Below are 210,297 nucleotides of genomic sequence, written 5' to 3' on the forward strand. Positions count from 1 at the left end.
CAGACATACTCGTGTAGTGTTTGGTGTTACGAGCAGTCCATTTCTGTTTGGGTGCTGTTATTGAACATCATTTGGATCAAGCATTCCAGAGTTGTCATTTAAGGAAGGAAGACTTAGCTTATACAGAAGATACTCTTTTAAAATTACGAGGTTCCTTTTATGTGGACAATTGTGCCACCAGTGTAGACAATCACAAAAATCTCCATAAATTTATAAGAGAATCGCATGCAGTTATGGCTGAAGCAGATTTTGACCTCAAAGGTGGGAGTATTCAGTCCCTCAAAGGGTGATGAGGACATTAGCCGTACTTCAGTGTTAGGACTCAGTTGGAATCCTCAAGCCGATACATTTACAGTTAATTTGGACATTAAAGATATTGAGCTCAAGACAGTTTCGAAACGTGTGATATTATCTGTAGCACACCGTATATTTGATCCTATAGGTTTTACTTGTCCCGTGACTCTTCTTCCAAAATTGTTACTTCAGCAGACTTGGGCAGAAGGGCTCGGATGGGATGAGCAAGTTAGTGAAGAAATAAGAACACAGTTTTTAAACTGGGTACGAGAATTACCAATGCTAAAAGAGGTAAGGATACCCAGAAGTTTCATGGGCTGGGATTAAGAATCCAATGAACTTAACTCTATGAGCATTCACGTTTTCTGTGATGCTAGCAAAGTGGCATATGCATCAGCAGTTTTCATGAGGGTTGACACGAGTAGAGTAGTTAGCGTACAATTGATTGAGGCAAAGGTACGAGTAGCTCCAAAGAATAGTACAATTCCTCTGCTAGAATTGCTTGCCGCGATGGTGGGAGCAAGGCTAGCAACCAGGATTCGAGAACATTTGGGCTTAAAAGATAACTCCTTATCGTTTGGACTGATTCTTCCACGGTGCTGACTTGGATTCGACGAGAAGGAGTTTGGGGAGTATTTGTTGGGAACAGAGTTAAAGAAATTAGACAACTCTCTGATCCCAGTGCATGGAAATATGTACCCAGTGAAATTAATTCAGCAGATTTTCCTTCAAGAGGTTGTGATGCAAGGCAGTTGTTGAGATCCTTATGGTGGGAGGGACCTCATTGGTTGAAAGGGGATCCATGTGAGTCGCCACCGATGGAGTTTCCTATCAACAAGGAGGAAGTTGACAGAAAGAAGGAATGTGCTACCTTCATCAACGATGCTTAGTATGAAAGCTCAAGATGCTGAGTCTAGATGGTATTACAGATATTTCTCTAACTATAACCAAGTGATTAGACTCATTGGATGGATCAAAAGATTTTTGTATAATAGTAGAAATTCGCAGAATCATAGATCTGGAGATCTTGGTGTTCGCGAACTTCAGGAAGCAGAAAATGCAGGATTAAGACTAATACAACAAGAAGCATTCCGAATAAAGGATGACAAATCCCTTTCCTCTTTGTGCACATATGAGGGCAAGGACGAGGTTATTCGTTTGAAAACCAAAATTATTGCCAGAGAAGATATTGAAAATTTCAGGCTTCCCATAGTTATTCCAGCACAACATCCAGTCGTTAAATTGCTGATAATGTATTGGCACAAGAAAGCATGTCATGCAGGTGTAAACATATTACTAAGTATTTTAAGAGAAAACTTCTGAATCCTTCATTGTAGAAGAGCTGTACGTGCAGTGCTCTCGAAATGTGTTACTTGCAGGAGACACGCAGCCAAACCAAGCCAAGCCCTTCCAGCACCATTGCCAGCTGATCGAGTTAGAGATGCTAATGTATTTGAAGTAACAGGTGTGGACTTTGCATGGCATGGATATGCCTTTTTACATGTGCAGTATATAGAGCCATTCACTTAGAGTTAGTTACTTCTCTATCAACTGGGATTTTTATCCAGGCTTTTAGACGATTCGTGTCAAGGAGAAGCAGACCCTCTGTAATCTACAGTGATAATGGTACCAATTTCAGATGAACTGAGAATACATTTCTGACACTCGATTGGAAGAAAGTTGAAGAATATTCCACAGCTCAGCGAATCCAGTGGAAGTTCATTCCACCCAGTGCAGCCTGGTGGGGTGGTTTTTGGGAGAGATTGGTTCGTGTTCTGAAGGGTCTGTTGAAAAGAACACTCGGGAAATCAGTTTTGTACTACAAAGAAATGACAACAATCCTCTGTAACTGTGAAGCCATAATTAATTCACGCCCACTTACCTACATGTATGAAAGTGAGGCAGAATTGGTTCCTTTAAAACCTGCTATGTTCTTACAAGAAATCAAGGAGACAGGTGCACCTGATTGTGACCATGTGGATTCTTCAATGCTCAACAGTCGTCTTCGTTACTGTCAGAAGTTGAGACAAGATATCAGGCATCGTTCCAGGAATGAGTATCTTGGACAGTTAACACAAAAGGCCATAAACATAGCATGTGGGTCTGTCAGGGTAGGAGATATTGTGTTGATTGGTTTTGACAATATGAAAAGATATAATTGGCCATTGGGTTGTGTAACCGAGATTCTTCCAGATAAGGATCAAGTGACAAGATTGGTACGCCTGAAAACTTGCCATGGTGAACTGCTTCGTCCTGTACAGAGGTTGTATCCTTTGGAGGTGACTGCAGTGGAGGGTGAAGCAATGAAGAGTTCATTACCTAAGCCACAAACCAAAAAGAAACCTCAGACAGACGTTCTCCCTCCCAATGAAACCAAACCTTGAACCACACGTAGTGGGAGAGAGATAAAATTACCTAAGAAACTATTATTGTTTGATATGCCAACTCAGGTGGGAGGATGTTAGATATTATGCGAGTTGGCTCCTGGGAATATTGTTTACTCTGTATTCTGGACAATAACCTGTGCAGTACTTTGTTTGCTCTATGCTGTGTTATATTACTGTCATCCCAGGCAGAAAAAAGTATGAAGATTGTCATGTTTTTTACTGTGTTGTGCACATGTTCTTGAGAATATACTCAAAAGGATATTAGCAGCGAGTCTTTTATTTCTCGATCCAACATTTATAATACTTACTTACTTATCCGGCACTACAGTTCTGGATGAACCTTGGCCTCCCCAATTACAACTCTCCTTTTTTCTCTATCCTTTGCAGCATTTCTCCAATTTCTAACTCCTAGGGTTTTCAGATCACTCTCCACTTCATCTAGCCAGCAGTTTCGTGGTCTTCCTCTTGTCCTTCTGCCTTCCATCTTAGCATGGTGAATAGCTCTTGATATCCTTCCTTCCTGCATTCTCTCAACATTTCCAACCCATCTTAATCGATTTGATTTTACAAATCTCACAATATCTTCCTTTTCTAATATTTTGTCTATTTCCATGTTATTGCATATTCTCCAGATATTTCCATCTTTGACAGGTCCATAAATTCTTCATATTATTTTTCTTTTGAATACATGTAGTTCGTTGGCATCTTCAGCACTAATATTACAACTATCTGAGCCATATACTACCACCGGTCATATTAGTTTTTTTATATATTTTCATTTTTGTTGATCTTGGATGTGATTTTAATAGTGTGAGATTTGCCAAATATGCACGTTTCCTACCATTATTCTTTTTTGTATCTCTTCACTAACTTTATTATTATTATTATTATTATTATTATTATTAACTGTTGATCCAAGATAAACAAAACTTTCAACCCCTTCAAAGTTATACTTGTCAAAGTTTAAGTCTTGTATACAATTTCTTCCTTTCCTTAGTGTAATTTTCAGATATTTTGGTCTACTTTCATTAATTTTCAAATCCATCTTCTTTCCTTCTTGAATCAAATTCGTACCAATTTATTTTAGGCTATTAACATTTCCTGCTATTAGAACTATGTTATCAGCGTATGCACAAACCTGTTTAGTTTTGTAGACAATATTGCCCCTTCTCTTCAAAGAATTCAAAAACTCCCTGCAGAGCAACATTAAATAAAGTAGCTGACAATGCATCCCCTTGACTTACACCTCTATTTTGTTGAAATGGATCTCCTACTCTTCACTTACTAATACATTAGCAGATGTGTTATCAATGGTCATTTTAAAGAGGTTTACTATTTTCACTGGGATGCCTTAAATTTTATTTGGATATGCTATTGAATGCTTGTTTAAAATCCACAAATAGCATATGTAAATCTAGCATGTATTCATGGAATTTTTCCATTGCCTGTCGTATAACAAGTATTTGGTCTGAAGTTCCACGGTCTCTTCTAAATCCACATTTGTTTTTGCCTATTATTTCTTTACGCATTCATTGATTGTTTGAGTTGGTGTTTTAAGTCCACTTTATGCACAGTAAGGCTAATTGGGACTGGACCTTCAGTTTAAAGTGAGATCCGAACCACTATGTGCCTCCACCAGGTAGCTAACCCGGGACCTCTTGATTACAAAGCAACGATCTGCATAGACATTCAGTTCTGTAAGAAGAATATTAGAAAATATTTTGTAGGCTATATTAGAAGGGTTATTCCATGATAGTTGGCACAGGTTAGTTTGTCTCCCTTTTTATAGATAGGGCATATTATGCTACTTTCCACTCTTCAGGTATTACTTCTCTTTCCCACATCAGGTTAATCGATTTGTGTATCTCTTCATGTAATTTCTTTCCTCCACTTAATATTGATTCACAGACTATTTCGTTTTCGCCAGGTGCTTTCCCATTCCTTATAGCTTCCTTTACTGCATCAATTGTTGGTTCTTCGATCCATGTACAATGGGTACTACAAAACTCAAAATGAAATTCAAAGTCTAAAGTAGTGAGCTAAAACTGGTGGAAAATAAATTTGATCAAACTATATCATATTTGAACTTTCCCACCTCATTCGCTCGAGTACTGAGTTTCAAAGCCAGCTCATCTCATCGGTAGCGCTGGTAGCTATGACAGGAGTACCACAGGAATCAATTAAGATCAGACACACTATGCCACATACTACATTACAACCTTAATCCTTCAATCTATTTTATATAAAACCCACTATAAATAAGTTAAAGTTCACTCCTGTTGCAATTCTGTTTAATATATATATATATTCTCTTTCTCGGTACACCCTATACAACCATTTGATCAAAAGCACTGACCACTGGAATGTTAAACAATAAACTGAGATCACCAAATATTCACGAACCAGATGACCATATGTTTTTCAATGGACGTACCACCCATGAAACTCACTCCCTCCCTTATGTATGTGCATCTATAACAGCTAATATATTTAAAATCTAGGCCCTTGGGCAGTAATGCCTGAGAATAACTACAGATTGGGAAGTTTATGGATTGAGAATTCAAACCAGATAGACACTGTTCAATTCCTTTATCGTTGTAATAACCCCCACACTCTACCTATATTCTTAAAAGCAACAATTATGGCAGAGTGACCAATGCGAGATGAATTGCCCTTCTAAAAGAGAATGTCTTCATTAATACATTTATAGATACTATACTATGCACTGAGGGACCTTTTGAGGTTAAATGGTAACACGACTGAATAACAACCTGTGTTTTTATTTATTAGAGTACAAAAAAGAATTGGTTTAGCTTAGATCAGGTTTACAAAGAAATTTTCATTGTTAATTAATAAGGCAGCATATTACTTTTCTAGCTAGCATTATTACATCTGTCTGCCCCTAAGTAAACCCTGACCGTAGTATTAAATCAAAGCAAACCAAGTTATACAAGCTATCACCAAGTAATGTGGTGACCTATCCTATATAATACTCGACGATATATTTACTTTATACCGGTGAGGTTTGTTATATTTAGAAATAGAAAATTTAAACGAATTTCACACAGATCAAAATTACAATATCCTCACCATGAAATGAAAATTTGATGCTTAAAATATATATTTAGCCAAGGAGATAACTGTCACTCCAATAATAAGTAGACATTTACACATTTGAATACATCACGTGACCTTGACCTTGTTTTTACAATTCACTCTTTACTAATTGTTCAAGTGAGAATAGCATACCCTAGGCATGAGAATATTTATGTTAAAAAATCATAACACTGTCACTCCTGTCCATATTCGTTTCAAAACATAAATCAAGGTCTTTGTGCATTATTTGCTCAATTCCAATCACCTCGTAATCCTTGGAACACAACGATTTCTGCTGATTCCTTCCGCTTGTCAAAAACTTAAATGTCCATCCTTTTACCTTCTTCTACGACGAGTCCCTGTGAACCATTCCTTCTCTCCGTTCTTGGAAATTATTCCGTTAACCTGATCGGATATGTAATGTTCATTCTCACGTGCCTCATTGCATCCATATATCAAGTTAAGATTGTGTTTTAAACATTATTGTATTACTTGGACATTGTTTTCTTAACATGATAGTCACATTTACAAACAGTACAAAAGAATAACAACAATTGTGCTTTTCTGATTCACTAAGTGAGCTGAGGACACGTTCTGAATGCATTCGGTTCAAATGAACAGCTCAGTCAGCTGTACTGTATGCTGCTGCCACCGTGTGAGCGATACCAGAGTTGATAGCCCACAATGATGAATAACAAATGTAGGTTGGCAGATTTGAAGAATTACCTCTTACAGATGCAAATTAATGAGATTAACAAAAATAATTACACATATGAATGACCCTTATGACATCGATTGTCATAGTTAGTGCCCAACAAAAGGCAGAACCCATACCAGATACATAATACATATACATAATCTAATACAACTCCTCATGCATATCAATCTAGACATGATAACTCACGCCATTGCACAAGACTACAATACATCAAACAAATCCACAAATATGAAATTCACATAAATATTAATCATGACCAAATATACGAGGGTGGTTCAGCATGCTCCGCCCCTGACATAGAAGGAACCCTTGTAGGAAAACCAAATCACTGTCACTTTTCAACATAGTCCCCTGCAACATTAACACACTTTTCCAATCGGCCTTCCAGTCCTTCAATCCCAGCAGAAAAAAAATTATTGTGGTTGGTCCTGCAACCAAGCATTCAGAACATCCATAACCTCGGAATCACTGTCAAAATGTTATCCACGAAGGTGTTCCTTCATGTTCGGGAACAGGTGGAAGTCACTGGGGACCAGATCTGGAAAATAAGGGTCATGAGGGACAATTTCGAACCCTGCTACATGAATTGCAGCCACCGCAACTTGGGAGGTGTGGGCGGGAGCATTGTCACAATGGAACAACACACCACGGGCCAACATTCCGCGGCGTTTCTCCTTGATGACACAGTACGTAATTCTTCAATTAGGGTTGCAAAATAAACACCTGTGATTGTCTTTCCCTGTTGGAGATAATCTATCAAAATAATTCCTCCACATCCCAGAGCACAGATGCCATCACTTTTGCCCTTTGATGGTTGAACCTTGAATTTCTTTGGGAGTGGAGAATGGGGATGGATGTTTCCATTGCATGTTTTGGTGTTCACTTTCGGGATCGAAGTGGTGAACCCACATTTCATCCATTGTAACAAATCTCTTTAGAAACTTTGGCTTGTCAGCCTTTATTGTCCGTAACAGGTCCTGACTTGTCACACAACGTGTCCTCTTTTGGTCGACCGTCAGCATTCTCGGGACCCAACGTGCAGAGATCTTTTTCATTAACAAATGATTATGAATAATTGAATGCACACTGTCAGTTGAGATGCCACATGTGTCTGCTATATCGCAGACAGTCACTCGCCGTTCTGCCAAAATCATGTCATGCACTTTTGTAATCATTTCTGGTGTGGTCACTGTTGCAGATGGGCCACCACCATGCTCATCTTCACAGGTCTGCCTACCACATTTAAATTCAGGGCACCATCTCTTCACTAGGTCATATGAGGGGCTAGAGTCTCCAAGAGTTCCCACCATATCTGCATGGATGTCTTTCGGTGTTAGATTTTTCTTGAGTAAATATTTTATCACTGCTCAGACCTCAGATTTTTCCATGTTTTTACATGTGGCTACACTTCTTACTGATCATCAACTTGTAACAAAAAGAAAAATTATTGTAAATTCTTGAAACTTTGTGGGTATTAGTCTAAAGAATGAACAATGTTACATATATAATTACAGGTCTCTACTATCACTGGAAATGGGTCGGGGGCGGAGCATGCTGAACCACCCTCGTATACAATATTTACACCACATTTACCATTGCAGCATGGTAAACACAAGAGCTCCCACAGAAGGACAGGAGTCCATATCGCACTGGTCACCCTACGCTTGAGCACCTAAAACTGGCACTGACTCGAGAAGAGAACCTGCAGATGCACGCCGCAAGTTTATGCCCACTTGACCAAACCGTCTGCCGATGGCACAAGCTCACTTGGACCTCGCAACCGCAGAACCCCTGATTGTCGCTTAACCATATTACTCAGCACAATCTGGGCTCGATCGACCTATTTTGTACAAGGCTTGAAATCCTTAATGACATCTAATCCAACTGCCATCATCTTCATGCAGATCATGATCAGCGTTCCCTGTTTGCGTTAACGGAAGTTATTAATCCCAACCAGCTACCCAATAAGTATTGGAGCGTAATTGTCTCAAACTTGAGAATTCAAACAAGATAGACAATGTTCAATCCGTTTATCATTGTAATAACCCCCACACTCTACCCATATTCTCAAAAGCAACAATTATGCTAGAGTGACCGATGCGAGATGAATTCCCCTTCTGAAAGAGAATGTCTTCATTAACACATTGGGGTCTCACGACGGGCATAGGCCGCAGTGCACTTAAAGTCAATGTGGACAAACAACGGGCATAGCCCATCCTGCGGTATGCAATCGCTTTGCCAATTGAACGACGGGCTATGCTCGTACTTTGTCTCATGCGCATGTTCATTCAAGCCCCTCTGTTGAAATTCAGGCTGCTAGGTGACTCATGTGCTATTTTTATCTCGCACCTGCGACTGTTTGTTGTCGGGTTGATGTACGTTGCATGGTTTAGAATGGCGTCGTTATATCCAGACTGCATAGCGGAAATTCTCCATGAGGATTCCGCCTCAGAGTTTGAAGTTAGCGACGATTTTGATGATGCAGATGAATTTGAAGATTTGGAAGGTAGGTTATATTCGTAATAATTATTGTCGACAATATAAACAGTGTTGCAAACTCTAGTATTTTATGAATGAAGTGAGAAGAGGTAATTTTTTTGGGTCTATTCATCTTGCCTTCTGCTTGATTCTCCTACATGCACTGATGTATTTTTAGTTTTTCCATTTATTTTGTATAGTGTGTCATATGAAAATTTATTTTATTTATTTAGTTTATTTATTTATTTGTTTAATTTTTACAGATGACGCAGAACCAACTGATACATTGTCTGGTCTTGTCCTGCAGCCACTTTTTCATACAAAAGCTAATTACCTGTAATTTGTAATTATTTTTTGTTATGTGCACATAAGAAGTATTCTTATGCAAGATTCAAAAGATGTATTGATAGTTTATGTAGTTAATTATTGATATTTCCAGATTTCGAACTTAAAATATCTCTATATTAACATTTGTTGCAATGTTGTACTTTTTTCTTTTTCACAAATCATTGCTGAAAAAAATATTAAAAAATGTCTGAAAATGAAAAGAAAATTGAAAAAATTTTTGTTCATTGAAAAGAAGAAGTTTTGTAAATTTAAGAAATATGTGGTAAATAAAAACAAATTAAAAATATTTTTATTATGATTTTTTGAAAAACAACCAAAAACCGCAGACCAGAGGTAAAAATGCTGTATTATGAGGCCAGGCCCAAATGTGTTAATACATTTATAGATACTATACTATATACGCTGTTGCCACCGTGTGAGCGATACCAGAGTTGATAGCCCACAATGATGAATAACAAATGTAGGTTGGCAGATTTGAAAAATTACCTCTCACAGATGTAAATTAATGAGATTAACAAAAATAATTACATATATGAATGGCCCTTATGACATTGATTGTCATACATGGTTCTGCAGTTATATAGGATAGGTGTTCATTTGTATCTTCTAGAATTTCATTAAGTATTTCTTCAAAATATTGTGTCAGTCTTTCAATTATTTCATCTTCATCTCCTATTATATTCCCAGTCTTGTCTCTACATGCAGTAAGTCTTGGCTGATATCCCTTTCTAAACCATTCTATTTCTTTAAAAAACTTCTTGACTTCATTTTGTATATTTCTTGTCTCTATATTTTTAATCTCCTTTATCATCATTTATTTCTTTTTGTTGGTGCAACTTTTTTTACTTTATCTTCTTAGTTGTTCATATCTTTCAGTTCTCTGTCTAGTTTGTCTTTGCATCATTTTCTTTCTAGCTTCATTCTTTAATCTTAGAGCTTCTTGACATTCCTCATCTAACCACCCTTCATTTCTTTTATTTTTCATTTGGCCAATTATCTTATCACTTACATTCTTTATTGTTGTCTTAATTTTTACTCATTTTATTTCAATATTATCTTCTTTTCATATTTCTAGTGTTTCTCTATTTCATCTTGATACTGTTTAAGACAATCTTTATTCTTTAGCTTTTCCATCTCTTTCTTTTAGTTTTAATTTTCTGCACATTGGCAATTCTTAGTCTGACCCTGGTTCTCACCAAAAAAATGATCACTGTCGCAGTTTGGCCCCCTACATGCTCTTACATCAATCATAGATGATGAATATCTCGATGATATTAACACATGATCTGTCTGGTTTACTGTATTTGATCCTGGTAGTTTCCATGTTCCTTTATGTATAGTTTTATGATCAAATAAGGTACTTTTTATTATCATTCTTTCTGAAGCTGCGAACTGCATGAGTAATTTTCCTTTTTCATTTGTTTCATGATGCAAAGAGTATTTTCCAGTTATTATTATTACAAAATAATTTTGTCCTAACTCAAATTTCTAATATTTAATTTAAATTGACATAAGTTCAAAATTGAATACGAAATATTAAAAATGAAATTGAACATATTAACAATGCTATAAGAACAACTCGAAATTTTACACAACTAATATTGCACAAATAATGAAGCAACTGCTAGCTGATATCATGGAAGCTACCCAAAATGAAATTGCCATGCTTTGAAATATTGTAGCCACTTTTTCTATGGCTCAAATTGTAACCGAACTTTATAGCCAATTTACAGAATTTAGAATACAGACCAAGAAACGGTCCAAGTTTAATATTGTGGAAAGCTATCAAATAGTCAACGATAAAGCATAAACTTTTTTTTTTTGGAAGATGGAAATAAAATGTTCATACATAATGTCAATGACATCTCCCCTTCCAAGAATTAATTTAGTGAGTGATATTATTACAATGTAAGCTGTTTCTCAATGTCTATACAGGATATCGTTGACGAACTTCATTATGTAAGGTGTTGATGACCTTTGGCAGGCAGATCTCTTTGAAATGAGCACAGGAAACTTGAAAATTTTACATAAAATATTTTTTTTTTAATATATGCTCACAGAAATTGATACATTCGGTAAATTTGCCTGGGTAATTCCTTTGAAAGCAAAATGTGCTGTTCATATTGTGAATACATTCAAACATATTTTTTGACAAGGCAGGATACCACATCACCTGCAGACAGACAGAGGAGACAGAGGAAAATAATTCTTCAATTCCGTGTTTACCAAGCTGATGCGGCAGCATGCCATAAAACATTATTCTACAATCAGCGAGTTAAAAGCAACCATTATTGAATGCTTCAACTGAACATTACAGAACTATATGTGGAAACCATTCACATTGCAAGAAAGAAATTGTTAGCTTGCGACCTGATTTAATTGATCAATATAACACAGTACAGAGAACTATTAATATGAAACCTTCGGAGGTGAATAAAAACAATGAACACTACTACTGTGTACTGCCCTCGCTATCAGCCTATAAGCAAAAAGCTAAAATATAAATTAGGCACTCATGTAAGAGCGAGTAAATATAAACGTACATTCGAGAAAGGATTTACTAAAACTGGAGTACAGAAATTTCACTGTAGCTAAAATTTTGCCAGGCACCAGGCAAACATATATCATTTAAGTAGGGTGTCCACTCCAAGATCATGATAAAATTGAAGTATAATTCCATGTTCAAGGTGAACTTTCCAAAAAATCAAGGGTACAAGCATATTTTTTCTCTATTTCAATCTTACGGATTACTGCCTATCACCATCCACTCACAAATGTATTAATACGTAATACAAACGGTCTGTGTGATTCCAATCTATTCAACATTTCTAAGTCAATTCAATTATGCAGTTTACATACTTAATTCATGGTCCAGAGTATAAACTTGCAATTTCACATACTCACACTTGAAATACATCTAGAAACACAATTCACTAATATTACGGAATACTCTAGTCTACAAAAAAAAAAAAAAAATGTAAAAGAATTCCAAACTCAGATTTACCTAATCAACTTCAAGATATCTTGCAATAATCCGTCTGTCACATAGATTGTTCTGCAAAAGACACTAAAAAAGTAAATGGACTGAGAGAATTGTTTTATATTCCACACACCTTTCTTTTCCTTCCTTGATAAAAATAAAAGCTAAACTGTGAAAAAATTTGCCTCGGGTCATACATAATATAAGTTGCAATTTTTCACGTCTGCGGAGAAAAATTCATGCAGTATTCATGCATAATTCCTTGAGCCAATAATTCACACACAATTCCCAAAATTCAATAAATTCCTGGAACTTTTAAAGATAAACAGGGGGAATTTTAAAAGGGCGTTTCTATGAAGAAAAAACAAAATATCCGGACACTTGTAGAAAAAATATTATGTAAAAATAAAGAAAAGTTGCTGGTCAAATGGCTTGGTCTTCCCAGAAGCAAATACATAAAAAGAGACTGCATAATTATATAACATGGTGAAACAACTTCCCGATGCAGTACAGCAAAATACGGATCGAAATGGTGAATTGTTGCATGACCACCTTTGTTGTCTAATTCAAGCAGCAGTAAAACCACATTACTCATTAATAATTTTTTACTTACCCCTGGATGGTTAGATTGGAACAACAGATACCTGTATGTATTCTCTAAAAGTCTAGAGCAGCCAAAGAAACAAGCAATTGATGAAATTATATGATAAATTAAAAATAGGCATATTCTCACCTGAAATTAAACCTCTTTCCGAATGGCATGAAAATTCTGTCATTGTGTTTAATTATGTGATACTGGAAAATCAAAATGAAATTCAAAATGATTTCAATCAGGGCCATCACAAAAACATAAACTGCTTTTATTTGACATAGACTTTCTAAAGAATTCCAAAGCAGCTTATTTTTGGCAATGCTAATTTTAAAATAATTCTTGAAACTTTCCTGGCAGCGAATCATGAAGAGGTTATCTCAGCAGGTGATTTCCGAATAGGCTTCCGAGAGCTAACATCACTCTCATCTTCAGAGATTGAAGTGCAGAGATGTGTCAGGGTAAGGTTGTGTGTATTTTGTGTGGGAGAGGTCCAGTATAGGTGACAGGCCAATCAGGTGCCGTCTCTCTGACATCCGTGGTCCCAGTGGACTATTGCTAACCAGGCTGGGTCCAGTTCAATTCCCGTGTCCCTGTTAATATTTTTCTTTTTCCTATGGATGGCTATTACTTCTTTTGATGATTCGATTCCAGTAATGTGATGACTTATTGATGATCTTGGTAGTTGTGAAGTCAATTCTATGACCCTCCTAGAGAGAACCCTAGCAGAACACTGATTTTTCGGGAAGAAAATTCTTGATATACGCACGTAGTTGACATGTTCTTTGCAACGTTGTTCGATTGTCCACCCCTTTTTGTTCAATGTAGGCTTTACTGCTGGAACAGATGATACAGTAAACCCTGGATGACTTCTGTCCTAGGTCGTATTTAGGGTTTCAAAGTCTGCTTATGATTTCTGGTGGTGATTTTTGGATAGTCTTAATGTTGTGCTCTGAAAGAATGTGGCTGATTACTGCAGAGAGGTATCCAGTGTATGACACCTGCGGACAGCTTTCAGATGGCATGGATATACTGAAGGCATCGTCAAGACACTATAGGGAGTAATGCACAACAAACAAACCCGTACCCACAAGATAGGCATCGTCCCATACACTGGCTACATACATGAGCTGCCTCGATTTTCTCCAAACTCTGTTATCCAAGTTACCTCTGCTTTCCTGCTAACCCTTCAATTCAAGGTTATGAGCAAGGCTCAAAATCGAAATGTTCACAAAACAGAAATCTTTACTTTCGTTAACATGGTGTTGTCTTTTTTGTCTCTACTACGGCAACGGGATTAACGACTAGTGAAATGATGTGCTGTATTAAAATCCATATTAAAATATTTACATAAACATCAAATAATGCAAAATCCATAGGATGAGAGGCTTTTGGAATTTTCTTCTTTTTAAAATTCAAACAAACTAAAATTGTAAATGGTATTCACCTCGCTGAAAATGGTGAACATTTTGAATTAAATGTACATATCTTCAACAGTTTGTCTTAATAATACTTATAAAAAAAAACAATTTGTGCAAGTGAAATATATTTGAATATTATAATTTTGCATGTGATAATGGATTGTATTCATTGTTTGGCTGACATGAAATTGTACTCTTAAGTTAACTGTGGCAAAGAAGAAAGACAGAAAAGCACTGAAGAGGGCAAATTGAAGAAAAAAGGAAATACAGGGTGAGCCAAAAGTCCCTGACCACCCCTTGTAAAATGAAAGGGAGTGTAGATTGCAGCAATTGGTCATGGTAGTAATATGTTAGGCCTGGGGGGAAACTTTTTGGTGCATGTCATGACAACGTCCGCCATCTTGGATCCAACTTCATTTCTTTAAATGGGAAGGGGGGCATGTGGGGTATGGTTTTGAGCTAGAATTTCACCAGGAATTCAGTGGTGAAGTCAGGGGGGGGGGCAGAAGTTCCCGTGCTGTAGCTCGTGATTTCAAGGAACGGAACCCAGTGTCCCAATTGCTGACCAGGTTCGAAGAGAGCGGTACAGTTCAGGACAGGCCACGATCTGGTAGGCCCGGATCTGCCACTGATGATGAAACAGCTACAGCAGTGCTAGCATCGTTTGCCAAGTCTCCGCAGCACAGCACACGTCGAATGTCTGTGCAATGTGGTGTCAGCCAGAGTTCCATTTGCCGGGTGTTAAAGATGGTTAAGTGGCACCCTTACAAGCTGCAGCTCCCTGAGGACGACCCGGATAGAAGAAAGCAGTTTTGTGAATGGGCTGTGGAGCAAATTTGCCAGGACCCACACTTCTCTCTTCCTTATTCCCTTATGCTGTTAAGCGTCGGGTATGACCCACACTTTGCAATGCATATTCTGCATTCTGATGAAGCAAATTTTTATGTGAATGGGGAAGTGAATAAACAGAACATGCAGTATTGGTCCCCCGAAAACCCGTTGTGGAGAGATCCAAGCAATATGGTTGGTGCTGGGAAGGTTATGGTGTGGGCAAAGATATGGGGGACACGTATCATTGGCCCAGTCTTTATTCATGACAATTTAAATGCAGAGGGCCACTTGCAGTTGTTACAAGAACACATTTTCCCATCAGTTTTGACGGAGGATGGCAGCTTTCCCTCATATTTTCAGCAGGATGGGGCACCGCCTCATTATGGGCGACAAGTTTGTCACTATCTGGACCTCCAGTTCTCTGGTCGATGGATTGGTCGACGTGGATCAGTGGAATGGCCTCCCCGATCGCACTCTATTTTTACCTGTGGGGTCATGTAAAGTCAATCGTGTATGCCGAAAAGATTCAGGATGTGGGTCACTTGGAGCAACAGATACTGGATGCCTCTGCACAAATCACACCTGAGATATTGATTGCTCTGTACAGAGCATGGGAGAACCGTCTCAACATGTGCATAGCACAAGAAGGACAGCATATTGAACATTGTGAAACGTTTATTCTGTAACTTTCATATGCCCATAACTTCCTTATCATTAAAATTTTCATAAATCTGACCACCACTGAATTCCTGGTGAAATTCTAGCCCAAAACCATACCCCACATGCCCCCCTTCCCATTTAAAGAAGTGAAGTTGGATCCAAGATGGCGGACGTTGTCATGACATGCACCAAAAAGTTTCCCCCTAGGCCTAACATATTACTACCATGACCAATTGCTGCAATCTACACTCCCTTTCATTTTATAAGGGGTGGTCAGGAACTTTTGACTCACCCTGTACTGAAGATGGTGCGCTGGTTGCAGTTCCAGCACTCCGTACTTGTCTCCAACTTGGGCAACATAGATGTCATCATACTCTGCTTGCAGCAACAACACATTTCCGTATGTAGGCAAACTTACATGAATGCTATAATATGTATTGTTAAAGAATACTGACGATTTAGTTAAGACTGGAATGGATAATGTAGTGAAATATCAAAAAAAAATAAAAAAAAAATTGACATTTCTGACAAGCTGGAATAGGAAGGTACCAAATATTCCAGTGGCGGTCCCTCCATGAAACAGAGAGAACAGGCTGTTATCTCCTATTTATCACCCTGTTTCAGCTCTTTAAATTATCTATATTAACATGATAACACTTCTTTCTCGCGATATCAATGTTTCCAAAAGTAACACTGAAGTGAAACTTTAACTCTGGCTCGACATTTATTTACTTCACCTACGTTGTTCCACACTCTACTGCCTGATGAGTATTTCCGACCACGTGCGAAGGTAAAGAATCCCCATGGTCTCGTGGAAGCTGAACGCACTAGCTATTTCCCATGAGAGATGTAGCAGATTCTCTTTTCTTAGAGTTTATGCTATGTGCGTCGTAGTGATACTTTTGAGTGTAGTAAGTCTATAATTTCTTTCATAACTGGGTAAAATCTTCTATAGTCTATGTATTTGCTAAATAAGCTTCCCATGGTACAGCTTTGATCCACCTGTTCCACCAGCCCCAAGACCAAAGTTTCAATGCACGCAGCAGTAGAACAAGAAAGCGGTGATCGAGAGTGTTGAGTCAGGACTGCCATTAGCTCTGTGCAAACTGAAGGCAACATCAAAGCAACCATTTTTTTTTTTCATGTCCTATGCAACCTAGCACTTTAGATTCATTGTTGCTACCAACATATATTATTTTCTGTGAGCATGAGCTTAGCATTGTAGGGAATCCGGAAAAATGCAAGCAAAAAATTCGACAGAATGAAACTCCAGGTCAATCTTTTCGCTCAATTCATGCATAGCTGAATACAGAAGGTTGATCCGTCTATATGTGTCCGATTTTAAACCTTCACCCCTGCTCACAGAATCGACCGATCTGAATGATTCAAACAGTAGGAGAAAGGCTAAGGCCTCTAGTATCGCGTCAAGTTTGTGTGCGTGTGGTGTGTGCATCATGGCTCCCAAGGTGAACCGATTTTGGGAAGGCTACGTCGTAGCACTTTTCCACCGCAAGTTTTCCGTGACACAGATTCAAAAACAGTGCGGGGAAGATGGATGTGTATTGGGGTTAAAGACCATCAAGAACATAATTAATCAACATAAACACCACGATGTTCCAGCACTTCGTTCACCCACAAAGGGGGAGTAGAAAGCGACCGTGTACTGCGGTGACTCCATCTTTAGCTCGGAAGTTGCGCCGAATGGCCCTACAGGAAAACCATCCTACGTGTGATGGCAAGACGAGTGCACGTGGCACAGTCAACTGTGAACCGCAACCTACGTGGCAAATTAAAGCTCCGGATGGTGTTTAAAAGTCGTGGACACTTCCTCACTGCGGCCCATCAGAGGGAGAGAAAGACTCACTGCAGGCACCTCTACGAACGCCATCTATCCGGGGAAAAGTGGAAGTTTATTGCCACACTCGATGGAGCATGGACTTATCTATCCGATTGTGGCAAAATTCGAGCCGTAACGTACACCCCACGAGGCGCAAAAACCCGTCCTGACTTCATCCGTCGGTGCAAAGCAAGTTTCGCGAAGGGATTTCTGGTTGTCGCAGGATACTTCTATGACGGCAAGTTAACGATTCGGTTGGTGCCTAAAAACTGCAAAATCAACTCCGCATTTTACCAGCAACATATCCTCACACCAATTTATACAGACGATCTGCCCCGTTTGTATGGAAATGCAATAAATCAGGTCTGTGTGCATATGGATAAGCCTCATCAGATACATCTCGTTCTACACAGAGATTTCTGCAACAAATAGCGGCAGACACCGGCATCCAAGCTATTCCCTTCCAGGACATACCGGTGAAGTCACCTGATGCCAGTCCCATGGATTTTTGCAGGTTTGGCCTATAGAAAAGGGCACTTGCATCTCGTCGTGTCACCACTGTCCGTGGCCTCTGGAAAGCCTGCCAGGAGTGGCTCAAGATTCCTGTTCCTGTACTTCAACGGAGCCTCATACAATGGAAGTTACGGTGCAGGGATATTGCCAGGACCCATGGTGCTCACATCGAGGGCAACCGCTGGTGGTCCCGTGGTTTTTCCTAAAGTAGGTGAGTAATCAAAATCGGACACATATAGACGGATCAACCTTCTGTATTAATTACAGGTAGTAAAATTGTATCTAAAGTACCTTTCTGGCTTATTAACGATGTATCCTCCCCCCTCACTTCTTTCGAGCCTTTTAGAATCCTAAGCCAAGTTTACATTTCATAGAGATAGTACAGTGAAACCCCTGATTTTACGTTCCTCGATTTTCCATTTTCCCGCATTATACAGTCAATCTTGATGGTCCCAACATACCAAAATGTAAATAAATTTTCCTCAATTTTACATTTTCCCACATTTTAAGTTTTCTCAGATTAGTCCCCTGAGAAACGTAAAATCGAGGTTCCACTGTATATTGGAAATGTGATGCTCCTCTAAGTGCAAGGCCTTGTGGAGTTGCATGCATCGCACATCCCTGACAGTGTGTTGCTCTGTGTTGGGTGATCGAACAGCTGAAGACAAAAAGCTTCTGCTTAAACTTTGCAGAAAAGACAGCAAACCAACACCTATCCTAACTGAACTAAAAACTAAAACTAAATCGTGCACATTTTCAAAAGAGTTATAAAATGATTAACTGGATATTCTTTCAGTGGCAAACTATGTTGTGCTTGTTTGTTCCTGAGAAGGGAGTCTGTAACAGTTCAGGTTTTTCCACATTAACAACTTTTCCAAATCTAGCGGACGTCATGAAAAAACTCAGCCATCTGTATGCCATTACTGCATTGAGGACTTTTGAATTACAAGAATACTCAACTAGATAATCGTCAACTTAATCTACAAATACGAGGATCACTATTTATATTTTGAGCCTTGGCAACAATGATTGAAGTTAGGCGCGATTTGACGTTTGCACGGAATCGTCTGGCATTTTTGACCATAACGAACTTCAAATGTTTTGTCAATAGCTTCATTTGTGTTGTTTATGTTGCCTTGGAGATTGCGCGACAACAATAAAATGGAATTAACTCGGAACATTTTCATGCGATGATTTTTTACGATTTTCGACGTGGATTATCAAGACAAGAGTGCATCGATCAACTTACTTCCACATTTGGCGATGAAGCCCCATCCTTTGCCACTGTGAAACGCTGGTATAACGAATTTAATTGTGGCCGCCATTCGATCACCGACGAGATTCGCGAAGGTCGTCCAAAATCAGTTGTTGTTCAAGAAAACATTGATGCTGTGCAAAACCTAATACTGTAAGATCGGCATGTGACATACTGTGAGATTGAGGCAACCATAGGCATTAGTTCCACCAGCATATATAAAATATTACATGATCATTTAACTGTGAGAAAGGTATGTTCTCGTTGGATCCCACACAATTTGACAAAAACTCAAAAAGACGCTCGCGTCAATTGGTGCAAACAAATGCTCAATAAATACAATCGTGGTGCTTCAAAAGACGTATATAAGATTGTAACAGGTGACGAATCATGGATATATGCATATGAGCCGGAACGTAAACAGCAGTCGATTGTATGGGTGTTTCAAGATGAACCCAATCCAACAAAAGTTGTTCGCGCTCGAAGCACATCGAAACAAATGGTCGCCTGTTTTTTCAGGAAAACTGGTCATGTGGCAACTGTGCCTTTAGAGGAACGCAGAACGGTCAACTCTGAATGGTACACAACAATTTGTTTGCCAGAGGTCTTCGGTCAAATACGGAAAACAAACAAACGCCGTCGGATCATTCTTCATCAAGACAATGCCAGCTGTCACACATCTCGTCTAACAACAGACTTTATGAACAGTCAAAAAATCGAATTAATGGGGCATCCGCCGTACAGACCTGATTTGGCACCCAATGACTTCTTCTTGTTCCCGAATGTCAAGAATAAATTGCGTGGACAACGATGCCGTTGATGCGTTCAAAAACCATGTTATGGAGGTGTCTCAAGAAGATTGGAAAAACTGCTTTGACAAATGGTTCGAACGAATGCAAAAGTGTATTGACCATAAAGGAGAATACTTCAAAAAACAATAAAGCAGTTTTCAATGCCAAATTCCTGTTTTTTCATTGTTAGGCTCAAAATATAAATAGTGACCCTCGTAGAGATATGAAATAGGTTGTGACAAAACATTATCACTCATAAATTGCTTTTATTAAATTTTTCTCTGTTGTGCATCAATAATTTTGTTTTTAATGTTTTCTTTATATTATCTCATATTTGCTTTTAAACTGTTATTGTTATATAATATAAACATGACTCCTGCATGTCACTTCCGACAATTTGTAATATATGTATCACATTTATTTGGTTCTTTTTCAATAAGTAGAGGCATGCATATTTCGTTTTTGACGAAAACATGAAATGTGAAATAACACATTGTAATGTTAATTTAATGTTTCTGAAAAGTGAGAGGTGCATTTTCCTACACTGTTTTGTCACGAAATGATGTGAAATGAACTGCAAAATGTGAAATAGGCTCTTAAACACGAAATTTACCGTTTATATATCAACGCGACACTTTCTGAAGTCAGAATTATCCTGTGAGTTATGCAATTCACGGAAAATTGATTAATTTTGCAACAAACATTTGAGAAGCAAAAATGAACTTCTTTATACAGGAATAAACTTAATATTCTGGTAATGATTTAATGTGCTTTTACAAGGGATATGTTTATTTTGTCAAACAGTGCAGTTTTTAAATCAAATTGAGGATTATATTTACATTTTTAAAACCAAATGTCATTTTATATACCGCTTTTTCACTGCTATAACAGCGACATTTCATTTTATTTACCGCTTTTGAACCCGAAATTGACTCTTGTTTTTGTACCGAAATTTTGCTTTTTTACCAAAAATATGTGCCTCTACCAATAAGGGTTGAATTTTACTTGGTCTAAATAACAAGTAAAAGAGGAAAGTGGAAACACCAGCAGATAGAAGGAAAATTTCAAATTTTCGCGGACGCGCACCACGTCATTGGGACTAGAAGAAAGATTTGTGAACATAGTGACATGGACTCCCGATAATGGAGGACATGGGGGTAAGTGCAGGCAACCTGTTCCTCTGTGTGATTTAGCACTGCACGCCACCGAGATATTGATGAACTGGAACCATTCCGGTCCACTCCAGTCCACTTTGAGTCCTGATAATGAGAGCTTGCTCATTGTGCAGGAACTTCAGGGATTATGAAATTCTAAGGGGATACAACCCAGTTCACATGTTGCAACTCTTGTCAAGAACCATATGCAACACCGTGCAAGTTTTTATGTCAATTTATAGTCGGGGAACACCATGAGCTCCCACATAGCCACAGGTACTCTCACCTGTGGTGCAAATGGTTCTTGGTTCAATTGCAAAAAAAAATCATTGTTAAGGACAAGTGAGGAGATACTTGTAAGCAACAGTAACAGATTCTGTTTTTTTTTAAAGCCAGAAAACAGGGGCAATGTTCTCTCGACCCATGCTGAGCATGCATCTTCGAATGAAAAGCCGCTTGGCAGGCTCTGGCCACCAGAGGGCTGTTGCACCATGGACTTTGGTTGAGAAGAAACACCATATATAGATAGGGAAACTCTAAAATGATCCCTTACATAATAGAGAAAACTTGTTAGTGGTGTGTAACCCACCAACCACATGTCTTAAGTCAGTCATTTTGGATTTTTTTTTTTTTTTTAATGGAAAGGCAGTCACAGTCCAGTGGTTAAGGAGTGTATCGAAAAGTAGTTATCAACGTTTCAGGCATTCTGACGGATGCTCTAGGCCACATCCGCGACCATGCACAACGTCAGCTATTCAGTTGATGTCTCACAACGATGGCTGCTGTGTGTTTCCTGTTGTGGTGAGTACTGAATGGGGCATGTCGCGAGTGAAACCGAACGTGAAACTGGACATCATGCACAGTTGGTGTACTGAAAAGGACATTACATACAATCAGCTAGGCAAACAGTAAGGAGTTCATCATGCAACTGTGAAATCTAACATTAAAAAAAATGGTGAACATCATACGTTTGCAGACATGCCGCAAGCAGGGTGGAAAAGGGGGCCCAGTAACCCAATATTGGACCACAAAGTGGTGACGTTGATCGCACCAAATTCATCAATGTCTGTTCGCGATTTGGCAAAAAAAAGCTAGGACGACAATTGGAATGATCCAACGTGTCAAAGCCAGACACAATTTGAAAACCTATAAAAAGCAAAAAGTGCCCAAACAAACGCCGGATCAGAAGACAAGGGCTCGCAAGCTGGATGACCGCATTGTGAAGATGCAAGAGCAATGCATTTTGATGGACGATGAAACCTACGTCAAAGAGGACTCGAAAACACTGCCAGGGCTGCAGTATTATACAACAGGCAGTGCTGTGATTGTGGGTGACTCCGACAAGAATGTGGAAGTGGACAAATTCGGACATAAGGTGCTGGTGTGGGAAGCTAATTGTTCTTGTGGCTTGCGTTCTCCTACGTTTTAGACAAAAGGAACCATTAATGCGGAAACGTACAGAAAGGAATGCTTCCCCTGTATAAAAGGCATGTTCTCCCCCCACTGTTTTGGCCAGATTTGACATCTGCCCACTATGCTCGATCCACAGTACAGTGGCTCACTGAACGGAACATCAATTTTGTTGGCAAACACATCAAGCCACCCAACTGCCCACAGCTCCATCCGATTGAACGATATTGGGGAATTGTGAAACGAATCTTCCGTCAGAAAGGTCAACCTATTCGCAACATGGCTGAATTCAAGAAATACTGTTCTGCTGCATGTCGACACTGCACCGCTGATACTGTGCGGAAATTGATGGGTGGGGTCAAACGAAAACTGCATTCATATGTCCGTAATGAATTAAAACTGTATTTGCTTCTGTACGTTGTACTCAACACGAGGTGTAGTTTCATAAACACTACCTTCTCTCATTGTTGTCTTCTTTTCTTTGAGTAAGTTAGGCATCTCCTTGTTGATAACTACTTTTCGATACACTCCTTACCACTCAAAAAATGAAGTTGCATGGAATGCCAAAGACCCAACTTCAATTCTTGATTCACGCATGACTTCTCTGTATGTTAATAAACACCTGTGTGTCATAAGCTATTTCATATCTCTAATTCATGTTGTCTTCACATATCAAAAATGAAACTTGCCTCAGTAATCTCATTTAAAATCCACGGGAAAATGCATTTTAATACCATACATACTAAATTACAATAAATGATACAACAGACTTAATGTGTAACTTTATTCATAACTGAAATGTACCAAAGATATTTTATTCTTTGAATAATTTTTATTGCGTTCATGGGTTCATGTACACCATGATAAAACAAATAGTGAATAAACATATTACACTCATTATGAATGTGCGAATTACTCACAATAGCAATATAACACGTACTTTAAAAAAAATTGAAAATATTCAAAAAGCACAAAAATGGTAGTTACGATTTATGAGTATGTTTCAGGGACTGCTAATTTGTAACGGAATATGGAGACTACAACAGTTTTAGGCATAGTTTTTGAATTCTTGTCTAAACTATATCAAATCAACATCCTTATTCCTGGTTTTTAAAATATCTATGGAAAGTTTTTCGTAGTCGAAGTTTTGGACCTGAAGAAGAGAAGAGTCAATTCTCGAAAAATTGTTTTGTAAATAACATACTCATAAAACGTAAGTACCATTTTTTGTGCTTTTTGAATCTTTTCAATATTTGTAAAGTACATGTTATATAAACATATTATATTGCAGAAACAATAAATGGAATTCATACAGTTTATAAATGCCTCAACTTATTTTTTATCATGCAAAATATTTATTGTATTTTTTTCCAAAATTTTCTAACACAATGACATATATAAGCTGATATAGTCTGTTTTCAATTATCTTGTTTTACATAGATTATGAAATCTAAAATGGAATATCTGACTTTAACCTCTGTTAACTTTGATACATCATTAAGCAAACATGGTGCTTCTAGGATTGAGACAGTACCAAAATATGCCTGCGCAATATCTTATATCATGTTCCAGGGAAAGAAAAATGAATAAATTGGTTTAAAATTCAGGGCTGATTTAACATAATAGTGTATACATTCTTACATATTCCCTTTACTGGAACGAACATCATAAGTTTGTCAACAAGAGATGTAGAAGCAACATGAACTTGCAAATATGAGAATTTGCGTAAAGCACAACCAAGAACAATTCTGGATACAAAAATATGTAGAGAAAACTAATACAATATTTTTTTCACCAATGAAAAACAACACATCTTTTTCCTACTATTGTGTTTCAAGTAACTTTCAACTTTTCAATACTTACTTCCTGAAAAATTCAGAAGCATATACCAACGAATAATATGCATTGACATCAGGTAATTGAACAATAATACAAAACAGGAACGGAAAGAGAATTAACATATTAAGTATACTACATAATGTTACTTCAAACTATTCTTCAATACTAAGATAAATATTTCTTAACAATTGATATGTTTCAGATATTACTACGAACTCTGTGAAAACGTGTATATGAGATTACTAAAATAATCTGAGTCAACATCTTGTGACAAAAAAAGCATATAATTTTCCATTAATGCTTATCAAATGAAAAAGGTACATACCTTTCTTCACAAACTATGTAGAGAATGCTACACTCTTCATTTTAAATACTTATATAATTCAGATAACCTGGAGTGGAAATTGCTCCACAGTTATCAATATCTTGAAATAGTTACATATAAAGCTCTGTAAATACTGTTTAAAAAGGTATGGGTAACAATACCCACTGCGTAAACAATAGACTAGTAATGTATATACAAAGCATAACACAAGTCTAACAATATCACAGAGCAAAATTTAGAGTTTCTTATCAAAAAATCCCTTTGAAAGCACTGTATTCACAAACTTACAAAAAACATAACATTCTTCAACTTGCATCAGTTAGCGCATGTACTCATCTATTCTAAACTGTAAAAAAGAGAAAGAAATATCTTACATTAAATCAACAAACAGCAAAAGGTCAATACCAGGGTGGCTACCAACAAGCAGAAATGAAATTCCCTGACTTTTCCAGGTTTTCCAGGACAAAAATTTACATTTTTCCCTGACAATTACAAACTAAACTAAATCGATGTTTTTGAAATTTGGAAACAATAAAATCATACAGATCCAGGTATATCCAGCAAGTTCAAAATAAAATACTTGATTATTTTTAAAGTTACGACTAAATGAGATAAGAGTGAAGAGTGAATGATTAAGAAATACTATTTGTAATTTATCAGTCTCCTTATACATTCTCTGTATTATATGTTGATATTTCCACTGAGGTTTGGAACCCTCTGCTTGCAAGAACCATGAGTGCAGACTCATTTTTCAATGCATAAAGCTACTTCTCTCTTCTCTGTAAAGCAAACAACTTAACTCTTGCATATAAGTGAAACAATTGAATCAAACAAAATAAAGTGTCATATCTCCTTACATTATGAATGGGATTTCTGCTTCTGTACAGTATAACCAAGTGAAGTGCTGTGAAACTGACAACATGCAGTTATACCATTAATGCTGACGAAAAGGGTATGTAGGTATTAGAAATTTAACGCAAGAAATTTATAGAATTGTATTGTATAGGTACCTGATTTAGTTAACCACACATTAAAACAGGAAAACTATAATAATAAAAGCTTCTGAAAGTTCATATACGAGGGGCATCCTGAAAAAAGCTTTAATGGTGCCTATATGCAGCACTAGTGGTTCGAGAGCGACACACACACACACAGGCAAGGGAAGAAGTGCAATGTAGCTGTAATCTGGTACAGCTGCAACGCAGCCGTTTTAGGACAGTTCTAGGTTAAAGATTGCAGCTCTCATACAGTCTCCCACCGACTGCGATGTAGCCTACATTGCATGCTCAGAATTTGACACAGAGCCACCAGCAATCGTGTGAGGTGTGCAGACCGGACGTCGTGAGTGATAGTTTGGTCAGACGATGGTGCAGACAATTCACAGAAGGCCAATCGAATGTGCACAACCCCATACAGCTGAGTACACACGGGCCCTTTGCATCACTTCAGGTGAGAGATCTTGGACCACTCCCTGTACAGCCCTGGTCTTGAATGTACCGACTTTCATCTCTTTGTTTAACTGAAGAGGTTTCTCTCAGGGCAAGGATTTGACAGCTACACTGCGGTAGAGATAGTTCCAGTCTTTGCTGTCAAACACCCTGTATACCATGGGCATACAAAATTTAGTGCCATGCTACGACAAATGCCAGAACAATGGTGGTGATTATGCCGAAAATTAGGTTAGGACTCACTGTTACTAATGCAATAAATTACAACTGATATTCTTGTTTTATTTATGCCTAATCGGTAGGGACCTTGATATTTTGTTATTTTTTCTTAAATTGGCGAATTTTATAATTTTTTACTATACGGTGTTATTTTTCCAAAAATTCACATTTTTATTTTAGCGCAATTTCTGGCCAATATCTGAAATTTTACCTTCATGGTGTTTCTAAACTACTGTCTCAAATTGTAAGTCACATACATGGCTTACGCCTCTTCGTGAGAGTTCGATATATTGAAAGTTATTTTGGGAAAGTTATTTTCAATAACCCTTTTTTAATTTTAAGGTAAGGATTTTAGATAATGGAATTTTCCCTGTATATAGGCTACTGAAGGATGCATAATGACCATAAGTGACACACCCCCAAAAATAAAATCAATCAATCTCACGTGACAGAAACCGATATATTATGGCACCAAAAATTGGCATTATCTTTTTTTGACTTGTTAGTGTTACGTTTCCCAAAATTCGCATTTTTGTTTTAGAACATCTTTTGCCAAATATACTGAAACTTAATACTTCATTGTGCTTTTAAGCTATTATTTTAAATCGTGGGTCACATGGTCTACGTATTTTCGTGACAGTTTGATATGTTGGAACAGATTTTTGAGGAAGTAAAAGTAAAGTGCTCCCCTGCACTTTTCCATGAAGGTGTATAGTAGGGGTGTGGAGTTAGGGCCCCACACTTTCCTGATCACGGATGAAGGTAAAGGTGATGTGATCAGCACCACGCTCCTGGCTACCATGATGCTGGGTGGGCACCAGAGCAGTTTGAATAGGTGGAAAACATCCCGGTTCTCCTCCGCAGGGTCTCTCGCATAGTAGTCAGACACCCTAATGACTGAGGTCCATTATTACTCGCTCGACAAATGTCGATGGTGCGCACTTAGCTTCGTAATTCAAAACATATCTCGTGCGACAAATACGAAGATGTGGCTCCCGTGTGACGGTAGATACGCACCCGATCTCCTGTTAAAACCCTGCCACTTTGCTCTGTGATACAAATGGGTTTGATAGAAGTTGAAAAACTAGTGGGAAATACATGATTTAATGTGGCTGTCGGAATTATTCCATGTACGTATAACTCGTAACGAACCTTAAAGTTCGTGGGATCTTAGGAGTACCTAGAAGGTTAACCAGTTAATTGATGGGGTGATGTAAACTACTCATCATTCATCCTTGATGAGACCACTCGTCATTAGCATGGCGAGTTATCTCTTGGCAATGCGAAAGGTACAATATTACACTAGGAACTAGACTACAGAAAAGACAATGGTCACTCGTTGGATTTTGTGAACCGTTGAACCTGTATCATGGCTGGGTGTAGGATAGTTACCTGTCTATCTGAAGTCTTTAGCTGAATCAAAATAATCGAAGTCCTCTGTAAGCTTCTCTCTTATGCTGACCAAAGCATGCTTCTACCACTGACCTCCTGCCTTGCTGACCACCTTCTCCCTCTCAACTCAATCCCAAAAGTCCGTTACTTCCCAGCTTGTCTCACCTCTATATTCCCTGGCCATCGATCTCTTCCTCGATGCCGAATTGCCGAATCGTGTGATTATAATAATTGCTACCATGCAAACCGCTGACTCTAAAACCAGAAGTATTACCTGTTTCCTGAATGCTCAGGAGGTTTGCATGGCACAACACAATGCATAGTAAACATGCCTCAGAGGCTTGAGACAGCTGAGAAAAACAAGTGAATGCCCTGGTCAACATGAAGCATTCAGAGAGACTTAATAAAATAAACATACAATCTTAGGGATTGATACGAACTCTGTAGTTTACTCTTGAGTAAAATGTTGGAAAACTTGCATGTTCTCTGTACACAAACATGGCCTAGAAAAGACAAGAATGTTGGATTTCATGTAATTTTTCGTTGTTTTAGGACATTCCTTTTAAAAAAAATCACTAAAAATGCCAATAATTCGCATTTTATGCCAAATTCGCATTATTTCGATATTTCGAACGGGCGAAAAATGTGTCCAGACATCACTGCACATTCCTAAACATAACTTCGCAGCAATTACCATTTTGCACGGTTTTGGCGTTTGTGAAAAATCAAGCAAAAAATCAATGTACCTACTAATTGGAAATTAATTTCTGGCCACTCCTCGTATAAATCAGTAGATGGAAAGTGAAAATTTAGCAGGGCTGGCAGAGAAAAGTCAATTCTTGAAGAAAGTGATTTGCTTTTATGATTGAATGATTCGGGTAAATATGATATTAAAATATTTACGTATTTATTATTAGTATTTTATTTCATAATATTGGACATTAACTTCACTCAGTGATAGATTAATGACCATGATGAGTTTAAACAGACAGGATAGAGAGTGGCGTTAATTTCATTGCATTACTAGTGTTGCAGTAAATTTGAGTTTGAGAGCATGCACTAGCCAATTTTTCTCCCAAAATAGCAGGAGAAGAGGAGGCAAGCTCCAGATTTTTGTTTTTTTCATTGAAATTCGGTGGTCGCGCCCCTCAAACCCCCTTTCTCGGTTAGACATTCTGAATTGTACACGGTTGCATGCTCTGATGTTCTATCTGTAAAACAAAACTTATCCGAAGTAGATTGCTCGCATAGTGCCAGAGTTATAACAATTTTCCTCCAAAAATGCAAATTACCTATTTTCGTAAAAAAATAATCACATTTTGGCTTATTATACAACTTGTATGGCACCCAAGAACATGAAACATGTTTCATTCTCTTGAGAAATGTCCATTCTTGGAAAAGAATACTAAAGTTCGCACTCTCTCCCGAAAATAGCAGCGGAAGATGGGGCAAACTCCAGATTTTTGTTTTTTCCATTGAAATTCGGGGGTTTTGCCCCCAAACCCCCCTTCCTCGGTCCGGCGTTCTAAATTGTACACGGTTGCATGCGCTGATGTTCTAGCTGAAAAACAAAACTTATCCGAAGTAGATTGCTCCCATAGTGCCGGAGTAATAACAATTTTCCTCCAAAGAGTATTTGAATTTAAAATTCCAGCCGAGAGAAATTTCTCTCTCTCTCTCTCTCTCTCTCTCTGTCTCTTCCTGCCATCACTGGTTTCTGGGGCCGTGGTTGTGTTGCGCATAAAAGGGGCCTAAAAGTTGAGGCCGAAATTTACGAACGAGATTTCCTGTTCCCGTGCAGAGTTCCATAACGATATCTTTAAATAAATAAATAAATAATAATAAAAAAAGTCATTGAAGACGAAATTCCCTGACATTTCCCTGACTTTTTTTGACACCTCAAATTCCCTGACTTTTCCTGGTTTTCCAGGTTTTCCAGGTCTGTCGCCACCCTGCAATACATATGGCAGCCATTTTTCTTTAACTGGGAACACTGTTGCTCATCTAGTGGGCATGTGACAAATGACGAGCGAGTTGTGTTTTGGAGAGTTATTTGAATGTGTTCATGTGTCGGTTGCAAATTATTTCTCCATGTTAGTGCATTAGAGTTGAAGTGTGGTGTGTGATTGCCCTAAGAATATTTATGCACCTGGAACAGCAGGTATTCATAAAGTTTCAGGTTGCATGTGGACAAAACACATTATACAGGGTGGCCACGAATTAAGGGGGCACCTTTTGTCACTAACTTTCGTATTGAGCTTGTATTTTTTAATTCCTTGCCTTTTTTTACATGTATGTAAAATGTAAGGTTGTCAATATTCAAAATACCTAGGTATGTTCTCATTTTTAAATGTAAATTGATAATCAAAAGGTGTCCCCTTTAATTCGCGACCACCCTGAAAATTCACAAGGGATTGAAGGAGGCTTGTGGTGACTCAGCTCTTTCATACTGCACTGTGGTTACATGTGCAAGGACATTTCAAAGTGGCCGTGAATCAGCCAGCGAACAATATGGAAAAGAGCACACCTGAACTGCAGCAAATCAATATCACCTGGATGCACTTCGAACGTTGCTGGAACCTGACATCTGATAGACATGTAAATGATAAGGAGTTACAATGAACCTTTCACCATCACCTGTGCACCACAAGTTAAGAAAGGACCTTAGCATGCGTAAAGTATTGGTGAAATGGGTGCCACATCAGGGTGCTTACGAAGGTTTTCTTTCATCATTCTGACGTATTACTGGTTTCGCACAAGTTAACATACGTTCACAATGACATTGCACTATTCTTAGATATCAAGAAGAATCCAACCAAATGGGATATATATTGAATAATATCACGAAAAAGTGAAACATAAATCTGCATTGGTGAACGTTATAAAAATTGGTAAGTGCATGCTCCCAACCTCAAATTTACTGCAACACTAGTATGGCAATGAAATTAACGGCACTCCCTGTCCTGTCTGTTTAAACTCATGAAAGATGGTCATTAATCTCTCACTGAATAAGGTTAATGTCCAATATTATGAAATAAAATACTAATAATAAATATGTAAATATTTTAATATCATATTTACTCAAATCATTCAATCATAAAAGGAAATCACTATCTTCAAGAATTGACTTTTCTCTGCCAGCCCTGCTAAATTTTCACTTTCCATCTACTGATTTATACGAGGGGTGGCCAAAAAGTAATTTCCAATGAGTAGGGCCAAAACCGTGAAAAATGGTAATTTTTCGCCCGTTCGAAATATCGAAATAATACGAATTTGGCATAAAATGCGAATTATTGGTGTTTTTAGCGATTTTCTTTTAAAAAAAATGTCCTAAAACAACGAAAAATTCCATGAAATCCAACATTCTTGTCTTTTCTAGGCCATGTTTGTGTACATAGAACATGCAAGTTTTCCAACATTTTACTCAAGAGTAAATTGTAGAGTTATACGTACATGGAATAATTCCGACAGCCACATTAAATCGTGTATTTCCCACGATTTTTTCAACTTCTATCAAAACCATTTGCATCACAGAGCAAAGCGACAGGGTTCTAACAGGAGATCGAGTGCGTATGTACCGTCACATGGGAGCCACATCTTCGTATTTGTCACACGAGATATGTTTTGAATTATCAAGCTAAGTGCGAGTAATAATGGAGCTCAGTCATTAGGGCATCTGACTACTATGCGAGAGACCCGGGGTCGATCCCCTGTGGGGGAGAACCAGGATGTTTTCCACCTATTCAAACTGTTCCGGCGCCCATCCAGCATCATATGAAGCTGGTACCTTGAGGAAACTTTGAGGGATAAAGGTAGCCAGGACCATGGTGCTGATCACATCACCCCCACCTTCAGCCGTGATCAAGAAACTGTGGGGCTCTAACTCGACACACCTATACAGCTTCATGGAAAAGTGCAGGGTAGCACTTTACTTTTACTTCCTCAAAAATCTGTTCCAACATATCAAACTGTCACAAAAATACGTAGACCATGCGACCTACAATTTAAAATAATAGTTTAAAACCAGAGTGGAGTATTACGTTTCGGTATATTTGGCAGATAAATGTTCTAAAACAAAAACGTGAATTTTGAAAAACGTAACACTAACAAGTCAAAAAAAGATGATGCCAATTTTTGGTGCCATAATATATCGGTATCTGTCACGTGAGATTGATTTTAATTTTTTGGGTGCATTGCCACTTATGGTCATTATGCACCCTTCAGTATATACGGGGAGAAATTCCATTATCTAAATTCCTTACCTTAAAATTAAAAAAGAGGTATGGAAAATAACTTTCAAGATATCAAACTCTCACGAAGAGGCATAAGCCATGTGAGTTACAATTCGAAACAGTAATTTAAAAACACCATGAAGGTATAATTTCAGAAATTTGCCAGAAAATTTGCTAAAATGAAAATGTGAATTTTGGGAAAAATAACACCGTTTAGTAAAAAATAAGAAAATAAACCAATTTTAAAAAAAAATAAGAAAATAAACCAATTTTAAAAAAAATATCAAGGTCCCTCCCGATTAGGCATAAATATAACAAGAATATCAGTTGTAATTTATTGCATTATGTAAGCCCATAGTGTAATATTGCTCATGAATGACTGATGTAGACTCAACAGACAGGTGACTCTGGAAGGTTCTGCCATTGGCTGAGTTTCTGCGCTGGTCGAGCGAGAAGTTTAGCGTGGCAGATCCTTGCCGACTACGAGAGACTTCTGACGTACTGGACACTGGCTGGACAGGCTGAGTATATTGCATTACAGTCTATCGCCCTTTATAGGCCCTCATGGCCGGGTGTAATTTACCTAAAGTCTATTGATTTATTTTGAGTTCTTAAAAGTGCAAGAAAAGGAAATTGTTTTAGTTTAGATTTTTTTGGTGGATTGCTCCGGGTCATGTTGGCTGTGGGGGGTTTTGGGCTGGGTTGCGATTTGCTCTGACTCGTGTAGCCTTTACTTACTGACTGCTGACTATCAAATGGGACAAATGAAACTAGGTTAACTGGGAGATAATCCATAGACATTTCTGTTGAATTTATTGTATTTGGAAAGTATAAGTACTAATATGTTTTGTAATAAATATTGGGTTAACGAATATTAAGTTCCAATTGTATACTTTAAGTACCTAATATATGATCATCCACTGCGCCGATAAGACAATCCTCATCTCACTTCTTTGGTATTAAAGGGGAAACAAGAGACGTAGAGGATTATAATTAGTAACAGTGAGTCCTAACCTAATTTTCGGCATAATCACCACCATTGTTCTGGCATTTATCGTAGCATGGCACTAAATTTTGTATGCCCATGTTATATGTGTCTGACAGCAAAGACTGGAACTATCTCTACCGCAGTGTAGCTGTCAAATCCTTGCCTGCCAGAAACCTCTTCAGTTAAACAAAGAGATGAAAGTCGGTACATTCAAGACCAGGGCTGTACAGGGAGTGGTCCAAGATCTCTCACCTGAAGTGATGCAAAGGGTTTGCGTGTACTCACCTATGTGGGGTTGTGCACATTCGATTGGCCTTCCGTGAATTGTCTGCACCATCGTCTGACCATACTATCACTCACAACGTCCGGTCTGCACACCTCACACGATTGTTGGTGGCTCTGTGCCAAATTCTGAGCGTGCAATGTAGGCTACAACATCACACTTGGTGGGAGACTGTATGAGAGCTGAAATCTTTAACCTAGAACTGTCCTAAAACTACTGCATTACAACTGTACCAGATTACAGTTACATGTCACTTCTTCCTGTCTGCATGTGTGTGTGTTGCTCTCCAACCACTAGTGCTGCATATAGGCACCTATGGAGCTTTTTTCAGGATTCCCGTCGTATATGAACTTTCAGAAGCTTTTATTATGAGTGTGTTCCTGTTTTAATGTGTGGTTAGCTAAATCAGGTACCTATACAATGCAATTCTATAAAATCCTTGCGTTAAATTTCTAATACCTACATACCATTTTCGTCAGCAATAATGGTATAACAGCATGTTGTTAGTTTCACAGTACCTCACTTGGATATACTGTACTGAAGCAGAAATCCCATTGATAATGTAAGGAAATATGACACTTTATTTTGTTTGATTCAATTGTTTCACTTATATGCAAGAGTTAAGTTGTTTGCTTTACTGAGAAGAGAAAAGTTGCTTTATGCATTGAAAAAGAGTCCGCACTCATGGTTCTTACAAGCAGAGGGTTCCAAACCTCAGTGGAAATATCAACATATAATACCGAGAATGTATAAGGAGACTGATAAATTACAAAATGTATTTCTTAATCAATCACTCTTCACTCTTATCTCATTTAGTCGTAACTTTAAAAATAATAAAGTATTTTATTTTAAACTTACTGCATATGACAAAATTCCGTAATCCTTCCCTTGCTTGTGAATTGTAATAATTTTCCAAATTCACTATTTTCTGGTTTAAATTCAAATCATAGAGAATAGAGAAATTGAGTCAATTTCGTAGAAGATAATATAGGTACTTAACAAAACCATACGTAGATCTGTGTGAGTTTATTATTTCCATTTGCAAAAACATCGATTTTGTTTAGTTTGTAATTGTAAGGGAAAAATGTAAATTTTGTCCTGGAAAACCTGGAAAAGTCAGGGAATTTTATTTCTGCTTGTTTGTAGCCACCCTGGTGAAGGTTATGACGACACTGCCATATGACTACCAAGGGGTCATTCTTTTGCACATGTTCCACATGGGACAACAGTTAATGCTATCTACAGGGTGGCTACTCTAGGACGTTGATAAAATTCAAGTATAATTCCCGGTTTTCAAGGCAAACCTTCAAAAACTTTCAAGGGTAGAAGCAGATGTTTTCTCTATTTCAGCCTTACGTATTACCTCCTCTCACCACCCATGTACACACAGTCGCACACACAAACATATTAGCAATATAAAGGATGTGTGCGATTCCAATTGATCCAAAAATTCTAATTCAATTCAATTAAACGGTACATACACAGTCCGGCAATTTGAAAACGAGACTGCTTTTTTTACTCAACAGGTGGCGGTGCAAAGAAAAGCAGGATATCTCACGAATAAATGATACCGAGTGCATTGACCTTGACTGAGATTGACGCGTGTGAGCTTGTTGAGTGCAGACAGGTGTTGAGAAATTGCGTCGTGATTGCAACATGGAACAAAGAGCAAATATCAAGTTTTGCGTGCGTCTGGGTTAGACTGCTACAGAAATGTTTCAAATGTTGCAGCAAGTGTATGGGAACACTTGTTTATCCCGTGTGCGTGTATTTACATGACACAAGCATTTCAGTGAAGGACGGGAGTCAATTGAAGACAACGAACATCCGGGTGCAGCAAGGACAGTGAGAACACAGGAATAAGTGGAGAAAGTGAGGACAATTATTACGGAAGACCGAAATGCTACACTTGGAATGATTTCTGAACACGTGAACAAGGAAACTGTGAGGCAAATAATAACCCAAGATCTAAACAAGATGAAGGTCTGGGCTCGTTTCGTGCCTCATTCCTTAACAAATGACCAAAAGAGGGACCGAGTTGATCACTGCAGAGAGCTGATTGTTACCGCCAATAGGGATCCTAACTTCCTCTTGAATATCGTAACTGCAGATGACACATGGGTTTTTCAATATGACTTGTCGACAAAACGTCCGAGTGCAGATTGGAAGTCTCCGAACTCTCCACAAGTCAAAAAACTGCACCAGTCGAAGTCCAAAATCAAGACTTTGCTCATTATTTTTTACGATAGTAAGGGCATTGTGCATAAGGAATTTGTGCCTACAGGACAGACAGTTAATGCTTAATTTTATCTTGAGGTATTGCAGCGTTTAATGCAACGCATAACACGTGTGAGACCCGAATATTGGGGTGATTTTCAGTGGCGTCTGCTCCATGACAATACCCCAAGTCACAAGGCAGTGATTGTGAAGGACTTTTTGGCCCGAAACGGAATCTGTGTGTTTTCCCACCCTTCCTATTCACCGGACCTGGCACCGTGTGATTATTTTCTATTTCCTAAACTAAAATCTGCACTCAAAGGTTTCGTACTGTGATTATGTACCGACCATCAAGAGGGCTATGACAAGGATTTTGAACAGAATTAAACAAAAGGACTACCAGCCATCCTTCCATGCACTGACAGCTAGGGTGCAACGATGTGTTCACTCTCTTTCTCTATTCAGCACCAGTATAGTTTTTAAATTGCCGGACTGTATATATTTAAAATAATTAATTTAAGGTGCGGATTTTACATTTGCCATTTCACATACTCAGACTCAAAATACATCTACAAACACAAGTCATCAATTCACGCATAATTCCCAGAGACAATAATTTACGCATAATTCCCAGAATTCAGGGAATTCCCAGTGAGTAGCCACTGGAGATGTTAGATGATAGCCTCTGCCTTGTTCGGGGGTTTGTTTCAATTCTACAGGGTGAGGAAAAGATCAGATTATATAGGTGAATGGCCACCACAGCCACCAGACCTACCACCCCTGGATTTTTAATTGTGGGGATACTAAACAGGTCACTGTGTAAGACAATTAAGAGCCTGAACCACCTCAAAGATGGACAATCTGAACTTAATAGTAGTTTAAGGGTATTCATTCAGATAATGCTTTTGGCAGATGAAGTACTTTCCATAGATGGTCATATGGCATTGTTAGCAATTGTCAGCTATCGAAACGAAGTTGCTATGATTGTTTATTAACATGCAACGTTAATTAGACTTTGTCCATTGTCTGGTGGTTCTACCACATCTACTATTCAAACACTGCATTTTGAAAGAGCACCTCTTTCCATATATTCAGATGGACAATTTATTTTTGCTGGTGGTGGATTTGTACATTTGAAGACCTGTGATTTTACTACACAGAGGGGAAAGGGGTAGTTGGTTCACTTAAAGATGAGAGGTCCTCTCTTGAAGTATAATATTAGAATAAGTATACGTAGAGAATTTGATTTGATTTGACATGCTTTATTTAACTTTGCTTTTCTACCACTTTTGGCTAATCGTGAAGATGAGGATGAGTGATATGATGAAGGGATGTTCACAAAGAACACTTATGTCCAAGCTAGGATTTCAACTTGGGACCCCTGGCATTGTAGCATGTTGTGCTAACCACTATGCTGCAGAGGCTGGCAAGAATCATTTGAGAATGGATAATATCCAATTGACATTGAATGTTAAATAGCATCATGGTAATTCAAAACACAGGTCTACTATGATTCATCAGATTTCAAAACCCTGTATTTTCCCAGGAATTACATACAATAATGATTGATATGTGAAAAGAACCGGAAACTCGCTAAGTTTTCATGTGACACACACCAGGTGGCAGCATGGCATTACAAAATGGCGACAATAAAAGAAAAGAGTCCAAAAATGTTGGACAAGGGCCTTTTGAAAAGTTTTGCTTCCTATGAAATAACTGTGGTAAAGCTGCTCAGACATGCAAAATTGGTGCAAGAAAAATCGCTGATTCACTGACTGTTGCAACATCTATCAGCGTTCGCCTGCAACATCACGCATGCGCACAATAGTCAGTAAAATGACAACGTACATGGGTGTTTGGTTGAAACAACATGTTGTTAATGTTGTTATTGAATTCCCCACAGCAGAGGGTTGTGCACCCTGTTGACATTTATCGAATGAGTGCTGTCTATGGCGAGGCCTGTGTGGATGTGAGTACTGTCAGGAGGTGGGCAAGGAAACTGAAAGGTGGCAATCCGGCTCCGACGAGCCTGCATGATCAGGTCTGCAGTGGATGACCCATAACAGCCACGGATACACAGGGAAAGTGTTGATGACCAACTTTTGAGACTGCGACGGCACAGTCCACACAGAATTTTTGGAGCACGAAACCACTGTAAACTCCAATCGGTGCGTGAAGACTTTGGAGAAATTCCGTGCACGATTTTTGCGAGTTAGGCCTGGCAAGGACGGAATTCTTCAACATGACAATGCTCATTCACACACGAGTCACCAAATACAGGATGCATTGCAGCGTCTCAAATTCCACGAGATTTGACCCCGCTCGCTGTACATCCCAGATATCGCAACTTGTGACTTTTTTTCTTTTTCCGAGGCTGAAAGAGCACCTGAAGGGACGCCGTTACAGCAGTGAAGCGGAGGTGCAAGCAGGTGTGCGTTGTTGGTGTCACGAGAAGATGCCAGATTTCTTCGCCAACAGGATGCAACAACTTATCTGATGTTGGCATTTGTGTGTGGACAATGATGTTGACTACATGGAAAATTAGTAACACGCTGATAGAGGGCATTACAAGCTTTAAGAAGACATATAGTTCATGTAAGTATCTTGTATATTATTGACGTTATTGCATAGGAGGCAAAACTTTTCAAAATGCCCTCATAATATGCGAGCTGTTCATCTGGTACTGCAGTACAGTGTGAATTCAGAAGAGAATACTGAAAAGAACCACCAGGTCACCAGAGCAATCTGCCATGGTATTGGCATTTTAAGGATGCTAGTTGTCTGTGTAAACAAAGAAGCATGAAGCGACAAAGGTATGCTACAAAAGGTATGGACAGAACTCGACCTAGATGTGTGTCCGACGAGGCACACACAGAACATTGGTAGTGTGTCAGAAAATGATGGCAAGTTTCCAGTTCATTTCATGTATCAATCATATTGCATATGTAATACTTTTGAAAATACAGTGCTTTGAAATTCAATGAATCATGTATTGTAGCCCTAAATCTTACATATTCAACACTGAGACAAATGTACAAAGGACCATTCTTTTTGTTGGTTGCAAATCAGCAACAAGGCAACAATGCAATGACCCACTTAGAAAGAAACAGAGGAAAGGCCAGTCGTGTTCCATTCCTGGTGCATGTAAGTAACACTATTTTCATGAAAATTTCAAAGTTTCTTTTTTATTGTTTTCAGTAATTGCATGATATATATACAGTTTCGAAACACCTGTTGTGGCACTGAAACAACAGCAGTATTGCCAATGCACAGTCTTATTTTCTAAAAACAACGATTTTCCTAGTTCCCCTTAAAGACGCCTCATCCGATTGGCTATCGGTAGAAATAAACATTTCTTTTTTCACTGCCATAGATGCCGAGCTAATCCACCTAACCAAACTGAAAATTACCGATGGCATGTCTGTACATGTGTGTTACGTGCCATTTTTCACGCTTTGTAAAAAAAATTATTTACACTTCTCGTTACATCTGGCAACACTGCATGGACACTAATGAAAGCCAATCATTGTTCCCCAGTTTAAAAATATATGCATGAACAAGGCTCCAATTTGGTATAAGGATTATATGTGTACCACTTCCGGTTCAAATGTTGTACTATCCCCAACTCCAGGTTGCGTTGTAAATGGAGCACCCAGTATTTGTGAGCAAATTCTTTTATTGTTGATATTTAATTGCAAATATGCGAGACGATTCCACACGGCGGCAGCGAAAAATCAGGCGAAGCCAGGCCAGCTCGATAGCTGTGGTAAAGGAATGGCACAGTATGCCAGAGACCCAAGTTTGAGTCCTGGTCGAGCCTACATTTTTTGCTGAAAATTTCGTGTGTTCATCTTGGTTCGAAATTATAACTATTTTAATCCATAAGAGCTAAATTTCACTGAAATTTATTAAAAACATAAGCCCCTTGGACGTTTGAATTCATTATTTACAAATATGTCAAGTTAAAGAAAAATATAACAGAAAGCTACAAGGAACATAGTTGTTGTCTTTAAGGCAGAGAAATCAACCTTATGTATAAATTGTTTATTGAATCACAGAAATCTAATATTGCCCTTGTACACAATTTGGATAGTTGATATATATTATAAAATACATTATTGTATATGGTGAACTAGCAGTTATGGCCATTGTACATAGTCTGTGCATAGCAAGGATTATGCATCTTGTTTGTGTGTCTTATGGATGTTTAAGTTTTAATCATGTAATCCACCTTGTTACAAGTTTTAAAATATTAATTATGAAGTTCCAATCTTGAGATAATTATTTCTGTTTATCATAAATATTAGGACATAACAAAATGGCGACGAGGATTAAAGAAGATAAAAAATTACTACTGTAAGTAGAATTATAGTAATTAAGTCCAAGTGAGCCAGTATGGAAAAACACATAAGTTTTATACCTGCATTTGAGGCTTATGACCCAAGCCAGGATATAAATTCGTATATTAAAAGATTCAAGGCTTTTGTTGAGGCTAACGATATACAAGAAAGGAAACGAGTGTTTACTCTTATTTCTGTAATCGGTAGTTTACCATATCAAGAGCTGGAACACAGATTAAGTCCAAAGGATCCACAAGATTGCACCTTGGAGGAACTCTTTGATACATTGCGAAAAATATATGCACAGCAGGTAAATAAATGGATTCAACGATTCGCTTTTATGCAAATAAAGCAAGAGCAAGGTGAGACAGCTACATCGTACATAAATCGTTTAAAAGTTGCTGCAATAACTTGTGAGTTTGCAACAGATGAATTAGACACTCGTCTTAGAGAAAAACTCGTGTTTGGACTACCCGATAGTATACTAAAAGATCGATTACTGTCAGACATGCCCAACACATTCGAAAAGGTTTGTGATGTAGTACTCCAACATGAGATAATACACACAAATAAAAATAAAGGCAATCAAAATACATTTTTGGTAGGTGAAAATAAGCAAATACAAGGCTCACGTAGATTCGGTACAAACAATTCGTTTGCTAAAGCTCATTTTTCAAAGAATCAACAAGATACAAGAGAATCAAGATTCGGAACAAATAATGCATACAAAGGCATGCCACAATCTAAACCACATACTGCATTTAGCCAAAAATTTGTATCAAAGCAAAATCAGGCAAAGGATATAAAATGTAAGCGCTGTGCAAGGTTAGGTTGTACATTCAAAGAGAACTGTCCTGCATTCAATGCTATTTGCAGTTTCTGTAAGAAGAAAGGGCATTTCTTGGCTGCATGTTTCGATAGAAATAAACAATGCAAGGAACCTGCAGTCAATTTATCTAGTATGTATAAAGAAAATTGTGAAATGAGGAACAGTAATTTGGATACCAAAGCTAATGGTTATGGAGAATACAATTCTCAACATAGCTTATTCTCTGTGCAAGAAGATAGTGCATATACTTTCTTAACTACAAACACGCAACAAATGTACAATAAAAAAGCAAACGAATCTATTTCTAATTTGCAACACGCATCTGATCAGATTTCATTGCGAAATGAACGTTTACCTTTGTACATTAATATTATAATACAAGACCAATCGTTAGAAGCTATTGTCGATTCTGGTAGTTTTGCTAATTTCATTTCAAAAGATTTGTTAACTAATATTATTGGCAACTTCACACTGAGTCCGTTATTAAATTCATATACTTCGATATCAGGTGAAAGATTGTGTTTATTAGGCCAATTAAACTTAAAACTTTACTATAATGGCAAAATGTACATGATGCCTTTTGTTGTTGGCGATAAGATTATTACAAATATATTAATTGGCAGAGTTGGAATGAACATATTATTTGGTGATTGGCGCAGCAAATTTCTAAATGAGTTTCCTGAAACTGATTATGTTCAAAAGGAAGATTCTACAGATGCATGCTTAGGTCTAGAATCAAAAGATTCGCTACCAGATGCTTGTTCGAAAAATCAGCGTTCAAGCATAATGGATACTCCAAAGGTACATCAGCAAAGGATTGATGATATAGGTGAATGTTCACGAACATCAAATATGCAAGGGCAAAATAGCAAAGCCATGATTATGAACAAACGTAAAGCCGACGTACATAATTCAAGTAATATAAAACAAATGAGCATTGAAGACTGTCGTTCACAATTACTGACATCTTTTGCAGAATTGTTTAATGAGGATATTAGTACACCCATTAAAGATTTCAAGGTATCAATACCTTTACAGAAGAATGCTAGGCCTGTGTTCAGGAAAGCGTACAGAATAGCGTATTCATTACGAGATCAAATAAAACAAGAAATAGATAATATGTGTAAGCAGAATATTATAGCTCCTATAGAACATTCAGAATGGGCTAGTCCTATTGTGCCAGTTAAGAAATCAAATAATTCTATACGTATCTGTGTAGACTACTCGAAGACGGTCAATTTTCAAACCGATGGTTTAGTGTATCCTCTACCAGATTTTCCTGATATTTTACAAAAAGTTAAAATAGGAAAGTACTACACCAGGCTTGATTTACGTTCAGCATTTTTACAAGTTAGTTTGCATCCAGACTCACAAAACATATTATGTTTAAATTATGATTCTCACTTGTACAGAATGCAACGTTTACCATTTGGTACAAATGTTTCGTCTCAGCTTTTCCAACAGGTAATTGATTCAATTTTAACAGGATTGGAAAGAGTTGCAGCATTTATTGATGATGTTATCATTTCTGGAGATAGTCTACAAGAATGTTTCCTAAGAACAAAACAAGTTCTGGAACGCTTTAAAGATTATAATGTTAAAGTCAATTTAAGTAAATCTGAATTCCTAGTGCAAGAAGTGATTTACTTAGGAAGACGTTTCACGGATAATGGAATTACACCAACTGAAAAGCATGTGCGTGCTATTTTAGAAAGTCCAGAGCCAAAGGATAAGGTTCAACTGCAAAGTTTTTTAGGGATGGTTGCATTTCAAAGTCGTTTTCTACACAACTTGTCATCTACAATACCACACCTATATCGACTTCTGAGGAAAGGCGAAAAATGGTTGTGGTCTAATCAATGTGTATCGGAATTTAAGGCTGTTAAAGATAAGATTGTTCAGACACCTGCTATAATTCCTTTCGATCCTTCAAAAGAAATAATCCTAGAAACGGATAGTTCTTGCTACGGTGTTGGGAGGACGATTAGGGCACAAGATAAATGGCGAACATCGAACAGTGGCGTGTTTTTCAGCTACACTTTCACCTGCTCAGAAGAATTACTGTCAGGGAGAAAGAGAGGCATTAGCCATTGTTTCGTCTGTGAAACATTTTTACTTATATCTGGCAGGTCAAAAATTTACAATATACACTGATTCAACGACTGCGAAATCATTGCTTGATTCGAATACACCAGTGCCAATGCAACATAATGCACGTTGGCAGAGATGGAAAATATTCATGGCATCTCTGAATTACGAAATAGTGTATTCTAAGAAGGTTCCAATAGCAGACGCTTTGTCAAGATTACCACTACCTGAAGAATTGCAATCAGATTTGGTTTTGACAGCCTATGCAGATCTAGAACAAAAGTTACAACCATTACGCATATCTGAGATCAAGGAGCATACAAAAGGCGATAATTTGTTGTCTAAAATAACAATTTATGTTAAGAATGGTTGGCCAAGAGGAATTGATCCAGAAATCAATGAGGAAGCAGTAGCTTTATGGAAGAAACGTCTGGAACTGTCAACAGAAGATGGATTGTTGATGTGGGGAAATAGAATTGTATTGCCAGAGACACTGCGATGCAAGTTTCTCACTCAAATTCATGGCCTGCACAGTGGCGTAGTGAGATTAAAACAGATTTGCAGAGATTTAGTTTGGTGGCCTAAAATGACTTCTGACATTGAAAGTTTTGTTGCAAAATGTGATGCCTGTCAGACGAATGCAAGAGCTCCAGCAAAACGACAATTTACATCATGGACACCGACATCACAACCTATGGAACGTGTACATGTCGATCATTTCTATTTCAATGGTTATTTATTCCTGTTGTGTGTTGATGCTCACACGAAATTTTTGAATGTTTGGCAATGTTCTAATTTAACGGCTCAGGAAGCAATTAGACATTTAAAAAGCCAATTTTACATACTTGGTTCTCCAAAAGAGTTAGTCTCAGATAATGGACAACCCTTTGCAAGTGAACAATTTAAGATGTTCTGCCAAAGTTTGGGCATTGAACTAAAGCATTCCTGCCCATATAAACCTTCGGGAAACGGGTTGGCTGAGAGAACAGTCAATACCGTGAAAAGGTATCTAACCCTCATAGGAGATTTTCCAAAAGGGGATGTTAGAAAATTAAATACTGAAGTAGAATCACTACTGCGTACAGTAATACACTGGCATAACAACACTTCATTGCCATCAACTGGAACATCTCCAAGTTCATTAATGTTTTCTTACAACACTGCAAGTAATATAATCATTAAAAATGACACTAAAAATGTTCATTATGAATGTGAGAAATTTTCAATTGGAAGTAAAGTATATTATTACTGTCCTGAAAGAAAGATATATCGGAAAGGAGAGATAATTGAAAGATGCAGTTTTGCTGTGTATAAAGTAAGAGATGTAGAAAGTGGCAGATACAGAAATGTACACTATTCATTTTTAAAGATTCTTCATGAAACAGGAGGAGATTCAAATCAGTCAGAAATACCCAAGGAATATGACGATAGTGCATATCACGCATATTTATATCCCCCAAATAAAAATGAAATGCATCGGCAGGAACTAAGAGACAGTGAAGAACACAATGCTCACAGTTCGTCTCCGAAGCAAGAAAGTAGCTCATATTCGAAGGAAGCGAGCAGACTTGGTCCAGGAACAAGTTCGTCATCGAAGGGAGGAAGTGATTATGTAAGAAGGAAATCTCAAAGAGTAAAAAGGCCAAGAGCGTTTTACCCCTCATAAGTTTGTTTTCTCTAGAAGGGGAGAAGATTGATATATATTATAAAATACATTATTGTATATGGTGAACTAGCAGTTATGGCCATTGTACATAGTCTGTGCATAGCAAGGATTATGCATCTTGTTTGTGTGTCTTATGGATGTTTAAGTTTTAATCATGTAATCCACCTTGTTACAAGTTTTAATATATTAATTATGAAGTTCCAATCTTGAGATAATTATTTCTGTTTATGTCATAAATATTAGGACATAACAATAGTCTATCAAGACAACTTTGCATCAAGAGAGGCATTTGTGAACTACATTCTGCTTGGCATGCTGAGGTAACAAATAGAGCATCGATCTCTGTCTGTGCAAGGTAGATATGTGAAGCTGAAGAACCGTCATATAAAAATATTTTTATTTACAAATATTGATCTCCATATAGAGATAAGGCCTCCCCGATGGTGCAGTGGTAGCGTCGTCACCTTGTAATCAAGGGGTCCCAGGTTTGATACCCGGTGGAGGCACATAGTGGTTTCGATCCCACTTTAAACTGTAGGTCCAGTCCCGATTAGCCTTACTGTGCATAAAGTGGACTTTAAACACCAAATCAATCAATTAATCAACCATATAGAGATAAGGAAGTTATATTTAATCGCAACCATTCAGAACTTATTTTTTGAAATACTAAGGCAATAAAACGAAGAAATATACTTTTCTAATGGTGTTCATTTCAGTCATAGGAAAACAAAAACTTGTTACAACAAGAATCTCACGTTATTGTTTATTGACTAAAATTAATGAAGGCTTTCATTTCTGTATTACAAATTGTTATGGTTGACATAAAAATGTCTAATGTCAAAATATTATTGAGCTGACATCATAAGTCAGCTTGAATAAAGTCATTTTAATAGTATCATTGCATGTAAAGTATGGTAACTACAATTCCTTGAACAACCCTCAAACAAATCACATGTAGCAACACAGAAAAAAAAAAGAATGAAATACCATGTTTGAATGATAGTAAACATACAAGTGAATCACATTTGCTGTAAATAGTTCAAAAATTTATTTTAATTTGCAACTCAGATTTTTTTGTTGCTTAACATGTTTTAGTCCATAGCCCTTCAATTGATTTCTCTCCACAATGACGACAATGAATGAAAACTATTAATTTTGCATCATTATTTTAGGAATATTTAGACTCCGTAAAAGTGCTACATGGCATTTCTTGAAAACTCCGCGAAACACCCAGACTCTGGAAAGGTATCAGCCGGCATTAGTGATTTGTTTTCCAACCAATACTTTCCAATACAGACACCTCTCCTATTGGCTGATACCGATGCATCAGTATTGCTATTGGAACTTACTTATCAAACAGCTTGATATCTTTGATTTGATTTGTTCCGCGTTACTTCACATTTTTGCCACGTTTGGCTAATTGCAAAGATGAATAAATGAATGTTGTTTTAAGTCCACTTTATACACAGGAAGGCTAATCGGGACTGGACCTACGGTTTAAAGTGGAATCCAAAGCACTATGTGCACTGGGTATCGAACCTGGGACCGCTTGATTACAAGGTGACGATGTTACCACTACGTCATCAAGGCCCAATTGCAAAGATGAGGATGAATGATGATAAGATAAGATGAAACTGTTGAAAGGACAATCACAAGCACGCAACACATGCCCCACAGAGCATTACACTGGCTGCAAGTCCAGATGCCAGGACCTCATATGTCAGCAGGGCATACTACTTGGAAGCCTGATACCTATCTTTGCAAATTCACAATATTTCTTATTACAGGAAAGCATTGATCACCCATCCGAAACTATGTAAAAATTCTACAATTTATCCGGTGAGGCAACATAACTTTCGATCAAATAAACAAAAAAACATATTTTTATCCATAAGTTGTGTGACTTACTTGTAATTCTGTGTATCATCTTCCCAGTCACATCCTCCAACTGCATTCTCCTCAAAACTGGATTCGCCCACTGAGGTTAAACCACCTGGTTTCTTAGAAGCTTCAGAACCCTGTAACACGCAAAAGAAACAAATCACCTTGTATTCAGAATATACACTGTGCAAACATGAATAGTGGCAATGAAAATATTTTTGCATGCATAAGGACCGCGAGTGTGACGCTCGAACGCAGTCGAAAGCATGCCGATTGCCAGATTGTAGGTAAGCCATCAACTCAAGGGTACAGATATATTTTAATTAAAATATTTCACTATTACAAGTAAAGTAGTCATGTACTTTTGTCACAGATGATAGTGTAAAAAATGTCCTTGTACCGCTTCACATTTTTCACATCTTTTGAGAAAGTTTGCTCTCGCATGCCTCAAAGTTCATTTTCATGTAAGAATCGTACATTAAAATTATTTTTCTAAAGTGTATTTATGTTGCAGCATTATAACACCACTAATAACATTTACCAATACTCAACACTTACTGGTTTACCAGTTATTACCTAAGCAAGCTACTCACAAGCGATTCCTTATCATACCCTAAAAAAATACTTCAATGTACAATCCTTAGGCAATAGAAGAAACATACATCAGTTACTATTCTTGCATAAACTTTCAAACAACTCATTAGACTCCTCTCAGCTGCTCTCACAAATCCTTTTTTATGTACCATATAATAAGGTAAGACCACGGAAAGAGCCGTTTCAAGTACCGAGAGCTGAAACAAAGTCAGCCAATGCGGCACCCACTCGGAGAATGTGTAGGTTATATAATGAAATTACAAAGTCATATGATAAGATAGACATCTTCCAAAGTTTCGGAAGGTTCAAAAGGAAAACTGAAACTTACTTCCAACACCAGACTTAACTTTGTTTAGTAGTTCCGTCTCTTTATGTACAGGCGAAAGAGTCCATCCTGTTTTTTCTTTTTCTTTTGTGTTATTTACTAATTACTATCATTACATCTATATATCATCGTTTATATGTAACGTGAAGCTCATGTTTTTCCTTGGTTATTTTCTTGGTTATCATGTGTAAGTTCTAACCTCACCTGTCAGGTTACTACTTTATACTTCTTTTTCATGTCTAATCTTATATTAATTTGTATATTACCGTAACACATATTATCATAGTATTGTAGCTGCATATTTTGTGCACCAAACAGTGTTATAATACAAGACACTGTAAGTGGGCATTTGCCTGTAGTGTCATGTCTTTAACACATTGGGGTCTCACGACGGGCATAGCCCGCAGTGCACTTAAAGTCAATGTGGACGAACGACGGGCTAAGCCCATCCTGAGGTATGCAATCGCTTTGCCGATTGAACGACGGGCTATGCTCGTACTTCGTCTCATGTGCCTGTTCATTCAAGCCCCTCTGTTGAAATTCCGACCGCTAGGTGACTCATGTGCTATTTTTATCTCGCACCTGTGACTGTTGTTGTCGGGTTGATGTACTGTGCATTGTTTAGAATGGCGTTGTTAGATCCAGACTGCATAGAGGATTCCGCCTCAGTTTGAAGTTAGCGACGATTTTGATGATGCAGATGAATTTGAAGATTTGGAAGGTAGGTTATATTCATAATAATTAATTGTTGACAATGTAAACAGTGTTGCAAACTCTAGTATTTTATGAATGAAGTGAGAAGAGGTAATTTTTTTGGGTCTATTCATGTTGCCTCTTGCCTCTTGCTTGATTCTCCTACATGCACTGATGTATTTTTAGTTTTTCCATTTATTATTTTGTATAGTGTATGTAAAATGAAAATTTATTTTATTTATTTAGTATATTTATTTATTTGTTTAATTTTTACAGATGATGCAGAACCAACTGATACATCGTCTGGTCCTGTCCTGCAGCCACTTTTTCATACAAAAGATAATTACTTGTAATTTGTAATTATTTCTTGTTACGTGCACATAAGAAGTATTCTTATGCAAGATTCAAAAGATGTATTGATTGTTTATGTAGTTAATTATTGAAATTTCCAGATTACGAACTTAAAATATCTCTATATTAACATTTGTTTTAATGTTGTACTTTTTTCTTCTTCACAAAACATTGCTGAAAAAAAATATTAAAAAAACGTCTGAAAATGAAAATAAAATTTAACAAATTTTTGTTCATTGAAAAGAGGAAGTTTTGTAGATTTAAGAAATATGTGGTAAATAAAAACAAATTAAAAATATTTTTTCTATGATTTTTTGAAAAACAACCAAAACCCGCAGACCAGAGGTAACAATGCTGTATTATGAGGCCAGACCCGAATGTGTTAAATAAATAAATAAATCCTTCGACACCACCAGGGTTGAGCAATTATCCAAAAAAAAAGTTTTCTACATGAAGCGTAAAATACAAAAAATGTGTAAAGTACATTAAAAAAACTAGAATAAACATAAAAATTAAAACAAAACATGTTTTTTGTGATGATTATTGCTACGTATAGCAGTTGGCATTGGGAGAATAAAAAAAAACTTTAAAAAAATTGTCCTTCCAAATTTGTGTGCGCCCTTGTATATAAAAGGCTTCCCCATAGCCAATTGGTTAGCACTCTTGTCTTTGGTGCGAGCGGTTCCAGGTTCGATTCCCAGTGGGAGCCCCAAAATTTCGGCATTGATCCAGCATCGTGCGAACAATTGGAGAGCTATTTGGAAATAAGAAGTAGTGGGCTCCAGTCTTGAAAGCCAGAAAAACAGAGGCGATGCGATCCTGGAGCAACACGTAATTTCATAAACCACGTGGTTTGAAGTTTAGAAAAAAGAGTGAAAATGAATTGCACACAAAAAATTATTAAAATGGGCTCGAAAAGAGCCAAAGGTGGTCATACGAAGTACTGACAATACTTGCAGTGTGTATAACAATGCAATGTGTATCACTAAACATTAAATCTGTCAAATTTCTCTACATAGAGTGAGTTAATTGTGTTTTATTTTTCAACTAATGAGGCCAATAACGTGGCCAATACTGTGTACATATTGCACTTGAACTTGTATTTTATAACATAGCGATAATGGCACATTATTTGGATTGGATTTCAAAGTTTTAGTAACAGCTTCAAATTCCTATTTCATATAACTGGGGGGGGGGGGGGGAGAGAAATGTTGATTGTTATATGTTGTATAAAAAAGAAACTGCTGATCGAACAGAATTTTTAACTATACTTATTTTAAAATTAGCTGATTTTATTTCGAACACTGTAAAGAAATACTTTGTTATTTTAATTTTCACTGAAAGAAAATTGTTGGGAAAAAATCTATACTCTGTGGTGCAACAGCCCTTACAACAACCAGAATTAATATTATTTCCTTTGTTATAACCAAAAATAGCATAAATAACAGGGTAAACAATGTATGTATTGTTCCAGCCATTTTTGCGAATATGCAAAGAATTGTGTTGCCACATATTCTTGGGACACAGTAAAAGAAAGGATTGTGGGAAACAAGATTATATCGAAACAGACAAACAGTTTAATCCCCATAAAAAGTTATAACAATCGTCAAATATATTTAGTTAGAACACTTTCAAAACAAGGAAATGTGCTTCTTTTTTACAATGAGTTCAATAATTTGGCCAATACTGTATCTCAACAGGTTTCTATTTTTAAAAATCTGTTAGTGAGGGTGAGGGCATGAGGTGGCTGCATAAAGAATCTTCAGAAAATGATGATTTTGTGCTGAAATATGTAAGAAAATTAAAGTTTAAAACATAATATAATTAAATTAGCTTTTATATTACTAATTTATGAAAGAAAATTATTTTCTTACGACTGCATCTGCATAAAAAACTTGTTTTCTGCACAAAGTAAATTACTAGTAAATTATGCGTAACTTACATAGAAAATTATCCTTGCCAACCTGGACACAACACATCCACCTGTACGAAAGCAAACACTGACATTCACGAAAGACACAGAAGCATCACATACTTGATTTGTATTGTATTGATTTGTTGTTTTAAGTCCACTTTATGCACAGTAAGGCTAATCGGGACTGGACCTACAGTTTAAAGTGGGATCCGAACCACTTGTGCCTCCACCGGGTATCGAACCCGCGACCCCTTGATTACAAGGCGACAACGCTACCACTGCGCCATCGGGGAGGCCCTGCGTCACATACTGATGGTGTGGACCTGTTTTTGTTAACATTGGAGTTAGCTCTGTTGCAGTGCTATTTAATATGCTTACCAAACAGAATTGATGAAACATCGACTTGAAAAGCTACCAAATGGGCTCTGTCCTTCACTTAAAGAGAACACATCCAATTTCTCTGGCAAGTGGCACGACTTCTACATGTACTAGACTCTAGCAACAGAATGACCAAATGAAGGCACTGTTTTGGAGATGTTTCATACTGAAGCGGCATGCTGAACCAATCAGCAGCAACATTTTACACCATAGTGGCATGACAGGCTGCACAAGTCTTCAAGTAACACGTGTTGTTTTGGTGTGAATTGTTCCTAAGCCTCACAAGCTGTAGAAAATGGACAACGATAGAAGCGAGGCAATTGCGAAATTCAGATAAATTTTTGGCAAGATTTCATCAAGATTATAGGGTGTTTGACTGCCACGAAGATGATTCAGGTTTAATTCCCGGGGTGGATGATTTAAGGTTGGAATTTTTCCAGCGTTGTCCCCACATAAAAAGGCTCTGGGGCTCAAGCAGCCTCAAATCAATGGGTACCTGGGGGCTACCCTGGTTTTGTGTTTACATGGCAGGCACAGGGCGATAGCAGCAAGAGGCCTCACTTGCGAGTCACAATGAGAATGGTGTTCCTACCTACGAGGTTGAACGTTCTTGGTAGAAGTAGGAAGGGTGTTTACCCATACGATTGCTAGGGGTGTAAAGGCAGTTGGAGCCTGGTGCAGATCACATCACCTCTAAAATGGCTGAGATCAAGAATGTGTCGGGCCCTACTCCCACATCTTTTTAAATGTGCCTTCATGGCATGGTACTATATGCACAGGGAACTCAGTTTTAAGAACAATGAACTTTGTGCCTGGAAATTTGCCATTTTTTGGCAACAGAATATGCAATCTAGAAATTGTTGACTCTTCATTCAGCTATTCTCAGTCAAACTTTACATAATACCTTATTCCCATGGGGAAGAGTGATGTTTATGCAGCAAAGTTTTCTTGTAATTAGGACTGGGATCCACCAAGGATCCTCTGATTACAAGATTGAGTGAGTTTCTGTTTTAAGACTGTGCTAATAGATAAGCTAATCGTGCTGGATCCACAGTTTAAAGTGATATCCAAACCACTATCAGTCTCCACTGGGTATCAAACCAAGGACCATTTGAATAAAAAGTAATTATGTTATCACTATGCCAACGAGGAGCCAGCCACTTCTAATGAATATAATAGCCACTAGATCTAAACTGGTACCATTTGAAACTGATACCCACAGAAATATTGATACCCTTACAGATTTCTGCAGACAGCTTTGCAACATGAAAACTTATTAGCATATCTATTAATATTAGTGTATTTCACTCAATTTAAACGAATCAATTAACCAAGAGGTATGCTTTAAAATATTCGATTTGATTTGATTTGATTTAGTTTATTTTACTTCGCGTTTTGTGCCTCTTGGCTAATTTGCGAAGATGGGGATGAGTGATGAAATGATGAAATTGATGAATGGACATTCACAAACAACCAAGCCTGACCGGGATTCGAACCCGGGACCCTTGGCGTCGCATCGCGATGTGCTAACCACTCGGCCACAGGGTCGGGCATTTAAAATATTCGAGAATTACATCAAAATATTAAAATGCATGTTAGTTAACCCTTTCCGGACGAGCAAAGGGCATAATCTGTTACACATGTACTGTCCAATAAGATGGGCGAAAGACATAGCCCATCGATCCCTGTAGACTTGCGCCAAAAATCAACAACAGGCTATAATTGTAATGTGTCTCTTGTGCATCTGCTTTGCAAACCATCTCTTTCAAATTCCAACAGCTAGATGTAACGTTTTCTACGCTGCTGAATTTTACTTGTACTTTTGTCATATTAAGTTGCACTTTTGCCTGATTTTACATTTTCCCACATTGTAAAGTTTTGTCACCTTAGTTCCTTAAAACATGTCCAACATGAATTAACATTGGTTCAAATACAGGGTGATTCAAAAGTCTCCTGACATTTTCCTTATCGATAATGAATGGTTTTCAGGATGGCACAAAAGACACTGTTGTTTTCCAGCAAGTTGGTGCACCACCCCATTTTGCCAGAATCATTCCGGACTACCTTACTGACACTTTCACCGATAGATGGAAATCCCGTGGCTCACTAAACTTTGGGCAGCTTACTCTCAGACCTGACTCCCCTAGACTTTTTTATCTGTGGTTTCATTAAGTCTATGGTGTGCCAAGTAAAGATCAACACCATACAGCAACTGACACAGCAAATAGCTACAGCAACAAGGGAGATCACGCCAGCTATGTGGGAGTGTGTGTTCCGGTCTACACAAGATAGGTGGGTGCTATGCCTACAATTACAGGGCAACCACAATAAAATGTACTGCGTTTGTCTCTTATTCTACAGTACTTTTCAGCAGTACTGTCTATTTTGTCAAAAAAATGCTTTTTGATTAAAATGTCAAGAGACATTTGAATGGATGATACTTTTGCGAAGTTTGAATATTCTGGGAATCATGAACAATGAAGGCTATTCATTAATTCTGTACAAAATTGTGTAACAAGAGTAGAATTTCTCATTACATACATGCATTACACATCACTACATTTTTTTTGACGGAAACACGAAATGGGAAATAAAACACTGTAATTTTCATTATTTCTTGTCTTTGAAAGATGTGAAGTACGGTTTTTTGTCATGTTTTGTTACATGCAAAATGTAAAATAAACTCTTAAACTCAAAATTTTGGATTTTATTTACCAATACTTTTTGAAGTCTGAATATGTGTTATGCAAAATCATAGAATATCGTTTAATTCTGCCATAAAAATTTGAGAAGCAAAACTGTACTCCTTTATGCTGGAAAAAACTTAATGCTCAGACAACTACATAATTGGTATTAGCAAGAAAATATTTATTTTTTGTACTAGGTATGGATTTTAAATCACATTTAGGACTGTATTCACCCTTTCAATACCGAAATGCCATTTTATATACCAATTTTGATTCTGTAATGTGTCCAGTTTTTCTACCGGAATCTTGATCTATTATTCCCCATAAATATGTGGTCCTACAAAGACAAGCGGCATTATCAAATAATATTCCCCAAATATTACCTTTTCGTTTCTTCCTTTGCCTCTGCCTTTCCCGATCACAGGTATCCAACCATCATCATCAGGTACTGGTACACATTTTTGTGAAAAAACTATTTGAAAGAAAGAAAAAACATGAAATTAAACAATTATTAATACTTTCTTGATTCTAAATTAAGTGAGATTTCGTCAACTTTACTTTGCTATGCTATTCCGGCTAATCATGAAGATGACGATGACAAATAACAAAAATCAAATTTAAAAAAAAATAAAATGTACAAGAAATTATGCAAAATATACCATTCTCCTGAACAGTGTGTGGTGAAAGTTTATTTCTTTGTTAGCAGACAACTATTTTAATATTCTGATTATTCCATGTGTTAACTTCTAATTATTTTTAAGCAGTCCTCTGGTAGGTTAATCTGGGAAATATGTATTAATATTTATAACTATTTTGAACAATTTTTAAATGCTGCAATGTTAAACTATTGCTATCGGTGGTAATCAGTGTTACTTATGGCATCAGCACTAGTATCAAGCTTAAGTAGTGTAGAGCAACCACCAAGAGAACCTTCGGGAATCATTTGCATCTTCCCATCTGTTCAGCTCAGCCCGCAGTGTAGCCAGCTCCACTCTACCTCTCCCCTCGATGCACAAGTACAAAGTGCATGTTCTTTTGCTTGTGGTCTCGCAATATCAGCTTAAAGACATTCACTTATGTATATTTGCACATAAAATTTGTCAATTGAATATTTCCGCGAACAGTCTGTAATTAATAGCACAATTCAAGAATAAAAGAAAATGAAAAAAGGAAATGGGGAACCTGTGGTGTTTGCTTATAATGGGTATAATTTTAAAAGCTCCACCACATTCTCCTTGTTAAATTAACAAGGAGTTTTGCGTCACTGTGTTTCTGACGCTCGGCTCTAGACGTTGAACAAAGTAAATCCGGCAACGCTGTTTCCCCTAGCGGGAGAACCTTGTAACTCAAGGGAGAAAGCCACTGCTACGGGCAAGGTTTTCTCCCGAGAGAACAGCAGTTGCAGCTTAGGCATTCGTACCATAAGGAGCTTCCTTCTCCTTCCTTGAACACTGGCGAGGGTGATCGGATCCACGTCGACACATGAACTTGACTGTGTCGTTTGACTGATGGCTGGACATGGAATAACTAGGTATACTAATTTAGCTCATTTCGGTTTATGTTAAAGTTAATTGACCAGTCACTTTTAGTTCATTATGATTTTCAGGAATAGTTTTGAAATATCCATGTTGTGCATTGAATCTTAGTTCGTTTATTCCATGCCAAGCACAGTACAGTTCAAAATTCATCAGCTTGATTTTTGAGAATATTGTCGATAAAATAACATAGTTTCCGATCACCTAAACCATGCAAAATGCCATTGTATTTATTTAATATGTGTGTTCATCGTCACAATTCTTAACGGTACGTAAATGGTTAAAGGAATTATTTATTACTCATGTGGGTTTTATTATATTCTACGGATAGCTATATTTATGAGAAGATATATTGTCAGTTGTTGGGGAAAAGTTGCTAATTGTGCGAGGAATAGTTGGTTAAAATAAATGGCCACAAAATTGAAGTTCGACGTTTCTAATTGTTCTGTTGTCAATTAAGCATTCCATCCCTTTTTGGTGCATGTTGAGATTGGTTCCGTTTCCGTGACTAGACGACCATGAATTCTGAAACCAATATCTAGTCGCGACTACTAAAATAAAACGGGAAGTATACTGTATGTTGGGGATCGGGTGCTCGAGATCCACGTTAATTTGAGAGTCGGCATAAGGGAGCCAAAAATGTTATATCTGTGGTCATAGCTCAGTATGATGAATAATGATTTTGCCAGAGAGGTAATAAATGGTGGTATCGAGTTAAAAGAGAAAAGGGTTAGGGGTTTGAGTATTCTTACAGGTCTAGCTTTTGACAATTAACCTTTTTTTTCTTTTGCTCTAATTTTGGCCAATGCTGATGTGAAGTGGTCGTGGACTTAGTGGTACAAAAAATCTATTTAGTTTTTTTTTTTTTTTCCCTGCCAAAATTGTACCACTATATTCGAATGACGCAACCACGTCACAAACCCCTATAGTAGCCCAACCTCCACCTGCATACATTCAGGGGCATGCACTTAGTGCCTGGTTAAAAACAGTTCCGTACATGTAATTACATATACATGATGCATATACTAGATCCGATGCTTGGATACCCAGAAGAATGCATGACTATTCTTAATAATTGAATTGATGGTGGGTAAGGGAAGTATGTCAGAAGGTTGGAAGGTGATCTAGGAAGAATGTGAGTTAGCTGATGTAAAGAAGGAAGAAATTGTGTCTACTGGAAGCCAGCAAAAAAGACACATGAAAATAATAGCAAGTAATGTGTGTATATATAATTATATAGTGCGTTCGTTTTGGCTCTGGGCCGAGATAGCACGTGCCTGCACACAGAATGGTATGGCACGGATGCTGGCATTTTTTGACCTGTGACATCCTGCTTATTTTTACATACATATCTTTAGCATGCAGACAATTATATTCATATTGTATAACGAGTACTAACCTGTGTTATAAGAGTTGTTCAAAGTGGAGACCAACTGTATTCACACATTCCAGGCATCCTTTGATGAAATTTTGATTGACATATTCGTTGTTTGTTGTTCCGACAGGATGCATGCTGGGTAAAAAAAAATACCCAAATAAAATTGCTTCTGAAGTCCGAATTTGAATTGTTTCAAAGCATGTAAATAATATCTTCAATGAATAACCTAATGTTATTAAATTTGAAAATTCTTATTTCATTACGTAAAGATGAAGTTGAGAAAAAATGAGAAACAAAAGACTGTAAGAAGAGAGTTTTCTGCCATAACATGATGACACATGCTGGGTAAAAAATGCCCAGAAGAAAACTGACTTTTTTGATTTGTTTTCTCTGTGAAATTCCAGTGTGTTTAACCCTCAACTACAGTTGTGATGTCCCACGGACCGGAGTGTTCCTTTTGCTGTTACCCCGCCAGTAGTTTTGACCTTGAGGCTACCTCTCTTTCAGTACCTTCCTCAACTTCAGTGTGATGTGAAGGCGTGAAGGGAAGGGTTGCAATATCTGCTTCTGTGTTCTATTTATATACTGCGGTCCCGCAGACGTCACTGTGTTTGAGGGTTAAAATCACTGATGATTTATTATGATCGATAGACAAGATAATTGCACATTTTTTATTTGTGGCATATACTGAATAGAGGCACCCGTGGTTTTGAAGAATGAATGTTAAACAATAACTAAGGAATAAATTCACGTTGATCAGCTGTGTGTAAATACTCAGTTAAGAGATATTTTGGATTGGTGTATTTGTTTTTCTTAAACTCACAATATAAATAAAATATTTATTTGAGGGAAGTTAAAAAATAATGTTTCGCTCTCAAACCTGTGTAATTGTGTTTAGTGAATAACCAAGCATAAGACATGATTACATTAACATCATTTAAAATATGTCTTGATATATTTATAGGGGAGACCGGGGTAATTAGAACATGGGGTTATTGGAACATGTTAATGTAGAATAATTTAAAACGAAAAGACTGGTGTAATAACATTTCATACCTATGTACCTACACTAAACCTACATGCAGAAAATTTGTTATTGGAATAACTACACAAAAGTAAGTTTTATTTGACTTTTATTATACACCTGCAAAAAATGATGTGACGCATGTTTGGTGTTTCTCTGCTTCTGCATATACTGGATGTGAATGAAAGAACCCTTGCAAAATTTTCTTCACCCCTATAATAAAACATAAGGGCACACATCTTTTCATGTGAGTTTGGTTGTCTATGGGCATTTTGCCTGGTTTTTATAAGCAAAGTTCTTATTACCCCAAAAATTTCTCCAAAGGGGTTATTAGAACATTGCGTAATTTGCTTGATTTTGCTTGGGGTAATTAGAACAGTCATGGGGTAATAAGAACATCATCTTGAAATACCATGAATATGACAATAAAAATAATACATTGTCATAACAACATTTGAAAATGGTTAGGCTAAGTTCAAAGTTCCACATTTGTGCAATATTTATAATAATTTAGTCATAACAGTTATTTTTGACTGGCAATATGAAAAACAAATATCTTCAATCATATGTGTTCTTTCAGACAAGAAAGATATGATACATTCAAATTTATAATTAAATTTATTGAAATTGTGTACATTTGCATTGGCATCAAGGTTTATATACAAAGGTCAACTCTTTAAAATTGTACAATGTATAATATAATGTCATACTTGGTATTTTGTATCAACATTCAAAAAACGGTAATTGTAATCATTAGATAAGTATATTGTGATATACATAGTAAAATAGAATCAGAGGATGACGATGTAGTCCTATTCAAACTGGAAAAGTACTACGCTGTATATTACGAGCGAAAGTGGTATGTTGGTAGAATTATTAAAATCTCTAATGGCCAGTCTAAAGCAACAATCAAGTTTCTGGAGGAAAAAGAAACTGGCAAGTTCGATTGGCCACGAAGACCTGATGTTGAGGAAATTGATAGGAAGTTTATATTTTACGGACCTTTGGAGTTAAATGGAATCGGTCCATTTACCCTTCCATTGTATGACATCATTAAGAGCAAGTATGAAGCTTTCAAAAAAGAAATCAAACATTCAAATCAGTAGATCTACTGGTGCCAAACTGACAAATGTTAATATGGGTCAAGTGTTCTTTGGTGTAGCTTTTGTCATGTAGCCTATATTTTATGGTTTCATATATAATTGTTTTTTGAGACTGATAAGCTTAATTTCTGTATATATTAGTTTTTCACGACAGTTAAACCTGTTAGTGTAAGTTATCTTAAGTGTTTTTAGAAGTATTAGCACTACTTGTTACAAATTGGAGTAAGTTTTCCTCCAAAAAAGATGCTTTTTTGTACTTTTTCTAATTGATATACTAGATTGTACATGTAACTATTAGAAGTTTTTTCTTTACTACATTGTAGAATGGCCTGTAACCTTTCAAATAAATCATAGAACACTGATTTTCATTCACACATGTTTGCTTCACAGCTGGGAAATAGAACTTTATGAAAAAAGACGTTAACTTGGGATTTTATTTAAACAAGCATTGATAACTCCAGAAGAAGTAGAGCTATTGTGTTCAAATTTGCAGGATAAATGAGACATTTATATATGATGTTCTTATTACCCCAACAGCAATCTAAAGCTATTCAGTTGAAATTTCTAACTTATGTTCCATTAACCCCAAATGGGGTAATTGGAACAATTTTATGGTGTCATGACAATTTTTTTTTTTGGACGAGTATTTGCAATGCAGGTATGGTCATTATTTTTTTCAAAAATATACAAAAGATGTTCTTTGAAATGGTAGAAATTTTTAAAAAATCCATCAGTAACTTTCTGAGTAATTTACAGTGGAACTTCTACAGGCTGTTTCCTGTTCTAATTACCCCGGTCTCCCCTATTCCTTTCATAGAGGTCCTGTGGACTGCATGACTGTGTTAGTGCCCAAAATGTTCACAACTGTGGTTAAGGGTTAATAACCGTCAAAAATAGAATCTATAGAAACAATCTCCACACTATAGATGAACTGAAATATGAACAGAACTTAAAAGAATAACGGAAGAGGAACTTTTGCATGTCGAAATTTTCATCAAAACATGCCAGGAATGTGTGAATGTAGTTGGCCACCACTTTGGACAACTCTTATAAGACAGGTTAGTACTCGTTATGCAAATATAATTGTCTGCATGCTAAAGATATGCGCGTACTCAAAAACTACTATCATTTTACCAACTCAAGTCTTTTAACCGGCAACTTTTGGTCTTTCGACCGACACACGGTTGTGGCTGGGGACCCTTCAAACCCCTCCTCTGGTTCCGCTTCATCGACGACATCTTCATGCTCTGGACACATGGAGAACCATCCCTATCAGCCTTCCTGGACCAACTCAACCACTTCCGTTCCATAAAATTCACCTGGACCCACTCGCCCAACCAGATCACCTTCCTGGATGTGTGTGTGCACATCGAGGAAGGACATCTGAAAACCTAAATCCACATAAAACGCACCAACCACATGCAATACCTACACCTCTCCACTCCAGCTCCCACACCAAGAAAACCATTCCATTCTGCATGGCCCTCAGGGGACAGCGCCTTAACACTTCACCCACCTCCTGCCAGAATTATAACCTCTGCCTACACCAAGCCCTGGATATCCCTCCATCCTGGTCACCAAGCAAATATATCCGAGCTGCCTCACCCTCCACCCCAAAGGAACCTGCCACACCTCAAACATAATTTACATCCTCACCTGCAACATATGTGGTGATTTTTACCTGGGGGAAACATCAACTGCACTCTACCTCCGCATCAATAACCACCGCTCCTCCACCCACATCCTGAACTTCACAATCGCCATCCATGCCAACCACCACAATATCCCTTTCAACGACTGCTTCCGGGTAGCGATCATCCATCTCTTACCCCAATCAGCCAACACTTCAGTTCACAAAATATGGCAGAGGACCCACATATCAGCCATGAGTTTAACCACACCACCTGGCCTGAACAAGGCCACCCAGTAACTTCCCCACCACATCCCAACCTCTAGCCTCAACCTATCCTACCACCCCCACCCAATCTTCCCCATACCCCCACCTCATCCCACCACACACAGTTTTTCGACGAGCCTAGTAACAGAACAGTGTTTTTTCCCGAACTTCTACTGCTTTGATCAAGACCTGGCAACTCTGCAGGTCTCTAACTTCCAGTTCAGTCTTTTCTCCTTTGCTTTATATATACACACACACACACGCCAGAAACCACCCACCAATTGTGCATACTATAAGAAGCTGAGCTGGCCCCCATGGCAGAGTGGTTAGCACATCACGCTACGACGGCAGAGGTCCCGGGTTCGAATCCCGACCTGGGCATGGATGTTTGTGTGTTGAGTGTCAGTTTCCAGAAAGCCCCGCACTACATTGGCTAACTGGCTGAACTCCACCCTGGCCCGAATTATCCTAAATGCGTCGGTTCCCGCACGGTGTCTGGTTAAGTAACAGATGCACGATGACAATATATACATACATTTAATGTCTATAATACACATATACGAAGGACTATACAATAACTAAACAACATACACGAAGGACTGTCTATTCGGCTGTAGACTGTCTCTACAATGCACTTGTAACCGCGCGCGTGTGACACGGTTCTTCTCACGACGACTCTCTGATGACGACTCTTCTTTTCTCGTGGCAACGCCCAAGCTAAGTGCCTGGCTCAACTCTCGGGACGTTCCCGAATTTACTTGTGGGTGTAAGTTCCCGTAATCAAGAATATGGGAGATTCTGCAGTTTCTTACTCCCACACACTTCACATGAATAACTCACACATTATATACAAAAATGGAAAACAAGATAAAAACACTAATTATATACATTGTTCACCGAACATTGTGAGTGTTCATTCATCAAGTTCATCATTTCATCACTCATCCCCATCTTTGCAAATTAGCCAAAAGTGGCACAAGAAGTGAAGTAAAATAAAGCAAAATCAAGCAATCTATAAGAAGCAGAGCATCACCGTATTCAAAACATCGCTAAATCGTGCGAGAAAGCTGGAAATGGGGGGTTGTGCAACAAAGTGTAAGAAATTGTTACTGATTCTATCCACCTGTTCAAGTGGCTCCGGTGCCCACCCAGCATCGTATAAAGTGGGTACCTGGAGGAAACTCTGGGGTGTAAAGGCGGTCAGGGGCATGGTGCTGATCACATCACCCCCATCTTTGGCCGTGATGAAGAAAGTGTGGGGCCCTAACCTCACACCCCCTATACACCTTCATGGCATGGTGCATAGAACAGGGGAACACTTTACCTTTTTTATCTATGGAATGTTCACACGTTGACTTTACCTTTTTTATCTATGGAATGTTCACACGTTGACTTTACCTTTTTTATCTATGGAATGTTCACACGTTGACAAAAAATAATTTTCTAACTTACGCTGTACTGCAATTTGAACTTAGAATCTTCAAAATTTCGTACATGCAAACTTAAAAAAAAAAGTAATATTACAGCAAAAGCTCATAGTCGCCATGGCGACTGGGATTTTTCGAGCCCTGTATATATATACAGGGTGACTGGTAATTAGATGTATTCCCTGAAAGGGGTTAAAGTAGAGACAATTTGCAATAAATTTGAACATATGATACCCCGTCCGAAAATTAGTAGTTTTCGAGATAATCGAGTTTCTATTGTTTTTTCTAAAAATGACAATTTTCCACATAAAAAGATGAATTGAGAAAAAACTGATAATTGTAGGGAACTTATTTAAGTGTTTTCTGATAGCTAACAAACAAGTGGTTCGTTTAAAAAATAGTTTCTTCCAAATAACAATCACATGTAAGTACCGGGTGGGTCTAAACTTACAAGTGATGATAAAAAAATGCACTCTTAGTTTACTTGGCAACGTATTAATAACAAAAATGGTATGACACGAACCGTACAAATTACTTAAATTACTTCCTTGAGTCATCAGCTATCCAACAAGGTACAAATGTTGCTAACATTTACATTTGTGTACAAGAAATAATACTTCATTCATCTTCATGTGTATGGAATCAATGAACAATACAATTAAAGAACATTACACGTCTTGCTCAAAGTGGGCACCTCCGTTACGAATGCAGGCACGCAGGTTTTTACGGGTCATTTGGTCTCTTAACTCGTGATGTGATGGTGGCCTTGACGTGTTGACCAGCTGTTAAGATCCTCTCCCTGAACTCTTCTTGCGAGTTTACCGGTGTCTTGTCATGTGGCTCCAAATGTAAAAGTCGAAAGGCGCAAATCGGGGGATCGAGCCGGCCAGGGAATCGGTCCGCCTCGGCCAATCCATTTCTTTGGGTACTTTTCATCCAGCCACTGTCGCACGCCCAGGCAGAAGTATGGATGGGCGTAATCAACAATCATTTCATCGAGCCATTTTTCCTGCCCCAAATCTTAAATGGCATCACTTATGAACATTTTTTGCGGAACGGGATGGCAATGTTGTTGGAGGATGTGCCTCTAGCTACAAGACGTGACATGATTTATCAGCATGATGACTGCCCAGCTCGATCCCCCGATCGATTTGACGTCTTGCGACTTTTACATTTGGAGCCACATGACAAGGCACCGGTAAACTCGCAAGAAGAGCTCAGGGAGAGGATCTTAACAGCTGGTCAACACGTCAAGGCCACCATCACATCACGAGTTAAGAGACCAAATGTCCGTGAAAGCCTGCGTTCCTGCATTCGTAACGGAGGTGCCCACTTTGAGCAAGACGTGTAATGTTCTTTAATTGTATTGTTCATTGATTCCATTCACATGAAGATGAATGAAGTATTATTTCTTGTACACAAATGTAAATGTTAGCAACATTTGTACCTTGTTGGATAGCAGATGACACAAGGAAGTAATTTAAGTAATTTGTACGGTTCGTGTCATACCATTTTTGTTATTAATACGTTGCCAAGTAAACTAAGAGTGCATTTTTTTATCATCACTTGTAAGTTTAGACCCACCCGGTACTTACATGTGATTGTTATTTGGAAAAAACTTTTTTTAAAACGAACCACTTGTTTGTTAGCTATCAGAAAACACTTAAATAAGTTCCCTACAATTATCAGTTTTTTTTTTCAATTCATCTTTTTATGTGGAAAATTGTCATTTTTAGAAAAAACAATAGAAACTCGATTATCTCGAAAACTACTAATTTTCGGACGGGGTATCATATGGTCAAATTTATTGCAAATTGTCTCTACTTTAACCCCTTTCAGGGAATACATCTAATTACCAGTCACCCTGTATAAATAAATGAAAAGAATATCTAACTGGAAATAATCATCAGTAGGATCACAGATGGTTATTAGTGGTAATTGTTGATTATTAGCTATTCCTGGAATCTATAAATCTAAAGTTATATGTCTACAAAATAAATGTACTACTTGTATAAAAGAATTTACGATATGCAGTACCAAGTGAAATTCATAGCAGCCTGATTCATCTCGTCATTCATATGTATTCATGAGTCAAATACAATGAAACCTCAATTTTACATTCTCAACCTTTAACCGGGCAGGCAACCAGTGTCTATCAGACACGGTTGCCTATATTTTTTTGTGACATACTTCAAACGATACTTCCTGCGAACATGATATATTTTGAATTTCTTTGTTTCTCTCTTTTTTCTCATTTCACAATATTTGACTTTTTTGATAAAGAAGGTCAGGCGTAAAAAAATATTTTCCATTTCACTTACGTAAACGGCCAAGCAGTGTCTGTAGGACACAGTGTACAATTGATATGTAAAGAAGTCTACCTGAATATGTATTAACAAATGTTTAATAAAAAGTAAAGTATTATATAAGACATCACATAAAAATATTATTAACACTAAACTAGAAAAAATGAAAAATATGTGAGAAAAGAAAACAATTTCCTCACACTACCTTCCGGCCTAACATGTTTCATATACTATGCTGCAAAAATTACAACAACATGCAATTTCGATGATGATGAATACAAGAATTATGGACATAACAATGATGATTAGGTTAAATATCTTGTTACTCGCTTGTTTCCACAGCGATTAAACTTAAACATCTTGCATTAGAAGGGCATGATCCATTTGAAATCTGACAGACACTGTTTGCCCAGACACGTTACAAAAATAACTTGCCCGGATAAGGGTTAAAATGTATTCTTAAAGTGTTCCCTCATTTCACATTATCCCACATTCTTGTTGTTTTTTTCTTTCCAGCTGGGTCTCCTGAAAAACATAAATTCGACGTTCCTCTTTGAATTATTCACAGTGATTTCACTTATCTGGCATTTACAGGTTTCACCAGGTATTTTTAAACAAGCTGCCACATCATTCCTTGGAGTGATTGCCACTGCCACTTTCGGCTATTTGCAATGATGAGGATGAGTTATATGATGAAATTGATGAAGGGACACTCGCAAAGAATACCCATGCCTAGGCCAGGATTTGAACCTGGGACCTCTGGCATCGTAGCATGCTGGTAACCCCTCCACCATGAAGGTTGGCACCATTCTTTGAACATTCAACTTTTTACCTAGGTTTATAATTTACTTCAGAGTGGAAATATGCAAAGAAACAGCCAAAATTGCAAGAAACTCCAAACTGTTAGTAATTTGAACATCTGCCCACTACGAATCATCTCATATTTCCTGACCCTTTCATGTTTTCAGAACATTGGAAACCTTGATGCAGGTTGTTGTTGAACCAAACGTTTGCAATTTTTTCGTCAAACTGTATACTACTGGCAGCCTTGGGTGGCAAAATAGTCTTGCCTCTGAGATAAAAATACTTCTTCTCTAAATATTTTGGGGTGCTGAACACAAATATGAAATCGGCCATGGTTTCTTAGAAATTTGCTACAGACTTTTTTTCACCCCATATGTAACAAAAGTTATCTGCACCATTAACAGAATTGCAAGGCATCTACTCTGTCAATACAATTACAAGGTAGACAATGATGGGATTGCTTCGGAAGAGGGAGGGCTACATCATCAGGAAAGCCACATGAAAAAGTCAATCTACATATTAAATATGTTCAGAAACTCAAAATTGACTGTGAGCATTACAAAGGTATTTTGTGTATTGTCTGGTGTAATTCAGTACTGGATGATATACAGGATGTCCAAGAAGTCCCTATACCCTAGATTATATTGCATAGTAGAGTCAACGGCAAAGATAATGGTAGGCAAATTGTCCACCGCTATTTTCACTACTTTTTTATTCTACATCCTGTGTTGTTTTACGGAATGAAACTATGTTGGTTCAAAGCAGGCATTGTTCTCTGCTTATTGACGTCATTATTTCAATTCATTGTCATCACAATGTGTAACACAGACCGAATGAAAATGGTGGTGGACAATTCGCCTACTGTTTCTTTCAACATTGGGTGTACATCTTATCCCTAGTTATACATGGGATATTTATACAACGTATGTATCTATTTATTTACATTTATAACATACTTGTAAATTTTACTTTGCAGTGCATCATTTGCCCCATGCATTGTCGTTTTTGCATCCACCCACACATCACTACACTTCCTCAGTACTATCACTATGTCCACTCACATCGGCCATGGTGCAACAACTGACATTTTCAACACAGTCGAAACATGACTGACACTCTAGAACCATAATAAAATTCAAGTATAATTCCCAGTTTAAAAGGCAAACTTTCCAAAAATTCAAGGGTCCAAACTGATGTTTTCTCTATTTTAACCTTACCGCCTCTCACCCCTCCCTCCCAAACTCTCATAAATATATTAACAACACAAAGGGTTTGAGTGATTCTAATGTATCCAAAAATTCTACCTAGGTAATTCAATTCAATTAAAACGATATATACAGGGCATGGGCATCCAGAAGAAAGTCAACCAAAAATTATGTATTTCACACATATAATTTTATTTTAGTCACAATAATATGTGTTAATTAAAGCATGAACACCATAAATTCAAATTTAAGCAATGTTTTTTAGGGAACAACACTCTTTTTGGAGGAAATTGTGACTTGTTTTCCCCCTGGAAATAATACCTTCCTTGCCCCTCCCTGGAAAAAATCCTGCGGACACCCATGATACAGGGTAATTATAAATGATTCATTGGGTTTTAAAGTGAAATATTTCCAAAACTATTAATATAATATGTGTGCGCTAATCATGAAACAAAAGAATGCATCTGAAAGTTTCATTTCTCATATTTGTAACAATGGCGCCTGCTGACAGATGGCAGCACAGACCAAATTTCCAAAATGGTGTCCATGCAGCAGAAAGCATTCTGTGTTTTGGAATCTGAGAAGTGTTTTTCCATTGATACCATTCAGCATCCGTACCGCCAGGTCACCAAAGCATTCTGCGATGGCATCGACAGTTTAAGGAAACTGGTTGCCTGTGTAAATGCATGGATTGGGGGATGTGCTGAACATGACTTAGCGCTTTTCCCATGGCCTCCTAGATCTCCCGATTTAACGGTTTGTGATTTTTCCTTAGGGGGCATGTGAAACAAACAGTGTATGTGCCACCACTACCAACAACTTTGGTTGAGCTGGAGGACTGCATTGCAGCTGCATTTACAACTATGCTGGAGTGCGTGTGGGGCGCACTAGACTATTGCATAGATTTGTATCGTGTGACGAAAGGAAGCCACATTGAACATTTGGGCAAGTATGTCTGAAACTTCGAGAGTTTCTGTTTATTTTCATGTATCATTCCTTATTGTATGTGTTACATATATTTTAATGCAGCCCTTTCAAACCAAATGAATCATTAATAATTACCCTGTATATACAGGGTGGGGCACAGAAACTGGACGAATTTAAAAAAGTTGCTACAAAGTTAATTTTTGCTGGAAAAAATATTTATTTACGTAAGTATATAGTGAAGATCATAGCATTTTATGCTATTCATGTGCGATAAATTACATCGGCCAAATGGCATCCATTTTCGCGGGATGCAACTTTGAAGGCGATCATGGAAATTGGCTCCACTTTCTGCAGCATGTCTCTGTCGATTTCTTACAGCGCACCACACGGTGACTTTTTGGCTGTGGAGGGGTTTCTGATGGAGTTGTCAGGGACTTTCCACAGCCCAGTAGCGACATTTCTGTTTATTTACAGAACCATTTAAGGTGGAAGTGAGCTTCATCACTCATCAACAACACCATATCTTCATTCTCCTCATAACGTGTAAGCATTCCAACACCAAGCAAATCTGCTGGTAACTACTAGTAACGGAACATTTGAATGTCTATTATAAAATGCTATGATCTTCGCTATATATTTCTGTAAATATTATTTTTTTTCAGTAAAAATTAACTTTGTAGTGACTTTTTCAAATTCGTCCAGTTCCCGTGCCCCACCCTTTATATTTAAAATATTCAATTTAAGGTGCATAGTTTACATTTGCCATTTCACATACTCAGGCTGGAAATATATCTACAACAACACAAGTCACAAATGTTACGGAATATACTAACCTACGAAAAATTGTGAATTGTGTGAGGATTTCAAGCTCAAATTTACCTAATCAAATTCAAGATATCTCATCATGCAATAATTTTCCCTGTCAGATAGATTGTTCTGCAAAGGACACTAACAAAGTAGAAGAACTGAGAGAATTCTGTTTTATTTTCCACGCAGCTTCCTTTTTTTTCAATCGTTGATAAACATAAACGCCAAACTGTGAAAAACTTGCCTCGGGGCATTTGTAAATGTATGATTTCATTTGCATTAATAAAAGTTGCAATTTTTCACGTGTACGGAGAAAAATCACATAGAATTCACACATAATAATTCCCAGAACCAATAATTCACGCATAATTCCCAGAATTCAAGGAATTCCAGGTGAGTAGCCACCCTGAGGATACATGCAAGTAGGGATACGGGGACTTCTCAGACACCTTGTACAATGCTGCTATATCCTAACATAAATACTGCAATTTACTCTGATAAGCTTACTTTTCCTTTTTCAGCACACATTTTCCTAAAAGGATATCTTTAGATACAATATAAATATTGGTTACTATCCCTTGTGGCACAAACTGCAGACATTCCACCGTACGTACCTTCTTCAGTATATTTAGAAGCACTTCCTCCTTCCTGGCTTGGGACCGATCTAGCCGAGTTGCATTTACTATCACTGCCTGCAATTGTAGAGCCTGGTGCAACTTCTCTCTCAAAGTTTCTGAAATCTAAACCTGTGTCGAGTAAAAACAAATAAATATAATTCACACAGGATATTTACAACACATTAGTTATTAATCAATTGTGTGTATGTTATCCTCAACAAATGACATATGAAATTACTTTAAAGAAACTAATGCTACAGCACTTTTTATTTTTTACTTTGCACAGTAGTTAATATATTTCATGCATAATCATCACCGATTTATGCCTTTCATTTTGCACAAATATGTTGGGACTACAATAATGCGAAGCTTTCTTTTTAAAAAAATTGTGCCGCTATTACTGGTTCTTAAAATCATTTCGGAATACTCATTAATATAAGTTAAAATTGAACATAGTCCAAATTAATGCACATCATTTCTTCATAACAGTATAACGAGAATTTTTTCCAGTCTGGGAAAAGTTATCACATTAGTTGTTGATATTGATTTGTGAATTAGTCAAATTTTTACACTTGAGAAAGTTTACTCCAGTATTATGAAATACGAAATTACAAAATTTTATCTTTTGTGCGAGAAAATTCTGTGCCACTTTCATTGGTTTCATTCTGACATTCTGTAAAAAAGAGGGTGCGAATCAGGTGTAGCAAATTTTGCCCGCTCAGTATGGCACCTGAATTTTTAAATTCAGTTCTTTTCAATATTTCAAGTTCACTTATGAAAATTTCCATTACATTATAAGAAAAATAACGAGCACAGAATGTGTTTTTAAATGTTTGCATATTTTCATGTGTTCATTAAATCAGAATAATAAACATGTCACAACTATGTGTCTCCATTGGGTCCCCTTGATTACAAGACAATGATGTTACAACTATGCCATGAGGGAGGTCCTGTATTGCATAGTTATTTATGCTGTTACAAGTTGATCTTATTTAGGAGGGTCACTCGGGTACAAGAATTAATTACTTTTAATCCAATCTTATATTAATTAATATATTTAATGTTTTAACATCACATTCATAAGTTATCTTGGTTGGATTGATGGCTTTTTTAGCCCATACTTATACAAAAAAAGAAAGAAAACAGAATGCTGACTCTTGAGGATAACGGGTTAGCACATGAACTATTTTTAGTTTTGTCCAAGGGTGCTCACAGGAAGGGATTATGGCGCAGGCTGCACCATTGAGATTTTTGGGGGCAATTTTACCCTTCAACTAACATAAAATTCAACATTTATATGTTTTTCCAAAATAAGTGTAAAACTTTTACACTTGAAGGGCCAGGGGGAAAAACGATGAATGTTCATTCGAGACGATTTGCCAGGAAATGAAAAACAAAGTATTTCTTTCCATAAGTACGTTAATATATGCCAAAATAATAATGCGTTTTTCAGGCACTTCTCATCGTTTCCCAACCAAGGCCGTTCTCATTGTTATAGTACAGCTTCTGAACTATCAGATGGCGTTGCGATCTCAAAATGGGCGAAAAATTGACATTCATCGTTTTTCCCCCTGGCCCTTCACTTTAAATACACCATATTTAATCCATTATATGAAGAAGAGGGAGTATTTAAGGGTGCCTTAATTGACATGTGGATTCTGGAGGGGATTCTGAATTAAATGTTGGGTGGGCAGTATCTAACTCTAGGTCCAAGATTAGAGCAGGTATTTTATTTAGAGGAGGATTGAGCATTAAATTGAGGGGGTATACAATTCTTGTGTATTACTATTGTCTTAGACTGTTGCGGAAATTCTAGTGTGGACACTAAGAATTAATTTTTTTGGAGAAGGCAATATTAACTCTTCAATATCAACAGTAAGTCTAAAATTGGCATGGAAATTTTGGTGGTAGGATTGAGTCAGGCGAGGATGGCCCAAAAGCGCACAAGAGCAGTGAACCCCCAGTAATATACGGTAATCACCTCTAGAATGAACAATAAACAATGACACTACCTTTTCACAATATTTCGCTATCATTTTTACACAATAAGTAATGTATTTCTGTCCATAACACAGTGAACTCTTTTGCTGAGAAGGAGAAACCGCGAATCAGCCATCCTGGAGCAGTTCCTCTGTTGAACCCCCGCAGGACAGCTCGAGCCAATTGTGAAAGCTTCATGCACGAGCAGAAGCTCGAGGTGGAAATAGAGCAAAATACAAGAAAGAGGACACTGGACAACCTTCATCTCCAACAAACGGTCATGCGCAGTTCATACACTCGCAGAAGCCGCTGTTTCCTCCCTTCCTGTGTTGCCCTGTAGGGTTCAAGTTTGAAGCGCACACATTACATATTCAATCTTCTCTTTGTATCATTTTTGTTCCGAACTTCTTGGAATAAATGCAAGATCGTGGCAGAGAAGGATGAGTAGAAATGAATAAAATCTGGAATTAGATTCAATTAATTACAACAAAAGAGATACATTACCAAAGAATGGCGCGAAGACGTGACTCGCTGTCGCTTGGTGTTAAACTGTCAATGTCTCATTTTTTGTTTCTTTTTGAAGTGATTGGATACTTGTTGGAAAACATTAAATGATGCTGTGAGTGAAGGGAGGGATGGATGCAGTGTAGGTGTTTCTGTCCGCACAGATAAGAAATGACAGTTAGAAATGCACATAATTAACGTAAATAAACTTCCTTGTCTGCTGAAAGAAAGTTAGAGATAAAGCGTGTGCTGGTCGATCAACTCTAAATTTGAACAAAACTGTCATGTGTCAATGAAAGGGTCTCAGGTTCGATTTCTAGCATGCACATGCCTTTAGTTGCCATTTCCCTTTAATGAAAGTAGGACAAGTTCTGATTAGTCGGCATGGACTCCGGAAGGGGAAAAGGGGGGCGGCCCCCGTGGAAAATGATTGTCAACCAAAAATTATATATTACACGCATATAATTTCATTTCAGTCATAGAAATGTATGGTAATTATTATAATAACGTTGCAATAACTTCAGACTGAAGAAGTGTCTTTTGCCCCTCCTGGAAAAGATTATCTTTCCTGACCCTACATGAGGACGCCAGGATTTTAAAATCAAATCCCACTTTTTTCATAAAGGCACAATTTATTGTAGTTTCAGCCCTAAATTTATTTGCACACCCTACTATGAAACCTTATACTCCCTGATGAAAAAAATCTGGACAAGCTTTTTTTATAAGCCCCACCCCCTCCCCAATCATTTTGTTTGGTGAAGGAAGTCATGTGACTTCAGTGGACCCCTAGGAAAGTAATGCACAAGCTACGCCTGGATTGAGTATTAAATTTAAAGGGCGAGATGAAGCTCTTGATAAAGTGTTAAATCTTAGATTGTGAAGCGATTTCTGTAGTGTAGAGAGAGTTCGAACATTCAATTTTGGAGAGACTGTATTTAGCGATATGGTGTCGACACATTTTCGACCCCGAACATACCAAAAGACAAGCTGGAAAAGACTAAACTGCATCCTAAGAAAGTATTGACACCCCACTAAATTAATATTCTTGAAAGCCTGCAAAGAAATGGATGTAAAAATTTTCTTGCGAGCAAATGTGAAGCTTTAAACTATAACTGCATTACAAGACATACGTGATATTCTTGATGTTCATTAATAACATCACTTCTTAAAATGTTATGCTTTGTGTTGGTACACTGCTTAATTTGAAGCAGTTGCATCATTTCAAACAAAAATGTATCGAATCCGCATTTCCAACTTCTAGTCACAGGAAAATTTTACTTTAACCAGTTAAATTTGCACTGAAGGTAAAATCCATGTAATTATTGTTATGGGTTACTATAATAACACTGATAAACAATGAAATACTCCTTTAAATAAAAGTAAGGATCTTTATGTATTCAGATGTGCTGATAACGAATATCGCATCAGTTTTCCTGTATCACCTAAATTTTTTGCAGAACACCCACATTTTATAGTTTTATGGTTTCAGGTCTCTGCACCCTGCTCCGCATCTGGCTTAACATTTGGTTCCTAGCAAATGGATAAGAACCTTTTAGTGACCTTGTGTGTTTATGACTGGCACTTAATATTTCGTCAGTAGAGTAATTTACTGTTTCTCTGTTAAAATTTGTTCTTTTGTGGGTTAGTCGAGTCTTAACTTCCTTTCCGATAACTTCGCGAGTAGCCGTATTTTATGTTTGTGTATGTTCGTGAAATTGTGAATGTAATATTGTGTATAGTGAAGTGAAGGGTAAGTTGTATTTTAACAAAACGATCAGAGCATTCATAATTGTTTTTTTTTTTAAAGGAATATATTATAACTCAATTAATGAGTTCGCCATGTCACGCAAATGTGTGAATAACCCGAACTTGTTTTGTTATTTTTGCGGGGAATTTACTCCGAAGTCACAGAAAAATACTATCACTCCTATAGTGAAAAAAGTATATGAGTTTTATTTTGGAAGTAAAGTAGATGGACAGAACAGAAAGATCATACTACGGATTGTTACTTCTGTTTAACAAACATAGTAGGATATAGTTCTAAATCAAAACATTCTATATTTTATCCTTCAGCCAAGAAACCTATGAGTCATGATTTTATACCAATTCCTAAGCCTCCTAAAGAATGGACAGTGGATGAAACAGAACCAAGCAGTGCTTCTCCAGATGACGAACTTGGACCCTCATATTCAAACACCATTCCAAATTTTCCTGATCCAAATATACACTTCACTTTATTTCCCAATCCGAACTAAATGATCTAGTCAGAGACCTCAACCTTTCTAAAGTTCAAGCGGAATTATTAGGTTCTCGTCTCCGAGGTTGGAATTTATTACAACATGGTGTTAAGGTGTCATATCAAAAATGCCAACAATCACTGACACATTTTTTTTTTCTGTTAGTAATGAGTTAACTTACTGCAATGATGTAGAACTTGGATGAAGTCACAACCCAAACGAGTGGAGACTATTTTAAGATTCATCTAAGAATAGTTTAAAAGTAGTATTGTTGCATAATGGGAATATACAGGGTGATTCTAAAGGTATAGTACAAACGAAAACCACAGATACCTCCCATGAAATAGAGACGAAAGTTCCCCTTCCACTTTGCCGAGAGATGCCTCCGTGAGGAGCTAGACAAAGCCGAAAACGTGTGAAAATGAACTTCACACCTCTGTACAGCCAGTACCAGTGAAGATAGAAAGGCGGAACAAACGAAGTCAAAAGGAACACCAAAGTCGCCCATCCGAAAAACACTAGGCGGCAGCTGCGCAACACATGCGCGTGGGGTTCCACAAAGGAAATAGGAGTGTCCCGCAAGACAAGTGAAGAGAAAGGGTAGCGATCGACAACGGTAGGGACAAAAGAAGCAATGAAGCATGAAGTAACAATTGCACAGCGGGAAACAAACACATGCAGTGCGTGGGGAGTCCCCAAACACAGTGGGGAGACACCGCAGCAAGAACAAAGCACGGTTCAACAAAAGAGAAAGAGGACCGGACGGGGAATGGTACCTGTCAAGGAGACAACAAATGCGGGACGAGGGATTCCCCGTAGCAGCACCGAGGGGATGTCACACAGAGGTCGTGCGCCAGCAGGACAAACACAGCAACTACGGGCACAGGAGGTTTATTGCCACGCAAAGGTGCACTTACAGATAGGAATAGTACGTAGTACGTAGTCGTACCCCGGACTGACGTTGTTACAAAAGTTGCTCAAATTGACGACCACCACATTCAATGCAGGCATTGCAGCGTTGCAGGAAATTCTGGCGAACCCTATCAAAAATCCCTGGCATGGTACACATCTCGGCCGATGCTGCAAGTATCCGCGCTACCAATGTTTCCTTGTCAGGGACCGGGGTCTCGTAGACGAGTGTTTTCACATGGCCCCACAAGAAAAAATCCATTGGTGTGAGGTCAGGCGAACGGGCGGGCCAGGGGATGGGGCCCTCTCTGCCGATCCAGCGCTGTGGGAAGGTACGGTGCAAAAGGGTTCGCACTGTGCCATCAAAATGTGCAGGCGCTCCATCCAATTGAAACTACATACGATGTTGCACGTTGAGGGGTACATCTTCTAGCAGCTCTGGAAGGACTGATGCAAGAAAGGTGTGATAGAGGCGGCCATTTAAACGTGGTGGCAGCAGGTATGGACCGATAATCTGTTCATCGATGATACCTGCCCAGATATTCACTGCAAACTGGGTCTGATGGTGCACCTCGACTGCTGCATGTGGATTTTCATAATCCCACACATGGCTGTTTCGGCAATTGAAGATGCCCTCACGGGTGAATGTTGCCTCGTCCGTGAAAAGCACATGGTGCAAAAAACGGGGATCGTCGATACAAAACTGCAACAGTCGTTGAGAGAATTCCACATGTCGTGGGTAATCCCCAGCCTGCAACGCGTGGATTCGCTGTAGATGATAGGGATACAGCAGATCATCATGAAGGACATGCCACACTGTCGACTGTGATATTCCCACTGCACGTGCAATGCTACAGGTGCTAGTGGACGGTGTGTCGTCTACGCGAGCAAGTACGTCCTCCTCGACCGCCGCGGTGCGCACATGTCTTGGGTGACAGACATGATGGCCTGCACGTAACACACCCGATTCACCAAGGGTACGGTGCACGTTCGAAAACAACCTGCTGTCGGGTTGTCGCCTCTCCGGATACCGTCCGCGATAAAGGCGTGCAGCTGCTCGGCCATTGCCATCTGCAAGGCCGTAGACAAAATGCATGTCCCTCAGTTCTACAAATGTGTAGCGTTCCATGGTACGGTGAGGATAGTGCCAATTATGGAATACTGTACTGCAGTGCACAGGTGGCACACACACACACTGGTCACAACGGCTTCGAAACAACGTACTCAATTGTCGTACGTCAAGCACACCACCACCGCACCGGCTTTCACTGACACGCTCCCTGATGCTGCACTTCCAATCAGCCCACACGTCCGCACGGCGCTGTAGTACAATCAGCTGACGTTCCTGAGCCACCCGTGCCTGTGCTCTTCACTACCTGACCACTGCCGTCAGGTGGGGCCATGTACTCTGGGGCCTTGTCATCGTGGAACCAATGAGGCGTCCTTCATTCTTGCCCCATTCACCCACAACACGTACTTCGTCCGTCTTGCTCGAGCCGACGGGGAGCACTACGTACGATCCTGTGGTGTTTGTGTCCACCAATGTGGGGTAAACCAGCAGTTGAACAGACGTTCATACCCCCACGTAGCTTCATTACATGATTGTCCCAAGCAGTTTATCTGTCCAGCCTTGCTCGGCCCGGTCTCACACCCACGCGGCAGTGTGAGGCCATGCTTGGTTTCGGAGCGGAAGGCTGCGGCCGAGGAGGGACTCGAGTTGTTCGGCTGGGGTTGCGCTCGGAAGCAAGCAGCCGCGTCAGGTCTGGGAACGGTGGACCTGGTGATCGGGATGGAAACATTCCGACCTCGTCCATTAGTGTCGTCCACCGTACGGAGTGGTGGGGTCCGTACGACACTCCAGCAGCCTTTCGCCCGCTCCCACCCAGCGATGTGCCTCTGGCTTCATTTCTAAGAGGCTGATTGGGTCCCATCACGACGTTTGTTACAACGTCAGTACGGGGTACGTGGTCCTATCTGTACGTGCACCTTTCATTAGCAATAACCTCCTGTGCCCGTAGTTGCTGTGTTTGTCCTGCTGGCGCACGACCTCTGTGTGACATCCCCTCGGTGCTGCTACGGGGAATCCCTCGTCCCGCATTTGTTGTCTCCTTGGCAGGTACCATGCCCCGTCCGGTCCTCTTTCTCTTTTGTTGCACCCTGCTTTGTTCTTGCTGCGGTGTCTCCCCACTGTGTTTTGGGGACTCCCTTGCGCTGTACCGCCAGCGCTGCCATTTCTGCCCCGAACCATGTACGCGTCTGTTGCCTGTCGAGTGTCACGGACCACTTTGCTTGCATTCTCGGTGTGTTTTTACATCCTACGTCGTCTTCCCGTGGTTCTGCAACCCCGCACTACTTTTCTCGACTGCACTGCTTCAGTCATGGTGTTTGTTTCCCGCTGTGCAATTGTTACTTCATGCTTCATAGCTTCTTTTGTTCCTACCGTTGTCGATCGCTACCCTTTCCCTTCACTTGTCTTGTGGGACACTCCTATTTCCTTTGTGGAACCCCATGCGCATGTGTTGCGCAGCTGCCGCCTAGTGTTTTTTGGATGGGCGACTTTGGTGTTCCTTTTGACTTCGTTTGTTCCGCCTTTCTATCTTCACTGGTACTGGCTGTACAGAGGTGCGAAGTTCATTTTCACACGTTTTCGGCGTTGTCTAGCTCCTCACGGAGGCATCTCTCGGCAAAGTGGAAGGGGAACTTTCGTCTCTATTTCATGGGAGGTATCTGTGGTTTTCGTTTGTACTATACCTTTAGAATCACCTTGTATACCCATCAGGACCCCTTGCCTATTCTTCCACCGTGAAGGAAACATATGAAAATATGGATACAATATTAAAAGTGATAAATTATGAAAAATATGGTTGGCAGATATGCGGAGACCTCAAAATGATTGGTATACTGTTAGGCATGCAGTCTGGGTTTACAACATTTTGTTGCTTTCTTTGCGAATGGGACAGCCGGGCAAAAGAGAAACGTTACAACACTGTGGATTGGCCCATACGAAAAAACTTAATTCCTGGAGAGAAGAGTATTAGGAATCACCCTCTACTCGAGAAAGACAAGATTTTGTTACCACCGTTGCATATAAAGTTAGGGCTGATGAAAAATTTTGTTAAGGCTTTGGATAAACATGGTGAGGGTTTTGGATTCTTGAGAAAAACATTTCCTAAACTCAGTGATAGTAAGTTAAAAGAAGGCATATTTATTGGGCCGCAAATCCGTGAGATCATTCATGATGACAACTTTGTGGAATAGCTAACAGAAAAAGATAAATGCGCATGGTTAGCTTTCAGACAAGTGTGCTGTAATTTTCTTGGAAATGTGAAAGTTGACAACTACAAGGAACTTGTTAAGAACTTGTTGAAGTATTATCAGAGCATGGGGTGCAATATGTCCTTCAAAATTCACTTTTTACATTTGCATTTGGACTTTTTCCGCCCTAACTTGGGTGCAGTTAGTGACGAATGTGGCGAGAGATTTCACCAGGATATTTCTGTCATGAAGAAACGATATGCAGGAAAATCGGTACAGAACATGTTAGCAGACTACTGTTGGAACCTCAAGGAAGAGGTTTCTGGTGGCAGTTACAAACAGCAGAGTTCAAGAAAGAAATTTTGAAAATGGGAGTAAAAATGTGTTTCTTTTTTCCTTTTTTCTTTTTGCATGAAATTTCTTCATTGAACAGTCAAAATCGGTCCTATATATATATTTTTAATTTTTTTTATATTTCATAGTTATTCACTTCAATATTTAAATCTTATTTCATGAGCAAACAAACAAAAATAATTTCAAATTTCGATGTATTATTACAAAAGGAATTAAATTTTTATTAAAAACAAAAAATGAAAATCCAGGGAAAACGATAGGTGATACAGCATTTTTACTTTCAGATTTGTATTCAGCGGGGTCAAATTATAAATAATCACCTATTTTCGTTCAAAGGAGCAAAAAAAAGTTTGAATTTGTTAATCAGTGTAATTATATTTACCCCAAGAAGGGTTCTGTAATGTCTCGTGAAACAATAATTGAATCGGTCATACAGCTGGAGCATGAGATTTGGTTTGCCATGGTTGAATTTTCTATCTCTATTTTAAGTTGTGTAATAAATTGTTTTCAAATACTCAAATTGTGAGTTTTATAAACCCACTGACAAACACTATTTATAAGCATATTTATCCAATTTAATTTACTACATTTAAGCAATGAATGGGCTAGCTTTAAATTTTTTGGAAATCGAACAATTAAAAAATAGGGACAGTTTAACATGGTATTTCATTCAAATAGACATTCATCCCAACCCATTTTGGAGGGATTATGATGAATGATTTTTGGGGCGGTCTTGAGTGATGGACACCCCTGTTTAGGGAGGAGGGGTAGATCAAGTTTAGTGTTCAGTAACGCTAAGGAAAAAGTTACTTTCGGTAGATACGCTGTCATAATTAAATACTTTGTGAATATTACAATACAGTTTGAGGGCATGAACGATATGATTTGGGGGGACGCACCACTGGCCTTGGAGGGATGGATCCCCCACACCCCTGGTTTTGTCTACCCTTGGCGCTGATTATTTTATGTGGTGGTGGTGATTGTACACTTCAGCCAAAATAAACGTAAATTTTTTTACATTGTTGAATTTTTTGAGATGAAAGTATGACTAATATGCATAAAATTAGAAAAATGGACTTAAGAAACAATGCAAAAATATAAAAAATATTTTTAAAAATCATGAACAGCGGTAATTGTAACAAATTGCAAGAAGAACTTGATAAATTACTTAATTGGTGCGAAAATAATAAAGTTAGTCTTAATCTTAAGAATCTTAAGAAATGACACACGTAACAGGTGTCCCATACAACACTCACGTAACATCTCGGTTGTTGAAATTCTAAGAAAGAATAGCTTTACCGATCTTGGAGTCAGTTTTGACATATCATTAAGCTTTCAATCACACATTAAAATCTAGGATTCATAATGAGAATGGGCAGCCAAATCAGAAAGAGAGAAAACTTTCTTACTGCTGTACAAAATGTTCGTTAGATCGAAACTCAAATATGCTTCGGTACTTTGCGACCCTCTAGCCAAGATAGAAATTGAGAAAATAAACTTCAAAATAAATATCTCAGGTATCTGTTATTTAAACTACATTAAAAATATCCGAAGTTCACCTCGGGGAACACATTGCGTGAAATGTTGAGTGTTCCGTTGCTCAAGGAAAGAAGACAAATACATCAATTGACTTTCCTATCCAAACATGTCAACGGAAAAATAGATTCTCCAGCTCTACTCTCACAACTAAACTTTTATGTTCCAAACGCTATGTTAAGATTCAGAAATAACCTCTTTGAAATCTCGCACGGAAGAACCAACATGGCAGAAATGAAACGAACCCCTGAGGAGAATGTGCAAGTTGTTCAACTCAATCTCTATAATATAGTATTGATCTATTCAGATTTGAAAGTCATTGTACTCTGTATTCAACCAGGACACAATGAAGATTGCTATGTTAGACTATTGCCATGTATAATGACAATCTCATCCTGAATTACATATTGTCCATATTTTTACCTTATTTGTTACAAAATAATGTTTCAATTTCTCTGCCCTATGCTTCCTCTGTGTGCAATTTATTATTCAATATCTCTATTACATTGCTACTATTTACATGTATATACGCTGATTACCTCTGAAATATTTAGATTCAAATGTAACTTTAAACTGTATTACTTTAAGCAAAGTATGAAAGCATTCACGTTTATAAGTACATTGTAGTTTGAAATGTCATATGATTTTATATGGTCTATGTATTAATTTCTTGTTTACACAATGTTTTGTGAACATTGTAATTAGGCATGTACCTGTTTGTTCGAAATAAATTAATAGAATTAGGGCTGATCAATACCGATGTTGATGCATCAGAATCAGTATCAGTGTCGGAAGGCGTGTTTCCAATTCCCCCAACTGTTTCAGCTCAGTGGGGAAACCCTGTTAATGCAGTCGCAGACAAATTTGCTGTAAAAAAGGAACATGTTACAAATTGCTGCAACCTTCCATCAACGAAACTGACTCCAAGGTTAGGTGACAACAAGCTGACTTACCTCGTCCAAGACCCATATTTGGATGGACGCACACGATAGGACCAATTCCCGGCTGTTGGGCTGCCACCTCCTCCTCCACGTAGGCTGCGAAGGGCAAGTAGTTTGGACGGAACGGTAGGTGTAGATCATCTGGTGTCGACATGTAGCAAAACGCTTGCATGAACTCTGCTTCTTCTGGTGCACCTTCAGGGAACTGGGACTCCAGAGTCGAAGAATGGGAACCATTGACTTCTCTGATGGTAAACTTACTAGGATCGGTCTCTTTGTTCTCCGTACTTGGTGCCCTTGAAGAGAATGGACAGCCACAATAAGAAATATTTTGAAAGAAGCAATATACAGTGATGTCTTGCATAATAAATGCAATTCACTCCAGGATGAAATTCATTATGCAAATTGTTTGTTATCTGTCGTAAGGGATGCTGTTTACCATAAGTTACTGTGGAAATTATTTTAATCTGTTCCTGAACCTGCTCCAAAATGACAAAACATCATAAAAAAAATTAAAAAAAGACCACCAATGTTTTAAAGCTAGGAGTTTACTAATACATAATTTACAGAAAAAATAGTATGTACAATAACAATAATGCAGGGTGTCCACATGAAACCTCCCTGATTTCAACTTACAATTGTGAGGAAATTATTCGACTTGCAGTTTGGTGCATCATGTAAAGCAGCTTAAAGTTGTTCGTTTTTAATAATAATAATTTAGTGCACTTCTATATGGGCTCCTTTTGTAACCCTCACAATGTCTAGCCGATACTCGATCTCGACTCATGTGCGGACTAGCATGTCAGGGATGATTGAATTGATGGCATTCTCAAATCTGCTGCTGAGATCACGATGGTCAAAAACAAGTGAATTGTAGACCATGTCTTTTATATAACACCACAAGAAGAAATCCAGAGGGGTTATGACCAGGGACCACAGGCTTCTCTCGTAGGACTCCCTGATCACCTTTACCGTTCCATCAGATGAGCATTTTCTGCCCAAACCTGACTGTCGGACAATACTCTCAGTGGCTAGGAACTTGTCATATCAAGCCTTAATTGTCTTTACGTCAGGTGGCTCCCATTCAAATGCACATCTGAAATGTCTTTGGACTGAAATTGACGATTTCGTTTCTGCATACCAAACCATGCACTACGCTCTCCGTTGCTAATTACTCAGCACCTAAAAAAAACTAAACGTTTTGAGTTGCTTTACATGAGTTTTGGCTCTTGCCGTTTCTGCCTTACAAACCGCAAGGCTAAATGTCTAATAGTTTTCTCACAATTGTAATTTGAAATCAGGGAGGTTTCATGTGGACACCCTATATTATTATAACAACCCATGGCATATCAGCTCGTGAAGGCCAGTGCCTACAGACAGACAATACAGTTATAAGAAATATGTTTACTACAGTATGTATGTATGTACAGTGTGTCTCGTTCATTGCTATTTTGGCTTTCAACACTTTGGTCAATCTTTCTTTTAGTGCACTTATAAAAAATTGTAGCCTAGTTGCTTGCTTGTGCATAAAGTACAGTATCTTTCATACCTGCTGATAGTTAATCTTATGTGACAATATTTGTGTGAGGTTCATAATGCGGGATCAGGTTCATATGTGGGACACTTTCTGGCCCAAGCAGAATGCTAAATTGTTATGCAGAATGTTTGTTGTATGAGGTGTTCGTTATGTATCTGAACGTGAACATACAAGGAGGTTTTGATAAGTTTCCAGCCTGTCAGGGGAAGTTCCGGAATAGATGAAAAAAATTTATTTCTCTTGTAGTCTCCGGTTTTTACAAGCATAAAAAAAACAGTTTTTGTTGTGACGTTTCAGGAGAACACACACTCCCTTCATCAGACATTTATTTCTAGTTTGATTAAAGATACAGTTATAACAATGGTTAAAATGTTTTAAACAAAAAAGAATCAGTTATACAATGGATGTTGTCAATGTTACATTGTTGTAACATAGCAACCTAACTGTAAAAAACAAGCAGTCTGCTTAATTTTTATTTTAGATAATAATTTTGATCACATTATTTTTTATTTAAAAATTATGAATCCCAAATATCATCAGGCAATTTAAAAATCATCATTGCTTTCACAGTTTTTCCTGATGTTTTCAGTTACATTAAATTTTAAAGATGGTGGCTTACTCCACTTGTGAAAAGAAAACTCCATAGTGGGTCTATGTTACCATTTTCATTATTTCATTTATTCCAGTGTTCTTCTGCAATGATGCAATGAACGAAGCTTCCCAGACATTCAAATCTATGTTTCCAGTCACTCTTTTTAAAACCTTCTCTTTTTAATCGAATGCTTCTCTTCAATGATGTGAGCTGACAAATCTGTTCTTGGGTTTAGATCTATAATGTCCAAATCGTGTTCGTGCCATCTTATTGCCATTTTCCTTGCTGTTTGTCCTACATAATCCTTTGAACATTAACAACTTATATCATATATTACTGTGATATCCACATCTGGTAGATATTTTCTAATTTTGTATTCATTAAATGTACATTCGAAACTTCTTGGTGATCTAAAAACAATTTTGAAATTAAATCTAAAAAAATTTGGCAATTTTATGTGAGAATCCCTTGTGGAATATAATGCAAACACATTTCTTTTCTACAGATTTCTCATCTTTGTTCGTATTTATCTTTTCCATTAGTTTAGTTTAGACTATAAGAGAAATAATTCTACAATGCAAGCAATGTGTATGTACATACGAGGGCTGCTGGAAAAGTTTCTGCAAACTACCATCAACAGTGGCGCTAGTGTTCAACTGTTATAAAAATCGGAAGAATAGACCTTTTTTTATGTTTAAATTATCTTTGATTGTTTGTTTAAACCTATTCGTTTATTTTTCACAGCAGTTTGAAGTAGTAGTTTCGTGTGAGAAATGGAAATTTCTCGTGAACACATTCGGGCAATGATTTTTATGATTTCAAAAGTAGTTTAACACCGAAACAATGCATCGAGCGACTTCATTTGGCTTTTGGGGATGATGCACCATCCAATAGGACTGTGTACAATTGGTTTTCCAAATTCCAGCGTGGTTGCACATTTCTCAGTGATGAATTTCATGAAGGTTGTCCATCCATGTCTGTTGTTGCCAGTAAAGTTGATGCTGTGTGTGAAATGATTGAGAGAGATCAGCATGTGACATACCATAAGATTCAGGCATCCTTGAACATTGACATGAAAGCAATACACATGATTTTGCATGGTCACCTGAACATATGGAAACTTTCAAGATGTTGGATCCCACACAACTTGACCGAAGCTCAAAAACAGGCTCGTGTAAATTGGTGTAAAGAAATGCTCAAAAAATTCAGCAGAGGCAAGTCAAATTTCGTGTACTCCATCATTACAGGGAACGAAACTTGGATCTATTCATACGAACCCGAAACTAAACAGCAATCCACTGTATGGGTGTTTCAAAGTGAGCAGAAACCAAGAAAAGTTTATCGTTCGAGGAGTGCTGCCAAGCAAATGATTGCTTGTTTCTTCGATTATACCGGACATGTGGCAACAATAGCTTTAGAAGATTGAAGGACTGTAAATACTGAGTGGTATAAAACAAATTGTTTGCCAGAGGTAATCAATGAATTGCGTAAAATAAACCCAAATCGTCACATTATTCTTCACCACGACAACGCCAGTTCACACCCAGCACACCAAACTGTTGATTTTTTGTCCAGTAAAAATGTTGAATTAATGACTCATTCTCTGTACTCACCTGATTTATCACCTAATGACTTCTTTTTGTTCCCACACATGAAAAATAAGATGCGTGGTGAGCGATTTGTGTCGCCTGAAGCAGCTGTTGACGCATTCCGAACAGCGGTTTCTGAGGTATCACCTTCAGAGTGGAAAAAATGCTCTCAAAATTGGTTTGAGCATACGCAAAAGTGTATCGATCTTAAGGGTGAATACTTTGAAAAACAATAAAGCCATTTCCAGAATTTCACATGTCTTTTTTTCATATTGATTGCAGAAACTTTTCTAGCAGCCCTCGTACAAGAAAAATTATTAGATGAAAATCATTTTAGTATGTTGTGAGTCAATGTTTCAGAACATGTTGTGCAAAATTTGAGACAGACACTGCTAGTAATACTTTTGCGTTACAAGTTTAAAGTGACCATGTCAATGCAGAGTGTGCAGTTTTCCAAATTGGAGAAGAGAGCTGTCATCACGTACCTCTTCTCGAAGATGATGAGGAAAGGCCAGGAAGACCCAGAACATTAACAACTGAGGAAATTGTTGATAGTATCCATGACCTGATACTTGCAGACAGGAAGATTCAACTGCAGTGTATAGCAGACACCCTAGGCATCAGTTTAGAGTGGGTGCATTATATCGTACATGAAGAATTGCAAATGGAAAACTTTCTGACAAGTGGGTGCCCAAACACTTGACAGTAGATCACAAGCGGAAAAGAAGGGACAGCACTAAGGCACTGTTGGACTGTTTCTCACATAGTGCAGCCAGTGTTATTGAATGATAGTATCAGTGGATGAAACTCCATTGCATGTATGATCCTGAAACAAAATATCAATCCATGGTGGATCACCATGGCCCAAAAAGTGTCGCCTACAGAAATTTGCAGGAAAAGTAATGGGTGTGATATTTTGCGATTGTGAGAATACTATTCAACGTATATCTGGAAAATTGCACCACCTTGAATGCTGAACATTGTGTGGGTCATCTTGGATAAATTACATTCAGCTTTGAAGGTAAAGTGGCAGGGGAAACTGTCAAAAGGCATCCTCTTCCTCCAAGACAATGATCTTTGCCATAAGGCAGGCATCACAATGCAGAAACTTCATGAACTCATTGACCATCCACCTTATCCCCCTGATCTAGCCTTCTCACACTATTATCTTTTCCCCATGATATTTGTTTGCCACTGACGCCATTATTTCTTTCCGAGGCCGGAAACTTATCCAAACCCCCTTGCACACACATATGCTACTTTAAAAAGTAAGTCACATCATAACCACCACTAACTAACTCTCTAGCCTTCTTAAATCCGAAGGTTCATGGCTGCAGCAACACAGGCCTTCCATCTTTCCCTATCTTGAGCAAGTTCTATATACTCTTTTCCATCCCTACCAATTTCCCTTAGGTCCATCTCAACGTTGTCCCTCCATCTTCGTCTTGGCCTTCCTACAGGTCTCTTACCATCAGGTTTCCCAACAAGAATCCTGTACACTCCTCTTTCCTCTCCCATTCGTGCCACATGGCCTGCCCACCTAAGTCTTCTTGATTTAATTATTCTAATAATATCTGGACATGAATACAAATTATGTAGTTGTAAATTATGTAACCTTCTCCACTCACCTGTCTCCTCATCCCTTTTAGGTCCAAAGATTTTCCTAAGGATCTTATTTTCAAATACTCTCAATTTATGTTCCTCTTTCATTGTAAGGGACCAAGTTTCACATCCATATAATACTACAGGCAAAATTACTGATTTGTATATTTTAACTTTTAGTTTCTTAGATATTAAACGAGAAGACAAAAGTTTATGAAGAGAGAAGTAACATGCATTTCCTGAATTAAGCCTACTTTTTATTTCCTCTTTAATATAATTTTCATTTGTTAATATTACTCCTAAGTATTTGAATTTGGAAACTGGTTCAAACGAGTTGTTATCAATAATTAGATTTTGATTATTACCTAACACTTGGTTTCGGCCTGTAAGTATATATTTAGTTTTCTCTTTGTTAACCTCCAAACCTATCTCTTTAGCAGTTTTGAAAAAATATTTTAGCATTATTCTTAATTGTATTCACATCATCACCCAGTAAGTCTACATCATCTGCATATGCTAACAACTGAGTCACACCATTTAATTTTAGTCCTTCCTTAGTTTCTTTTACCGAATAAAATAAGTTCTATGCCAAGCAAGTTTTTCTTTTCACTAGTGACATGAAAAGTCCCGCATCGTGGTCATGCGGTCTACGATGTCATGCTTTGGGTTCCAGCTACAGGATGCACGCAGGTTTGAGTCTCCTGGGAGAAGAATTTGGCCTGTGTATGGGACTGGTGGCCACCCACCATCATGAGGAAATTGGGGAGCTACGAATGAGTAGTGTAATCCAGTCACAGAAACCTACAACAATGACTGGGGGGTTCGTGGTGCTGACCACGTGTCACCTCATAATTGGTTTGATGATCTCCCACCTGATAAGGTGGAAGTGAGGCTTGCAGTCGGAGGTCAATGTCAAAAAACATAGATGGGATAAAATTCAAAATAACCTTCTCAATTTCAATTCTAGTACAAACACAGTTGAATTCTCTTCTTACACAATTATATTATAATTCCATGACTATAAATTATAACTAACTAACTCTCTAGCCTTCTTAAACCCGAAGGTTCATGGCTGCAGCAACACAGGCCTTCCATGTTTCCCTATTTTGAGCAAGTTCTATATACTCTTTTCCATCCCTACCGATTTCCCTTAGGTCCATCTCAACGTTGTCCCTCCATCTTCGTCTTGGCCTTCCTACAGGTCTCTTACCATCAGGTTTCCCAACAAGAATCCTGTAAACTCCTCGTTCCTCTCCCATTCGTGCCACATGGCCTGCCCACCTAAGTCTTCTTGATTTAATTATTCTAATAATATCTGGACATGAATACAAATTATGTAGTTCTAAATTATGTAACCTTCTCCACTCACCTGTCTCCTCATCCCTTTTAGGTCCAAATATTTTCCTAAGGATCTTATTTTCAAATACTCTCAATTTATGTTCCTCTTTCAATGTAAGGGACCAAGTTTCACATGCATATAATACTACAGGCAAAATTACTGTTTTGTATATTTTAACTTTCAGTTTCTTAGATATTAAACGAGAAGACAAAAGTTTATGAAGAGAGAAGTAACATGCATTTCCTGAATTAAGCCTACTTTTTATTTCCTCTTTAATATAATTTTCATTTGTTAATATTACTCCTAAGTATTTGAATTTGGAAACTGGTTCAAACGAGTTGTTATCAATAATTAGATTTTGATTATTACCTAACACTTGGTTTCGGCCTGTAAGCATATATTTAGTTTTCTCTTTGTTAACTTCCAAACCTATCTCTTTAGCAGTTTTGAAAAATATTTTAGCATTATTCTTAATTGTATTCACATCATCCCCCAGTAAGTCTACATCATCTGCATATGCTAACAACTGAGTCACACCATTTAATTTTAGTCCTTCTTTAGTTTATAGAATAGACTATAAATTATGCCTATTCATTTTGGTGACTCGATACCACAATACACACAGAAATAAATTGGGTGTGTCAGACAGCAGTCTTTTCGGAATGGTGAGTCACTGAAATCAATACCTAAATTATTCACAAATAGAGTAACACCAAAAAATGTTAATTGTTGAAAAAAGTCTTTGTGTGTGTGTGTGTGTGTGTGTAGTGAAATGCATTCAAATACACAAAATGATGCAAAATAGTGGCTTTTTCCTCTAATTTCAACACATTTTGTGCTCAAAACACCTGAAGTACTGTAAAAACCGAACACTTTTGTGTTTTAGGCTTAAAAAATAATATAAATAAATTAAACACATTTAATATATTTAACACATTTATGCTTGTTTTCAAAAATTTTATCACCAAGTAACTCTCGTCTGCATGTCTAAGGTAAAGCCCCACTCACACAGCACCACGCCAATCAGGCACATTTAGAGGATGCGGGGATAAGGCTCCAAATATTATCGATCTCAGCAATTTTGGAGGTGGTGTGATCAGCACCATGCTTCAGCTGCTTTTAACCACCCCAGGTTGCACCAAAGTACCCATTGGGTGCCCAGAGCCTTTTTATGTGGGGACAAGTGTGGGAAAATTCCAACCTTCGATCACCCACCCCGGGGAATCGAACCAAGGTTCCCACATACCAGTCACATACCCTACCGACCATACACACGAGAGAGATAGATAGATAGAGATAGAGGGATAGAGAGAGAGAAATGAAATGTGTAAATGAATGTCTCCAACAAACTTCCCCTTCCATTTGAATGTTACATAACTGAGCAAAATGGCGAAGTTCTGTTAGAACATCAAGTCACATGTCACATGACTGCGTAGGCCATGTCACCGAAACGTACAGTACTAGTTTAATAGCATATTCAAGGTAAATTTTAGATATATGAGTATTTGGCATCAAAAGTGGGAAGGTAACACTGAAAAGTACGTACCAAAAAAATCACAATTTTTTTTTTAAAAAAAAGTAACATTCAAAAATTAATGTTCCTATCGATAGGTAGGATAGGTGAATAAAGTACCTCTTTCTGTAAAAGACAAAGGGTGAGGCAAAAAACTGGTTACATAGGCGATATTGTTGAATGGCCAGCATGGCCACCAAACCTAATACTTCTACATTTTTACTTGTGAGGTCACAGAAAGACCATTGTGTACGCTAAGAAAATTAAGAGCCTGGACGATCTGAAAGAAAGGATCTCTCAAATCACTAGCAGACAACTTATACAACTGGGAGATTCAAATTGAAGCATGAATTCAAACAAATAGTGAGCATATTGTATATGTGTTGTAACGGTAATCGTTACATATCAATCATGTGTATGTTTGAATGCATGGAATTGTTTTCCTTGTAACCTGACTTTTGTATCACCCTGTAATAATTGTATACGATGATATAGCCTTATATACTTTGGAATGAAGATATACATTTCTTTTTCCTTAACCAACGGTAATTATATTATTATTGTTGAACCAAGAAGCTGCTGAATGTCTCGCATGAATATCAGAGATTGTATGCTGTCACGTGTTCACTGTTCTGAAATAAATACAGGATGGCCAACAAGACTTTCCCAACATCACAAAGGTTCATTACTAGGGCTAGGATTTTGATTACCTTAAACTTGCCAAACAATGACCTTTAAAAAATACATTTATGACCTATAAACTTAGAAAAATGACCTAAAAATTCTGAAAGATTTGTAGAACAAATTTATAAACTACCACGAGAAATTCAAATTACAAATTAACGTTACAGTATCTATCACATGTTCATTGTGTATGGTACCACAAGTAAGAAAGTTAACTTTTTGTCATCTTTTACACTTTAAGTACAGAGTTGCAGTACACAATGAAAATAATATGCAAATTTTCAAAAATTAATGATTGTCGGTTGCTGGACAAGAGAGCCTTGTACATGGAAAAACTTCTCTCCATTTAAAATGAACTTGACTTGAAATGAACAATATCACATCATCACTGTTAAGTCACTTTCAATTCCATGAAGTGCAAATTGTTTCCCTGACAAAATGTCCGATACAGAGCACAAAACTTTGTACCCCTTGTTTTTGAACAATAATCCGTTCGGTGACAATGTATTTACTGATAGAGGGGGAAATCACATTATTTGAGCTGAATTGTTACACAACAGCGTGTATCAACAATACTGCACAGAATTTCTTCGTTTCTTCAAACACAGTCGTTCAGAACTGCACTGAAGGCAATGAGACGAGAGTCGGGGAACCTCTCTCCTTCAAAGGATTACATTTGCATGTAAAATGCCCCTTTCTTTAACCAAAATGTAGAAAAATGCATAATATGACTTTTACAAGGCCGAAAAATGAGAAACGGTTTAAAAAAGTTTAAAAAATGACCTTTACTCCAAAAAGGGTAAAAAAATGAAAAAAATGCCCTAACAAAGGCATCCCAATTTATTCAGTTACGTGTAAAACACGTTTTTATCTACTTATGCAACGTTTCTGCCTTACCAAAAAAAAAAATATGCATTTGCATCACAATCCTAGCCCTATTCATTACAATTAAACTTTTACAGTTACAGCCGCATGGCTTGTGGCAAAAGAAAGATAGTTTTCTCCCTTTGCTCGACGTAGAGACTGAGTTGGAATAGGAAGTGCTGCAATCACCAGAACTGAAAATGGCGTCAGTGTAGGAGAAAGCTCAATGTCTTGTACGCTATTATGAGGCCAAGTCATAGATTGCTGTGCAGCAAAATGTTTGTGATCCGGTCGTCTGTATCCCTCATCAAATTTCTGTTGATAACACTTTCACAGTGTCTTATTACCCTGTGCAAAATTTGAGATCTCAATTCATTTTCCACCAGCATTGCGTTGAAAAAATGATTTTGTGATTAAATGACAGCTATTTTTAATTATTGAACCAAACTCTGGCAAATTTATGCATGTAATTGGAGTGGAATAACTATATATATTAATATTAATTAATATTTTGAAAAACTTTTAACTGTTAATAATTTTTAGCATCTCTACTGATGAGAATTTGGAAAACGGTCACACTATTAGTTCGGCCCTAGGAAAAAATTACAAAATGTTCACAAGTGATAGAAATGGATAACATAGTAGTAGGGGAAAATATGTTAGAATACTTACCCAGCTCCATTCAGACGTTGAAATTTAAGCCTTTCCATCTTGCGGAAAAATTTCCTTTCCGATTTGGTAGCACCACGAATAGCTCTGAAATTGTAAAGGAAGTCTTAATTACACTTATTACAAAGTCAAGGACTGTCAGTAGATCATATAATAATAATAATAATAATAAAAAGATAGGATACAATATAGTAACAACACTTGTTAGTATTAGTAAAAGTAGAGTATTCTTTCACTACAGTGATAGGATAATTTTTGTTTTACTAATATTGATGAAAGTACTGATTTAACTAGGGCTGTGCCGATATCGACACTATTGGCTGATGCCAATGGTATCAGAAAGTATCGGTTGGAATTTATTTACCGATAGCAGATGGAAATTTTTCAGCCCTTTCGTGTTTCACAAGGTCCACAAAAAATCTATGCTAAACTTTTGTGGAATCTAATTATCCTGGAAATCATGCATTTTTACCATTATTATTATTTTGTACACGTTTTGTGTGAAGAAATGTATTTTCATAATTACATAACATGTATTTCAATAACACGACGTGACACAACAGCCCTTGCGGGCCAAGGCCTACCTACTGACTGCCAGCGTCAACAGAGGTGAGAGATCATCCAACAATAGGGTTACCAGATCACTATAAGGGAAATGTGGGACATGCTGTCCCAAAATGTAGGACATTAAGTCAAAATGTAGGACACAAAACATTCTCAATAAATAATATGTATTTCTATAGAACACGTTAGAAAGTAATTTAAAAACTACAGTTTTCAGTTTAAAAAAATGAATTGTTAACGAATTTTTAAATGCAAAATTTCAAAACTTTCAATCACACTAAAACAATGCACCTCTTACTACATGATTTAAGTGGTACTTCTCTGAGGAACCTTTTTCTCAAAATTTCAGGTTTAGTCAAAATATATTTATGTTAGAGTGGGCAGTGAAACTCTTTGAAATTATAGGGACCAGTACCAAAACATTTTACAGACTTTACGAAAAAAAAAAAATCATTTCTCTCATGAGTCTGTTGTGCTGATGGTAACAAAAATAATCTCTCAATATTTGCATTATGACCTGTAATGGCAAAGAAATATTCAGCCATTACGATAATTTGAAGTGGTTCCAGAGTTTCATCTTGAGTAGTTTTTAGTTCAATTACAGGGTTTCTACCAAAAGAACAAATCCAGAATTCTTGACCTTTTGTTTCGTTTTTTTAACGTTTATTTAATCGACCCCGACTTAGGTAAAAGTTGGAAATTAGAAATAAAGAAAATTAATATTATTTAATGAAAAATCCCTACCAAAGGACCAGTTAAGATGACAACTGAAACTGTATTTAAGAAATAATTAAACCTGCTTTATCTATTAATGTATCCTGGACTGTATTTGGGAGTCTAGCAAGGCTCTGCTGTCTGGACAACCAATATAATATTATGTGGGGCTTTGTGTCGGTTGTCCCTGTATGTTTGTGACTGTCCCTTCATCCATCTTATCTTACCATCATTCATCCTCATCTTCGCGAATAGCCAAAGGGACAGAAAAGTGAAGTAAAAATCAACTAAATCAACCAATCAGTCATTGTGATAACAAAAATTCTTGACCACAAGAATAATCTATTGCCTTGAGCTACGTCTCGATTTCTTTGCTTTTTCTTGATTTCCATGACTTTCTTGACTTAACAAACATCCTGAATAACTTTGCTCTCTATATCCCTGCTTTACAATCAAAATATTGAAACAGTATACACAATAAAGCAAAAAATTCCACTCGGGCATTGAACAGTGACATCAGCAGTAAGTGGTCCCAAAAATTTGTTCATTAATTGCTTCAGTTTTCCCATTTTTTTTCTAGCAGGACAAACATTTATTTTCTTTTTGGGCAATGGGGCCTCCCCGATGATGCAATGGTAGCGTTGTTGCCTTGTAATCAAGGGGTCCCGGGTTCGATACCCGGTGGAGGCACAAGTGGTTCGGATAGCACTTTAAACTGTACGTCCAGTCCCGATTAGCCTTACTGTGCATAAAGTGGACTTAAAAAAAATTAATCATTCAATCTTTTTGGGCAATGATTGAATATTTATGTTCTTCTTAAAGGTTTCCATAACCACCTTTTGTAGATCCAAAATAATCTAACAGTTATTTTTAGTGGTTCTTAATTTATTTTATCTGCAACCTTTCGTCCTGGTTTCCAAGAACTTTTCCAAGCTACACCAAGATATACATACAACTGCTGAATGACTGAATCAAAATAAATTTCGCTATTGAGTTTGGAAGTGCAGTACTTGACTTGTAACTTGCATGATTTTTCCTTGTTACATATTTTCCTAATTAATATTATGTGATGCTTAAATTGTAGGACACTTATGATATTTTTCAAATTCCTCCCAGATGCCGGACGTAAGGCTAAAATGTAGGACATGTCCGGGAAAAACTGGATGTCTGGTAACCCTATCCAACCGGTAAGGGGGTGACGTGTGGTCAGCATGACAAAACCCCCAGTCGTCGTTGCAAGTCTCCATCATCAGGTTATGCTAGTCACTCGTAGCTCCCCAAATTCCTCACGACGGTGGGTGGCCATTGGTCCCATACACAGTTGAAAACTTGTTATGTTTTCGCCCCAAGAGACACGAACCTGTGTGAGCCCCATTGCCTGAGCTCAAAATCCATAGTGCAGGACACACGTATTTCAATATTTTGATGAAATTCTTGTATTGCTTTGAAGCAAAACTATAGGCAAATTTGTGCATATAATTGGAGTGGAATACCGTATCAATCCTTAGGATTATACTTTATTTCATTCAAAAGTTTCTCTAGAGGCTTCGAACTGACCAGATCATTCACTTGTTAGTTACCAGCTGTCCATTCCTCTCACTTATGTGAAATATGCACTGTCGTGTATCGAGCAAACTTCCTGATGTATTGAGGATGCAAGGTTGACAAAAGGTTGACAAGCAGCAAGCTGTGGAGAATACGAGTACTAGGAAGGAAAACTCACGTGTCAGCGTGGAGGAAACTCCAAGGACAGGGGTTTAGGGGAACGGGCAGACTGGCAAGGGACTCACTTTTGTTGGCTTTGATTAGGGACAGGCAACAGCTCTTTGGAAAGGAGACCAATCTGCCTGAGTTAGGTGAACTACCCATGAAGCCTAGAGAGAGCTCAGTTTTATATTACTCTACGTTACTAAATTCATGATCATTGTTGTAAGTGTAGACAGGTAACTATCCTAATCATAACATGCGTGATTTAGGTTCAAAGGTTCACAAAATCGAACGAGTGACTATTTGCCATTCCTAGTTGTATAACTAGGTATTGTATTTCATTTTTACCTTTCGAAGTCAAGCATCCAACGTGTCATGAGGACAAGTGGTCTCATCATTAGTGAGGATGAATGGTGAATAGATACATTTTCCATTAACCTATTATGTACCAGCATCCTATAAATAGGACAGTTGATTTCTTAATTTTTATTAAATGTAAAACTAAGTTTATGAACAAGCAATTGTTTTATTATACAATAATGCATATTAATAACTATGTTCATAAATAAAGATAACAATTTGGGTTGAGAACAGCATAAGTAAAAGTACAGTTAATTAAAGCAATATTTAGTACTATGTCATGCTATCAGTTTCATTCATCTAGTTTGCAAACAATATGCAGTGGGCGTGTAAAAATGCTATACATAACTTTGAAAGGGTCTCCATACGATTTTCATGAAGAATATCTCAAACCCACGAGGTTTTTGTCCATGTGGAATGGTAATGAAGTTTGCTGTCCTATTTATAGGATGCTGGAACTTAAAGGTATGAATTTCATCTTTTTCCTCACAGATGTCTCTAGCTTCGTTGCAACAGAAGACAAACGAGTAGCTGCGTATGCAAAGCCATTGTGATTTTTGCATGTTAAGAGGTAACAGCTTACATGTTACAGTGCCCGTTATCCGTCATCTTACCTTTGTCGACATGTTTAGGAAGGGGCTTACAGCAAGTGAAATAAAGGATATTCTCCTTGATCCAGCCGTAGCTGACAACTCTGCAGAACTGAGTGTGGTGGTTCTGCCTCCCGATAATGACATGATCAGCGACGAAGATATTTTTGAAGATGATCAAATAAATTATGTGGAGAAAACACGGAGTCTTCTTCTTTGAATGTGGAAGAATCTGAAGAAATCTCTACACCTGGTTGCAGCAAAAGTAGAAAGTTACGAGGGGGAGTGAAGAAGAGGCAGCTATCAACATGTGATGTAAATTGGAGGAAATGTGACCCAGTGTAAACCAAATTGCAAGTTGAAGGTCTTTGCGCAGAATCACAGGCAGCCGATATGGAAACTACATTGGCAGGCAAATGTCCGCTTCAAGTTTTTGAAATGTTTTTCGATTGCGATGTTTTGAATTTGATTACTACACAGTGTGTGAAGTATGCAACAGAAATAAAGAAACGAATTGCAGTTTTCTCTATCAGTTGATGAGTTAAAGCGATTCTTAGGGATTCTGTTACTATCAGGCTATCACAAGGTGCCCAGTGAGAAGCACTTTTGGAGTGAAGTTGATGATTTATGTGTAGATATTGTGAGAAAGGCCATGCCAAGCATTGGACATTATGTTTTGCGAAGAGATAAACAAAGAAGGTGCCAAGGACTGAACTGCAAATCTAAACCCTTAACATTTTGTGAGAAATGTCAGGTAACATTGTGCAGATTGTTTCACACCTTACCACACACAAACAAGCAACCAGAGTTCCATATATGATTTGTTTCCTTTTCTTATTATTTGAAAATGTATGTGTATCGTGTGTATCAAATGTAATAATCAATAAACAGAGAAGTAGTAATACAAATTTAAATCAAGCTTTGAAACTTCTTATATCATCTTAGGTTCTGTCAGAAAGGTGCATATGTTGAGTATGATACCCTTTTGTACCAGCGTCCTATTTTTAGGACAGTTATTTATATGAAGCTCGTAACAGGTACATTTTTTATTGCTGCGTGATCACTTTAAAACAGCCCCCTTATCATATCCAATCAGAATTTCAGTCAATAAAATCAAAAGAAAAAGTGTGGTACTTAAAGGGTTAATCTATTGGGAGTGGTTGGTTTTATCCCATCATTCAGTCGAATGATACGTCGTGGAGATGCGGGGCAACTAAAAAGTGTTGATAAGAAAAAGAATGTACTTGTTGTTTTTATGCTTGATATCTAACGTGCTATTTTCCCTAAGATTGTGTGAATCTACCTCAAAGCAAACGATTAAAACTATTAATTTCAATGCATGAACATTTAATTCGAACCAAGATTAAATACAGCTTGTACTACTACTACTACTCAGATTAAATATTGACATTAAAAATTTGTGATAATGTAATTGAAATGCTTTTGAAGTAAGCTTTCCGAAATATCTGAAAATATTTAACTTCACTATATAGGATAAATATTCCTAATTGAATCTACGAAGAGTGCGAGTGCTCAGTAAATATCCTTGCATCGCAGTCTTGGCTGAAGCCACAATGAATTTTTTTGGATAAAATTATCTTTTTATACACCGTCACTGAAACGTTTCTACTTTTCTGCACACCTCGTACTGTAATGTTTATACGTTGCAGAAGTAGCTGTGGAAACAGCGGCGAAGAGGTTTCAAGAAAGGACAACAACTAAGGGAAGCACCGGCAGCACTTGACTCCTGCAGTTCTTCGTAATCCTTCACCATCTTCTTCAACTCAGCAAGTTTCGTCAGGTAATGCTGCCCGTTCTCTCGTCGAGTTTCTCGGAGTCTCTTCTCCACATAACCATCCTCCCAGTCCATGCACCCTGAACCCAACTCCACCTGCAAATCCTTCAGCACATCTTCCAGGTTTCTCTGGCAGCTTCTCAGGATGGAGTCGAGGGCCTGGTTGATGGCGTCCAGCACTTCTTGATCCTTGACTCTCTCTTGGAGATCTGGAAGGTACACTGGAACGCAATTCTGGAAGAATCTGGGTAGGTTCCTTCTCGACCTGTGAGCGTTCTCCTTCAGGGTTTTACTCATAAAACAATGACTCTTCTCTGCTTTGGCATTTACTTTACCATCACGCAATGTCTGTTTGTCTTTGAACGACGTGATGGTCGCTGTAATGCTCTTCAAATCGTTCACGTACTGATCACGGTGCTTTACCACCATATCATCTATTTCTTTACGTATATAACAAGAATATATACCACATTTTTGGGTGTCGTCCATGGTCTTCAACTCTGCTCGCAGCTGCTCTAGACGCAATGTGAACTTATCCATTGTTCTGGCTCTTGACTTCAAGAGTTTCTTCATAACAGCTGTGTCCAAGTGGACGTCTAGGATCAAGGTTTCCACATGCTTGCGATAGTCATTGTAGTCGTTTTGCAGCTGTTTCGTCAACTTATGTGTTGCTTTCGAGCAGAGGCGCTGGAACAAAGCATCAAGTTTCTCATACATTTTTTGGCGCTTCTGTTCCATCTTCATCTCGTTCTTCCGCTTCTTCTCGTCTTCAGCATTTCTTTCCTTCAAGTTTTGCACTCCTATTCGGCGAGTGAACATTCCGTACTCGGTGCAAGCGTTCTTCCATTTCTCATTCAGCTTTACTTCAATGTCCCTCATAGCTTGGGATACATTTGGAACCACACTCGAACCTTTCTCAGCAACCATGCTTCGCATTTGAAATTGTTTAGTGAGAATCAAGTTTTCGTATAGAAATACGAAGTTTCTTTCCAACTGGCTGAGTCTCTTTATACATTTCGCAAATAAAGTAGGCATCAGTTCCATTTCTGTGGCATCTTTCTTGTACAAAGCGATGAAGTCTTGCCACTTCCTCATAAGCCCTTCCTTCGTTTCTGCTGCTGCGATTTCGAAGGTTCTTTCCCAATCACTTGAATCACTCTCGAGGGAGCTTTCGGAAGACGAAGATGAAGAAGCATCATTTCCAATTAAGGGGCCATCTCTTTTCATTCTGTCCTTGCACTCTTCTTTCTCTGGTTTCACGCACACGTTTGAAGCTGCCACTCTTCTCTCAACAATATCACCTGCTATCAAGTCTTCTTCACGCTTCTTTTTGTCATCTTTCGGTTTGTTTCGATGAGCAAATGGAGCGAAGTTAGCTAGTGTGAAAACACGAGGGTCTTCAACTTCCTGAGGTAAAGCTTCTTCTATCGATCGTATTCCTATTTCTCTCTCATCTTGCAAGTCTCGGGAACAGCCGGCAGTCACTGCCTCTGACATGGTGGGAGAAGTTGGCGAGCATCTTACGAGAACAACACGCACACTTCTTACTATCAGTTCGAACATTGAATACGTGCTGTCAGAAAACACCAAACTGGATACTCTCCTTCCTGATATAGCGATCGATCTGGGAGAAGAAGGATGGTTGCTGGATGCGAGAACCAAGCCGTGGGAAGAAAGAGGATCATCAGCGAAATAGGCAGCCTCCGCAACTTCTCTAGAGAGCCTGTTAACCACGATGCTGACATTTGGTATCAATCCGTCGGCCAGATGAACGTCAAAATAAGTTAAGACTGGCGTGGTAGCAAAGCCTAAGAGGCGGAGGAAGGTGTCCCCCACGATGCACGTCGATGTGAAAGTCCACAGTGTCATCGGTGCATGGTGGAGGTCCCCTTGGAAGGTCAGATCTTGGTTGGACGCTTCCACGTGGAAGGTCAACCTACGCCGTCCTTCGTCTCGCCCTCGACTATCCCCATTTAGAGCCAGTAAGCTAGTACTACTGATGCATTGCTCCCACAGAAGGGGAACAAACAAAAACATTGCTGCGAGGCAAGGGTCTGCCTCGAGCAGCAAGGCGACGAGAAACCCTAAGGTTTGCAAGTCTGGTAGCATTTTCACTTCAGAAGTGAAAAATACTTTCAAAAACACAAAAATACTCGCGAGCAAAACTAAAAAGACTCCCTTTCCAACCTAATGCTGATGGCAGCCAGTTTGCCACGGAAACGGCATCCAACAATGCCACCATTGTTTTTCTCCTTTCCCGTATTTGCTACGTGAACAGAATTCGCACAAGGCAACTCTCTTCAGCCCTCGATATCAATGGTGAAATGCAATAGATGCGACTAGGAATAAGTTTATATACTGTGGATGGAAGAAATTTGTCAGCACTCTGTGGACATGGGCCAATCCATCGCTGTAAGTAGCCTTATCATTTAATACTACATTCTACTGTTTGATTGCTTGTTATGAACTCGTAATTCACATACGCTAAACGCATTGATATTCAGTTCCCTTCTAATGGGAAAACTTATACTTGAGTTACCTACTTACAAAATTAATTACGAAGATTAATGATCTATTCTTGTGTTCATTGAGAAACATTTGCAGAAGAACATTAGTTTCCGGTATATTTCAAATTTGTTCTGCATTGGTGTCGGCAAAAGTTCACGTCGCTTCCCTACGATATAATGCATGTTCATGTGGAAATTACGCAGTCTTTACACTGTGGAAAAGGCCGGGAAATCTTATATTTTTCTTACTTCTGGAGCAATGTATTTCTAAACTGTACACTAATTATGATTTGTTTACATTATAATTGTTGCAAATTTGTAGGAAATGAAATTTTATCTAAATGATAAGTCTGTACGTGGCAATGCCAAGTGGAACATTAAAATTCACGCCTGATGCTTCTTTGCATTCAGTAGTCGGTAACTGCTCAGTTTAGTTTCTAGTTTTTACATGTACTTGAGAGGCCAAGATTCTAAACATTTGTTTTATGGCATTCTGAGTGTGTTCAGCTAAGGTATAGTGATCTTTTTAGGTGTATGGTCATGTATGCTAATCGCCCTAGAGTTTGTCTCGAAATTTGTGGTTCCTAGTTTCGAAAGTCTGGAATTTTGTTATTATCCAAATTGTAAACAATCTGTTTAGTTATTGGCAATTGGTCTTAACGGTTTGAGTTATTCATTTTGGGTCGGGACCTATATAGCGCATGACAGCAGACAAAGAGGCATAGCACATGTAACTGTACATATTAACACTATTATATTATTACTAGTGATGTTAAATATATGTATGTGCATATTTATATTATTTATTTTAAGATGCATATATCCCCGTTCAAGGCAACTTTACTTCTCGTGGGAACGAAGCAGATTCTTGTCTCCCAGATCAGACCTAAATTCCACATCTTCCTTCCAAAAGGGTTAATCTTCTCACGTCATCTCCCACCTTTCCAGAACAATGGTGGTGGCTTTCTCGGCCCAAACTTTCACCATCACCTACCGAGCTAGGCGATAGTCGTATGCTATTTTTCAGCCAAAGTAGATTTCGCTTCTAACGAAGATGACGTTCATCAGGTTGGGTATGTCGGTAGCCACCAGTTTCTTGAACCTTGGCCTGCATGAGTCCGGCAGTTCAAACGGAAAGGGCCAATCAGTGTATTGGCCCATTATGTGGATATTTTGGGAAGAAAGGGGGCCTGCAAGAGGAGAGAGGACAACAGTTTGGTGGAGAATAACGAATAGGACAGTGTTGGGGACAAGACAGTTCGTTGCAGTGCATTAGTTTGGTTCAGGGGTCCGCTTCATGTTTGATTTGCTCGGAAGGACAGTGCCAGTTTGTCATCGTGTGAGACAGAGCTAGTGTGACAGTGTCCATTCGAAGTGTCACTCAAACGACACATTTCCCTGCGATTAGCCCAGACGCGTGTGCAGCAGTGCCCCGAAGTACAAGTTACGACTGTGGACAAATCCAGTGTGACGGTTTCGAGTACCGGAAGTATATGAGGCAACTTGTTCCAGCGTCCCAGGTTACCGTCCTTGCAGTGGGCACCGCAGCTAAGCGAGACCAAGAGAGCGGATGTGCATCGTACTCAAAAGAGGAGCAGAAAAAAATGTACATATAGTGTAAATAAAATGTATAGTGTATACAATGTCTCTCCATAAGAGCCCCCTTGTTTCTTTCCCTGGTATCTGCGGAATTTTGTTGTTTTGGTTCCTGCAAACTGAGTCAGCCGCGTTGGTGAGAATTATTGTATGTCAGCAATCTTCTCACTCAGCGTGGTCTGGCTACATTGTAGCTGCCAAAGGCGAGACGGCAACTATTTGCGTGGTTGCTTACACACAGATGCCGGCATTTTCCATCTGTAACGTCCTGCTTATTTTTACGCACATATCCTTATAATGGAGGCAATTATATTTACATTGCATAACGAACACTAACCTATGTTTTATTCGATGGTTCAAAGTGATGGCCAACTGCATTCACACATTCCCGGCATATCTTCACTAAATTTTGATTTTCTTCTGGACATATTTTTTTGCCTAATGCATGCCCTTCTCCCGGGTTGACAATGGCCAAAAAAACAATTTGCCTGCATTCTAAAGATATGTGCGTAAAAATAAGCGTAACGTTACAGATCAGAAAATGCCGGCATCTGTGCCATGCCTCGCTGTCTGCAATCACGCGCTATCTCGGTCCAGAGCAAAAATGAAAGTTCTGTAGTTGGGACGCGATCCGAAAGAATATACAGGGTGCTCCAAAAGTATGAGACACCCGAATAAAAGTCGAATGATGTACTGTTCCGTAAAATTAACACTGCAGGTTTGTAATAGGGGTGAGGGGAAATGTTATAGGACATATGACGATAACGGCCGCCATCTTGAAACATGCCATCTTCAATTCAACTTCAAAATTTTAAATGGGAAGTGGATGATATGATAAATCAGGCTAGATTTTCACAAGAAATTGAGTGGTGAAGGTTATTTCGACGTACCTTTAACCAGTAAAAGTTATGAATGAGTTATTGCACCAATATCCTTCTTTTTGAGGTATCAGAAAGGAAAGCATTAAATGGCTCTAACACGTCAATAACGCATCGAGATCAAAGTGACTTCTAGGGAGAAAAGTCCGCATGGCATTCCACATGATTTTGATCACGGATACTCCCGAAGGGTTGAATTTTGTGACTGGTTGTTTACAACAATTACAGTGTGATGATTCCACTGGAATCAAAAGTCCTTCACAGTGACGAGGCTCATTTTTATGTTCCTATGGAAGTTCATAAACAGAATATCCTAAGTTTTTTATCCTTTATAGCATAGATAGTCTAATCGGGAGTGGGTCTATAGTTCAAAGTGGGATCCGAACCACTATGTGCCTCCACTGGGTACAGAGTGAATAAAAATCATGATTTTTATTTTAAAAAATCGTTCTTTATGATTTTTTTTATTTAAATATCAGATCTCTTATTTAAAAAAAAGACATGCTTAAATTTGCTGATATGGTTTCTGGCACCATGCATATATTTGGTCTAGGAATTAATTCACGCGCCTGGACAAGAGATGGCATAACGAGCGTATCATCCCACAGTTCCGTGTAGCCACAAATGCGTTGAAAACTCCTGTCAGCATGCATCGTTTGTAGTATAGGGCAGTTGATTGATGCATCAACAACAGCATGTTGTAGCCAACTGAACATGGTGCAGTTCGTGCCAGATAAAGTGTTTTTGCGGGGTGTTCTGCTTCATTGCTACCGAAAGTCATCGTATTTTGGTGGAAGTGTATGGTGACCATGCGCTAGCTGAGCGAACCTGTCAGAAGTGGTTTGCACGGTTTAGAAGTGGTGATTTCGGCCTGGAAGACCAAGAGCGACCTGGACAGCCAAAAAATTTGAAGACGAAGAATTGAGAGCATTGCTCGATCAGGATTCGTGTCAAACGCAGGAAGAACTTGCAAAAGCATCAGGCGTTGATCAAACAACAGTTTCCAAATGCCTCAAAGCCATGGGAATGATTCAAAAGATGTCACATTGGGTTCCACATGAATTGAAAGACAGAGACGTTGAAAGACGGAAAAACATTTGCGAATTGCTGCTTCAAAGACAGAAAAGAAAGGGGTTTTTGCATCGCATTGTTACTGGCGATGAGAAGTGGATCCATTACGAGAACCCGAAACGAAAAAAGGCCTGGGTGAAGCCAGGTGAACCAGGTCCATCACAACCGAAACGAGATATTCACTGTGCAAAGGTTATGCTGCGCATATGGTGGGATATGAAAGGTGTGGTGTACTATGAGCTGCTGCAACCGGGTGAAACTATTAATGGAGAACGTTATCGACGACAATTAATGTGTTTGAAGCAAGCTCTGGCCAGGAAACGACCAGAATGGGAGAACAGACATGATAAACTTATTTTTCAACATGATAAGGCTCGCCCACATGTCGCAAAACTGGTCAAAACCTATTTAGAAAATGTCGGATGGGTCAATCCATATGAAGTCATACAACATGGTTGCTTGACCATTTTTAAAAAAGTTTATTTTTTGTGTGGCGTGAGCCTCATATGTTGACAGTTCAGAACCACTGTTATTTTATTTTTACTATCACCGATTTGAAGATGGCGGGCATTCTTTTATCATGGCGCGCGTCATTTTCTCCATTCGTAAGCATCAGCGGCAACTTTTTTATCTCAGCTCTGGTAAGTCCTTCGACAAAGAGGCAAAATCTGTGATGTTAAGCACATTATTAGCTACAATTATATTTCTGTGTAATTTTCTAAATATTATTCCTTCATAATAAATTTTAAGGTCAAAATTGTGTATTTTAATCGCTCAAAATGACATTTTCGGACATTTTTTTGGGGAGGAAGGCAGTTTGTTTGACACTTGAATTTTTCTGTGCAATTACCTGTGTACCAATAGAGTATGTCAAAATTATTTGAAGCTTGAGACTTTAATATTTCTTTTTCTACAGGGTCATAAACATGTACTTTTTGTTCAAAAATTCCAAGTTCAGGGTTAATTATCTCTGGTGGGCAGTTGTTTAAAAATCTGAAATTTGTACACAATACAGTACTCCATGATAAGTAACTTCAGTAAAAATTTTGAGTTTGAGATTTAATTGGTTTAAGAGATACAAAACTCGTGAAAAATTCAATATTTTGTATTAAATATGGTATGGCTAATTTCATTTTTTATTAACATTTTATGTTAAAATTTTGCAAATTATAATTTGTAATGTCAATGAACAACATTTCAATCCTAAAATGGATCTACAATAAAGTATATATACGAGGGCATGCTGAAAAGTAAAGCTTCCTATGTTTTTATTTTCTTTGTTACCTTGTAAGCGCATTTTGGATTTTGAGTAACCATACATTGCACTTATAAGACTTTCCTGCTTCTCCATTGAAGGTTTCAAACTTCTATCGCCAGGGAGTGCTCAAATATTGCAAGGAAAATGGCAGCATGTGACCATGCAATGTCGGTGGAGTGCCTGAAGTAGCGTGCAATGATCGAGTTTCTAACTGCAGAAAATGTGCTACAAATTGACATTCATCCGAGACTGAGGGCATTTTATGGGGATGAATGCGTACGCATCAGTAACAGAGACAATTAACCCTGAACTTGGAAATTTTGAACAAAAAGTACATGTTTATGACCCTGTAGAAAAAGAAATATTAAAGTCTCAAGCTTCAAATAATTTTGACATACTCTATTGGTACACAGGTACTTGCACAAAAAAATTCAAGTGTCAAACAAACTGCCTTCCTCCCCAGAAAAAAGTCCGAAAATGTCATTTTGAGTGATTAAAATACACAATTTTGACCTTAAAATTTATTATGAAGGAATAATATTTAGAAAATTACACAGAAATATAATTGTAGCTTATAATGTGCTTAACATCACAGATTTTGTCTCATTGTCGTAGGACTTACCAGAGCTGAGATAAAAAAGTTGCCGCTGATGCTTACGAATGGAGAAAATGACGTGCACCATGTTAAAAGAATGCCCGCCATCTTCAAATCGGTGATAGTAAAAATAAAATAACAGTGGTTCTGAACTGTCAACATATGAGGCTCACACCACACAAAAAATAAACTTTTTTAAAAATGGTCAAGCAACCATGTTGTATGACTTCATATGGATTGACCCGGATGGGAAGTTTTACCCCACCCGCCGTATTCACCAGATGTTGCTCCTTCGGACTACTACTTGTTCGATTGCATGAATAACGATTTGATTGGACAGCAGTTCACTTCTTCAGAAGATATCGGAAAATGGGTCTCTGACTGGATCGCTTCTAAGGATGAGGACTTCTTTCGCCACGGAATCCGTAACTTGCCTGACAGATGGGCGAAAGTGGTGGCTCACAATGGACAATATTTTTCTTAAGGTATTTATGTATTTTGTGTTTGAACTACAGCTTCAATGTGTGCGTAACAACCACACGAATTAATTCAAAATAGATATATGTTTTTATAGAAAGGCCAGTTCTAGTAAACGGCCCTGTAAAATAGTTGAAAATTTTGATTAAAGAAATAAAAAATAAATTATATGTAAATGTACATACTGTATAATATGAACCTATTATGCAAATGTTTGTTGAATGTGTTAATGGAACTATAATACATGATTTCAGTAATTTTTCTTCCAGTAAAATAAAACATTCTCGATGTACAATCAACAGCAAATGAATTAGGAGAGAAAAGATTTTCTCGACGAGAAATGAGTTGGTAATGCTGCGAACACCGAGGCAATCTTGATAAGACGCTTGAGGAGCGTCGAGCAAACTTTCCTGAAAAGCACAACTCAACTCCAGTATCGAAGGTCATGCTACACGTGGATTGGCAACTTTCGGGAGCATGCTGTCTGTCTACACAATTCTCCCCAAATGCCTGTTTGAAGATGAACCTTCTGCTCGCATTTTATTTTTCAAATGTAGTTCTGACGTAGTCATTTTACAATTATTTGTATTTGTTCTTATTTTGCATTGTTTATGTCACCTTTACAATTAATCGAAACTATGAAGATAATGAGATTAAATTGATAAAGAGACACTTAAAAAAAGAGATTGCCAGACCAGGACTCGAACCCTGAACATAAAGCGGATAAGGTGGGGAGACCGTCAATAACTCCCGGCCATGAATTGGAGTATAAAATTTGTAATTGCTCAGGAGAATTTTTTGTTCTGTTCATGACTAATACCTGCTTCGGACACTTAATTTATAAGTGACACAATTCGTTCGGTGGGGACAAGCCATGTATTGTTTGAGAGGAGGGACACATCTCGTTCATATACTAGATACAATCATGGACTATACTTGAAATGTGACGTGTTAACAATACTTTCGGAGATCAGTTGGACATAGCAATTTTGATATACAAGTTGCATTTTCTCTACTTATTCATTATGCCTCATAGATAATCTCGCAACAACGCAAAATGTTTTAATTGACTCAAATTCACAATGACTAATATATACTGAACCTACATATTTAAAATGCAAAATCTAGGTGACGAAAATATGTCTCAACACGAAATGAAAATGCAATATTCATTCAATACACTAAAAAAGATAACCAAAGCAGACTTTTAACAACATTACACACGTAACGTTTCCATCCTCTAACAGGGTTTTTGTTGGAGTAAGATTCACATGGCGTAATAGGATTATCATTCACTACAAAGCAATAGCTATAAACATGAGATAAACCTGAAATGAGGGGTTAGAATTCACCATAAGAGAAGTGCAGAAGGTAAAACAAAACACATATGTAAGGAAGAGGTGTGTAAGTTTCTGTGACAATTGACTGAGTGGTAGCACTAGACGATTTTACGTCAGGGATCCTAGGTTCAAATACCGGTCTGGGCATTGGTGTTGTTTCTGAATGTTCTATTTATTTTATCTTCACTCATCTTCGTCGTCGCGATTGCCCAAAAGTGGAAGAAAACCAACACTAAATAAAAATAAAAAATATATGTGAAAATTAGAAGGTTAATTAAGAGCTGATAGGTAAAATATACTCCATGAGCGATGTTCGATAGAAGTTCTGTTAAGCTGTCAAACCTGTAAGAAGCAAATAGCGAAGTTGTGTGAAGGATTGAAGATAAGCTGGATTGTCTCGAGCTGAACCAGTAAATGGACGATGTTTAATCCCCAAGGCCATTCTGCAAAACGAATGCCAAAAGAGGTTCGTGTGTGGATTTGGTCAGCATGAAATTGTTGGGTGATGATGATAAGTGAATGGTATTTTTTCTGTTTTCGTTATTTTCTACCTCTAGATTGTGACAGTGATGTGAAATGCTTCTGATTTTATAAGAAATAGTAAAACGAGAAGAGCGATAGATATTCCTCTATTTTCAATTTTCTCTAAAACTATTTTCCCCGACTGTGGTGATAATGAATTCTATGTAGTATGAAATATACTTTAAATTAATTTACACTAATTTATGCATATGCAACTGATTAAGAGAACCTCCACGATGGCACAAGGGAATCGTCGCCGCATTGTAATCAAGGAGTTCTCGGTGGAGGCACATAGTGATTCGGATTCTAGTTTAAAATGTAGATCTCGTCCCGGTTTGCCTATATGTGCATAAAACTCAGACTCAGAATGATTAAGGACTTTTCTAAATATTCTGTCTGTATCAGAGTGGCAACTTTCTTCAGAACGAAAATGAATTCGTAAAGCAATAATACGCACAGCACCTCTAATTACCCACTGCCATTCAACACGCTACTATTCGTAAATTCAGAATTATTATTTTAGGGTTCAAATTCTGGCATCTGAAAGAGGGACACTTGGCCCCAAAAGTTTCAGGGTTGTTAACATTTAGGCTACTAGTTAAGGATAGTTTTGTTAAGCTCCTGGGACCTGAGGAACAAAAATATAGATCTTTTAAAATGATTTCTCCAATTAAATGTATAAATTATGCAGCACACTAGCCCAGGGACGCTATAGGCTTATTCATGGAATGGAAAAATTGTCATTTCCAGCCCCCCCCCCCCCCCCTTGCCAAGCTGTATATTCAATTGACTTAGATTCGAGTGTTAATATTGGTTATTAGTAAGGTGATAAGGGGTTACATCATTCATTGAAACTTACGTAACTATGCTATTGGTTATACAGTATAAACAATAATAATGACAATTATCGTGCCTAGCACTCTGATTACTCTACTGGGAAAATAATTTACACCTGTAAGTTTTCCGAAACAAATACACATTTCACTTCGTATGACAAGAACCGGCGATGAAATTTCGTAAGTAGAAATTCAGTAGCATATGCGGATACTAGATGTGTTGAAAGCAGAGGTGTTCATTTGGAATGAAACTCCCTCACCCTCCGAGATCGCAGTAGCCCTCACCCTCACAAGTCTTCCGGAGGGTGAGGTCTGCCCTCACGAGGGTGAACACCTCTGGTTGAAAGAATCAGGACGATGAGGATGAGTCATGATATGATAAAAGCACACAAAAAACAATGCCCAGGCCGGTATTTTTTAAAAAAAGGAATACACCTATTCGGTAGTATCTCCTGTCATTCACACATTTCTTAAACTTTCACACATGTCAATTTTTACCCTAATTGTTTCTCGGGTATGAACGAGATGTGCCCCCCCAAACGCCCCGTCAAACAAAAAGCAGATTCTCCCCGACAAACACATTTTGGATCTAATACTACTCATAAATTAAGTGTCCAGAAACAGATATTAGGTATGAATATACAATGAAATACTCCTTAGCAATTACAAATAATTATAAGCTAACTCGTGGCCGAGAGTTGGAACGATGTGACTAAACTTCCCTGCTCTTGCTTCCGAGTTCGAGGCCTGGTCTCGGTATGGAGTTCTATCTCTGCAGGGTTTCCTTATCAATTTAATGTAATTATCATCCATCCTCATAGTTGCGACAAATTATAAATGTGTCATGGTAAAAACAAAGCAAAATAAAAAAAAATATTGTAACATTACTGCAATGTCAGAACTACGTTGGCCCAAAAAAAAAAAAAAAAAGTGAACACCAGATCATTTTTAAACAGGCATTTGGGGAGAACTGTGTAGAGGTAGACAGACAACATGCTCCCAACAGTTCCCGATCGAAATGACCTTTGGTACTGAAGTTGTGCATTGAGAAAACTTTGCTTGAGGCTCCTCAAGCATCTTATCAGAAATGCCTCGGTCTTCGCAGCATTGCCAACTCATTTTTCGTCGAGAAAATCTTTTTTCTCCTAATTCATTTGCTGTTGATTGTACTCTACAATTGTAACTAAAAATATTTTATAAGTCTTTGTATCTGAATTTTCGTATTTTTTAAATGATAGTTTGAAAAATATCAGCTGTCACATTTGTTTACAGATTAATGATAATCACACTATTTACCATGATTAGTATTTTGTACATTTTTCTACAGAAAATGTTTGCTCCTTTTGCATACGTTTAACTGTGTTTACAGTCTGCACATTACATTTCCTTTTCTATCCGCTTCACCCCATCTATACTTACATTTTCTTCCCCTTCTTATTCTTTCTTAGAGCCTAATAAACACTATTAAATGATTACGATATTAATATACAGGGTGTCCGGGCTAGAGGCATACAAAAATATATGCTTATAAAGAAAGAACTATACAATTTATGTTGTTGGGTAAATGCTCAATCGATAGAAAATCTCCCCGAGATTTGATCCTCACCATTTCAAGGTCAGCACAGAGTCGTATAGATCGGGATGAGCACAAATGCTCAATGTGACGTGCTCTGGCAAGTCCAGCAGCGTACGCCTGCCAGTCAACATTTGGACGCCACAACAAAAGGTGCAGTGTATGCTATGGTTAGCAGAGTTCAAATCAGTAAAACGTGTTCAGCGACGTGCAAGAAGAGAATGGAACGTGGACCCTTCCACTTTTCCTGGGCATTGGATCAGACCTCCGATCTCCAGATCTGACGCCGCTGGACTTCTTCGCATGGAGGTTTATCAAGGACATTGTTTACAGGACAAAAAGTTCCAGATCAAGTCCACATGTTGACTGCCAGGCGTACGCTGCTAGACTTGCCAGAGCGCGTCACATTGGACATTTGTGCTCATCCCGATCTATACGAGTCTGTGCTGACCTTGAAACGGTGACGATCAAATCTCGGGGAGATTTTCTATAGATTGAGCATTTACCCAACAACATAAAATGTATAGTTCTCTCTTTATAAGCATATATTTTTGTATACCTCTAGCCCGGACACCCTGTATTTTCACTGAAAGTGATTCTGATGTCTACAAAATCCTTAGGTGCATTCTTGTATAAATTATTTATTTAATGTCATTTAAATCAGTGATTTCTTTTTTGAAAAAATCATCTGATTTAAATCTTGATAACAAGGCGGCCATGTGACCACTATGCCATCGGGAGGCCTCCGAAAGATGATGAAAACTAATGCACGCATCATCAGACAATATCTGTTGTCTGGTGCTTGAAACTATGCATATTCTAACACTATGTTTCGAGAAAGCAACTCTCGTCTTCAGGTGAACTAAATTGCTTTTGCCAGCGGTGGAAATCGACCCTACGACAGAACAGACGAAAACGTGTGAACATATCTAAGGAATCATGGTCTGTTCTTGATAAGAAGCGAGGAGTTAAATGGCGTGTGCTTACCAAGGAGTAATTAGACAACAATCGGAACACACTGCTCAAGAATCTCTCCGCCACCTTCCACAAGAAACAAAACAGGCATTTGCATGACTTCTGCGTGGCGAGCTACCAAGCCTTTAAACTTGAAGTCATACATTAGAAGAATTTAAAGAAAACATCAGGAGCCAGTGGTGGCTGGTGGTCTGGCTCTATGGGTGTGCACTTCAGCCTTGGCTATACAGAACTCTCATAGACAAAAACCAGGTGGTAGATATTATAAGACTCTTATAAGAGTATTATAAGAAGGGTAAGGGCTGGTTGAATTTATTTTTTAGATCCACCGTACGCATAGAAAAGCAGACACGACCTACAGTTTAAAGTGTGATCCCAACCACTATGTGCCTCCACCGGGTGTGGCTATTCATTTTTTTTAAAAAAGTTGGATTTATTGTTATCAAGAATTCATTGAAGTTACTGCTGAATAACTTAATAAGCATATTGCAAAATCATGCAGGAATTTAAGCAAAGAGATAACTGTTACTTTGATGTCATTATATATGTATTAAATAACACATGCAATAAACATGTTCTTTAACAGTAACACTCAAAGTATTTTTAAAATAAGGCTATTATTTCTCGTCATCAAAACCGTAAATATATAATATGACCTTGATTTACATTGGAGCAAGGTGGAAAGTAGAAGCACCAGGGTGCAGAAGAGGGGGCAACACCCCACCCGGGTGAAAAGTTTATCTGAAGCCGCTACTGCAAACAAGTTAGCCGAAAAAAGGTTCCACGACTGTATTTAAATTGATCTGATAAAAAGGTTCCTGGACCAAATTGAAATATTTTACAGATAAAAAAGGTTCTTTACGGTCCAGAACCCATTTACGCTTACTGATTTTCTCTCCTGGACCGGATTTGAATTTATTTAAAATTCCTGGACCTTTAACAACACTGGTACAGACATACAGTAACATACTGTATAAGTAAAATATTTTACAAACATACCCTAAACCACATGAATTTACACAATACAATTAAATATAAACATTGATACATTTCAAAATAGATAAGACAAAATATTTACTTAAGAAAAGTTTTTGTTTGATCACCTTTATATGTGATGTTAAGAATGGTATTGAAACAGTTATTGAATATTTACCTTGCTATATATCTTATCAATCCATAAGATTATACTTTATTTCATTTAAGAGTTTCTCTAGACGCTTCGAACTGACCAGATCATTCACTTGTTAGTTACCAGCTGTCCATTCCTCTCAGGTATGTGAAATATGCACTGTCGTGTATGAAGCAAACTTCCTGACATATTGAGGCTGCAAGGTTGACAAAAGGTTGACAAGCAGCAAGCTGTGGAGAATACTAGGAAGGAAAACTCACGAGCCAGCGTGGAGGAAACTTCACGGACAGGGGTTTAAGGGAACGGACAGGCTGGCAAGGGACTCACTTTTCGTTTGGTTCCGAGAGGCAAGATGATTTTGGGAAGGAGAGGAGTCAGCCTGAGTTAGGTGAACTACCTACGAAGCCTACAGAGAGCCCAGTTTTATTTTACTCTATGTTACTAAATTCATGATCATTGTTCTAAATGTAGACAGGTAACTATCCTAATCATTACATGCATGATTCAGGTTCAAAGGTTCACAAAATCGAACGAGTGACTATTTGCCATTTCTAGTATTTTATTTCAGTTGTGCCTTTTGCTGCCAAGCATTTAACTTGCCGTTATGACAAGTGCTCTCATCATTTATCAGGATGAATGATGATTAACTACATCACCCACTGGGAGTGGCAGATTCGATCCCATCATTCATGAGAATGATACGATACTAATAGACTAATATTTAATTAATCATGAAAAAGTTTAAATCATGACTATATAATTTTCAAGCATCGGTATTGGTGGGAATCTATAAGAGTATCGGCATCAGTAAGATATTGGTTTGAAGTGATTTGGTTTGACTAAGCTCTAAACATTTATCTTTATATGCAGAAGAGCATGCAGTTACCCAGAATGGATAAAAATTATTATTTTTATTTTTTATAAATCATTTTTGATAATTTTTCATATAAATAGATTTCTTATATTTTTTTTAGAAAATGCACTTAATTAAAATTACTTGTATGATTTTTGACACCATACATGTAGACATGTAGATCTATAGTTTTTTTTTTTTACAGAATGGAATTTTCTAGTAAACAGCACTGTAAAATATTTGAACACTTTGATTAAAGAAAATAAAAAATTATATGGAAATATAAATTTATCTGTTTCTGATACTACCGTGCGTTCATTTCGATCTGCAGCCGAGAGATCGGGAGAAGCGTGGCGGGCAGCGCTGACGGAGATGCCGACATTTGCAGCCTGTAATGCCCGCTTATTTTTATAGACATATGCAGACATTTATATAAATATTGCAAAACGATCACTAACCTGTGTTATAACATGCAAAAGTTCTTCTGTAATTCATCCAAGTTCTGCTCTTATATACACAAATAAATACGCTATAGAAACAATGTTAAGAGCCACAGATAATAAAGCATTTTAATCATAGTTTTGACCAGTAACGTCCTGTTTAAGTTTATATCCTTGAAAGAGTTTTGTGGCCATGGGAATCGTTTGGAGGTTTTGAATGTGCAACACTGTATCAGGATTACACTGCAGACGAAACCGATAAAAGTGAATGGTTTTCGTGAGCTTCCTTGCAATCCGAAATATCCGAGCTCGAGTTGTTTGTTCCTTCGCGACTAGATGAAGACAGAGTTGTAAATATAGTGGCGAGCAATGTAAACCAAGAGCGTGTTAATTTCGTACTGTGCGCAACAGTGTTATTCTTGGTTACTTGCAGTTACTTGTTTGTGTTATTGTAGTGTGTATGTGTGACGTGTCAGTGAGACGATTGGAATGCCAGCCACAAGATTCACGTTAGAACAAAGATTTTTTTTATGTATGACACGTACCTACGTGAAAACAAACTCGTGTCGAGACGTGTGTAGGTAATTTGTACAGAAATTCCCATGCGTTTCAACTCCACACAGAGATACGGTTACACATCTTGTCCTTAAATTACGAGAAACTGTATCGCTAAATTTTAAAACACCTAAGCAAAAACGACGGATTCTAACCGAAGCAAAACTCGATGATATTGGTGCAGCGTTAGAACGTTCTCCAAAGAAACCTCTACGCCGTGTTTCACAAGAGGTGGGCGTGTCAAAATCATCGGCACATACAGTCACTAAGCTACTAAAATTAAAACCATACTCTTATAACACAGGTTAGTGCTCGTTTTGCAATATTTATATAAATGTCTGCATATGTCCATAAAAATAAGCGGGCATTTCAGGCCGCAAATGTCGGCATCTCCGTCAGTGCCGCCCACCACGCTTCTCCCGATCTCTCGGCTGCAGATCGAAATGGACGCACGGTATATATATATATATGAACCTACTATGGAAATGTTTGTTGAGTGTGTTAATGAAACTATCATAATTTCAGTAACTTTTCTTTCAGTGAAAATAAAACATTATGTATATAACTATAAATTTGTAGTTTTTGTAGCTAAATTTTTTTAATGATACTTTGCAAAATATCAGCTGCCATGTTTATTTGCAGTTTAATGATAATGACCATTTACAGTTTCTGATTAGTATTTTGCATACTTTTCTACACATAATATTTGTTATTTTTTGCCTATAAAAATTTCTGAATTTTAAATCAAGATAAATTTAAATGTGCTTGCAGTTTACATATTACATTTTGTTTCGTATGAGCTTCACATATATTTTGTTGCCTTCCTTACAGTCTAATGAACACCATTCAATGATTACGAGATTAATGTACTTTCACCTCAAGTCATTCTGATATCTACTAAATCTTTATGTACTGGGTGGCCATGGGGAAGAGAATGGCGATAAAAAAATTAGTTCAATTTTCCGCCACCAGGTTGAAATGTGGTGCTGTACTTCCAGGATGGGTTGTAATAATGACGTAAACTGCACCAATTGGTTATGTATTTGCATTTACCTTGCAAACTTGCAATAAACGAGATATTCTTTTCTTGCAACTTCCAGCCACTAACAAATGTCTTTCTAATTAATAACTCAGCTAAATCACGTAACGTGATTATTTGTACAACCCATCATGGAAGTACAGCACACATTTCAACCTGGTGGCGGAAAATTGAACTATCTTTTTTATCGCCATCCTCTTCCCCGTGGTCATCATCGTGGATTCACCAAATTTCAGAGTTCTACGATGCCTCAAACAGGCTACAGAGGGCTCCGAGTTGGGTAACTTTAATTCTGGCCACCCGGTACATTATTATAAATGAAGGGCTCGGGAGTAAAACATGGTAAGTGACAAAATGCAGGTTTCGAGATATTGAAAGTTTAGGTTTCAAAGAAATCTGATTTAAAAATTAAAATGAACTTCTAAATTATATACAGCAAATAACAGTTGGGTTGAAAAGTTTGTAGGCTGACTCATAGATGGCGTTACTAGAATTAAATCCATGTGATTTTTACTTAGTACTAACCTTCAAAAGATTCGTGTATAAATTTCACAGCTGCCGGATAATTAGTTCGTGAGATATAGAATTGTGAGTGAAGCAGCTTTTGTTATTGTGAAAAAATGGATAAAAAAGAATTTCGTGTGTTAATAAAGCATTGCTTTTTGGCGAAAAAAAATACTGTTGAAGCCAAGGCTTGGCTTGATAAACATTATTCGGACTCTGCACCAGGAAAATCAACCGTTGAGAAGTGGTTTGCTAAATTTAAACGAGGCGAAATGAGCATCGAAGACGATGCACGCAGTGGATGCCCCAAAGAGGCTGTTACCGACGAAAACATCAAAAAAGTCCATAAAATAATTTTAAATGATCGTAAAGTGAAGTTGATTGAGATAGCTGAGACTTTAAAAATATCAAAGGAACGTGTTGGACATATTGTGCATGAATATTTGAACATGCGAAAGCTGTGTGCAAAATGGGTGCCACGCGTGCTCACAATCGATCAAAAGCAACAACGTCTTGATGATTCAGAGCAATGTTTAGCGATATTCAACCGTAATAAAATTGCTTCCCCATCCACCATATTCTCCAGATCTGGCCCCCAGCGACTTTTTCCTGTTTGCAGACCTTAAAAGAATGCTCGCTGGAAAGAAATTTAGCACTGATGAAGAGGTAATCGCCGAAACTGAGGCCTATTTTGAGGCTAAAGAGAAATCGTACTATAAAAATGGCATCAAAAAATTGTATGACCGCTATAATCGTTGTATCGCCCTCGAAGGCAACTATATTGAATAATAAAATCGAATTTTGTCAAAAAAATATTTTTTACTATGTTAGCCTACGAACTTTTCAGCCAAACTGTTATGATTCAATTGTATGTTTACTATCATACAAACATCATATTTCATGTAAAATATTTTTTTGGTGGTGCTACATGCGATTGGTTTGAAGGTTGTTAAAGGAATTTGTTGTAGTTACCATGCTTTACATGCAACGATATTATCAAAATGAGAGATCAGATATTGCTATATTCAAGCTAACTTGTGTGCCAGTTCAATAATATTATTTTGACACACCTTTAATAGCAACAATAACAACTCGCAACACAAAAATAAAAGTCTTTAATAATAATAATTTTATTCAATAAACCTGAGCTATTTGTTGTAACAAGTTTTTGCTTTCCTATGTCTATGACTGAAATGAACACCATTCGAAATAGACTGGGACAATTTTCGAAAATTCTGACTGTAGGAAGCATTTTTGAGGAAAAGCGGGAAAACGACATTTTCTGAATGTATTTCATGTGCTGACTACGAATATTTTGTTTGCCACTCCCGATTTTGGTGTTTTATGCTTCAAATCGCTAAAAAACAAAATGGCGGCCATACGAAATGAGTTCCTATTAACTTTGGAAGGAGCAGAAAGAAAATAGTGATCTTGGTGTCAAACATTATGTTTTTGGGTATGCTGAATCCAAATATTATGTTTCCTAATCTGAAATTTTGAGCTATGTGCTCCCAATCGCTAAAAAACAAAATGGCGCACATACGAAATGAGTTCCTATTAACTTTTGAAGGAGCAGAAAGAAAATAGTGATCTTGGTGTGAAACATTATGTTTTTGGGTATGCTGAATCCAAATATTATGTTTTCTAATCTGAAATTTTAAGCTGTTTGTTCCAAATCGCTAAAAAACAAAAGTGCGGCTACGTGCATCCATGCTATGTTTCGTATCCATACTTTTGAATTAGTAATAAAAAGTGTAACAGTAGGTTTTTAATACAGAAAAAAAAGTATAGAACATTGCTAAAGTAAAGATGCAAAATAATAATATTGTTCAAAGTATATGACCATATTGAAATATTAACAGTATCAGTGTATGATAAATCCGCACGTTATCTTTTTCAACCTTATTTTGCCTACAACAATAGTATAACATTTTTTTTAGTCAGGGATATTCATGCACTCCTTAGTGCCAGTATCTGCACATTTGCAAGCTGCAGTACATACAAGCTGGCCTTTCCTGCAGGAACATGTAGGGGATATACAACCACCCAAACATCCACAGGTGACAATGTCGTAGCAGGGTTGTGGAATTGGTGGCAGCGATTGAAGTTTTGGAACGACCTGTCCATCAACCATTTTCCATCCCAAGATAGTAGATGGTGGTAACACAGTTTTTGGTATGACCGACTGCCTCCACACCATGGTTTCATAGTGGGTCCGTTGTAGATGTAACCGTAGAGAATCGGTAGTGGGGGGGCAGTGCTTGTGGTGTTTTTCCTTTGCTGAACAGCTTTACTCTGGCTTCATCACAGCTGCTTGCCTCCGGTACACCATACAACTTGCATACGAATTTCTCTGCCTTGTGTGCTGTTTCTTGTTTCAATTCGTCAACACCAAGATTTAATAGATCATTATTATTAGTGTTAAATATTTTCCATGCTGTCTTCTTACTGATCCCAGCAATGTAGGATACTGTGTCGCATCCTGTAATGGCGTGGAATGGGATGAGAGTTTCGAAGACAGGATCCGTAAATGAAAACTTCTGCCTGACTTCATGTACTGATTTTTTTTTTTTATGTTCCTGCTCGCAACCACAATTTCGTACATCTAAGCTTGTGAAATAACGCTACCAATTGCACTAATACATCTGCATCACGTGCTGAGACAACAATGTTATCAGCACCAGAATGAATACAGTGAAGGACAATGCGCGTGTCCGCCTCTTCGTGGTTTACCTGCAATCCTTCAATAGACAAATCACGATTGTTTGTCCATATGTCATCCTCCTTGTGAAATCCACCGGAAACCACAAATATTTTGTCTTCAGCAGGATTGTTGATCAAATGATTCGAGAGGAAACAGGCCAAATCCTTTTTATTCTCCGAGTTAGCAAGAAAGTCACTGAATTTGTTGTGGACTGGCACGGATCCATTTTCTATTACTCTCCTTACTAAATGAGCATATTTCAAGCGCCTATCCCTTGTTCCAGCCTTGATTGAAGTTGCGTTATACCGATCAAAGGTGACATCAATCCTCTTAAAGCTTCTTCCCATAGAAAGAACAAGTTTAAGAAATACATCTGCCAGTTGACCAAAGTTTAAAAACTCCTGCAGGCTTTCCAAGTGCAACAACTAATGCTTGACCATCTATTTTAAGGCATGACGCAGACGGAATTGATATATCAGATGGACAAATTACATCCTTGGTCATCACATCAGCTAGAATGGCTTTGCTTCCTGTTCTCAGACTTCCGTTTGTGTTGACAAGGGAGATTGGAATTGGCATTAGTTCATGACACAAAATGCGATTTAGATCCACATTACGACCTGCCTCATAGGCAGTTGCGAGGCGCTGGAGAATATTCCTGTCAGTTTTCTAAATGGTTTTCTTGCCACTTACTACCTTGAATATATGAAGTAGCTAAATCCTTTGTTTGTGGCAATGTTCTGGAGGAAGTGATAAGAAACGTCTTAAGATGATGGCTCACAGGTGCAGGTCTTTTCAAATTTATAAGTGGATCCATGGTTCTATGTTTCTATCATTCTCAAATAAAGTTTTTTTTTAATAAAAAAAAAGTTTAGTCATTTTTGTGGTTCTTTTATTTAGAAAAGGGGAAAAAACTACAACACAAAAATGTCAGATTACAAAACATAATATTTGGATTCAGCATACCCAAAAACATAATGTTTGACACCAAGATCCCTATTTTCTTTCTGCTCCTTCAAAAGTTATTTGGAACTCATTTCATATGGCCGATATTTTGTTTTTTAGCGATTTGGAGCACATATCTTAAAATTTCAGATTAGAAAACATAATATTTGGATTCAGCATACCCAAAAACATAATGTTTGACACCAAGATCACTATTTTCTTTCTGCTCCTTCAAAAGTTATTTGGATCTCATTCCGTACGGCCGTCATTTTGTTTTTTAGCGATTGGGAGCACATAGCTCAAAATTTCAGATTAGAAAACATAATATTTGTATTCAGCATGCCCAAAAACATAATGTTTGACACCAAGACCACTATTTTCTTTCTGCTCCTTCAAAAGTTATTTGGAACTCATTTCGTATCTGCGCCATTTTGTTTTTTAGCGATTTGGAGCACATAGCTTAAAATTTCAGATTAGAGAACATAATATTTGGATTCAGCATACCCAAAAACATAATGTTTGACACCAAGATTACTATTTTGTTTCTGCTCCTTCAAAAATTATTTGAAGCTCATTTCGTATGGCCGCCATTTTGTTTTTTAGCGATTTGAAGCACATGGCATCAAAATCGAGAGTGGCAAACAAAATATTCAAAATCAGCACATCAATTACATTCAGAAAATGTTGTTTGTCCGCTTTTCCTCAAAAATGCTTCCCACACTTTTTACAGCCACATTTCTGAGAATTTGCACCAGGCTAAAAAGTAGATTTCATCGTTTTATTACGTTAGTATTTAAAAAAATAAGTTCTGCATGCTTGTGATTAAAAATAACGTCCTTATATCTATATGGAGATAAATATTCGTAAAAAATGTTTATATATGAGCGGTTTTTCAGCTTCACATATCTACTTCACACACACAGAGGCTCTATATATGACGACAGCATGACAAGCACAATGTGATTCACAAGCCTCTTTTCATATAAAGCTGTGTTACGTAGACTATCCAAATTACATACAATGGAAATATTAGATTCTTGTGATTCAATAAGCAATTCATACAAAAAAATAGGGATGGCCTCTTTTTTTCGAAAAATTGAAAATCTAAAAATCATTTTTTTCTAAAATAAAAAGTGGAAGTACGAAAATGTTTTTGAAAAACAAAAGCGAAAAACGAAAAACTATTTTTTTTCGAAAAGCAAAAAATGATTTTTTGACAAACTATTCTTTTTCGAAAAACTAAAAACTATTTTTATTCCAAAACGATTTTTTTCGAAAAAAGGTTTTTTGGAAAAAACGAAAAACTATTTTTTTCAGAAAAGAATTTTTTTTCGAAAAACGGAAAACTATTTTTTCAAAAAACGATTTTTTTTCGAAAAATATTTTTTTTGAAAAACTAAAAACGATTTTTTTTGATAAAGGATTTTTTCTTCAAAAAACTAGTTTTTTTAGACAATTTTTTTTTTTTCAAAAAGGCCATCCCTAGTTTAAGGGGGATCTAAAGCCATGCTAAAGAATAGACCCAAATTCCCAGACACAACCGCACCACTAATATAGATTTTTTAAGGAAGAAATTTTCAGATGTAAAACATAGTTTTATTCACTACATCCTGGAATACCTATAATTTTGTTAGGATTAAAGATATTTATGTAAATAACAGAAAATTTAACGTCTCCGTCATGTTCAAACTGCTGCATACAGATGGCATTGAAGTGGTATTTCTTACCAAGACAGGTGCATTTTTGTCTTTCATGACTAGTAAGCAAGATTTCGTTGTAAAACAACGAATCCAGACTGTAGTCGCAAGTACCTGAAATACTGCTGTTGCCAAAATTTTTTGTTTCGAATCAAAAATAATAATTGTTTGTAATTGTAAAATTAGAATAGGATGTTAAATTTTAGGTTATACATGACCCAGATATTTATCGTGTCAGGAATCTTACTAGAGCATGAAATATGCCTCTAATATGGATTATAAGGATTACATATGTTATTATTAAATCAGTATTGCACAGAATGATCCATCACCATTCCACTCGTTCTATTCACATGTACATCGAATCGTTTACAATTTCAAATCAGGCAGTTTTTCACAATTTCATTTTGCCCTTGTACGTACGTATATGGCTGAACAAGTCGTTCTGGCCTGTTTTCAACATTGTACCTTTCTAGTTAGAAACTAGGACTCAATTTATGCAACTTGCAAATATTCATGTTCATGTTAGTCTAAGTAAGATTGGATTCCAATAGATTTGGTATTAGATTTCTGAATGTTATACAATTTACAGACACCCTTCTGTAATCTTCTTTCACAGAAGCACGTCAGAAACCGGTTGTGGAAAGTGTATACCACTCTCTTTTCTTGGCCTTTAAAACTTTAGGACAGCTCGTAGTAAAAGTGTATCTTAACTTCATGCTTTAAGGTTTGTTCTTAAACTGTAAAAGTACAACAGCTAAGAAACTAAAGTTTCACCGTCTTTCAAACTATAGTTTGCATTCTTATGGAAAATTTAAAAATTAATATATATTAGTTAAGATTATTAGTTTGTTATTAATGTTTGTTCCTGTTAGGCACAAATTAATGTTTAACAAACATTATAAAGTTGGATCTGAGACACTGAAGTGAACTATCGTGAAGCAAACCAGTAACACTTTAATTAGAAGACGATATCGTCAACCATTGTAGTACCATTTCACAACAATACTTCACACTGAATATATATTGTACGCGAAGGATGAGCAGACTAACACAATTTTAAAATTAAATTGCAAGTCTCAGCGCTCAACTGGTTTTCATAATGTTATTATACTTACATTGCAAGAATTAAACAACACAACTCAACTTCCAAAATATTATTTCACTTTATAACATTTGATATAAACTCATTTTTAATTTCTGACACAAGACATTTTTAAGTCAATCTTCTTACATATAACAAAAACGAATCGAAATCAACAACTTGAAACAAATATCGATATTGATACAGCGTTCTTAATCTCAATAGTTCCCTGTTAATTTTATAAACTTGTATGCAATATAAATGAAGTAAATATTAGTTATTTGTGAATGTAGAAGACAGTCACGATTTAGATCCATTATTTTCACATCCGTTTACAGAAGATACGTAAGTTTTGAATTTCATTATAAATACTTAACTTATATAAGATTGTAACAATATAATGTAAATATTTTTAAAAATGTATTATAAGTTCAGTCTCATACACGATGTTAACATTATTTCTATTCCACTTTTTCAGATAAGCATTTGAAAGTCTAATCGATGAGTCTTCTAACAATAGTAAGGAATGTCCTTGAACTTTTGTAGAAGAGGACAACAGAATTGGTTGACAATGGCAACTGACCATCATCGCAGCTTGTGGATAAGATGCTATGGACTACAAATCATCAATGAGGATTGTGTGTACTTTTCAAAGCAGAGTAATATATGCTCTTTGGAGTGCAAAGGCCTACATTGTTGTTCGTTTCCCCATACAACTTGGTGCAATGGTGATGATTTACTAGACATCAAAGAGTCCATAATCTGCTCAAGAAATGATTATATAAGACATATCAATATCAGGCTGCAAGTAGACAGAACTTGTGAATTATATTCCAGAGCAACTAAGAAAAGAAACAGTGTGTGTGGTGTGATTTGTTTGTCTTGTGTACTAATGAACGGCACATAATCATTGAGATATCTGCTAGTTGCAATTTTAAAGGATATTTTTTCCCCACCAAAATTAGGACATTCAGTTCGTTCTGAACTGGATGAGTCCCGCACAGCAAGAAGCATACCTCTCAGAGAACCAGATAATGATTTACAGGTTACGAGGGGAAAAAGAACCAAGATATATTGAAATAAAATATTAACATGAATTTTGATGATACAAGAATCAAATTTTAGTAGTCTCGGTAAGCAGTGTTAAGTGGTTAGTAACTCACTTACAGTTGCTACTTGAGAAAGTAATTCAGTTATATCTACTGTTACTTCAAAAGGTATCAAACTATGCTATTTTACAGTTACTTTCTTTCAGAAATGCTGTAGCTTATAAAATATGTTTCATAACTTTTCACCAATGACCACTACAAAATTAGCCTAAAGTCTCAAAAAGTTATAATTTAGTTAATATATTAGTAATAAAGTTTAAACTAAATCCCTGTTACTTAAAAATGAAGATCAGAATATTATTTTTGTTTGGAAAAATATATTTTTTTAGGAATGCTGATCAACAAAAAGCTGTGCATGCCCAAGATATGTAATACCTCATGTCGTAGGTGTAATAATATAAATAAGGTTGTTGGTTTTTGGTGATAGAAATATAACATTAAACTGTGAGTATAATTACCAATTAGCCTTTCTGTGCATAAAGTGGACTTAAAAGTTTAAAAATATATTATTATTATTATTATTACAATTTTAATAATCATCCCTCTTTCAGTCCGGCATTTACTTGACAATATTGTGAATTTGCAGCAAAAAGGAAAGAAAAGGAATTTTAAAACTAACAATTAATTCAGTTACTAGGTATTTGGAGGATTAACAAAGTTGCAGTTACTAATACCAAAAAGTAACTAGTTACAACTAGTGTTATTTCAAAATCTTGTCACTTGCTATGTAATTCATTCGTTACTTCCAAGGACTTGATATCAGCCAAGACCGATAAAAGGATTTTTTCTCAGGGAGGCCGTAGTGCTGAGTGGGAAGACCGTGGGGGTGATGATATCCCCAATTAAGAAAATACTCATACATCTTTTCCCTACTAGGACAATTTTCACGGATTCCCACCACACAGTGCACGTTCTCCATGTTGTTCACCGGCCCCATGGGCAGAGTGGTTAGCATATTGCATTACGATGCCTTGTGTCCCGGGTTTGAAGCCCGGCATGAGCATGAATGTTTGTGTGTCCATTCATCAATTTCATCACACAATTGTACAGGATTCGAACACGGGGCCTTTGGTGTCACAGCGCAATGTGCTAACCACTCGGCCACAGGGTCCGAAAATGTTCACTATTCGAATTTCATTAAGTTTTTCAAGATATCTCAGGGGAGCAAATGCTACCTGCCCCCCATTTCTACGGATGCCCTTGAAAATTAACATTAAGAGTGAATTTTAATCATTTTTTTAATAACAAGTAACATTTGCAGAAAATCTCTTGTCTGAAACTTTATTTTTTAATTTACCAACTCTCAAAGGATATATTATGAAACTTAGACGAATACATTACATGGTCTCTAAAATATTCGACTACCCTTTGCATTTTTCTATTTTGGATAGGTATCATCTAAACCTAAAATGTCTACCAAAGAAAATTTTGAAGTATCTAATACTAACGATCACCATCACACGCAAGCAAAGAAATTTCTAGAACAAACACGTTTTACTGACTTCTATTGTGAACCTAGGACATTTGTTTTCATATTTTTTTTTTTCAAAATTTGTTGTATTCCTGTAAAATATTTTAAGAATGAAACAAAACTCTGGAAAGAGTTAGGCCACAGAACTCAATCTTTAGTCACTTAGGGGAGACCGGGGTAATTAGAACATGGGGTTATTGGAACATGTTAATGTAGAATAATTTAGAACGAAAAGACTGGTGTAATAACATTTCATACCTATGTACCTCCACTGAACCTACATGCAGAAAATTTGTTATTGGAATAACTACACAAAAGTAAGTTTCATTTGACTTTTATTATACACCTGGAAAAAATGATGTGATGCATGCTTGGTGTTTCTCTGCTTCTGCATATACTGGATGTGAATGAAAGAACCATTGCAAAATTTTCTTCGCCCCTATAATAAAACATAAGGGCACACATCTTTTCATGTGAGTTTGGTTGTCTATGGGCAATTTGCCTGGTTCTTATAAGAAAAGTTCTTATTACCCCAATAATTTCTGCAAAGGGGTTATTAGAACATTGCGTAATTTGCTTGATTTCGCTTGGGTATACTAGATTGTACATGTAACTATTAGAAGTTTTTTCTTTACTACATTGTAGAATGGCCTGTAACCTTTCAAATAAATCCTAGAACACTGATTTTCATTCACACATGTTTGCTTCACAGCTGGGAAATTGAACTTTATGAAAAAAGACGTTATCTTGGGATTTTATTTAAACAAGCATTGATAACTATAGAAGAAGTAGAGCTATTGTGTTCAAATTTGCAGGGTAAATGGGACATTTATATATGATGTTCTTATTACCCCAACAGCAATCTAAAGCTATTCAGTTGAAATTTCTAACTTATGTTCCATTAACCCCAAATGGGGTAATTGGAACAATTTTATGGTGTCATGACAATTTTTTTTTTTGGACGAGTATTTGCAATGCAGGTATGGTCATTATTTTTTTCAAAAATATACAAAAGATGTCCTTTTAAATGGTAGAAATTTTTAAAAAATCCATCAGTAACTTTCTGAGTAATTTACAGTGGAACTTCTACAGGCTGTTTCCTGTTCTAATTACCCCGGTCTCCCCTATAAGACAAAAGACTGGAGAATGGCTATAGAGAAACTATCAGAAATATTAACATACTGAAGACGGAACTTCCTCCCAAATTCAAGAAAATATGGTAAAGTCTTTTGATAAAAGCGAGAACTGTCGTCAAGTAGTGTTGTACAAAATGGGATATCGTTATCTATAAGTACAGCTTGTTTCAAAAAGAATATACATATTTCGCATGCATATATTTATTAAACTTTAAGACATACGAAGATGAAACTTGACACACATACTTACGAACCTCTCAAGTTCAGATTACAGATGTTCAATATGTCCTCCAGCAGTGACACGAACAATATCACATCGATACTCAAATTCCTCCCATACTCGGGCAAGCATGTCCTTAGTCACTGATGTTACGGCAGTACGGATCCGGTTCTTCAACTCTTCCAGGTTCTCTGGGAGTGGTGGTACATAAACATTGTCTTTAATGAAACCCCACAGGAAGAAGTCACAGGGTGTCAAATTCGGTGACCATGGAGCCCAGCTGATACATGCTAAGTCGCCAGCTCCTTGACGATCAATCCAACGGTTCGGTAGAGTTTCATTCAGATAATCACGCACTTGGCGACTCCAGTGAGGGGGTGCCCCGTCTTGTTGAAAAATGAAGTTGTCTTCGAGAGATACTGCTGACTGTTAACCGTGTTTCCATCAAAGAAGAATGGGCCGTAAACAGATGATCGGGATATCGCGCAAAACACATTCACTTTGGGCAAATCTCGTACATGTTCAATGAATGCATGTGGGTTCTGTAGGCCCCAAATGCGAACATTATGTTTGTTTACCTGACCTCTGACATGAAACGCAGCTTCATCACTAAACATGATGCGTTGTGCGAAAGTGTTGTCATTGTCAATAGCATCAAGAATCTCGTTACAAAATGCCACACGTTTGCGTTTGTCATCGGGATGCAGAGCTTGTAACAGCTGTACCTTGTACGGCTTCATAACCAGCCGACGTCTCAAAACACGCCAAATTGTTGTTGTAGGAAGTTGTAACTCCCGACTGGCACGACGAGTTGATTTTGAAGGGCTACGTTGGAAAGCAGTTTGAATTCGTGCAACATTTTCTTCAGGAACACGAGGGCGGCCAGGACTCTTTCCTTTACATACACATTCTGTATCTACAAACTGTCGATACCATATGCGAATGTTCCACCCATTCGGAGGATCAATTTGGTACCTCAACCTGAAACGTCTTTGCACTGTAATCACGGAATTGCACTTCGCAAACTCGAGAACACAAAATGATTTCTGCTGCGGAGTAGCCATTTCAAACAACTGACGGTTACCAAGCAAAACAGAACACAACTGACATCTAGCGGCTATTATATAAACTAGACTATGTATTCGTTTCTCTAATAGCCGAGCCAGGGTGCAGCGATCGATAGTTTGGACAAAATAATACTTTGTAATACGTATATTCTTTTTGAAACACGCTGTATATTCAATTATTTCCAACACAGCAGTTGCTTCAAATGTAATTGTATTATTCATTCTTCCTTGCTTTGTTTGGTGTATCAATTAACCAAAAGTTTGTTTTTATTTTTTGTTAATATTTTGGACCTTAACTGCTATCCATTACTGACACACTTGTTCTTTTTCTGATGAAAGTATCTAACTGATCTCATAAAATTATTAATGTTGCTATACACATACGAAAATTTTCTAAATTCCACTAATCAACATGACATCATCTTGCATCAGTAAATATCCCCCCCAATCGACCAACCTGTATATACTTATCTTGATTATGCTCGTAGATCTGGCAACATGGCACTAGGTTGCCATGACAATGGTGCTGCCATCTGTTATCCAAAAATTACCGCAAAATCTGCTTTAGTTCGGCCTATCTTCAAGATAACAATTACCAGCCACCGTGGTGGAGTGGTTAGGAAATCGCGCTACGACCACAGGGGTCCCAGGTTCGAATCCCAGCCTAGGCATGAATGTTTTTGAGTGCTTATTCATCAATTTCATCTTATCATCACTCATCTCCCTCTTCACAAATAAGCTAAAAGTGACAATAAAAGCAAATTAAAATAAAGCAAATCAATGAAGACACAATTATGACCTTGTAACTTTCTGTTGTATCATTCTTTAATTTGACATGTTTGTAAAGAATAAATTCAAATGTACACAGGACTTAAGTTTTGAATAGTTTTGACTGATATTTAGCTCTTATGGATTAAAATTGTTATAATTTCGAACCAAGAAGAAGACATATTTGCAATATCAACAATAAAGTAATTTCCTTTCATCAAAGTCACACATATCATAAATACGAAAGTTAATTAAATTACAAATACGTTATTAGGTCCACCATAAAAATTTTATAACTTTCAAAATGTGCATTACAGATTTATGAAAGAAATATTTTATTAAAAAACTAAACTGTTATGACAGTCTAGGGTCATAATTCCCTTGTTGTTAAAACGTAAGTCAGCTACAGTAAAATTCTGATGGTTGGAGTACTGATCTAACCTATCGAGATTGCTCGTCCATGGTGTGAACGCACACAAAACTCTGAGAAATTCACGGGAGAGGGCAGCTGCTTACGGGAATAACTTGATCTGGAAACTAGGGTTACAAATTTAACAGCTAGGGGTCGTTCTTTGTATTAATCTAAAGAAGGGAGGAAATTTTTACTTGAATTAGTAGTAAATATTACTAAACTTTTTGTAGAACTTTCAGTTTATTCATTGGGAACTTAACAGCTATCAAACATTTATTTTCAAAATTACGTGAATACTTTTAATCTAATTATCACTCGATGAAGGACATTTTGACTAATCTTAAGGGAACGGTAGTGTTTGGAAACCCGGAGGCGGAAGGGATGGAAAAAAGACATAAAAATATCTATGTCTCGAGGGAATATTCAAATGTTAAAATTCTAAAGGTGGGGTGTAAGTTATTATTAATTTTACCTTAATACGCCGCGGTGGCTCAGTCGGTAACGCATCTGACTAGCATGCTAAAGGTCCCGGGTTCGATCCCCGGCCGGTTCAAATCCGCGAACTTTTCTAACAATGGAAGCGGCCCCAGTGCCCACCCAGCGTCGAATAACATGGGTACCTGGGGGAAACCCTGGGGGATAAAGGCGGTCAGGGGCATGATGCTGATCACATCACCCCCACTCACGACCGGATCAAGAAGTGTGGGCGTTACCCCCACACCCCCTATACACCTTCATGGCGTTGTGCTAAGCACAGGGGAGCACTTTTACTTTTACCTTAATACACGCACCTGTAGGAGTTAGAAACAAGTGGATGTTAAGTGATTTGCATGTGAAAGTGTGATGGAATTTGCATATGAAGTGTTCGGAGACTGTGTGTGGCAGAGAAGAAACAATGAACGAACCCAGAGGATGGAGGGAAAAGCTGGTGGTTGCCCGAGAAAACGGCACGATAGAATTGACGAGTTTTGCACGGTTATGGACGAAAAACCAGAACGAAAGTGAATTCGTGACCAACCAAATGGGGATGCAGATGGATTTTGGTTATAATTAGCAGTGAGTAACAGCTGCGTGGACTGTGAGATGCAAAAGATGAGAACTCGCCCGTGAGGTAAGGCCTATCAAGTGCAGAGACGGTCGAGACAAAGAAATCAGCGTCAGGTAAACCTACCTTCATGACAATCGCAATGAGAGAAAATAAAGTAAACGTCGCATACAATTTTTAGTTATTGTGCTTAACTTTCATAAGTGTCATTCACACTACTGGATAGCAATATTCGGCTTAAATCCAGGAATGCATGTGGCTCAGCGGAAGCCGCCATATTCAAAAGAGAAAAGGTACTTTTCGTCAACGGAATTTTCTCTAGGAAAATTGAATCTAAACCATGCATAAAATGTTCCGCAGCTGGTAACTGAAGAAACGTGGCAAGAACAGTATTAATTTTGATCGTACGATATCGTGACGTCACATATACATTTCTTCACGTTGCTAATTGGTATTAGCGCTATTGGGTTGTGGTAACGACCAGTGCACGGACAGATCAGATATGAAAAGCTACTAGAAAGTACAATTGATAATATTTGGATGTATTGAAACCTGCTTTGACATAATATGAGGTTAATTTTGTAATATTTAGTTCGTACTATTTAGATATACTAGGTGCACCAGCTGGTTTGTCAGTAGGACATGAAAATTTATTTTGACGTTTAACTTCATTCTAGTTTTTGAAAAAGAGGTACCCCAGGTATTCTATCATATTGATATCTGATCAAGTACATTAAAGTTAACGTCATTGTTTGTAAATCAAAAATTAATAAACATAAATTGTTTATTTTGTACTAAAAGAATATCACTCAAACTAATTACAACATCTGATGTAAATTTGGATTCATCACTAAATTGAATAAATAACTGAATGTACGAGTGAGTTATAATTCACCAAGGTGCTCATGCTTGATGTCTAGTTCTCCATTTGTGAATATTTACGAACGAACCATAAAATTTCTTTCAGGTGAGAGAAATGTCTGAGTGCTTGTCTGATATTAGTGACATTTTTCAAGCATGATACTGTACTAGTTTAAATTCATAAATCATAAGAGTGAAAGTGAATTGACATAATCACCTCTTACTGCGAACTGATCTTTCAGACTTATCAGGCATGATGCAGGGAAAGAGCAAGAACACTAATTAAGGGATTTTCAGTAACTGCTTTGTGCATCTGCTTAATACAGGGCAGTTCTCAACAGATTCACAAAATTTTTGAATTTCTCTTATTTCATCTTAAATCATGTGAACTTAAAACATAGTTATACTATTTCTTACTAGCAGGGATTAACTTGTTGAGACCAATTAATCGTCGCCGGCACGACCGTATGGTTATTCTATGACAGGGGACTGATCGCGAGAAAGTTAGGTTGTTGGAATCTTGAATGTGATAGTGGGAGTGGCAATTTAGGAGAGATAAGTAACCTCACAGAATAGTTAGGCTTGGGCAACCTCGCTAGAGCGGACCGTTAAACTCTGCCAAATAATTTATATGATTCAGATCAAATTACATATTCCATAAGTGTAATACATTTTTGACATTGCTTGTAAGGCATGGATCTTAACCTCTTAACTGGGTAATTTCCTCGTCGAAAGCCCAATCTGCCCTGGGAATTTTTGTTGATAAATTGATGAATTTCGTAAACCAATATTTTAGATAATATTTCTGTGCTCCATGGCACACCATTTAGGTATTGTTTATTATTTTATTGGTCCTTGTTGTACCTTTTACAATATGCGAGATTTACAACTACAATGATTACAATTACAATGTTTCAATTGCAATGGTTACAAAAGGAATGTTTATTTTTAGTTCGGTTTAAAATCATCTATGTTTTTACAATGTCGAGATTTCAAATGAAATGTTCACAAATATATTGTTTACAATTATAAAGTTACAATGTTTACAACTACAATGTTTACAATTACAATGCTTTCAAATACAATAGTTACACCTAAAATAGTTCATAGTTTTAAACTTTTGTCAGTGAGATATGCACGAAAACATGGCACAACGCACAGAGCTTTTTCACAGTCAGGGCACCAATACGATGTTTACTTACTTTTTCCATTGCTCCAACATACAACACATCTTCTTGTAGGGTACTTTTTAGAAATTGCAGACAGGGTGTCTGGAAAACATCGTCACATGAGTCGACTTGGTGCTGGACTTCTAAACGGACTGCCCCTGCTGGCAGACTTCTGTACCCCACCAGATGAGGATAAGTTTTCAGCTAATGTCATGAGAAAATCAAGCCTACACAATTGTCCACCATTTTTCTTGAATAATATATATAATATAAAGGCATTCAGGCACACAAAATCAAGTAAATAGCGGAACATCTTCTAATAATATTTCTTCAAACGCTCTCTAGCCATTGTGTAGATGCCAATTTGACCATCATTTTTATCTACGCCTCCCATGTTTTTGTTATAATCAAGTACAACAGATGGTTTCTGTACAATTCCTTTTCTTGATGTTACATTTTCCATGCTGTCATCACGAAATGTGCTGACCAGTGTAACATCCCGCTTGTCTTTCCATTTCATGATCATCTGTTTACCTCGAAATGCTGCCTCTGTGTCTCCTTTTTTCAATCTGGCACTCCTCACTGACAGAGGGAACTCCTTTCTGTTGGTTCTCATTGTCCCAACAACATCAGTGTTTCGAGCACATAATGTGTCAATTAGTTTGGGACTGGTGTACCAGTTGTCCAGGTACAGGCAATATCCCTTGTCAAGCAAGTTATTGGCAAGTTCCAACACAATTCGTGAAGAAGTTTGTTCACCAGGATGTCTTTGTCCATAATCAGTGTCCTTTCCAGTGTACACTACGAAATTCCACACATATCCTGAGTTGCTTTCACAGAGCTTGTACACTTTCATTCCAAAGCGACTTCTTTTTGAAGGGATGTATTGCTTCCATCCCAGTCGCCCTTTCCAGAGAAGAAGCGATTCATCGACACATATGTTTTGTTCAGGAGTGTATACAGATGAAAATTTTGTCTTTACATGGTCAAGAATAGGATGAATCTTGTACAGCTTTTTGTTGTGCATAAGGGGATCAAATTTAGAATTATCAGCAAAATGGAGGAACTTCAGAAGCAAATGAAATCTCTTTTCACTCATAATTTCTAGAAAATATGGTGTAATAATAGAAACACGTTTACAAAAATACATGCCATTCTCTGGTTTGTGAACAATTCCTTGCAATAGCAACAAACCAATCAGAGTTCTTATTTCGTCTTTATTTGTATCAACCCAGTCTCTTGCTCGAGACTGAGCTTTCAAGTTGGGATGCGCCAACAAAAACTGACTCGCATACGTATTTGTTTGCTCGGCAATCAACTGACACATATCACTGCCTATAAATGTGTCAAAGTACTCTACAACGTCTTTTTCATCATCAAATTGAGCATGCAAAACACTTACTGCAACAAATGGAAACTTTGGTCTAACTCCTCCGTTACTTACAAAACTCTTTGATGCAGGTTCCAATTCTTCCTCTTCTTCATTGTCTGTCCCACTTTCAGGATACGCCTCACTGCTGGAATAATCGTTATCTGAACTGCACCAGCCATCATTACTAGATTCACCCGAAAACTCTTCCGATTCGTCGTCACAATCCAATATATCTCGGATTTCCTCAGCAGGAAAAACACGCCGTCACTTCCGATTTGCCTGAGCCATCATTGCATATGCGATAGAACTGAACGTCGGGCTGTGTTCGTTGCTTCCAGCTAACTCTAACGGTTACAACAGTCTGGAAGTCAGAGCCATCTGGTGAAACAAAGAAGAAAGTAATTTTACGAAGTATCTCGTCATACACAACAGATATCAGCAGTAAGAACATGAGAACGTAGTATCCCGTCATGCCCATTATAAATCAGTAGAGCCAGAACGGAGTATTACGTCATACCCAGTTAAGAGGTTAAAGCAGCCTTAAATGCACATACATAATTAAAAATCAAATGAATTTCTGTGACTACAGTTACTTATATCATGTAGAAGAAAAGTATGTGCTTCTCTACTTGATCGCAGTTCACATCCAGGTATGAGAGTAAAATTTAATTCTAAACTGCTATCATGAGCACTGCTGCATGCAGACAATGGTATCTACAGTAGATACCATGTTCTACATGAAATAGAATTACTTGGCCATGCACAGTTTTAGTCGCATTTTTGATTGGCAACCTCTTCATTCTCCTCATTCTTTTTCGGTGGTACATATTCCGGGTCTTTATGGGAATCATATACACTTTCTAACTCGTTGTCATCTTTGCTGTGGCCTCAATGCTCGCCAACTTTCTGAGACACATTGTAATTCAGTAACAGCCGTTTCGCCGCCATCTTTGCTACTTACCACACTTTACATGAAACAACTGGTAGCTACCATGACTTCCAACACGTCTAGCTCTGTCATCTGTTGACGAAACGAAACACTTCGAGTACGATTCGACTCCATTTACGATGGACTACATGATGCACATTGTATCTCCAAAATGACCAAAATGTCACTTACCATGTTTTACACCCGAGCTCTTCAAACTATTTATTTAAATTGCGATATAAATCAACCTGATTTAAATCAATCCATCTTGTATGAACACCTAGCTTATCTTGTGGAGAGTTGTAAGCTTTCCGCCTGTACACTGCTACTCAAAGATGATAAAGAGCACAATGGTGGGGGGAGCCGTGTTACTCGAGAGTTAAAAAATACTACGGGGGAAGGTGTCCTGCTTTTCACAGAACCACAACTTGTATCTTCTGCCATGATTACAGCGCCACACGGAGAGTTATTTGCAAGAAGTTTCTCACTGTGCGAACGTTACGAAGTCTACTGTATCGCTAACTCCCCCCTTTCGGACCCTTTCACAATCCTACAGTAATGCTGCTCACTTTGCATATGTGTCGAGAGTGCTGTTCAACAAGTGCGGCTCAGGCTTACCAGACCTGCACTAGCACACCAATCCAATATGTGGAATGACCGCCATTTTATGGAGAACATAAAAGAATAATGTATGAATTTGAATTTGAATTTAAAATTTTGGGTGCGTCAGCACTAACGCTATTTTGCACCCGTCACATTATACGGGGTCCAGCCCCTTACCATTACACATAACAACTCTAACGTTGTATAACTAAAATCATAAAATATTCTGACTTTCGTTAAAAGCTGAGGCTGTAAACGGGCACTCAGCACACGTAAGGACAAAAGAACAGGACAACACAAACAAAATTATACTGGCCATGGGGCCAGTCGCCAGAGCCTCGTTAGTCTGCAGTCCAGGGTGTACTGATGTGGAAGTGAGGTTGACATTTGGGTGTACTATGTGGAAGGTCACCCCTTACACCCCGAATAATGTATGAGACAATGACTTTAATAGATTTTGTAAATAGAAATTGTGACTATATTTTCAGAAATAAATTAAACAAATGCATGTTTTACTTTTTCAAACCATAAAAGTAAGTCCTGCACCATGACCATTTGAAGGGCAGAAAAAGAGCTTTCATTGCCACAATTGACAGGGATATGCTTCGAAGGGTACGGACAGAGTTGGAATTTCGATTAGGTGTTGTACGCACCACCAAAGGTGCACGTGTTGAAGTGAATACACTATAAAATTTCATGCATTGGTGAATCAAATGGGACATGATGTATTTCTTTATGTCAGTTATAAATTGTGCTGTATAACATCAAAGTTGTAAAATACCAAGCACGTATTTATTTCGGGGGGGGCATACAAGTGTCTCAGAAATAATAATCAATATAAACATTTAAATTAAAATATATTTTAATTATATTAAATTAAAATAATAATAATAAATATTAAATTAATTGTTATTATTACATTAACCCCTTCCCTGAGTAATTTTGTGACAAAATGCTTTCCTGCTCTGTGTATTTTTTTTCTTCTGAGTTTGCATAGTAATATTTTTAAGTAGCTACTGCTTCAGCATAATTCATCCGAGTATAATGGTTCATACGTCTTTCTCTTTAGAATAAAACAAGCTTTCAAATGGTACCACGCACATGTGTACATCAAGTATGAGGAAAGGGAAATCAGGCATAATTCTGGAAATTTCCCTCCGAAAAATCCCATTTGGTAAGTTTGGGGCCATCTGGACCGGCCCTGGATATAGGTACCCGATTATAATCTACCTTGAAAAATACTATGGTCTATAGTAATGTGTTCACCAAGTTTCATTGCAATATCTTAAATAGGTATGAGGGGAAAAATATTTTGCAATCCTGTTTGACAAATACCAGGTGGTTATAATTAAAGTGACGGTGTTCAGAGTGGTTCAGCACGGGCTGTAATGAGAGTAGCAGTCTGAATCTTCGTAGATATGCTAATGAAGCAATGCGCTCGCGAATTATGCAAAAAAATAATTAGTTCCAATTCTCGCCACCAGGGTACAAAATGGCGCTGTAAGCAGTCAAAACTTGGTATCGTTACAGGAAAAACACTATAAATCGCAGAAAACAATACTCTTTTTAATAAAATATCGCTACAATTTCACTATTCGAATTACATGAACATTACTAAAGGAAAAAGCAACAAGCGTCACCAACAACAACCAGGGAGCTCACACAATGGTTAGGCAATGTCACCAACTTTGACGTCAGAGTTACGGAAAATTTCACGTTTTGACTGCTTACAGCACCATTTTTTTACCCTGGTGGCGAGAATTGGAACTAATTATTTTTGCATAATTCGCGAGCGCATTGCTTCATTAGCATATCTACTAAGTTTCAGACTGCTACTCTCATTACAGCCCGTGCTGTACCACTCTGAACACCGTCACTTTAATTATAACCACCTGGTACTATTAGATACCAGTGGCGGCGATTGGGTTTCAAAACCAGGTGGGGGGGGGGGCAAAGACTATATTTTCCTTTGTAGAAAAAAAATAGCATAGTGTGGGGGCAACTGCCCCCCTAATCGTCACCACTGTTAGATACTATTAGAAACTCTAACTTAGGAAAATCAATCTGAACTAGATCACTTTTCTTGGCACTTGGGATGTTTCGCCTTTGCCATTTTACACACCAAAACCAACAGTTCAAATAACGCAACACGAAAAAAGTGTACATAAAGCAACTTACTAAACGCGCCACACAAACAAACTCACATTTGCACTTTGTCAGCATAACACAAAAACAGTTTACTTTCCTCTCAACTACTTCTTCTTCTTCTTTGTCGTTACTGAAAATCGTGACTAAATAAAAGGTCGTTGTTTCTTCAATAGCAAAACATATGTTTCACCAACAAAAAAACGTATTATCCCATTCAACACAGGTTACTTCAGTCAGAGATGTTCGCGGGCGTAATATTACGCCCAACACAGAATAAGCTATAGTGACCAAGGGCATAATACAGGGAAAGGGTTAATAGGCAAAAACGGTGTAAGAATAGGGATATAAAAGCATGTATTCATTATCTAGCGTGTAGTTAAGATTGATAACATTTGTTTTAAAGCAACTGCTCTGGCAAGGAAATCAGTGCCAAATGGATAAAGAATTGAATATTTATTAAATAACATGAAGGAATATTAGATCCGTTGACCGTTTGACGAAAATTAAAGTGTCAGATTAATATCTTTGGTACTATCATTCAAAGTTCAGCGGAAGTAGACAACCCTCGATTATACAGCAACTGCTAAAACAAGCATATTTTCAATGTTTAATGTTACTACTTGGTAAGTCTTTCAGGGGGGGGGTATGGACTCCCCATAAATACGTCCCTGTAAAGTACCTTTAGGGTTATGCATTCAGTTAAGGATTCCTAATAAAAATCTGGCAGTGACTGTAAAGACCTGACATGATGCAGCAGCATTTCTACCTGAATACATACCTGTAAATGTGTCCAAGGCATAACTTCACTTCAGGATTATATGTCCCTTGAGGACTTGGATCATCGTCCCAGTTTTCTTCTGGTTCGGGCAATTCGATACTTGTAGAGTCCACCATAGGCTTAAGCACAGGTTTGTTGGCTTCTGCAGTTGCTACAAAACAATACATGACTTGGAGATAATATTTTACACCAATAAAATGCACAAGGTAAAGAAGAAATTAGTTTTCAAATAATATACGAGGGTGTCATTAAAAAATATGAATGTTATTCTAAACTTCATGGAGATTTATGCACAACAAAAACTTGAATTTCGACTCAAAATGATTTCATAGTAACACACCATAAAGGTGTCATGACAATCGAGCAGTATGTGCCTGTGCAGTAGCTCATACAACACTGTACAACACTCCATTGTTGACTTGCACCATAGAAGATCAACAAAGTGTTTTTTTTTTTGTTTTTTTCATGGTCATACGGAGTAAAACCTGAAATCTACAGCAGAACGAAGCTACAATACAGTGACAATTGGTTTAAGTCAGGATAGGATGTATGAATGGGTGGAAAGAATTAAAGGGGTTCTAAAGAATAGGCCTAAATTTCTTTGGATAACTGTAGAACTAATATAGATTCAGTAAGGAAGAAATTTTCCGATATAAAAGGTTGTTTTATTTACTACAACCTGGAATCCTTATAATTTTGTTTTACGAATAAAGGTATTTAAGTAAATAACAGAAAATATAAGGTCTCTGTCATGTTCAAACTGATGCATACAGATGGTGCTGAAGTGGTAGTTTTGTCAATACCAGTGCATTTTTTTTGTTTTATGACTAGCAAGGAAGATTTCGTTATGAAACAAGAACTTCAGGCTGTAGCCGCAAGCATCTGAAATACTATGTGAAAAAATGAAAACATTTCGTACCTTCAGAAATTGGTGATTACATTAATGATTTTTGAAGTGGCATTTCGTTGCAATGTACTCCGTGGTGTAGATTTTAGCAAACCCTGTTGCCGTGATTTCGCTCCATTTGTTCTTGATCAGTGAGAGTGTTTGATTGGGTAGGAACATGTAAGCACTTGAACAAGAAATATTTGCCCACCATGCAAACCGTCTCAGATTCAAATCTCCACTACAACACTTTATCTTAAACGATAAAATGTAAACTAATGGAAGTCTGTGAAACATTAATTGCAAATTTGATGACAAATGATTTTATTTTTTTTATTCAAATTGCAAATAATTTTGGAACTGCTGAATAGCAAATTACTTTAATAAAGTTGAAGCCATGAAATGAAATGAGACTTAAATAAAATAAATGCTAAGTGTAGTCTATTATTTGAATCTAGTGTATTGTATGGAATTGGTATCACTAGATTATTTACTTATACTAAGCCATAGCTGTGCTATTAAATCTTGCCTCTAAATCTATACACAGATGCAAAACTTAATGTTGGAAATGTTAGCAACCTTGTGGGAAGCTCTTATTTCATAAAGTGTCTCTTGCAGTTTGCCCTTTATATTCTTTCTATTAAAATGATAAATGATTTATGTTGTTTTACACCTTGAAAAATTGTGTAATTTTAGGTGTTGTGTACATGCCTAGTGAGAGAAGAAGATATAAACTTTGCATAACTACATTTATCAGTCCCTAACTATGCACAATCATTCCTTAAAAATGAAAGAACATCATCACCCCCTCCACCTCTTTAATATTTTTTTTCTACAGAAGTCAAAGTGGGAAATAAAATACTGTTGAAATATGCATTTATAGTCAAGTCGGTATGATAAGTTGCCAACATGTTAAAGGGTCGCGGCTTTGTTTCTCATCAAAAGTAGATTTTTTTTTTTCAGTGCAGTGCCAAATAGTCTGCCTAGAATGAAATTAATTACACATTTCGAAGCGACTGCTTTTTCTAATAAAAATGTAATCGTTTTGAGAGTAACTACTCGATATTAAATCTCTTACAAAATGTGGAAAGGCATGAGGACGAGCCTAGACATAGAGAATTGATACAAGCATATTGTTGTGTATGGAACTGTCACTATGTGAAATGTGAAAATCCTTAACAACCACATCATTATAATTTTGTTTTAAAATCTGTGGCTATGTATAACAATAGCGAAACAAATGTTCTTTCGACCACCTTTAGCACATTGTTTTTTGGCCAATCACTATCATCCCAATTTACATTTGAATGGCTTATTGCAGAAAGGGACCTGAGTCACTTTTGCACAATTCTGAGAAAAAAACAAGAAAAATCGTATAATATTGATAGTGTAAGAAAGAAATGTGCCGTTGTTGGCTCACATTTTCAGCATAACGAATAGTTAATTTTGCAACCCTCAATGCGCCCCCCTGCAGTATGCTGCTAGCGACAGTGGAGATGAAAAGGTTGTAACTCCGATACCTCAAAAATGTGACTCAGGTCCCTTTCTGCAATAAGCCATTCATATGTTGTATGCATATGTTGTGTAAAAGTAAACGTCTGTTTCATTCTTATTCTAGGATTCCAGAATAATATATCTTTAGATACAGATTAAATTAAACATATTAATAGGTGACAATGCCAACTTGTGTAAACAAACTCAAAATCACCTTTAGTTTAAAATGTAGAGGAATGTAATTTACAGACACTCTGAAAGTAGGTATGGTCTAACAGCTCTATGTTTGGTCCCCAAGTGTAAAATGATTTTGTGAAGAAAAAAATGTAAGACCTTTTTATAAATTAGCAGGTCAAATCATGGATTTAAAATGCATGTCGTATGCACTTCCCACATTCCATGTATTCGAGAATGTGCATACTTACACAAGGTTAAAAAAAAAGTTACACTGTCAAAATGCAGATTTGAAAACGCACGTTGGAGTTTCATTGGTAACTACAAAATAAAAGAAAAACTTCTTTGAGCAGGCTCGAACACGCATCCTTCAGAACGTGAAGCCATAACACTGACCACTCACTTACAGCTCCTGCTGGTAGCTATGTGAGCATATAATGTAAGTTGTTTCGATTGTTTCATCACGGGCGATGTGTATCTCTTCTCGCTCATTTTCTTTCAGATGTATTTTTTTTTCCTTCTTTTCCAGACGGCTATAATTATTAACCTCCTGCCACCCATGTAAATCTTTCAATACATTATTGAGACACAACTCCAAGAAAGAGAATATCTTACTTTCAAAAAACCTGACGTGGTACTGGTGTGTTCAGTCACACATATGCCCTTAAAGTGTTTAATATATGAAGTTATGCTTGCAACGCGACCATCAACCAAGCATAAACTTTCGAGACACATAATACCTACCCTTGATTAATGAGTAGATCTGGCAACATGGCCCTCGGTTGCCATGACAAACGATACTGCCATCTGTTATCGAAAAGTTACTGCAAAATTGCCTTTAAAGACGGAAGACAAAATGTCAGTGATGAACACCGGAGTGGGAGGCCAGTTGGCATGGCAACTGAGGCAGTGAAACAGCAGATCGAGCAGGAAATCTGTTAACTTAGAATACAATGACAATAGCAAAATGAAGGCACTGGAATATCTATAGTGATTCAAATACTACAGCCAACCTCCGTGGTGTGGTGGAGTGGTTAACACAGCATGGCATTACTCGTGAATGTGAAAGTCAGAAGTGGCCAGAAAAGTGACATAAAAGAAACCAATCAAATACTATAGAACTGTGCTTGCATGGCATAAGAGGAAAACAGTGTGTGAATAGGCTATGCAATTGGACTAATTCACCAGTTAACATCACACACTTCCACGACTACAGATATTTTGTCCAAGAAGCTAATTACCGAAACTGACATATCGTCATCGGCAAAATCCCGATATTTAAACTGGTACCGATAATACTAGATAATACCATATTTACGCGTGTATAGTGTGCGTACGTGTATAATGCGCACTCTGGTTTTGGATCGCTAAAAGTGACAAAAAATTATATCTCGTATATAATGCACAGTACAATCCAGTTTCAAGAAATGGCTTTCTTAGTTGTAGGTTGTAAATCTGTTGCTATGCTGATCAAGAGTGAACGGCATCATACCTATTCAATTGCTCAATCCTTCTTTTTCAAAATATATACTTTCTCTTTCCGTGACTAATGTAACATCTATACGAGGCACATTCAGGACCTTCCAAATAGCAGTTAGCAGCACAAGATTTCTTCCATTAAGGAAATTACACACTCCATGTATGTCATATTATTTGGTCAGTAATACATTTTAATTTTTATTATCTTGTTCCTTACGTTTTCTTTCATCCAAAGTACCATAAAAATCAGAATGTTTCTTCATTCTTGATGAACTTATTTCAACCGCATTTCACATTAGTGTCGTTACCTTGTATGGAATACTGTTTCCATATTCAGAAACTGCAGGATTCAAGCTTTACAATGATATATAACATGATAGGGTTCCGTAAACATGAAAAATCAATGCAAGTGTCCCAAAATCATGTAATGACCCTGTACAGTTTCATGTTGGCTGTCTGAATTATTCCGTGCATAATACACACCACAGTTTTTGGGGGCACATTTTTTGGAAAAAAGTGCACATTATACATGAGTAAATACGGTAATAACCTAACATAACCTTTTACCTTCTAATAAGTTTTTAATTTTGTAAGACTTATTGAAAATTAGGTTAATGGATCTTCTTCACTGTGGAGTTTTTGTGATAATATTATTGCAAACTCCCATTCAGATAACCAACCTACCTGAAAATCAGAAATCGAACATGAAGGGGAGAAGTAGAGTGCAGCAGCCATGAAAAGTGCTGTTGAACTGTGAAATTATTCCAAACACTACTCAATTGTGCTAGGACATTATTATTATTACTAGTACTACTATTATTAATACATTACTATTTTCAGGTGGTTGTATTTTATCTCATTCCAAATCTATTTCTACTTTGGTTATGTCACGTCTCTTTTGTGCCTCTAAGGGTAAATACGACGATGAGGATGAACGAGGAACTGACGAAATGGCATATCAGATGGCAAAAAAAAAGGTAAAGTGTTCCCCTGTGCATAGCACCACGCCATGAAGGCGTATAGGGGGTGTGGGGGTAACGCCCCACACTTTCTTGATCCGGTCGTGAGTGGGGGTGATGTGATCAGCATCACGCCCCTGACTGCCTTTACCCCCCAGGGTTTCCCCCAGGTACCCATGTTATTCGACGCTGGGTGTGCGCCGGGGCCGCTTCCACCGTTAGAAAAGTTCCCGGATTTGAACCGGCCGGGGATCGAACCCGGGACCTTTAGCATGGTAGTCAGACGCGTTACCGACTGAGCCACCGCGGCCACCACTAACACAATTGCATGTCCATGCCTTACTAGGTAGAACATCTGGCTTTGTAGCGTGGGCACTACATTTTATATATATTTTTCCTAACAAATGGTAGGGGTGATGACACCCCAGCATAAACATTGTTACCTTCAATTATTGAGGAATGCATACTGTATAATTCACAAATATGTTTCACATACATAATACGTTTTTCATAATGGTGCACTATGAGTTAGCTTGTGCATGTTTCTACAGGGGTCAACACTATTACGGGGTTTACCCCCACTGGAAAAAATACCTTACTTGCCCCTCCCTGGAAAAAATATGCAACGTCCATGATTAGGGGGCAATTGCCCCCCCCCCCTTGCATGCATATGCCTCCCTTAAACACACAGAGAACATCCATCATCCTCTACTATTACATAATCAGATTGGGGTAAGGGACTTCTTGGACACCCTGTACAAAATGCCAGAAAGGAACATACAGAATGTTAGCACAAAATGATGACAATGTCACTTACTTGAATACATATGCCTCTCAATTATACTCCTGTTGTCACACTTGCTGACATGGTGAAGCATTTCTGGCTTGTGCACTCTGTGGGTTGCTTCCAATGGACATATTGAAAACTCATTAACTGGCTTATTCTGAAAGGGAAAGATAACCATGTTTTATGCATACATATGTACAAGGCACGTACTGAAAGTCATGAGTAGAGACTGCATTTTAAAGGGAATTTCTTTTTTTATTTTTCAACATGACTCATGGAATAAATAACAACAGTGTTGATAATTATCTTCCTCCTAAAAGATTACATGATTTTAACTTCACTCCTTTTCCCTTTTTCAGCGTACATTCCCTTCTCCCCCTTTTTAAAAAAACATCTTGCTTGATCCCTTTATTGACAAGATATCAAATATTTTGTAGGACTATTTTTTCCCTGAACAAAAAATTCAACAATGGTCTATTTGTTCCAGCTTAGAGGAAAGAAAGAACAAGCGCCATCTAGCTTCACTTCCCTCCATGAGTGTTGGGAGTATGTTGCAGCGATTGTTGAAACAGTGCGATCTGGGCTTAAGCAGTAACAAATGCATTGTAAGCGACATGTCTGTTCAGTTGCAAGTGTACTTATCTGCTAGATTTAGACTTTTATTGTGAAGTTTTTTTTTGGAATAGTTTTAACATTACTGTGTGACAGTGAAAGCAGTATTGAGTATCAGTGAAATGGCGAAGCAAGGTACTAGAGGCAGCAAGCTAAAGATCGTGGTAAACTGTTTCAAGGAAGATTTCATCGAAATGGATGGTAATATTATTCACTGTACTTTATCTTCAAAAAAAGGAAATGAAAAATTTTATTTTTGCATTCCACTAAAAATATGCTTTTAAATGTCCATTTTCTTGCGTTTTTTTACTTTACTTCAAACGAAAATTTAATGTATCCCTTTTTATTTGTGAATGGTATATATTGTGCTTTCATTTAAGATAAAATATTTAGTGGAGTGCAAAAATAAACTATAGTCCTTTCTAAGGCAATATTTTTTTTTTTTTTTTTTTTTTTTAGCAAACTTTTCCCCTTAAAATCTGGTCTCTAGTCATGAGCCTTGTTCGATTACTCTCGGACCTTGACTATTTTGGTTGAAACCACACGTAAGGCAAGTACAGCCATCTGTTGTCCACTGTATGAACCACATGCTGGTGCATCCACACTTTCGGTCAGTGCTGTCGGTAGGAGAAAAATGGCATCGTGAACGTGCTGTCATGGAATTTCTTGTTAGTGAAACATTAAAGATGCAGACATTCATCAGCGTTTACAGAACTTCTATGGAGATGCCTCCACGCATTCCAGTACAGTAAAAAGGTAGGTGAAACATTCGAGAGATGGTAACACAGGCATTGTTGATAACATCGTAGTGGCACACTGAAAACAGCTTCCACGCACAAAAACATGGAGCAGATTGACGAGCTTATCCAAAGTGACAGGAGGATAACTGTACGAGAAATTGCACATTATCTTAACACTGGACACAGTGCTATACAGGACATCATAAGGACTTTTTGTTATCACAAGGTTTGTTCGAGATGGGTGGCAAGATGAAGGATGAGGTTCGCCGGTAGTTACGTTATGCCGAAACTGATTTCTACAAAAGTGGTATTTTCCAGCTGCCATTACGGTGGTGCAAATGTGTTGACCAATCTGCATGTAATGTGGAAAAGTAACAACAAGGTCCATTATGTATTACCATAGGCAGAATACAAATAGTGGTTTCTGACTTTGAGTAATATCACTTGCCCCATTACTTTCAGTACTTGTAAAATACTCTGCGTGTCACAAATAAAACTGTTAATGCTAATTTCGGAGAAAAAATCCATAGTAATATAACAACAGTATATAATCTAAAGTATATCCCCCCCCCCCACCAATATAGCCAGAATAAAATTTTACTTCACTAATTACTAATGGCATACCTCAAGACTCATGTAATAATCCAAGCATGTATATCCGAACATTATCTGAATCACAGTATGTGCCAAAAGTCACATACCAAATGACGACGGTGACTAGTATAGTCATTAAATAACAGGAATTTTATTCTAAACTTCATGGACATTTACGCACAACTAAAATTAGTATTTCAGGACTCAAAAGGTTCCTTAAGAACATGCCACAAAAGTGTTGTGACGATTAACCAGTATGTGCTTGCGCAGTAGCTTGTATAGCATGGAGGTGACACTCTGGTGTAGTGGTTCGTTGTCGCCTTGTAGTAAAGCGATCCCAGGTTCGATACCCGGTGGAGGCATTTAGTGCTTCGGATCCAACTTTAAACTGTAGGCCCAGACCCGATTAGCCTTACTGTGCATAAAGTAGACTTAAACACCAAATCAATCAATCAATCGTACAAAATTGCCGCTCCACTGTTGACTTGTAACGAAGTGTTATTCATTTTTTGTAGTCATACGGAATGAAAGTTTGTGAAATCTACAGCAGAATGAAGGTTCAGTGTGGAGACAATTGTTCAAGTCAGAGGAGAGTGTACTAAATTAACGGATTCACATGCTGATCTCCTGTTTCACAGCGTCAGTTGCCATGCAAACTGGTCTCCCACTCCGGTGTTCATCACTAACATTTCGTCTTCAGTCTTTAAATCTTTCCACCCATTCATACATCCTCCCTCTGTATTGAAGTATTGTTCTGCTGTAGATTTCAGAAGGTTTCACTCCCTATGATCACAAAAAACAAATAACACTTCGTTGCTCTTCCACGGTGCAAGTCAACAGTGGAGCAGCCATGTTGTAGGAGCTACTGCACAGGCGCATACTGCTCGATCATCACAACACCTTTATGGTGTGTTGCTAAGGAACCATTTTGTGTCCTGAAATACAAATTTCTGTTGTGCATAAATCTTCACACATTTGTAGCAGCTGGGCATTCAAGGGTTGATGACGAAATAGATAAAAGAACTTGAATGCACTGTCTGGGACTCAATAACCTTCAGAGGCAAAATTGGTCGTCCTGGCCTCCAGATATTCAGCCACCAAGGGCCAACAATCATATTTACTAGGGCTCAGCCAATACCACCATTTGCCAATACCAATACTTGTATAATTCCAGTTTAAAATAACAAAGGTGTTATTGAGTCTTAAGACTCATCACATCTCATTCTATTAATGACATTAAATAATGCGCAAATTATCCCATGTTGCATTGTATCACCTTAAATTGTCTTGTAACATTTTATGTGAACTTCTTTCTAGACCCAGAAGTTGCAATAAAAGAAGAACTTTTTGAAATGTTGCAAGCCTTTTTAAAGTGTTACAGTTACACCAAAAAATCACCTGCTTCATTTCATGTCCCCAATTTCATCAAAACAATAATCTTGTTGTTTGGCTTAACCTTGAGGGAGGAAAACGATGTAAAAATAAATACAAACACAGATATATATTTAATGCTCATTTGGTAGCCTCTGTACATGCCCTCCTGTCCATTATTCTCTGCCCTTCGCAATAAAATCAAGTCACTGCAGTGTCGTTATCAGGCAGCAGTCACACAGAATGGTAGAGCACATGAAGAAAATCCACAACCCTCCTTCCCACAGTCGCATTCGCTCCTTTCCCAAGAACTGTGGAATGAGTCAAGCATGATAATAATGCTGATTTTGAAAACATGCACATTCTTACCCCATGTGTTTGCAAGCAAGGATTGGCAATGAATGATTTCTTTTATTTCCACATAGCGTTGACCACCAGGAAGTTACATGCTTTCAATGTCACGTTCGGGAGTAGCGCTTTCACTTTAGTCCTGTCTTTGACCTTGTCATCTCATTATCAGGAGGGTCCATCAAAAATGTACATGGAATTCCTGTGCAGGATCCCAACCTGTCACAAGGAAGGGTGAACAAACCCTTGAAAGGGAAAAATCTAGACAAATGAGTTGTTTCTCTTGATTACTCTAGCCACTCAAAATCAAAGAAAATTCAACCGATACTTACAGATACCGATACCACTGGTATTGGCTGATACTGATACATCGGTATCGGCTCAACCCTATATTTACTTGTTGTGACAGTAAAGGGCAATCAAAATGTACATAAAGGTAATATGAATGGGGATTATTTTACAAAGGAGTTAAAAAATAAGGCAAAAATACTTACCACCCTTTGGCATTTCACTAGATGGTACTGAAATCTCTCGCGTCTTATGAGATGAGCTGGGTTGTAGGGGCAAGGCAAAGTTTCCTCTGGTTTCACCATCGTCCTTAGTTTCTGCAAATGAAAAAGTACTACAATTGTACACAATTACGGAAGCAGACTGTTTCACTTTCATACAGTTGAAGACAAATTGAATAAGGTAAAGGACCCAAATATGAGACAGGTCCCTAATAACACACACTTGGTAAACGACTCCAGTATAGTCTTCCATTTGTCGGCAACTATGGTAACTTATACAGAGTTTGTTAAAACCTGTCGCGTTTCTCATGCTAGCGATCGCTTGACAGTGTCTGTGCCAATGAGAAACAAGGGAAAATTCATCTACTAAGCAGCGAGGAGCGAATGGAAGGCAGAGGCACTTACGTAGATGCTGTTATTACGTATTTTGTGTGTGTCTGCAAGAGGCTTGTTTTGTAAGCGTGGTGCTGATTAGCATGGCCGTATTTAGAGGGGGGGTTTCTAGGGTTCAACCACCCCCCCCCCCCCCCCCGAAACTTCTGACATGTTGGATTAATGGAAGTTCAGAAAACAAAATCTGTAACAAATTTTCAATTTTTTTTTTCGAAGCATCACAAAAATACATGGAGACAATGTTGAAACGATCGAGATAGAATTTTCATACACTTGGAATTCTGAAACTTGAGTGAAACAGGATTTATTCTCAGAATCGTAGCCCACCCGCGACCCCACCATTTTCACTTCTGTTGTCATCTTTCCAGTGTTGCTCCTGCGTCACAAGGAATATAGACTGAAAATTCCCTTATGATTGTCCCAAAATTCCCTTTCCGGCTTTTAAATTCCCTGTCCGATAAAGTCGAAAATCCCCCTTGATAGGAGTTCAAACCTAGTACCTCCAGTTTCGTAGCGCATTACGTTCGCGATTGAGGTTACAATCCATGCACCAGGCTAAGTTTTTAAAAAGAATAACTGGTTCCACACTTTTCAAAATTCCAAAAATTTAATTTTAAAGTCAAACAACAAAAGCTTTATGACTAAAATTTCCATCTAACTTTTAAAGCTTTTCTCTTGAAGGTATCTAAAGTTTAATGACGAAGTATAATTATTGTGCATTTCAGTACACACTGTATGAAACGTAAAAAACAAAACAAAAAGAAACTTGTGCTTGATATTCACTCATCTGCTGGATTGAGTAAGACCCCCTCAAGGATATAACAATAATATAATAATTATTATTATTAGTATTATTATTATGGAATAATTTTTGTTTATTATTATGAAATTTCTAATTATTATTGTACAATTATTGTTATTATTTCTATTATTCAAATTTCTGGCGACGCCCATGGGAACAATTATGAATGAACCTCCACCGAAATTTTTTCCTGCCTACGGCCATGCTGATTAGTGATGTTGAATTTGTGAATTCTCATGTATCTTATGCACAACCTGACCTCTGCTTCCCCAATGCAAGGACCAATCTGTATACAGCAGGAACACCATGCAGTTTCTGCTAGAAATGCCAACGATCTGCAAACTCAGGGAAACATGACATTATGTACCAAATGTGGTATAATGCTTGTGATTCAAAGGTGTCATTGTCTTTGTCCAACGTCGGTTGAAAGTAAACAACGAAGCTGAGAGCACGCCAAATTATTTGCTACACTTTGAACTTTGTAGTGGTTTTCATTGACAAAAAGAACAACATTGGAGGTAGGCTACAACAAATTTACTATAAACTGCATCAAACCAGTGACAAAATATTATGTATAATAGGATACTTACTAATACAGAAGACTACAATTATGACCTGGGGCAGCTATTTTATTTTTATCTGTTGCATTCCATAATAAGAGATACCTACAGTTCCTATTCTTCCCTTTTTCAAAAAGCTTAGATAATAATTGTAATAATATGACGCGTGTCAGGAAAGTAAAGATACAACGGATATATATCTTAGGGAAAATGTGTAAAGCATAAGTTGAGAACACTAACGGTAACCTAGATCCTTACTCTTTCCAGAAGAGTCCACGTACCAGGTGTGCTGATTAATAATTCTTAATTGATCCGAAAGAAAACAAGTGTATCTGGGGAGAAAGGTAACAAATGCTTTATTCAAAGTATGTGCCATCCCTAGCTATACATTGTTCCCATCTATCCGTCAAATTGTGGATTGCCTTCCAGAAAAATCGTTCACATTTTGAGGTGATCCAGTCAGCAAGCCATTGTTCGACATCTTCGTAATTGTTGAAGGGTTGCTGGGAAAGAGAGTGAGACATCGATGAAAACAAGTGGTAGTCCAAATGGGCTAAGTCTGGTGAGTATGGTGGGTGGGGCAAGAATTCCCAGCCAAGTGCAGAAATGGTGTGTCTGACGCCTTTCGCTGTGTGTGATGAGGCGTTGTCATGCTGCAAAATCACTTTTCTGCATCTTATCGCCCAATCTGGGTGCTTTTCGATCAATGCATGGTTCAAATTTATGAGTTGTTGATGGTAGCAAATGGCATTCACTGTTTCACCTGGTTTCAGTAGCTCATGGTACACCACCACCTTCTGATCCCACCAAATGCACAGCATTGTCTTCCTTCCGAAGCGATTCAGTTTTGCGGTCGATGTTGAAGGTTGTCCTGGGTCAACCCATGACTTTTTGCATTTTGGGTTCTCGAAGTAGATCCATTTTTCATCCCCAGTCACTATCCGATGCAAGAAAGACTTTCTTTCATGCCGAGAAAACAACACTTCACACACTGTTTTTCGCTTTACCATTTGTCTGTCGTTCAGATGATGAGGGACCCCATTTTCCTGCCTTCTGGATCTTTCCCATGCCATGAAGACGATCAGATATGGTTTGGCGACCAACATTTAACTTCTCTGCCAGTTGTTGTTGCGTTTACATATCGTCTTCGTCCAACAGTGCTTGCAATGCAGAGTCTTGGAATTTTTTCGGCTGCCCCGGGCAATCTTTGTCTTTCAAGTCAAAATCACTACTTTTGAATCGTCGAAACCAACGCTCGCACGCATCTTACATTAGGACATTGTCACCGTACGTTTCCACAAGGATACGATGGCTTTCACTCGCGTTTTTCTTTTGATTGAACAAGAAAAGCAGGACGTGCCGCACATGCTCCTTATTTGGTTTGAAGGTCAACATGTTTCCCACACAAACCCAATATCACGATCACTCGCACTCAGTTGCACATCCACGGCGTTTTGACAGGTACTGTCCTGGCAACACACTGACGTAACAGTTGACACTATGCACCATCCAGCGACAAAATTAAGAATTATTAACCGGCTCACCTGGTAGACGTACAAATGAATGGAAAAATTAACAAAAATGGTCGTGGACAAATTGCTGAGAAATACTTGTGCATCCCATTGTACAAAGAGTGGCAAAAGAAATAGTAGGCGAAATGTCCATAACTATTTTCAATCAGTCTGTTTTGAAATAATGTTAATAAGCAAAGGACAACATATACTCCGAATCAACAGAATTACATTCCTAAGAACAACACGAAATGTAGAATTGCAAAGAATGAAAATGTGAAGGACAATTTGCCTACTGTTAATCTTTGCTGTTAGCTGTAGGGCAAATCCTGAGAAGTGATACCAAACAAAAAAAAAAATTATTTTCAATATGCACATGTCATGTATCAAATTAAAGCATGGCATATCTACTTCAATAATATGGCAAAAAAAAAAAAAAATCAAGAAATGTCAATACTATGGCCATATCTGTGAAAGCTTGTTTGACATTTTTAAATTGTCATATTAGATGCAGATCTGGCAACATGTTTTTTCTGCAAGTGTTGCAATCCAAAATGGCCGACTTGATCTTCTAAGTTGCTAGGGACATAGGTGGTGTGTTTTTTATTAAAGGAATTGCAAAGCCTCAACTTTCACGGCAAATAATATTCATTTTAGAAAAAACTAATTAGCATGTCACAACCGTAACAAAAATTAACCTTTCAATTAGAATAAAAGAGATTCCGTACTCAGTATTGTTTTGCAACATGTGTAATATAATCAAAAGCAATAGTGGCCATGTGTGCAAACATAATATAAACAAAAATGCTGTTACTATTTAAAATTAGTGTTACGGTTGTGACACACATAGTGTTACAGTTGTGATGCAAAGTGTTTCAGTTGTGACATGATATTTTTGTCCCTGTTGTTTACACTGTAAAGACAGTGTAAAAGACAGTTTACAGTATAAAGAACATACATGCAATGTACACAACACAATACACACAATGTACACATCAAAAGCAACAATATACAGGGTGATTATAAAGTTGAAATCCATTTCTGTGAGAGACAGATATTAGAATCAAACCAATAATGAGAATGGAAAACTTAACACTTAGTAACACATAATCTATCAAAACTTCTACAGATAATGTAAACCCAACCTCAGAGTAACACATAATCCATCACAGGTTTCACTTAGCCTTATTTCATATGACCGCCCTACAAGTCCACACAAACTCCCAGCGACGCACCGCTGCACAAAACACCTTTTCTACAATTGTAGAAGAATTATATTTATACAATTGTAGAAAAGGTGTTTCGTGCATCAGTGCGTCGCTGGGAGTTTGTGTGGACGTGCAGGGTGGTTATTTTTTCTCTTGCAGACTCCTAAATGCATGTAAATTCCAGATGATCTGCAAAATTCCCTAACATTTCCCTGTTTTCCAAATGCAGCGCAGGCACTGCAATGTCGGTCCAATGTGCATCGCCATCAACCCATGCCAGAGTGTCACTGGATAATACAAGGTCATCCAGAAAATAAAGACTGTTTGGTTATACAAAATCAGAAACACAACAATATTTATTGGAAAAAAAAACAATTGTTTCATACCTGAAGCTTCCTTCACTTCTCTACATAATCACCTCCTACATTTAAACATTTGTCGTATCTGGGCACGAGCTTCAGAATTCCCATGTTGTACTCTTCTGCCGCCAGTTCATTAAGCCAGGTGGTCACTGCATTCTATAACTCTTCATCACTTGCAAAACGTTTACCGGCCAGAAACTCTTTCAGCTTAGGGAAAAGGTGGAAATCGCTAGGAGCAAGGTCCAGACTATAGGGTGGATGATCAAAAAATCCCCGTCCGAATTGATCCAGCAATTCTTGAGTTGCACCAGCAGTGTGAGGGCGGACGTTGTTGTGCAGAAGCACAATTCCTTCAGAAAGCATTCCTTGCCTCCTGTTTTCGATGGCTCGCCGTTTTGCTTAGAGTCTCACAATAATGATTTGCAGTGATCGTAGTGCCTTTTGGCGGAAATGCGCGAGTGGTCTTTTGTTTGAATGCAGTGACCACCTGGCTTAATGAACTGGCGGCAGAAGAGTATAACATGGGAATTCTGAAGCTCGTGCCCAGATACGACAAATGTTTAAATGTAAGAGGTGATTATGTAGAGAAGTGAAGGAAGCTTAAGGTATGTAACAGAATTGTTTCTTTCCAATAAATATTGTGTTTTTCATTTTGTATAACCAAACGGTCTTTATTTTCTGGATGAGACTCGTATGATGGGTCAGACAATAGAAAGCAAATGGCAGAATGAAGAAACAGAAGTCTCCAGGTCGGAGGTGGCTTATTGTATGGCATCCTGATGCCTGATGATTCGCACGCGGTAGACATGGGTTTGATTCCTAGGGTGGGTGATTTAAGGTCAGAATTTTTCCATCCTTGTCCCTGCATAAAGTGGCTATGGGGCTCACCTAGCCTCAAATCAATGGGTATCTGGGGGCAATGCTGGGGGGGGTGGAGCATGGTGTTGATATATCACCTGCAAAATGGTTAAGATCGAGAATGTGTGGGCTCTGCATGTGCCTTCATGGCACGGTGCTACATGCATAGGGATCTTTACCTACACCAAGGAGAAATATATCACAAAGCACCTTAATTAATTATTCAGGTTCTTCCAAAATCTGTTTCGTATTATTTATTTGAGCAGTCCATTGTGATAATGGTACATTCGTAAGTAGTACCTTGGATATTCTATTGTCAATCCTTTAAACCTTCATCGGTTACTAGAAAAGTAATATGATTGGTCACACTGTATCTGTGAAATACAAGTACAGTTTCTGTCATATATTTATGATTACTATTTAATTATCACATTATTTTATTTTAGTCCTGCAAACAATGTTTCTTAAGCACCTTAAAGACATATCTTTAGCATCATCTATAATATTTAGGGGTGTGAGGGACAGAATTTTTTGAATCGGGATGGGAAAGTTTTTTAATCAGGACATTCGGGACAGGAAAAATTCAAAGACAGGAAATGTTTGAAATTTCCCGAAGCTCAGGAAATCTCGAATTCTACACGTCATTTTCCACTTAACTGATTGCTTTTGCATTTCTGGAATAAAAACTAACAATTTCCGATAAGATCCAAAAACTTACAATGCAGAAAACATCGAGAATTAACAACTTTTTAAAATTACCATTCGGTATTTCCCGACTGCTCGGGATCCCGAAAAGTCGGGAACTCATTTCCCGAAGTCAGGATCAGGATGAGAAATTTTTTTTCCAGATCCCGGTCCTGACTTTTTGGGATCCCGCACACCCCTAAATATCATAGATGACGCTATTCCATGTGTCACACTGTCATTCATTGCAATCGACATCATACAGGCTTTGCCAAGCTATAACAGTCCTTCATTTCCCCATTCCAAGAGAAAACCACAGCCATAAAACTAGGGGACACCTACAAAGAAGGGTTAGTTCAGAGTTCCCAAGCATCTTGCCACTCCCAACCCACCCCTAAAAAAGAATAGGGAGAAAGTGTGGCGAAGGTGGAGGTTCTTCCATTGAGTATTTTTCCAGTGGCAAAATACAAGGTAACCAAAAAAGTTCTTGCCGTTTTTGATGTCCCATTAATCATGCGCTCACAGAGAGGAAACGAAATGACGCACGTGCCTGCCAAGCGATCGGGAGTTAGTCTGACCACCGACTGTCAATAATACAGGCACGTTGTGTACACACAGCAGTCACTGTTGAAGAGTAATGGAGGTATCGAAGCAGCTGGTTCGTGTGTGTTTGGTGTATGACTTTAAAGTGGGCCTGTCAGCTGCCGCATTTGCCAGGTATTTGGGGAGAATGACGTGAACGAACGCACTGCCAGGCAATGGTTCCAGAAATTCCGTTCGGGAGATGTGAGCCTTTAGGATGAACCTCACAGTGGACGACAACATGTGTTGGATGACGAAGCCCTGAAAGCAGCCATCGAGGAAGACAGTGGTCTAACGTGTGACGAACTTGCAGAAAGGTTCCATGTTTCCGCTGAAACAGTCAGACTGCACCTGCATGAGATAGGGAAGTCATACAAGTTAAGCAAGTGGGTACCCCCACATTGTCGGCAGCCAACAAGGAACAACGAGTGACAGCCTGTTTGTCCTTGCTCATTCGGTACCTGAACACACCCATATTTGATCACTTGCTAACTGGTGACGAAAAGTGGGCCCTCTATGACACTCCCAAGCATACCAGACATTGGTTGTCGCCACGTGACCCTGTTCCTCACACCTCAAGACCACCTCTGCACCCACGAAAGGTTATGCTCTCTGTATGGTGGAATTGTCAGCAAGTGGTGCATTACGGGCTCCTTTCACCTGGTCAGACCATCACTGCTGACCTCTACTCTCAGTAGTTGCAAAGGGTGCACCATGCATTGCGGCAGAAGGAGTCTGCATTGGTGAATCGCACGAGTGTGCTGTTCCTGCACGACAATGCCAAGCCACATGTTGCAAAGACCCTTCAGCAACTTGGCTGGGAGACATTGTGCCACCCACCATATTCACCGAACCATAATCTGGTTTCATTCCCTCAACAACCACCTCCGTGGGAGATCCATCGCAAATGAGGGAGACCTGTGGAATGCGCTCACGGACTCCTTTGCATCCAAGCCCGCCGAGTTTTATCACCAGGGTATTGTGCAGCTGCAGGTACGTTGGCAAAAGGTGTTGGATGCTGATGGAGATTACTTCGAAACCTAAAGGTACGTACCATCACTGTCCACTGTATTGCTCTTTGTTTATCACTGCTCTAGAACAGCAAGAACTTTTTTGGTTACCTTGTATTAGGTTCATTCCCTATTTATTTATTATTATTTTTTTTTTGTGTGTGTGTGTGTGTGTGTGTGTTCATTCCTCCCTCATATACATGTAGCAATTATACCCAGAGGAGGGTGGGCTGTTGATAAGACAAGAAGAGGGAAAAAGATGTGCCAAGTTTTCGACTGTCTACCATGGCACGTGTTGCGGTTTCAGCAGGAAGAGGGGTGAGGTAAGGACACGAAAGTGTGGTAAACAGAATATTCCAGTTCAGTGCATGAATTACCTTCTCATACCTCTGCATTATCAATCACAATTGGCGACACCATTATCACTGATGATATGACATTCATTGCATTCACCATCACTTTTGGGGGACATGGAACAAATGAATACAGCATTTTTGAAGATCCTACCAGTCCATTCTACAAGCAGACTGTGCTACCCAAGCGAAATCAGTTGCTCTGTATCTCATACACACGAACACCCTACCAAGCTCAGACATGACGGGGCACCAGGCACAAACTGTGGTCATCTGTATTCAGTCAAAGAGGGAAGAAGCTATTGAGAAGCATAGAAACATACGTACACCTAATCGTTTCTGACAAAATAAATCATTTTAGTTGTATTTCAGAGATACAGTAAGGCCGATGGAGGATCACGACTTGGTGTTTTCCGAGTTATAGCGAAGATTTTCACATTGCAAAAAATGTAGCATACTTAAAGAATTAACCCTACAAAGCTAAGGCATTGTCTGGGGCAGTTTTCTTGTTTCACCCCCTTCCACTAAAATCTTCTGCTCCCTGCCCGGTCTACCTTCACTTGGATCAGAGACACTGACAGGGAAGTATTGGTATTAATTTGGTATTATTGGCATCGTCTGGCGGACGAAACTTTAGTGTCTTCGTACACCAGAACTTCTACAGCAACTTCGTAAAATTTTGTTATCATGCTGAATGTGAAAATGACAAAAACTAATGTAGATGCTCAACAACAACAAGGAAGAAATATTTGTGCATTCTGTTCCACAAGAAAGATTAGGATGACCAGATTCTCCTACTGTCGTTGCTCCAAAGCCATGTGTGGTGAACACTAGTCAAAGTGTTGCTTTGAGTGCACAAGAGACTTAAAAAAATGTAATTTCACAATTCTGCCATTCCAATTATGTATTTTGGAAGTAAATACTAAATTTTGTAGTAAATAAAATAGTTCTTGCAAAATTTAGGCTGTGTTTTAATTCTGAAGAAATCAGTAGTCCAGCAGACGAATGATTGGCTATAAAGTTTGGCACAGGACACGTTAGCTTTCCAGGGTTAAACGGGTAAGTTTTGATTGCTTAATGATTTTTTTTCAAATTCTCCGAGCAGAAAGACTAATTATTGTAGAATTTTGGCAATCATTGTCACGTGGAATTTGAACCTTCCTTAAAGTAATGATTATTGTTTGGATTTCGAAAAAGTTATTTGTTAAAAAATAAAACTTAAAAAGGTAACAGTTTCATACATCGGAGACACATTTCTTCAATTTTACACAAGAAACTACTTATGGAAATAAGTTTCTCCAAGGTTTACAACGTTCGTTGAGGTATTTTCTTTCATCGTGGAATATATTTGACTGCGAAATCATGTATTTTTTAAAAGAAATATCTCACCGATGCACAATTGCCATTGCTTCCATTTGGCTTGCCCTACGACAACCGGATGCTGCATACGTTTGATGACATAAGCCCCTGTCAGTGTTTCAAACCCCCCTTTTTTTTTACTATGCTTGCCTAACGTAACCAAACCTAATCTAACCTTATCGGAAATGGTTCGTGGGGCTATCCGTGAATGGTTCGTGGGGCTATTTGTCAGCTACCCAGGCTATCCGTCGGCTACCCATGCATAATGTATAATTTCCACTGGTGACGAACACGATAGTAGGTATTTTTCGGTGAAGAAGGTTGAAACACTGCATACCCACCACATGTCAAGATGTGCCCGCCATATTGTGTGTTCCGGAAGCGAAGAAAGGAATAAAAAAAAGCACTCAGAATGTGAAAAATTGAGTTTGTTATCGTGTAAAAAGCATAATGGCATCATGAACTATGTTCCACAATACACAACTGGTAAGTACGAACCATGCGAAACACAAAATATCCTATTTTAACGTGTCTCCGATCTATGAAACTGGTACCCTTAAAAATTAGCTTACAGAAACACACACACTCCCCATAGACAAGGCATTTCATGTTGATAGAAGCGACAGTAAGTATCATAGACTAGTGAGATGAAGTAATTTAGAACATAGTTTAGAAAGCATTTGGGAATATTATTCTAACGACCGTGATTACATCATCACACATAGGCAACATCCAGCTGGAAGGAAATGGATGCAAGAGTTTTCGTACATCGGTCACACATTTATATCGAAAAATACATGATTTACCGGCAAAATGCAATGAACGATGTGAGAAAACACTTCCCTGAACTTCCACAAGTCTAAAGAAACTGCATTCGGTAAGTAATTTCTCCTGTAAATTTTAAGAAATCCGGATACGGAAAGTTTACCCCGAATCTGACCTGACTAACTTAACCACGAAAGCATTTAGGTTTATTATTAAAATGTTAAGGAAACTAAACCTGATTATATAGAAGTATATGGAAGTGAAAAACCAGTGTCAAAGAAACACGAAGGAAGTAATTGCTAAAACTCAACAGCATCTGTTAACATAAATCGAAATCAAACCATGTAAAAATTGCACATGTGTTATGTTCCACATTCTGCCCTCCAGCACTTGAAGTGGAAAATGTTACCTGGAGGAGGATGGGTATAATCTTGGGGCTAGTTGGGGGATGCTTCCATGGTTTAATATGGTGACAATGAGACAGTTGAGAGGGTGCTAAGCTGAGGGATACCAGCCTCCCACCCCCCTTTCTTCAAGCATTAGTGCCGTCAATTTCAAACATGTGTACCGAATTTGTTGTATCACAATGTGATGTATAAGAAATCAAACGACATTGTCAACAAAGGCAATGATTACTAGAACACCAATGGTACAAAACCATCTCATATAAGCTCTTAGTCTGTGAATAAAGCAAATGAAAATTGTGAACAACTATTTGTGTCAATGTGTATTTCGACTCCATTGTACTATTTCTGCAGAAGAAAACAATATAGTTACAATATTTGTCACAAACATAAAGAATGGTAACATTATCGTAATGAGGGAAACGGATTCCTTCAAATTTACAGGAGAAACTACTTACGGAAATCACTTTCTTCAGCGTTGTGGAAGTTCCTGAATGTAGATTTGATCCATTTTAATGTGAATGCCTGTTGTTTGCTGCGAAAATCTCTGTCCGACACGCTGTTTCTGCTCCCGCAATTTGCTTTCTGCGCGAGAGTGCCATGTTCCGTGTGGTTTCCGAAAATGTTTTTTGGGGCTAACATCAATGGTTCTTGGGGCTAACGTCAATGGTTTGTGGGACTAACGTCAATGGTTTGTGGGGCTAATGTCAATGATTTGTGAGGCTAACGTCAATGGTCTGCGACGTATTAGCATAATTTCAAATCCGGGCACGAAAGTAGATATTTTCCGGTGAACGAGGTTGCAACACTGCATAAATCGACAAAACACTCTCAGAACGGCCCCTAAACCAGTACGCTATCACGGCCATAATGTGTTACAGATTCGAAACAACAAGTAACAGTAAGTACTCCTAAATCTAAGAAATAGACATTGATATGCATTAATTCACTTTAGGAAATGTTCGACATTCGAAAATAACACGTTAGCAATGTAAAGAAGTCTGAAATATATGATTCGTAGGTGTTTCCCTCATACGATAATAGTACGTAATAATAATACGCAAATCATTTTCTGTAGCGTTGTTGATGTTCGGGAATGTAGTTTTGATCCATTTTAATGCGAATGCATGTGGTTTTCTACGAAAATCTATTTCCGACGCGCTATTGCTGCTGCCACCATTTGCTTTCTGCACGAGAGCACAATACGCGATATTGCTGCTGCTATAAGCCGGTGTTGTCCGTATATGCTAAATTGAACGAAAGGAGTGCTAATGGAACCTAACCTAACAGGCGGTTTTTTGGGCTACCCGTGGATGGTTTGTGGGAAATACGGAACAACAGTAAGTACGTTAATGTAAGAAATATACATTATTTTCGTTAGAAATTCATTATTTCACCTAAAGAAATGTTCCGCAATGCAGAATAGTACGTTAGTAATGTAAAAAATTGCGAAATAAATCATTGATAGGTGTCTCAGGTATAGTAAAGTAGTACCAAAAATGGTAGTCTGCATCAAGCTATAGCACCAAAAATTGTACGTATTGCAAATGTAGTTGTCTTTCGTTAGACAAGACCTTAACATTATACCTGAAAAATAAACACATTATAGCCTATAATAATTACATTAGATACAACTAAGACTTGACAGGTCGGATTTGAAAATGTAAAGATTTATTGAAACTATCAAAAATATTGTCGGCGGTACTTAAAACGCTATCATATAATCACATGTGTCGATTTATTGACTTACAATTAACTATCACACGAAAAACTGCGGGTTTTTTACTTTATATTCACATCGAGAATTGCACACGCGGTCGCCGCCAAGACGTCTGCTAGGCTTCATTCGGATTGGTCTATTCAACTTGAACACTGTTGCCATACACTGAAGGCGTCATTTTCCCCTTCGTATATCGGATATTTTCATTTTACGATTACATGTAATATAAAATGTCATAATCAAGTTTTACAAAGCTTTATCTCTCAACATTTTTGTTGTATGATTTAGTAAGTTACAAAATAATAAATAATTGCCGTAAGTATAAAATTGGTGCAGTGTGGGACTAATCGACTTGTCCAAACATACATTCTTCCATGAAATTTTATACGATTAGTCCATGGTTTAATTCATCTGTTTAAAAACGGTTTCGAAACATTATAAATACTTCTTTTATGTACAGAAGGTAATTGCATGTGTAGTAGTGTTTTAGAGTACATGCAATTATAAGTTGTTATTTCAGATTATCATTCCTTCATTTCTAAACTCTGCCAACTGCAGTCGTGTCCATATTGAGGTGTCATCAGCTTGTACTACCTGTACGTAATGTGCAAGGGGTTTGAATGATTGTGTACATAGAGAATTGTTATTTTTTATAGTGTAATATTTTGCCCTTAAAAAGGCCAAATCAGGAAAGTTAAACTTGTATTAACAGGTTGCAATCATGATAAGAATTCAATCGGCTACTGACCGTACTGATCCCACGGAGGAGAAGAAGAAAGTCCGGGAAGCTGTGATATGCAACACTACACAATTTTTTTTGCTTGTTGCTCTCATTCGAGCAGGTAAGAGTGCATGTTTATCACTTAAGCCAAGTTGAATTGATACGTTGGAGGCCACTAGTAATTTTGAATAAGAAACTTCTTCGAAATCATACTGCTCACAACGGTTCAACTTCAGGAATGCTTTCGCGATTAGGCTAGTTCAGTTAAGTGTTCTTGGCGTTTTACATTTACGGAAGTTAGGTTGATTAGGTGTGGGGCTGGTGATCGACAGTAATCCCTCCCTCCCCCTTCTTGAAAATTATATTGCATTTTATCTACATATATGTTCATGTAGAGTGTCCTTATAGTCCTGTGACACTATTCTTAATTTATTACACAAAGACTACAAATGATACAGCGGGTCCGTTGGCCTACTGTACTCCCTCGAGAACTACGTCGAACTTCTTTTTTGGTAAATATGCGATAACGCCCGGACACCTTTCACTCATTTATTTCCTTAATTTTACCACTGGTACTTACCTATTTTGCTTTGTGGAACATTCTTTTAGGTGAAGTTAAGCCTTTTTCCATAAAATACTATCAACTTTTCATATTACGATTGATTATTTGTCTTACTTGTTCCGCTCGTGTAATAGACAATATGGCATGCACTCGTAATGGATCATCGCACGTCATGACGCGCCAGCTTGTGTTTTGTCGATTTTCAGTGTGTAAGCAGTGTTTCAAACCTTCATGACGGAAAATTACGTACTATTTCGATTTTTTTTTTCATGTTTACCTCCACAAACCATCCACGGGTGGCCCCACAAACCATTGATGTTAGCCCCAAAATCCATCCATGGGTAGCCCCACAAACTATTGATGTTAGCCCCAAAAACCATCCACGGCTAGCCCCACAAACCATTCACACAAGGTTAGGTTAGGTTCCATTAGCACTCATTTCACCCCTAAATTCATCGAAAAAAGAAAGCGCAGTGAAAATAGAAATTTTCGTAAAAAGAAGGCACGCTTGGAAACACTGCAGAGATCACGTGACTTTCAACGCTCTCGCCATCTGCATGCACACAAAGGAAACAATGGCATAATGTGGCAGGAATGCCAATTTTTTACGTAAAAAGTGATTAATTCTTGTTCGGCAGCATTAAACTACGAAGGTTTTACTTTCCGTGAAAGAAAATACCTCCAAGAACTTCCAGAATGCTAAAGAAACTCATTTCAGTAAGTACTTTCTCCTGTAAATTTGAAGAAATCCGTCCGGGCGATATCTCATATTTACCTCTTTTTTAATCGACATATTTCAATGTTTTGCATAATGTAAGAGTAGTTCCAGCATTTGATCCCAAAGAATCGCGTGCGTAAGTAAAACAGACTACTTTCACTCCTTTTGGAGCTAATTGACAATATACAGAAAGGGTAAATGTCTGTTATATCGGAGACACATTTTTACAGAAGAAACTACGGTACTACTTTACTCTACCGGAGACACCTATCAATGATTTATTTCGCAATTTTTTACATTGCTAATGTACTATTCTGCATTGAGGAACATTTCTTTAGGTGAAATAATGAATTTCTAACGAAAATAATGTCTATTTCTTACATTAACGAGTACTTACTGTTGTTCCTTATTTCCCACAGACCATCCACGGGTAGCCCCAAAAACCATTGACTTTAGCCCAAAAATTCACAATAGCCCCACGAACCATCACGGGGACGAGGTATGCCTACTAGGTTAGGTTAGGCCTGTTAGGTTAGGTTCCATTAGCACTCCTTTCGTTCAATTTAGCATATACGGACAATACGAGAGCGTATTGTTCTCTCGTGCAGAAAGCAAATGGTGGCAGCAGCAATAGCGCATCGGAAATAGATTTTCGTAGAAAAGCAAATGCATTCGCATTAAAATGGATCAAAACTACATTCCCGGACATCAACAACGCTACAGAAAATGATTTGCGCATTTACTTTCTCCTGTAAATTTTAAGAAATCCGTCTCCGCTATAGTAAAGTGTTACCGAAACTGCATACGGAAATGAGTTTCTGTAGTATTTTGAAAGTTCTTGGAGGTATTTTCTCACCGTAGAATGCTGCACAACAAGAAATAAGCACTTTTGATATAATAAACTTGCATTTTGTGCAAAGCGACAACATTATGCCGTTGTTTGCATTATGTGCCTGCAGATGGCGCAGTCATGTGGTCTCGCCAGTGTTTCCAAACATGCCTTTTTTTACCAGAATTTTATTTTTTTATTTTTTAACTGCTTAACTAACCTAACCCAACCTAACCTAACCTTGCCAGAAATGGTTCGTGAGGCTATCGTGAATGGTTTTTGGGGCTATCCGTCAATGGTTTGAGGGGCTATCCGTCAATGGTTTGTGATGACATAATGAACACGAAAGTAGGTATTTTTCGGTTAAGAAGGTTGAAACACTGCATACCCACTCCAAATTGACAAAACACAAGCAGGACGCATGATGATCTACAGCTGTGCGCGCCATATTGTATGTTCCACAACGAAAGGAAGGACCCAAAAGAATTACTTGTAATGTGAAAAATCGAAGTTATTTTCGTGTAAAAAGCATAATGGCACCTTCAACTATGTTCCGCAATACATAATTGGTAAGTACAAACCATTTAAAAGTGAAAATATCCGATAGAAATGTGTTTCCGATATAACAGACAATTACCTAGAGAAAGTCTCCAATTTTGTTAATTTTTGGTATACTAACTAATTTTGGCCTCCTAATCACGAATCTGTTCTAAAAAAACGGGGGTCACGTCTTGAAATTTGAAAAAAAAGCCTATTGAATTTTCTTATATGTATAGGTGTATATGCGTAGTTTTACGAACGAAAATGTAATCTCCTGTCATTGTTTCCAACCACGCCGTTGTGTTACAAGAAAATGATTTATGATGTTCAATTTTAGTACGAAACCTATTTTTTCGATGAATTTAAGGGTGAAATGAGTGCTAATAGAACCTAACCTAACAGGCCTAACCTAACCTTGTGTGAATGGTTTGTGCGGCTACCCGTGTATGGTTGTTGGCGCTAACGTAAATGGTTTGTGGGGCTACCCATGTATGGTTTTTGGGGCTAACGTCAATGGTTTGTGGTGCTACCCGTGGATGGTTTTTAGGACTAACGAACAATGTTTCATCAAAATGTACAATTTCCAGACGTGACCCCCGGTTTTTACAACAGATTCGTGATTAGGAGGCCAAAATTAGTTAGTATACCAAAAATTAACAAAATTACAGACTTTATCTATAATGTCAATTCTTACCCTCCTTTTTACCATAAAAATTCCCAAACTTTGGAAAAGTAACACTCCTGACTTAACAACATCAATGAAGGGGTCCCAGGTTCGATACCTGGTCGGGGCACATTGTTGTTCAGGTCCCACTTTAAAATTTAGGTCCAGTTCTGGTTAACCTTACTGGGTACTAATTTACTATTCTTCTGACAGATTTCTTCATTTTTACAGAAGAAAGTACTTACTGTAATAAGTTCCTGTAGCATTGTCTAACATCGGGAAGGTGTTTTGTGTGATGTGGGAATGTATGATAGGGGAAATTCATGTTTTTCGTTGAAAATTAATTCTCCGACGGAGAATAGCCTTTGGCGCGTACACCTTCATACTTCATCACACGCCGTGATTGTGTTTTGTTCATGTTCATTGGGTATCCAGTGTTTCGAAACATCTGTTTAGAAACATGACGTGTCGTGGATGCTTGGTGAAGTTTGTGCCGGGTGTGGATAATCCAGTGGATTTTTTAATTGAACACGGGATCATGAAGAAAGGAAAGGAATGTCCAAAATGTGGCAGTGAATGTAAGCTACTCGTTAGAAGGAATGGGCTGTGGGTATATGCGTGTTGAAAGAAATGTGCAAGATTATGTTGTAACTATGTTTGCCTAATATGACGTGCCGTGGATGCGTGGTGAAATTCAGGTAAATTTTACGTATCCTGGAAATGGATTTCTTCAAATTTACAAGTTTGGGGCTCATTGGGGGGTGGAGGTGACTCCGACCAATTTCTAACATGCCTTTAACAGGGACCCTATGGAGAAAGCAGAGGCAGGGCCGCGGTAGCAGTAGGGGTTGGTAGGTCAATTACCCCAGGGGCGGAGTCCAGAATCGGTAACCTAATGCAACCCTCCTAACCTAACAACTATTTCCAATATGAACAAAATATATATAATTTATTTTAAAATACCCTACCAGCAGAGATGGAACAAAGGGAAACTGTGCAAGACCACAGAAATTTAATTGAAAAAATGCATGTCAGACTAAGTTTCATATTTGCAAAAAATGTTCCGGTCAAAGCAGAGCAATCCAAATTACGTTTGGAACACCTGAAGATGTATTCCACCAACCAACTCTCTGCTCGCTGCCATATTTTTAACTTCACCCGTACATTTCTGTGATATCGTCTACTGCACTTGACACATTCCTTACTCCAAGTCACTAAACCATCCTCCAGGAACTCAAGGAAATAAATCTCCCACTCCCGGCCGATAAATGCAATAATGCTGAATATATCGGAACGCTGCCCAATTTTGGTTCACAAGCTGTTACCATACTGCAGATGCATGCTCACCTTCCAAGCAAAAGACACGTCCCATGTGACATGAGAGTCTCACTCATTGCACCAAACTCAAACACCTTCTTGTTCAAGTGCCATATTTCTCCTGACATCGTGAGTCAGGGTAAATATTTCATTGTTAGGCTAAATCTAGTGTATTTGTGCAAAGTTTTTTAAACCTAATCTATCAATGAAAGCATTCCTCGCTTACATCAGAAGATGAAGTAGGGTGCTTAATAAGAAGGTGTTTGAGTTTGGTGCGATGAGTCTCGCCCAAGATATGCACCGAAACATTGTCTGCAGTAAATCTCATACCCCTTGATGTCACACCAGGATTCTAACACCACTCCAAGATACAAACATAACAACATCAAATTTCGTTGAAATTATTTACAATTCTTCCATCAAGTCTTGACTTTCATAACCAATATCTTTCTTTAAAAACACTGCAAAAGCAATGCATAAGACATAATTTCACAGATATAGTTAATATGACAGGGAGATGGCGACAATGAAAATGTAATAAATAGTACTACCAAAAAACTCAATACTCCACTATAATACATCTCCTCCAGCAGAAATCAACAGAAATCGTTTGTATGGAACATAACCAAATAAACTATGCAAAAATGTTCACTTTGTTGTGGGGTTACGGAAGGTTAAAAGTACTGATGGAGCTTCAGCATGCATGTCACATGACAGGGAAATTCATCAAGTTTGCTTTCACATTACAAAGATTCGATTTGAGAAGCTAGCAAGGTGGTTTGATTTAAATTAGGTGATTTTTAATAACAAGAAAGATACATTGTTTTTGTCTATGTATCCTTCTGTTGTCTTGTTTTTAAAATGTTACAGACAAATTCAATGATGCATTAATGGAAATTGTCCATTACTGTTTTCAGCTACTTAAATTTTACATCTTATGCCTTACATGAGATGGATTTGTATTTGTGAAAACATTGACCCGATTGATTGATTTAGGTTATTTTTACTTCGCTTTTCTGCCACTTTTAGATAATTGCAAATAACACCCTTGCCCAGGCCAGGTTTTGAACCCAGATCCCCCGGCATCCTAGCATGCTGTGCTAACCATTCTGCCACTGAGGTCGGACACATTGGTGAAAACGATGTGGATTTGGTAATGGATAATTTGAGGGCATGTTCCTTTGAACTTAACACAACCTCTGCATTCATCATTAGAAGCTCTTGCACTGTTTTTCTAGAAATGAGGTCTAATAGAAATGGGTACTATTGGTCGTGCTGCCAGGATTTAGAGTTCTACAAGCATGTTGGTATTGTACTAGCGTAGAGAAGTATCCTTAATATTGTTTTATTAGTCTCGCATCGTGGCTGGGCTCTCAGGTGCAAGCTTTGGACTCTGGCTATGGGACTTGTGCAGGTTCAAGACTCGTGGGGGAAGTGAATCAACTTTTCTTCTGAGATTTCGGCCTGTGTATATGACCGGTGGCCACCACCATCTTGAGGAAATTGGGGAGCTACAAATGAATAACAAAATCAGGTCATGGAAGCCTACAACAACGACTGGGTGTTCATCGTGCTGACCATACAGTTAAAACTCTGCTCTGCGTTATTTTCCATAAACATCAAACCCATTTTACATTTGGAGGCAAAGACATGAACATAGCATCAACGGTAGAAAGTTCAGGTACACATGACATGACGGGTTCTGAATAAGTTATGGATCTACAGAAATGGGTTAAGAATGGATTTCTTAAACCATACCGTATTGTTGTCCAGTTTTGGTATTACGTGGGTCGTTCAATATATAAGTTTCCCTATGCTGTAAAATAAAATATTTCTAAGGTACATTGAAAACTATACATACATGTGTAGGAGGATCCGTCCTCACTTCTCCACATAATCCCCACAGAGATTCAGGCATTTATCCCACCGTTGCACCAATTTGTCCATACCCTTTGCAAGAAAATCAGGGCTCTGGCTATTGAACACTATTCTCACATTACGCTTCACTTCTTCATCTGTTTCGAAACAATAACCTTGCAATTCAGACTTTAACACCGGAAAAAGATGGAAATCACTCGGTGCTAAATCGGGGCTGTATGGAGGGTGGGGCAGCCGTTCCCACCCCAATTCTTTAATTTTGTGTTGTGTTTGCACTGCTGAGTGGGGGCGAGCGTCATCGTCAAGAAGAATGACACCAGCTGACAGGAGACCTGGTCGCTTATGTCGAATTGCGTTTTTCAGTTTATCCAATGTTTGACAATAACGGTCAGCATTAATTATTCTTCCTCGTTCCAAAAAGTCCATCAGCAGAACACACTTAGCATCCATGCTTCTGAACTCCTTATGACACGAGCCCGCGTTTTCCGAACAAGCATTTACTTTTCGCCCTTGAGCGCATGCGCCTTCACGTCTGATAACGAATCGATTGTTGTTCCTTGTAGACGAAGGATGGCGCTTGCCAACCATATGCTTCTTTTTAATCACATTGCTTTATACAATATTTTATAGCACCGGGAAACTTATATATTGAACGTCCCTAGTATATACCTGCAAATTTGGAAAGGTCAAAAACTGGACAACAATACAGTATGGTTTAAGAAATCCATTCTTAACCCATTTCTGTAGATCCATAACTTATTCAGAACCCGTCATGTCATGTGTACCTGAACTTTCTAACTTTCTCCCATCTTCCCCATCGTGATTAACCTACAAGGTAAAAAAATGACGTTAAATAACTCAATATTAACAATGTTTTCCATTGCACAGCTTCAGAAACACTTTACAATCAAACTTTGTGAACAGCAAGGATATCATAAAAAAATTGTAAAATAATTACCTGTTATGTTTCTTGTGGCTCATCTCATTAGGCTGATTTTGTTAACCTGGTCCTTAACCTGAAGCACTTTCATCATTGGTGTAATTTTGCCAAGGCCCACTTCCAAATTTATCTTCCCCAGTTTTGTACTTTATGGGAAGATTATTTTTAGTTTTATATTCATGTTTGTTTTTTCCACTGATCCTGGCGATGAATTGTTTTACACGTACTCGACACACATGTATTTGAACTGTCTTGTAAGACTCTTTGCAATGAATGTTCCCTTTCAATTTACACAGTCAATAAAAGTAAGCTTTAGACAACGAAAACTGACAGTATTATACAATTATCCAGTCAGTCGTAGCACAGGAACACAACAAGCGAACGTGAACAGTAGCGGTGATTGGGTTCCAAAACTAGGGGAGCAAAGTGCCCAAATGTTGTGGGGGCAGGACACTACTTTCCCTTAGCACATAAGGTTTAGCATAGTGCAGGGGCAAAAGTGGAAAAAAGTTGGGGGGACAATTCACCCAAGCCCTCCCCCCCCCCAATCTCCATCACTGCAAGCAAAACAAATTTTGCCTGAAATATCCAACACTAAGGCTGAAGTCTGCAGTGTCTGAAAATCACCAGACATTGTTTACTATTGGCCGAGATGCCAACAATCGAAAGGTGCATAACATTTGAATCCTTTCATTGCAAGATAGAAAGAGCACAGTTCATTCATGTTTCCGAACATAAACGTACAAGACTACCTTGGCTCACTGCCGTTGTTCATGTACTGATCCTTATTTTTAACATTTTGTCTGCTTGACTATGCAAACAGCGCATCCCCCCCCCCCTTCCAAACTTATTCTAAAGGCATAAGCGGTGGTGCTTCATTTCAACTCCATCACTGCGATCAGCCACAGGTAGGTAGAGAACTGTACATAATAACCATAACTAAAAATCAGTAACAAGTCAATCAAATGAAACTAACCCCCCCCCCCCCCCCCCCACCGTTTTTCGTGTGAAGATATGTTGAAGTGACAGCTCAGCTATAGAATTTTGTCCCCCCAAAAAATTCCCATGATGCGGGCACATCATGAATCTCCCCTGTGGGAACCCCCAGTGTGTTCTACACTTCTAGATATATGGCTGTGGTTTTCTCTCTGACTGGGGAAACAAAGAACATTTGTAAAGGTCGAAGAGAGTTCTCTGGAGGGCCCCATATTGCTTGTCACTTCTGTGTGGAACCCACAAGTTGCTTGTCACTTCTCTCTAAGGGCAGCCTTGGTCCCACTTTAGACGGAAGAATTTCCCTTAGTTTTTTTGCTAGCATAAATGCTTCCAAAAATCTTGTAGCATTTTTTATAGCGGACAATTTTTACAGAGAAGCCTTTCCTGTAAGATTCTGGTTAGCATTTGCAATTACGATGCAAAATGTGCAGTCAATGTTAGATGATAGGTATATACAGCATGAAAGGCATACAAGATGACCAGTGCACGGTGTTCACAATTCAAACAACTAATTTATTCTTCCATATTTATAATGTATACACTATAAAATATGTATTTAAGCAGCACCATAGATTTGTACCTAATACCTTTTTATAGGTAACATTATTCCTCTTGGTTGAACGGTTAGCTCCTTTTAAAAATGTGAAGTGATACATTGTTTACATCTCACTGGACCACCATTACATCTACACTTGTGACCTAGAGCTTGCTTCCTCCGATTGGTTGTGCTACAGAAACAGAATCTATAATTGAGATATGCCATGGCATCTGAAATGCCGTAAGATTTTTCACTTTACAAGGTAACAGTTTGATCGTGGCATAAATGTTAAGAATAATTCTAAGGAAAATGCTTTCTTCTAAAGCGGGCCTTATTGAGCTTTCAGACCAATGTGACTCTCCACAAGCAATAAGTGATATGTATCACTTGGAGACTAATCTCCATAAATGAAAACACCATTTTCTGCCAGAGTACTATAACAAGCACTCCACATGTCACATAGACTTTGCATTTATTTTGAACCGTGTATACCATGTCACATTCGTCCGTTGGGTCATACAAGATAGTGGGTGCTTTTCCACTAACTGAGGAGAGAGTGTGCCTATTCCATTGTATATAATTTGTGGTCATGTCGCTCGTCGCTTTGATGTGAAACCCCCATGGCCTATCCCCTATTGTAGTATTCAGTTTGTATACTGCCGTAATTTGATTATTTAAATAGATGTTATTTATTTTTGTTTTAGAGTAGATTTCAGGTCAAGGTGCAGCTTATTTTGTTGTTTTAATCCATTATTAATAATTAAAAGACCAAATTATATTATGGATAACAGCATAAGTGTGGAATTTTCTGAACAAGCCAGTACTCGAAAATGGGAGGGTTTTTTCTAGCAAAATTCTGTTTCATCCCTTTTTTTCTTGTTTCTTCTTAATTTTCCAATTCAGATTCCCTGTCACTTCTTTCAGAGGTCAATAACAAGTGAAACTTGGGCTTCCAAATGGAATAGTGGCAACATTGTTGCCGTGTAATCAAAGGGTCCCGTGTTCAATACCCAGTGGAGGCACATTGAACAGTGATTCGGATCCCGCTTTAAACTATAGTTCTAATCCCGATTAGGCTATGTGTGCATAAAGTGGAATTAAAACTTCCAAACAAGCGCAATTGAATGTTCGCATCATTTGATTTGATTTTTGTGCCATATTTTGGTTTTCTGTTATGGATTAACTACACTGCACAACAGCAGAAAACTTTTCTTATGTTGACTTAAATTCTTTCTTCTTCTATTTCATCCTCTCCACTACTGTTTTTGCTTTTACTACAGCTAGCATAATCACGCCTAATGTGATTGTTATGTTCTCAACGTCGGGGCATGTTTACAGTGTATTCGCCACCTGGAGTCAAAGCATATGAGGACGTATCAAAAAGTTTCGAGACTAGTTCTGTAACATGCCACCAGATGGCAGTGCAAGGCTGCACGCACAGGCACAGGGAGCACCAACCTTCATAAGTCAGTGCACCAAGAGACATCATCCTGTGTACATCGTGATCTATGCAGCTGGTGCTCTTCTGACCACGTTCATTACCACGTCTGCGATTTCATCATGGACAGCAAGTTAGAACAACGAGCGAACGTGAAATTCTGTGTGAAACTGGACAAATCCGCCACAGAGACGCTTGACATGATTCGGCAAATGTACGGCGATGCTGCAATGAGTCATGCTAGGTGTTTTGAGTGGCGCACGTGCTTCAAGAGTGGAAGACGAGAGATCAGGATGACCTTCAATGAGCACAACACCTAAAAATGTCGAAACCATTCGGCAACTTGTGCATGAGGATCATCGGAGAACAATCCACAACATTGCTGCCATTGTCGGTGTGTCATACGAAACAGTGCAGGCAATGCTCACGTGTGATTTGAACATGCACCATGTTGCTGCCAAGTTCGTCCCCAGGCTGCAGACCCAGGAGCAGAAGGAACACTGCGTCCAAGTCTGCCAAGATCTCCATCAGCGTGCCGTCTTCCATTGATGTTCTTCCACTCTCGAAGCGCGCGTGTCTGTGGCGGATTTGCCCATTTTCACACAGAATTTCACGTTTTCTGTGTTCTAACTTGCTGTCCATGATGAAATTGCAGACGTGGTAACGCATGTGGTCAGAAGAGCACCAGCTGCACAGCTCACGATGTACATAGGACAATGTCTCTTGGCACACTGCCTTATGAAGGCTGGTGCGTGCAGCCTTGCGCTGCCATGTGTTGGCATGTTACACAACTAGTCTCAAAACTTCTTGATACGTCCTCGTATAGGTATACCTTCTGCCATGCAACAATACATTGCGGGTGGTGTATATATATATGCCATCCACTCTTAAGGGGTTAAGTGTTTCTTAGTGTAAATGCTCCACTTACTGATTGACACGAATGTAAGGCATCTCTCAAAAAGACAATAGACATTGAGGCCTGCAGTATTTAAAAAAAAAAAAAAAAATTCTCATGATGCATGCCATTGAAAAAATGACCCAGTTCAATATCTGCAACTTTTTTTGCCGATACTGATAAAATACTGACAAAATTTACTGGTACCAATAAACCGATATTCTACTGATCACCTAAATTCTTGACTAAGAAAATATATTAAATGCATCATGGGGAGTTAATTATGAGCTTTTTGTGGGTAACACGAACATGTGAGTTTTGTTACTAAATTAACCACTCTAGTGGAGAGTTTAAAAATACAATGAAAGTATAATTTTGGTAGAAAAAAGTGTGCTTAAGTTAAAATGTAAATTTTTGAGAAAAATAACACCAAAAGTAAAAAAGTAACCTCACTTCTTGAAAAAATAACAACAAAAAATGAAGGTCCGTAATTATTAGTAGATTATGATTATTGTTCAACTTGCTTAGTTATAAACATTCAAATTTTTTTTCTTTTTTTTTAAAAATATCTTTCAGTTCCCTATGTTCTTCAGCAATTCCAGGAATAAGAGCCAGGATGTGTGAAAAATTAGTGTATGCTTGCATCAGAAGTTTTATAGAAATGAAAATTGTGCATTTATGTATTCCTGCATTTACCAGTTTACCTTGAAACAGCTCAATTTGTTACAATGATGATAATTAGTTGTTTTCAGCTTGTACATTGTAATTGTTTTATGAGCAGGTTCATGTTATTAAATTACTAGAATGTAAATAACTAATAATAAACTCCCATTGTTTACATATCATGTTTTATATACTTTTGGGTTCCTTCTCCTGTTTCTCCCTCTCAGTAATAATCTTTAACAGGTGAAGTAGTCTGCGAGACCACATGGTTATGAAATTTTATTAGAAATACACACAAAATCTCATCCTAACTTTTTGACAACGTTGAATCACATTTGATGTTGTCACGTAGTGAACTCTGGGAAGAAATCAGGGAAACAGATTCATGTACATTAAGGAGAGCATATGAGAAGCCTTCTTGGAGCGATGAAATTTGCATTCACCACTTTACACATTTTTCACAGCATCCGTAGGTGTTAGGAAAAGGTAAGAAGTGTACATTCCTAACATGATCACGATAGTCATGCACACAAAGCTTACCCAACATGTTTTCAATGTGGGATCTGATCTGTGTTCCTGAAATATGGTGCAATGAATTGTGGGGGGGGGGGAGTTGTTTTCTGAATATCATCCATTGAAACAAAATTAGTGAGATAAGCCGTTTTTAATAGCCACATTATTTAGCTTGAAATTTATTAAAAATCATAAGAAAAATTTCATTTTGTATACAATATGATTACAAATTGTTGTAACGGTGATATTTTCCAATGACATCAGGGATCCCTGGTTCAAACCCCTGTGTAGTCATAGTCATAGGTATTCTTTGTGAGTCTCTCCTCATCATATCACTCATACTCATCTATTAGCCAAAAGTGGCAAAAATTCGAAGTAAAATAAAGGATTCATATTTTGGGAAATGAGAGACGCGGTAGTAAATAATTACGAGGAAACTTATTACTCACTAGTTCCGCAAAACTAGTTTTAGTTCTGTTAATTTCAGTGACCACTGCTACTGAATAAAAAAAAACAAGAGATGTGCCAAGCAACAACGCAACAAGTTTCAATGAGGATTGTGGCAGTGGCCACCAAATTTAATACAACAAACTATATAAAAACAGCTTTGCAGAAACCGTGACTACTAAGTTCCTCTGTGATTAAAATAAAGGAAATTAATCAGTCATTAATTTCACTGTGGGTAGATGTTATGACATTAAGAAATACTCCCTCCGTTCCATAATATGGTATAGAAACAGGATGAATGCACTGACTTATTGCGCATGCGCATCCGAGTAGTGGTCGGACATGATTGTGTGTGCAGTAGTGAAGCGATCCTTCATCCAGTCAGACGTTCACTGTGCAGAGCGTACTACAAGCCATGCAAAGGAAACCGATACAGAGCTGAGTATGGACATCAGTCAAGTGGGCACCCATTGTGGCATTCCAGGACGAGGAAACACAGCAGTAACCGAGGCAAATGTGAGTAGAAACACCAAAGCAAAACAATTAACAGCCGAATGTTGTAGTGCCATTCTACAATTCCTACTCCAATTCAAGGAAAATGGTACCTTAAAGAAGGGTGCCATCAAGACAGCTGCAATGAAATTCAAGGTAACACCTTTAACTATTTCACGCATTTGGCATCGTGCTAAGGCACAGTATGGCCAAGGGATATTAAATGCTGATGTTAGGAGCATGAAGAAGGCGAAGTGCAGGCGCAAGCGCAAGGACTATTCTGTCGAATTGAACAGAATCAAAGACACCCCTCTTTGGCTTCTGCTATTGGAATCCCGCATACAACTCTATTTAGGTATTTGAAAGAAGGCATCTGCTTACCATATGTTGTCACATAAATTCACCATGTATTGTTCGCAAGTGTGTGTGTATTTACAGAATAATGTGGAATAAAATGCATTATTATGAGTATGAAATTGTAAACCACATTGTAGCCTATACCTAACATACAGCCTAACCCTCTAATGCTTTACAATGTAACATATCTATACCATATTGTGGAAGAATATTAAAATTTAACATATCTATACCATATTGTGGAACAACATAAAAGGCCTGTTTCTATACCATATTATGGAATGGAGGGAGTATGTTTATGTGGTAAAGTGAAATTTGAGAAAGTAAGTGATTTTCAACTTTTTGAAACAATTTACAATACTCAATACTCTTTTTTTCTTGTACAGTTAAAGCATGGTAATTCTTACATATAATGGCAAAAAAAGTTCTAATTTCAGTAAACTGTGATATAGTATATTGCAATATCTTGATGTACTGAAGACCTGGAGACTTCAAAATCCAGGTTACCCTTATAAGTTTTGATGTAAGAGAGAAAGAGGGAGAAGGGAAAGAGGAGTGGAGAATGATGTCTTCTCTCTCTCTTGCCATCATTTTCTTTTCTTTCATTTATAGAGAGAGCATGGAGGTGTACATGACCATCTCTCTGAATTGTTGTTTTAAGTCATTTTATGCACAGATATCTGTTAGGTGGGACTGAATGTTAAACCCCTTAAGTGTGAAATTTTCTGAAGAAGTCACTACTAGAAAATTGATTCTTTTTTTTTTTTTTTTTTTTTTTTTTAGAAAAAATCCATTTCATCACCCACTCCTCGTCCTCCTTCATTTTCTGATTCCAATTCCCTGTCATTGCTTTCAGAGGTCAACAACAAGTGCAACTCGGGCTTCCCGTAGGTGGAGTGGTAACATCGTTGCCTTGCAAGGTGTCCTGGGTTCGTACCCAGTGGAGGCACATTGGTTCAGATCACACTTGAAACTGTAGGTCCAGTCGCATATTGAAGACTTATAAGAAAACTTCAGACGAGTGCAAGTCAATGTTGGCTTCACACAAATTTGGCTTTTCAGGCATATTTCGGTTTTCTGTTTCTATTAGCAGACAACTTTCCTTACATGTATCTTATATTCTCTTTCTCCTTCTTTTTCATCTTCTTCCTCTTCTGCTACTGCTTTTGTTTTTACTACAGCTAGCATGATCTCGTGTAACTTGATATTGTATTCTCAATGTGTGGCTGTGTGGATATATACGCCACCCGCAGTAGTCCAAGTAGATGTTTCAAAATTATTTGAACGATAAAAACATGTTCCAGGAGCAATGATCACCGATCGAATGTCCCGTGAAATATATTTGAACACATCCTTAAGTTTTTTTTGAACGGTCCCAGTAGTTCTAAATTCTGATGCCAAGTGTCAGGTTGACCAGTTGTAAAATTGTTACCAGTGGTGAGGATAAAGCATTTTGTGAGAGGATGTTGGTTGCGAATGTGCAACGTCAGTTTCGTACACGATTTCATGACGATCCACCAGCAATGAACTCTGTTGCATTAGCGCTGCACTGCAAACCATTGGAGAACATTCTGAAACGTATCTAGATGGAGTTAGATTACCATGTTGATGAGTGCAAAGCAACAAACGGTGCTCAAATTGAGCATTTTGTGAGTTAACTTCACGATAACCATTGCCACTTAAACTTTGACAGAGACATTACATATGTGTGAAATTGTATCTTATATAGACAATTTATGAATAAAATATAACGTGTTGAAATCGTTCACATCATTTTGAAACATGCTTACACCTTCCACATTGCAACAGCACATTTCGGATGGCGTACATATGTATATTGTGGAACGATTCAAGGTAGACTCTGTAAAAAAAGGTAAAATATCTCGCCAGACATCAGCGCTCGGTCAAGCGACAATTTACAACACAAGGTAACATTCCACAAATAGCGTAAACACATGATGTCAGGAGACACGGCATTCTTCGATACTACCAGGTTCAAGCCCGTCATCGGCTGGCAAATACGGAAGTGCTGTCCAAGTAGCTAGGAAGTATTTGCCATCAGCTTAAAAGAGCTAAGCACCAGAATTCGTGGCTCAGTCAAGTCTCAGAATTCAAAGGACCTCCAGAACAATACTAGCTACCAGTCGAAGACCTTGACACCTTTCAGGTCTCAGCCCGGCTCAAGAAACCGAGACGAAGCTTTCGCCTAAGGCAACCGCAGTACATTCGCCAGTTGACTATCTTCGGTACCACAGCCTACATCCTGTAGCTGTCGGTCAGACCATCGTCCCGATGCCTTTTCTAGGGCCGATACTTCAAGACTAGCGTGTGCTTCATCGCCAAGCCACGGGCAAGAAGACCATGGGTCGTCGAACTCAGGACTCCGTGATCTGTCACCTGACATCCACACTCAACTGCTTGGCCCAGAGGTAAGATGTACGTCGTCTACATCCCTTGAAATCATTCCACTCCCTGCCAGAAGCCTGTCAGCGAGATTGTATGGGGACCATAAAACATAACCTAGCTCTACCATCTGACCATAAAGCATTCACAGTCATCATCCACACTTGAAGGGTGTAAGTGGGGTCCGAAACACTGCATTGTGTCTCAACTGGATATCGATTGCAAGTAGGGTGACCATAATATTTTGACCCAAAAATGGGACATCTCAAGGGAGTCAGGATACCCCTTTTAAAGTATGAATCACATAAATGATATAAACAACAAATAAAACATGATCTCCCATTATGAAAAGGATAATTGTAAGCTCAGTATGACTTGTGTGGTGTATCTCCTCTCTCAGAGGTGTATTCCAGACTATCTGCGAAGTCCACGCTCAGAAGAGAAGATCACAAAATGTGCATAAATTGTTCATTTCAACGAGAAGATGATGGCATTTCAGGAGTTGGCACACTTATTTCTTAGAAGTTGTTACACTGGGAGTTTGCTATCTTGCCCGCTTTTTTTCGAAATCTGCAGGGAGCTGCATGCATTGAGCTTGGCAGTCTTCTTGCTATGATACCGTCAGTGTTGCGAACTCATTATTCCCAGCGTGGCATCTTCCCACCAAGGGTGGGATTTTGGAGGGAAACTATTAGAGGAAAGGGGAATTGGTTGCTTATGACAGAAACTTCCCTCTGGGCCAAAGACAGCGCTTTCCAATGAGCACTTGCAAACAAGCACGACAAGAGGCTGTTAACCTCTGAAACAACCAAAGTACCTGCATTACAATGGTGACCAGAAGTTCGGGAGATTTGTTAGCTGACCGGAACTGGTTTATGACTGCATCTAAAAATAATCGATTGGCAGAGGGCGGAGGCAAGTAGGGTAGTTCGATTGGAAATCGCATCTGGGAATGTTGAAGGAAGTTTGCTTCCTTAGTGCGCAGGTTTTCTTAAAGGCAGGTCAGTCGTGCATGTATTGTGGTGAGTGAGTGTGTGTATTGTGGTCAGTTTGTATGTGAATTATATTTTTGTGTTGTGTTGTTTAGTGAACTGAAATGAGGGACATAATTAAGGATCTATTAACAACATCATTTGTTTGGCTTCCGTATGAGGATAAGTTACAAATCCTGAAAATAGGTAGGCCTCAGCCATCCCTTCCACAGCTTAAAGTTAAGCACAAAGAAAAGAACAGACTATATATTACATGTTTTCATGAAGCTATACGGCGTACGCTTTTAGAAGGAACATGAGTTCAGCCAATACGCAGCCTGTGCTGTCGCGCTGCTGCCAAACCAACTGCTAGCGGAAAGGAAACTCAGAGATTTCGCCATGTCCAATATTCAGCTTTTTATATATAATGCATGCACGTGATATTTGAGTAGAATGAAATATATAGTAAAGAATTCTACAGGATTATATCATATCACTGCAGCATATAAGAGAAACTCGTACCTGAAAGAAGTTTGAAGGTATTGATTATAGAGGAACTGCAAGGCCATCATCACTCTCGTTTCTGTTTTCTGGCATGTTTCCCAGAAGATTTGAATAGGGGTTAACCGATTTCTGTGGTAGATGCGTTACCCTGTTTTATAATACGCAACACAATATGCACACAGACAGCACACGCTTTATCCGTAAGTTCTCGACTCTGAGAAAACACTGTTTCAGCACGCACTTCTTCCAACACCAATTCCTTGAAGCAAGAATACATTAGATTTCTGTCTTGTGAACGTAATATTTTACCCTTGGTGCCTGTACTACTTGTAATAGGTTTCGAGAGCGACATTATTAATCTAATTTGATTTACATTATTTTATTTAACTTTTCTGTCACTTTTGGCTAATTGCAAAGATGGGAATGAGTGGTGATATGCTGAAATTGATGGATGGACATTCACAGAATCCATGTCCAGGCTGGGATTTGAACCCGGGATCCCTGGCGTCTTAGCGCGATATGCTAACCACTCCACCATGGGAAATTATTAAGTAACACTCGCGGAACACACACTATTGCATAACTATCGAACATAAGGTCTGGACTTCACCGCACACTACGACGCCAGGGGTCCTGGGTTCGAATCCCGGCCCGGGCATAGGTGTTTATAAGTGTCCCTTCACCAATTTCATCATATCATCATCCATCCTCATCTTTGCGATTAGCTAAATGTAGCAGAAAAGCGAAGTAAAATAAACCAACATTTAATCAATCAATAAGGGCCATATTGAATCGTCTCACAACTGTTCTTAGTGGCGTACGAGTACAATTATCTTACACCGCCCTTGTTACGAAAACGCTGAACTGAAAGTGACTCAGACTCGCAATGTTCGTAAACGCTCACGACAATGAAGGGCCATTGTTCATATTCAGCCGAATTTGACACCCATAGCTTTACCAAGACCCAACTCAGCGGCGTTCAAAACAAGTTGGCAAATAAAAAGACAAGAGACGGAACACTGAAGGAAAATGAAGGGTCATGGTGTGTGTGTGTGTACAGACACGCTGTTTCCCTTGTTTCTTCGAGAAACTATATCTCCGGCTGTAGGCGACGGAAATGCATGGGACTTGGACAGTCAGGTTGATAATGTCGTGTCCCATGCAATGATGAACCTTAAAGTGGTGAGTTTTATAAAGAACTTCTTGTGCGCAAAAAAAATTACAGAACACGGCGCTTAACTTGCTCGCCGCAGTTTCCTAACTGTACAACGTTGCACTCCTGCTATTGGCTGGTCGCCAAGGACACACTCTCCGTAACTCCGCCCGATATCGCTTCTAAAACCGTGTGTCGTATAACTAAGGAAAATACCCTTGGTTAACTGGGTCAAGTACAGCTAATAAATTGTACTGCTGGCAATGTTTGCTTTTTTCCACCGATGGAAGTCCTTGGACTAAGAAAGGGTTTAATAATTTAAGTTATTTTGTAACGGCTTGTGAAAAACATCAAAAATCACATAGTCATATACGAGCGTTTACTGCATTACAGATTTTTGGCTCTCAAAGAATTGATCATTCACTGAATTTGAAAAAGAAGATTGCCGATAGCTTGCATAACGAAAAAGTGAAGGAAAGGATCATTTTAAGAAAATTAATTGATGCAGAAGCATTCCTAGGAAAGCAAGAATGTGCATTTATGGGTCACAAGGAGTCTGAGGGCTCTCAAAATAAAGGAATGTGCATAGAACTTTTGCAATTTTTAGCAACTTACGATCCGGCAATAGCTAGGCATTTAAAAACCTCGTTGGTTTTTAGGGGAACGTCACCGGTAATACAAAATGATTTAATTGATGCAATAGCTAGTGTAATTACAGACAAAATAAAATCAGAAATATCAAATGCAACCTTTGTTGCAATATTACTTGTTGAGACAACTGATGTAACAAATAAAAGTCGTTATCGACAGATACGATTTGTCGATGGTGAAGGAAAATATCAGGAGCATTTCTTGCACTTCACAGACGTCAGTTCAGACTGAACAGCACAAGGATTGTTCCAATACGTAATGAAGGTTGTTGATGATTTAGATTGTTCAAATAAACTTGTAGCTCAAAATTTTGATGGAGTAGCTGTTATGGCTGGTCATGTATCCGGACTTCAGGCCTTAGTAAAGAATAAGTATCCATCAGCTATTTTTATTCATTGCTATAGTCATAAGTTGAATTTGGTATTGTCAAAATCTACAAATTGCATACCAGAATGTGCTACGTTTTTCAACATTTTGTCAAGAATCCCTAGTTTTTTCACATTCTACAGTCCGTACAAACACACTCAAAAACTTCATGGAGAAGAAGCTGCCGGGAGTGGCCCAACAAGGTGGAATTTTTCATCGAGGCTTTTGACTACTGTAAAAGAATACAGAAAACGCCTTATCAAGTTATGTTCATCAATGGAAGAAGAATCCAATAATTGGACAGGTGAAGAAGTGAATATTGCTTTAGGTTTTGTTTTTTTCTGTGCAAGTTTGACACTCAATTCCATCTTACCATTTTCAACAAAATATTTGCATTTTCTGACATTCTGTTTGATATATTGCAAAATAAATGCATGGACATTTCTTATTGCACCAGGAAAGTCAACGAATTCTATGATACGTTGCAGAAAATTAGAGATGTAGATTTCGATCTTGTATGGGCACAAGCTACAAGTTATTCTGAAGATGAGGATGAAGAATACGAGCCAAGATTAACAGGACAGAAAAATGATGACCGTTCAAAACACCAGCGTATTTTCAACGAAATTCTGGACACACTGATGCTCCAGATAAAACTGAGATTTGATTCGCAAAGAGATCTTAAATTCATGTCTTTATTGGATTCAAGCAAGTTGGATACATTTTGTGCAAGTTTCCCTCAAAATCTTATGGCAGAACTTAAGGAACCACTTGCTTCAAATTTGGATATGATTCACCTCAAAAATGAACTGAGTGTGCTTTATACTATCAAAGAGTTTTGGGAAATATCAGTGAATGAAATTACAAATTACATGAAACTCAACAATTTGGACCTAGTGAATAGTGAAGTGTACAAACTAGCAGAACACTTCCACCAGCCAGTTATGAATTTCCATACCGGAAGCCCCACGTGCCCATTGTCCACAATTGCAACACACTTCTGTTCTCCATGCCGGCAGGCACACACTTCTCAACTCTTCCTGTCTTCAACTCATCAGTACTCTGAGGTCCTCTGCATCAGACAACAAAAGAAGGAACATTGTTAATTTCTTTAAATTAACACAGTGGTTAAAAGTCCAATACTAAGAATGAACAAAAGAAGGATTATGCCTGCATAACAAGAATTTATTACGAACTCTAAATCTCCAAGCATTCTGGAATTATACAGACAAGAAACTTTTTTCCGACTATCCCTCGTACCACTTAATCCAAGTTCTACATGGATCCATAATTTTCAAGGTTTCAAAAATAAGATCTTGATAAAAGAGGTTTCAAAACGTAAACTTTATGACAAAAATTTCCTCCCTTCTTCTCTTGAATGACGTGTGTATAGTTAGTAACAAAATAAAGTAACTTGCATTTCAGAATATTAACTATACGGAATATAAAGAATTCATTTAATGCCTTAAGTAGAAAATTGTTATAATAATAATAATTGGTGATCAATAAAACAATTGTTTATTGGTCTACCTGTCAAGAATGTCAAGAAAACCAAGTAAAAGTCAAGAAATCGACACGTAGGTCAAGAAAGTCAAGAAAAAGTAACAAAATTATGTTTTTGGTCAAGAAATTTTGCTATTTTTTTTTACAGTATAGTGAACTTACATTGTCATATACCTGTGCTGGGATTTGATAAAATTGAATATTTGGAAATCTAAAATTGTATTGAGTTGTGTTTAGGATGTCAGAAGTAGTCCAATTAAGCCGGTTCTGCGCCCGAAAATGGGGCTCGGTGGGGCTCGCAGTGTTGCCAACTCCTCACTCGAAAAAAATCACCAAGGTTTTTGGTCTAACCTAACCTAAAGCAAGGAGCTGGCAACCTTGCTTGAGGCTTGCCTTACAGTGCATAACGCAAGGTTGCCAACCTACTGGTACTTTTACCATGGCCTTTTACAAAAAAAAAGAGAGAGGAGAGAGAGAGGGAAGAGTTAAACAACCGACAGTCTACCTACAGCTTTTTTTTTCTTGCTCTAACCTAACCCAAAGCAAGGAGTTGGCAACCTTGCTTGAGGCTTGCCTTACAGTGCATAAAGCAAGGTTGCCAACCTACTGGTACTTTTGCCATAGCCTTTTACAAAAAGGAGAGAGAGAGGGAAGAGTTAAACAACCGACAGTCTACCTACAGCTTTTTTTTTCTTGGTCTAACCTAGCCTAAAGCAAGAAGCTGGCAACCTTGCTTGAGACTTGCGTTACAGTGCATAAAGCAAGGTTGCCAACCTACTGGTATTTTTGCCATAGCCTTTTACAAAAAAGAGAGAGAAGAGAGAGAGGGAAGAGTTAAACAACCGACAGCCTACCTACAGCTTTTTTTTTGGGTCCAACCTAGCCTAAAGCAAGGAGCTGGCAACCTTGCTTGAGGCTTGCCTTACAGTGCATAAAGCAATTTTTACCAACCTACATATACTAAACAGGGGGGAGCCGGCAACAAATATGTACTGCCGTAAAAGAGAGAGAGAGATATGGGTGGATGGTAATATAGTATGTGTGTGCGTGTGTGCGTATAATATGTAGCATTATTAACTAGAGTGTGTTGGCAATTTACTTACAACTAAAAAAAATAGAGATGCCAACTTTGCTGTAAGATGAAAAGAGAAAAAGAGATTTATGGCTGGGAACAGTAATGAGCGAATGCGCCATATCGTAATTTTCCAACTCCCGGGGGCCAATGTTTGTATATCGTGACCTTTGTAAACCTCTCTCGGGGGAACGATGTGCCACACACGCGCGCGCGTGTATTGTGACGCAAACAAACAAACAAAATAATAATTGTTGTTTTTTAGGATGCCTGGCCCCTATAACCTCGCCAGGGTGCGTGGTGCCCAGCCAAGAAGTAAAGGTTTTCTAACGGCTGCGGTTATAGATTACCGCACCTCTATAGAGTTTCACGTGTTTTTTTTTTCCCCCAAACTTCCATGAAACCCTACAGAGGACCTCCGTAATGCATGCAACGTGTACTAACGACTCTAGTGTTATTTGATGTTGTGATATTTTTGGATATAGAGTTTTATTGTGAGATATAGATAAAAATAATTATGTTTATTATAATATTTTCTTGATGAAGATGGAGAATATGTGCGTGTTACAAATAAAGTTGCATGCTTTTTTCTAGTGTGTGTGTATGTGTTTTTGATGTTTCGACAGCATCTGAAACGATAAAAAAAGAAATTTTATTGTTAATTTTCACGTGTAAAAAACAACAAATTTTTTTGTGCAAATTTTCTGATTGTCTCGTGCTATAGTGCAAAAAAGATATTGTAACTGATAACTAATGAAATTGACATTTGTAACTGATCTGAACTAGTGAAATTCGTCTTGTGCCATTGTAACTGATTGTGCTAGTGCAGAAAATTTCTTATTTGTGCAAGAAAAGATGTTAAAAAACTTGTTAAAACTGCTCTGTGACCCTCTCGTTCTTCACGTCGTAGGCGAAGGACTTCTCTGCAATCAGGATGACACTGCATAGGGTATCCTCGGGCAAGGCATCGTGGAACTCGCAGACGACCTTGATGTTGGTTCGATCGTTGACCACAACCTTCTTTCTCTTAGATGTGTTGATGACGGTCATGGGTCTCCGTGCTTTGAACTCGCTGGGCGTGTAGTACATGTCCACGCTTCCCTCGGTCACGCGTTTGTAAGCCGAGAACGCTTCGTAAAGTTTGAGGTAATCGTTTTTGGTCACGTCGAGGTTGTAATTCTCGCGTGGGAACACTTCGTTGCGTCCATTCTTCAGATAAACGTTCTTGATCTTGCAGTCGTCGAACTTGCTGGAATCTTTTTCCTGATTCTTGTCCCTCCCGGTCTGAAAAAGCACTATGACGAAATCTGGCATGTCGAACTGTATGTTGTTGAACTGCGTCGTCACGTCGAATTCCATGTGACTTCCCGACGCCATCTTCTGCACGCACTGGTAACCGTGAAAGTGAATCGGCACCTGCGGACTTTTCAAGATCTCCGCTTTGTACTTGAGGGCGTAGTTCGTTTCGTATTCCACCACCGGCATTCTCAATTCCATGCTCCGGATGACGCACTTGGCTGCTTCGGGTAAAGTGTTGGCTATCGGCGTGGTGCCGTCCGGACCCAAAGTAGCGTATCGCATCAGTGCGTCGTTGTCGTTGGCCGCTCTTCGAAACGTGATCCTCAGTCCTCCCTTCCACATGATCTCCTTGTAGTCCGAGAAGAAACCAGGCAGCAGACGCATGGGAAAGAGCACCGTGTGACTTTTCGTCGATATTTTGGTCCCGGCTTCGAATCCCCCGGCCTGGTAGTACGCTGCGTCCGTTTTGGATAATTTCAACGTTCCCACTGCCGTCGACGTGATGCCTGGATAATCTATTCTGTCGATGACGGTGTTGTGTTTCCTCACCTCCACCTGCGAGAACAGGTGAGGCACGAAGTTGTCCACGAGTATCAAGTTTGCTGCTGCAGGAAACGCGTCTCCGCTTTCCTTCTTCACCACGTCGAATTGAAGGTAGAGGTCCGCTCTGTGAGGATGAACGAACCCGTCGCCTACGTCCACGTCGTATTCGATCTCCCTGTTCGCCTCGTTGAGATTGGCGAACGTGCGACGGTTGGGAGGGAAAGATTGCAATTCGTAACTTTCGATTTGCTCCATTTTACATGTATGGTTATTTATTATACGTTGATCTCCACGATGGCCGTCGTAGTGGCACCTGCGAAATCCACCACGTCTCCTTTCTCGTTCGTCACCACCAACTCTATGTCGTCTATGCGGTTGCGACATACTGGAAAATAGATCGGCGAAGAGGGCGTGTAGATGATCGGTTCCATGAACTCGGAACTTGGTTTGAAAGTGGCTATGATTCCCGTCTGCTTGTGACTTCCTAACAATCCGTCCGAAGATTTCGTGATCATACCTTCGGCCACGTTACAGTGTTCGTTCAGAGTCTCTATGGCCAAGAATTTAGGAATGTTGGTTGCTACGTGCTTGATGCCAGCTTCGAGTTTGGTGTCGTTCTCGAAACCTAAAAGTTCTCCCATGGTGCCCAGGTCCACGGTCTCCGTCGCGGACAGGATTTCCACTCTGTGCGTGACCGAATTTTGAGAAAGGTACGTGCCTTTGGGTAACTGAGCTTGCAAAGTGGAAAGATTGTATTGTCCTGGCGTGACGACGATGTGTTCGCTTCCGACGCTAATTTTGTTGTTGTGCTGCGTAACATTGGGTATGAGGTACATGCTGTAGAATGCACGCAGAGCCACGGATTTAGGATAGACGATGTCGTCGTGCAGCGTGAGTTTCAAGATTGAAGATTCGCTCGTGAGATGGAACACACCCATCCTAGTGATGCTGTTTGAGGTTCCACAATGCTTTCTGGAAATCCTCGATCGTAGGGTTATTTATTTTAGAGAGAAACGCGAGCACGGAGAGGCAGAGATGACCGCAGTTCACGTCTCCGAAATTTTGAATGCGTTCGTCGTTGTAGTATATAGAGGTTTTGTTCGTTTTCAGGTAATGAATTAAATTTGTAGGTGGAACACCTCCGAAAGAATCGAAAACGAATGCTTTATCATCGTTTTTGTGGTAACATATCCAACGCGTGCCTGGATTTTCTTGACCGTCCAAGTTGACTACTCCGCATTCTCTTCTTTTAACGGTTGAAGGTAACGAGTCGGACATGAAAACTCCTCTGAAGTGCTTGATTTGTAACGGTCCGATCAGAGATTCAATGTCTCGGTTGGTGAGTGCTTCTGTTTCTTTTTTTTAAACTTCTTCATCACGCCCTTCCCCTTTTTCTTCTCCATGGCCAGGTTGTGACGTTTCTGTTCTTCCAACTCGGCCTTGTTCTTCTTCGAGTCGATGACGGTTTTCGCGATGGCGGCACTTCCGCCGGCCAAACTTCCAACGGCCCCCAATGCTGCCAGGATGGCCGGGATGCTGAATATGAAACCTCCGATCTTTTGCTGTTTCCGCGAACGCTGCAATCTTTTCAATTGAGGTGTGCTGAGCAGCAATTTCATTCCGTGTCCTTTTGACAAGCAAGAACGTTTCTTCTCGCGTTGTTTCTTGGTGAGTAACCCATCGAGGGCACCTAGATTTTTAAGATTGGAGTATGGTATCTGGTACACGACACCCTTGGGCTTCATGTTGATGCTCTATGTGTTATTTTCACGGTATGTTATTTATATATATATTCTGAGATTTTTTCTTGTGTAGTTTTTTTACGGTATGTTATTTATATATTTTCAAGGCCTCGCAGTCGTTACACAAATTCTATTACGTGCTTCGTTTTCTTGCCAAGAAGTTCCTTTGTCCCCTTGTACACGATTCGAGTTTTGTTCTCGATTAAAATAGATAGCTTCTCGTCGGATAACATGTTAGCGTATCGATCTGGTAAAAATAGACTGTATTGTGCGTTGAGCAACAGGCGTACCTTGGGACCATACTGGGTAGAAACGATTGAACCGGAAGTTATCGTGTAAGGTTTGTCGACTTCCAATTCCTGAATTTTTACATACTCGACTGACAAATTTAGCATTTGTTTTAATGCTTGGAGATCACTCATTTTTTCAGTCGTCATATCAAAAAAAAATTCAGAGTGTTAGAGAGAAATTTAATTGTTTTTTCACGATGTGTGTTATTTATATATATACCGAAGATTATTTTTTTTCACGATGTGTGTTATTTATATATCAAGTTTTTTTTTTCACGATGTGTGTTATTTATATATACCCAATATTATTTTTTTTCACGATGTGTGTTATTTATATATCAAGTTTTTTTTTCACGTTTTGTATCGAAGATTTTTTTAACAGAGGAAGAAAGTCCGTGCTTCGGAAAACGCGATGATGTGCGTAATGATATCTTCCGTCTCCTGCTTAGACTTGCGCCAATCTACTGTGTACCGTCTTCTTCCCTGCCTTGCCTCGTGCAATTCATCTAACTTATCGTTTAATTTCTCCCCTGCAGCCAAAAGCAGAATGTTGAGATCACCGCACCTCAGGCCACTGATCTCCCGAAGACGGTCCTTGAGAACTATTTCACACGGAATTCGAAATGCCGGCGTCGTTTTTGCTATGATCACAAGTTTATTAACATCTCCGTTAACTACCTTTTTGAATATTTTAGATAGTAGTTCGTGCGGCAAATCAGTTATGCGAGACATGTTGTTATTATTATTATTTTTTACTTTATGTTATTTATATACCCCACCCCAATTTTTGTTTCGTGTTCATGGCGATGGTGGTGCCTAGTGCGGCGACCCGTTCACCCAACGATGCGTCTCTGCTCACGAACCTTTCGAAAGCTGCGTGCTCTAACTTTCTGTCTGCTTCGTGACGTGCATCCAGATCCGTCTGCGTGGTGTTGTAGGCGATGTCGTGATCTTTGCATGCGGCATCCAACGGATTCACACCCTTGTCTCCTCTCTCCAATCTTTTCTCGAGTTTGGTACCCGGTCCGCAGTACTGGTAGCCGGGTAGATGCATCTCGAAAGGTAACTTGTTGATGATGTCGTTCACGAGTCCCTTTCCTTCGGCCACGTTCCAAAATTTCGGAGGCAGCGTGTTGATGATTTTGATCAGGTAACCTATGCCCTTGTCGTCGTTCACGATGAAGTTGGAAAGTTTCGTGCTGATCATGTCCACGATGCCAACCTTCTCGTTGTAGAAATTACGGTTGCCTGCATTCTCTTCGCCGGCTATCACCAACAATCGGTCCACGAGCTTCCTAACGTCGTCCACCCAAACGAATTCTTTGGGTAACGTGTTGTAGCGTTTGACGCCGCTGCCTGTTTTGACCTGGTTCCAAATCGGTTTGATGAGATTCCTGTACTTCTCGCCGCTGCTCGATTTCACCCTATTCTGCGAGGCGTCGTTGTTCTGGTACAAGGCATCCGTCATGATCAGAATTTCCTTGTAACTTTGGTAATCTTCGTCGGTGTAATCTTTCGGCTGCTTTTTGGCAACGAGTTCCCACAGTCCCAGCGTACCCGGATACCTGGTCCAACTATCCTTGTCGCCTAAATTGACTTTAATGTCGTTGCCTTCGAAGGTCACCTTCGATTTCCCAATCTTCCACACCACACCGCCGCCTTCGCTGGTTTCCATGCTGGGATACAATCCGAACACTTCATCCTTGTCGAATTTCCCCGTGCTCAGGTAGTCTCGTGCCAAAGGTCCCAACTCGATCTTATCCGAAGACGGCGTGCTACCAATGGCTCGACGTCGTGCCGGTGCATCCTTCAGTTCGAACGGCGTCGAAGGAATGCTCGAAATGGGCGTGGGTACGGCGTAACTTTTAGCTGCGAGAGGTACGAGTTCATTAATCAAATTTTTATTTTGTTCCGTGACACTTTTAATTTCTTTACCTAGACTGCTGATGGCATCGATCACGGGTTGATCCTGACGTTTCTTCTCTTCGTAGAATCCGCGATTCTCGGATTTCCAACCTTTGAAGCGTTTCGCGAGGTAATCGCGAAGCTTGAGATTTTCGTCTTCGATTTTCCGTTTCGTCATGACGTTATTTATACACGTCGTTTCTCACAACGTTGCAACGTTTAGAAAGTCGTTGATTTTGTTTCTGTATTTTCCATCGTTGGGTTTCCTCGTCATGTCGATCGTAGCGAATCCGAAATCGTCACCGTTCCAGCAAGTAGAGCAGCCGCGTTCCGAAAATTGATTGTAGTTCATGTCTCCGCCTACGTAGTCATCGTACGCATGCTTGAGGTTGGTGTGATCTTGACGAAACAAACATATGAAATTGGCGTTGTCGCGCACTAACTGTTTTGGAATTTTGGAAAACGTTTGAGCTAGGTAAAAACAATCCATTCCTTTGTGACGACCTTGCGTGAAAAAGTTGCGAATTTCATTTTGATTTTCCAGGATGGCGTCGTCGAACACAACGACTGAATTTTCACGACAATCGTCGAGTGGTTTTATTTCCGAGGCGAACGTTGCAATGTCCAGACCATCGTACAGTTTCATCAGTTGCTGGTATTTGGATTGCTCCAAACTTTTCGAGAACACGTACAGGTGCCTGTTCTTCCAATCTAACCAATTCGGTGCGAGGAGAAAATTGTCCACGAGCAGTGTCGTTTTCCCACACCCCGAAGGACCTACGATCAGACAGCGGATGCTGTCGGGAAGCAGCTTGCCGTTCTTTTTTTTTCTCGTTTGACTTTCCGGATCCGGTAGACGCTTCACCACGTTCCACGTACTCACAAGATCACTTCGTCCGCGTCGATCCAACTCTTTTCCGGAAGTCCCAGCCATTTGACAAACAGTTTGTCACCTTTCCTACGCAATACTTTCTCGATGAGGTACGTGTCGGGGTGTTTTGTTTTAGAGAGTTCCTCTTCGTAAAATCTTCCTTTCAAAATCTCGCCGCTACTATCTTTTATTATATACGTGTGTCTGTTTCCGGGTAGAACTCGAACCACGGTAAAAAGTTCTGTGCTCCAATTTTTTGTGAATCCCTTCTCGAAGGTGCGTTTGAATTTGCTGATCCTCACCTGGTCTCCAATTTTGTATTTAGCTTTTTTTGTCGTGGGTGTGTACTTTGGACAGTAAACGGTAGAAATTAAACGCCGCTCGTCGGACTTGGTAACGTCGGCTGGCTTCATGCCTATCGTTCTGTGTACTGTATCATTATAGGTGCCGACGAGTTCCGGCAGGATGTCGACCCATTTGTAATTTCCCGAAGCGTGAATCGTTTCCACATGTGTGTTTTCAAGGTTCGATTGAATCTTTCCACGATGCTGGCTTTGATGTGACTGAAGGTCGAATAATGTCGAACGTCATGTTTTTGAATAAACTTTTGGAATACAGCGTTGTAAAATTCTTTACCGTTGTCCGTTTGCAGAAACCGTGGTCGTCTGCCACCGCTTTCGCGAAAAATTGTCTTGAATGCTTCCGTGACTAACGTTCCCGTTTTGGCTTTCAAAGGTAGAGCCCATGCGAATTTCGAAAACGTGTCTATGACGGTGAGAAGGTACTTGTTGCCCTTGTTCAATTTATGCACGTTTTTCAAATTGCCGCTGCTCATCTCCACGAGGTCACTTTGCCAGAGGTCGTCGATGCCCTTGGTTACCACAGCCAAACGTTCGTAGTTGCGGCGTGCAGGTTTATGCAATTCTTCGACGATGGCTTGCCTAGACATTTTTTTAGAGATTACGTTTCAAGAGAAGCACAAGCGTGATGGGATTCAAAGAGGGTGGCACTTCGCTCGTGTTTTGAATGATCAGCTTATCGCCGGCACTCACGTCGAAAACGGTAAAATCTTCGTCTTCGTGTATTTCATATATGTTGCGCGTTTCGTTTCAACGTGCCAGAGGAATGTTTCCTGCTTTCTGGACACCACGATTCGATATCAAGGTCATGGTGGGAACGCTAGCTTTTCTGCCGTGAGACCAGTACGAAAATTCGTTTATCTGAATCGTGCCATCGAGAAGAAACTTGTAGTACGGATGATAAGGATGCAACATGTACAGTTTGTTACCTTCGACGAACGTGGAGATTCTCTGTTGATTGGGTACGCTGTTGATTTCGATGGCTTGCAGAGAATGCAGTTTAGCGAATTTAGTGTCGACGCCGAGCAGATTACTGTGAACTTGTCCGAGTTTATTTTCGATGGGCAGCAAATGCTCGACTATGGTATCCGTTACGGCAGAAAACGACGGTTTGATTTTCACTTCCACGTTCAACTGCTTGTAGTTTTCGTTGAGTTCTTGCAACTTGGCACCGAAAGAGGCCAGCGTCGATTCCTGCGTGGATTCCAGCACTCCGACTTGATCTCTGATGTTGACGACGATGTTCTGAAGGTTCTCGACTTGATTCAATTTCGAGCTCTTCTCGGTAAGATCGTTCACGATGCTTCGCATCTCTGTAAACTGCGTGTGAAGGTCGGCGACGCTCTGGGAAGTGGGCAGCGTCGACACCAGCGAACTAATTTCGTCTCGAATCTGTTGCACGTTCGCCGTTTCCGTTTCTAGTCGTTTCAGCATTCGAGATATGTTTCTTTTCAAAGCGTGCAATTCTTTGGAGGTGGGGAGATTGGCCACCCTACTCTCGAGATCGCTCAATGAACTTTTGATGTCGCTCGATTCGGATAGTGCCGTCACCGCCGTTTTCAATTTTTCCAAATCTTCGCTCGAAGGCACGCTCGTCCGTAACGATTCCAAGTCACCCTGTATGTTGTCCAGTACGTGATGAAAATGAGCGAGATTCGTTTCGACGTTTAAATTTTCTAAATATTCGATCTTCTGCTGAACCGTGCTCAACGTGTCTTGAATGCTCGTCAACGCTCTCGCTTCAGCGTGAATATTTTTAATTTCTTCGTTGATCAATTCCAAAGACGCCTGAAGCGTAGCGATGGTGGTTTGAATGTGTTCGAAATCTCGATACGCCTCCAATTGAATTTTTATGTTCGCGACGCTTTTACCGATGACCTGCAGTTCGTCCGACGATGGTAGGTTCGTCATTGTATCTTCCAAAGTCTGCAACTTGGATTTAATTTCTTCCAACGTGCCGGTGAATTCTTCTTGTAATTTGGAAACGACGACATGCAAGCGTTCTGCGTCTATATCGTTCACCACGGTTTGAAGTTCAGAGAAATTCTTTTCGATTGCGGAAGTTCGTTCTTCGATTTCGAGTTTCAATTTTTCCAAATCTTCATTTTTCGATTGAAATTGCTGTAATTTGGCCAAATCATTTTGAAGCGAATCCACGCTCAACTGTATATTTTGAACGCTGTCGTAAGAAGGTACGTCAACATAATTTTTTATCAGCGTCTTCAGTTCGGAATCGATTTTCAGAATGGGGTCGAGACATTGCGTTTGGAGCGTAGCGATTTCCGACTCTAAACTTTTGTTTAAGGTTTCCTGCAAAGCGATCAAATCGGTCCTCAACTTCTTAACTCGAATGTCCAACATGAGAATCTCTTCTGCGTGGTCTACACGCTTGGTGTTGCCGAAAATGTCGTTAGGCATTTTTGGTTAACGGTTATTTATAATAGGATAGACGATTCGTAATTCTACGAAGAGAGGAATAAGTTTGTCGTAATCTCCGAGGAGTTCCATGTAAAGATAATCTCCCGCAGACACATCGTACGTAATGTTAGAAAGCATCTTGTCGTGCTTAATTCGAAAAATGTTCTTGCCGGTAGAAATTTTGATTTCGCCTGCGTTTTCCGGATTCACGGTGATTTGAAGTTTCCCGTCGATCGGAATTTCGTAGAAATGTAAATTGTTATTAAAAACATAAAACATCTTGCCCACATCGTCATTCAGTTTCGTCCAAATGCTGTTGAGGTGAATGATCAACAGACCGTTGAGTTTAGGTAACACGGAAGGTAAGACTTCATGATCTGGTATGGTTTCCATAATGATCTGTTTTTTGAAACCGAACAAATTCATAGGCATGCTGGTTATTTAAGAATACGGTCAAAGTTTTTTTTTGTAATGACAGTCAACGTTTTTTTTTTGTAATAACTAACAACATGATTTTTTTTTGTTTTGTTTTTGTTTTTATGAATCTTCTGTTGAAGATGGGCATATGTTGCAGGTTTTGCTTTCTGCTAAGCGATAGTGCCCCCACGGCAATGTGTGAATACCACACTCGAGGACGCACCTCTTATCGTCGTTGGGATCCAGCGCAATTTTTCTAACTTTGTTTGTGGTCAACACATGGTCGACGCTCTGGATGCGCTGTTCTGCTCTTAGAACCGACGACCTGGTCTTGAGGCAATCGACGAAGTCCTCGAATGTGAGATGCTCCCGAACCACCTGTCTGCCGACACCCTTGGCCTTCTTGGTAACGCTGCCCTCGGCTTTGATGGCATAGGCCTTGGCGCGAGGACCTGCAAACTCGAGAATTACATCACCGTCCTTCTCGTCTTTGAGTTTGCCAGGCACCTTCTTGTTGCGGGCCAGGATACCGTACTTGTTTTGCTGGGGATAGCCCGAGGTGTCGAAAAGGTTAACCAAAGATGGAGCTGTGGCTATATCCCCGTACGCATCGTCCGTGCGAACGTGGTACACCAAGCTGTCCGTGTCCGTGTAGAGTAGGCTAATATTGTCGTTATAGTGCTGGCGTAGTTTCCCATAATATATTTGAAACATGTGCAGCTTGCTCAGGTCTAATACTGAGGCGCCAACATAAATTGGCTTGTTGAGCTTCACCTCGCCCTTCCTCATATGCACCAGAGCAAGCTGTTCGTTATAAATAGTCCTCGATTTGAATAACGGGTTTGCTACGAGCCTGCGACATTGTGCTTTGCTTGATATTAGCCTCACATCTACACGATTCCGTACATTCTCCATGGTTTTCCCGAACACCGCATTGTTCATAAGCTTGAAGAAATCCTTATCAAGCTCGGACGTGGCTGCGGTGCGGTGTTTGGTGTTGACTTCGATGTATGGACGCAACCACGGAGAATGCTCGAACTTGAGGATGCGGTGAACTGCGTGGACCGCGACCCCTCGCTGCATCAACCATCGGAGATTCTGGTAGTGCAGGACGTAATTCTTCTTGGGCTCGAAATCCATGACGAGCTTCTTCTGGTTGGAATCGGGTGGGCACTTGAACTCGGGTGCAGGGGGAAGATCGCTGAACAAATCCTGCAGCTTCTCGGAGAACTCAAGGTCCACCTCGGCGAAGAACCCATGTTCCGAATCGTCGAAGCTTTCGATGTCGAAGTTGGAAGGGTCAGCCCACTCGAAGCCTCTAAAGGGGAGTGGCTGCATCATGGAGTGTCCATAGAGGTTATTGACGTCCGTGTACATAATGTAGCTGGACGGTTGTGAGGGGTCGTAGCCGGTGGACATGTGGTGATTGTTGGCGCGCGAGTGTCGCTGCGACACCTGGACCATTCCACCCCGCACGGCACGTTCCACAAACAGCACCATGTTCACGTCCGAAAGAAGCTCCAGCTCGATCTTCGTCACCAGAAACATGGCTGACCACGACAGTCCGGGGAGACTGTAGAATTAGGCAGGGTCCAGCTGGTAGATGGTCTTCGCGGTCGCACGGAACGTCTGGAACACGTCGGCGAGGAGCGTCACATCAAGTCTGAGGTAGGCGTTGTGGTAGTCCCCGAGAGTTCGACAGCCCAGCTCGCGCCACATGGACTGGGCGTGGTGATATTCCTCGTCGGTGATGTTCGAGCCTCGCAGCTTGCTGTAGAAGTTTGCTCGAGGAGGTAGCGACGTCTCTGCGAACTTGGAAGGGTCTGTGATGTATTCGTAGGGATAGACCCCCTTACGCTTGAAGAGGCCGGCGTCCAAGTTCGGAAAGTTTCCGGAGGTAATGAGCATTTGCTCGTCGCTAAGCTTCCCTGCGAGAGCATCGAGGCTGGCCGGGAGGAACCTCAGGGAGTCGAGGAAGCGAAGCTCGACGGTAGAGTGTGATCCTGAGATTCGCACCCACTTGCTCAAGCTAATGTAACGCTCCTCGTTCTGCGCCAGGACGTTGATTCGCATGTCGTCGTAGCCAAAGTGAGGCACCAGATGGTGGAAGTCGTATCCCGAGCCATTATGAAAAAACACAGGGATAAATCGCGGGTCCCGGGCCATGAGGTTGCATCCGTTGCACCATGGACCAACATACCTACCGTTAAAGTGATCGTGGTGTTGGACTTTACGGTTGTTGGCGGTGTACTCCTTGACGCAGACAGGGCAAGCGATGGCCTCGTCGTGTCTACGTTGATCGTCGGGAGACAGTGGGAGCATAGACTTGGGGGCCAACAGTACCTTCCCTATCTCGCTGGCTTCCACAACCATCCTCTCGAGGAAGTGTATGGCTGCGTCGGGACCGCGGTACACGTAGGGCTCGGGGGCGATGTGCTGGTCACGTCGCACCACAACGTATGCATAACTCGAAGCCTCGTGGAGTTGGTAAGGGGTGGTGGAAGAAACTTCAGGATCTGGATCGCAAGTGGACAGGGGTTTGAGGAAGGCCTCGAAATCCGCGATGATGATAGCGGGATGCTCCACCATGGCACCGTGCATGTGGAAACGCTCCACGGTGCCAGGTTTGGGCAAGACTGCCACACCAGGCTCGTTGTTACTACAGTAGAACTTGTGGCGAGCGAGCTTCTCGACAGCGATGTTGGAACCTTTGATGTGCTGATAATCCTGCTGTTTTTGATTATCAAAAGTTGACAAGCACCTGCGACAAACTTCTATGTGGTGTTCGTGTTTGCTTGTTTGGCTCGACACCAACCGGGAGAGGGAACGGATAAGAGTGTAGTGGTGATGGGTCTCGTCCTTGATGAGCAGAAGGTGAATTTCCTGCGCACCATCGTCCTCTACGTCGCTCACCCGGATGGGGTACACCGCATTTTCGTCAGTGAGACCGTAAACGTTGATGGCCAACCGTGCACGAGCCTCGAATTTTTGAATGTCCGAAAGCGCCACCGGGTAGTCGATCCCAACCATCGCATCTTCCAGCTCTGACTCGTAGGGTAGGTAGTGGTTAACTCGGTGTGGATGGTTTTTCCTGTCGACAGGGTGCAACGCTGCAAGCACCGACCAGAGAAAGCACTTGGCGTCATTGTTCTGAATGTTCAGGACAGCCTTCTTTGCCACAATGGTAGGTGGTAAGAGGGCGTAGCTGGAGGCGGAGAGAGGCACGAACTTACAAAGTTTGACGCACAGTTCGTGAGGCTCGCCCCACAGCGAACCCCCCGAGCCTTTAGCTTGATGTTCCTCCTGTTTTGCCACCAGCTCATCGGTAAACTGGTTGTAGATGACCTCGAGGTTGTCGACATCCGCCAGATGCAGCGTCTTCGCCTTGGTGTTGTGGCAGAAGCTGTAAATTTCGTCAGACGGCTTCTTGTACTGGCAACGTAGCGATGCGTAGAATTTAGTGGAGTGCGTAGCCAGTGCATCGCCGAGGATGGAAATGATTTTGGCTTGCACGTTCTCCAAAAAGCTACGCACGTCGCATGAGCCCTCCGAAGTGAGGACAAAGTCCTCTAACAACCGCTCGAAAGCAGTCTGGTTCGCTTTCGCCACAGGCTTGACGCGTTTGGCGGATGGTGCATTGATGGAGGCTGCTTCTGCCTTCCTCTTGGTGGAGGTCGAAGGCTGGGCCCCAGATGTATTTTTGCTTAGACAATTAAGCTTATGGTCATTGGCATACGCAATTGTGATCTGTTTACCGCACCTGGGACATGGTTCGGTGGCAGCCAAATGCTTGCCTGGCACGCAGGTGCGACAATGTCTTGCAAAATGTTTGCTTGATTTGGTTCTCTTGCACACAGGACAACTTTTCATGGAGCGCATTTTTTTGGGGGGTATGTTTATTTATATGTGATCTGTTGGTGGTAGAGTGTTTACAAAATAAACCCTGTAAAAAAATTTAAAAAAATATATAAGAAAAATATGATTGTAGATAGGAAAAAGCACAATAAATATTGTATGCATGTGTAATTCTATTTAGTTTATTTTTTGCTAGACACGAATCTTCTTCAGATTTTATTGCCCATTAGTATATTTTTCTACCAATCTAGTAGAGGTATGAAACTATGAAAATGTACTTGTTTATATATATTCTATTGTTTCGGCTGATATAATAGCAAATATATATATATATATAGCTATTTTGAAATTCTAAAACTTTCAGGTATACTTATTTTTACATGCAAACATACATCATAAAAAATTACACAATCGTATTTTTTTTCCATACACACATTTTTTTTATTTTCAGAAAACAAAGTTATTTTCAGAAAACAAAGTTATTTTCGATTTTTTTAAATCAAACAATAAACATTATTTGTGTTTATAGTATTTGTCGGGCAATAGCAGATAAAACAAGAATGGGTTTTCTACGACCCCCAGTTTACGAGTTACAAAACAACTTAGAAATCACATCTTGAAATTTAAATTTAAAATAACTCGAAAACAGTAAGCACTAATCATTAGGTTTCCAATAGGTTGTAGAGTACATTTAATTTTTTATCAAATGTCATTAAAATTTTCGAAATAGGGTAAAAACTAAGCCAGCAAATCAAGTTTCTCAAAAAATAAAAAAATTGTCTATATTTTCGAAACTTGAGGGGGTGGAATCGATTTTATTTGCTAGTCGTATAGTTTTTGTCAAATCCTATCCAACAAACCTAAAATCATCATCCTAGGTCAATTAGGAACCAAGAAAATCAATGTCTTGGAAAACATCTTAAGACAAATATCTTAAGAAAATTTTCTTGACAGACCGGAAGTAACATCTTGACAGACCGGAAGTCGACTTTCTTAAAGATTAAGACAAATATCTTAAGATGTTTTTCCAAGACATTGATTTTCTTGGTTCCTATGGGGCCTAGAATCACGCAACTTTGGATTATGTATATACCGTTGTTTTTTCCTACATATTCACTAGGGCTCGAAAGTGCGGTGGTTGTGTTGTTGCCTTGTAATCAAGAGGTCCTAGGTTCGAACCCGATAAAAGTACATAGTGGTTCGGGTCCCATTTTAAAAAACTGTAGGCCTAGTCCCGATTAGCCTTACTGTGCATATGTGAATATAGGAAAGTACAACGGTATATACATAATCCAAAGTCAGCAATGTGTGATGTGGTCAGCACCAAATATTTTAATTTTATATGTATATTTAAGTTTCATGCATAAACATGGCAGTTTTCCTATATGCTTTTATGGTATGGTGCTATGCACGGAGGAGCACTTTATTTAAGCATATTTAACTTCTCTTTCCATCTCTCAATCTATTCATATTTGACACGGTCATTGCAAGTCGGCAATTTTGTTTACGTAGCAATTAGGCTTAAAAAAACTTTGGCCGTGTCCGGATTGGCAAGCGCTCCGTCCAGTTCTCTCCCGTTGCTCTCGCGTGCCGTCGAAGTCACGTCCAAGTCGTCCGAATCTGCATGCCCCCTTGTAGTACGGTTGTCACTTTTCCCGCCAGGTGTCAGCTCGAACTTCACCCACCGCGCTCTGGGGCGCAGGCGCATCGCACGGAAGCAGAAGGCAGACGCCAAACAAACATGACAATGATTTCCACCTATTTACTACTCATATTAAAAATGTAACACGCTATTTCATCATTTACAATTTTTCTGCATTCAATATTATCGATAAAATGTTAAAGTATAACTGAGTTTTACATCCTCTAATCAGTAAATGTTGTCTGTACAAAGTGAAAATAAGAATATGGCTGCCAAGCGCAGCGTCACAGGGAGTTCAAGCGTGCATTTGTTGCTCCTCTCTGCTCCCCCCACCCTCCGACTCCACGTCTGCCGCGAATTCGGACAACGGAGGTTGGCTGAGTCCCCGGATGGAACGGTGCTCTAGGTGACATCTGCTGTCGATTCGGACGCGGCCTTTGACACACTCATTGCAAGTCGGCCATTTTGTTTACGTAGCAATTACGTTAAAAAACTTTAAACCACATTATTGTTATTTTTTTGTGAATGCTTGTTGTGATAAAAAAAACATAATTAGATATATTTTATTTAATTTTATGTTTAATATCTTTTCTGCGTATAAAACTAAATAATAATAAAATTCGAAACACTATGTACCTCCACTAAATATCAAACGCACAAAAAAAAAAACAGGCTAACACACGCAAAATTATACTGGTCTGCATGGCCGTATTTAGAGGGGGGGTTTCTAGGGTTGAAACCCCCCCCGAAACTTCCGACATGTTGGATTAATGGAAGTTCAGAAACCAAAATCTGTAACAAATTTTCAATTTTTTTTTCTTAGAAGCATCACAAAAATACAAGGAGACAATGTTGAAACGATCGAGCTAGAATTTTCATAAATTTGGAATTCTGAAATTTGAGTGAAACAGGATTTATTATCAGAATCGTAGCCCACGCGCGACACCTACATTATCACTTCTGCTGTCATCTTTCCAGTGTTGTTCCTGCGTCACAAGGAATATAGACTGAAGATTCCCTTATGATTGTCCCAAAATTCCCTTTCCAGCTTTTAAGTTCCCTGTCCGATAAAGTCGAAAATCCCCCTTGATAGGAGTTTAAACCTAGGATCTCCAGTTTCGTAGCGTATTACGTTCGCGATTGAGGTTACAATCCATGCACCAGGCTAAGTTTTTAAAAGGAATAACTGGTTCCACACTTTTCAAAATTCCGAACATTTAATTTTAAAGTCAAACAACAAAAACTTTATGACTAAAATTTCTATCTAACTTTTAAAGCTTTTTCTTGAAGGTATCTAGAGTTTAATGACGAAGTATAATAATTGTGTATTTCAGTACACACTGTAAGAAAAAAAGAAAAAATGAAAAAAAAAACTTGTGCTGGATATTCACTCATCTTCTGGATTGAGTAAGCCCCCTCAAGGATATAACAATAACATAATAATAATTATTAGTAGTATTAATAATATGGAATAAAATTTTCATTGTTATGAAATTTTAATTATTAGTACAATTATTATTATTATTTATATTATTCAAATTTCTGGTGACGCCCATGAGAACAATTATGAATGAACCCTCCCCGAAAATTTTCCCTGCCTACGGCCATGCTGGTCTGCCAGACGCCAGAGCCTCGTTACTCTACAGTCCAGGGTGTACTACGCAGAAGTGAGGTTAACTGTTGGGCGCCTTACCAGAAAGTCGTCCTCTTACACCCCGCATATTGCTATTTTGCATATGCGGGGCGTATATAGTAATATGTAATAAATATATATATAAAAAAAGCAAGAAAAAAAAAGAGAGATACATGCAACACACTTAAAACTTGTATACTTTCTCTCTCTTCTTTTTGCGTGCAACACTACCTATTTATATAATACAAAGCCAACTCATCCAAGCTAACAAACAAATTTACTCACGTTAGTTAATTTCAATCACAATCACAATTTTCTTCTTGCAGCTCACAATCACAATTTTCTTCTTGCAGCTCACAATGTTCTCCTTTGCAGCTCACAGAGTAGAATGATGCTTTATTAGTCAGAATAGAGGAAGCTCGCTTGTGTGATCTCCCGTTACATGCCTGCCTCCTGCCCCACTCCCCCTAGTTGTTATAAAATGGTGACGGATGTGTGTACATGTTTCTTTTCTCCCCGTCTTTTTTTTTTTTTTGGTTTATGAATAGAAGCAGGAAACTTGGTTCTGGCGGCATCAGTGATGGGTAATGTGAGTGACGGTCTAATGTTAATGCCCTCAAGCTTCTAGTTTTATTAGTCGAGGAGTAATATGTAGGTTAACAACGTGGACTAGTAGAAATCTGCTCTGTCGGCATGAAATTCCATCATTATTGTTAGCATTTAAAAAAACAGGAAGTACATCCGCCACTGTGAATAGCCAGAAATGCTGCCCCTCCCCAGTCATCCATCTCTCTTACAATAGCGTGTGTGTGTGTCGTTCCCCCGAGAGAGCTTTACAAAGGTCACGATATACAAACATTGGCCCCCGGGAGTTGGAAAATTACGATATGGCGCATTCGCTCATTACTGTTCCCAGCCATAAATCTCTTTTTCTCTTTTCATCTTACAGCAAAGTTGGCATCTCTATTTTTTTTAGTTGTAAGTAAATTGCCAACACACTCTAGTTAATAATGCTACATATTATACGCACACACGCACACACATACTATATTACCATCCAACCATCTTTCTCTCTTTTACGGCAGTACATATTTGTTGCCGGCTCCCCCCTGTTTAGTATATGTAGGTTGGTAAAAATTGCTTTATGCACTGTAAGGCAAGCCTCAAGCAAGGTTGCCAGCTCCTTGCTTTAGGCTAGGTTGGACCCAAAAAAAAAGCTGTAGGTAGGCTGTCGGTTGTTTAACTCTTCCCTCTCTCTCTTCTCTCTCTTTTTTGTAAAAGGCTATGGCAAAAATACCAGTAGGTTGGCAACCTTGCTTTATGCACTGTAACGCAAGTCTCAAGCAAGGTTGCCAGCTTCTTGCTTTAGGCTAGGTTAGACCAAGAAAAAAAAAGCTGTAGGTAGACTGTCGGTTGTTTAACTCTTCCCTCTCTCTCTCCTTTTTGTAAAAGGCTATGGCAAAAGTACCAGTAGGTTGGCAACCTTGCTTTATGCACTGTAAGGCAAGCCTCAAGCAAGGTTGCCAACTCCTTGCTTTGGGTTAGGTTAGAGCAAGAAAAAAAAGCTGTAGGTAGACTGTCGGTTGTTTAACTCTTCCCTCTCTCTCTCCTCTCTCTTTTTTTTTGTAAAAGGCCATGGTAAAAGTACCAGTAGGTTGGCAACCTTGCGTTATGCACTGTAAGGCAAGCCTCAAGAAAGGTTGCCAGCTCCTTGCTTTAGGTTAGGTTAGACCAAAAACCTTGGTGATTTTTTTCGAGTGAGGAGTTAACAACACTGCGAGCCCCACTTCCGGTTGCAGAACTCTCAAGCAGTGTTGCCAGCTCCTTGCTTTAGGTTAGGTTAGACCAAGAAAAACCTTGGTGATTTTTTTCGAGTGAGGAGTTGGCAACACTGCGAGCCCCACCGAGCCCCATTTTCGGGCGCAGAACCGGCTTAATTGGACTACTGTCAGAGTAAGTAAGTAAGAATTACATTCTTGTGTACATGAAGTTTTGCAAAAAATATTAAAGTTATTACATATTAAAATTCCCCATCCAGGATGACCACCATGCGAGAAGCCCAAGTCGATCCCTGCCAGGAGAGAGCAGAGATATTTCCACCTATTCAAGCAACTACAGCACCCACCCAGCATCGTATAAAGTGGGTACCTGGAAAGGTGGCCAGGGGTATGGTGCAAAGCACAGGGCACCACTTTACTTTTATCCAGGATGAAGTCAGAAGTATTATTTTTTTCATGCATTAATAATTAAAACAGTCTAAATCTCTTGTTACAGTACAGGTTCAGTTTTCATCTTAACCAGCCTTGTGGTAGAGGTTTTTCACTGAATAAAAATATATATTTTCTTAATTTTGCAATTATACCTAAAGAAAAAGTAATGAAAAACTCAAGAATTTTGTATTTCCATTTTCGTAAACACCCTGTTCCAGTAATAATAACATTATCATTATTCTACTAGAAACCACCCCTACAAAAATTTCTGACACCACTCACCCTAGTGTAATTTGGAGAGAGAATGAACAATATATTAATGTCACACGGACCATGTGTTAACTGTTAACACATTTGTAGGCTTAGCTCAGGGTGCAAAACCATTGCAGATGGTGTGGGGAAGGAGCAGAAAGACAGACACACACACACACACACACACACACAATATATATGTATATATATATATAACGGGTGTCCCACTAGCTTTTGAACCCGAAAAAAACATTATAATTTCCGAACAAACATACATAGGAAAATGAAATTCACAATACCTTGTTTCATGCTGAACACGAGGCAGGGTTGAACATAAACACACGCGTCAAAACAAAGATGGTAGATGACGCCAGGGGAAGTGGTGCGAGTGGGCTAGTGTGATGCGCGAGTCCCTGCATCGCGAGGATGGATCGGTACACCGTATCAGAACGCGTGTTCAATGTAAAAAAATATTGGATATCGGGACCAAATAGACCGTTCAACGTGAATTTGGACGCCGTAAAGAACCATTGAAGGTGGGACTGTGGTGTGCAATTTCCCGACAGCATATCATTGGACCCATCTTCTTTGAACATACAGTGAACACACAAGTTTACTGACACATCTTCAGTGCATTTGTGAATCAGCTGGAACTGCGCCACGGTTATTTCCAACAAGACAGAGCGACATGCCATACTTCCAACGTGTCCATGGCAGAAATTGAGTTCTTTTTTGGTAACAGAATCATCTCCAAAGGATTGTGGCCGCCAAGATCCCCAGATTTCACACCTCCGGATTTATTTTTATGGGGTTTCCTTAAAGGTTGTGTCTACGGAAACAAACCACGATCACTGCAAGAGTTACAAAACAACGAGAATGCGATTCACGAGATCACACCGAAGACTCTACATCGGACTTTTCACAATATGGAACGCCGTGTACAAACATGTCTGGACGTCCAGGGAAGACACTTGCAGCACCTGCTGTGGCGATCATGTATTCAGCATGAAACAAGGTACGTTTATTGTGAATTTCATTTTCCTATGTATGTTTTTTTCGGGTTCGAAAGCTAGTGGGACACCCTGTATCGGAAATTCCCCTTACAAACTCCTAGGGCAAGTAGAGGGGACTGAATAGACAATATTTGGAATAGGAACCCATGTCCGGAAACGTACCGTTTCCGTGCTACAACCATGACAATGTGTCGGATGTGCCTGTGTTGGTAAACAACCAGGTAGGCAGTACTTGACGTTAGAAGATCACCTGATTGCACGTGACGTCTACAAATTGTAGCGTTCCACTGTGGACACAGGTGTTGATCAATGAATAGTACGTTTATTTTTGTTCCCTTGTACTTCTGTATCTTAGTAACGCCTCATTTGACATGGTTGTAATAAATGATTACACTTTAGGTCATCAGGTGATCTTCTGACGTCATGTACTGCCTACCCGGTTGCATACCAACACAGGCACATCCTATACATTGTCATGGTTGTAGCATGGAAACGGTACGTTTCTGGACATGGGTTCTTATTCCAAATATTGTCTTACTCAGTCCCCTGTTCCGAGAGCACCCTGTGTATATATATACACACACAACCTTAGTGACAATGAAGTTCGACCAGTCACAAATAAAGGAGTGCGTTGTGAAAGAAGGAGAACACATGCATATGCTGAACATATTTTATTCAGCAGGCTACATGGAACAAAGGAAAACATAAATTTCTGCTGCAATGCAGCAATGTATGGTGTCCACACAAAATAAAACATTTTCGTCCATCTACACGTGATATTGAAGTTCGACCACTGTTAGAGGGGATCCTGTTTACCATGGTGTGACGCCGCCCCGTCGGCGAATAACTGTGGCAATGCATCGGGGCATGCTGTGGACGAGTCGTTCAAGGTATTACACATCAATGCGGTGCCATTCCTCCTGCAGGCAGGCGATAAGAGCAGCCACTGTCGTGGGTCCCCTCTGTTGCACATGTCGCTTAAGAACACGCCACACATTCTCAATGGGCGAGAGGTCGGGACTCGATGGTGGCCATGGCAGAGTTCGCACGTGATGGCGAGTCAACCATTATCTTGTCAGCTGCGCTGTATGAGGCCTGGCATTGTCGTGTTGAAAGATGAGACGCCGCCTGTGGAACAGGTGCCTTCGCACTGTGGGAAGATGCCGCTCCAGTATGCGTGTATAGGCGTGTGCATTCACAATGCCCTCACAGACGTGTAGTGGGCCAACCCCAGATGCCATCATGCATCCCCATACCATCATTGACGCAGGTTTCTGTACCCGATGTGCATAACATTTTGCTTCATTCTGTTCCTCCTTCGAACAAATGACTGTTTTCCGTATTTTCCCGTACACAACATTGAAAAAGGATTCATCCGTCCACAAAACCCTGTTCCACTGCCGAAATGTCCATCCCCGGTACATTCGTGCCCACCGTAGTCGATTGCCTTTGTTCAACATGGAGAGGAAGGGTTTACGTTTCGCCTTGTACACTCGGTAACCGCATCGCTGTAGGTAACGGCGAATGGTTCTGGTTGACACTTCAATGTGAAAGCGTTCTCGAGTCCACAGTCGTAATTCGGCCACAGAAACATGATTGTTGGTCTGGATATAGCGCTTAAATATCCGTAGGTCACCCACGCTCAGCAGGCGTTTTCGACCGGGGGCCTTACCTGGCTCTGTAGTACCCGTATTTTGGTGGTGTTTGATGATGCAGTGGATGGTTGACTTGGGTAAGTTCAGTTGGCACCCTATTTCCCGTTCACTGAGCCCATCCCGTTGCAACTCCACCACTCTTCTCCTCACGGTGTTGTCAATAGGTTTGCCCCTGGCCATGGTGATGATGCACTGCAGTTCCTCGGTGCACAGCACGCGCTTATATACGGCAGACTCCCTTATCGTGTCCGTGACGTCATGCTTCCGTCGAATGCGCCACTATCTGGAATTTTCCGTATGGGTCTGGTGCCTGGTCGAAGTTCAATGTCACGCGTATAGTTCCCCGTTTTTGTTGTTTACGTGATCTTGGGTGCAACATGCTGGGATCACGATTCTTGCCTGCTCACACGCCTCCTCTTACACACATGCGTCACTTCTGCGGTTCACCCATTCCACCGCCTATGCCTCTGTGCATTTAATCACGTATTCCTTTCTGGTCGAACTTCATTGTCACCAAGGTTGTGTGTGTGTGTGTGTGTGTGTGTGTATATATATATATATATATATATATATATATATATATATATATTAATGTACTACTTATGCTATTAACGGAGGAGGGGCAAAAATTAAGAGACATTAAGAAGATAATAGTTTCCTGTATAAGATTCACATATAAATGCTATTACGTGTTTTATTAATATATTGATATACTTTGTGGTTGTTAATGAAAGACAATGAGAAATGGAGAAGAAATGACTAGTTTGTCTAATTTATGTGTTCTGGGGATTGCTGGGTTCAGTGTCCTAAGAGATGAGGTTCTTTGTTGTCCTTTTTTATACATTTTTGATATTATTCCAGTCCATTATATTCGAATCCCAAACAAATTGTTTGTTTGTTGTTAAAACAGACTCTCCCCCCGAAAGAATTTTGTGGGGGGGGGGAATTTCAGGACAAGATTGTTGGTGGGGGGAATTCCCCCCTGTCCCCCTTGGGATTTCGCACCCTGGCTGTAGATATGATGGTTTGTGGAACCAAGTCATATATCTACATTTGTCAAAGTTTGTTCGAAGTCCACTTAATACTCTGATAGAGTAAACAAGACTTGACCGATGTTAAGTGAAAATTGGAGGTTCAAAACTGAGTCTCTTGCATACTGTACTGACCTCTTTGGCTGAGTGGTTACCACAGCATGGTACAATGCCAAGGTCGTAGGTTTGAATCCTGGCTTGCAATGGATGTTCTTTTGTGACTGTCCCTTCATGAATATCATCACTCGTCCTCACCTTCACGGTTGCTTGATTTGGTTTATTTTCCTTTTTGCCACTTTGGCTAATTGCAAAGATGATGACGAGTGATGATATGATGAAATTGATGGAGGGACACTCACAAAGAAAGCCCATGCACAGTCCAGGATTTGAACATAGAGCACTTGGCCTTGTAGTATGCTGTGCTAACCACTCCACCATGGAGGCCTGCTCTCATCTTCAGAAGTAGCCAAAAGTTTCAGAAGAGCAAAGTAAAATAAACCAAATCAATCAATCACTTTGATACTCTGACATTGCTCCACTAACTGAACTCTCAAGCCACTCTGATTTCACGTGATTTCTTGCTTTCCGCTCTTTTACTTGTGTGTTGTCTCTATCAGTGATACTGCAATGGCATCACTTAACCTTTGAAACACTGATGACGTCAACACTGTGTAGTATGTTCCAGCATGGAGCTATAGGCAAAACTGGGCTGACTCTGTGCCTTGGTTGGTAGAACAATAATATACAGGGTGGCTCCTTAAGTCACTTAACACCCCCAGTACAAGGCCACTGCAGCGCGCAACATGGAAATGGTGATGACCAATCATTATCAGGCCAAGGGGGAACCACATTGACGCCACCCACATGGTCGGCGGCCATCTTGATGTCCGCCATCTTGAATTCAACTTCAGAATTTTAAATGGGAAGGGGGTCGTGCGACATATCAAAATGGGCAAGAATTTCACGAGAAATGCAATGGTGAAGGTTTTTTCGACGTATCTTTAACCAGTAAAAAGTTATGACTGAATTCTTGTACCAATTTGCTCCTTTTCGAGGTGTTAGAAAAATGCCTTCAAATTTGTTTAGCGCTTCGGTAATGCATCGAGATCAAAGTGACGTCTATGGAGAGACGTTCGCATGCCATTGCACATTATTTTAATCGGATACATCCACGAAGAGCTGCGCATTATGAATGGTTGTCGCGAACAATTTAGTGTGACGCTTCCATTGAATTAAAAGTCCTTCACAGTGACAAGGCTAATGTTTATGTTCATAAGGAAGTTCATAAACCCGAATATTCGATGATTTTTATCTGATAACCCATTTTCGACAGATCATAGCTGAATGGTTAGTGTTGGTAAGTTAATGGTGTGGCGTGCTGTGTGGAACACGATTGGTTAGTCAATTTTCCATCAACGGAACCTTAAATGCTTAGGGCTACTTGGATTTGTTAAATAAACAGTTTTTTTCATCCTTGCTTATGATGGAAGAAGGTACTTTTTACAGAGTTTTTTCAATAGGGAAGAACACCAGAACACTTATGGGAACGTTATGAACCAGTTTTTGTCCAAAGTTAGTTATTAGATGACAAGGGTCACATATTCTGTTTATAAACTTCCTTATGAACATAAACATTAGCCTTGTCACTGTGAAGGACTTTTAATTCAATGGAAGCATCACACTGTAAATTGTTCGCGACAACCATTCATAATGCACAGCTCTTCATAAATGTATCCGATTAAAATAATGTGCAATGGCATGCGAACGTCTCTCCATAGACGTCACTTTGATCTCGATGCATTACCGAAGCGCTAAACAAATTTGAAGGCATTTTTCTAACACCTCGAAAAGGAGCAAATTGGTACAAGAATTCAGTCATAACTTTTTACTGGTTAAAGATACGTCGAAAAAACCTTCAACATTGCTTTTCTCCTGAAATTCTAGCCCATTTTGATATGGCGCACGACCCCCTTCCCATTTAAAATTCTGAAGTTGAATTCAAGATGGCGGACATCAAGATGGCCGCCGACCGTGTGGGTGGCGTCAATGTGGTTCCCCCTTGGCCAGATAACGATTGGTCATCGCCAATTTCAAATTCCATGCCGCAGTGGCCTTGCACTGAGGGTGTTAAGTGACTTATTGAGCCACCCTGTATATTACAGAGACCCTGGTCAAGCCTGCATCTTTTTGCTGAACTTTTTACATAACACATCTCCAGGGTGTCCTGCACCGTGACCATGCGGTTTAAGGCATCATGCTTTGTGCTCTGGCTACAGGATGTGTACAGGTTTGAGGCTTCCGGGGGAAGTGTAACATCTTTTTTTTCCTGAGATTTCGGGCTGTGTATGAGACAGGTGACCAACCACCCCTCATCGTGAGGAAATTTGGGAGCTATGAATCAGTAGCACAGCCCAGTCTTGAAAACCTACAATATCTGGGGGTTAGTCGTGCTGGCCACATATCACCTGTGACGTTTTTCTGCGCGATTTGTAATAAAAAGTATTACGTTTAAATTTCGCGTAGAAAAGCTTCACACTTCCTCCTTCGTCGTACGCCTTGCGTCATGTCTTGTGATTTGTTGGTTGTGATAATCGCCGCTAGGGGTCTCCACCGTTTCTCGCCCAGTGCTGCATTTACGAGCGGGCAAGCTCTTCAGTTCCGATCTGGCTGACTTTCACGTAACAGCCAGAGCTGCTCGCAGGAATCGAGCGAGAGAGAGAGAAGCATGACGTGCGATTAGTGTGGAACGGTGTCTCGCTGGACGAGACTTGCATTTTGGATTCTAATTGCACGCAATGGTTTTGGACTATCTCTCCGTACTTCGGATAACCACCCAAAGTGACTCGTTCTCACAATTTTGCATTTGAAGTTAAGAAGCGGAAGGACTACATTTTTGAGAGGAATCTAATATGCGTGTACCGAGTCCCGTTTGACGTGGAGACAGACTGTTTGGCGTATTCTACAGGATACACGTTGTCACTACCTCTATGGAGCAGTCTACGGAACCGTGATTGAGAGGCAAGCTGAGGGATGTTTCCTGACACCACTGAGAGGGGAATGACGACCAAACGAGAAGGAAGCCATAATTCCATTTGACGACCCAGTTGCTGAGTTTGATTTGTCAGAGGGAACAGTTTTGTGCAGACTATTTAGGTATGTACTGTGTCAACTTCTCCATTTTCGAGATACAGTGAAAAGTCGAGTGTATCGGGTTCACGCATATTTATGAATCGAGCCACTAGTTCGAATAATTGAAACGAAGAAGACATAAGCGTCGAATCAGTGAAATCGGCAAGTTAATTGATTATGAATTGTCGGGCAAATCAGTCGCTCTCAGTATTCGTCGTAAAAAAAAGATGTAAAGGAGAGTTTTCCAATATTCTTAGCATTTATTAAGCAAGGCGTACACTATCGTAATGTAACGTAGAATCCCAGATGACTGAATACAATTTAAGGATGATATTTGCTTGGCACAAAGAAGGATAATATTAATGGGAGCACCAAAGTAAAAAGGGGGGAATTGTTGCAAGAAGAAAAAAGAGTTTTACTATAACGTATTGTTGAGAATTTAACTTGTTAAAAAACGATATTTAAAGTTACCTGATTTGACGGTTTGGTTGAATTCATTCTTGTTTGTGGTTGGGTCTGTAATGAATTAATGTATGAAACTACGGAATACAAAAAAGGATGAAAAATAACGGTTGAATTTATATTGAAATAACTTTGTGTGAGTTACAATGGGAGGTTGTTAAATTTTGTTTGTTGTATATGTTTGCATGTTGGAACGTTAATCAGTCAACGTGGGAGATTAACGTAATAAATTTTGACTTGAAGTCTCAAATGAACTTTTGTCCTTCTTTGAAACCTTTACTGCAACTAAACAAAACAAGGTTACTAGTCTTAAAGGAATTGGTGAACTGATTGATCAGTATTGATACACATTTTTTGGGGGCGTTCCATGTACGCGTTCTTACGTGAATATATATATATATATGCATATCTAGAATTGTCAACTTAGTGTGAATTTTCCACGATAATCCACGAATGTATCTATTGTTTGTTTTGTTTTGCTTAGTGTTCTGACGGGCCCCGTATATCCAGGCATATTCACTTTTCTATTGGTTCTCATTAGAGACTGAGGTGGCGGTGATAAACGCTGACCATTAACCTCAACAAACTTTGACTTTTGTAACTGATAGGTTGTTGTTTGTTCTGACGTACGTACATTTATTGATCCCGGACCTTTTGCACGCTTCCCCAAAACATTTAGTGCCTTTTGTTACGTACGCAACCATCACGTTACACACCCTGTAACTGGTTGGATGGTCTCCCACCTCGACAGGAGAGATTGAGGCTGGCAGTTGATAGGTGGGTCCTGGCACTCACGGGTTATTATACGAGGCGTATCCGGAAAGAAAGGTTACAGCCCACATAGGCCTAAGGGTGATGTTTTTTGTGCGTACGTTAGCAACACTGGCTTTGACCTTCAACTTTGCACTTTCATCCCGTGGCCGTTCGTCATAGTTACCTGGAGTCTAGTTTGAGTAACATGTACTGACAATGGCTGTGCCGGTTCAGAATCCCGTCAAATGTGATTCCCATCATTCATTTTTACCTTGCAAGAGGCGAGTGCTTGAATAGATTTGGAAACTTGATAACGGAACCCAGCACCAGAATTAATGCTGCTGCATATTGCCATTGCAATGCCTTCGACGGGCCATTCAGAACAAACATACGAGGGACGTTCATTAAAGATTTCCCCTGACCCAGTTCTAGTTAATGTAGAATACTGAAATTTTACGTGTGTAATTTGCAATTCTGAACTCCTCTTAGTTTTTGTCTTACAAGTACTAAATTGAGACAAGGTGTAGTGATGGATCCAGTGGAATACCAAGCAGTCATCAAGTTTCTTTACTTGAGAGGCGGCACACCAAAGGAATCTTTTGATGACATGAAAGTGACCTATGGACAGGATGCTCCATCGTATGACGTAGTGAAGCACTGGCATCGTCAGTTCAAGTGTGGTCAGACTTTAGTAGAAACAGCCCCCATTCTCGGGTGACCCCAGTCAGCCATTGAGGAAGACACCATTGGGCAAGTGAAAGCTGCCATCTTGGAGGATCGCCGCATAACTGTTCGCCAACTAGCTGAAGATGTTAAGATCAGTGTGAGGTCTGTGGAAAAAATCATCCATGACCATTTGCACATACGGAAGGTGTCTGCCCGATCGGTTCCTCGACTACTGACACCTTTTCAAATGCAGGAACGAGTCACGTGCTCCCAAGCTAATTTGACCATGTGCCAGGAAAACTAGGAGGAATTTTTTGACAGACTAATCACCCAGGGCTAAACGTGGGTCCATCAGTATGACCCAGAGACCAAGGCCCAGTCAAAGCAATGGAAGCATCCTGACTCACCACCACCAAAGGAGGCCCATATCCAACCCTCAGCGGGCAAAGTGATGCTCATGGTTTTTTGAGACCAGCATGGAGTAGTTATGATGGATTTCCTGGTGATGGGTACCA

At 38.8% G+C, this 210,297-nt stretch overlaps 1 protein-coding gene across 2 annotated transcripts; it reads right to left on the reverse strand.

Annotated features, from left to right (window-relative positions):
- Positions 1–23,603: 23,603 nt before the first annotated feature.
- Positions 23,604–158,633, reverse strand: LOC145996867 (uncharacterized). 2 transcript variants are annotated; one of them, XM_083133413.1, is made up of 10 exons: positions 158,537–158,633; positions 145,921–146,031; positions 141,792–141,918; positions 135,983–136,133; positions 90,591–90,674; positions 80,211–80,494; positions 68,480–68,611; positions 53,836–53,924; positions 46,537–46,646; positions 23,604–25,272 (listed from the first exon to the last, which is right to left on the reverse strand). In XM_083133413.1, exons 2-10 carry the CDS (start codon positions 146,017–146,019, stop codon positions 25,263–25,265), a joined length of 1,086 nt encoding a protein of 361 aa, XP_082989539.1. In that variant the 5' UTR covers positions 146,020–146,031; positions 158,537–158,633; the 3' UTR covers positions 23,604–25,262. The 2 variants fall into 2 exon arrangements, with proteins under 2 accessions (XP_082989539.1, XP_082989538.1); XM_083133412.1 differs by having other exon boundaries at positions 135,983–136,151.
- Positions 158,634–210,297: the final 51,664 nt, after the last annotated feature.

The sequence above is a fragment of the Lepisma saccharinum genome, chromosome 13 (assembly GCF_977018435.1).
Source record: "Lepisma saccharinum chromosome 13, izLepSacc3.1, whole genome shotgun sequence".
NCBI lineage: Eukaryota > Metazoa > Arthropoda > Insecta > Zygentoma > Lepismatidae > Lepisma > Lepisma saccharinum.

Bases quoted from the DNA above. Each gene is read 5' to 3' on its own strand.
- LOC145996867 (XM_083133412.1), bottom strand. From the start codon at position 146,019: ATGGTGAAACCAGAGGAAACTTTGCCTTGCCCCTACAACCCAGCTCAT. The intron at 141,919-145,920 runs GTAAGTATTTTT...TTTCCCTTTCAG, and splicing joins TAGTGAAATGCCAAAGGGTG to AATAAGCCAGTTAATGAGTT. The intron at 136,152-141,791 runs GTAAGTGACATT...ATTATCTCCAAG, and splicing joins TGAGAGGCATATGTATTCAA to TCATGTATTGTTTTGTAGCA.